This window comes from Neomonachus schauinslandi, chromosome 5 (genome assembly GCF_002201575.2).
Source record: "Neomonachus schauinslandi chromosome 5, ASM220157v2, whole genome shotgun sequence".
Lineage (NCBI taxonomy): Eukaryota > Metazoa > Chordata > Mammalia > Carnivora > Phocidae > Neomonachus > Neomonachus schauinslandi.
Genome location: NC_058407.1, coordinates 53,855,063 through 54,143,420, shown reverse-complemented (window position 1 = coordinate 54,143,420; position 288,358 = coordinate 53,855,063).

Here is a 288,358-nt window from a genome sequence, read left to right as displayed (position 1 = left end):
TAAAATTAAATGTTTAATCTTTTTTATCTCTAGAGGTTTTCATAGCATTGCAATTAAATGATGTTAAGAAAATTATGTTTGTGCTCAATTCTGAGATTATGAAGAAGTATTTTCAATTATATTATACAAAATAGAATCTCTGTAGGCAGTGCAGGACTACCAGTCTGCATTGCAAATAGGCAAATCTGAACAAAACAGTAGTCATTACAGAAGAATTTCTTTGTGGGTTATTTAGTGCTTTTAAGCTGAAGACTAATAGTGTTTCAGATTTAAATATTTCAGACTAAATTGTCTATTAAACAAAATATGTACTATGGAAGTGAAATGTATACTTGCTCATATTCTATTGACTAAATGTGAAAAAAAGAGATGAAAAAAATCCCCTAATTATATGAGGATTGTGATAACCTTCAAAGTTGAAAAGAGACAAGGTCTGCAATTCTCATGTTTGGTAATTCCCATTAAAATGTCCCCCTTTTTTTTCTTTCCTTTTCTTTTTTCATTTTGTTAATGATCTTGAAAAAAAAATCTGTATGACCACGATGTAATTGCTTCCATGCAATTTCTGCTCCCAACTTTATCCTGATACCAAGTCATGCTATTTTAATTGTGGGAAGATGACAAAGAATTGTCAGTAGGATTAACTTACAAATAATGCAGTTAAGTCAAGGGAAGCCTAAAGGATAGCACAGCATGTCAGATAAATTTTTAAAATTATAATAATTCAAATACAAAGAAGCAGTCATGTAACTGATTCAAGTTATACAATAATAGGTATGTAAATTCCAAAAACACTATGCCTTTGGATCCACACCATGTCTTTGTGGCAAGTGGTGACTAAACTTCTGCAAAATATCAGTGACACAATCATTATGGTAAATTTAAATATAATGAGTTTTGTATTTTGTTTTATTTTTTTTAATTTAAATTCCAGTTAGCTAACATACAGTGTAATATTAGCTTCAGGTGTACAATATAGTGATTCAACACTTCCATACATTACCGGTGCTCATCCCAACAAGTGCACTCCTTAATCCCCAGTCACCTATTTCACCCCGCCTCCACCTCCCCTTTGGTAACCATCAGTTTGTTCTCTATAGTTAAAGAGTCTGTTTCTTGGTTTCTCTCTCTCTTTTTTCTTCCCCTTTGTCATTTGTTTTGTTTCTCAAATTCCACATATGAGTGAAATCATATGGTATTTGTCTTTTTCTGACTGACTTATTTCACTTAGCTTAATACTGTCTAGCTCCATCCACATCGTTGCAAATGGCAAGATTTCATTCTTATTTATGGCTGAGTAATATTCCAGTGTATATACATAACACAACTTCTTGACCCATTCATTCATCAGTCGATGGGTACTGGGGCTGTTTCCATAATTTTGCTATTGTAGATAATGCTGTAAAAAAACATCAGGGTGCATGTATTCCTTTGAGTTAATATTTTTATATTCTTTGGGTAAATACCAGCAATTGCTGGATCGTAGGGTAGTTCTATTTTTATCTTTTTGAGAAAACTCCATACTGTTTTCCAGAGTGGCTACACCAGTTTGCTCATATTTTGTTTTTAATTCATAAATTTGTTTTGATTTTATAGTGGCATGTAGTTCTAAATATGGAAAGTTTATGCCTTGCTTTGTATTTTTATATATTAAAGTGACATTGGGATAAAAATTATTACATCAGCACTGGGAGTCCACAATGATTTTATTTTACTTTTTCTTTTAAAAATGTATATGTTACTTAAATATTTTGTTAATTGAAGATTTTAAATTTTACACACAAAGATCTAGCATTGTTTCTTTGGTCCGGCAAATGTCTTGGATAATTCATTCAAGAAACATCACTTAGTTCAACCTGAAGTCTACATCCTTCATACGCTTACATTAGTGGCACATATTGAGACAGTATTGCTGGATCAGACAACAAAAGAAAGAGCCATGGGCGAATTTTGGCTTATGGCTACAGTACAGATGCTGGTGATCCATCTTGCACTTAGGGGTCACAACAAGCCAAAAGGCTACTTCAAGTTTTAAAAAATTTCATGACATTTTTTACATTCTTGAATGGTAGCAACTTTATTGAATTCACTTGTAAACACAAAACTCAGAACAATATCTGCCACATAGCATTAGCTTAGAAAAGCTTAAGAAATTGAACTTTGTCTAGTACACAACTAGGTACAAGGTGTAGAAGTTAAAGGGAAGCAGATATGACTCTATTTTTTGCTCAAATTGTTATAGTTTGGCTCCTGTGTGTCCTTGACATACCCCTGTAAGTATAGGTAAGTTTTTTAATCACTTCTTTGCTTTTAGGAAATGATTTTTAGGACTATCTTATATGGCTGTACTTCTTGTTTAAACACACACACACAGAGAAAGAGAGACAAACACAAGGAGATATTTTCATTATAATAGATTTCTTTTAACCGGGAATTAAAAAGGAGGTTATCAATTATGACATAGACTTTTTTTTCATAGACGTTTTTTAATTAAACTTTAAAACTTTTATTCAGCTGACAAGAAATAGAAACAGTGCCCAACTAATGGATGTAAAACCAATTTGAGTTCCATTGCTATGATACATGAGATATTTTTTCAGTGAATATACATTTTTTATATGTCCATGTGTGGATACTGTACTCATAGAGATGGAATGAAAAGCATCTACTGACTTCACACTTGCAAATCATTTTGTCCAGCATAACCTCTAAGCTTTAGAGTCAAAGAAAACAGAATCATTGATTCTGCACTTAAGGGTTTTGGTTCATTTTTAAAGTTTGACAGAAGTAAATAAAGCATAATGCAGAAACTGTGTTCTACTGTGTATAGGATATATCATAATTAATTCATGTAGAGCAGATTAGAGCAATTACTAATTAAATTCAATGATTAGTTTCATTTCTCATAACAAGATATAAAAAGTAATAATGGGGTAGGTATTTTTACTTTTTCCTTCACCTCTCCTTCTTAGTCATTCTTACGAGATATTTAATCTGATGGTTTTATTAAAATATTTAAAATAAGCCTTCCATATAAATAAGAACACAGATTATCCCATTAGGAATGGTTGGCAGTGCATACAAATACACACATAAAATATTCTCACATTCTTCTGAATTATCTATCTGGCATTAGTCATTATTACTTAAATATTTGCTGAGTGTAGCCGAGTACTCTATATGTGGTAGAAATAATGTCCATTGTTTCAAAGAAGCAATACACATGGCTACTTTCCTGAAGGAAACACATATTTTCTCAGTGTATGATAGGAACTTTATTTATTTTGGTGGCTGTATGTGTGTGTATCTATGTCAATATAAGAACAGAATCATTCCGGAAAAAGATGATCACTTAAACTGTTAGTTTAGTTTTGCTTCATCCTACAGCATTTCCCTCCTCAGATGCACGATTATTCCCTAATTTTGAATATTTATTGCTATGCTACTCAGATAATGTTACCAAGGGCTCAGAATTTCCAGTAAAGATAAACTCCAAAGTTCCCCCCCACCCATTTTCCCATACATCATCACGTCGAGAGAAGTTTGATATTTTGGCTTTCTAGTATACCATTTAGGAACCTAGGGTTTGGAGTCAGTTAAACCTGGTTCAATCACTTACTGTGTGATCTTTTCTAAGTTATTTAACCTTTCGGCACTCCAGTTTCTTTGCCTGTTAAATGGCTTCATTAGGAGTTTTATAAGGATTAAATGTTGTAATCTGTGCAAAGCACATAATGCAATGCCAGACACCTTCACTGTACAACTCTCAGTGGGAGGTCAGCCATGTACAGAAAGTGTGTGATAAACGGCAGTTATTGTTCTTATCATCAGCATCATTATTATTCAAAACACTCCTGCTCAGCTGCTTACAGCCAGACATAAGCATACATTTCTTCAAGAAGAGCATTTCAAGCTTTGCTTAAGACTGTGATCACCTTCTACTACAGAGAAAATGAGGTTTTGTTTTAATTTTTAGGCTGCTTTGGAAACCTAAAATCAGAGGCTGAAGTGAGGGAGTGATGGAATGCCAAGTAAGACTCAAATTTGTGGAAGACTTGCAGTATCTAGCCTGAGTCACGGCAGCTTTAGAGGATTTGATTCCAACCCAGCATATAAAAAGAGGAGGGCAAAAGTAGGCCAGGGAAACTGCATAATTTTTTTACATATTTCATCCCTGAAAGTCACTAGACAGATGAGTACTCTTGGAAAAAAAAAAAAGCTATTTGATGTTCTGATATCTAAAATATGAACTTCATGTCTAAAGCTTAATATTCAAACTAAAGAGCTCAACAGATGCCATCCTGATCAAAATACATGGATACTTACTAGGTAATGTATTAAGATTGAAGCCCTAAAGTTAAAGACAACAACAGATAGAAGAAAAAAAAACTTAGATTAAGTAGTCAGCCTTTTTAGGTATGGATCCAATTTAGAGATAGATCGGATCTTACAAATCATTTTGTGGGGCAATGTGGGAGCTGTTTAGAATCCTGCAAATCTGGTTAGATCTCACTTGCTGGTCCCACTCCCATTTATTGATATATGTCTTTGGTATATGTCAAAGGAATTCAGTAATCAGCTGTTTAAAGACACATAAAGTAAAAGTTTGAAAAACAAATAAATTATTAAACTACACAAACCTATTGGAAGAAAGCAACATGAAGAAACTGAGCCTGGGGTAGAGTTCTGAAAGAGAGGATAAAGTTAATAGTCAGGAGCTGATTCCAAAGGAAGAGGAACACCCCAGTGCCTCACTAAGTGGGGTAGGTGCCCAGGGGTTAGTAAGTAGGTCTGTCCTGAAGAGCTGACCACATAAGCAAGAGTGAAATAGATAAGGTAATAGTGGACTAAAAGGTCAAGCACCTTGAAGGCAAGGATCAAAAGATTAGACTTGAGAAGAAACACCGCTGGCAGCTACTTCGGGATAATGAGAAGGAAGGTCAGGTTGCTTTGAGGGAAATAATTCCAGTTGCTGAGGGTTGAATAAATTGGATAGGAGAGAGGTTGAAGACAGGTCTCTACCTTGAAGGCTGTCTCAGTAGCCCTGGCACAAGGTAAATGAATTCTAGATAAAGACAGTGGCAGTGTGAATAATGAGTGGGTCTCAGCAATGTCCCAAAGGGCAAAGTGACAAGATAGTGATGGACTGAATGACAAAGTCAAAGGAGAGAGTGAGAAATCAAACATGATTTTATTCCTATGGCTCTCAAGACTGTTAAGATGCTGGTATAAGAAACCTTTTTAAAAAATACACCAAACTCAAAGCTCTGTTTTTGTCAAGAGGCATATTTTAAAGACTCCGATAAACATTGGGTGCTAGAATATGAGGAGTGAGAGGCGCCTGGGTGGCTCAGTCATTTAAGCGTCTGCCTTCGGCTCAGGTCATGGTCCCAGGGTCCTGGGATGGAGCCCCGCATCGGGCTCCCTGCTTGGTGGGAAGCCTGCTTCTCCCTCTCCCACTCCCCCTGCTTGTGTTCCCTCCTTCACTATGTCTCTCTCTGTCAAATAAATAAATAAATCTTTAAAAAAATAGAATATGAGGAGTGAGGTACCTTTACATGTAGATGAGCTTCTGGAAATGTGGATAGATTACCAGGAAAATATACACATGTGAGAAAATGACTGTTCTGCAGACTTTAATATATAAGGAGACACAGGAAACACAAACCCAACTTCATTAATGATAATTAAACTGACTTTTAGACTGAGAGATTTTTACCCTCTTTGTATGATCTGCTCAGTGCTTGCTATATGAAAGCTACTCAAAAATACCTATTAATTAAGACCAATATAATCCTTGTCTTCCATGTTAAATATTGGACAACTCACCAAGTAATTAGATTAAATAAAATGTGTGAGTGTGTGTGTGTTATAAAAAAGCTGAGGGTAAGGATGAGTCAGGAAATTAACTTTTAAGATTGGGTAAAATTCTCTCGACTAATTATCAGTTAGCAGGTTTTTTCCTCTGTTAAACAAATCTGCCTGTTGACTAAAATAGTTATTTTTCCTTTTTTATCCTTAAGTAAGTTAACTAAGTTAGGTGAACTAAAATTCAAGTTTAACTTTTTCAGTATCAATACTATTTTTCTAGAACATATTGTACATTTATTTCACAGTTTGAAAAGAAAAGCTTTCTGTTTTGTATTTATTTAGTGGAAACATGTTTATAGGCACTCACATTAAAAAAAAACATGGTGAGGTAAATTAATATAAAAAAGTATGATTATTGAAACATACGGATTTTGAAAGTCAAGGCAATTTATAGTCTGTGATTTGCCTCCTCTAAATATTTATTTCTCCTTCAGTATACCTGTGTTCTAAAAGAGAAAAGAGGTAATGGGGACAATCATAATTTGTTTTGTTGTTGTTGTTTTTTTAAGTAGTCTCTACTCCCAGCGTGGAGCCCAATGCAGGGCTCAAACTCATGACTGTGAGATCAAGACCTCAGCCAAGATCAAGAGCCACCCAGGTGCCCCTTGATCATTATTTTTAAAGATCTCAGGGTCCTGGGATCGAGTCCCGCATCGGGTTCCCTGCTCAATGCAGAGCCTGCTTCTCCCTCTCCCTCTGCCACTCCCTCTGCTTGTGCTCTTCTGTCTATCTCTCTGTCAAATAAATAAATAAAATCTTTAAAAAAAAAAAAGATCTTTGTTTAAAGGGAATTTAAAGAGTAGTCCTTGCAAAAGAATGTATATTCCTCTCTAACAGTTAATGATTTTGGAAATCAGTGTAGGGCCAACTTGAAAATTATATTCCATTTGATGTGCTAATTAAAATATTATACTGCCCTCTTTTCTAATGTTTTGATAAAATTATAACACAATCCTGCTACACACAAACAAATGCATATCTTTGAAATTTTTATCACTATTTTCCAGGAAAGGAAAAAGAATCTTCCTTCATTACTAATTCTATTATAGGTCTCTTTATGAATTACATGAAATAATAATTAGTTATACCAAAATCTATATCTTTCAGTTTATTATCTAAATATAAATTAAATATATCTAAAACCCTTCTCATATAGTTATGTCATATCCTGAAACAAATGAAATATTTTAAATAAAGCGAGATAGTGTAAAATCACCTGAAACTTGTAACTCAATTGAAGAGAGGTGAAAAGTAGGGGAAAAAAATCAAATATCTCAATATACCCGTTTCAATGCTTTTTTAAAAAAAATAGCTTTATTCCCTAAGAACTACAACTTCCACCAGGGGGCCCCCTTTTCACTGCTACAACTCTGTGGACTCTTTTCTCCCCTTGCTCCTTCAACCCTAAGCACAGTCATTTTTGCTGTTCTCTTAACCCTGACTACCTCTATGTCATGTAATCTCTTCTATCATTGAACTTGCCTGAATCCTGATTGAAACAGTGATTGGCACCAGAAGTAGCCTCAGGAAGTAGTGGAGGGAGTGAGAGGAACACTATTCTCCAAATAGTGTTCCAGTAGAGGATTTTACATATATTTGAGATAGATAGGGATAACCTCCTTGCCAGGAAATATTCAGCATTAGTAATACAAGACATTGTAGTGCAATTTTGTCTTCCAAAATTATGACCTTCTAATGTAAATCTCATAAATATATTTATGCAGACTTTTTTTTTTTGAGAAATTCTCAACAGATCCCCTTTTCCTCAAAGCATAAATCTTAGTCAATCTATTCCATCACCAAGTAGGCTAATGAGCAGCTACTATGTTGGAAACACTCTATTTCCTATTTTGATGGCTGAAAAAAGCATAAAATAAAGGTCATTGAAATGAAGTTATCTAGGTTTTAAAACTGGAGGAAATTAAATCCAAAGAGTAAAAACTGTTATGTGAAAATAGCAATATGCAGACATTGTACTTGTGTGTGTGTGTGTGTATGTGTGTGTTTCTGTTCATGATTCTTATGGCTAGAGCTATCTTTCTCAGGCTGCATGTGCACATGATTTAGTTATTCTTTAAAAAAATTAGTTTAAATCTATGCCCTTCTTAATGATTAAACATGTAGCTAAATGGGGGCAGGAGAGAAAACGGCCCAAAGGCAGGTTTGTAAGGTGAGATAAGGAGGGTCAAGGTGCCCTGGGAGATAAGCTGGCAGCAGATGAATGTGTGTTAGAAGAAGAAGGATGGATCATGACAGCTGAACAGGGGAGATGAACAAGGGAAACAAGGTTTTAACCAGTAGAATACTGGAAGGAATCTATTCCCTTTGCTCAAATGCCATGACTAGCTGTATGTGTTTATGATAAGAAGGAAAATGTAGGTCAAAATAACGTAGGCAAAATAAAGTAGAAGTGATGTTAAAAATTTAGAAGAAAACAGAGAAATGATTAAGCTAAAGACAGATCTTAAAATATAATGGCTTTTTCAAATAGTATTTTAGAATTGTTATTCTGCTTAAAGCATAATTCAGATCTCGATAGGAACATAAGTAGAGAAAGGAAATTTTTAAAGGAAAAAATAACAAAGTACAACTGAAAATGTGTATATATGTAACATACATGTATAAATATATGTGAATAATAAATATACATATAGTTTACATTTATATATATGACAGTAAGCTAAGAACTGTTGGTGAATCAATTAAATGTATGTAACAATTGTTATAAGGGGCTCAGACTCTAAGTTCTGGTATCACTTTATAATTCTATGTTCCATGAGTGTTGAGTTTCTGATTATTTATGATCCTGGTTCATGATTTTATTTGTAACCCATATAGAACTGTCTTCTTCCTTGTGTATTAAATCTAGTCTCACCATATCCTTACATTAAAAAAAAAAAAAAGTGCCTCCTTCCAAAAGCATTGGAAAGCTATAGAAATCTTCACTGAAACTTTCATCAGAACACTAAGGAGGGAATGAGATAGTACACTGCATAACTTCTTCAAAAATATCATTAAACATTTCTTTTTCTCACTAAAGTTTCACTCATCATGGCAGCCTCTTAAACATAATCTGTTATGGTTACTCGAATTCTGTTTATCTACCCATTATGCTACCCAGTGAAATAAAAACTTAGTAGCTCAGCAAAATAAATGGTATCCTTGAAAAATGATGTTCTGTTGCTACTACTATATAATTAATCTCTGAAATTTAGTGGATTAAAATGACAATCATTTAATTATACATTATGTGGATCAATATTTCAGGCAGGGTTTGGCTGGTTGATTCTTAGGTTTCATGTTTGTCAACTGGAAGTCACTCAGTGGTATTTAGCTAGTGGCTGATCTAGTCTGAAGGGTCCAGAGAATTTTGGCTCACATATATATGATTCCATTCCTCAGAAGTGATGGCTAGAAAGCTAAGCCTTGCTGGGATCCCCTTCCTCTTTGTGTGATCACTCCATATGGTCTGTCTAGCTGGAGAGTCCACTCTTCACATTGGAACTAAGGGCTCCAACACCAAGTGTGTCTAGAGTGTCTAGTGGAAGCTATAAGATCTCTTATGACCTAGCCTCAAAAATCCAAGAAAATTACCACTCTTGGTCAAGCAGGTTACTAAAGCCAACATCATTCAAGGCAAAGGGAATTAGATTCCACCTTTCAATGGGAGGAATAGCAAAGAAAAGCTTAATTTTTTAATTTATTTTTTTAAGATCTTATTTATTTATTTGTCAGAGAGAGCACAAGTGGGGGGAGGAGGGCAGAGAGCAGCAGGCAGAAGGAGAAGTAGGCTCCCCTCTGAGCAAGGAGCCTGATGTGGGAATCAATCCCAGGACCCCAGGTTCATGACCTGAGCAGAAGGCAGACGCTTAACCGCTTAACCGACTGAGCCACCCAGGCATCCCTGTTTGTTTGTTTTTAAAGCAGGCTCCACACCCAGCCCATGGTGGGGCTTGAACTCATGACCCTGAGATTACAGTCACATGCTTTACCAACTGAGCTAGCCAGGCGTCCCAAGAAAGCTTTAAATTAACACAGAAGGTAGAGAAAATGGGGGCTTAAAAAATACCATGATTTAATATGTTACTTTCTTTGATACAGTGAAAGGTCTGCACAAACTGGAGATGCATAAGAAAACGATAATATAGGCTGCTTCACAGATCATTGAATGAATTGAAGAAACTGGACAGGGGGAAAGATACATTACTTTCCAACACAGACCAAATTATTTGTATATTTTTTATTTAATTTTTATCTTTTTAAACCAATTTATTGAGGTATAATTGACAAACAAAAAGTCGTGCATATTCAATGTATACAACGTAACTCATTACATATATCATATATCTCTCATAGGAGATATGTATAGACTAGTGAAACCATCACCACAATCTATGCCATAAATATATCCATTGCCTCCAAAAGTTTCCTCTTGCCATCTTTTATTATTATTATTATTATTATTATTATTATTATTATTATTATGTGATAAAATACTTAAGATCTACCCTCTTAGCAAATTTTTAAGTATACAGTATAATATTGTTAACCATAGTCACTATGCTGTACAGTAGATCTTTAGGTCTTATTCATCTTGTAAAACTGAAATGTATACCCTTGGACTAACACTTCCCCATTTCCCCCTTTCCCTAGCCCCTGGCAAGCACCATTCCACTCTATGCTTCTAAAAGTTAGACTATTTTAGATTCCTCATATAAGTGGTATCATGTGCTATTTGTCCTTCTGTGCCTGCCGAATTTCACTTGGCATAATGTCCTCCAGATTTATTCACATTGTAGCAAATAATAGGATTTCCTTTTTTAAGGCTGAATAATATTCCATTTTATGTAGATATCACATAACCAAAGAGGAGAGTCAAGATTACATCTATCTCACATTACAAAAATCTAAAGAACTGAAATCCATAGGAAAGGCAATAAAAAGATGAAGTTTCTCTCCTTTGGTTAGCAGACTGTCCAATAGAAATATAATGTAAGCCCCTATGTAAATAAAATTTTTCTAGTACCCTCATTAAAGAAAAGTAAAAATAAAGAGGTGAAATTAATTTAAATAATATTTAATGCAACATATTCAAGAATGTTACCCTTTCAATGTGTAATCAATAATAAAGAAATTATAAGTGAAATATTTTACTGTTTATATACAAAGTCCTTGAAATCCAGAGTGTATTTTGCACTTCCAGCACATCTGCATTCAAAATTGGCCATAATTAAAATGCTCATTAGCTACATGTGGTTAGTGCTTACTTTATTGGACACGCAGCTCTAGACTCTTGCTACTGAAAGTGACAACTCAAAGCAGCATCTTTGACATCACCTGCAATCTTGTTAGAAATACGGAACTTTAGGTTTCACCTCAGACCTACTGAATCAAAATCTGCATTTTAATGAGATCTCCAGGTGACACTGAAGTTTCAGCTTCCCCTTTCCTATCAGTTTGCTCAGGCTGCCCTTTCCTCATAGTTCTAGAGGTTAGAAGGCCAAGATCAAGCTGTCAGCAAATTTGACTTTTCCTGAGGTGCAGATGGACTTCCCTTCTTGCTGTGTCCTCACTCCTTCCTTCTGTTGTGTACACACCTCTGAGGTCTCTTCCTCTTTCTATAAGGATGTTAGTGATATTGGATTAAGGTCCACCCTAATGCCTCATTTTAATTTAATCACCTCTTTAAAGGCTCCATCTCCAAATATAGTCCTATCCTGTGGTTATCGGAGTTAGGACTTCAACATAAGAATATGAGGGAAAACAGTCCATAATATTAAGTCCATAATGTCTTCATAGTCACCTACTCATCTCTGACCAATGTCTTCCTCAAATCTTACTTCTTTCCTTTCCTGATCCCACCCAGGTTATACCCCTCCCATAAAGGCAAGCTTTTATCACAACTAGAATATTCTATATAGTTTTCTAATTTTCTGCTACAATTTAACCTCCACCAAAATATGCAACTTGAGAGGAGTGCTAGATCTTTTCAGCAATATCCTCTGAACTTGCCACAACACCTAGCCTGTGAAATAGAAATAATGCAGTAGTTGAATGAATGAAGAAATAAAATAATTATTGAAATCTAGGAGAGAATTAGTTAAAGCTAAAAACAAGTAATCTTGGCATATTACATCATCTCTTACTTCTCTGAGGGGATAAAAGGGAGTGAAACCTTTAGAAGGAAACCACCTCAGCTTCTCAGCAGAAAATCTGCAAATCTATATGCATCTGAATTAATTGTTTTGCCTTTGCTCTTTTCCCTTGAAGAAGGGACCCTATTTTATCGGAATCCAAATCTTCTACTTATGCTGTGGGTCTAGTCCCCTCACACCCTCTCAGGATTGCATTCTTTGATTATTTCTGCTCTCCCCTGTATCTTCAATCCTTCTCTTTTTTCTCCATCATAAAATATTGAAGCACCTTACATCTTTGGGGGAGAAAAAGTCTTCTGAGGTTGGCTCTAACCATGTTACCCCTCCAGTTATCCTTCATGGACAAGTATCTTGAAAGAAGAAGCTACATTTATGATCTCAAATACTCACCTACTCCTCACACTTCAGTGAGGTAAGATTTACTTTCCTCAAACTATTTTACTCATTTATTCTGGAAGAAACCATCCATCTTCTACATGTCACTACATTCAACAAGCAAGTTTTAAACTCACTTAACTTTCAGTGACATTGAACACTGCTAATCAATTTCACATTCCTGAAAACTAGCCTCCCCCCTTTCTCTCCTCTAGTGGGAATAAATTTTCCTGGTTTTCCTCCTACCCCTCTGCCTGTTTTTCCACCAACTTGACAAGTTCTCCTTCTTCAGCCATCAGTTGAATGTCTGTGGTCTTAGTCTCTCTTTTTTCTTTCTTTCTTTCTTAAAGGTTTATTTATTTATTTGAGAGAGAGAGAGAGAATGCACACAAGTGGGGGGAGGGGCAGAGGGAGAGAGAATCTTCAGGCAAACTCCCCGCTGAGCATGGAGCCTGATACGGGGCTTGAGACCAATGAGACCCTGAGCCAAAACCAAGAGTCAGATGCTTAACCCATTGAGCCACCCAGGTGCACTTTAGTCTCTCTTTTCTCATGCTACGTTATTCCTGGGCATCTTTATTAACTCCCTATATCCACTTATTATCTATATTTATGCTCTAGATACATAACTGCCTAAAGGACATTTCCATTTGTACATCCTGCAGAATCCTTGAATTCAACATGTATATAAACTAACTCGTTATTTTCTCCCCTTGCTTCTATTCAGTTATATTTACATTTCCTCTGTGTTTTCTGGATTGTATAATGACACCATGTAGTCACTCAGTTGTCATGTCAGAAGTCTAGGGATCATTTTTTATTCTCCTTCCTTTCTTTACCCTCCAAGTTTCACCAGTGGTCTTCTAAATAGATTTGAATTTCCAATGCAGACAAGTCTCAAATGGCACACTGCTGCTTAGCTTGTTTTATTTTCTCTTTGTTACCCTCTACTCTAGATAAAATACCGAGACCAGAATGACTGGAAAGGCCACAGTGTCCTCCTCAATATACAAACTGTAGATTGACCAATCAGTTGTTCTATCTTTCTATCCATCCAGTAGGCATAATTTTCAAATGGCCGCCAAGATTCCCACAACCTGATGTGTATACCTTGTTTTATTCCCTTCCCATGAGGATGATACCTATAACTTTATTTTGAATATGATAAAAGTAAAGTAATGGGATATCACTCCATGATTATACTACCTTATATGGCAAAGATGAAGGGATTTTGCAGGTATAACTAATGTCCTTAATCAGTTTACTATAGGGTAATAAGAGTGATATTATCCTGGATGCCATTTAAAAGAATACTACTCTCCAGGCACCTGAGTGGCTCAGTTGGTTAAGCGTCTGCCTTCAGCTCAGGTCATGATCCCGGGGTCCTGGGATCGAGCCTGACGTCGGGCTCCCTGTTCAGCAGGGAGTCTGCTTCTCCCTCTGCTCTCTGTTCCTCCCCACTGCTCATGCCCTCTCTCTCTCAAATAAATAAATAAAATCTTAAAAAAAAACAAAACTATTCTCTTGCTGGCCAAGAAGAAGCAAATAGCTATGATGTGAAGTCCAGTGGAGAGGGGCAGCCTCTCAGAGTTGATGACCTCAGTCTTGCAACTGTGAGGAACTCAATTCTGCCCAACACCTAAATGAGCTTAGAAGATCCCTAGCTCCAGAAGTGATCATAGCCTGGCCAACATCCTGAATTCAGTCTTGTAGGACCCTGATCAGAGGAACCAGTTACATAATGCCTGGACTCCTCTAACAGAAGCTATGAGATAATAAATGCTCATTGTTTTAAGAGGCTTAGTTATTAACTCTTTTGTTTAAAATATTTCAGTGGATTCCCAGGGCACTCAGAATAAAATCTTTAGCATATCTTATAAGACTCCGTGAAGTAGGCTGTGCCCCTCTCTCCAGCCCTCCCATCTTTTCTCTTACCAGCTTTTCTCTTGCTGCATAGGAACCAGTTATTTAAGGCTTTTTTTTTTTTTTCAAATTTTCACAAGAGTCAGACTCTCTTGGCTTCAAATTTTTACATTCATCTGGACAACTCTACCATCACACACTACCACTCTGATAAAAGCCACAGTCATCCTTTTCCTGAATTGCTGTAATAATCTCCTCACTGATCTCCCTGCCCTTGCCCCTTTCCCTCCCACCATAGCCTTTCCCTGACAGAGTCTTTAGACTAAAACTGTTAAAACATAAGTCACATATTCTACTCTGCTCAGAACTTCACAAAGTCTCTCTGTTCTCTTTGGTTTTTTACTTTGGTAAAAACCAGAGTCCTCAAAATGGCTTCAAAGGCTGTGAACAGCCTGACCTCCACTTGTCTCTCTAATCTCATTTCCTTCTCCTTTTCCACTAACTCAGTGGCCCTGGCCCAGCTCTTTTTTTTTTTTTTTTTTTTTTTTTGCTCCTCTTTATACTCCAGCTTGTTCTGCCTAAAAGAGAGAGAGAGCACTGCTGTACTTTCTGTCTAAAATGCTCTCCCCCCTCGGGAGTGGGGGGCACACATCGCTTAGACTCACTTCTCTCTGGTCACTCAACTTACCACTGAGTGTATCATTCCTTAATAGTGTTCTTCAGAATGAGAACCTACCTCTCCCAGTACTCTGGAAGTCCTTCCTCTGATTTTTTCCTCTATAACATTTATCATGATCTCTCATTCTGCATGTACATAGTTAATTTTTTGTACATCTGGCCACTAGAGTATAAACTCCCATGAGGAAATGGATTCTTGTCCCCTTCATGGCTGTATCCCAGTACCTAGAACAGTGACTAGTACATAGTAGAAAGTGAACAATTACTTGTAAAATAACCAGTTTAAAAATAAACAAACAAAAAAAACTGGTTTGCTCTTTCTAACACACTATCCTCTTCCCTCTCCCTTCCCCCCACCCTACTCCCAAGAAGTACACCCTCCTTTATTTTTTCTAATTAGCTTTTTTGTATCCCGTTCACTCTTAGAGTAGGTTGTGTCTCCACAAAACATTTTCATAGAATCCTGTTTGTAGTCCAATTACAGTAATAATTATATTTACTACTGCTACTAATTAATGTTAGTTTCAATTGCTGAATATGTATTCTAAAATATAGAGAAGATTTTATATTCATTACTTTATCCCTTGTAACTAATACAGTACCTGCAACACATTACGTGCTGTATGGGTATTTGTTGTAAGCAGTAAGGCATATAGCATATAACATATAAAATAACATATAGCATGTAAAATACATAAGCAAAACAAGATGAAGGTAAGAATTGAAGAAAAGGAAAGATTCACTTGTTTTGCTTAGCAGAATGCCAGACATATAACTATACTAAGTGCATATTTGTTGACTGATTCATTGGTTGATTTGGAGATCTTTCAAGTGTATTTGTCTACATAAAAATAGGTGTTTGAGATATCATCCTGCTTTGTAAAACTAAATATTCATCACTAAGAAACAATAAGTGACTGACTGCCTCAGGTGTAACAATAACACTTGAGAGTAAGAAAGTGAGCACTAGGGGAAAATGACCAGATTAACCATGAAGCAATGAGGTAGAGCCATAAATGCAACCTCATGTGGCAATAACTAGATGCCTCTATGATCAAAAGTCTATATAAAAATTAAAGTTATTGAAGGAATTATGCCTTTGGAAATATATTTGTATGAAATGAACATTTTGAAGTGTGTGTATATCTATGTATACATAGATATACACACATACATATGTATACATATATATACACATACATATATATTTCTCAGTGAAATTATTTAATGGAATTATTAAATTATGACAATGTAGCTTTCTTTTAAAATAATTTTTAAATTGCATTTTTCCTTTGGATTTTTTTTTAAATAAATGAGTAAGTGACTGTGTTTTTCTTCAAAAGATTTCAATAACAATTTTCCCTACACTTGAAACAAATGTGGTATCACTCCTTATAAACACTTTACCATACATGGTGCTCTTACTTGTAAAGCAGTGAAGCATAGGATTCCTGGCCAAAGCTCAATTCCTCCACTACTGAACCTCTGTCATAAATTTTTGTATTAAGATCTAACAACAGAAGAGACTTTTCATGCTGTTTGAATTTCTTATTATGACTCTATTCAGACCCTCCTCAAACCTCATAATGATTTAGGTCAACTATTTAGCCAATATTAACCATTTAATAAACCATTTAAATAATTAAATTCTTCCATTTATACTCTGCTATATTTTATTCCAATGTTAAACATAGCCAACTTAGAAACTCAAATGACTTACTAATAGATACCTGAAAACAAGGAATATATTGCTTAATAAATAGTATTTTTAATATTTCAGTTTTCTGAACTAAAGAAATTTATAGACATTTATGCTTAGTATACACATTGAAGTTTTATAAACTTGCCTATAATATATTATGCACTCATATTTAGTGGAATGCTATTTTCCAGCATCCTTTAATAGCTTCATTTTGTGGAACAGGATTTATTTATTCCAATGCTGTCAGTTTTATAATAGTTCTTGTGTGTCATTTAGAGGCATCCATCCAACATAATGACAGATTATGAAGAAAGAGGACACAAGAATAAATGGCCATAATAAGAGAAGGTAGATGTGGCAAATTCCCCATCTTGATTCTCTTAATCATAGTTAAAGTTTCATTTTCTATGTAAATTTTTTCCATCTGTCATTGAGCTCTACAAATGAAAGAATCATGAGTGAAACTGTAAGTATTTATTTTCCACCTGAATGACATATTTAAGGAGGACAGAAAGCAAGTTTGTGATTTTAGATAAGAAAACCAGACCTCTTAGAATAGGGAAATGAGTGATTTAGTTACATTTTTATTTTTCCTCCCACCTACCCAATTATCTGATTCTTTTCTAGACCTGATGAGAACTGAGTTTTTCTACCTATTAAGTAATTGAGTTGTTGTTTAGCAGATAATGCACCACAAACTTGAACCCCATCAATCTAGCTGAGGTGGGAAAATGGTCAGTGTGCGGACAGTGAAAGCAAAACTTAACAAGAGTTGCAAAGATGATAGATCAAAGCTGAGGGGTGTGTATCTGTCAACATTAACAAAAGTAATGTTCCTTTGAGGATTGTTATTTTAGGGCAAAACAGGACTTCATTAAGGAGTTAAGTTATGTAATAAGAGAAACATTTTCAACATTCCACTTTCTTTAATAAAATATTTTTATTCATACAACTCAAGAGAAAACTGATTAGCATTTTGACTTTGGAATGGCTTGAGGCCCTAGGTCAAAAGAACCATCTCCATTAATGTTAGCTACTTTATAGGTCTCATTACTAATCTTTAATCCTTGCTTAAAATTATGATATTGCCTTATTACCTGGAATTATGATTTATAAATGATAGCAGTATAAAAGTGTCACTAATTCATAATTTTAGTGAGTAGAGCTCATCAAAATTTTCTCTGATGTGTTTTATGAAAGGGGAAAAACCCAAGCTCTTTAATTAATAACCTGTCCTGGAAAACCACCTTTCTAGAAGAGAACTGAAAAGACTTAAGCATAACCAATAATAGCCTGACATCCTCTTTTATTTCAAAAGGAATCATTTGCTATTAATAATGGTAAGCAGGGTTTCGGGACATTTTATGGGAGCATCATTCCTTTACCTTGTCAGTTGGTTTTATGTTAGAAAGAGGATGGTGATGGGGTGAACCAAGCTTGCAGGCATATATAACATTATAGAAGGGGAAGAATCTATGATGCTTCATCAGACAAGCCATTTCATTTTGTCATTGAGTCATAGCAAAGTCATTGCTATCTGAGGAATTAGTATAAAGCTATTATTTGCAATCTTAGGCTTTATAGAACTACTTATATATAAAGTTAATACCAGTTTCTGTAATCACATCATACAGATGCAAATATTTAAAGTATTTTGTTCCATTTCTTAAAAATAAATGTGTACATAAATTTTAATTTTGTTTGCAGAATTAGAAATACTATAAATTTTTCATTACTTGACAGTACTACTGGTTGGCGAAAATTGTTACAGCTACACTGAGATATTCTTCCGTCTTTCTATCCCAGCAGTAGGCAGAACTTCTAGGATAGGGGCACCTGGTTAAGCATCTGACTCTTGATTTCAGCTCAGATCATATCTCAGGGTTGTGGGATTGGGCCCTGCTGTCAGGCTCCACGCTAAGCGGAGAGGCTGCTTGGAATTCACTCTCGCCCTCTCCCTCTACCCCTCCCCCCTGTGCTCTCACTCTCTCTCTCTCCAAAAGAAATAAATAAATCTTAAAAAAAAAAAAAAGAACTTCTAGAATACTAAGGAGCATTATAACAACAAAGAATCAGGATATAGAAACTTGGAAATAGAATCATAGATATTAGAATATTTACATAGCATTCCTTCAATACCTTGAGAAGCAAAGCCCCTGAACAAAGACAAAATAGCAAGAGATGGTTTCACCAGGATTTTATGAGTTCTAACATTATAAGAAAATTTATCATACTTGCTAATGTTATAAGTAAACTTATGTGAGATATTCATTCAGTCAAAAAAATGTATTGAGTGATTGTTCACTTCTGTGGAAAGGACTATGAATAAAACAGCTTTCACTGAGCTATTTTATCACATTATAGAAGGTAATGACAAAAAACAAACATTTAGGCAATACTTTAATCACATATGTTATAGATCAGATTATGTGCTATGAGGAAGAAATAAAATAGGATCCTGAAACAGAAAGTGAATGGAGAGGATGGGACTGTTCACAGAAGATCTTTCCAACATAGCATTTAGCTGAAACCCGAATGAGAGTAGAATAAGCCCAGAAAATACTAAGGGAAAGCATTCCAGCTAAGAACAGTAAATGACAATTTTCTGTTGTCACTCCTGCCCCATGCTGAGAGGTTCCAGAACCTTACCATACGTTTGTAGCCTGTCAATACTATGAGATTTTCAACATCTCCCTAAATACTGAACACTCAGGCCTCATAGAGTTTCTGACCCTCAATCCTGAAACTCAAGAATTTCAAGAATTACAAGAAAGTGTATAGAGTACACTATACGCTTTCAAAGTCTAGTAGCACTTAGATAAACTGAGGCATTCAAACTACATTAGCTACAGTTAAAAACAAAGAAAATATAGATGTCTAAACATTCCGAATCATTTTGCCTTGAAATGTCTCTGGCATAGTTAACATTATATCTGAAAATAAATACTAAGAAGAATCCTAATGGGGAGGGTTATCAGAACCTTGTAAGATGCAAATGCATAATATCATGAGGAATCTTTGAATTCGCTCATGGTTAATATCATCATAACATCTAAATCAGAAAATCTTACCCCAGATAAAGTACAAGATAAGGAGTCTGATCTGGGTTTGATCTCAAGGTGTAACACATGCCCTTTATAAATAACATCCCTTTCAACTGTCTACAAGTCCCTAAAAGAAGTGGAGTAAAACAATGTTTCTCAGTGGACACAATATTGGTCACTGGGGCTGAGGGGGGAATGTGGGTCCCTGACTCTCACCCACTATATATCATTGCCAGTACCCAGTAGTTGTGACAAACAGAAAAATGAAATGTTTTTACACATTTCCAAATGTGCATCAGACTAGATAATCATTTCTTAAGCTGTGTTCTTAATAATACTCTTCTGTGTGATATTAATTTGCATTACAAAAAGAAAGTGTGTTCATAAGTCAAGCATTATGTTTGCCACATAATGCATCAAATTGTAAAGCAGATTTCTTTTTGTAGGAATTTTCCAGATCTTAATATGTTCATGAGAACTGAAAATTTCAAAAGGATTGGGGAGGGGGCAAAGTATTTATAAATATTCTAAGCTGATTTGACCAAGCAAATGTTTTTCAAAAACCATTTATGAGAACTGGACTAAGTGATCTTTCAAATTCACACAACACCACATTACCTATAATATAGCTGACAATTTTATTTACCCTGTTTTTGGAGATGTGATTTGAAAAACTAAAAAGCCTGCAGAAAAGAAGCAAATATGGAAAATTTTTCATATACACAGAGTCAAATAAATAACGTAATGATAAGATGAGTGATTCTACATTCAGAAAAGAATGGTAACAAATTATTCCAGTTTCCATTTTAAACATTTTCCTTAAGCATTCTCTTTTTATAACAGCCCGACACATAAAGTGATTATCTTTAATCTACTATTCGGAAAATGGAGACTGAGAGAGATGATTTGCTCAAGGTATAGACTAGTTGCTGTGAAAAAAGATCCAAAATATAGTTGTTCAAATAAGATAGAAGTCTTTTTTTTTTTTTTTTTTTTTTAGTCACTGGTAAAATATAGATAGGTGATCAAGGGTCAGTAGATGGCTCAGATTCACAAAATCATCTAGGGAATCAGGTTCCTTCTGTCTAATTTCTCTTCTGGCCCCTGGTGTTGCGTTTATTTGCATGGTTGAAGCTAAGTCACCAGTAACGTATCATACTCTAGCCCCAGGAAAGTGGGGAAATATAGAAAGGAGGGGAAGCTTTACAGAAAGTTTCAGGCAAGGGAGTTTAAAAAAACAGTCACCAGCATGTTCCTGTTCAAGCTTGGTTAGGCAGGGGAGTTCTGTTACTGGAAGGAAGGAACAAAGAGTGGGTACTAGAGGGAAATTTTCAGTGTCTGCCAAAAAAGAGAGTGGGAGAGAAACAAAGAAGGAAAGAGAAACGGAGAGAGAAGACGTATTTACATTGAAACACAGCATCCCTCAAAATGCAACCTGAAATGAGTAATGACAATAATAATGCCATCGAACATTCATAAAGAGCGTACTTTGTGCCACACAATGTTCCAAATACTTTGCATATATACATTAACCCATTTAATTCTCACAACAACCCTAAGGTGTGTGTACTATTATTATCGCCACTTCACGGAAGACTGAAATGAAGCTGAGGTTCAGGGACTTGTGCAAAATGATACACTAGTAAGCGGTGACCTACGATTCTAAAATAGGCTGTCAGGCTCTGAAATCGATGCTCTTCAGTGTCCTGCCCAGCTGCTTCTCCATGTCCTTTTTTCCATGAGTAGAAGAGCTCTTGACATAAATTTGTTATCTCATGACTGACTATATTGTAATCCAAGTTAACAATGGTTTTGTTAGAAAAAGTTGGGAAATGAGGATTTAAGTCTGTGATAAATAACTTTATTCTCTGTTATATTATGGTAGAAATAATGAGGGATGAGGTTTATCTTTTGTAGATCTAGATGACACTACACCATTTTTAATTCCAGTAGCTACCAGACCTTGATATTTAGCCACTTTGGGTTTCAGAAATCAGTGTGATTTGTCTTTGCTTAAAAAAATCACCATTCACCACCTATCTGTTATGATGGAGTCTGCATATCAACAGTATAAACACATCTAAGTCCTTAGATTGGTTTTTTTAATACTCCTTTAAGTATGACATCAAGTAGAACATTAATACATAGTTTTGGATATCTTCAAAAGTCCTGAATATTTGGCACCGTGTGAATCGACCTCATGTAATTCTATCCTGGCAATCACTAATTGTGCCTAAATTGTGTAGCTCTGAGAGTTTCCTGCTCCTTGCTCAAAGTGGAAGAAACCTCTGATTGGAATTAACATTGCCCTGAATAGGGTCTGTGCCAACAGAAGGGCGGTACTATCAGTGTCTGTGCCACACAAAGCATTTTGGTACACCCCCTATATTGCCCATATCAGCAGTCCGCCAGGGAAAGCCTAACCACAGGAGGAAGAAAGACGGACCTGAAGCATTTTAGCATTGCTCTGAGCCATGAAGAGGCAAGAGGAGAATCTGAGTCAAAGACTCACTTCAGAGCTATCACCATGCACCATGACTGTGGTTCAAGGTTCAGAAGCCCTAATTTACTCAGGGACCCAACCTAGGGAAACCAGTTGAATGTAGTCTGTGCATGTGGAATGTGATTTTTAATATTTCTAATATTATTAGATTATTAATATTTCTAATATTAATTAGATTAATAATATTTCTAATATCAACTTCCCCATATTAACGAGCTCAACATAGGTCATTTAACAAATATTGCCAACAAAATCAGTATAAAGTGGTTCTTTTATTCATTAATGGGTCTCAGATTATAAAGTGGAAAGTTTGAATTTTAAGCTCATAGGTGATTTTTTAAAGCTTTATTAAGCCATTATAAGATCTCTAAATTTCCACACTCTGTTGCACAAGGGAAAAGTTTTCAACTAGATATCTTTGGTTCTTGATATATTTTTTTTCCCCCAGCAGTTTGCTCTCACCATAGTTCTAAATTGTTGCATATTAAAATGCTTTACTTGATTTGCATTCAATACTGCTAGAGAGAGAGCATTCCTTTCACAAGTATGAGGCAAAATTGTCCTTGAAGCCTTAAACTGAGTACATAAATATTTTCTCTTGTTTAAGTGAGATACTCCCAAAAGTGATAGCTGTAAATAGATAAATGTTCTAAGTATGAATATCTTTTCACACACTTACAAGTAATTTCTTCCCACAGGAGACGTGTACGAGAGTGTTTATATCTCTTGAATCCTGATTGTTTTTTCTAAAGTGTGACCTAAAGTGCATAAGCAAATTAAAGCCACATAAATTCCAGTGATTTCGTTATTGCTTTTTTAAAGTTAATTGTATCAGAATGTATCCCTGTAAAAATATAAAATAAACCCTAGTCTCTGCTCTTCTCACTTCCCCTCCTTTCTGTCTCCCTATTCAAATCAATATTAATTGACCCACATTCCTCTCAGGAACCAAATACCCTTCTGAAAATGGTCTTTTAGTGCTTTCTCCAAGAATATCATTTACAACCAAGATTAATCTAGCATCAGCTGATTTTCAGGCCAGTATTGTTAGGGCTATCAGTGTCTTTGAAACAGTCTTAGAATTTTATGACAAAGGTAACTATTGTAAAAGGATAATTTTCAAAATTGAAACTAAAGAATGACCAAACTTGGTCAAAGGCCATTTGAAGAATATATTGTTACCCGAGAAAGAATGTTGGAAGGCGATCAATAAATTAGATTAAGAAGCAGTTAATAACAGTGCCTGGGTGGCTCAGTTGGTTGACCTCCCAAATCTTGGTTTTGGCTCAGGTCATGATCTCATGGATCATGGGATGGAATCCCATGTGGGGCTCCGCGCTCAGTGGGAAGTCTGCTTGGGGTTCTCTCCCTATCCCTGGCCCCTCTCCCCCACCCTGCTGCAGGTTCTCTCTCTCTCTCTCTCTATTAAATAAATAAATCTTTTTTTAAAAAGAGCAGTTAATAACTTCAGAGAATTATAGCCATAACAATTGGGGTTATTTTTAATTCCAAACAGAAATCATTTGAATCCTGACTAGACAAAAATCTACAACTGCATAGCATATCACCACTAATCAATAGTAAGTAGCAGGGGCATCTAGGTGGCTCAGTCGGTTTGGCGTCTGCCTTCGGCTCAGGTCATGATCCTGGGGTGCTGGGATCAAGCCCCGCATTGGGCTCCCTGCTCAGCGGGAGTCTGCTTCTCCCTCTCCCTCTTCTGCTCCTCCTGCTTGTGCTCTCTCTGTCAAATAAATAAAATCTTTAAAAAAAAATAGTAAATAGCAAATCAAACTAAACTAAGTTACCCTGGGGGGGGGGGGAAGCTTGGAGTGGGCCTGTTAGATAATGGCATTGAATGGCATTCTGGAATGGCACTGAAAGGACACACGGGCATCCTTTTTCCTTATTCCCTTGCTTTCTGTACTTTTACTTAACATTTCAAGTCCTTTAATGAGAAAGGTTCACTCCTATAACAATTGAGCATCATTAGTATAACAATAACTTCTTCTCAAATATGTATTTTGTCTTCATCTGAGATGGAGAAAAGTAAAAGTTCTAGATTAAATGAAATATAATTTTTTAACACATGAGAATTGACAAAATAAAAAAAGAGATATCAACTTCCCACAACTATCAGGATGATATATATAGGGTTTTCTAAGATGGCTGTGATTTCCTATAATACTATTTTTTAATGAAGGTGATTTTTTATAACAGACATATTTAAAATCTTTGCACTCTTTTTTTTTCAAGATTTTATTTATTTATTTATTTTGACACAGAGAGAGAGACAGCGAGAGAGGGAACACAGGCAGGGGGAGTGGGAGAGGGAGAAGCAGTCTTCGTGCTGAGCAGGGAGCCCGATGTGGGGCTCAATCCCAGGACCCTGGGATCCGGACCTGAGCCGAAGGCAGATGCTTAACAACTGAGCCACCCAGGTGCCCCTGCAGACACTCTTATATAAACAAATTCACATATTAGAAAACTATACTTCATCAAATATATTAGCTCAAAAAAGATCATCCAATTATTAAGTAAGGTGGTTTCTTCAGTCAACAAATAGTTATTGAACACTACTAAGTGAAGGGTAGTAAGAGAAGGCTAAAAATATGAACAAACATGCTTTTTGTACTAAGAAGTTTACAATCTGGATGGTACATGAAAACATTTAGTTATGACATATTAAAGACTGTGAGCAATATTCTAAGGAAGCTGGTAAAAAACAGTCACACTAGAGCACAGAAAGGAGAGGCCTCCAATAAGTAGTGGGAGCAGGTCTAACGTAAGTCATGAATGAACAGCGAGATTCAACAGGTTGAAATGAAGCAGCTTGTAAAGTTATGGTTTCAGGGAGATCAAGAGCAAAGCATGGAAAGCCAAAAGGAAATTTCCTAGGAATTTCAGAGATTTGACTTGAGGATATTATACATTTACAGAGAATACTAAGATGAATTAGGTATGAAAAGCTAAGGCTAGGGCAGTTTTTGCTTCATCTTAAAGGTTAGTGATTCTGTGTTTCTGGAGAAAAGTAGACTAATGTGCCTTACCACTTAGAACAATATAGGTATTTTATTAATTCTCTATAAGGTACAAATGAATAAGATTATGTTAATTTTTATTTTTATTTTTTATCTTGGTTTTTTTTGGCATTTGCCCTTAGTAACCATATAAAAAATCTCATATATGATGATCTGAGTTTAAACTTTTAAAAATCTAACTTAACAGTATGACCTAGCATTCTACTAAGAGCACTGGCAGTCTTAAAAGACCAAGTTTGAAAGTCAATATAGTAGATAACTGGTATCCACTGAAAAGCATGATATAACCAACTTAAGGGTAATCACTGGAGTCCCCACGCAATGGACTGACATAAATAAAGAAAGGAAGTGGGTGAAACAGAAGGTCTTAGAGGTAGATAATGGAAAAGAAGCAGTTGAGTTCAATTTCAGGGGGATAAAACATGACACAGAAAAAAATAAGAACATGAACTTGATAATAAATTATAATTTTATTGCATTGTGAATTGATCGCTTAATCTGAACCAAATCTGAGTTCATGTTACTTATATTGTAACTTTTTTTCATACTATAACTCTTTACATATTATTTTGCCAACGTATGCATTAGTTTGTTCACTATGGACTTGCTTCATAATCTACTGTGGTATACCCAGAAGCAAAATTATTTAAATTACTAACAATCAAGATACTAAAATAGAATTGAGGTGAAAATACTAATACCCAAATTTAAAATGAACACAACAGAGAAAATACCCATTTTTGCTGTTTAATAAATTTGCAGATGTAGCATAGTGAAATGTAATCAGAGAACAGCATCCTCACTTAACCAAGTGGCAGGTCATGAAACATATAACACATATTTTCTACTTATTAAATATTTACAAGCAATAATGAGTGATCAGTAATTATATAAGTAATCTATTACTTTAATTTTATTCATTATTAAATAAGCAAGCTATGCTATATACAAAACATATAAGATAGAGTAAAATAATACTTGTTAGATATTCTTTGACAAGATTATTAAAATACTCCACAATTTATGGTATCTATTATAGATATATTTATCCCTAACTCTGGCAGTTAATAATTTACATATCGAATGATATGGTGATATATAGGAAACTATTGTGACTTCAGATAATAATTTAAAAATCTAATCTAGGGGCTCCTGGGTGGTTCAGTCAGTTAAGTGTCTGATTTCAGCTAGGGTAATGATCTCAGTGTCCTGGGATCAAGCTGAGCCCCATGGCAGGCTTCCCACTCAGTGGGGAGTCTGCTTCTTCCTCTCCCTATGCCCCTCCCCCTGCTTGTGCTCTCTCTGTCTCTGTCTCTCTCTCTCTCAAATAAATAAAATCTTTAAAAAATAAAAAAATAAATTAAATAAATAAAAATAAAAATCTAACCTAAAATAACCAGATATAAGGCATAATCTTACATAATAATATTAGGTAGTCATATTTCTTAACTTATGGCAGTGGCTCTTAACTGGGGGCAATGACCCTCTCCCTCTCTTCCCCCCAGCTCAGGGGACATTTGGCAATGTCTGGGATATTTTTGATTGTCATCATGGATGGGTTGGGGCTTGATATTAGCATCTAGCAGCAGAGGCCAGGATGTTTAGGCTGTTAAACACCCTATAATTAAAAGCACAATGCCTCCCCCCAAACAAAGAATTATCTGGTTCAAAATAACAATGGTGCCAAGGTTGAGAAACCCTGACTTATAGTATTGGTTTAAAATGTAAGCTGTAAAAACTAAATTTACTCAGTTTAATGCATTTATATGATTATATATTGATGGGTGGCAAACAGATTGTGAAGATTAAATAACATTCTTTATGGATCAGATTTTGCCTTATTTCATTCAACAGTCTTTTTTTAGTGTATACATAAGAATACGGTGACTGATAATGTTCATTCTGTGTTTATATGAAAACTAAAATACAGCAAAAACATTCTCCTACTCATTCTCTGTGAGTGAATATAAATACTTTCTTAAATGTTATTATTTTAAAATGAGAATTCCTCTATATTTGCCAACAAGAGGAATTTTATTACCCAGCTCTTAGTATAAAAACGAAATCAGTGCCAAAGGACAAAGAGAGAATAAATTTAGAATAGGAAGGTTTCCACTTTGTGAGATGGCAAGGCTCAATTTTCTGTCAGTTTAGAATCATGCAACGCCTGAAAATGCAGAACATAGAATTCTGAAACTTTCAGGTGAGAATTTTCTTATTGCTTCTAGATCCATCCCTAATTTTCTTTTCCTTAAAGGAAATCCCAGATTTGTTATGCAGTTTCATCTCTCTTCATTTATATTTCATACTTTTCACCCACACGTTTCCTATCTCTTAGGACAGAGTTATAAGAAAGTATAGAAGAAATTTAATTTAATGTCACCTGAACAATGATAAGCAATAATAGACAATAAAGTGAGTGCAACTGGATAGGCCTATCACTGACAAAGACTTGTTACATTATTTCTCATTTAGCGTCAATCTGAAAAATATTGTAGGTTGGTTGTTAGGATTTTTAAGAAAAGTTTTAAAATATTTGTTCAGCAATCTTTTGAGGATGGTGATAAAAGATAAGATGATGATAAAAATAACAGAGGGGGCAGATCTTTGCAGGCTGGGACTCAATTAAAAGTAATATTCATTCCATAGTATTCTGTAGAATGAAGTCGAAAGCAAAGTAATAAACACTTTATTCAACATAGTCTGGAAAAAAACACCTGGGGACAATAAACAACAAGAATGGAAGACTGGTAATAAAGATCTAGGAGATAAATTTCAAAATTTAGCAATGATTAAGTGTGTAATGTGTGGAATCACTATATTGTGCACCTGAAGGTGATATAACATTATATGCCAACTATACTTCAATAATACATTTTTTTTTAATGTGGGAGAGGGGGCACCTGGCTGGCTCAGTGGGTGGAGCATGTGACTCTTGATCTCAGGGTTGTGAGTTCAAGCCCCACATTGGGTATAGAGCTTTTAAAAATAAAATCTTTAAAAAAGAAAAAAAGCTACTAGGAGTGTCCTTTTCAATTTGGGACAGTACAATTAACAAGAAACACAGAGAACTTAGAAAGTCTTTGGGCAATGATGACAAAGACTAAAATGTAAAACATAGTACACAATTAAGATCAGGAAAAAAGAAAATAATTACATACACAGAGTTGTGATTTAACCTATTATTTGTACAAATAGACTGTCCAAGGAAAAACAATTAAGGAAGTGTTTTTAATTATTTGTAGTTTATAGAATAGAAATTTATTTTCATTATTTGTAGAATAGAATAGAAATTTATTTCTATCTTGTTATAATCTAGTCAATTGGAATAACTACAGTGAAATAATATCCGTTTTCTCAAATGTATTATCCATACCTTCTGATAGAAAGGTTTTCTTTACTGTTATTAATTTCAAGATAAATCAGAAAAATAAAATGACTAAGAAGTAATCCCCATTTATTGTTCAGGTAAGTATTTGTGAGTATCATAGACTTTCTAATACTACTAGGGATCTATCTAATTCATTTATGTGAAAATTAAAGAATAAAATTGCTCATTGAAATGTAAAAATGATAATAACCTGTTTGTGTAAACTAGTTAACAACAAATCATTTAACAAATTATTTCTCCAAATATTTATTGAGCTTCACTATACAAGATATTAATCTCTACTGGATAAAACCCAGTAACAAAAATGCTTATCCCCATTGTGCTTATCATTCTTGTAAGAGAAGAGAGCTAAACATCATATATATAATATATAATTTTAATTTTTGGTAGATATGTATATAATTATTTTAGATGGTGATAAGAGCTATAAGGATAAAAAAATAAAGGAAAGGGAGATGTGAGTGTAGAGGCCGTGGTGGTAGTTGTGGAAGATTTTAAATAAGGTGGTCAGGGAAGGAATTGCATAAGCATTGCTACTTTAGTAAAGACCTAAAGGAGGTTGTGTTAGGCTAAAAAATGCCTACCCCCAAAAGATATCAATGGCCTAATCCCTGGAAACCATAAATGTTACTTTATATGGCAAAAAGGAGGGGGGAAAAAAGGTCTTTGCAGATGTGATTAAATTAAGGATTTTGAGGTGGCAAGATTGTCCTAGATTATCCAGTTGGATTCTAAATGCTAAATGCAATCATGAATCCTTTTCAAGTGGCAGTGGAAGAGATTTAACCCATAAACAAAAGAGGAAAAAGCAATCCGATCACAGGGGCAGAGACGTGTGTAATGCAGCCACAAGCCAAAGGACGAGAGTAGACACCAGAAGCTGGAAGAGACAAGGAATGGATTCTCTCTTAGAACCTCCTTAGAAGTCCTGTCCACACTTTGATTTTAATCCAGTGTTAGTGCTTTCCAATTTCTGACCTCCAGAACTCTGACAAAAAGTATTTGTACTGTTAAGACACTAAACATGTGGTAATTTGTGAGAGCAGTCATAGGGAACAAATACAAGAATGAGGATGCAAGTAATACAGATCTCTGGGAACAGACAAGGTGTGTAGGGGAAAGTCTACTAGGTTGTCCAACTGGGGCTGTGGAGGAGAGGCAGGGGGAGTTCAGGGGACAGTTCTGGGCTATTTAAATAAAATGAGAATTATTAACATGCAGACTATAGTGAAGTCATGGGACCAGATGACTGAGATATTTAGAAAAAGAAAAGATCAAATCACTGAGCTGTGGACCCTTTCAGTATTGGAGATTAAAAATATGAAAAGGAGCCAGAAAAAATGGCTGAGAAAAGCATGGCCTGAGTGGTCAGAGGGAAATCAGGCAAGAATGGTAACCCTGGAATTCAATAAAGAAAGTGTTTCAAGGAGAACTGCATATCAACTGTATCAAAAGATCAAGGGCAGGTTAACTGAGAACTGTGGAATGACTTTGTTTTTAGCCACAAGAAGATCATTGCTAGAATTTGTAATAGTTTCAGTGGAAGGTATGGGGGTAAATATCTGATTGGATTGGAAAGAAGATCATGAATAAAGTCAACAAATCCAAATAATGTCATTTAAAATTACATGGATTTCTTCTCTTAGTTACTGAGTTTAATCTAATCTATAAAGTGAGGCTAACAATAACCAAATATGGTGACATCATGTACATATAAAATCAGTCCTGCAAATATTTGTCCATGTCTTTATTCCAAATGGGGCATGGTACAAATCTATTATCTATTAGGCATAGTGTTTTCTTCCCCTCCAATATAATCACACTATAAAGTAGTCAGTTAGGATAGATATAGTGGAATAATCCTTGGTGATGTCACAGTGTAGATCACTTAGCCTGTCTTCATAGGAATATGTGTGGATTTTATACCATAAATATCTATACTGTAAACATTTACATTTATCAATTTATCACAGTGATTTCTCCTCTTCATCTTTGTTGTAAGTATCTAAATTAAAGTCAGAAAACTATAAATTCAATGAGAGGAGAAACCATATTTATCTTACCATAACAATCTCACTGTGTAGAATAGTGTTTGGGATATGGTAAGTGTGCAATAAACATTTATTAAATAAAGGAAAAGCTAATCAGAGAAAGGTGATTTCCACTCATCTTTGAGCTTTCCTCCTTATTAATTTAGATGGCCTAAAATCTCAGATCCTCAATTCTACTCACCTTACAAGACTTCTGTGAGAATTTGAGACAATAATAAGAAAGCATCTTACCATTGGAAAATTATTTAAATTTTATTATTCTGTAAAGAGCAGAATGACTAAAACCTCCTCTCAAGACTGTTATCACTCCACCTACTTCCTTCAACCTTCTTCTGATTTCTTCTTCAAAAACGTTATTGAAATCTTCAGTAGCCTTTTATACCACCCCTTTCCCCCAGAATACCAACCCCATTCATTTTGCCTCTGTGGGTTTATTTCATCTTAAATCATTCTATCATTAGGTTCTCAGAAAGGATTTTAGGTAAGTTCATATACCTAGAGTACCATCCTGTATTTGAGGTCTCACAGTCTTTAGACTTCTAATAGCCTATCATGTTACAAATTGTGTACATTCACCTTTGCCATCCTGTACTCCATGGATCTGGTTTTACTTTTGTGAAATCAAAACTCTCTGCTTTCTCCAATTTGTTACTTGTATTTTCTCATTACACTTGTCACATAGATATATTATTGCCACCATACCTACTAAACTCTAAAATTATTTGAACTTATATTTACATACATAATGTCTACTACGATTATTGGCCCTTAGTAAATATACAATAAGTATCTGTTGAATAAACAAATACGTGCATTAATGGATTTGTCCTCGGAACATATTTTTATAGTTGGTGAAGATATTGCTATTGAGATTTAGTAAAAGATTCATCAGAAATACAAGCTAATTGCTTACCAAAATAAGGTAATAGTGAAATTTATGTTTAAGAACCTTATCCCAGTCTTCGATGAACCAGATGGAACTGTGATGACCCCTGGAGATATAAAAATACAGCTCTTTAAGGCTGAATTTCCCAGAGCCTCTGCTTTCCAAATGCCTAATAGAAATTATCTCATTTGTACAGAAAATGTAAGTCAAGTCCATGCATTACAGTTATTAGTGATTTTTAAGATACAGTAATGGCATATCCCAAGGGTGACACCTATTCTAAAGCCACCTTATTATTACTTTACTTATGACAAGAAGTTAGCAATGAAGAACAAGTTGCTGTGCACAATGTCTCATTCCTTGATAGCTGAGGATATTAATTCATGAGCTTCAGGCAAGTACATTGATCTTTCTAGCCATCCAGAAATAAAATGTCATGTAGAGCAACTACTTCATTGATATTCCAGCACAGTTTTTCCCTCCCTTGAGATATTTTTCTCACGTTAAGAATAAAAATGTGCCCACTCTTTTCTGAGAAAAGATGACAAACACAACCACAGGTTTAGAGGTACTCAGTCTCATTAGTATCCTCTTTGATGAGCACTGCAATATGCCTCAGATAATAAAAATATACTATAGTTACCAGCTCCTCAGAAATTAAACACTTTTCATTTCCTCCTGCATCAAATTAATATATCCTCGTATTGACCCCAAAGAGACCAAGGCTGGACCTGGGCAAATACCCAGTCATGCATGTGGTGGGAAATATGGTTGAAAGGGTAAAATATGTAAGACCTCTCTACAAATCCTTTCGAGTAAAATTTCTGGATAATAGACTAGTGAATTAACATGCTGCATGAATTCCCTGCCTAAATTCTACCCATTTCCACAAACAGCCTAAATATCCTTGAATATAGTATGATAAATGGAAACACACACAAATCCCAGCAATATCCCAGAACAGCTACAAATACAAAACATATACAGCAATGCAAAAGAGGGAAAGGTGAGCTAGAGTGACATAATCCAACCACTAAGAAAAATGAAATAAAGTGGGAGGATAAGAAAGAATGTCAATTAATGTGCATATATAAAATAAATATGATTATAAATGTACAAATGTAGACTATATATAGATCTGTTGAATATTTGATCCTATACCCCTTGTGCACTTTGTTATAGTGCTTCCAAACTACAGTCTCTAAATTTCAGGATATAGTGAATTAATAGGGTAACTGACCTTGAGAAAATAGCAAGTATTATGAATATTTTGTTTTAAGGGCAATTTTTGAAAATCATATACTTTGCAGTCAGAGAAATCTGGGTCCTAGTGATTTCTGCATTTTTTCACTTTGAGCAATTATGTATCCTCCCTAAAGGTAACTACTCTCATATAAAAATTGATAAAACCAAAACCTCTGCCTATTTCAAAAACTTTTTTTTATTCCTTTGAGGAAGCGAAATTTAAAAACCCCAATTTTATTACTATGCAAAATATTTCCTTCTCATGCTGTAGTCTATTTTAATCCCAGTATAATTACCATACAGTGTTAAATTTGTTTCATGTGTATAATATAATGATTCAACAATTCTATATATTATCTTAATCCCCTTCACCTATTTGACCCATTTCCCCAACCACCTCCCTCTGGCAACCACCAGTTTGTTCTCTATATTTAAGAGTCTATTTTTCTGTCTCTTTTTTTGTTTTGTTTCTTAAATTCCACATATAAGTGAAATCATATGGTGTTTGTCTTTGACTGACTTATTTCACCTAGCATTATACCCTCTAGATCCATTGATGTTGTTGCAACTGGCAAGATTTCACTCTTTTTTATGGCTGAGTAATATTTTGTTGACCATATATACCACCTCTTCTTTATTCAGACATCTATGTACGGACACTTGGTTTGTCTGCATATCTTGGCTATTGTAAATAATGCTACAGCAAACATAGGGGTCCATATATTTTTTTTTAAATTAGTGTTTTCCTTTTCTTTGGGTCAATAGCAAGTAGTAGAATTACTGGATTATATGATAATTCTATTTTTAATTTTTTGAGGAACCTCCATACTATTTTCCACAGTGGCTGCATTAGTTTGCATTCCTATCAACAGTGCATGAGGGTTCCTTTTTCTCACATGCTCACCAACACTTGTTGTTTCTTGTGATTTTGATTTTAGCCATTCTGACAAGTGTGAGGTGGTATCTCATTGTGGTTTTGATTTGTGTTTCCCTGATGATCAGTGATGTTGAGCATCTTTTCATGTGTGTATTGGTAATCTGTATGTCTTCTTTGGAGAAATGTCTGTGTCTTCTGCCCATTTTTTAATTGGATTACTCTTTTTCTGGTGTTGAGTTGTATAAAGGTTTATATTTTTTAGATATTAACTCCTTACTAGATACACCATTTACAAATATCTCCCATTCAGGAGGTTGTCTTTTTTGTTGATTGTTTCCTTTGCTGTGCAAAAAGCTTTTTATTTTGATGTAGTCCCAATAGTTATTTTTGCTTTTGTTTCCACTGACTCAGGAGAAATATCTAGAAAGATGTTGGTACAGCTGATGTCAGAGAAATTACTGCCTGGGTTCTCTTTTAAAATTTCTATGGTTTCAGGTTGCCCATTTAGGTCTTTAATCCATTTTGAGTTTCTTTTTTGTGTATGGTGTAAGAAAGTGGGCAAGTTTCATTCTTCTGCATGTGGCTATCCAGCTTTTCCAGTACCATTGGTTGAAGAGACTGTCTCTTTCCCTTTGCATATTCTTGCCGCCTTTCTCATAGATTAATTAACCATATAATTGTCATTTATTTTTTATATTTCTGAGATTTCTATTCTGTTCTATTTCTCTATGTGTCTATTTTTGTGCCAGTACCATACTGTTTTGATTACTAGAGCTTTGTAGTATATTTTCCAGTATGGGATTATGATACCACTGGGTTTGTTCTTTCTTAAGATGGCTTTGGCTATTTGGGGTCTTTTGTAGTTCCACACAAATTTTAGGATTAATTGTTCTAGTTCTCTGAAAAATGCTGTTGGTATTTTGACAGGGACTGCATCAAATCTGTAGATTGCTTTGGGTAGTATGGACATTTTAACAATATTGGTTTTCCTATTACATGAGCATGGGGTATCTTTCCATTTGTTTGTGTCATCTTCAATTTCTTTCATCAGTGTTTTATAGTTTCCAGAGCGCAAGTTTTTCACTTCCTTGGCTGAGTTTATTCCTAGATATTTTATTATTTTTGGCACAATTGTAAATGGGATTTTTTTTTTATTGCTCTTTCTACTGCTTCATTAGTGTATAGAAACCCAACAGATTTCTGTATATTGACTTGATATCCTGTAACCTTACTGAATTCATTTATCAGTTTTGGAGTTTTTTGGTGGAGTCTTTAAGATTTTCTAGATTTAGCATCATGTCATCTACAAACAGTGAAAATTTTACTTCTTCCTTACCAATTTGGATGTCTTTTCTTTTCTTGTCTAATTGCTGTGGCTAGAACTTCCAGTACTGTGTCGAATAAAAGTGGTGAAGGTGAACATCCTTGTCTTGTTCCTAATCTAGGGGAAAAGCGCTCAGTTTTTCACCATTGAGGATGATGTTAGTTGTGGGTTTTTTACATAAGTGTCTTTATTGTGTGGATATTCCCTCTACACCTACTTTGTTGAGGGTTTTTATCATGATTGAGTGTTGTATTTTGTCAAATATTTTTCCACCTCTATTGAAATGATCATATGATCCTCTTCTTGTTGATGTGATATACCATGTTGATTGAGTTGTAAATATTAAACCACACTTGCATCCTAGGAATAAATCCCACTTGATCCTGGGGAATGATTTTTTTAACATATTGTTGGATTTGGTTTGCTAATATTTTGTTGAGGATTTTTGAATCTTTGTCCTTCAGAGATACTGGCTTGTAGTTTTCTTTTTTGTCATGCCTTTATCTGGTTTTGTTATCAGGGTAATACTGGCCTCATAATGAATTTGGAAGTTGTCCTTCCTCTTCTATTTTTTGGACTAGTTAGAGAAGAATAGGCATTAAGTCTTCTTTAAATGTTTGGTAGAATTCACCTGTAAAGCCATCTCTTCTGGGCTTTTGTGGGAGTTTTTGATTACTGACTCAATTTCATTGCTAGCAATCAGTCGGTTCAAACTTTCTATTTCTTCTTGATTCAGTTTTGGGAGGCTATATGTTCCTAAGAATTAATCTATTTCTTCTAGACTGTCCAATTTATTGTCATATAATTTTTCATAATATTCTCTTAAAATATTCTGTGTTTCTGTGGTGTTGGCTGTTATTTCTCTTCTTCCATTTCTGATTTGGTTTTGAGTCCTCTCTCTCTCTCTCTCATTGATGAGTCTGGGTAAAGATTTATCAATTTTATTAATCTTCTCAAAGAACTAGATTCTGTTTTTTTATTGATCTGTTCTATTGTGGGTTTTTTTTTGTTGTTTTGGGGGTTTTGTTTTTTGTTTATTGTTTTTGTGTTCATTTATTTCTACTCTAATCTTTATTTCCTCCCTCTACTGGTTTGAGGTTTTGTTTGTTCTTCTTTTTTCTAGCTCCTTTAGGTATAAGGTTAGGTTGTTTATTTGAGATTTTTCTTGCTTCTTGAGGTAGGCCTGTATGCTATAATGTTCCTTTTATAACAACTTTTCCTGCATCTCCAGAATTTTGGAGCTTTGTGTTTTCATTTTCATTTGTCTCCATGTATTTTTTCATTTTTCCTCTTTGATTTCTTGATTAACACATTCATTGTTTAGTGGCAATGTATTTAACCTCCAAGTATTTGTGTTCTTTCCAGATTTTTTTCTTGTGGTTGGTTTCCAGTTTCATAGCATTGTGGTCAGAAAAAACGCACAATGTGATTTCAGTCTTTTTGAATTTGTTAAAACTTGCTTTGTGGCCTTGTTGTGGAGAATGTCCTATGTGCACTTGGAAATAATGTGTATTTCCTTGTTATTGGGTAGAATTTTCTGAATATATCTGTTAGATCCATCTGGTCCAGTGTATCATTCAAAGCTATTGTTTCCTTGTTTCTTTCCTCTTTGGATGTTTTACCCACTGATATAAGTGTGGTATTAAAGACCCCTACTATTATTGTATTACTATTGCTTTCTTTATGTTTAGGTTTATTTGCATATCTATTACAAGGTTTTGCATATCTATTATAAGGTTTTTATTTTATTGCATTTATATATATCATTTGCATATAATAGTCTATATTAAGTTGATGATTGCATAAGTTTGAACCCATTCCGGAAGCACTAAATTTTATACTCCTCCCCCGACAATGTTTTAGCTCCATGGTGTCATATTTTACATCCCTTTGTTTTGTGAATCCCTTAACTAATTTTTATAGATATACTTGATTTTGTTGCTTTTCTGTTTTAACCTCATTAAAGGTATTAATCTACTTTTATTATGTTTATATGTACCTTTGAATTTTTTTCCTTTCCTATTTTTTTTATTCCTGCTTATGATCTTCCCTTTCCACTAAAATAATCCCCTTTAACATTTCTTGTAAGACTGGTTTGGTGATGGGGGCGCCTGGGTGGCTCAGTCATTAAGCATCTGCCTTCGGCCCAGGTCATGATCCCAGGGTCCTGGGATCGAGCCCCGCATCGGGCTCCCTGCTCCGCGGGAAGCCTGCTTCTCCCTCTCCCGCTCCCCCCACTTGTGTTCCCTCTCTCGCTGTGTCTCTCTCTGTCAAATAAATAAAAAAATCTTTAAAAAAAAAAAAAGACTGGTTTGGTGATGATGAATTCTTTTAATGTTTTTTGTCTGGTAAACTCTTTATCTCTCCTTCAATTCTGAATGATAGCCTTGCTGGATAGAGTATTCTTGGTTTCAGGGTTTTTGTTTGTTTTTGTGTTTTGTTGTTGTTGTTGTTGTTTTTCCCTTTCATCACTGTGAGTATGTCTTGCCACTTCTGGACAGCAAAGTTTTGGCTCAAAAATCAGCTCATAGCCTTATATCATTTACCTTGTCTGTAACTATTCTCTTTCCTCCTGCTGCTTTTAAAATCCTCTCTTTGGGGTGCCTTGGTGGCTCAGTCATTAAGTGTCTGCCTTCAGCTCAGGTCATGATCCCGGGGTCCTGGGATCAAGCCCTGCATCTGGCTCCCTGCTCCACAGGAAGCCTGCTTCTCCCTCTCCCACTCTCCCTGCTTGTGTTCCCTCTCTCACTGTGTCTCTCTCTGTCAAATAAATAAATAAAATCTTTAAAAAAAATAAAAAATAAAATCCTCTATTTAACACTACTTTTTGCCATTTTAATTATTATGTCTTTTTGTGGACTTCCTTGGGTTTGTTTTGTTGGGGACTCTCTATGCCTCCTAGATCTGGATTTCTGTTTTCTTGTCCAGATTTGGGAAATTTTCAGGTATTATTTCTTCAAATAAATCTTCTGCCTGCCTCTTCTCTTCTCCTTCTGGGTTCCCTATAACACGAATGTTATTGTGCTTGATGGTATCTCTGAGTTCTCTTAATCTGTTTTCACTTCTTATTATTTTTCTTTCTCTGTTCAGCTCGATTGCTTTCCATTACTCTGTCTTCTAGCACACTGATCTGTTCTTTGGATTCCTCTAGTCTATTTTTAGTTTATTTTTAATTTTGGTTATTGAATTCCTCATCTATGATTGGTTCTTTTTTATATTTTCTATCTCTTTGTTGAGGCCTCTTTGAAGTCCTTTACTTTTTTCAAGTCTAGTGAGTATCTTTATACCATTACCTTGAATTCTCTATCAGGAATATTGCTTATCTCCATTTCACTTAGCTTTTGCTGTGATTTTGGTATATTTTTTTCATGTGGGACATATTCCTCAGTCTCTTCATTTTGTCTAACTCTCTGTGTTAGGAAAGTCAGCTACATCTCCTGCTCTTGAAAGTAGTGGCCTTATGGAAAAGAAGTCCTGTAGTGCCCTGCAGCGCAATGTCCTCTGTTCACCAGAACTTGGTCTTTTAGGAGTATCTGCTGTGTGTGTTGCATTCGGCCTACTGTTGTGGTTGAAATGTGTTTGCCTTCAGTCCAGTCATCTGCAATGTCTCTCTTTGCCCATTGTAGGCAGGGTTTGATCCCCGTGTCATTAAGGGGCCAGTCTGGAGCTGCCTTGGGCTTGAGTTGTATCAGAACAGATGTTTACCAGAACTGCAGTCTCACTGAACTGCAGGGCACTCTCCATGTGTTATCCCCTGAGAGTTTTTCATTGGTCAGTAGGGCCTGCAGTCAGACCAGATATCTGCCTTCAGCCCACTGCTGGAGCTGCAGTTGAACCATTGTTTCTGGTTATCTTCCCTTCTCTCCAGGGCCAGAGTAACTTTGGAGTGTTACTGGCCCCTGTCGGGGCTGTTTGTGCAATGCCACACTTGTAGAGCAGCTTTGGATGGACTCCTGCCGAGTGGGGCATATTGGTCGGGGCGGATCTATAGGAGAATGCAGGGATGAGGTACATTCTTAACAAGCTAAGTGGAGGGTGCCTGGGTGGCTCAGTCATTAAGCGTCTGCCTTCGGTGCAGGTCATGGTCCCATGGTCCTGGGATCAAGTCCCACATTGGGCTCCCTGCTCAGCGGGAAGCCTGCTTCTCCCTCTCCCACTCCCCCTGCTTGTGTTCCCTCTCTCAGTGTCTCTCTCTCTGTCAAATAAATAAATAAAATCTTAAAAAAAAAAAAAAACAAGCTAAGTGGAGAGTGTTTGTGCTTGTTCCTGCAGGTATCCCTGAATCTAGGCTGGGGGTGTGAAGAGAAATGGTGCCCACCAGCTCTTTTGTTCTTGGAGAAGTCTCCTGAAGATCCCTGTCCCTCTTGCACATGTACCGAGATTAGTAAATAAATCTCCTTCTGGTATACCCGAAGCATTTTTCAAACTGCTGCTTCTATCCTGTATCTCAGAGGGCTTGTCTGCTATGCGGTCTCTTGAAGGGCAGGGGCTCAGTTTCCCATTGCCCTCCTGCTCTCCTAGAGCTGAGCCCACTGATATTTGAAGTTCTAGATGTTAAGTGCCACTGATGGTAAAAACTTACAAAGTTAAGCTCCTGTCATTTTCTTTTTTTTCTTTTTTTTTTTTCAAAGATTTTATTTATTTATTTGTCAGAGAGAACACAAGCAGAGGGAGAGGCAGGCAGAGGGAGAAGCAGGCTCCCCGCCGAGCAAGGAGCCCGATATGGGACTCGATCCCAGGACCCTGGGATCATGACCTGAGCCGAGGGCAGCCGCTTAACCGACTGAGCCACCCAGGCGTCCCAACTCCTGTCATTTTCAAAACCAAAATCATGGGGATTTGTCTTCCCAGTGCAGGTCCCCCATACCTGGGGTTCTGGTGTGGGGTCTGGTCCTCTCCTTTCTCCATGCTTGAGGTGTCCCTTCTTGTTGTGGTTAGCCTCACGGGTTAGTTTGGTTCCAAACCATGTCTCCACCCTTCCTACTGGTTTCAGTGTGGCCTCCTCTCTATGATTAGCTGTGGAGAGTCTGTTCTGCCAGTTATTTACCAGGATCTGGATTTTATCTAGGTGAGCCGAGGTGAGCTTATGATCCTCCTACTCTGCCATCTTCCTCCAAGTGTTTGTGAAATTTAAATCTTATAATATATATAAAATATAGTATCTGAAACAGGTACTCAATATATATGGGAAGGCAATATGATGGCATTATTAAGAAATTAAATTACAAAATGAGACAAAGTATGGTTCAGATTTTGGGTTTACCATCTTTTAGAATTTTTTAGTATATTCAACATGATAACATGAATACATGAACTTCTTAGTTTTCTCATCTATAAAATGGACTCATAAGATTTAATATCTTTTTCTTTTATGTGCTTCAAAGTAGTCCTGTGTTTACTTTTTATTATAAAATGTTCCACATCACTATGTAATTACTCATTTATTTCTCAGTATCCACCACAGAATAAGTGTTCCTGTTTTCAGATACTATGTCTTGTTCAGCAACACATACACTGAGCCCATTACATAGTAAGTGATCAATATATATGCATTAGATCAGTGACTGAATTAATAGTACATACCTCATAAGGTTATTGTCTGTCTCTGGAATGGCACTTCAAAAATAATCATAGAGTAGTTATGATTATTTTCTCTATTTCAGATTCAAATCAATTTTGAGGTATACAAGACAAAATGAATTCAACCTAGAAAGAATTTAAAATGAAGGTACAATCACCACAAAATTTGTTTTGTTTTCTCAGAATTTATAAGGCTGGCCTAGAAAACAGAGATAAATGGGATACAAGGAATTTTTGACACTAATAAAATAGATGGATATAGACAGACCTAGGGACTAGATTTAAAGATCCAAAAGGGATTAGTCAAACTGGCTAATTTATTTTTACTGGGTAATCTCAAAGAAATGAAGCTTAGGGCTATACAAAATAATGAGTTAAAAATGGAAAAGGACAGGTACCTGGGTGACTCAGTGAGTTAAGCATCTGATTTCAGCTCAGGTCATGATCCTGGAATCCTGGGATTGAGTACCCTATCAGGCTCCTGGCTCAGCGGGGAGTCTGCTTCTCCCTCTGCCCTTTTTCACCGCTCGTGCTCTCTCTCTCTCCCAAAAATAAATAAATAAAACCTTTAAAAAGAAATAAAGATTTTATTTACTCATTTGGGGGAGAGAGTGAGTGAGCATGAGCCAAGGAGGGGTGGGAATAGGAGAAGCAGACTCTCTGCTGAACAGGGAGCCCAATGCGGCCTTATCCCAGGACCCCAGGATCATGACCTGAGCCAAAGGCAGATGCTTAACCAACTGAGCCAGCCAGGTTCCCAAAAAAATCTTTAAAAAAAAAAAAACTGGGGTGCCTGGGTGGCTCATATGGTTGGGCGTCTGCCTTCAGCTCGGGTCATGATCCCAGCATCCTGGGATCGAGCCCTGCATTGGGCTCCCTGCTCAGCGGGGAGCCTGCTTCTCCCTCTCCCTCTGTCTCTCTCCCTGTTCATGCTCTCTCTCTCTCTCTCTCTCTCTGTATCTCTGTGTCTCAAATGAATAAATAAAATCTTTAAAAAAAATAAAAATAAAAAATAAAAGAACAAAAACAAAAAGCAAAAAACGGAGGGATGCCTGGGTGGCTCAGTCAGTTAAGCATCTGACTTCAGCTCTGGTCATGATCCCGGAGTCCTGGGATTGAGCCCCGTGTCAGGCTCCCTGCTCAGCAAGGAATCTGAGTCTGCTTCTCCCTCTCCCTCTGCCCCTCCACCCACTTGTGCTCTCTCTCTCAAATAAATAAATAAAATATTGAAAAAATTAATTAAAAATAAAAAAAATGGAAAAGGAACTGATCCAGTTACAAAATATCTCATTCATTCTTTTCAGTCATTTATCAGGCACCTCCTCTGTGTTAGGCAACATTCTAGAAAGAGGAGATAAAAAGTAGTTTCAACTGTACACTTAAAAATGATTAAGATGTAAATTTTATATTATGTGTTTTTATCACAGTTAAAATTGAGCTTGACAGACTTGGTTATTGCTCTGATAGAAAATTAAAATGCCATGAACAAATATAAACAAGTAAAGAGAAAAAAATAATAGGTTGTGATTGGTGCTATAAATGAAACAAAGACTGGTAGGAAGAGCAACTCTACACTGGATAGGATGACCAGCTCTTTCTGGGATGATAATATATAAAGAGAATCCCAAAAGTTGAGAAGGGGATACCCTTTATAAGAAAGAGAAGAGCAATCAGGGCAGAAAGGATAGTATATGTAAAAGCCCTAATATAGCAAAATCTTACCAGATTCAAGAGATTAAAAAATATATATATCTTAAAAGCAGAAAACATGGGAATTGATGGTGAGTTGATGAATTTGGAGAATTTAATTCAGTTTCACTCTTGTTGGGCCTCCTATGCTGGGAATAAATTATGAGTAAGGCAGATAAATATCTGTTCTCATGTATTGCACATTCTGGTTAAGACATTTAAACAATACTTAATCAACTAATAGCCAAGAATATTGTATGGCATCCATAAAATTAAAATATTTGGTGTTATAAAGAATGGCTGAGTGGATATTTCATGTTTGATGGTCAGGAAAGCCCTTTCTGAGATAATAACATTTAAGCTATAATCTAAATGACAAGAAGGAGTTAGCAAGTCAGCAGAAATAAAACAGCTATTAAGTTCCTAAGATGGGAAAAACTAAGTTTTTTTAAAAATGGAATGAAGACTAATGTGGCTGGGTAATTGGAAGTAAGGGTAGGATTGAATATTGAACAAGACAATATTGAATAAGAAAGTAGGACCCAGATTACATAGGTCTTTGAAAGCCAGGGAAAGAGGTTGAGTTTAATATTAAGTAAAGGGTTGAATGCAAGTGAGTTAGAAATAGAGATTTAACAGCATGAAATCTCTGAGACCTTGGCAGGACAGTAGAGCTTTGGGAATAGAAGTTTCATTGAGCTGGAATGAATCTGAAGTAAAAAGTGAGGAAGAGGAGACAGGATACATAGGTAACATTTGTAAGAAAATTTGAGGTGAATGAGAAATGAAAATCTGAAATTGACTTGATAAGAATATGGAATTATTTACATAATTTCTCTTTCCAAGAACAATTACCTGTTCCATTGCAAATATGGAGAAAATACCTATTCTTCCAAGGTTTGATTTTGCCAAGAGAGTAGGATTTAGAGAGGATGGGGAAGGGAACTGAGTATATTCCAATGTATTGAATAATAACAGTAACAATAAAATATAATGGAATTCTAGCCCGACAAGTAAAAACCAGCCAGAAAGAGGCTATGTATAGTGAGAAATTAGGTGGTTTTAATGGATTAAACTTTTCGATGTTGCCGCCATCAGTTACTGGAGTAAATGAGGTCAAATGGAATCCTGTGGCAGGAGAGCAGAGTTTTTAAATTGTTGATTAGATTCTCTGTTTCTGGTGACCAGCTCCAAGATTTAACTACATAAGTAGCTACAGAAGATAAATTAGAAGGCAAGGTCACTAGAACTTCTAGACATGAAGAAACTGGAAGCTAAGATATTCATCTGAGAGTAAAATCACCGAGGATGATTAAGACATTAGGACATTAAGAGCTAGAACTTATAAATAAGGAAGGATGACCAGGAGGTAAGTACTTGACAGCAGTGATTTGGAATTTTAATTATGTGCATTACAATATTCAAATTGGGCTGTCTCTATAAGTTTGAGTCCATTTATTAAAAGCTACAAGCAAACATTAGGTAATACTTATAATTACACTAAGAAATTAAATAGAAGTTTTAAGTAAATGTGTTTACTAATACTTTAGATAACTATTTAATTGCTATTTAATGTTTAAATGATAAACCTTCTTAGGTTACATTGTGTGGGTAAATGCTTTAACTGTTCCAGAAATTATATAAAATACTCCAAATTTTAATATATCCTAGTATAACGTCATCACTTAAAATTCTAATTATTAAAATGTTGTGTGTCACAAAAGTACTCAAATTTTCTTGTCAACTGAATTATACTAAACTCTCATCAGATTTTTTTTTTTTAATTCTATTTCATGTTTATGCCAGGGTAATAGTTATATTGCATAAGAAAGATTTCAGAGCACTCTTACTTTTCTGTTAGCCGTTGGGAAAGCTTAATTGACCAGGATTAGTTAAACTAATAAGTCAAAATTATCTTCATTAAACAAATCTCAAGAGATCTTTCCTGAAACTTCACACTAAAGCTTTCTTAGTTTGGAAAAACTATATACTCCTTTGTGGAGAGGTTACCTTGAGACATTCTTAGAGAGGGTGAATGAATGATAACTACTAGGCTATAACTTATTCATCAGAACTTCAGGGCACCTGGGTGGCTCGGTCGTTAAGTGGCTGCCTTCAGCTCGGGTCATGATCCCCGGGTCCTGGGATTGAGGCCCACATCAGGCTCCCTGCTTGGCAGGGAGTCTGCTTCTCCCTCTCCCTGCTCTTTCACTCTCGATCTCTCTCTCTCTCTCTCCCTCTCAAATAAATAAATAAAATCTTTTTTTTTTTTTGAAGAAAAAAAACTTTATCCAGTGATATCCTATCCTAGTTTAAAGGAGAATAGGCTATTCTTTGGGAACCAAAACTATTAAGTGGCAGGAATTCAACTTGTTTGTGAACATTTTTCATCATGAAATTTCTCTCACTGTAAAGAAGACACAGTTAAAGAGCATATTGCCACATTTCATATCCCCAGAGGGACATTAAATGAAAGCTTTCTTCATTCCACATCAAACATTAAGCACTAAGTCACTGGATTCCAGAGGAATGTACAGATAATAGCTTCTCCCCACTGCAAGAGTAATAGAGCATTGCACTTGGATTCAAACTTAAATTCAAGTATTGGTGCCTTTACTTGTTATATTACTTTCAATAATTTACCTAAGCCACTAAATCTTAATCTCCAATAGCAATAACAATAATCTGTCATGCTACCATTCCCTCCTACAGGGAAGCTAAAGTAAATTAAAATTAAGGGTTATATACAAAGAACTAAGCACATGGCCTGTCATATTATAAATGCTTAGCAAATGGGACTGTTGTTTTTTATTGGTAATAACAAAACTTCATCACAAAGGAAGATGCTGTTATGCAGATCCTCCTAATTATTATTCCTTACTATAAGGTTGGAGAATGTGTCTAACATGAGTTTATATACTGGTTTAGGGAACAGAACTTATCTCTCTGGCATACTGTGTTGAGAAGCCTCCCAGAAAGCCCATTTTTATTTTTAAAAAGCCTCATGTCCTTGAAATAATACAGAAGTTGCTCTACTTTATAAAAATCCCGAATCAGGGGCGCCTGAGTGGCTCAGTTGTTAGGCGTCTGCCTTGGGCTCAGGTCATGAACCCCGGGTCCTGGGATCGAGCCCTGCATCGGGCTCCCTGCTCCGCGGGAAGCCTGCTTCTCCCTCTCCCACTCCCCCTGCTTGTGTTCCCTCTCTCAGTGTCTCTCTCTCTGTCAAATAAATAAATAAAATCTTAAAAAAAAAAAAAATCCCAAATCAGAACCTTTCCTAATGAAATTGAAACTGAATAATGAATTGAAAATGAGATTTTTGGCACCTGGGTGGCTCAGTCGTTAGGCGTCTGCCTCCGGCTCAGGTCATGATCCCAGGGTCCTGGGATCGAGCCCCACATCAGGCTCCCTGCTCAGCGGGAAGCCTGCTTCTCCCTCTCCCAGTCCCCCTGTTTGTGTTCCCTCTCTCACTGTCTCTCTCTCTGTCAAATAAATAAATAAAATATTAAAAAAAAAAAAGAAAATGAGATTTTTGCTCTACCTGTAGAAAGAGGGAAGAGATCATTGGCCAATGGCCTGATCCTATTTTTTAGCCGTCAGGTACTATACATACCAGCTTTTCCTTTTATAAGTCAGAAATAGGGGCACCTGAGTGGCTCAGTCAGTTAAGCATCTGTCTTCGGCTCAGGTCATGATCCTAGGATCCTGGGATCGAGTCCCATATCAGGCTGCCTGCTCAGCAGGGAGTCTGTTCTCCCTTTCCTTCTCCCTCGGCTCCTCCCCCCTGCTCATTCTCTCTCTCTCTCTGTCTCTCTCTCTCTCTCTCTCTCAAATAAACAAATAAAATCTAAAAAAGAACAAAAAACAAAGTCAGAAATAAAGCAGTGTTCAGACTAGAATGCATAGGTGTCTTTGGGGTATTTAACAAGTGACATTTGGTAGTAAATGCAAAATATGCACTATCTTGCTTCAACAATGTTTTGTGTATGGTATTTAGACTCAATTTTATATAAAAATCATTCCATTTTTTAAAAGAAAAATATTATACTTAAGGATACTTTGCAGTGTAACAACACTGCCATACTCAATCTAGCCACCATAAATAGCCCAAGTAACTAAGACACAAACGTAAGAAAAGCTGTGTAAAGGTAGATTACTAAATTACAGCTGTATCTTGTAGAGCACAAGAGGAAAAGAAAAAGAGAAAGAGAGAAAGGTGGGGAGAAAGAGAGAGGTGGTGGGGAGGAAAGAAGGAAGGAAAGAGCGAAAGAGGGAGAAAGGGAAGGGAAAAAAGTGTGGCTCAAGAATGCAGATGATCCAGCTTTCTGCTAAATAATCTGAACACAGAGGTCACTGATGTTTTTAGAATATTATTTTGAAATGCTGGAAATAGATATTGAATAGAAGCAGGAAGTAATTTAGGGGTTGATATAAAATTTTGTCTTTAAGGTTAAAAAAAAAACAGCTTTAAAAGTGATAAGCTAATTGGATTTTCCCAGAAATGATAGCATGTGTAACACTTTTTTAAAAATGTATGATTCCCTGTTGATCACTAGAATGCAGACCTATGTTCTTAAAAACTATAAATAACATGGTAAGTAGTAAATTTTTTATGGTTAGCGTTGCATGCAATATATAATTTTAGTTTAATAGTCTTACGAATTGTTTTATATTTTCAAAACGTGGTTGTTTTAGCCAAGCATGATTTCTCCTTGGTAAAAAAACAAGTGCAGTCAATTTACAGAGGCCTAAATCCATCCTGGCCAGCAAGATTTGCCTGAACCCAAAATGAACACATTATCCCATGTGAGAAGAGATGGCATGAGTCAGATAAGAAAGAAGGTGGTCATTCCTTTATGCATTGAATTAAGAATAATTAGAGTCAGGGCTCCTGGGTAGCTCAGTTGGTTAAGCGTCTGCCTTCTGCTCAGGTCATGATCCCGGGGTCCTGGGATCAAGTGCCACAACGGGCTCCTTGCTCAGTGGGGAACCTGCTTCTCCCTCTCCCTCTGCCCCTTCCCCGCCACCTGCCCCTGCTCTCTCTCTCTCTCAAATAAATAAATAAAATCTTAAAAAAAAAAAAAAGAATAATCAGAGTCACATTTGCTTGTGCCCATCCAATGACTCACCTGGGAAGAGGGAACTTTAACTGTGTATATTGGTAAGCAACTACGTATCTTCTGGCACAGTGCTCAGAATCATGATTACAGACAAACTTTTATGGATTGTCTAGTAGTTTACATTCAGTAACAGGATGGCAATAGCCTCTTCTGACTGACAAGAGTATTCCAGTTCCCATGACAGTAGTATTTCTCACTGGAAGTTAATAAATTAGCATTCTGGGTGTGTGTGTGTGTTGTATAAATGCTCAGCTTTGAGTTCTTTTGGAAGAGTTAGCTAAATGTCTCCTGGCAAGGCCATATCCTATTGCACTATGAAAACTTCTTTTCATGTTGAAATATGTTTCCATTTCCCTAAAATGACTAAAATATAAGAATCTATCTTGAACTTATGCTACCACTCTGTAGCCTGTTTTTATTAAACAGGACACTAAAAACCATTTTTAAGTTTTAAATCCAAATTTTATCAAGACTATGATGAAATTAGGATGTTTCTTGTTATCCCATGTTGGGGCAATTCAATAATTTTGTGGTATTTTGCCTAGGGCCATTACAAATAGATTAATTGCCTCCAAATGACAGAATTATCACACAGAGAGTAGGTCTTAATTTCTAATACCAGTACATAAAAAATAAATTTACAAAAGAAATGGGATCTGGCATAATATACACTAAGCCAAAGGATATTCGGTGTCATGTATTTCCATGCTTTGTTGTATAACAACTTTCAAGACTCTGCAACTATATTACATTGGCTATAGATCATTCTTTGATGTGTTCATTCAATAGCCTTAGGCCTCCTCTACACTGCATTATTAGTATTTAGCTGCCCTCACACACACATACACACACACACTCACACAGACACAAAATAATCAAGATGAATAATATTTTAATGAAAATGTTTTAAGAAATAAAATTTCTTTTTATTAATAATAATAAAATATTATTTTAAGAAATAAAATTAATGTAAAGATTCATGATGAACAAAATATCAAATAAATATATTATCAGTATTACTTGATTTTTCTTTTTGCCTCAGATTCTGGTATGGCTTAACACAGCTCTAAATTATTTAGTGCATTACACCAAACTCTGGCTAACTTAAATTTCATTCAAAACGTATTAAGTAGCTTACAGTATTGTTAGAAATTTAAAGAACTAGGCTCAGAAGATGGACCCTTAATACAAAAATCTTAGGTAGCAAAGAGAGGATTCCTGGATCAGTTTGATCATTATGTGATTGTTGTCATTTTTCTCATTGGTACTTCATAACCAGACACTGCAATAAAATAATTTTTAAATCTCTTTGCATCTTTGTAACGCTCCTCTGGGTTCAGGTTGTTGGATGGGAGAGAAAATCCAGAGTGCAGGAGTGATACATGTGTCTTGGTTTTTAGGGATTAGATAGAGCTCAATTTTGCTTCTTGTTAAAACCTGCACAGTGAAGGATTCCACTGAAATAACAAATGTATTCAGTTGCAGGATAGTAATAAAATGGCCAGGGTCTACTATGTCCACTGTTATTTAGAGCCCTAGATTGTATCAAAGTGAAGGCCCAACCCAGTTATTCAAATGGAAGGATAAAAATCCAAAAACAGACAAATAGAGAAGTGATATTAAAAAAGCGAAAATAGCCTTTGAACTGGCCACATAAATTTCTAACCAGTGATAAGGTCAGAAACTTCATCTAGAGTTGGAAAAAGGAATTTAAACTAATAGAAACTAATATAGAACAATAAATCATAACTAAACAATAAATGAATGGAAAACAAAAATATTCCTGAAAGGGATTTCATTTTCTTGGTATTAAAAATTAGAATCACTCATGCAGTGCCCAAAGAAAATGTTGCTTACTAGATGAAAAACCAAATAAATTCAAGGGGCTCTAAATAGAAATTCAAAGGAAAATACTAACTTTCATCTAGTTATTGTAGATATACTACATGTGCCGTTCAAGAGTATGTGTGTATATGAGGCAGACTACTAAAAAGTAACCACTTAATAGTGCATGATGAGGTCAATAAATCTTCTTCCCTCCAAAATATATACGAAATTGTCCCCCAAAATCATTTCAAGCATCTGGGTGTTGATGAAAGGAAATCAACAAGTTAAAAGCATGTATTGGTGAAGAACTGTTAGAGCTGAGTCTGCAGCCTTCTTGCCCAGCAGCTGCAGTGCACCCAAACTCAAGTGTTGTGACTGTATTATATTTTGCAATTTCCAAGGTAAGGAAAAGGGAGAAAGGAGGGCTGGGCAGAGAAATCAGCTGACTTTTTAGCAGAGATGAGAACATTTCCTATAAAATTCCAGTTTCTTTCACTTCGTTCAACAGAATTCAACAAATGACTACCCTAAAATACAAGTGAGTCCACAAAATAAACTTCTGGCAAAAAGGAATAGGCATCATCATCTAACTGGGTATTTTGCCACCCAGAACAAATTCAAGTTCTCTTGGTAAAGATGAGAGAGCTATGAATTGGCAACTAATTGCCTCTGCTGTCATTTATCAGCATGCATCTGCTTTCATAGTTATTTAATTTCTGTGGGTCTTCCCCATGAGACTCAAAGCTTCATGAGGTCAGGGACTACAGCTGACTTGCTCACCATTATTACCTTAGTGTAGAACAATATGAAATTGAAACAGAAATGATATACTCTACATAGTCATTGTGAAGATTCAAATTTCACACAGGAATAATAATAGACATGAAAACAATATGCTTAAACTAATTGTTCTTTACTGGAGGTGTCCTCCCAGGAAATAGTTGACAATGCCAGGAGACATTTTTAATGATCACAATTGGAGGGAGAGATATTACTGGTGGGTAGGGGACAGGAATTCTGCTAAACATGCTATGATACACAGGAAGCACCCATAAAAGAATTGCCCATCCAAACTGACATGATATCTGGTCTATGCCAACAGTGCCAATGTTGGGAAACCTTGGCTTAAACTCATTTTATTTACTTTGTAATATTCTAGAAAAGTTGAAAAACAGCTTCAGCAACCATTCTTCTTAGTTTCCCTTCATATCATCTCCCTCCCTATCTTTTTCTGATAGAAAGAAAAAATATATATATACATATATATTTTTTATATAAATAAATTTTATATATATTTATATTATATTCTGATAGAAAGAAAAAAATATATATGTATGTATATATATCTGTTGTATGTAAAGGGATACAGAATATATATACTCCATCATTACTCCTGACTGAGGTTGGGGAGCTCAGGATCAGCACCCCCAATATGAGTCAGAGAGGTATTAGTAAAAGAGGCATTTCATGACCTGATAAATGCTTCCTCCTATCTTGTTACCTGCATTTGGGAACTCGTGTGAGCACCTTTTCTATACATAGAAAGCATGCCCAACCAAGTCTTATTTCCTATCAAAGAAGTCAAGCATAACAGAAAGAACAATCTAATAATGGTACTTTTATGTTGTCACAACTATTTATACATTTTCATCATCATGTTAATCAGTAAGAATAAATAAGAGTATATTATGTCCAGCTAATAAATATCACAGAATTTTAGTATGGAGAACCCCATAAGGCTAGAAACCAACAGAAATATCTATGGAATATTTTTAAATGTGTAGTAGTCATCCTTATGATTCTAAGTCAGCTTCTCTGATTGTATTAGTTCCCTATGGCTGCTATAACAAACAACCACAACTGGGTGCTCAAAAAAACAGGAATTTATTCTTCCATCATTCTGGAGGCAGAAGTCCAAAATCAAGGTGTCAGCAGAACTGCACTCCCTCTACGGGAGAATCCTCTGTCTTTTCCAGCTTCTGGTGGCTATCAGCATTCCTTTCCTTGGCTTGTATCCACATGACCCCAATCTCTGTCTCTGTCTTCATATCAGCTTTCTCCTCTGAGTATCTGTTCCCTGTATGTGTCTTATAAGGATATGTTTCATTTGATTCAGGACCCACCCTGACAATCCAGGGTGATTTTATCTCAAGATCCTCAACTTAATTATACCTGCAAATAACCTTTTTTCCAAATAAGGTAGTATTCATAGATTCCAGGGATTTTATGTAGGTATCTGGAGAATCATTTTTCACCTTACCACACTAATCATTTGAGATTTTTCTTTCACTTTGCATATTAGTTTTTAAAATGATTCCATACTTTAGTCATTTCATCATAACAAAGCTAATTTTAATTTATAATGTGGCTCATATTTATAGGTCTGTATCTGGATTAAATGTCGGTTACACAAGTTTGTATCACTAGTTGTATTGCTATAGGGATGTATTTCCCCTTTGGCTATTTATCTGGCAGATACCTTGTTCATTTACTGTTAATATCACTGGATTATTCTTTCACATTAACAATATTACACAGAATATTAAGATCTTATCTAGATCATTCTTTTCCAATGCTGAATCCTGCTATATTGAACACATATACTATGACTTGTGAACTATTCTACAAATGTGCTCTGATATTTTAATTGCTCTTATTGTTAAAACTAAAATATTTTTTACAAATATTTCCAAATGTATTTCTTCTGTGACTCTTACAGCATTCAAAAGATTGAACAGATTGACATCATAGTTAAATGTCCTAATTGCTCAAAGGAATTTCAAAAAGAAAATAAATGTTTTCTCATGAATTTCTAAATTATATGGAATGTTGCAAATGCTTATTTATATATGAATGTATGCATGTATTTTAGAAAATATTACAACATAGGAGGAATGATCTGGGTCTAGCTTGGTGTGGCTCACATGAATCCCAGAGGGTCTTGTTTTGTTTTGTCTTGTTTTAATTTTGATGGCAGTGTAGGATAGCAGTATTTTGTAAGTTCTTTCCCAGTGAGGTGACAGTTTATGCTTTCTTCTAAAAATCTTGATGTACACCCAATCTCCTGGTTGAAAGGGATAGTAGGGCTTGTCAGTCGGTGGAGGCCATTTCTTTTCACCTGTTGATGGCTTGCTCTGAGTATATTAGTTAGTTCTTGTACATAGTTAACGATAGCATTAATTGTTCACTTAAGTCCCCATGATGTTCACTCAATCTAGGAATGGAAACTTTAGAGATGCTAGTAGGCACAGGATGATGAAAAACTATTTCAAAAGGGGTTAATCCATGTCTCCGATTTAAAGTATTCTGGATTTTTATAAAGGACAGAGAAAATGCTTCTGGTCACTTAGTCATTTCTTGAGAGATTCTTCTCATGTCCTTCTTTTTTTGTCTAGATTTTTATATTCCACTTGCCTTTATCATTGAGAATGGTATGAGGTATGAAATTGTAATGAGTACCTCAGAGTTTTTGTAAGCAAGTAGTTTGTTTCTGCTATAAAATCTGTTATTTGGTCTGATTTAATCCACAAAAGAATGCCAAGACAAAAAAAAATGTCAGTTATTGTTTTCTTTACCAAGATTGTGGCATCAGTATGTCCAGTTGGATAACATTCAATCTGCTCACTCATCATACAGACGATGACCAAACAGTAGAAATAGCCTAAAGCTGGTGGTAAATCTATAAAATCCATTTGGAGTACTGCTGGGTCCAGAGTGGGCCTCAGAGGACAAATTGTCTTTTTTTTTTTTTTTTACAATATATCTTTTGTTTTTGTTTTTTAATTTAATTTTATTTTGTTATGTTAATCACCATACATTACATCATTAGACAAATTATCTTTTAATTCCTTAATGTTCCTAATCTGTACAGATGTCCCATCTGACGTTCCAAAGAAAAGGGGTATAGGAAGTCCATTTGGCCCAATATGTACTCCACCTGGTAAATGTTTAGCACTCTTTTACATCAATTTGTCTTTTTCAGATTGCAGGATATTTGCCTGACAGTCAATAATAACATACAGGGATAAAAGCGGGTTTATAAATTGGATATGTGGGCCCATTTTCAGTTGTGTATTTAGCAGTCTTGTCAGTCCTACTGTTCCCAGTGATATAGTATGGGTCTCCTTAATACGGGCTGGACCATGAACAATAGTAATTTTTGTAGTGAGATGAATAGACTGTAATAGAGTAATAATTACATGCTTACTGGCAATAGTAGTGTCAACAGAGGTTACGAATCCACAGAATTTCCAGATTGTGCCAACAGTGTGGTAGACTCCAAAGGCGTACCTGGAGTCATTGTAAATGGTGGCACTTTTCCCTCTTGCCAATGTGCAAACTGTAGTAGAAGCTATGAGTCCAATGGCGTGGGCTGATATTACAGTGAATGCAGAGTATGCCTTCAGCATTTCATGTGGGGATCTATGGTATAATCAGTTATATTTTCCTGGGATTTTGTTTCAAAGAGCCGTTATAAAATTGAAGTAAATTTGGGGTATCTGAAGGGATATGTAAGAGATCTTCTTGTGGCTTTGAAACCATTTCTGTAGTTGCAGGCAGGCTTGGAATGTATGTGGCTGTGCATCATCAGGGAGTAGTCGAGTACTAGGTGTAATGTGTTACAGCAATGTAAGACAACAGAGGGGTTGGTTAATAGGGCTTGTTCATAGGCGGTCTGCCTCTAAGTAGACGTGTAAAAGAACAGAAACAGTATGAGGAACACAGAGGTGAATGGGAGCCCAATATAAGAGTAATGGCTTTCTCCATCAGGGTGGCAGCTGTGTCTATAGCAAACAGGCCTGGGGCATGACTGATGCCACAGGGTCGGAGTGACATGAGAAATATGCTCAAGGATGCATCTGAGAAGTAAAAGGTTGTCTTAGAGTATTTCCAGCACTTCCGTTATTTTTATGGTGATATAGGTAAAAATGTTTGTCCAAATTGAATAAGCTGAGACCCAGGGATGTGGACAATGCTAATTTTAAAGCTTCAAAGGAAGTCAATGCCAATTCCTAGGGCCAAGAAACAGGCTCTGAGGTAGGTATGTGGGAAGAAGCATATAGAGTTGTAGCAAGGGAAGCAAAGTTAGGAATCCATTGGCAAAAGTAGCAGTTCCCCTAGAAATTTACATAGCTGCTTTTTCATTTTAGGGAGAGATGGGGACAAAACTGACTCAAAGCATTTTGGTGTGAATTTTGAATGCCCTGAGAGATTTCATGTTCTAAATAATGTAACAGTCATCTTCACCCATTGAAGTTTAGATTGGGAGGCTTTCTGGCCTTTTTCTGCTAGTGCCTTTAGTACATCATCAACATACTGAACAATAGTGGAACCTACGGTAAAGACTACAAAGTCTCAGTTGGTTTTAAGAACCTGGGAAAATATTGAGGGGGACTCACAGTATCCCTGAGCTATGCAAGTCCATGTAGTCTTCCTATAAATGTAAATGCAAAGAGAAATTGTGAGTCAGAGGGCAGTGGAATTAAAAGGCTGATGAAGAGTCAATTACTGTAAATCAGGCTATGTCGGCAGAAATTGAAGTCAAAACAGTAGTTGTATTAGGGACTATAGTGTAACAAGGAATTACAAAAGCATTTATGGCTCTTAGATCTTACACAAATCAATAGATCTGGTTCCCATCTGATTAAAATTTCCCTTTTTTCACTACTAGCAAGATTGAGATATTACAGGGGGCGCCTGGGTGGCTCAGTCGGTTAAGCGACTGCCTTCGGCTCAGGTCATGATCCTGGAGTCCCGGGATCGAGTCCCGCATCGGGCTCCCTGCTCGGCAGGGAGTTTGCTTCTCCCTCTGACCCTCCCCCCTCTCATGAGCTCTCTCTCTCTCTCATTCTGTCTCAAATAAATAAATAAAATCTTTAAAAATATATATATATAAAGATTGAGATATTACAGGGGCGCCTGGGTGGCTCAGTCAGTTAAGTGGCTGCCTTCGGCTCGGGTCATGATCCCAGGGTCCTGGGATCGAGCCCCGCATCGGGCTCCCTGCTCAGCGGGGAGCCTGCTTCTCCCTCTCCCTCTGCCTGCCTCTCTGCGTACTTGTTCTCTCTATCTCTCTGTCAAATAAATAAATAAAATCTTTAAAAAAAAAAAAGATTGAGATATTACAGGGTGAGAAAGTAAGAATAAGAACATTGTGCTCTAAAAAAATAAAAATAAAAAATAACACTGTGCTGTAAAGAAAATCTATTATAGATTCAATTTCCCATTGTACTTCTTGAGAAAGAGGGTATTGGGATACTGATGGGACAGGTTTCCAGAAAAATGTGCACGAGCTCTACATTCAGTAGCAATCCAACCTCATTTGCATGTGAGGCCCACAGACTAATTAGGACCTCTTTTAAGGTTACATCTTCTTCAGAGGATTTTGAATTAAGATAGGGAAAGTAGGAAGTTTGAGATTTGATCTGAGAAGATTCGGACAGGGAAATAAAAACATTTATAACATTGTATGGTGACATTAAATTTATATAACAAGACTCTACCTAAAAGGTTTGCTGATGAGGAGTCAGAAACTAGAAAGGTATGGTAGGAGGTATGAGGGCCTATGGGTACTGGGGTGGTCTGAGATATGGACAATAAAATAGGTCGCACAGGGACTCTGACAGCTTGAACAGAATTAGAATGATAGGCAGAGGTAGATCCTTAAACCAATGGTAGAGAAAGTTGTACTAGAGTCAATTAAGAAGTACAATTCTTGATCCTCTGTTTTAAAAGTGAGTTCTGAGGTACAACTGAAGATTGACCAACCCCATCAACTGATGGGAAATTGTCCCACAGAAGGGAAAAAACAGACTTTCTGAAGTTGCTGAGATCTAGGGAGTTTGTTATTTAAGTTTTCCTTTCTTTTAAGTGCAGAACAATTTTTTTTTCCAAAGTCCTGATGTTTTATAATATCTTCAAACATCTTGAGATGTGAAGGGGAGGATCCATGGTTGGCAAAAAGATGGGTGAGTGTTGAGTTATCCTTAGAGGCATGCTTCTGTTTTTTTAAAGACTCAATTTGCAAGGCAAGGACTGTTGATTGTAATTCCCTCTTCCTTCTGCGTTCCTGAAACCTATTTCCAAAATATTAGATGGCAGCATCACTGAGAGATTGTCCTACACAGCCAGCCACACCATTTGGATTTCTCTTTTTATACCAGAGAGAAGATTTCTTACTAAGGTGTAAATTAAAAGATTTCTGTGTTCTGAGGATTCAGGGTTTAATGCAGTGTGCCTTTGGAAAGTCTGTATAAAAGCATTCCATAAAGACTGTGGGATGTTCCCCTTCTTTCTGAAGGTACAATTCAAACTTACACCCGTTTACCTAGAGGGGAAAGCATCTACTGTTGCTTCTATCAGGCCTTGAATATTGGCTTCTAGAAGATCCATTTCCTGATCATTTGGAGGAAAGTTTGGGAGAACTTCTAGCCATCTGTTTTCTCTATTGGGGGATAGGGGTTTCCCCAGGGGGCTATCTGGCCTGTCTTATAACTATAGGATAATCATGGGTAGGAAGAATATCCCTTAGTAGCCAGTTGAAGTCACTATGAGTGAATGGCCACTATGCTATAAATAAGCTCCTAGGGGAGATAAATTGTGAGAAAGTAACTAGGAAATATATGGGGGTAACTGAGGGAAGATACGGGTTATTTTAGGAGGTTTGTTTGTACAAATCCATTTCAGCATTGACTCCCCATCCCTGGTGATAAGAATGTTCTTTCCTTCCTCCTACAGGAAGAGCACTTTTCTCATGAGAAATTTTATAACCTACTTGTTGGTAGAAAGGGGAGTGGGGTGTCAGAGAGCCCTTCCTGCATCTGTTGTTTCTGGTGTCATGTCTTCAGCTCAAAATTATCAATATACCTAATTGATGTATTTTGGGGTGGCATATTCTGAACCCCTTAACATGTACACACAGTCTTGGGACTACTGCAGATTTGTGGCGGTGGGCGCGGGGTGAGTAATTCAAAAGGTTAATTTGAATTGCATAGGAAAGACAACACCTAAAGGGGCCAAAAAAAAAAAAAAGTGTTCTGGTTTGTTAGCTTCCAAACAGATATTTTTATATGAAAGGGTACATTTTTGAAGAACTGCGAGGGAGTTATGTGCAAAAATTCTGTTCATGTATAACAGGATTTGTTCTAATACCTCCTACACAGCACTTTTAAAATGCACCCCTCTCCGCTTTATAGATTGTTGTCTTGGGAGGGACTGTGACTTGGTACGAGGTGGTATTTGTAGAACAAAAACCCTGCTACCAACAAAAAGCCTTAAGAAAAGTAGGAATTTTAAAATGATGATAAATAGAAAGATAAATAGATTGATGGGTAGCTATACCTTTATACTTTATAGGTTGCTCTGAAACAAATAAACATAAAAACTAAAACCAAATGAAGATTTCAGATTTGATGAGGTGTGAAAAGAGTATTACTCACAACGCAATTTTCTGCTCACAGCTCCTGTTTTCCTAAATCCCTTTATGGTATTATATTGGCATGAAGTCTGATATATAGCATTAAGAATACTTGTACGCTAAGGTGAAGGCTAGTCTTTGCTAAGAAAAAGAAACTCTTTACTTTAGTATCTGCCCAAGCATTCCTTTTTACAAAAGAGTAATGATGTTAGGAACTACCGGGCTTTTGTTGAAGAACCTCTGGTCACAACCAAAGGACATTTGATAGTTAAATCCAAGGAGGCAGGAAGTGAATGAAGACAAACAAGAGGAAATGATTATTTGATTGTGGCTGAAAGAGTGGAGCACACAAAGCCATACAGATTAGCAAACCCAAAGAGCCAGCATTCCTTCTGAGCTGTAATTTCCTGAGAACAAAAAGGCATTAACTCCCATACCCTCAATGCACAATGCCTACTAATTGCCAGTGATAAAAGTAAGCCTCCTGCTTTTAATCCCAAAACCTCCTACCATATTTCTGTGAATATCATTTGTGAATTCGTTCACTCCATTTGCGTTGTTTAGGCAAGGTTGCCTTCCTAAGGAGAGAGGAAGTATTCTTTTTTTTTTTTAAGATTTTATTTATTTGAGACAGAGAGAGGGAGAGCACAAGCAGGGGGAGCGGCAGGCAGAGGGAGAGGGAGAAGCAGACTCCCCACTGAGCAGGGAGCCTGATGTGGGACTTGATCCCAGGACCCTGGGATCATGACCTGAACAGAAGGCAGACGCTTAACCAACTGAGCCATCCAGGCTCCCCTAGAGATAAAGTATTCTATCAGTAAATTTCCTAGTATTGACCAGGAAATTCCATATTGCTTTAAGTTTACATTCCAGGGGGGTTGAAACTGTAGTTAGGTATTAAGTCTTGGTTTACTGATGTGGGGGCCTTAACCTAAGTGACTCAATTTTGGGCCCATGGTTTTCTTTTTAACAGTCCTCCCCTTTTGATCAGACTCTCAGCTTAACTGAGGTGTGATCAAAACTGAAGGTGTTACCTACCCTTTGTAGTTCTTGCAGCTTTCGTTGATCCTTTGCATGGTAGCCACAGGTCACGATGATTTTGCTTACTCTCTGTGATATTTACAGGTTATAACTTCAGGTTTACATTCTTTACATCAGCCAATCCTCTTTGTTCCTTTTCTGAGTTCCAGTCTTAGGGATATAGTTTGCATGGTAGTTAGCAGCTATAAACGTGCATTTAAAGTCTTTGAGAGAGGGACGCCTGGGTGGCTCAATCTGTTAAGCGTCTGCCTTCAGCTCGGGTCATGATATCAGGGTCCTGGGATTGAGTCCCACATCGGGCTCCTTGCTCGGTGGGGAGCCTGCTTCTCCCTCTAACTGCTTCTCCCTCTGCCCCCCTTCTGCTTGTGCATCCCCTGCTTGTGTGCATGCACTCTTTCTCTCTGACAAATAAATAAAATCTTTAAAAAATAAAATAAAGACTTTGAGAGAATATAACACACCAGGGAGATTATTATGATTACTCTAAGCATGATAATTTCCAGTGTTTGGAGTGCACTTTGAAATCCAGGTCCCCAAGATCCAAATCAATCAAAATCAAGGAAGTCAAAGGAAGTCCATGTGAAGGAGTCACCTTTTTGGGGCAAGCGGCTTGTTTTGTAATCTTATATAACTGAGTTTCAACTTCCCCAGAAGTATTTATCCAGGTAGGGCAGGTGGTGTTGGCCATAGCACAGATACCTCCTTGCTTAGCTAAAAGATAATCAAGGACTATTCTATTATCAAGACCAGCTTTGGCTAGAGAGTCTAAGGGTTCTTCTTGGACAGCTATTGCTTTAGCAGCAGATTCTGCAGTAACTTTAAGATTAAGAAGTTCCTGATCATAGCCTCACTTACTTTTATTCCTAACCCAGTAAGCAGCGATCTGCCGAGAGGAGTGAATCCTCAATTATGAAAGTCTCTTGGCAGGGATACCTGGGTGGCTCAGTTGGTTAAGCATCTGCCTTCAGCTCAGGTCATGATCCCGGGGTCCTGGGATTGAGCCCCACATCGGGCTCCTTGCTCAGCGGGGAACCTGTTTCTCCTTCTGCCTGCCGTTCCGCCTGCTTGTGCTCTCTCTCTCTCTCTGACAAATAAATATATAAAATGTTAAAAAAAAAAAGGTCTCTTGGCAGTTTCTTTTTAATTTACAATGTAAATTCAGGGGAGTCAACCTGTGAGATGTCTTATTTTGTTTGTGAAACATTAGGGATACATTTAGATTTTCTCCCAACCTGAAATAGTTATTCTAAATTCCAGAGGTTGCCCCCCTTGACAATGGCCTGGGAGATAAAGATCAGGGTATTGTCTTTCCAGGCCAATGAAGGAGTAGAGAAAACAAAAAGAAGGAAGAGTGTTACATTTAAAGTATGAAGTCTCCATCCGTTGTTTTGGTGGAAGCGGTCTCCCTCAACGTCGGCTACTTCTCCCCCTTGTTGTCCAGAGCAAGCCACAGAGGTACATAAACGAGTTGTATCTGTCCACAATGTCAACTTTATTCAATCATGAAGCAAGGTTAACATAACTGTAAAGCAGATTCAGGATTCCAAAGTCAATGACATTTCCCTACACTTCTAACTTGGCTTCATATATGTCACACAAAACAAAGTACAATACAAAGTCACATAGCAAACAAGATACAGTAGAAGGTAAGAAGTTAACAAACGGAACATGAAGTCAGTTCGTGCAGTTCGAGTTCGAGATGATTACTTTGGTCAGTCAGGGTCAGCTCTTGGTGTTTACTGCTTACACGTGATAAGCAGTGGAAGAACTCTGCTATGCTCAGAGATCAGCTGGACAGAGCCTTCAAGGGACGTTGCCTTTCTGATGTGATCAGATGTGGAAGAGTCAGTGTCTGGAGAGTCTGAGCGTTTGCTGCAAAAGTCCTCCCCTTTTAAAGGAGTTTAATCAGTAACACAAACATATTAATAACTCATAATCAGTGGCAGTTGAATGAAGTCTATCTAGATGCAGGTGTTCAAAGGGTCCAGAGGAAGGTCTGAGGCCTCTGGGGACAAAAATAGGTTTTGCCAGAATTATGGACCTCACAAGTCCGACATTGCTGATAGACTTTTTGAAATTTTATATAGGTCGCCCCACCATTCTTTATTTATAATTTGAATCATCTGAAATGTATGTGGTGAAGGAATGTAAAAACTGACAGGTGGGATTGCCAGGGAGTCAGAGAACCAGCCAACCAACTTGGGTTTCCTACACCCCTCACTGTTTAATGTACAGCCATTGTTTACAGTCTTAATTTCTCTGATTTAGGAGCAGACTGTTGCCTTGTTGCAAGGACATGAGGATAGCAAAAGTCTGGCAATGAGGGACCATTTTTCTCTGAAGCAGAATGGACTTTATCTACATGTGCCACAGTCTTTATAGATTCTGTTGCTGTTGCCTTTGTATGAAAGCCAGCTTGGTTACATATTAAAATTCCTTTCCAAATATTCCTTTTCCACAAACCTTTTACAACTTTCTTTTTTATATTCAGATTTTGTCCTAAGTATTCCCTCTTTAAATAACCAGCCTCACTTTAGGACAAACTTACTTTCTTTTCTCTCAACAAAAATGTATTTCCATTTTCATATATTTTTTTCCTTACCAAAACCATATATCTTGCTTTTCTTATATACAGAACTGTTTCCCTTATTATTCCCAGTGGTCTTAATTACATGTATTAGAATTCTTAACTCTTAGAAACCTTAATTTCTAGTGAAAATTAAGTAGTTGTAATTGTGAACTATTATGTTAAACCAGAATTTTTTAAATTTTAAAATTTATGAATATATTTTGTAATGATGACTTTCAAAAAGATGCCTTTTCAATTTTCCAATGTAGCATAAACAAATCCAGATATTTTTTTAAAATCCTCTGTAATAAGAAGCCAAAAGTTGATAAACCTATGTTTAACATTTAGTGTTTCAGTATTTTATTGTGTTTGGAAATGATCTAGATATTTAATAAATTTAACTTAACTCATCATTTAACCTAACTCAGCAAAACTAAGGTTTCAGGTTACCAAAAAGATGGGGAAAGCTATTTAAGTAGACATAAATATTCCTGAACAGTTCATTTATAACCTTTTACTTTGTTTATTTATATTTACTTAATATATGTGTTTTTAATAATTGTGTTTAGAGTACCTACAAAAAGTCTGTTAAACACTAGAGAAGATCAGCTATTACCCCAAGCTATTCTTTTTTCATTGGCACATCTTGTAAGAAAGAGATAACATCAACTTACTTGGCTAGTAAACTGAAATTTAAAAAAAAAATGTTTTAGGGGCGCCTGGGTGGCTCAGTCGGTTAAGCATCTGCCCTTGGCTCAGGTCATGATCCCAGGGTCCTGGGATTGAGCCCTGCGTCAGGCTTCCTGCTCAGCGGGGAGTCTGCTTCTCCTTCTCCCTCTGCTGCTCCCCCCTGCTTGTGCTCTGTCTCTCTCTCTCTCAAATAAATAAATAAAATCTTTTTAAAAAAATGTTGTATATTTAATGCTGGTAACTCTAAAGGTGTGCTGTTTTAATTACACCATCAACATTAAACTAGCTTTCATATGGAGTATTTTCCCAGGTCACACAAATCTGAAAAATATCATGGTTAGTTTCTGTCTTCCTGAGAGTTTTAGAATGCCCAATCCTTACAAGCTCTTGCTTCAAACCAACTAAATAGGGCTCTTTTGTAACAGGGGTGCAGGTGCAAGAGGACCTGTGTCTGGGCTTCCAAGCGGACCAGGTTTGGCCGCTTGCTGCTGACAAAATCCAAAGGCAGAGAGATGAGTGGTGGTAAAACAAGAAAGGAATTTATTTCAGTGAGGCCAACAACTGGGAAGACAGCAGACTAATGTCTGAAAGACTGTCTCCAAAGTGCTGAAAATACTTCTAGGTTATAGAAGGAAAATGTGGGACAGAGGTCAGTGGGCACTTGCAGGTGGGCAGTAAAGGTCAGGTCAATCATTATCTTGGGGTCTGTCACAGGTCAGGGCTTGCTGGCTCAGGGCAGTCCCTATTGCTTGAGAGGGTAGTTTTGGTTCCCATCACGGATGCTTTGCCTACAGGGTCTTTTGCCTGATTTAAGAGATAAACTGGAAAGAAAAACTTAATTAGAAAGTGGAGGTGGTTGAAGTCTTGCTTCACGATATCTGAATGCTCAAAGGGGTTTAGATCCTGCAAAGATAACTCGAGAATGTGTGTCAGGTCAATCTTCACTTTTGAATCAGCACTGGGAGTTTTACCACTGATTTATTGTCTCTGATATGATTAGGCTATCTCCTGGCCTGATAGTGGCTATTTGTTCTTACACTCTTTCACAAGATAGCCAGGGGCCTAAAATGACTTCTGTTATGTCAAGAAAGCTGTGTCTTGTCTTTCCTTTTCTGAGGACCCTAATTGCTTTTGTTTACAATATCATCAGGAGGTAGAGTGTCCACATTTACAACATATGTGGACATACACACAGACTGATAGGAACGCCTTATAGTTACTAATGTTGGCGGAGAAAATTTTTAAGATGTGTCTTTGTCCCTGGAATTAATATTAAGGAGGCTGTGATACAGTTTGGTCTTAAGAGCTTAGAGTAGTTTTTACTTTTTTATTTTTCATTTTATTGTATTATTATTATTTTTTTTTTAATTTTTTTTGAGAGAGAGAAACATGGTGGGGAGAGGCAGAGGGAGTGAAAGAATCTTAAGCAGGCTCCACGCCCAGTGCAGAGCCCCACATAGAGCTAGATCTCAAAACCCTGAGATCATGGCCTGAGCCAAAATCAAGAGTCAGACGCCCAACCAACCGACTGAGCCACCCCAAGTAGTTTGTACTTCTTAAAAAGTCCTCTTCCCCCCACACTTTCATTTCTTTTAGTCTCAGGTGATTGTGGGCTATGTTTATATTTTAAAGACATGATAAGGGGTGCCTGGATGGCTCAGTTGGTTAAGTGTCTGCCTTGGGCTCAGGTCATGGTCTCGGGTCCTGGGATCGAGCCCCACATTGGGCTCCCTGTTCAGCGGGGAGTCTGCTTCTCCCTCTCCCCCCTGCTCCTGCTCTCTCTCTCACTCACTCTCTCTCTCTCAAATAAAATAGAATCTTAAAAAAAAAAAAAAAAGACATGATAAGATGCATAACTTCAAGGGACAGAAAAAGAATATAAGTCCCTTGGATTCCTAAGGCCAAAATGTATGTTTTTTGAGATAAACAAGAAAAGTTTGGGGATTGGTAAAATAATAGATGAATTTTGAATTGCCTCTACAGCTGACTTTTGTTTTGCAAAAGATTGTGAGATAAGGATAGTTGCTCTGAATTTTTTAAAGAATTGGGTTGTGACTTAAATGACACCCTAGGTTGTTCAATCTATTCAACTACATTATCTTCAATTTGCTTTTTTTCATTCTGGGTACGCAGTTTAAGATTTTTTATTTATTTTTTTGACAGAGAGAGACATAGCGAGAGCAGGAACACAAGCAGGGGGAGTGGGAGAGGGAGAAGCAGGCCTCCCGCAGAGCAGGGAGCCCGACGCGGGACTCGATCCCAGGACCCTGGGATCATGACCTGAGCTGAAGGCAGACGCTTAACGACTGAGCCACCCAGGCGCCCCTGGGTACGCAGTTTAAATTTTTAGTATTTCTGGCAGTATTGAATAACCCTCCTTGGAATCCAAGATGGGTCCTCAAAGGATATTACCTTCCTAAAATCCAGAGTCACTCCCAAAGAGAGCCAAAAGAAAGAAGCAATAACAGGCAGTCAGAAAGCCAAACTCAGTTATGTAAAATGAGACAAACAAATAGGCAATAGTTACTCTGGGAGAGAAAGGATCAATACAATGGGTTTGGATTGGGAAAGGGACAATATGAAGTTTTATTTTTTACTCTCTAGTGGGCATTGCCAACAGAAATTCAGAAAAACTGATTCTGTTAAGAATTTTCACCCTTTCCTGGCTTCTGCCAGGTTATCTAGGATTCCTTTTGCAGACTCTGGTATCTACCAGAGTTTCCCTTCTGCTGTTTAAGGAAATAATGTAGTTTACCAGAAAATCCCTCAGTTTTTATCAACTGTGGGAGGAGGCCATTTGGGAGCCCTCCTTTGAAGAGAGATATGGAGGTATTTATAAGGTCATAACTTGGGGACTTTGTTTTACAGTTGTGTAGTCTTTTCAAAGTAGAAAAGCAATTTAGACAGAATTAACAGAATGAGTACTCAAAGGAGGATAAAGTTAAAAGAGGAGCAGTAGGAGTTATGTCAGTCTTATAGTCTTTTGTTTTAGGTACCTCCTACATCTAAAATTTTTCATTAGCCCTTTGTAATGAATCTTTTAATGAAACTATTTTGAAATTTTGAAATTTTGTAGAGGCTTCTGCTTGCTGATTACAGTAGGTATCCCATTTTGTTTAATTTGGGAACCCTTACTTTCCAAGTGCACTTCTTAAATGATCTTATCTAATCGCAAAGTTCCCCATCATGGCCATTGTATTCTTAGGTTGTCAATTCCCTGATCCTGGCAGCAGTTTAGTAGGACCCTAACCACAAATGGAGTTAGCCCACATTTCTGTCCAGTCTTATTTTAGGGTCCTCAACCTGACAGTTACCAAGTGAAGGGGCTCAGGATAGCGCCCCCCCGCCCCCGAATGTACCACTTAGGCATATGGATTATTTTGAGCTGAAGGCACTTGAGACCCTTTGGGTTTGGGAGAAACTTTTGTCCCTCCCTTAATCACACAGAATAATCTAAAATGGGTGTCTTTCCCAGAATACAGGTTATTAACAAAGAAATTTTATCTGAGTGACTTATCTGAATGATAGGGCAAATATGTGCTCTACTGTGTACCACCTTGTGAAGTGCATTCCTTTCCTCTTAAGTCCCAGACCTCTACCTCCTTCTTAGTTCAGCATGACATTCATACCTCATTTTGCCTGACTGCCTTTAGAATTTCCATGTCTATGTGGATTCACCATACATACACCTATTAAATTCGATTTTTTTGTTGTTGTTGTTAATCTGTCTCATGTCAATTTGATTCTTAGTCCAGCTAGAAGGACCTTTAAGGGGACAGGAATTCTTACTCCCTGACAAAAGTCAAGTTCTTTAAGACATAAAACAAGCCTGTAGATTCATACAGATTCTGGGACCACAGTTCTTAGATATAAAATAAACAACTATGCCAGAAGGTGGTACACTTAACTTTTTAGAATTTAAGAATCTTATTAGCTAATGGGCACCTGGGTGGCTCAGTCGTTAAGTGTCTGCCTTCGGCTCAGGTCATGATCCCAGGGTCCTGGGATCGAGCACCACATCAGGCTCTCTGCTCAGCGGGAAGCCTGCTTCTCCCTCTCTCACTCCCCCTGCTTGTGTTCCCTCTCTCGCTGTCTCTCTCTCTGTCAAATAAATAAAAATAAAATCTTTTTAAAAAAAATCTTATTAGCTAATAAGCCTTTATTTACACAAAACAAGACAAACAACCATGGGTATCTTAACACACCAGCAGTAACCAAAAGATGTCACTGTGGTTGGGCCAAGAGAAGGCCCTACACACACCACCAGGAATTCCCAGTGTGGACTAAACCAGCAGCTTTCTTTAACGGGGACTGTGGACTGGAAATGGAGAGATGGGGAAATGGGGAGAGGACAAAACCAGCAAACTCCAGTAAATGGAGACTGCCCAATTGAACTGGGGAAAGGATTCCATTGTGGACTGAACCCAGGGCTAAGGACTGGCACTCTGTCAGAGCCTCTTGTTAGTCTAGCCTGACTTGTTAACCTTGGACAGGAAAGCCAGTTAGGTAGGTAGCTCAAATGCAAAAAGAGCAGAGCTCAAACAGAGAGGACTTAGCAATGGCCCGTGGAAATGGTGAGTAGGACAGTGAACTCAAAAATTTCACAGAGTGCTACATCTGTGTTTCTCATTATCCCCAAATGCCATCACAAGTTCACTTTATCCCAATGCTGCCACCAAATCTGGTGGCAAGAAGGAATTCTTGAGACATTTTATGGTGCAAAAAGGTATTTTTATTATAGCATGGGGACAGGACCCATGGGCAGAAAGAGCTGCAATGGGATTGTGACAAGTGACTGATTATATACTTAAAGTTTGTGGAGGGAGAAAGGGATAGAGATAATGTAAGTTTTTAAGGGATTTCTCTTTGCTGAAAGTGAGGTTTACAGGACCTTGGAGGTCTGGCTATTGTCAAGATAAGGTTGCTTTTAGTCAACATAAAACATCAACATTAAGGAGGCCATGAGTTCCTTGAGGAACGTTACACTCTGCATCTCTCAAGTATTTATTAGTGGGCTGCAAATTGTAAGGAGATTTTATTTAAGCTACATTTCAGTTGCTTTTGTTCTCCTTATTGGAGGGGAATGCTGAACTACAAAAGAAAGATTTTTAAAGGCAAAGGTGAGGGAGAATATCACCTCTGGAGAGCTTTGGCAGTATCTGGAAGGGGAGGAAGAAAGTCAAAATCTGAATTTCTTGTGAATGGTATGCTTGGTTTAAGGAAGGTCTTTTAATGGTAGGAGGAGGGTGGACTTGATTGAGACCGGGCAATCGCTCTTAACAATGGAATTGGTGGAAACATAAGGAGAGGATTTTGAAGTAAGACATTCAAATGATTTTAGAGTATGATCTGTCTGTTGACTCTTTCCATTGAAAAGTTGATGGAGCATTCTGTAAGTTCCTATCATGAACAATTAAGCCATTTTGGGGGCAAGAACCTGCTAGAAAAGAAAAGCGATGCTAATGAATATAGTGGAATCGCAAAGTCATGAATTTCTCAGTGCTCACCCAGAACAGTGGAGAGAAGGTTCAGATGCTTCTGATTCTTAGTTATCAGCACATGCATGCATATGCATGCACACACATATATGCAGGCCATACATGATCTACCAAAACTGAGTCATTCATAGCTGTATCTATCAATTATAACTATTATAATCTCAAAAATGACCAAACTTTACAATATGGGCCATATGCATTAATGATGGAGCTATTGTTCTCCCAAAAAGATACATTAAGTGAAACTTTGTTATGCTCATTTTTAATTGTAATCTTTTGTCCCCTCTTATCAACAGAAAACCTGTTTGCCTCTTAATTCCGAGAGAGCAACATGTACATATTTTTCTAAGGATTGCTAAGTGGCTGAAAGTTATTGTTACCTAACAATCTATCACAGCCGCTAACTCAGGAGAGGAACCGGTAAGCTCTGTTGCAGCCAGGCCAACTGCTGCCTCCCAGGGAATCTCAAGGTGGTGGGACAAATCAAAAGAGTAGCTCCTGGTTGGGTTTGTCAACACTGTTGCCTAATGAACTCAGATAAACTTGTCACAAGAGAAACCAACAACTCAAGAGAAGAGTTTGGAAAAGAGAAAGGGAGAAATTTATTTTGGTTGTCAGCAGCCAGGGAAGGTGGCAGGCTCAAGCCTTAACAACCAAACTCTCTGCTGGCAAGATGGATTGCCTAGAGTTTTATAAGGAGAGGTTGAGGGGGTGTGTGCAAGAAAGCAGGCAGGGAGCATGTAATCATGGGTGGAATTGGTTTAGCCCATGATCTTGGGCAGGGAAGGGGATGTGTGGGTGTGGTCTTCTAGGCATTCCATTGCTATCAAGGCTTTTCTGGTCTGGTGGTTGGGATGTTCTGGGTCATTACAAAACACTTTAATCAATGCCTCAACAAAGTGGCATTAGAAATCAGCACAATGGGTTTTAGTTACAGCATGAATTAGGTAGTCTTGTCTATATCTGATTTTAACTGTTAGAGTCTATAGTTGAGAAAGAGGACTCACTAATACAATAGCAAACTGAAATTATGTAATTGGTGGTTTAAAATTATATCTCAATTTTGCCAGTTTACATTTTGCTGACTACTATAGTCATATTGAGTCTTCCAGCCCATGAACATGGAATATCTATTTATTTGTATCTTTAAGTTCTTCTGCCAGTTTTTAAAAAAGTCTTCCACATATAGGTCTTGTACTTTTTTATTATATTTATACCTAAGTATTTTATGGAATGGGAATATTTCATGGAGGTTATTACAAGTGGTCTTGCTATTCTAATTTATTTTTTTTAAGATTTTATTTATTTATTTGAGAGAGAGAGCACAAGCAGGGTAGGGGGTAGAGGGAGAGAGAAGCAGACTCCCCACTGAGCAGGGAGCCCAATTCAGGGCTTGATTCCAGGACCCTGGGATCATGACCTGAGCTGAAGGCAGATGCTTAACCGACTGAGCAACCCAGGCACCCTGCTATTTTAATTTCTAATTCCCAAATTTGTTCACCGGTATACAGGAAAGCAATGGACTTTTATAAACTGACCTTGTAACCTGCATCCTTGCTATACTTGCTTATTAGTTGCAGAATTTTTTTGTTTTGTTTTGGTAGAGTTTTGTGTTTTGTCTACATAGACATTCATGTTAAGTAAGAATAAAAACATTTTTCTTTTTCCTTTCTAATCTGTGTCTTGTATTTATTTTTATTGTCTCATTGCACCAGCTCAGAATTAAAGTTCAATGTTTAACAGGAGTGTTGAGAAAGGACATTCTTGCCTATTCTTGATTTTAGGATAAAAACATCTAGTTTCTCACCATTATGTATGTTGTTAGGTCTAGATTTTCTGTAGTCTTTATCAAGTTGAGGGAGTACTCCTCTGTATTAATTTTTTATGGCTACTCTAACAAATTACCACAAAGCAAGTGGCTTTAAGAAAAAAAAAAATTTTTTTCTCACCATTCTGGAAGCTAGAAGTTCAGAATCAAAGTTAGCAAGGCCATCCTTCCTCTGAAGGCTCTAAGAAAGAATCTATTTTTACTTCTTCCTAGTTCTCGTGCTTGCAGCAATCCTGGGTTTGCAGCTGCATCACTCCAACCTCTGCCTCTGTCCTCAGGTGGCCTTCTTCCTTCTGCACAAATTTCTCTCTTATAAAAGACAGCAGTCATTGGATTTAGCCCTTCTCTAATCCAGTATGACCTCATTTTAACTTGACTGAATATTTCTGCAAAGACTCTTATTTCAAAATAAAGTCATATTCTGAGGTTCTGAGTGGATATAAATATTTAGGGGACACTATTCATCCTTTATTCCTATTTTGATGAGAGTTTTTATCATGAATGGGTGTTGGATTCTGTCAAATACTTTTCCTGCTTCAATGGATAGGATCATATGACTTTTCTTCTTTGGCCTGTTGATATGGGGGATTATATTGATTTTTCAAATGTTGAACATCTGCACACCTGTAATAAATTCCTCTTGCTTGTAATATATAACTTTTTATACTTTGTTGGATTTGGTTTGCTAATATTTTATTGAGAATTTTTACATTTCTATTCGTAAGAGTTATTTGTCTGTAGTTTTCTTATAATATTTTTAATCTGGTTTTGATACTAGGATAGTTCTAACTTCATCTGTTTTCTGGAAGACATATTGGACAAATGGTATTATTCTTCCTTAAATATTTTCTAGAATTCAAGAGTGAAGCCATCTGGTACTGGTGTTTTGGGTTTGGGAAGGTAATTAAACACTTACTAAAATTCTTTTATAGGTATAGGGCTAATCAGGTTATATTTTTCATCTGCATAAGTTTTAGGAAACTGTATCTATCAAAAAATTGCTCCATATAGTTTAAGTTACCAAATTTGTGGGCAAAGAATTGTTCACAGTATACTTTTATTATACTGTTAATGTCCATAGAATCATTAGCGTTGTACAATATTGACGGTGTGCCTACTCTCTTTAGTTCTTAGTTAGCCATCGTATAGACTTAATAGTTTTACTGATACGGTTAAAGAACTAGCTTTTGGTTTCATTGATTTCTTCGTCTGTTTCCTGTTTTCACTTTCATTGATTTCTGCATTAATTTTTGTTATTTGTTCGAATATTCCAAGTGCTTTTAAGGCTTCAGAACAATGTGTACTTTTTTGTGGGATGAAGTATTGTATAAGTCTCAATTAGATCAAGTTCGTTGATAGTGTTGTTTTTGTCATCTAGATCTGTACTAGTTTTATGCCTGCTTGATTCATCAGTTATTGACAGGGAGGTGTGAAATTTCCAACAATAATGGTGAATTTGTTTATTTCTCTTTCAGTTATGTCAGTTTTGCCTTATACATGTGACATCCTTTAGATGCATAGAAGTTTTACAGTATGTCTTCTTAGAAAATTGACCCCTTTATCATTATTTATATATATTATGTAATAATATTCTTATTTCTTTTGAAGTCCACTTTGTCTGAAATTAATATATCTACTACAACTTCTTTTGGTTAATACTAGTATAACCTATCTTCCCCCATCCCTTCACTTTTAACCTACCTGAGTTTTATATTTAAAGTGAGGTTCTTGTCGACAACGTGTAACTGGACTTTGCTTTTTTATCTACTCTGAAAAATTTTGTCTTTTACTTGATGTATTTAGACCATTCATAATGAGGTAATTATTGATATAATGGATTGATACAGACCTTTACTTCTCTAGTTTTAATTGAGAATTATATATGATTCCATGTTATCTCCTAGCTTAGCATATCAGATATAGTTATTTTTAAAAATTTTAGTGGCTGCTGCAAAGTTTACAATATACATTCTTCAACTAATCTTAGTCCACTTTCAAATACTAACTATACCATTTCACATAAGGTGTCTTATAACGGTGTATTCACAATTCCTGCACACCCCATCCCTGTGACATTGCTGCCTTACATTTACTATATCCATATGATATTAGAACCAAGTATATTGTACTCTCATTGCTTTAAAAACCTTTATATAGTAGATCAATTAAGAATAAGAAAAATAAATTACTAAATCTTTACATTTATTTTCTCCTTATTCTGATTCTCTTCCTTTTTTTAATGTAGATTTATATTTGTGACCCATATCGTTTTCCTTCTGACTGAAGAACTTCTGTGCATATTTATTGTAGGCTATATCTGCTAGTGATAAATTCCATCAATTTTAGCTTGCTTGTCCCTTTCAATTTTTAAGTATAATTTCACTGAATATAAAATTCTAGGTTGGGGTGTGTGTTTGTGTGTGTCTGTGTCTGTGGAGTTGATTGCAACTCTTTATTATTTTGCTTTTATGGATAAGGTGTTTTATTCCTCTGGCTTCTTGCATTATTTTTTCCCTTGTCTTTGTTTTTCTGCAGTATTAACTGATATGCTTAGATGTGGCATATTGGTATTTATTCTGCCTGGTGTTTTTTGTTATTTATTCTTGAAAGTTTTGCCCATTATTTTTGCAAATATCTTTTCTTTATTCTCTCGTTCTTCTATTCCAATACACATATGTTATATCTTTGAAATTGCCCCACTGTTCTTGAATATTTTATTGTATTTTTAATTATTTTTTCTATTTCCATTTTAGTTCTAGAAGTTTCTATTGGCATATTTTCAAGGTTATTAATTCTTTTCATGGTCATGTTGAGTCTATTGAAGAGCCCATTGAAAGCATTTCGGGGAGAGAGTTTTTGATTTCTAAAATTTGCTTTCCATTCTCTCTTATTGTTTCCACCCTTCTGCTTGTATTATTCATCTGTTCTTGTATGCTGTCTACTTTTTTCATTAGGGTGCTTAACATATTTATCGTAGTTATTTTAAATTCCCTTCCTAATAGTTCTAACATCTGTGATATATGTAATTCTAGTTGTGGTGATTGTTTTTCTCTTCACACTACGTTTTTTGTCTTTTTTTTTTTTGGCATGACATGCAATTTTTTATTGAAAGATGGATATTTTGTTTAGGGTAATGGGAATCTAGATAAATAGGTCCTCAGTGTGAGGATTTATGTTAATTTGGCTAGAAGTTGAGCTGTATTTATTGTTTCTCATAGCTATAGCTATCAGAGGCTTTTAATTCCCCTATTTTTCCTGTTTATGATTTGAGGCTTCCCTAAGTACTCTCCTTCAGAAAGAATCTGTGTCTTGCATCTTTGCTATAATTATATTCCATAAATTCTGATATGTATTACCTTTATTATATTTTATAATTTTTATAATTTTAATTTGTATTTTCTCTTTACTTGGCATAAATTATTAAGTTTGTTTTTAATTCTGATTCAGAGGGCCTCTTTAAAATTATTTTTACTTTTATTTCATTGTTTTGAAAATACTTTGTGTCATTTTATTTTACGCATGATATTGAAGTCTTACATTACATAATGTATTATCAGGATTTATACATTTTCCATATTTACTAGAGGAGGTTTTTTTCATTCTTCTTTTTTTTTTTTAAGATTTTATTTATTTATTTGAGACAGAGAGCAAGCACAAGCAGGGGAATGGCAGGCAGGGGAGAAGCAGGATCCCTGCTGAGCAAGGAGTCCGACACAGGACTTGATCCCAGGACCCTGGGATCATGACCTGAGCCGAAGGCAGCCACTTAACTGACTGAGCCACCCAGGCACCCTGCTATTTTAATTTCTAATTCCCAAATTTGTTCACCGGTATACAGGAAAGCAATGGACTTTTATAAACTGACCTTGTAACCTGCATCCTTGCTATACTTGCTTATTAGTTGCAGAATTTTTTTGTTTTGTTTTGGTAGAGTTTTGTGTTTTGTCTACATAGACATTCATGTTAAGTAAGAATAAAAACATTTTTCTTTTTCCTTTCTAATCTGTGTCTTGTATTTATTTTTATTGTCTCATTGCACCAGCTCAGAATTAAAGTTCAATGTTTAACAGGAGTGTTATTATTCTTATTATTCTTCTTCTTATTATTATTATTATTCTTAATGAGTGAATTTGGTAGATATGTTTAAAATCCAGCTTATCTTGATTATGTTATTTTGTTCTTTCATATTCTTATCTATATTTGTCCACTGACCTGCACTGGTCTGTAAGTGACCATAGTTTGACTATAATAAGCACACTTAGATTATGACATAGATTCTGCTTTCTAAAGTCAGGCCTGGAGACTCTGCCTCTATCTTTTCTCTCTAATATTCAATATTCTGCCAGCAACTGGCTCTGTGATGTTGGTTATTATCCATTTACCATGCAAAAAATAACAACTTTCAGAGAATGAACTCAGGGATAGCTTTCCGTATTTTAATATTTTTCACCCTTTTTTTAAAAGTAAAATGTTGATAGCATGGTCAAGGCTATGATCAAAAGGCATTTAGGGAGGACTGTGAGACTTCGAGAAGTTGTCAGGGTATGGTACATCTTTAGAGTGCCCATTCTCCCACCAATTAAAAATGCGTTTGTTCTCACCAGCTCCATCTCATGTTAATGTCTCATAGTGTTAAATTCTGTCAATTCCTCTAGTTCCAAAGTTTATTTAAAAAAAGGGGGGGGGGATGCCTGGGTGGCTCAGTCAGTTAAGTGTCTGCCTTTGGCTCAGGTCATGATCCCAGGGTTCTGGGATCGAGCCCTGCATTGGGCTCTCTGCTCAGCGGGAAGCCTGCTTCTCCCTGCGCTCTCTCTCTCTCTTTCAGAAAAATAAATAAATAAAAGCTTTAAAAGAAAAAAGAAAAAAAGAAAACATAATAGAAAGGCTCACCTTAATCTCAAGACTAAGGTATGTCTACCAACAAAATTCATACCAAATGATTGGGAGTTTGGATTAATGGGTACTGGGTGAAAAATAATAAATTATCTTCTATAGATTAATTTATCTAGTTTTTGTTTCTACCACATAGTTGGTGTGAAGTAAGTGTTAATTATTCCAATAAGCACATGCTCCAAAATATTCTGAAAAAGTTACATTCTCATATGTCTGATTTTCTTTTTCTTAGCAGAACTGGCAAGAGATTTAATGGTGTAATACATTTGAATTATGCCTTGGAGATTTTTTAAAAGTTTTATTTAACTGTAGCGTTACTTTTAACTAAAAATAAAAGCAAGGTCAATTAAATATTAAAATTTCTTCAATTTATGAGTGTATTCCTTAAATATTTTATTATTTGAAGTCTGTAGAATACCTCTCACCAGATATCATTCTAAAAATCATGATTATGACATTTTTCAAGATAAAATTTGTGCAAATATTTACTAGAGGAGTGTATAAGTCAGAGTACAATCAGGAGAAACATTGCGAAGTAATTTGAACAGGGAAAGTTTAATATGGATAATTATCAACTATAACATGGGATTGGTTGGAGTAATGAGAATTGGCTACAAAGAAGTAAAGGGAATGGGAGACACTAAATAATTTGAGAAGAGTAGTTATAAGGAGCAACCACTATCCCTAGGGCTGAGATGAAGAACATAAGGAAGAGTCTCAATCTCCCACCCACCAAGGCAAGATCTAGATCATATTGCAGAGGGAAATGATTTGGGCTTATTGAATGACAGAGAATTCGCCAAGGTGCTTTGCTGGTTGCCTTGCTGGAAATCTACCTTCCAGAATATTTTGGAACTCTATCCTACTGGGTTCTATAGAAATCTATTCTTGGGGAGGAGTCTTGTTAGAGGTATACCACTTCATAACAATGTAATTACACAAGAGGGAAGCTGGGGGAAGGTGCTGGCCACTATGGGTTGCTGACTTCCATACACTGGAGAAGCTGCGTATGCTGCCGGAACAGGCCATTTTGAAGGCATATACCTTACAGGAGATGGAAGCTATAGAAGCTGCCTCCATTATAGGAGCTTGGCACTGAAGCTCTCTGTGCTGCAAGAGTCAGGTGTTGGGCAGACACTGACCACCACAGGAGCCTAGGTACTGAAGAAGCTGCTCATTCTGTAAAAGTGGGTAAGAGAGCACGCTAGAACCAGAAAGAACACTATTGCTTCTGCAGTGTCTCTTCAGTGACCTCTACTGAGAAGACTTAACATTGTGCAAAATGGGGGGGAAAAAAGCAGTTAAAGGAATCAGCTGAATTTTCTCAGAGCAGGCAATGAGGGTAAATTTAGAGCTGAAGGCAATAAGTTAATAACTGGAAAAGAGCAAATTTTCTATGACAAAATGATGTCATTTTTCATAAGTCATAAGATGAAATACAAAGTTATCTAGATAATTCATTTTTTATTCAATAACTTAAATGCAGTACAGCATGACAAAACAGAGTAGGAAGCATTAAAGTTGGTAAAAAACAAAACAAACAAACAAAAAAACCCTTTCAATCTTTGTTTCTTTATTTTGTCCTCCCCTTCCTTTCCTCTATTCTTTTTGTTTCATTCTTTCTCTCATAAGTGAGAAAAATGTATGTGATATGCAGGTTTGTATTTTCATTTTTTTCTGTCTTTTAATGTAATAATAGGATAGTCAGTCTTGGGTTTATAGTTTTATTCTATGTTGCCATGATTGAAATGCTATAATAGTAAAGTAAGCTGTGTAATTAAAAAAAAAAAAAAATGTTGCCAAGCAATTGTATTGCTGTATCTGTTAAATATATAGTCTTTTGACTTTCTGAACTTATCTAGGGGTACCTGGGTGGCTCAGTCACTTAAGCATCTGACTCTTGGTTTCGGCTCAGGTCATGACCTCGGGATTGTGATATCAAGCCCTGCATCAGACTCTGCACTGGGTGTGGAGCCTGTTTAAGATTCTCTTTCTCCCTCTGCCCCCTCCCCCCCACTCATGTGCTCTCTCTCTCCCTCTCTGGGGAAAAGAAAAAAAACTTATCTAAAGTAGAAACATGATTTTTAATAATTACATTCTATAATCTGTTCACTAACACTTGAAACAAATTAGACTTACAACCTCTGTTGAAAAATATAAACATGAAGTAGGTCAAGTAAGGAGCATGAATGTTGCTTATCTAGCTTCAGTAGCATTTTATTTTTATTATTTCCTTTCATCTACAGACTTGGATTTTTTTTTTTTCCTATAGTGGTAACTATCCATCATAAAGATTTTTCAGATAACAAGAGTTCAGCTAATATCTTGGTAGAATCTAAATCCAACCAATCTCATACTAAAATAGGGAATTTGAATGTGGGAAATGGATACTGATAATGCTAAGGAAGTTTCTTTTGTCCACATATTCCATCTGTTAAAATAATTTTGTTTATATCGAAACAATAGAATCACAGAATATGAGCTCTGGAAGGAGCCATTTATATCATCTAATATAATCACCCTTTGTTATGGCTAAAGAAACTGAAGCTCAGGGAAATATTTTCTCAAAGTGAAAAAGGTCTGGATTTGGAAATAGGAACTGAGCACATCTATTAATCTCTGCTCCCTTCTGACATCCAACTAAAATAAAAAAGGAATTTGAAATATAAAACAAAATCTCAACTATCAGTGGCTTAACACAATACTATTTTATTCTGGATCAAGGTCCAATACAGATGTTCCTGTATTGGGGGGCAGTTTTCATGTGAATATTCATATATTCGCCATCTACCTTGTGGCTCTGCCATTCCCAAGAGCCCAGAAGTCATTTGCTTCATCTTATACTTTTGGTAGGCAGGTAGAGGGAAAAAACCATGTAGAAGTCAAATCTATTTGACATTAGTAAATGCTCTATAAATATTAGTTTTCATTACATCATATTTAAATATACATGTTTATATGTAACATACACACATACATACACACCCCTATATTTATAGTCCTAATGGTTAACACTAAACTAATATTATTTATTTTGTTTGTAAAGATAAGTTTTGGCCCAGATTTAGCTGTAACCAACACATATTGAAAGTAATATCATCCTGGAAAAGCATATATTACACTTTTAAGATTTAAAATGCGTGAAACAGGGCGCCTGGGTGGCTCAGTCGTTAAGCGTCTGCCTTCAGCTCAGGTCATGATCCCAGGGTCCTGGGATCGAGCCCCACATCGGGCTCCCTGCTCCGCGGGAAGCCTGCTTCTCCCTCTCCCACTTCCCCTGCTTGTGTTCCTGCTCTGGCTATCTCTCTCTCTCTGTCAAATAAATAAAACCTTTAAAAAAATAAAAATAAAAATAAAATGCGTAAAACAAAACGTGATATGCCTCAAATATAAATTTCCACTATGTTACGTTGTTGTAACATCTAATTTTCCACTGTTTGAGGAGTTGGCGTAGGATGTAACATTAAAACAAGCACAGAGGGGTGCCTGCGTGGCTCAGTTGTTAAGCGTCTGCCTTCGGCTCAGGTCATGGTCCCGGGGTCCTGGGATCGAGACCCCCGCATCGGGCTCCTTGCTCATCGGGCGACTGCTTCTCCCTCTCCCACTCCCCCTGCTTGTGTTCCCTCTCTAGCTGTCTCTCTCTCTCTCTGTTAAATAAACAAAATCTTTAAAAAAAATACATACGTAAATAAATAAAACAAGCATAGAAAGAAAGACTTCGGGTACTACCACAACGATCTACATACCCTCTTTCCTCAGGTATCTTTTATTATTAATTTTTTGTTTTTATATATTTAAACTGAAAGGGAATTGTTTTTTACCTAATATATGAAAAACCAAGATTATTTCTGTTAAAAAATTATAACATTTATCTATATGATAAAATCACAGTAAAGCCAAATGATGGGATCAAATTGGACTGATACTTAAAAGGATAGAAAATGCATCTAAATATGTGATTGAGTATAATCTCAGAATTGTTCATGAGAGCTCACTTATTATCCTTATTTTATTTATTTATTATTTTGTACTATCCTCATTTTAAAGATGAAGGAAGGGAGACTCAGAGGCCAGAGGCAGAGACTGGTTCAGATTGTGATTAAGGAGTGAAATCAGAACATAGATGCAGATTTTTTTTAACTCTACATCCTTTGCACTTGTAGTTTTGTAATGCTGATGAGAGCTTGGGCTCTTAAAATAAATCCATTGTATTATATAAATTGGAGATAAATAAGTAATTGTATCCCACTCTTATTTTTCAGAGGAAGAAAATGTGGTCTAAAGATGTAAGGTGATATGAATAAGGCTCAAAAAACAATTCCTAACATAAGGTCTCTAGTAAATTAACCCACTCAATCCTAAGCCTGAACATAACCATAACCTGAACCCTTTCCTTGACCATTTCTCTAACCCTGAGCTAAAACTTCATCTTTACGCAACTACCTTAAAAATAATTCCCTAAAGAACCATGAAGTTTTCTGCATCAAATCAATCTTGGGGGCAGTTGGTGGAATATCTTCTCAGAGAAAATAATCACATTCCTTTTTTTTTTTTTTAAGATTTTATCTATTTGTCAGAGAGAGAGAGAGAACAAGCACAAGCAGGGGGAGCGGCAGGCAGAAGGAGAAGCAGGCTCCTTGCTCGTGGGACTCGATCCCAGGACCTTGGGATCATGTCCTGAGCCGAAGGCAGACGCTTAACTGACTGAGCCACTCAGGCATCCCAATAATCACATTCCTAGTAGAAAACTGACTTAGGACTTAAGATTGCTTAAGTCTTTCAACATAGACTGAAATATATTATAAAATATTTTGTAGCTTGAAATAAAATATCCAGATAGCGTAAGAAATGAGTTGTACTTTTGTTTACCCAAATTTTAGACAAGCAGTACATAACATAATCTTAGCAAAAAAAAAAAAAAAATCAGTATGTAGTAACTTATTGTTACAGGATCTTTTTCTCCTTCCGTGTCTGTGGTTCTTTGTCACACCACTTTGAAAAATGGAGAGGTAGACCAGGCAGAATGGTAGGCAGCAAAGCAGGGTTTATTGGGTGATAGTGGAGGGATAGTGCAAAGTTCCCAAAGAGGGAGGGGACCTGAGTGGGTTGCCACTGGAGTTTCTAAGTCCAGGGGTTTTTATGGGCTTATTGGCAGGCTGTTTTAACCTGATTAACCCTCCCTGCGCCCATCATCCAATCAGATTTTTGTTACCTATCTATCATATGGAAAAGGCTGGAGGGCTCCTTTTAGGGTGGTATAAAATCCTTTTAAGGGTGGTTTCCTCTTTGGGCAGGGGCCCCTTGTCCTTGCCTGCTTGCCTTCCAACTATCCTTTATCATTATGAAGTACTATGTTTAATACCACCTAAAACTAATCTTAATCAACTTTGTATTTTTGTGAAAACTTAAAATTGGGGGGACATTATCTCTAGATCTAGAAAATTTGCATTAAAAATTTAGATTCTATCTATAAACACAGAATTTGAGGAAAGTACTTTTTTGAAACTTCAAGAAATATGCACAGCTTATAAAGTAATTTTTATAGTTCTCATTTTTATCCAATTGTGAAATAATTATACTTGGTTTTTATTTCAGTGCCAGAAGAAAGTGGCATTTATTGTTGATCAATACATAATTTGAGGCTCAGTCCAGAAACTTATCAATAGAAACTTGAACCTTATCAGCATTGCAGTCATTTTCTCCCCAAATTTTCTAATTATATTTCAGGTACTGATTACTTTAAAATCAATTGATTACTTTTTCACTGAGTAAAGACTCAATTTGTTATTGGGATTAAAGCTCAGCCTTTTTAATATTGACATCAATACTTCTTACAATAATATTGAACTATATTTAAGTACTAATATCCCTCTTGCCAATAATTTTAATCTTAGTCCTATTTTAATGCAGAAGTCTGTGCCGAAAGAAGGAAACCAATTGCACAAATCTTTCTAGATTCTTTCACTTAATCATACATAGTTCAAATACAACTGTAGCTAGAGAAATTGAAAACAATATGGTTTTAGTTATTAAAGGCTTGAAATGAAATATCACTCCTATCATTTGGTTTATTTCCTAATTCTTAGGCCGAAAAGAATAAAGAGACTTTATTATTCCCTTAATCCACCTAAAGGGAATCCCTTTGTGCCCAAACCAAATGGCATGAGATGAAAGCATGCTGAGAAAGTGGATGGATTATGGCTGAGTCAGCAGACAGCTTTCACAGCTGCAGGAACTCTGCTCTGGCCCTCTGCCTCCCAACTTCTGAATCTAATCATGGCTCTCAGGCACTAAATCCATCTCCTGCAATTTTAAAGATGGAGAACCACATATATAATTGATAGCTTAACAACAGATGCAGACCTCACAAACAGGTCCATCAGATGAAGACACATTCCTGCAATTCACTCAACAAGCAATTTATTGGATTTAGATGTCTATGCCTGTTGATGGGTTTCTGAGAATGGAGGAACTGTTTAGGATTCAAAATTTAATTGCTTTAAATTGTGAGACAAGAAGAAAAACTGTGAGACAAGCAAACAATATAGAAGAATAAAAATTCTCTTGAGGTATTCGGTGAGAGCTAAGAGTTATATTCAAAAGACAACTATGGATAAAATTAAACATAGTATTACAAAAATTGCAAACTTTACAAATGTGGATTTTCTTAAATGCCAAACAGTTGATAAAATGGAAATATGCCCAAATCACGAGTTTAGAAACTTTTGCAGTCATCTAATCACACACAAAAAAAAAGAATGTAGAAATTAAAATATATGGAATTTGGGCAAATAAGAATACTTTTCACAAATAAATAAATTTGAGAGTAAAAAAATTAGAAAACTTGATCCTTGTATGTGGCACTTGGAAAAAGTTATAAATATTCTTAAAGGGATAACATTCTTCCTAATTAAGTAAGAAAAAATCAAAGAATTGTCAGTGTCAAAGCAAAATCAAAGCAAATGACTCAAAAGGTAACCAAGATTTTAACATGGCATAACTATTTCATGTTTTTGCCTGTGAATGCATATAACTTTTCTTTTAGTAAAGATTTATTAAAATGCTACTTATTTTAGTACTCCTGATAAATTATGAAATATAGCTTTAGAGTTAGACATGGCTATAGATAATTGCTAGTGTTTTGGAGTAGAAATAAATGAATTTAAGTAAGGATATTTTTTTTCGAAATAAGTTTGTCAAAAAATTTAAGGGAATTCACTGATAAAATTGGGAAATAATTTTGTAATATTGATCAAATTGATATCAATTTATAAAAATCAACTCTGTAAGTTTACCATTCTATCATTATACCATCATAAAATTTGTCAAAGAAATACTGCCCCCAAAAATATATTCTTAGTTTATTATTTGTGTTAAAGGTAAGTACCTGGTTATAATTTTGACTTTATTTTTATTAAAGACATCTTAATTCATACTTGTTGAGGTTTTTTATTTTAAATATAAAGTACCAATAATTAAAAGAATTTTTCACCTGCTTATTCTCCACTTTTTTTTTTTTTTTTTTTTTTTTTTTTTTTTTTTTTAATTTTCACTGGGCAGGGCTTAATTACAATTGAGGTAGTTTTGCTTATATTTATTTGGAATGGGAGCCTGCGACATTCATTCATTTATATGTATTCATCCTCCCGACTTTTTTTTTAACTAATCATTTATCATTTGGTAGCTTGTTAGAAATGCAGAGTATCAGGAGCCATCCCAGACCTATAAACTCAGATTTTACACTTTAAATATATCCTCAAATGATTCATGGGTGCACTGAAGTTTAAGACACTCTAGACCAGTAGTTCTTAACCCAGTCTGCATGCAAGGCAAATCAGAATTCTTTTTTTTTTTTTTTAAGATTTTATTTATTTATTTATTTGACAGAGAGAGACACAGCAAGAAAGGGAACACAAGCAGGGGGAGTGGGAGGGGTGAAGCAGGCTTCCCGCCGAGCAGGGAGCCTGATGCTGGGCTCAATCCCAGGACCCTGGGATCATGACCTGAGCCGAAGGCAGATGCTTAAGGACTGAGCCACCCAGACGCCCCAAGGCAAATCAGAATTCTTGTTAGAGGTGGGCATTAGTAATTTTTATAAACTGTTCAGGTGATTCTGAAGTATAGCCAGGGTGTAAACCCACTGCGCATAAACCCCTTGAGGGTAAGACCATGTGTTAGTTAATTTTATGACTTTCTCAAGGGCCCAATAAAATGTCTTGGCTTATATTAATGGATCTTTGTCATACCCAGGATGGCATTTCCTAAACCTCTAAAGATATGATTTGATACAACATGAATTATAAGTGGTTGACTGAATTTTGGGATTTCAATTCTGAAATGCCTTCCTCAGTTATGTTCTAAGGCAGATGCTATAATAGAAACATAAACCCCAGTGACCATAAATAAAGCACACTGACCTTGAGTTAAAGTTGACAGTGGCCTTTTCTTTATGAAAATAATAGCTTTTGTCATTCACCTTATGAGGTGAAATCAAGCAAATAAATAACCAAGAATTCTGCAAATATAAAATGCTTTTTTATGTAAGAACAAAACTACTACCTCATCAGTATTGTTCCACAGAACAAAGTATATTCTGAACACAGGAAATAGAAAATAAAATCTATAAAACTATGTATTTGCAAGGGCCCAAAGCTGGTTCTCTTTGTCCTTAATTCATACGTGTTTCTCATTCTTTAGAATACTTCCAACATGCACAATAAAAGTCACATGTGGTTCTTTGTTTCCTTTCTCAGTAACCTTTTTGACTGAGATAAATAAAATACCAATTTAACCCCAAGTTGAAGAAAAATACTAATAGTTGAGAGTTTTAACAAATCACTTACAAAGAATGCATTGATTTTAATTCAGTTAAGTATTCGTTGGGAAAAAATGCTCAGGGTGAAACTAGTTAGCTCTGTAATGTCGCTATGCTATATAATATACAAATTAATTCATATCGTCTTATATTACCCTGCTAGCTATTTCTTTGTAAAAGTATTTGTATATATAGATAGCAAGATAGCATGGACTTAACGCAAACTATTTGTAAAAATATTTTCTGTAATCTTTCCTCCCTAAAAATGTAGTTTCTCCTTTGTAAAAATTTAGAAAATAATTAATATAGAAACACCTAGGGCTGCCTCACTGATAGGATTTATGCTTTGCGATCACAAAATATTATATCTAGTCAACTGAATTTTAAGCAGCTGAATGCTAGTCAGAAAATTTTATCCCACTTAGGAATAAGTTCACAGTGACAAAATGTATTTCCCTGGTGAGTCTAGACATTGTCAGTGAGGAAAGGCTTTTAGTTGCTCCCAGTCTGGGCTTGAATCTCTAAAGAAAAAAGCACTTACTAAAACTATTATCTGAGTCACTTAAGATATATAGCCCTGACTTCCAGTACTGTCTCTATTTTTCACTTCAAATATGAACAAATGAGAGCTATTCCTCTCCCAGAAAATCTGGGAATGTTTCTTAAAGGTGGGAAAAGCTGAAAGAAAGAAAATCAATGATAACTCCATTTTTATTTGGGGGGGTATATTTTCTGTTCTGATTTTTAAATACCTGGTCTTACTTAAAATATCCACTGAAAACCAAGTCAAAAAATTCTCCCCATACTGTTAATTCCATAAAGAAATCCTGAAATTTGATGGAGATCAGAGAATGAACCCTATTTCATTTGTGTTTCTTTCCAGATAAACACTTTTCCAGTGGTTTATGGAAGAAAACTGATCTTCCATCGAGTAGACCTAAAGTGCCTGAAACAAAATGGATATTATGGATAAACCTCTTAGGGCTACAGATTCATCATTTTGCTTTGTTTCTCTGAGAAGCTCAGGAGAGTTTTGTGATTTACTAGCTGGGGAGGAATTTATTTATTGCTGACAGCTGGGCTCTGAACGAGGAACCAGCACAAGTAACAATGTAGAATGGCACTAAATAAAGATTACCAGAATATTATGTCTTCCCTTATGATATTTGGGGCCGAATAGTCAAATGCTGATTGGAATTAACATTTTATATGAGATTATCATGCCAATGACACTGGATCTTCAGGGTACTCCTAAAGAATCTTCTGTCATTTGACTTTCACAGAAGAAAAAGAGAAAGCACAGTATTAGATGACTTAGTTCTGAAGCTGTGATAACTGGAGGAGGTAAATGACTTTATTGGAAGATTGGAAAATATCAAGAATTTTGACACAGTTACAGCACGATGCAGGTTTTCCCAAAATAAAGCCTAGGTAAGTGCAGATAATGGTATTAGCATAAGAAAAAACACAAACCTGGAACTACAACATTAACCTTCACTGCCTGGGCCACACTGGGGCACAGCTTAATATTATTGCCTTTGCACTAGCTAATCTGTAACAAGGTCCAGGCTTGATTCCAAGATGACCCTGGGGTTGTTTTGGCAGGAAGCCCTAAATCAAGACATCTGATATGTGGAGACACCAGGTGAGAGAATATTTTTTTTTTTAAGATTTTATTTATTTATTTGACACAGAGAGAGCGAGCACAAGTAGGCAGAGCAGCGGGCAGAGGGAGAGGGAGAAGCAGGCTCCCCGCTGAGCAGGAAGCCTGATGAGGGGCTCAATCCCAGGACTGCGGGATCATGACCTGAGCTGAAGGCAGACGTCCAACTGACTGAGCCACCCAGGTGCCCCAAGAGAATATTTTTGATAAGAAGAAATAACATCAAAATGAAAGTAAATTGTTTGATATAAGGGCCTTCTTTTTAACTTTGAGTTACTTATTGACGTAGTTATAGGTCTTGTTTTTGTTTTTCCTATATCCAGTGTAATGGCCTTTATTTCTCAAAGAATGGCTGTAACTCAAAAGGAAATTCGCTCTACTGCTTTTTTCCTATTACTTTCATCTAAGAGTATATAACTTATGTAAAAAGTGTGGAAGATTTTTTCCAATCAACTCAGTTTCTTTCTAATGATATCAATAGCCATTTTTGTTGATATCTTATATTCCTTTTTCTCCACAGGGCCTTTTGTTTTGGAAGGTTGGTAAGGCAAGCTTACTATGCAAATTTTGCAATATTTAAAATACTTAATTGGATAATTTATATGCTGAGATGTCTTTATTCACAAATTATTTACTTTTGACAAACTGTATTGGTTTGATTTCTCAACGTTCTTTCTTTTTTTATTTTTTAGACTTTATTGATGAATAATTGACAAATATAATTATATTATTTAAAGTATACAATGTGGTAATTTGATATGCATATTTACCAAAGGGCATTTTGAATTTAAGATTCATGAGCTTGAAAACAAGTAGGTAGAAAATGCTTACAATTGATTTCTGATTTCATATGTACATGTACAGTTTAGCAAATCTGATTTCATTTCCAATTCTTCATTTACATATTGTGTGACCTTAAAACTACTCAAACTGACTGATCTTTATTTCCCTCAGTTACTATGTCACAAATCTTTTTTTAACCATATTATGAAATATTCTTCTAAGATATGATTTTATGATCACATACAACCCAATTGTATATTTCTTTCCCTTTCATATTAAATGTATTGCTTATTATTGGGCATGTAGCTTATTTTTCCTCCATATTTAAATATATGACAAGAAGTATTATTGTCCATTCATCTTTTAATGCATATTATATAATTTTCTTAGGGTAAATTTCTAGAAGTGGCATTATAGGATCAATGGAAATGGATATTATAAGTTGTGGGGGTTTTTTCGTTTTTTTTTTCTTTTTAATAAAGGCAACTTTCTAATAAAATAGGCATAAATTTAAGTTTAAGTTTTTCAGTCCTAGGTAGCTTCTCAAAGATTTTTGAATTGGACAAGATAATATATGTATTTTTTGTCATCCTAGGTATATTTTGATATATAAAGAATATATGTATCCTTTCTTCCCTTCTCCTTCTCCCCTTCTTCATAACTTTACTTTTTTAGTTCTTTACACTTTTACTTTTATAACACAGATCTTACTTACAATAATATATCATAAGTTATAAATATTGTAAGTTGAAAATACATTTAATACACCTAACCTACTGAACATCATACCTTAAACATGTTCAGAACATGTACATTAGCCTACCGTTGGGCAAAATCTTTTAACACAAAGCCCATTTTATAATGGTGTTGAATGTCTTGTAATTTGTTGAATACTATACTGAAAGTGAAAAACAGAATGGTTTTATGGGTAATTGTGTGTTTCAGCTGTTTACCCTCCTGATTGCATGACTAACTGGGAACTATGCCTTGCTGCTGTGGTCCAGCATCATAAGGGACTATCGAACTGCATATTGCTAGCCTGGAAAAAAAGATCAAAATTCACAATTTGAGGTATGGTTTCTACTGAATGCATATTGCCTTTGCACCATGGTAAAGTTGAAAAATCATAAGTTGAACCATCATAAGCCAGGGGCCATCTGTGTTTTGTAATATTTATTGAATATTGAATTACTCGTATCAATTATTGAATATCTATAATATTTACAATTCTTTAGAAGATTTCAAAAATGAATAATACCTGCCTTCAAATTGCTACTTGACTGATACATGAGAAAAATAGTTGTATGGACTGATGTTTGTGTCTCCTCAAAATTCATATGCTTAAATTCTAATCCCCAATTTGATGGTATTAAGAAGTAGGGCCTTTGGGAGGTAATAGGTAATGAGCACGGAGCCCTCATGAATAGAATCCATGCAAAAAGAGACCCCAGAGAGTTTTCTAGCCCTCTTTCTGCCATGTGAAAATACAATGAGAAAATGGCCATGGAAGAAAATGGCTCTTACCAGAACTCCACCATGCGGGCACCCTGATCTTGGACTTCAGCCTTCAGAACTGTGAGAAATAAATTTCTGTTTTTTATAAGCCACCCAATCTATAGTATTGTGTTACAGTAGCCTGAACTAAGACAAACAGATTATATATATAATATCTGTATATAATATATATTTGGAAAATAATATTATGTAATACATATGCAATAAAGATATGTATGAAAATAGCTATATTACAGGTAGAAAGTAGTAAGTGCCTTAAAAGAGAATGCATTCTTCCAATTATCTATTCTAAGGATGCTTGTTTTATTTTCAATAGTGGGTTTAGGATGGCATGACAGTTTTAGTGGAAGCCCCATCAAATATCTAGTATCAGTGTAAAATGATACTAGATTCCTGACAATTAGCTCCCATCAAAACTTAGCCAGGCTGTCTTTGATGAACACATTGCCTTTCATATTCTTCACTGTGGCAGTCATCTTCAGTAACCCTGCCATGTTTACAAGGACACCATGGCTTCACTCAGAAACTAAGAATTCATTTAAAAAGCTCAATGAGACAGGGCCACTGTTTCAGGTTTATTTCGTACCAATGATGTTATCAAATATTATAATTCTCCGTGGAGTTACAAAACAAAAGAATGGAGATACTTTCCAGAAACAGTTTATACATTCAGGAAATGCATATGTATGAGAATCAATGTAACTTAGTCCAGTATTACACAATTGTATAACACTAATCATCATATCATTTAGCATTTTTATTTTTATTTATTTAATTTTTTTCATTGAGATAAGTGTACTCTTTAATCCCCATTACCTATTTCACCCATCCCCCCACTGGTAACCATCAGTTTTTTCTCTATAGTTAAGTGTCTTTTTCTTGGTTTGTCTTTTTTTTCCCTTTGCTCATTTGTTTCTTAAACTCCACATATGAGTGAGATCCTATGGGATTTGTCTTTTTCTGGCTGACTTACCACTTAGCATAATACTCTCTAGCTCCATCTATGTTGTTGCAAATAGTAATTTCATTCTTATTTATGGCTGAATAATATTCTGTTGTATATATATGTACCACATCTTCCTTATCCATTCATCAGTTGATGGACACTTGGACTGTTTCCATAATTTGGCTATTGTAAAATCTGCTATAAACATCAGGGTGCACGTATCCCTTCAAATTAGTACTTTTGTGTTCTTTGGGTAAATACCTAGTAATGCGATTGCTGGATAGTAAGGTTCTTCTATTTTTAACTTTTTGAGGAGCTTCCATACTGTTTTCCAGAGTGGCTGCACCAGTCTGCATTCCCATCAACAGTGCAAGAGGGTTCCCCTTTCTTCACATCCTTACCAACACCTGTTGTTTTTGTATTTTTGATTTTTGCCACTTGACAGGTGTGAGGTGATACCTCATTGTGGTTTTGATTTGCATTTCCCTGATGATCAGAGTCTGTTGACCATGTGGATGGCTTCTTTGGAGAAATGTCTATTCATGTTTTATGCCCATTTTTAAATTAGATTATTTGGTTTTTGGGTATTGAGTTATATCAGTCCTTTATATATTCTGGATACTAACCCTTCATCAAATATGTCATTTGCAAATATTTTCTCCCATCCCATAGGTTGCCTTTTAGTTTTCTTGATTATTTCCTTCATTGTGCAGAAAATTTTTGTTTTGATGTAGTCCCAATAGTTTATTTTTGCTTTTATTTCCCTTGACTTAGGAGACCTATCTAGAAAAATGTTGATATAGCCATTGTCAGAGAAATTACTGCGTGTGCTCTCTTCAAGAATTTTTATGGTGTCAGGTCTCCATTTAAATCTTTAATCCATGTTGAGTTTATTTTTCTGGATGGTGAAAGAACATGTTCCAGTTTCATTCCTTTGCATGTGGCTGTCCAGTTTTCCCAGCATCATTTGTTGAAGAGACTGTCTTTTTCCCATTGGATATTATTTCCTCCTTTGTCAAAGATTAACTGACCATATAACTGTGGGTTTATTTCTGGGTTTCCTAGTCTATTCTATTGATCTATGTGTCTGTTTTTATGCCAGTACCATACTGTTTTAATTATCACCACTTTGTAGTATAACTTAAAGTCTGGAATTGTGATACCTCCAGTTTTGTTTTTCTTTTTTCAAGATTGCTTTGGCTGTTCGGTCTTTTGTAGTTCCATACATATTTTAGGATGATTTATTCTAGTTCTGTGAAAAATGCTGTTGGTATTTTGATATGGATTGTATTAAATCTATAGATTGCTTTGAGTAGTATAGGTATTTTAACAATATTTGCTCTTCCAACCCAATGTAACTTAGTCCAGTACCACAAAATTAATTACATAAAACTAATCATCATATGATTTAGCATTTTTATTTATTTTTTTATTTTTTATTTTTTTTTAAAGATTTTATTTATTTATTTGAGAGAGAGAATGAGAGAGAGAGAGAGCATGAGGGGGGGAGGGTCAGAGGGAGAAGCAGACTCCCTCCCGAGCAGGGAGCCCGATGCGGGACTCGATCCTGGTACTCCAGGATCATGACCTGAGCCGAAGGCAGTCACTTAACCAACTGAGCCACCCAGGCGCCCTGATTTAGCATTTTTAAATTAAATGCTTGAATCTATTAATATTTGTATATTCGGTTAATTATATTTTCTAGCTAAACAAAAACATTTGCTATTTAATGGTTTGGATTCAGTTTCTCCCTATGTCTACATCATACTTGCCAATAACTTAAGCCCTGAGGGCAAAAGCATTAAACTCTTTCAGGAGTTACCATATGTAATTATTATGTCAAATGTCTAAAGTAAATACTATTTCTTATTTTTAACAGCTGAGTAACTGAACTTCAGCAAACTTAACTTCTCCTAGTTCTTGCAGTTAATAAATGTGAGAAAATTTGGCCAAACCCAGTCATATGGCAGAGGCCAAAGTCAATATGGGAAGGACAACAACATAAGGGCTTCATTCCGAGTAGCTTGATTCCTTGAGAGATAGCAAAGTAAAAGTCTACTAAATGATTATTTTATTCAATTGAATATTAATAAATTCAGAGAACTTCTTATTTAGAGATTTCATAAACACTTTACCAAAACACATTTTTATTTGTTGTAATAGTCACAGAAATGTACATTAGAATTTCAAAATAATATAATGTATGCCTAGAAGTACAGAACTTCTAAACATTTTTAGATATTCTTGACTCATATATTTATTTATTCATATTTATCATGCACTATTAGGTACTCTAAAAATATCAAGGTGAATGATGAGATAGATATATTTACTGTGCTCATGAATGTCAAAGGGACATTAAATAAGGACTTAAATAAATTTTAAATAAAATTGTGATGAAGTTCTATTTCTAGAAGTTCAGTATATATGGTGAAATAGCAAAACATGAAACATGGTTTGTAGCTTCAGAGATACTTTCACTAGCTTTAAAAATTCTAAAAAATAAATATAGAAATGAATAAACAAATTAACAGAGTCCTACATACTTCTCCTCAAAACTGATTTTCCCGTTGTACCAGACCAGTGTTTTCTGTTTTAATTTTGTGAAGTTATAGGATTATTTTAACAATGGAGGCATTTACTTCACAGCATAACGCCAAAGTTCATCACAATTTCTCACAAATAATGTATGCTTAATAAATATTTGTGTAAAATTCAATGTGTTAAAAGTTCCAAAATAAATTTTATGGTGTGATTTTTTTTATCTCTTTTATTTAAGGTTAAAACCAAAATAACAGAAGTTTCTTTGAAGAACCATTGATCATTGACTTGATCTTATTATAAGGACCAGAGCAACTTGGCAGTCATGAGGTACAGTGACAATCTACATATTTCTCAGTATTACAGACTGGGAGAAAGGTTTACCAAGAGTAGTCAATCACAGAATTCTCAAAAGAATAGTGTATATTATGACTGAACATGGAAGCCATTGGTCCAAGCTATAGAAGCAATAAGATTATTTCCATGTTTTGAGGTAGGGACTTAAATAAACAACAAAGCAAAGGTAGAAACTGCACAATATAGAAAATAATTGGAAACTAGAGAGTGAAATCAACTCAAAAAAGGATTATGGGATTTTTTTTTTTTTTTTTTGCTTTATAGGATGTTATGTTTTAAACACAAATATGACTTTATGTTTAAAAGTGTTTATGGGAGTACTTATCACATGGCAAGTACTATGTGTTATTTAAGCAAAATGATATCATAGATTCAGGTTATATTAACAAAAAATGGGGTATTGACTTTATGAGTGGTTTGATTCATTTCACAGAGGTAAATATGCCATTTTGAAGAGTGAAGCAGGGTTGATATCATACTCTATTTTATAGAAATACATTTTCCTCTCTATATGTTAACACAAAGTCTTATTAATCATAATTTTTTGTTTACATCCTCACTGTTTTGAACAACTGGTTTCATCTTCAGTTTTTATAAATTATCAGGTTCCTGAATGATTGCCTTTGACTTATGATAATCTACCTTTTCATTGAGTCTAGTTTTCTGTTTTTTGGTTTGGTCTACTTTATTTCTGATGTATTGCTTGCCTTGTTCTGGGTCCTGAAATTTCATCTAATAATTTTCTGGATCCTCGTTCTTATTTTGTCATCGGCAGATCGATCACTTAGTTCTATCACCTCTCCTTGATTGTTGGCTTTTTTCAACTATCTAGATTTTTGTCTAACTTTATTTCTTCACTCACAACTTGTCTGTAAATCCCAAGTTATTCTGTGTTCAACTATATTATATGGTTACAGTTTGTATATAAATGTATTGCACATTCTTGTAACTCTTAATGCTGTTTTCTACATTGAAGGGGTTATTCGAACAGATGAGCTCTGATGCTGAGGAAGGAGAGAACTCAGAAGAGGAAGAAAATGAATGAATGCAGAAAGAACCAATTAAGGAAACTTCCAAACATTATGAAAAAAGTTAAGTATTTTAGAGGAGATAATTTTTTCTAAAACACCATGCTTAATACCTTTTTAAAAATACAACTTAGGGGGTGCCTGGGTGGCTCAGTTGGTTAAGCGACTGCCTTCAGCTCAGGTCATGATCCTGGAGTCCCTGGATCGAGTCCCGCATCGGGCTCCCTGCTCAGCGGGGAGTCTGCTTCTCCCTCTGACCCTCCCCCCTCTCATGTGCTCTCTTTCATTCTCTCTCTCTCAAATAAATAAATAAAATCTTAAAAAATAAATAAATAAATAAAAAATAAAAATACAACTTAGAAAACAATGAATCATGGAACACTATATCAAAAACTAATGATGTAATGTATGGTGATTAACATAACAATAAAAATTTTTAAAAAATACAACTTAGGGGTGCCTGGGTAGCTCAAGTGGTTGAAGGTTTGACTCAATCTTGGTTCAGGTCTTGATCTCATGGTCATGAGTTTGAGCCCTGCATTAGGCTCCACGTTGGGTATGGAGCCTACTTAATAAATAAATAAAGATAGATAGATAGATAGATAGATGATAGATAGATAACTTAAAAAGTAGAAGAAGGGGCACCTGGCTGGCTCAGTCAATGGAGCGTGCAACTCTTGATCTCAGCCCCACATTAGGCATAGGCCTTACTTAAAAAAGAAAAAAAAAGTGAATGAAGAATAAGTAAGAATCCTAATAGTTTGCTGAGATTCTTTAAAGTCCAGGGAAAAAGAAGTTGAAATAAGTGGAATATAAGCAGACTTACTTCAAAAAGCATATCAGAAATGAAGAATGTTACAACATTTTTTTTCGTTCTTCACCTTTTTAAATTTGTTTTTAATTTGACTGTAGTTGACACACAATGTTACATTAGTTTCAGGTGTACAACATAGTGATTCAGCATCTCCTTACATTGTGCTATGCTTACCACAAGTATATCTACCATCTGTCACCATACAACACTATTCATTTTACAACATTTTTATCATTGTGAATATTTTTCTATTTCTGTGCATCAAGGGAAGCTAAATAACACTGACTGTATGTATTGTGTGTGGACCCAAACACTATGACCAGCCATTTCACTGACTAGTAAACAGATCAGAGTAAGACTATTATGAGTCACTAGAAAACACAAAACCATTAACAACCATACTTCTTTATCTCTCTCTTTTTAAATGTTTTGTTCTGTATGGAAGTTGTCCACCTAGAAGAAAAACTTCCAGAGTTGGGCAGCATCCACTAATTTTAGATAGAAAATTTATATTTCATACTTGATCTGGAATATGTCCACACTAATTCTTTATATTATTTACAAAAGGAAAGAGAAACAAAGGGTCTGCCTTCACAGGACATATACAAAGGAGGGCCATGCAGAAAACTTGGGAGTGATTAGACATAAAAGAAAAAAACCATTTAAACGATTTTGTAAATGAAAACAACTGAAATAGAAGCCACAGAGCATGAATAAATTTAACATCAAAAAAATGTAGTGCCTTAATAAGATAAATAGAATGTAGAAAAGAGAAAAAAAAACATATGAAAAATCAAAAATCATTTTATCAGAGATAAAAATGATTAAAGAGAAAGTGGAATATTGAATATAGATAATATGGAGATAAAAGGAAACCCTAAAGGGAGATCTAAAGCAAGTATCAGAGTTAAGACTAAATATTATAATTTTAAAAAATGAACTTTTCTGAAATACTAAAGATTTGGAAAGTACATATTGAAAGAGCATGCTCCATACCTGAGAATGAAGAACAAGTCATATTCTAGCAAAACTCCTGAATATTAAAGGAAAAAAGAAAAAATCTTTTGTGTCTCTAGGCGAAAAGACCAGATGACATACAAAGACTAAAAAATAAGGGCCAACACATAGCAATGTGATTTGAAAACTGTGATTCAAAATATCATTTCCCATTAAATAAAGATGGTGTGTCTTGGAGAAATGCTTTTAGCTTGTGCAAGATAAATCTGGAACTCTGACATAGTAGATATAAGGAACTGGCTTCCCAGTTTTTGTTTCAGATTAGGACACTACCTCAGAGCCAAGGGAGCAGTGAAGTATCCTGCTCTGTTTTAGAAGTATTTATTATCATTTTTCACCCAGATTTCAAAAGAAACAGATTTATCACATTTATAAATATTCAAACCCTAGATTACCACATTTTATTATATTTTCTTCACTTTTTAGTGCCTTTTTAAATGTATGCATACATTCTAAATATTCATACAAGTTTGTCACTTCCATATCATACAAATATTACATTACTCTTGGATATTCTTGAATACAAAGATTTTTTTAATGGTCACATTGCATCCCATTACATGCATGCATTTAAAAAACTAGTCTCTAATTGCATATTGTCCTATGATAAATTAGGCTTAGAAGAGTATTCTTGTCTTTTAATTGTCTGCATCAGGGAGTCTACCAGGTGCTTCAAAAGGATTATGTGATTTTTCCTATCAAACAACTTCTTATATGACACAGTTATTGCAACTTGAATTGCCTATTGCATTATTAAATGGGACTGATTAAATTGAAGATAATCTTAGAGATAATACAATTAAAATATTCTCCAAAGATCCAGTATTGCCCTACAAGCCCTGTCACGTGCATATGCCATTTTAAACTGGGTCCACCAATATTTCAATAAGGTTAGAGAGAACATGGTGGTCATGGGAAGGGTGATGAGGGAGGAAGAAGGGAGGGAGGGAAGAAGGGAGAGAGTTGTTGCCACACACACACACACATACACACACACACACAGAGAAAATGAAAAAGAAAGAAATAGGTGAAAGGGATAAACAGGGAAAAAAGAAATAGCCAGGGACTAGATGGTGAATCTGAACCTGAATACAGATAGATCCAAATTCCATTGGAAAATAAGAATTCCCGATTTAGATGTTATCCATTCCTTGAAGCCATATAAAACTCATTATACTTGTTACTTTTTATAAACAAACAAGGGGCACTCATTTCATTACACCTGTGGAAAGAGGGACTTTGGGTCCATCATTTAGCAAAGACACATCAAGAAGTGGTGTTCTCTCCCGAGAATAACTATATGAACTACACTGAGGGAAACTTCTAATCCTGACAAATGTTAATTCGGTAGTCTACAAATAACTTTATTGGTAAATGCTAAGTAAAGTCATTCTCAAACGTTTTGGTCTCAGGACCTCTTGTTGGAAGAGGTCATCAAGAAGACGTGACCACTGGTTGACCCACAAGCTAGACCTGGGCAATTGGAGGCTTCTCCCCACCTTCCCTGTCTTTGGAAAATAGATTTGCCTGCCCACCACATCTGAAGCAGTTCTAAGGAGCCCTGAGAGAGCAGTGTGTCATGGAGACCATCTGCCCGGTATACTTGGCAGAACCCCATTAAGACCTCTGTCTAAACTTTAAAGATTCTAGAGAGCAGGTGCAGAGATCTACTTGTCTTTCAGCCACCCAAGACAAGCCTCCTAAGTAAGTTCCCTTGCTTGTTAGGCCTGCATCTGTCAACCTGGAGTGGTTGCCTCTTTCTCAGGTTTCTCCTTGCCCTCTGTGTATGGGGAATTCACCAGTTCACCAAAAAATTCCCAATATTATGAAATATCACCCCTTTTAACTGTTTAAAAATTATTGAGGGGCGCCTGGGTTAAGCGTCTAACTTAAGCTCAGTTGGTTAAGCATCTGATTCTTGATTTCCAGCTCAGGTCATGATCTCAGTGTCCTGAGATGGAGCCCTGCCTCTGGTTCTGCACTGGATGTGGAGTCTGCTTAAGATTCTCTCTTTCTCCCTCTGCCCCTCCCCCACCCCCTAAAAAAAAATTATTGAGGACTATATGGAGATGTTGTCTATGTGACTTGTATCTATTAATATTTTTCCTTAGAAATTAAAACTGAGGAAAATATTTACTTATACAATAATAAACATATGTTAGTATAAATTATTTTTAATTAAAAAAAAATTTCCCAAACAAAAAACTTTAGTGAGAAGAATGTCATTGTATTAAATACTTTTAAATCTCTGTAATGACTAGCTTAATTGAAGACAGTAGCTTTCTTATATCTGCTTGTTTGATCCCACAGTAAAAATCAACAATCTCAATCAGCACACTCATTTTACTCCACAAAATTGATTGATCTGTCTTATATTTTGCATAGATCTTTTATTCATATATGATTTTTATAACATCAGACATTGATTATTTGAGAAATATTGGTTCAGTGAGTAATGCATGCAGATCTTCTAAATGTTTGACATATTTCATTACACAGTAACAAAAAACCTTATTTTTACTAGTATAACCAATTTCAACAGGAAAGTAAGTATTGGGAAGCTTTCAAGCTTCCAGGGATTAATACAAGTTTTCCAAATTCTAATTTTCACTTCAAGGCCCAAATTTGATTATTGACAAAATTGCTGTCAGTTATTTTCTTTGGCTTTGCAGGCTCTTTGTTCACTGTTGACAAAATTTATGTCAAATACATCAAGTCCGGTTAACCACAGGTTGTCCATTCATTTGTTTTTTCTAGTAAAAATGATTTTCCACGGAAAAAAGCAGTTAGATCAGCTGCCCACACATACAATTGCACATATGCTTTTCCTTGGTTACTCATTATACTTCAGTACACCTGGAAAATGATTTATGCATATTTCTCATTTTGTCACATAAAATATTAAAAAGACACATACTCAAACATCAAGATTAACAAAATTAATAATTTTTATTGACTCTTCAAGGACAATCTTAAGTGAAACTGAGTTTTTAATTTTTTTCCCAGCAAGTTTATGGTAATGAAAATATGATGATGCTAATACATTTTGGGGCCATGCCTTGTTTTGGGTTAATTTACCACCATTGCTGTTGCACTGTCAGTGAAAATATCACGCAGAGAAAAGATAATGTGATATCATAATAGTAGTATAAAAATGATTTTGAGCTTATAGATCCTCTGAAAGTGTTTTAGGAACCCACAGGGGTCTGTAAGCTATGCTTTGAAGACTGTTACTATGGTAAAATAAATTCTAAAAATATGGTAGTCCCTGGTGGACAATCAAATGTGAGATCCTTTCAGTTGTCTTTTAGGAGAGCTTATTTAATATACACATATTTTTTCTTTCCTAACAAAATTCTGAAGAATATATTGTTAGTAGAAGAGAACTGAGGTGGGCGCCTGGGTGGCTCAGTTGGTTAAGCGACTGCCTTCGGCTCAGGTCATGATCCTGGGGTCCTGGGACCGAGTCCTGCATCAGGCTCCCTGCTCGGCAGGGAATCTGCTTCTCCCTCTCACCCTACCCCCTCTTGTGCTCTCTCTCTCTCAAATAAATAAATAAAATAAAATCTTAAAAAAAAAAAGAATAGGACTGAGGTAAGAGCACCTATATCTTTGTTTTGCCCTGAAAGGTAGTATAAGACTGTTTCTACAGGTTGGGGTGCCATGTTCAGATTTTTTTTTTTTTCAATTCCATCAGTGCTGTTAATACATACAGCCCTGATGTCTGATAATAGTCATTTAATAAATATATATTAGCTAATAAATATACATTTATTGATAGCTATTAATTAGTATACATTAATATTTACAATAATCAATTAATGAAGATGTATCACATGAATAAACAGGAAAGATTTGAGTCTTAGTTATGCAACTTCCCAACTGTGTGACTTTGGGGAACTTAGCCTGTTTTTTTCTCAGTATCAGTATCTGTAAAAAAAAAAAAAAAGCATTCTATGAGTACCCCCATCATAGAGCTTTGGTAAAGTTTATGCTAGAAGTTCAACTCAGTGCCTAATTCATGGCAATGTCTCAAATATTAGCTCAATATATTTAATTCATTGTCTATCAAGCTCTTCAATCATCTCATTGTATTAGTTTGCTTATTTTTTTTTTTCAAGATTTATTTATTTATTTTAGGGAGTGAGACAAAGTGCATGCATGGGGGAGGGAGGGGCAGAGGAAAAGGGAGAGAGAGAATCTCAAGCAGACTCCCTGCTGAGCATGGAAACTAATGCCGGACTCCATCTCAGGACCCTAAGATTAGGACCTGAGCCAAAATCAAGAGTTGGACACTTAAGTGACTGAGCCACTCAGGTGCCCCGGCTTTTCCGTATTTCCTAGATATCATCACTGAGAAGAATTTTATATCTGTGAGAGTTTTCATACTAATGCATATATATGTCATAGTTCAATAAAATAAAAAAAAGAATGGAAGGAGGGGAGTAGGAAGAGAAGGAAGGAAGGAATCACTTTAAGGTCAAACAGCAGGGAGAATGTAATATGAGGATTTATGCATAAAAATGATGCAAGAGAGGGGAGCTTGGGTGGTACAGTCAATTAAGAGTCCAGCTCTTGGTTTCAGCTCAGGTAATGATCTCAGGGTTGTGAGATTGAGCCCCGCGTCAGGCTCCGTGCTCAGTGCACAGTCTGCTTAAGATTTGCCCCCACAAATTTGTATGTTGAAACCTAATCCCCAGTATGTTGGCATTTGGAGATGGGGTTTATGGGACGTAATTAGGTCATGCGAGGAGAGCCCTTGTGAATGGGATTGGTACCTTATAAAAGAGACCACAGAGAGCTCCTTTGCCCTTTCAGTCATGTGAGGACATAGAGAAAATAGAGCCATATGAACCAGGAAGCAGGCCCTCGCTGGACACTGAATTTCTCAGTGACTTGATATTGGACTTCCCAGCCTCAGAACTTCTAAGAAATACATTTCTGTTGTTTATAAGCCGTCCAGCCTACGGTAGTTTGTTAGAGCAGCACAAACAAAGATTGGTTTCTGTATTGACCTGGAGATGATGTTCAGAATAAGACCCCATGCCTTCTACCAGTGCTCCTGCCAGAATCACCGAAAGCCACTGGCGGCCCACCACTAGCTGGCACCGCTAGCACAATCCCCACCATTGACGCTGCTAGGTTCCTCAGCCTCCGGTGGCTGTGCTTAGTTCACTCTTACCAGAACTGTTGCTAAAACAGGAAAAATGATAGAAGAATAATTTTTTCCTTCCACAGTTCCGATTTCTTGCCAGTGACTCCCATTGGCAGAACAAAAATGGGAGTCTGGAAATGGAATATGCAGAATTCCGGCCCCTGGAGCGTAGAGTTGAACCCAGCATGGCAGAAATGGAACTGATGGGACACAGGCGAATGGAAACAGTAAATGTAAGTACAGCATGTGGATGTGGTGCATTGTGATTGAGCGACGTCCATGACAGGCTCTCATGCCCACGGATTCTAACCCTTTCGCTGCCATGGAATTACTGAGCTCTCGGAAGACTTGAGAAAACTGGAACTGAGGCGGGAAGAGAGAGAGAGAGAAACGAGCCACGATCCTGAGCAGAGATTCAATTTGGTCAACATTTATTTATTTGTCACATATTTAATCAAGGTCATGCTAAATGCCAGGCACGGCATTGCTATGTCACTATGAGAGACATAGTGATGACTAGAAGAGGCCACTTGTCTTCTGAGAGTCAAAAAGTGAGGCCACATATGCTCACAAAGAGCTGAAACCTAGAGCACTATGTGGAAAAACTATGTAAGTAGTACGGTGTTTTGTGATTAGAAGAATAGGTACAATTTTGATGAGTAGATATGAGGGGGAAAATATACAGTAGAGTTTGAGTCAAGTGAAGATTAGGGAAAGTTCAAGGCTCATTTGACAAATAGCCACTATATCAGTTTATGTGTGCTCTAAATAACTATAATAGTTATCAGTCAGACAGCTGCCTTATCTTTTAGAAATATTAGTGTATTATAGATTTTTTTTCTAGGAGCCACAAAGTCTACAATTAATGTATTATAATTAGGAGATAATTCCCATTTTCTTCCTATTATCATTATTTCCCCTTGAGTATAAAGTCATTGTAACTTAAACTGAAAATACTAAAATATTTTAATGTCTTCCTAATGGTAAGAAATTAATATTTTCTAAAATATAATTTAATTATTTTTAATGTTTTTAATCAAAACAGGCTCATTTTAGACAATGTGGGAAATACCCTATGCAATATCTTGACTTCTCCAATTTATTGCTAACTTATTGTAATTAATATAAATATGTGGTAAAACACTTTTATTTCATAATTGAGGTCATCTCTGATTAATTCCTTAGATTAAAATTCTAGGAGTGGAGAAACTGCATTATGGAGAAAAACACGCTTAAGGTTTATGTTGTGTATTGGCAAATCAATTTACACTTTTATCAAATTATGTTGGTTCTTTTGTGCTGGGCATGAATTTCATTATTTTATTGAAAATATTTACATATATCTTTATAACCAATATATTGTCTTTAAGTTCGATCAGTATTTGGTATATTTATGATATTCATGAAGTAGTACTGGAGATTTTTGTATGACTTTTACCCTGGAGCAACCTATATGGCATGGAAATGAATGTTTGAAAGAAATGAAGGAACTGGTGAAACTATCCAGTTCTGGGGATATTTTGCAGAGACAATTTTCTTTTGTTTAGATTTGGTTTTGATTTTGATAGATTTATATTTCTTTTTTCCTCCAGCTTTATTGAAGTATGATTGACAAATGGAAAATGTATATATTTAGGTTGTTCAACCTGATATTTTGATATATTGTATATATCCTTAAATAATTACCACAGTCACGCTAATTAACATATCCATCACCTCATGTAGCTACACTTTGTTTCTTTTTTTTTTAAGATTTTATTTATTTATTTGACACAGAGAGAGAGACAGCGAGAGAGGGAACACAAGCAAGGGGAGTGGGAGAGGGAGAAGCAGGCTTCCCACGGAGCAGGGAGTCCGATGCAGGGCTTGATCCCAAGACCCTGGGATCATGACCTGAGCTGAAGGCAGACGCTTAACGACTGAGCCATCCAGGCGCCCCTACACTTTATCTTTTTCTTTTCTTTTTTTTTTTTTTTCACTTCTTTCAAAAAACAACAGGTGTTGCTGAGGATGCGCCCTCTTACACAGTTGGTGGGAATGCAAACTGGTGCAGCCACTCTGGAAAACAGTATGGAGGTTCTGCAAAAGTTTAAAATAGAACTACCCTATGATCCAGCAACCGCACTACTAGGTAGGATACAAAAATACTGATTTGAAGGCGTACATGCATCCTGATGTTTATCAACAATAGCCAAACTATGTAAAGAGCCCAAATGTCCATTGTCCATTGACTGATGAATGGATGAGGAAGATGTGGTGTACACACACACACACACACACACGAATATTATTCAGTCATCAAAAAGAATGATATCTTGCAAATTTGCAACAACATGAATGGAGCTGGAGTGTATGAAGCTAAGCAAAATAAGTCAGTCAGAGAAAGACATACCATATGATTTCACTCATATGTGAAATATAATAAACAAAACAGATGAACGTAAGGGAAGGGGGAAAAAAAGAGAGAGAGAGAGAAGGAAGCAAACCATAAGAGACTCTTTTAACGATAGAGAACAAACTGAGGGTTGATGGAGGCAGGTGGGTGGGGGATGGGCTAAATGGGTGATGGGTTATTAAGGAGGGCACTTGTTATGATGAACACTGGGTATTATATGTAAGTGACGAATCACTAAATTCTACTCTTGAAATTATTATTACACTGTATGTTAACTAAGTAGAGTTTAAGGGGTGCCTGGGTGGCTCAGTCGTTAAGCGTCTGCCTTCGGCTCAGGTCATGATCCCAGGGTCCTGGGATTGAGCCCTGCATTGGGCTCCCTACTCAGTGGGGAGTCTACTTGTCCCTTTCCCTCTGTCCCTCCCCCCAGCTCAGGCTCTCTCTCTCTCTCAAAAAAATAAAAAAAATAAACTAACTAGAATTTAAACAAAAATTTGGAGAAAAAATACATTATTATTAACTATAGTCACCATGTTTTGCATTAGGTCTCCAGAACTTATTCATCTTATAACTGAAAGTTTGTACCCTTTGGCTAATGTCTCCCATTTCCCCCACCCTCCAGCCCCTGGTGACCACCATTCTACTCTTTGTTATTATGAGCCAGACATTTTTTTAGCTTCCACATATAGGTAAGATCATGCAGTGTTTCTTTCTGTGTCTGACTTCTTTCACTTAACCTCATGTGTTCTAGGTTCCTCTGTGTTGTTGCAAATGGCAAGATTTCCTTCTTTCTAATGGCTGAATAATATTCCAGTGTGTGTGTGTGTGTGTGTGTGTGTGTGTGTATCTTCTTTATCCATTCATCTGCTGATAGACTCAGGTTTTTTCCCATATTTTGGCTACTGTGAATAATACTGTGAACATGGGAGTGAAGATATTTCTTTGAAGTAATGATTTTATTTCCTTCAGATATACCCAGAAATGAGATAGATGGATCCTATGGTAGTTCTATTTTTAATTTTTTGACGACCCTCCATACATTTTCATAAAGGCTGTTCCGATTTACATTCCTACCAACAGTGTATAAGACTCCCCTTTTCTCTACATCTTTGCCAACCCTAGTTATTTTCTGACTTTTTGATGATAGCCATTCTAATATGTGTGTGGTGATATCTCATTGTGCTTTTGATCTCTATTTTCCTGATGATTAGTGATATTAAGCATCTTTTCATGTGACTGTTGGCCATTTTTAATTGGGTTATTTGTCTTTTTTATTTTGATTTTGTTTTGCTGTTGAGTTTTACAAATTCCTTACGTATCTTGGAATTAACCCCTTAATAGATACATAATTTGTTAATATCTCCTTCCGTTCCATAGGTTGCCTTTTCATTCTGTTGATTGTTAACTTTGCTGTGCAGAAGCTTTTTGATTTGATGTAGCCCACATATTTGATGTACTTATAGTTATTTTTCTGATTTAAAAATTAAATCATTTTATCTATATTTTCACTGGATGATACTTTTGCAATCTCCCCAAGTTTTGAGATATATTGTTGACATGACTGCTCTTTCCTAAATAGTCCATGATTATTTGCTTTAATTTCCTTTTTACTCTCTGATTTTTGTACTTATAGTTGCTTTGTTTTAATTTATGTATAGTGAGATTCAGTCATCTCTCAGTTAGCCTGTGTAATGAGGGTACTGTGTGGATTAAAAATGCCTTCAAATTCTTTGATATTTCACACATGGATAAATAGGATTCAATTTATTTTCCTTTGAACTTGGGATAGTCTTAATGGCTTCTCAGAAAGTGGTTGAAGTGATGTTGGTGACTGACCTCCAAAGCTAGTGCAGCCTAACCCTTTTAATCCACTAATTTTCAACACAAAAATAGATACCTAGAACAGGTTTTTTGTTTTTTGCTTTTGTTTTGTTTTTCAGAAAAAGCATAAACGGTGAATATATATTTCAGCTTTTGCTTCAGAATATCTTCATTTATTTATCTTTATGTATATATGTATGCATGTATTTTCCTTTTCATTATGACTAAGAAAAAATAATGACAGAGTTGGTATGTATTTATTGACAATATTTTTACTTAGAAATCTGTAGCTATCACTCCATTTTCTGAAGGTATTTAACGTTTTTGAATATGTTAATCTCAACCTGTTTTTTGTACTTTTGCATGTGATTTTTTTTTTAACTTTTCAAAATTCCTAAATCCCTATGGGGTTAATCTTTTTTCATGAGATTTCTGATTGCCACTTCATTGTGTGTGGGGTTTTTTTAAGATTATATTTATTTATTTATTTATTTATTTTGAGAGAGCAAGAGAGAGCGCGCATGCACATGCAAGTTGGGGGAGGGGCAGAGGGAGAGAATCTCAAGCAGACTCCCACTGAGCATGGAGCCCTATACAGGGCTCGATCCCAGGACCCCGATATCATGACCTGAGCCGAAACCAAGAGTCTGAGGCTTAACTGATTGAGACACCGAGGCGTTCCCTCGTTGTGGGTTTTTTTTTTTTTTCAATTTTTTTTTCCTGCTTAAGTTTGGTTCATTTCAATCTTTAACTGTGAAGTTTTATTCTAATACAGTTTTTACTTTTTCTTCTGTCCTTATTGTTATGGTTACTTTAGAAACACAAAAAGGTTAGAAACTTTAAAGGATTTTTCCTTTTATTTTACAACTCAAGTAACTTACCTCAGCATTATTTTTCTTTTGCTCCTTCACTTTGCATTCTGAGAGAATATCACAAGTTATCTTATATATTATTGATTATCCTGTAACATTTACCTTACTTTTTACCGTTTCTAATAATCACTTAAATTCTTATTCTTTTTTTATCCCATGTCTTAGAGACAGCTATATTATCGAAAGAGGTGAATGAAAAATTATAATTCATGGAGTATACTTAACAAATGGATTTTTTTTCAGGCTTACATAGTCTGCATTCACTGTTGGGTCACATGTAAATCACCATTTTTTTTTTTTTCTCATTTCTGTCATTTACTACCAGGATCAGCATATTCTATAAGTATTAGTAGGGGAGTTTTTGTTTTTGTTTTTTACTTTTTAATTTAATCCTTACATAACCCTTCAAAATCTACCCATTAAGTATTACAATTATTCTCAATTTATAATTATTTGATCTGACAAACACTTACATAGCATGTAATATGCCCAGGCAGTGCATATTAAATGCTTTATATAGACTCATTTTATTCCACTAGATGAGGTATTATTATTGTCCCATGTTACAGATGTAGAGACAAAGACACAAAGTGGATGGATGAGTAAGTGGCCCAGTGTCACCCACTCTTATGGACTGAATGCTTGTGTCCCTCCTAAATTCATATATTGAAATCCTAACCCCCAATATGATAGTATTAGGAGGGAGGGCCTCTGGGGTATGATTCAGTCATGAGAGTAGAGCCCTTGTAAAAGGGAGAATGGAATTAGTGCCCTCATAAAGGAGACCCTGGAGAGCTCTGCCAGCCTTCCAACATGTGAGGACCAGAGAGCCATCCCTATGAACCAGGCCCTTCAGAGACAGTGGTCTATGAAACAGGAAACAGGCTGTCACCAGACACTGAATCCATACTTTTATCTTGTACTTTCCAGCCTCCAGAACTGTGAGAATAAATGTTTGTTGTGTAAGCCACCCAGTCTATGTTTTGGTGATAGCAACCCAAATGGACCAGAACACCCAGGCGGTAAATTGCATAATGGGGGTTCACCCCCAAGCAGGCCAGCTCCAGGGGCAGCGCACCTGCCCATGGTGCTACCATGTGCTACTGCCTATAAGTGGCTTGGGACCAAAAATTGATGAAGAAATTGACTGAAGATACATAAAAGTTATATAAATTAATGTGTAAAAGAGATATTTTAAATAATTGTGTAGGGACACTGCCTTAACCTCATCACCTGCCCCCTCCCCAGTTGGGCACAGTGTACTAGTGAGCTTGGCTTATTCACAAGGCTCGTGTCAGGAAACCAAGTAACTGCCTTGGGTTCCTCATGCCCTGGAGGTAAATACAGCTAAAAAGTGTTAATATATATTTTTTAAAGGCTTTAACAAATAATTTTTTTGTTTTAAAAAGTCGAAGACACTTAAGTTACACTAAGAGCAATCTTTCATAGTCAATATTTAATGATAATCATTTTTCAGATTTGTGACTTTTTTTAAATTATCAGGTATCTCCTCTGTACACTGGCTTTTCTAAACTATTATCATAAACACATTTATTAAATGCCTATTCTGTGCATTGCACTGTCTCAAGTAACAGAGATAAAGAAATAAGACATTATATCAACTGGTTTATCATCTAGTTTTCTCTTTTAAAAATTATCCTGTTTCCTTAATTCTTTAACTGGTTGTCTTAATAGAAATAAGATCTACCAAGCATTTTATATTTCTTAAAAAGGAGATGATGCATTATAATGTTTTATGTAAGCATTACAGTTAACGTATGGCAAATTATTCTAGGCAAGTGCTGTGTATAGATAATTCAAATTTTTTTTTACTTAGTTTACATTTGTATTATTCTAAATGTTTTTCTTTCACTTCTTTTTAAATGTTTTTCCCTTCAGGATCATCATGATAAGTATGTTCTTAATGCCCTTTGTCTATTTCATCCATCCCCCTTCTCTCCTCCCCTCTAGCAACAACCAGTTTGTTCTCTGTACTTAAGAGTCTGGTTTGGGTTTGGGTTTGGGTTTTTTTTTTTTTTTTTGGTCTCTTTTTTTTTCTTTGTTTCTTAAATTCCACATATGAGTGAGATCATATGGTATTTGTCATTCTCTAACTTACTTCATTTAGCATTTTACCTTCTAGATCCATCCATGTTGTTGCAAATGGCAAGATCTCATTCTTTTTTTATGGCTGAGTAATATTCCATTGTATATATACCGCATCTTCTTTATCAGTTCATCTGTAGATGGACACTTGTGTTATTTCCATATCTTGGCTACTACAAAAATGTTGCAATAAACTTAGGGGTATATATATCTTTTCATATTGGTATTTGCATTTTCTTTGAGTTAGTGCCCAGTAGTGGGATTACTGGATCATACGGTAATTCTATTTTTAATTTTTTGAGGAAACTCCATACTGTTTTCCAAAGTGGCTGCACCTATTCACAGTCCCACCAACCATGCACAAGGGTTCCTTTTTCTCCATATCTTTGCCAATAATTGTTATTTCTTGTCCTTTTGACTTTAGCCATTCTGACAGGGGTGAGGTGATATCTCACTGTGGTTTTGATTTCCATTTCCCTGAGGATTACTAATGTTGAACATTTTTCATGTGTCTTTTGGCCATTTGTCTTCTTTGGGAAAATGTCTTTTCAGGGCTTCTGCCCATTTTTGAATTAGATTATTTGGTTGGGTTTTTTTTTTTTTTGGTGTTGAGTTGTATAAGTTATTAATATATTTTGGATATTAACCCCTTATTGGATGTATCATTTGTAAATATTTTTTTCCCATTCAGGAGGTTTCCTCGTTATTTTGTTGATGATGTCCTTCACTGAGCAAAAGCTTTTTATTTTTGTGTAGTCCCGATAGTTTGGTTTTGCTTTTGTTTCTGTTGTTTGAGGAGATATATCTCAAACAATGTTTATTTGTTTTTATAGCTGATGTCAATGAAATTACTGCCTATGTTTTCTTCTAGGAGTTTTATGGTTTCAGGTCTCATATTTAGGTCTTTAACCCATTTGAGTTTATTTTTGTGTATGGTGTAACAAAATGTCCAGTTTCATTCTTTTGCATGTAGCTGTCTAGTTTTCCCAGCACCATTTGTTTGAAGAGGCCATATTTTCCTTATTCTTGCTTTTTTTTTAAATCATAGATTAATTTTTTTTATTAATTTATGTCTACTTCTGGGCTCTCTGTTCTGTTGCATTGACCTATGTGTCTATTTTTGTACCAGTACTGTTTCGATTACTACAGCTTTGTTGTATATCTTGAAATCTGGGATTGTGACCTTCAGGTCTGTTCTTTCTTAAGATTGCTTTGGCTAGTCAGGGTTTTTGTGGTTCCATACAAATTTTAGTGTTATTTGTTTTAGTTCTGTGAAAAATGTTGGTATTTTGATAAGGATTGCGTTAAATCTGTAGACTGCTTTGGGTGCTATGGACATTTTAACAATATTAGTTCTTTCAATCCATGAGCATGAAATATCTTTTCATTTGATTATGTCATCTTCAATTTCTTTCATCAGTGTTTTATAGTTTTCAGAGTGCAGGTCCTCTTTAAGTTTATTCCTAGGTATTTTATTATTTTTGATGCTGTTGAGTAGGGGAGATTCTGAGCTGAAAATGCTGCAGCCACTTTAGAAAGGATATCTCATATAAGATGTATTCCTTTCCAGTTGTCAGTGAAAGCATAGAGTATATTAGGTAAGGGTTTTCATTAAGTAGGGATGAATTCATGGTCATCTCTTAACCCTTCTTCTGCAGAACCCAACTGTTCTTCAGATGTTCACTGAAAATTGAGATAGTAAAATCTTTCCTGGTATGTTAGAGATTTGTGTCCATTGCTATAGAAAACCTGTTTACTTTATAACTTTTTAATAATGATGTTAATGGGGGGCACCTGGGTGTCTCAGATGGTTAAGCTTCTGCCTTTGGCTCAGGTCATGGGTCCTGGGATCAAGCCCCATGTCGGGCTCCTGGCTCAGTGGGGAGTCTGCTTCTCCCTCTCCCTCACCTATCTCTCTGCTCATGCTCTCTCTCTCTCTCTCTCTCTCTGTATCTCTCTGTCTCAAATTAATAAATAAAAAAAAATAATGATGTTAATGGTACTAGAAGTTTAAAAAGAGATGACAAAGTCTTTCTGTGGAAAATAAAGCCCATCCTTCTGTGATTTGACCTGTTTGGTTTTATTATAGTCCTTTTTTACCTAATATTTTTTGGTTTACTTTTGCTATTTGCTCAACAATTCCTTCAGAAAGAAATCACTTAGGGAATAGAAGTTAGGTCTATTTTTTCTTTCATGCCTAATTAGTGGAAAAGGAGGAGAGCAAAATGGAAGCTTGGAAAGAACACTTTTATTGCATATAGAAATAGAAAACATTTTTCTATAATCCATTTCCAAACTCTCAGAAGCTACATACAAGCACATTAAAATATGCCCAGCTATGTTATATTAAACCTCTAGTTATCATATAGTTTATATTTCCTAGGATAGTTCCTATTTCCAATATTCTGCCCCACATCATTCATATATGCATTCATATACGACTGATCAAATGCTCTAGTATTCTGTCTGCCTCTCTCTCTCTCTCTGTCTCTCTCTCTCTCTCTCATACACAGACACACAAATGACACACAAATTCCCAAGGATTATTTTAAAATAGATGAACCAAGATATTATAGCCACTCAGAATCTTTATATATAATTATATTACTTAATTTAGGAGTTGGGGATTTGAAAGTGGAAAACAGGCAGATGTAGGCATATGCAGGGACTATAATTTTTCAGTTACTCACCTTATTTCCTTTTAAAATTCTTGAAATATTGAGAAATAATTATAATTATTCATGGAAGCCTGTAAACTTCAGAGTAGCATTTATGGGTTGAAGGAGAAATAGATATTCCATCTTCTGAGTAATCTTCTAATACAAAGTTTATTATTTAACTCCACTCTAGAAGATCCTTTAATGCTCAATGTCTTTTTTTTTGCCCCAGTATGTAACTTCTAATTTTATTTTTTTGTATTTTTTCCATTTTTTAATTTAAATTCAATTAATTAACATATAATGTATTATTGGATTCAGAGGTAGAGTTCAGTGATTCATCAGTCTTATGTAACACCCAGTGCTCATCCCATCACGTGCCCTCCTTAATGCCCATCACCTAATTGCCCTATCCCCCCACTCTCCTCCCCTCCAGCAACCCTCAGTTTGTTTCCTATGATTAAGAGCCTCTTGGGGTGCCTGGGTGGCTCAGTCGTTAAGCGTCTACCTTCGGCTCAGGTCATGATCCCAGGGTCTGGGATCGAGCCCCTCATCGGGCTCCCCGCTCCGCGGAGAGCCTGCTTCTCTCTCTCCCACTCCCCCTGCTTGTGTTCCCTCTCTCGCTGTGTCTCTCTCTGTCAAAATAAAATAAAATCTTAAAAAAAAAAGTCTCTTATGGTTTGTCTCCCTCTCTGATTTCATCTTGTTTATTTCTTCCTCTCTTCCCCTATGATCCTGTTTTGTTTCTTAAATCCCACATATCAGTGAGATCATATGATAATTGTCTTTTGATTGACTTATTTTGCTTAGCATAGTACCCTCTCGTTCAATGTCTTAAATCAGAGTCTACAGTGAGGTCACAGGTGACTCCAGCAATTCTTGTGTGGTTCCAATACAGATTGCTTTCTCTAACCACACACCTTTGGCACTCATTTGTCCTATCACTTTCTAGAAGTTGACCTGTTTTGGAGAGACACTGTAATCCAGCTCAGTAGGACATTGAACAATCAGTGCCAGAGGACATTAAAATTAGAGTCAAATGGAAACTCTGCTTTGCTTGTTTAGTTATAATTGCCTAATGAGAGGGGGGATGTACTTCCACAATTAACCTCTAAATCTCTAAGTTGGGAGTAAGAAAAAAAGAGCACATGTGGCATCCCCCCAACCTCCCTACCAACAGCTCTGCCTGCTAAAACTACATGAAAGCCAACAAAACCAAACAAAACCCAAACAAATAACAGGCAAACAACAATAACCCATGTCATGTAAGTTTGCTTAAATGTGTTTGTTACTCTATGTAGAACATCACAAATACCTCACAGATCTCAATCTCCCAGTGTTTCCCACATTTATAAGGCATCAGACAACTTGTTGAGTACAGACTATAGATTTTCTAGGGGCATGTCAAAAGTTAAAGCAGCAGAAAAACATTTTTAGCAACTGACTTCACTTATCAAACACCAGAGCCCGAGAAAGGTCTCCGGCACCTGAAATCATTTAATGTTTTTATGGCAGTGATAAAAATCACTTCAGGTGTTGCTGCAGCAACAGCTTTGAAAGCAATAGAGTTCCAATGTGGAGAAGATCCATCAAAAATAAATCAAACCTTGTTTCACTGGTGCCAAAGGAAGTATGTGTAATGGAGAGTTATGAAGATCAAAGCCATGTGCAGGCATTGGCCCCAGCACAGAGTCCTGTTGCCTGAGTATTCCCCAATCAATCACTACCCCTCTCGTTTCTTCTTCCTGGTATTGTCAGGAGATTCATAGGCTGTAGAAACAGAAGGTAAGTTCTTTAAAGGCTTTGAGAGCTTTTCTAGCATGCCATTTTTCCACCACATTAAATACACTCACATACCCACACTCAGAGGGGAGAGAGAGAGAGAGAGAGAATGAAAGTTACTGCAAATAGTTTCATAATACTTATAAGATTTGCCCCAATAATCATATAACTCATCTTTCATCTTTTCATCTTTCATCAACATCTTTCATCCCATCAGAAAGTCAACAATATTCACCTAACATCTACTAATTTCTGTCCTCTTTAATGTGATCTCATATAGTGTTTACAAAATCCTAGGTATAACCCTGCAGGAAATGTATATTTAATCTCATATTGCAGACCAAATACCAGTGCTCATAGAAGTTAAGTGTTTTGCAATATTTACAAAACTAACAAATGGATGGAGCTAGCTCACTATTCAAAATCTTCAATTTCTTCTGTATTACTTCCATTTTACTTCCCTACCTCTAAAGCAATATTTTAGAAACCTGTTATATATATTTAAAATGACTTTTAAGTAGAAGTTGTTTCTATTTTAAAATGGATATATTAAGTGGAAATACTATTCAAAAGTGAATTCTTGGGGCACCTGGGTGACTCAGTCCATTAAGTGTCTGCCTCTTGATTTTGTCTCAAGTCATGATCTCAGGGTTATGAAATAGAGTCTCTCGTCAGGCTCCCTGCCAGGTGTGGAGCCCACTTAAGATTCTCTCTCTCCCTCTCCCTCTGCCCCTCCCCCTCTCTCTTTCTCTCCCTCTCTAAAAAAAAAAAAAAAAAGTAAATTTCTTTCCTGAAAAGTGAGTGTTGATGTATTCACTTTTAAAATGTAGTATTACATAAAATTTTGCGTACTGTGTGCCATAGCTTTTGAATACCATAAAAAAGCAAATAAGAATATATACAAAGAAAAATACAAAATTAAAATGGAGCTCAAGTTAACATGACTGAGATATTACTCAGTTTTGTTTTTTGTTTCGTGTGTGTGTGACTTCTTTCACTTAGTGTGATGTATTTCAGAGTCATCATGTTGTATTTTTTTAAGGATTTATTTATTTATTTATTTGAAAGAGGGAGAGAGCGCACATAAGCAGGGGGAGGTGCTCATTCACATTGCTGTTGGCAGATCTTAGTTTCTCATTAGCTACTCGCCAAAGGCATTAGTTCCTTGACTTGTGGACCTTTCCCTTGAGCAGCCTGAATATCCTAGGACAAAACAACTGTCTTACTTCAGAGTAAGTTAACTGAGAGAGAGAGAGAAAAACAATAGTATGAGCAACCACGACAGAAGGAAGTGTTTTTTTATAACCTAATCTTGGAAGTGACATCCCATCTCTTTTGCCGTATTCTATTGATCACAAAGGTCAATCCTGGTGTAATGTGGGATGGGAATATACAAACATGTAAGTACCATGAGGTGGGGACCTCTGGGGGCCCTCTTTGGAGGTGGCTACCACAGACACTATCTATATTTTGGGCAGGATGCTATTTGCTGAGCAAGAATATCCAGTGTGTTCAAGGATGTTTAGTATTCTTACCCACCCATCTCTGTGCCCCGCTGCATGGAACTAAATAACAGCCATTGTGAAAATAAGATATTCCACCTGACATTTGCAAAATCCCTCCACCGAGAAGCAATATCTGAAATAGAGGTATCTCTTATTTTCAGAAGCTGCTTGTTAAAAAGGAGTCTCTCTGAACCTATTAGAAATGCAAGAGAAGTTTATGTGAATTAGTCGGCAGATTCTTATTTAGAGGCAAGCCAGCCCGCTTGAGCTCTCCATGTCAAGGTGCATCAGAGTGTTCATAAAGGTGATTCATTGTGACAGCAAGAATGCCTAATTCTGTGTATAGCTCATTGAATTTTTAATAGAATACCCTATACATGAAGGGCTGAAAGATGTACTCCCATATAGCAATATGTGTGTCTACTTTCCCATTGTTCTTCATCAAACAGCATTAGTGTGGAGACCTTCAATTCCACCTACTATAACAAAGCTGTAATTATTAAATCAATAAGTCCTTAGCCTGTTCAAATTCTATTTACAAATGTATTTACCACTGCAGTGTCTGCAGACTTAAAATTATTCTTCATTTTTAAGACAAATAAAAGATCAGATATTAAATTTGTTTTCCTATGTCAGAATGATGTAACACAAAATCAATTATTTCAGATTTATTGTACAAGTAACATACTCTTACTCCTTATCATTGTTTGTCAGAATGCCAAAGAGCAGTTTTTTATTCATTCCTTTATTTATTCATTTATTCAGAATTGAATAGATTTATTGAGCACACTATTTTTTTTTAAAGATTTTATTTATTTATTTGAGAGAGAGAGAATGAGAAACAGCATGAGAGGGAGGAGGGTCAGAGGGAGAAGCAGACTCCCTGCCGAGCAGGAAGCCCGATGTGGGACTCGATCCCGGGACTCCAAGATCATGACCTGAGCCGAAGGCAGTCGCTTAACCAACTGAGCCACCCAGGCGCCCAAATTATAGACATTCTTTAAAAGATTATAGACCTTTTGAGAATGGGATCCAAATGAGATTCATCTCTGTAATCTAGTTGGTATCCAACACATGTTTTTAAAAATAGTTAGTGTGGGGCGCCTGGGTGGCTCAGTTGGTTAAGCGACTGCCTTCGGCTCAGGTCATGATCCTGGAGTCCCAGGGTCGAGTCCCGCATCGGGCTCCCTGCTCAGCAGGGAGTCTGCTTCTCCCTCTGACCCTCCTCCCTCTCATGCTCTCTGTCTCTCATTCTCTCTCTCTCAAATAGATAAATAAATCTTTAAAAAAAAAAAGAATGTCTATAATTTGCTGTGATTACAGGGCAATTCATGACTTATTTATTTTTAATTAAAAGTTTCCCCCAGGTAAAATATAGATAAAAATCATTCTCGGATACTATAGCACCCTAAAAGTCCAAATAGACCTAAAACTGACATTTTCTTAAAGCTTCTTAAATACTCAGATATATGAAATAAAGACATCAGTGATTCATTAATATTGGATGGATATGATCTACTGGACCAAATTAAATGTTGTCTTGTTCTCAGCAGATGTTCTTCATGGCATCAGATTGATTTTAAATTATGTTATTTAAAAGAGACCATTGCGTGCAGTCTTAAGGGATGGCAACACAGTGGCATGATAGAACCAGCAAGCCCTGATCTCCAGGGCTAATCGCTACATTTTTAGTAACTTTGCAAGTTGGTTAACATTGATTGCTTTGGTAGCTTGAAATCAACTGTGGTGAGAGTAGTTACCCCAGGGAAATTGACAAATGCTACAAATCAGGAACTTGTAAAATTCTTCACAGAGAGCTGGCTGTTAAATAGTAGCTAGAACACCACTACAGCAATGCTTCTAGTCTGAAATTTGTGACCCAATGAGATAGACCATTCTAGTATCACAGTCAGTATCACGTTACTTTCTTGAGTTACATAATATGGCTCTAACCTGCGCCAGCCAAAAGGATAATATAATAGTTTTCAGTCCAGAAGAACAAAGCATCCCAACACCATTTAGATGATCTATTTGGGGTGTATTACACCCTAGAAAATCAATCTGGGTTTTCAAGAAAGAGAATTCTCAATAAAAGTGTCTTTTTTGTCCTCCTTGAATATGATACTCTACTTCATATTCATGAAGATTTAATAAAAGCAGAAGAGTAGACAAATTTGGCAGATTAGTATTTGTGTAGATCAAATTTTACCACTTCTCTTTCGCTAGAGAGTAAGGATTATTATTACTGTGGCAATGGGCTCAGAATATTAGAGAGCGAAGTACTATTGTCATAAAGCATATAGTTTTACTATCGTTTTATTAAAACAACAAGACACAAGGCCCCTGACTGAACCTGTATGTCTTTCATCAGGCAGCTATAAAATGTAAGTTTATGAATCTACACTTATTCAAAACTACCTCATACATTTCTTTCTCTGGGAATCAATACCACTATTTTCTTCATATACTTTGAAAATATAGCAAGAAAAAGGAAGCATTTGCCAAAAAACTGTATTACTATGATTTTAAGACTTCGATTATTAATACACATGGGTCAGAAAATTTCAGTCATGGTTCCCAGAGTGAAAATATCTCTGGCAGGCTACATATAGTATATATATAAAAAGACATACACATTATAGTACATATGCACTGCCAAAATGCTCCATCTGTGCACAGTGGCTGAGTTATGGCTGCTGGGGGAGATATAACTTTCTAATTTACTCACTTTCATGTCTTTCTGAATTTTACTATACTGAAGACTTTTGTAACTTACATTTAATTTTTTAAAAATACTGGACATTTTATATGTGATATGGAAATGCTCAATTCAATAAGCTTTTTAACAAAATTGTTATCCCCTAAATTCTGACTTGAGAGAAATTGATGACCACAGACAAGATATATAACTAGCAATCCATGATATTGAACAGCTACCCCATTTCTTACCCCAAAGATTTTAGAACTTTATTTCACACAAAACAGAGTATATATAAAATGTTGATTCGTATCCAGAACCCAATTAACGATCCTCAAATTTTCATTCCACCTACTGACAGTCATTCAATATATAATTGTCAGTGCAATCATAAAATAGTTTTTTTTTTTTTTAAGATTTTATGTATTTATTTGACAGAGAAAAAGCACGAGCACAAGCAGGGGGAGCGGCAGGCAGAGGGAGAAGCAGGCTCCCCACTGAGCAGGGAGCCCGACGCGGGGCTCAATCCCAGGACCCCGGGATCATGACCTGAGCCGAAGGCAGACGCTTCAGCAACTGAGCCACCCAGGCGCCCCGTACAATAGTTTTTTAAGGGTGATCTAACTAATACAGAGAAGCCGTTGCTACCAGTTATAGTGCTGGCATTTATACACAATACTGTTTTCTTATCATTATTGTTATACTCTATCAGAACTACCGTACCTATCACAGTGCATTTGAAATGTTTCTTCATGTGATTGTCACCCACCAGGAGTTTTTAAGTCCTTCTAAATAAAGGCCTTTTTACAGTGTGTGTTTGTATATTGAGCCCCTGTAACGGCCCCTGATATATCATATGTGTTTTTGATGAAATGTGAAAAATGAGTAATACAGTTTTGGATTTGTAGATTTTTTTTTTATTTTGGATATCTCATTTATATTCAGTACTGATACACTGTAATTATTCATCTTCCCCAATAGCAATTTTGTGAAACAAGTCACATCCCTTTCTGAGCAAGAACATGAGGTCCATAGGACTTCTCTCAGGCAATAGGACTCAGTCATGGAGGACAGTGCCCCCCAAAGCTTCCTATGACTTTCTTACCCTGGGGTCCAGTTCCTTTATTGGCCCTACATGCTGCTAGCAGTGCTCATTATTTCTTAGAGGAACCCAAGGCACTGGCCACGGGAAGTGCAGGAAAATAAGAGGAAGAAGGGAAGGAAAAGGAGGAATGTAAAATAAAAACCTGAGGACGATAAGGGAGCGAAGAAAGCAAGAAGAAAAGAAGAGAAGGGAACAAGAAGGAAGGTAGCTCAAGTGCTGTAAGCTCACTGGTCTAATCCCTACTTTTAAATTTTCATTATTATTGCCAGAGAAATGTGTCCTTTCCCTCCATCTAGAAAAGTCTGATGAGTTTGTACAGAAAAAAAAAAAAGGTAACTACAGAAAAGTTCACATTTATATTAAATCCAATAAAGAATAGATATTCTACATTTTTATTCAACAGGGCATGCCATTAATTGGGCAAATGCCAATGCTATCTATAGATTTGGAAGGCACAAAAACAAAATAATTAAGGTATGGCTTTCATTGAATTTAATGAGGTAGTAAACAAGAAAATGAGTTTGAAACATCTTTAGTGATTTCTTGTCTTATTAGCTTCTATTGCGAGGTAATAACTACACTCACGCACACACAAAAATCCATGTAAATAAATTTTACTGAACAATGAATAGAATTACGGGAGCCATCAGAGTTAACATAATGCTCCTAGTTTGCAATTTATGTCATTATATTTCAATTTAATCTTATTACTATTTACTTTCCTTCACTAAAATAAAAATATCTGGGTGGTCTCTGTGACCTTTCTATTCAATATGTTGATCAGCACAAGTCCAATTTTTTATGTTTGGTCTCTAGACAAAATAATGTTTCACTTCTAGTTTGTGTTGTGAACTTAGATCTAGATTCTAGTATGTTAAGTGGGTGAATTTAGAAAGACTACATGTTAAGGTGGGACATTGGTGAAGTGTGTGGACCCAGGACTCAGGCAGTTAAGGATTCCCAGTTTTGGCATTTGTGTAACCATGGGTAAGTTAATTAACACCTGCCCGTCAATTTCCTCTCTGTAAGTTGGGAATTCTATTACTTACCTCTAAGGTTATAAAGGTAAAGCATGTAGACTAGTGACTGACACATAATGATGACTAAAAAATATAGCTTTTATCTCATTAGTATTATCTATATGGAAGCATCAAATTATCCTTAAGGATACTATAGCCAAGCAAAAGCAGGTACTTTCTGCACAGTCAGAGAATTTATTAGTAGAAAAACCAGGACTAGAAACTAAACAACCTACTACCCAGAATTTTTTTAAAAACAGAAGAATGAGGAAGATGGGAAAGTTTCTAATCTTTTTATGGTTATTGGTGGTTTCTCATAATTTTTCATAATTTGAAAATACTTTGAATATACAGAATAGAATTCTTGTCCTGGATGCATGAATTAATACTCAATACTTCAATAAATAAATGAATGAACAACTCTTTAATTTAAAGCTGGAATTTGTAGACCGCGGAGATTGTTTTGGTAGAAAGGATTGAAAATAGAACTTTTTCAGGGACTTTTTTTTTTTTTTTTGTCAAAGTGAAATTTGGCAGCAATGATGTCTCTTTGTGCTGACCAAAAGCATCTAAACGTATTTCTCAAAACCTCTAAGAAAATTGTGAGTTTGGAAAATCTATTTTCAAAATTAAAGACATAATTAATAATGTACTATTTAAATTCACATTACTAATGTTCATTTTTAAATAAAAGTGTTGAGTTAACTGGCTCAAATTACTTGAAATATATGATAGCCAAGAAAATAAAATCATTACTAGGAAAACGTCTAGGACCTTATTGAATTATATTCTAGTCAATGAACGTTGATTGTACAATAACTAAGATATTTAATAGTTCCAAATATAGCAGGCATTTCTAGATCAGTTCCTAGTGGAGGAAAGCCTACCCTTGGTTCCTGCTTCAAAGCAACTACAGTTTTATGTAATGAAAAATCCCAGAACATTTTATAGAAATTTTCTGAATCAGAGAAATAAACACACACAATACACATATGTATGTGGTTATGTATATGTTACATGCTTAGAATATATACATGAACAAACACATATATGTATACATATATACACATACTCTCTTAAGAAAGACAAAGGAGGGCGCCTGGGTGGCTCAGTTGGTTAAGCAACTGCCTTCGGCTCAGGTCATGATCCTGGAGTCCCGGGATCGAGTCCCGCATCGGGCTCCCTGCTCGGCAGGGAGTCTGCTTCTCCCTCTGACTCTCCTCCCTCTCATGTGCTCTCTCTCATTCTCTCCCTCTCTCAAATAAATAAATAAAATCTTTAAAAAAAAAAAAAGAAAGAAAGACAAAGGAAATGAGCAATTTCTTAAAAATTTTGTATTTTTACAAAGTTTTGCATATTTTTGGTAAGGCTTAAAACAGACAAAGCTTTCAGTTTTCTATGTCAACAGATGGGATCAGACATCTGGACAATCCAAAGGCTCTTTAGATCTTGAATTTTCAGTAAGTTTATTCATATGATTATATACTTTTTTAATATTAATATTAATTGGATTTGCCATTGCCTGGATAAACATTGTCTGGGTGGCAAGAAACAACTGGAAAATAAATAAGACATGAATAAAACTTAACCACTTTTAACTTTCCACATGAGTCAGCAGCATTTATTTACTTTCTGTATGCAGTTTCTTCTGCAGCAAACACCTCTAGGAGTTTCAAGTGTTTGGGAGAGTAGTCATTTGTTTACTCACTGAACATGAATTTATTGAAATATTTCAGGCATAGGCTCGAAGGATGTACAGTTGAATAAGGTACTTCCTTTACAGAGATTATATATCATTTTGGAAGATGAACATATAAAGGAATAAATTAGAATACAATAAGCCAAGTCCTATAGAAAGACAAGGAACAAGTGTGTTTACAGTTTAGATGTTGGAGTGGCTGATGAGATATGGTTGAAGACATGTTTTACAAAGTCAGTTTTGAGCTAGAGCTTAAAAAATAAATAGGTTGTTTCCCAAGATTAGAAAGAGGAAATTACATATACAAAATAGTAAGTAATCAAAGGGAATGGCTTTTTTCAGCAGTTTGTGAAGTCTGGAAAGACTGAGGAATAGGTCAATGATAGGCAAGTCGGCGGGGAGAGGAGACTGGGTCAGACTCAGGAGAATCTTATTTGCCTCACTAAATTATCTAGCAGTCTAAGAACACTATTTAACAAATCCTAATCAGTATCTGAATTCTGCAGCAAATTTTTGTCTTCCTGAGATTTATAAAAATCCTTAATTGTAATCCTCAGCTGAGTTCAAGATGTGTAATTTCTACTGATCTTCCATTTGGGTCAGCAATTTTAAGGGGGTATTTAGCAATGTGATTGTTCTGCATTTAGAGTATCAGAGGAAGGAGCAGAATGAAGGGAGGAGTATAAATGAGTGGTGAAAATAGAGTTAATGAGATAGAATATATATGCTACTACTACTGTCCCAACAGAGATTTTTGCTGGGCCCAGTGCATTCTTCTGTGTGTGGGTTGTCTTTCAAAGGAAAGATTATGTATCTACCCCATGTTGCTCTCTGATTTCATGAGGCAACAACAACCTTGTCATTGGTCTATAAACTGATTGCATGGCACCAAACTATTTGCCAAGAGTTTATAGGTAAACCAGCTGCCAAATACCTGTAGAATGTGGGTGTCAATGGAAAGTTAGAATCAGACACATTACTTCCTCTTAGGGGGATAAAGTCACCAGTCTAGTGGGAAGTTAAGCTTAAACAAAACCCATCCTGCTGGGGAAGCAGAATTCCTAGTCCCAAGTAGCTGTCACTGAGCTAAATCAGAGTAAGATCCCAAGGTCACTTGTAATCTACTTATTGCATTACATTCCCTGATGCTGAGCACTTATCAAATTATAATAACTTATTGGAGAGACTATCCTTTCCCCATTGTATATTCTTGGCTCCTTTGTCATAAATTATTTTTTTAAAAATATTTATTTATTTGAGAGAGAGAGAGTGGGAGCATGGGAGGGGGACGGACAGAGGGCAGAGGGAGAAGCAGACTCCCCACTAAGCAGGGAGCCTGATGTGGGGGCTTTATTCCAGGACCCTGGCATCAAGACTTGAGCTGAAGGCAGCTGCTTCACCGACTGAGTCACCCAGGTGCCCTCCTTTGTCATAAATTAATTGATTATATATGCATGGGGTTATTTCTGGGCTCTGTATTCAGTTCTGTTGGTCAATATGTCTGTTTTTATGCCAATACCACACTGTTTTGATTACTATAGCTTTGTAATATAGTTTGAAATCAGGAATGTGATGCCTCCAGCTTTACTCTTTTTCAAGATTGCTTTGGCTATTCTTAGTCTTTTGTGGTTCCATACAAATTTTAGGATTGTTTTATCTGTTTCTGTGAAAAATGCTGTTGGAATTTTGGTGAGGATTGCATTGAATCTGTAGATCACTTTGGGTAGTATGGACATGTTAACAATATTAATTCTTCCAATCCATGAGCATGGAATAACTTTCCATTTATTTGTGTCATCTTCAATTTCTTTCATCAAAGTCTTAAAGTTTTCAGTACACAGATCTTTTACCTCATTAGTTAGATTTAGTCCTAGGTACTTTATTCTTTTTGATACAATTATAAATACAATTTTTAAAAATTTTTATTTCTTATAGTTCATTATTAGTACATAGAAACAACTGATTTTTGTATATTGATTTTGTATCCTGCAAATTTGCTGAATTTGTCTATTAGTTTTTTGGCAGCGTATTTAAGATTTTCTATATAGATTATAAAACTGCAAATAGAGACAGTTTTCTTTCTTTCTTTCTGATTTGGATGTCTTATTTATTTTTCTTGCCTAAATGCTCTGACTAGGACATTCAGTACTGTGGTGAATAAAAGTGGCAAGAATGGGCATCTTTGTCTTGTTCCTGATCTTAGAGGAGAGGTTTTTGCTTTTCACCATTGAGTTATGATGTGAATTGTGGGGTTGTCACATACGGCCTTTAGTATGTTGAGATATGATCCCTCTACCCATTTTGTTAACAGTTTTTATAATAAATGGATGCTGAGTTTTGTTAAATGCTTTTTCTACATTTTTTAAGATGATCATATGATTTTTATCCCTTATTTTGTTAATGTGGTCTATGACATTGATTTGCGGATGTTCAACCATCCTTGCATCCTTGGAATAAATCTCACTTTATCATGGTATATAATCCTTCTAACGCATTATTGAATTCAGTTTGCTAATATTTTGTTGAGGACTTTTCTATCTATATTCACCAGGAACATTGGTCTACAATTATCTTTTCTTGTAGTGTTCTTGTCTGGGTTTGGTGTCAGGGTAATGTCAGCCTCATAAAATGAGTTTGAAAGTGTTCCCTCCTCTTCTGTTTATTGGAGGTGTTTAAAAAGGATTGTTACTAATTCTTTTAAAAATGTTTTTAGAGTTTACCAGTGAATCCATCTGGTCTTGTACTTTTCTAGGACTTGTTGAAATAAAAGCTTCTGTACAGTACAATAAATCATCAACAAAATGAAAAGGCAACCTACAGAACAGGAGAAAATATTTGCAAACTGTGTATCTGGTAAGGGATTACTGTCCAAAATATATAAAGAACTCACACAACTCAATCTGATTAAAAAATGGGCGAGGAACTGAATAGATATTTTTCCAAGGAAAACACACACATGGCCAATAGGTACACAAAAAGATGCTCAACATCACTAAAATCATTAAGAAAATGCAAATCAAAACGACAATGAGATATCACTTTACATCTGTTAGAATGGCTATCAGCTATCGCCTAAAAGATAAGAGATAACGTGTTGATGAGATTGTGGAGAAAAGGCAACCTTTGTACTTTGTATTTCTATTTGGAATTATACATAATTTGTACATGTCATGTCATGTTAAGATTTTTGTAAGTCTTTGATGGAAAGATTATATTACACATGCCTTTGTTTTCATTATAGTTTCATTACAGATCTGTATTAGGAATTTAATATGTGTTTGTTTAACCAATATTGACCATAGTAATTTAAAACTAATTTTTGTATGGTTTCAGTTAATGGAATCAAGAAGAAAAATAGAAAAGCCATGTCTTCTATTTCTTATCTACACAAAAGTTCTTTCAAAGAGAATTTTTATGGCTACCTTTTGAAAGGTATTAAGACTGTATGAGCATAATAAGAAATATTTGATAATATTTTTTATTCTTTGTAGATAAGAGGCTGCAGTTAGAGAAAGAATAGTCCATGAGATTATTCTCATTTCTGACACAGTTACAAGTTTAGAGGTTTCCCAAAACCTCAAGTTTAATAATTTGCTAGAAGGACTCATAGAACTGTCTTAAAACTATTATACTTACAGTTACAGTTTATTAAAAAAAAAAAAAAAAAAAGGAAACATAAAAATCAGCCAAGAGAAGGGATGTATGTGGGGCAGAGTCCAGGAAAGTTCCATTTATGGAGCTTCCAGCTGTCCTTTCACTATGGAGTCATAAACAGCATTAGATTTCTGGCATTGGTGTGTAACAATGTGCTTGGAGGACTTGCAAGCAGGGACATTCACCTTGGTGTCCATAGTCTTTACTTGGACTTGAGCACATAAACCTGGTTGGCTGGCCATGTGGTCAATCATAGTCTTCAGCCCCTCTGGAAGTTGAGCTGATACCATGTGACCTAGAGCCTCCATCCCAAATCACACTGTTGCTGTCAGGCTCAAGGCCCCCAGATAAACAAAGATACTTTTTTCAGGGCTTAGACATTATCTTCTAGGAACCATGATTAGTGGCCAGCCCTCTCTTTGGATAAGGTTACATTATTACACAGAGGCCATATTAATATAGCTTTGTCTTTAGCATTTGTCTGATATTATTTTTGTTGGAGCAAATTATCATGGTGGTATACCCAACAATAAATTGGCAGTAAAGCAACTTTCTTTTGTATACTCAGTTAAAAATTGATTATTGTGAACCCGTGCTTTGAAAGTTTAAGAAAAAACATTCTTTGACTTAAGAACATCTCACTCTGCCCAAGGAAAAGTAGTAGTTGATGAAGTAAGAGTCAATTAGTCAAAGTTATACTGGTGATACATATTTGAACTCTAAATAAAGGAGGATAAGGGGAATCTTTGACTTAGGTATTAACAGGATCTAGTTATTTTTTTTCTTTACATTCACCAAAAAGGAAAATACTAGAAACTATTTCAGTCATCCATTCCAATATTTAACAATATTCAAATGGCATTAGCTTTCGGGTACTTCAGCTATCATGTAAGGTATATTCCTCTTATTTAGACTTCTGTGGAAACTATAAACCTTATTTTAGTATTGCCTATATACTACTCCCTGGTATTATAATGTATTTCTTAAATAACTCCAAATCAATTTAAAAATTCTCAGCTCTTTTAACTTTTTATATTCAAGATAAATAACTTTTTTTTAAGGATTTTATTTATTTATTTGACAGAAAGAGACACAGCGAGAGAGGGAACACAAGCAGGGGGAGTGGGAGAGGGAGAAGCAGGCCTCCCGTGGAGCAGGGAGCTTGATGTGGGGCTCGATCCCAGGACCCTGAGAACATGAACTGAGTCGAAGGCAGACGCTTAATGACTGAGCCACCTAGGTGCCCCTCAAGATAAATAACTTATAGAAAACTTGTAACTTCAAAAATTCAATGTTTCACTGTTTCTAAAAGCAAATATTCTCTGTAGAAAAAATTTTAAAAAGCTTTGGTCTCTAAGTGAAAAAAAAAGAAAAAATATCACTACATGTATTTTGTCTAATCATTGACATTTTGGATTTAAATTGCTAATTCCCTAGAGGAATTTTAAGTAAATTGGGAGGGATGGCTAAAATTAGATCATATAGGAACATTTTCCCTTATGCTGTTCTAAGGAACTAAATTCACATTTAAACCCAATTTTCATAGCAAATGACTCTTTTATTCCATGTTACTCTTGGGAAAGTCTTTGTAGTCTCACTTTTTAATCTTTTACTCTGTCCTAATATTATTTTTGACCACTCTGAACTGCTGAAGTAATTTATTAGGCAGGCTTATCTGTGCTGTACTACTCATACTCACCATTAGAAGAAACATTTTAACGTCCTTGTGCAATTACAGGGTAGCTGGACACTAAGGGCAGATGCATGTGGATTCACATGCACAACGCACATCCTAGATATTTTGTGGACCTAACTGATTTGGGAACCTGTTAACTGTACCCTTGATTAATTATGCAATCAAGCAAGCAGTTATGTCATCATGCAGAAATACTGATATCATTATGAGTCTTACATTTACAAACTTGTCTGGGCACGTACGTTAAGCTCATTTTTCTAACCATGGTCATCCAGTTACAGAGACCCAGGATTTAACTTCAGTTCCTGTGGGAGATTTCAGATACAGAAGGCATGTGCACTGAATCAGTAAGAAAGCTCCGCAGCTGGGCGCCTGGGTGGCTCAGTCGTTAAGCGTCTGCCTTCGGCTCAGGTCATGATCCTGGGGTCCTGGGATTGAGCCCCGCATCGGGCTCCCTGCTCAGCGGGGAAGCCTGCTTCTCCCTCTCCCACTCCCCTTGCTTGTGTTCCTGCTCTCACTATCTCTCTCTCTGTCAAATAAATAAATAAAATCTTAAAAAAAAAAAAAAAAAAAGCTCCGCAGTCATTAGGTAAGGTTTCTCCAACGCACAGGGATGAAGCACACGATGAAGCAGGTCAGGCATGGTCAGGCGCAAGGGATCATGTTAGTCATCTTCAAATTTATAAGGAGGGACTCATTAATTTGTGCCCAAAGGGTAGAATGGAAGACGAAAGAAGGGTCTCATTCATTGCTCATGCTTAAGGGTGTTTTTGTTGTGTTTGAGAGTAATCTGTTATGTGTGTGGCTCAGAGGGTTCCATTGTAGTAAAACTTGAGTTAAAACATGCAATGCTGTTGGGATAATGCCTGAAAGAGAGTAACGTGGAAAATGTTCAATGATTGTTAGATATTTATCATTGTTGTTACTGGGATCCATCTTTTTGTGGTTTTGATCTAGTTGGTTTTGCGTACATAACAGAGATAATGAAACTCAAAGATACAGTCAGAACTTTTCACTACTTGGCCTGATCAAATAGGCATGTATTTATTATACATGGCAATTAGACATGCCTGGCAATGCATGTATAGGCATAATAATACATGTATGTGTTATACAGATGGCCCACTTTCAAAAGTGCTGAAGACTTATGTATTCCTAGAATCTCCCGCTTATGGTTTATTGCCTATTCACAGCCCCATTATTTATTTTTTTTATTGAGCTATAATTGACATACAACATCGTGTGAGTTTAAAGTTCACAACATGTTGATTTGATACATTTATATATTGCAGTAGCATTACTAACATCTCTATCACCTCACGTAATCATCAGATCTTTTCTTGTGGTGACAACGCTTAGTATCTAGTCTCTCAACAATTTTGAAGTATATGATACAGTATGGTTGACTACAATGACTACACTGTGCATTTGAGCCCCAGAACTTACTCATCCTCTAGTTACAAATTTGTACCCTTTAACATCTCCCCAACTCCCCCCGCCCTATTAAGGCTGGCAGCAAATTAGAAATAGTTTTTTTCAAAGTCTAAGAGCCTAATTTTTAAAGTAAACAAACAAGCAAACAAATAAAAAGAGAACCATTCATTACTGGTTCTAAACTATTTAATCTTTCTGCACCTCATGTATTAAATTCGTATATAATGAGCCATTACCATGAACCTTGGATTCCTCACCCATAAAATCAGACATCTGTTATTTGATGTTATTGTTAAGACTGGCACGCACCATGTTCCCAGTAAGTGTATGAGACACTATTCGTATTTGTAATTTGCAAGTGAGGAAATTCAGGCCTAAGAGGTTAGATCAATTTTGCAAGACTCTACAAATAGAAAAAGTGGAGCTGAGCTGAGGGGCTCTTTCTTAATGTAGCAGACTCTAACGCAAGGTTTTAAAACTGGAGTTCCTGAAGTTTTTTTATGCACAGAATAGTAAAGAATGCATGCCAAATTATTACGGTATGTTACTCAGAATGCAAATAATGTCAGATATTGTACTGAAACTGTGGACAGTTTTTCCGCTCTGAGGTGGTCATGTTGAGAGGAAGCTCAAACTAAACGAACTAAAGAGGCTTCGTGGAGAGACCTGATACTAGGGCTCTCAGCTGTCCTAGCTATAGCAGACATCTGATTGCAACTCTAAGAGAAAACCTAACTAGAACCACCCAAACTCTCCTATATTCCTGTCCCAGAGAAATTATGAGAGACAATAAAATGTTTGTTGTTTTCAGCTAATCGCTTCTCGGCCTTTTGGCTAAGATCAAGTGTTGTTTTCAGCTACCACTTTTGGTGCTGATATGTTACCATGCCATAGATAATTGGAATGTCATGTTTATCAGGAAATAATGTAACTTACGACCTCTTTGTAGTAACTCACCATGAGATTTTGTTGTATTATTTGCCCAGAAGAGTGGACCTATTTTTGTTTGCTTTTTCCTGGCCGATTGGAGTTTGTTTTCCACTTGGTGCAAGCAGGATTACAGGATGGCTTGGATACTAAAGTGGGATGTTCTCTCAACTCCGTTTCGACGTTTTGTCGTTTGAGGAAGAACCCAGCTGCTCCTGCTTGCCCCAGGCAGCCTGGCCTAGGGCGGAGGCGGGGTGGGAGCGGAAGGAGGGGGGTAGGCTCTGCGCAGCCCAGGTGGCAGGAAGACTGGCGCTCAGTGGCCCACGCAGGAGGCCTGGCTGCTTCCTGGTGGCTTTCCCCAGCCGGGTCCCAGAGGACCACGCTGGCGGCTGGGGGAAGCTCCAAGTGCTCTGGGGACTCTAACACTGGGGCCAGGAACGGCAGAGGGACTTCCGAAAAAGCAGCTCGCCCACCTGTGACCAGAGGCCGGGGATCTCACGCAGAACGGCAAAGAACACCTGGAAGTAAGACTAGCTATTAAATCATTATGTTTCATTTCAACCGCGAAAAACTTGCGTATAGGCTCATTAGAATCTTCTAGGCTGTTACTACAAATGAGGCTGAGGCGATTTGGTCATTTATCATTGGTTCTTTTTTGAGAAGGTTAGTTAGTTAGTTAGTTAGTTAGTTAGTTATTAATTATTTGAGAGAGCGAGAGGGAAGGAGCACAAGCTGTGGGTAGAGGCAGAAGGAGAAGCAGACTCCCCGCCGAGCAGGGAGCCCGATTCAGGGCTCCATCCCAGCACCCCAGGATCAAGAGCCCAGCCAAAGGCAGACGCTTAACGGACTGAGCCACCCAGGCGCCCCTGGAAGGTATTGTTTTAATAGTCGGCAATGATATATGGATCACTGCTTACCACCAGAGGCTTTGTTAAGAATGATTGTGCATATTAAAACTTATTTTCCTCTGATGAAACAAGATGAAAAATTACTATGTATGGTTTGAATAAGCGTATTGTAGAGCACTTGCCATTTGCTCATGAGCAAGGTGTAAATATTTGGTCCAGTTGCATACTTATATGTAAATAGCACTCAGGTTGGGTTCTGAAGAGCTAATTTTTAGAGGATTGTGCTCCATTAGACTCCAAATGGAAAATAAATAGTTAAATCTCACCACCAGAATAAGCCTCCAGTGAAATTTTTATGAAAGGTGATCTTGGAGCGTTTTAGAAGGGGAGAAATTTGGAATGTCATCAAATCTACAGATTAGGACTCTTTTTTTGTGCCTGCTTAATATGCTGCCTATCAAACCCATACAGGGATCCATAGCTAAGAGCTATGGTTGTCTTCCCCTATAACTTCATAACCACATAACAATGATATCAAGTCTAGACAAATACTAAACCAGAAGTTAAATCTAAAGATTTATCTTAATTTAAAAAATTGATGGTAAATATTGTAGGTAACTTTTATATTTGTGGTATCATTAGGGACTTAAGACAGTTTATAGATTAAATATGTCTCTGTTTATTGCAATCATTATTCTTGTTTTTATAATTAATTGTTACAATCTGACCGTTGTTAGCCCTCTCAGCCGAGGTTCTTGTGTTTCTTGATACAACCGTGTTAAAATTCCTTGCTTTGCTTTGTGCTTAAATGAGATACACCAGCATCACCTGTATCATTTCCTGCCCCAAGCAAGAAATCAACCACTACCTCAAGGAGAAAGCCATGGTTCCTTTTGGTGGAAATTGGTGATTGGGGGAACAAAGACATTATATGAGGTTTATGTTGGTAGGATGGCATCTTTACCTGGTAATTTTATTGTACAGATCTGGAAAGATTCCTATTATTTTAAAATCATGAGTGAATACTGGTGTTTCCAATTTTGTTCCAACATGACAGCAATCCTTCTTCATTTCTTTGGCTTTATGGCATGCCGTATTTTCTACCATGTGGAAAATCTTGATTCTTAATAACATAAATGTAATTTCTAATATTTTTAATCTGGTGATCGAAACTTAATTTATACAACACCAAATAATATTGCTAATCATAAAACTACTCAATATGATGGAACATTTTGTTATGAAAATTAATCCTGAGGATGTGTAGTCAAAGCATTGTATTCTTATTCCTTGCTCTGTGTGTGTTGATATGTCAAATTACAGTTTCTTTTATTGTTCACTTAAATACTAGTTTGTGAGCGTGGAATGCCAAAAGTTATGTTTCAAGAGGAAGGTTGTTTTCAGAGATGGTCTTTTTGTGGAGGCAATTTTAAGTTCTAAGAACATATTTGGGGCAGAAGGGACAGCTCTACTACTCTGCTTTGAGATGATGGGAAAATTCAAACAAGTTTTTATCCAAAGTCCTAGGCAAATGTTTTATTTTAGTGACTTGATAATGGTCATTTAATAATGGCATCAGCATTTCTATGAGTGCATAGAACTATTTTTAAATTAATATTTCTATTTGCGGAATGTTGCACGAGAAAGGTAAACTCATCATTTATTTGACAGCATAAAGACAAAGCAAGAATTGATTGAATGTTCCTTTGCAAGGCACTATTTTGTTATTAGGTAAACTAGACTTGATGGAATACATAAGCTATACGTTTCAAAATTTGTAGATTTTTATTTCCCAATATTTTTTGCATCATCACCACATGGAAGCATGGTACGCTGAGAACTCTAAAATTAAAGGGCCACAAAACTGTGCAGTCCTTAGCACTAAAATAGGAGAAGTTGAGGAAACTGAAAATCTTTTTAACAGCAACAACAACAACAAAAACACAGGCAGCAGCATTACTACAAATTCTTGACCATACTTACATCTCAGGTTCTTTCTTTTGTCCATCAAGTCTTTTTCTCCCATTTTTTCTCCTTTCCTCTTCTTTCTTCTTGGAACTATATGCAGGTGTTTCTTAGTAGTAAATAGAAGTTCTCATTTTCTCACAAAGACGATTTGGGGAAGGGGGACAAGGCTTAGATTCCTATCCTTAACATCTCATCTACTGCAAATATTTAACTAGGCATTTTCTCAAACAGAAGCCATTTTTTTCTTAAGAGGTTTTCTGGTTCTCTCCATTGTGTCATTGACTTTTTCTCCAACCTTGGGGAATTGGTTTTTATTGTGCTATTTTTTTTTTTAAAGATTTTATTTATTTATTTGCGAGAGAGAGAATGAGAGACAGAGAGCATGAGAGGGAGGAGGGTCAGAGGGAGAAGCAGACTCCCTGCCGAGCAGGGAGCCCGATGCGGGACTCGATCCCGGGACTCCAGGATCACGACCCGAGCCGAAGGCAGTCGCTTAACCAACTGAGCCACCCAGGTGCCCCTATTGTGCTATTTATTAAAAGAGGAAGCAAAGGGGTGCCTGGGTGGCTCAGTCATTAAGCGTCTGCCTTTGGCTCAGGTCATGATCCCAGGGTACTGGGGTCGAGCCCCACATCTGGCTCCCTGCTCCGGAGGGAAGCCTGCTTCTCCCTCTCCCACTCCCCTTGCTTGTGTTCCCTCTCTTGCTGTGTCTCTCTCTGTCAAATAAATAAATAAATAAATAAATCTTTAAAAAATAAAAATAAAAGAGGAAGCAAAATAAAGTGGTGTTATTTTCCCAAGTTTTCACAGCTGAGGAAATCATAGAAATGAAACTATATAAAGTATTTCTAATATTTCACATTATCCTGAATTTTCTTTGTCTTCATTTATTATTCTTCATTTGAGAAGAGTGGTCCTTTTTATAAAGAAGAACAAAAGATTAAATATGTGCTTGACATAATATAAAAATAATAACTAACATTTATCAAGTACTTAGTGCATGTCAAATACTGTGCAGAGCATTTTACATCTATTACCTCATTTAATTTTGACAACAACGTCAAAATTGTTGACGTATTATTTAAGATACGTATTATTATTATTCTCCTTGACATTTGCATTTATCCTCCGTTTGGAAAAGTCTGAGTCTTACAGAGATGAAATAACCTGCCAGAGATTATGCCTAAAACATTGGCAGGTGAGGATCGTTCCATCCTCTTTTGTCTGCTTGCAAACCTGTGATCAGAACACTATGCCAGGGGTGCCTGGGTGGCTTAGTCGGTTAAGCCTCTGCCTTTTGGCAGAGGTCATGATCCCAGGGTCATAGGATCCAGCCCCACGTCCTCAGTGGGGAACCTGCTTCTCCCCCTCCCTCTCCCTCTCCCTGCCACTTTGCCTGTTGTGCTCTCTCTCTCTCTCTCTGTTAAATAAAATCTTCAAAACAAAACAAAACACAACACTATGCCATAGTGCCACAGTGTGACCTTGGTTGACTGACATAAGAATCTGGGTTGGTTTGCAAACCAGATATCCTGGAGAGCAGAGACTTTCTTAAATTTATTTGCATTTTACTTAGTTACTAACACAGTAGGTTTGCAATAAATATTCATTTAATGAATGAAAACACAAATGAATGTGTTGAATCAATGTTTCAAGCATTTAAATGGCCTCATATATTCAGACCACGGCATTGCATAAAATATTAGGTTTTCTTTTATAATGGGAAAAATAAGGAAGAAATAGACCATTTAAAAAATTTTACTCTGCCTCATTTTGTTTTCATGAACCTTTTTCCCCTCCAGGGCCTGCAAAATAGGAAAACTGGCCCTTTCTGTAATTCTGAACTAAGGAAGCACAGTCACTCTTTATAAAAGGGAATAATAAATTCTCAATCAAACATATGAATTAATGCATCCTAGCTAGCCAATATGCATCTCTGTTCACTTATAAAATATCATAATACTACCTAAATGGAGCATAGGCATTTTCAGTTTAAACATTTCATATATTTTACCAAATTTGTATAATCAAGTGAGGTAGGCAGGGCCAGTATGATTTTCACCATATGGGCAGAGATGCTAAGGGTCATCACATTATCAGTGATTTACTTACCTACCATTCAGATGTAGTATCCTTTTATTTCTTCCTCTTTTCCTTGTTCTCCTCTTCCTCCTCCCTCTCTCTTTCTCTTTTATTAAAAGTTACTAGACCGGGAACGGGATATTGCTGTCACTCTAGACATCACTGACAACTGATCAAATTTGGCATATGAAATATAGCTTCCTTTCATTTTTATATTGAACCATAAGCACTGCAAGGATCAAGCTCGTGTTCCATTCACTGCAGTGTCTTCTGTGTTTTGCACAGTACTTAGCATGAAATAGCTACTCCATGCATCGTATTAGTTGAAGGAAAGAATGAATTGTGCCTACTTGCCAAGTATCCCTAATATCATAGCATAACAACAAAGCTGTACAAATAATTAATGTGTATCTTTACTGAAATATGGGCTGACCTTTTATTGTAAATTCAGCCACACCTCTTCCCAACTGTATATTTAATACTTCAGTATATATATAATTTATATTTCAGTATTTATATTTCCATTATATTAACCACTCCTATAAATGATATGGGAAGGGACTAATCATGTTATTCTCTTTTTGTGTATGTGAGATGTGCCACTGTCCAGGATTTGTGGATGCAAGTTTTAAATAGTTGAGACTAAGGTAGTAAATGAACGAGGCCTCATGTGTCGTCCTTTGATTGAGCTTTGCATCATTCAGAGTTGCTTTAAACTGCCTCATATACTCTTTTCTCAGTACTTTTCTTCCAGTTTTGCAGCAATATAAATTTCCAGATGAAAAAATCTGTTAGATGCTATAAAAACCAAACAAAGCAATGGTACTGAGTTTGGGTGAAATGAACATTTTTCTTTGAAACTGAGCACATGGTATGACTTCTGATAATTCACCATGGACAGCATGAGCCCAGCTATACTGAAATGGTTCAAGAAGCTGAGAAATATTGTCTCTTGGTTCTAGCTGTCAAAGTATAACCAACCCAAGCTTACGGTATTTAATACTTTTTGGAAGTTTGTGGAGGAGACTTTCAGTAATAAGATTTGACCATTGTAACATAAAATTCTACATTTAGCTTTGGAAATACTTTTTTTTTTTCCCCCTCCCTTTTCAAAACAAGTAGAGTGGTGATTCTATAATTAAACTCTGAATAGGACAAATTAAATGACCTGCTTTGTGGTGCCCCAGAAGTTTGTAAGATCTTGCACATGTTTCTTGGCTCCCACCTGCTTCAGAAAATAAGCTCCAGGTAGCATAGATGAGCTTCCTCACTCAGTATTTCAACTCTCAATCCAATCTCTTCCAAAAAGAGGCAGGAGTATTTGCAAGAATATTTATAATCATTCTTACCTCAGAATGCACAATATCCTAATTATATATGATCAGATTTCTCTTCGGTACAACTACACCAATAAAGCTTAGAAGGACTATAGTTATATATAAAGTGCTCAAAATGTACATATTTAGGAAAAGAAATGTATAGTAAATATATTAACAAATAAAAAGGGCTAATATGTCAAATTGGATCATTTTCTATTTTATTCTGCCTTTGGGCAGGACTTTTTTTGCCTGAAATAATACTGACTCTGTGGAGTGGCAGATTCCGTTGATATTTTTTAATTCAACTAAATTTTAACTTCTTTTGTAAAAATTTTATTGACCTTCCCTTAGAATGGAGAACTTGGATGTGCCCCAATCTACCATGACACATTTATTACTGGTAAAGATATAATTCAATTAGTATTTTTTTTCTTTTAACCTGTAATTAAATTAGTGTTAAATGAAGAAAGACACCCTCTACCTGTCAAATTAAGATAAGGTGCTATCTTAAAATTCAGATTATACTGCTTATAATGAGCATTTTAGATTCCAGTAAGAAATGAAGATTTAAAATAGTGACCTTCTGTATTAAGCACCCTCGTATTGCTGGGGGTTAGGGGGAGGCTATTACTGGACATTACAATAAAATAATTTGAAAAAGAGCATCTTATTTTAATAGAACAATCCTGAGTACATAGAAGAGGATCTGAGAAGCATTGAAAATATTCTCTTAGATGTACATAAGAATTCTCATTGAAGCATATATAGGGATTGCTAAAAATGTCCATTTATATAGTTACGCATATACTCACAGACTCACACACACACACACGGATAAAGATGTCTGTGGGGTGACTGTCATAGTACATAATGGAATGCCAGTGATTAAATATTTATCATTAAAGAATGGGGACCATATTATTCTCAGCAAGTCCTTTTCATTTTCATAAAGTCTCTGGTTTAAAAAACCACCACAGAAATTGTTATATAGAGATATAAAAGTAAGAGCAGTAACAATAACTGAAATGGATTGATTGGTTATTAGCTTATAGGTATTATGTTAATTGGTAAAGGTTATATATGCTATATATATACATACATACATACATACATACACACACACACACACACTATATGACATATCGCTATGTTATATGGCATGGTTTGTTGCTGTATAACAAGCCTCCCCAAATGTTGTGTCTTAAAACAGTAATTACGTTTTAGCTTACTTTTCTGTGGTTCAGCACTATGGGCTCAGATGGTAGGCTCCTCTGATGGTTTCAGTTGGAGTCACTAATGCAACTGCAGTAAGCTTGTGGATCAGCTGGGGGCTGATTAGTTTGGTGTGGCTTGGCTCACGTGCCCGTTGGTTAGTGCTGTTATCTGCTCCTGGCTGTCCTCTGAATTGCTAGTGGTGATTGGGCTGCATATCTCCACCAAGTTTGTCTGGGCATGTTCATGTGAGGACAATTATGGTGTTCCCAGAAGCAGGAGGAGGACAAGCCCCCAAACGTGTACTTTTCAGTTCTCTTCTCACAACATGTTTGCTGTTAGACTATTGGTCCAAGCAAGTCCTTGGAAAATTCAAGAGTCCATGTAAACTTTGAAGAAATGTCTATTCAAATCCTTTACCCATTTTAATAAATACATCAAGTTATTTGATAAATCAGGTTAATTATTTTTTGCTGTTGAGATGCAGAAGTTCCTCATATGTTTTAGATACTGATCCCTTATCAGACACATGGTTTGCAAATATGTTCTTCCATTCCACAGATTGTCTTTTCATTCTATTGATTGTTTCCTTTGCTCTGCAGTAGCCTTTTAGATTTTCACTGTTTAGTCTCATGTGAGCTGTGGGCTTGTTATATAGCCTTTATTATATTGACGTGCATTCCTTCTATATTTGTTGAGAACTTTTTGTTATAAAATGGTATTGAATTTTGTCAAATGCTTTTTCTGCATCTATTGAGATGGTCATATGATTTTTGTCCTTCAGGCTGTTAATGTGATATATCACAGTAATTGATCTGCATATGTTGAACCATCTTTGCATCCCATGGATAAATCCCACTTGATCATAGCATATGATCCTTTTAATGTGCTGTTGAATTCTGTGAGAATTTTGTTGAGGATTTTGGCATTTATGTTCATCAGGGATATTGGCCTATAGTTTTCTTTTCTTTGTCTAGCTTTGGTATCAGGTTAATGCTGGCCTCATAAAATGGGTTTGGAAGTGTTAAGCTTTTTGGAAGCGTTTGAGAAGATTAGAATTAATTGTTCTTTAAATTTTTGGTAGAATTCATCAGTGAAGCCATTCAGTCTTGGGCTTGTCTTTCCTGGGAGGTTTTATGAAATGGTGCTCAACATCACTAGTCATCAAGGAAATGCACATCAAAACCACAGTAAGCTATCACCTGTTAGTATGGCTATTATCAAAAAATAGTATAATAAATGTTGGTGAGGATATGGAGAAATTGGAATCCTTGCACCCTGTTGGTGGAAATGGAAAAATGGTACAGCTGATATTGAAAACAGTATGGAGATTCCTCAAAAAACTGAAAATAGAACTCATTTAGAACCAGCAATCCCACTTCTGGGTATAATCTCTAAAAAAATGAAAACCGTATCTTGAAGTGATATCTGCACTCCCATTTACATTGCAGCGTTAGACATGGGAGACAAGGTATAGAAATAGCTCAAGTGTCCGCTGATAGATGAAAGGATAAAGAACATGTGGTATATACATATATTTAAATATTACTCAGCCTTAACAAAAAGGAAATCCTACCATTTGTAAAAACATGGATGAATTTATTCATATATTTGTTCATTCATCCAACAAGCAGTTTTTTGTTTTTTTTTTTTTCCAGACATTGACTGGGTTCTGCAGATTTAAAGATGAGTAAGACAAGGGATTTGCCCTTGAGTTTATGCTCTCTTGGAGCATCAGATGGAAATATTTTATGCATACATTATAGCAATCTGTTACACAATGGCATATTATGTAATAGAACCTAAAATCTAGATGATTGTTAGATGTGTCTAAAGGATTCATATCTGACCCTTGCTTTTTGCTTTAAAATGAGTAGCAGTTTAGCAGAGATTAGTTTTCTGGATGGAACACACAGCCCTGAATGTCAAGATTCTGTACTTCTAGGATTTAGGAATATTGAGGTCTATTGCAGTGTATTTGCTATTTGATCCTATACATGATTTACTTCAAAAAAATCTCTGCTTTTAATTTGTTTATTAACCCAAAGACTACTAGTGGGAACCAAAATTAGATCATAAAAATATTTCAAGAAGATACTAAATTATTATAATTTTTACTCTTAAAAATTCAGTTCAGAATCCACTAACACTCTTTCCTTGGAAGATTTTTAAATACTTGAATATGTAGATGTTCAACTTTTTCTTAATTATATATATTTGGCCAGAAAAACTAAAATGGGAACATTTCTGGACATTTTGTTTTATTTTATTTTATTTTAAGATTTTATTTATTTGACAGAGAGAGACACAGCGAGAGAGGGAACACAAGCAGGGGGAGTAGGAGAGGGAGAAGCAGGCTTCCCACAGAGCAGGGAGCCCGATACGGGGCTCGATCCCAGGACTGAGATCATGACCTGAGCCGAAGGTAGACGCTTAACGACTGAGCCACTCAGGAGCCCTTGGACATTTGATTTTAAAACTCTGTATAGCAAACATATCTTTTCAAAAGTTGTAACTTTTTTTTTTGCTGCCTTTTTACTTTTCTGTAGGAAATAATTGAATAATATTTTAGGATCATTAATGCTTTTAATACAGTTTGCACAAGATAATTAGTTAACCTTAATTTGACATAAAATTATAATGTGCATTTTGTGTATTATCACAAAATGTTGAAAACATCCTATTGCATTTTAAAAATTATATTTCTTATTTCTTTTTATAAATACATTATGGAACCTGGCTGCAAGGACTATGGGTGGAAACCTGAATTCCATCCCCCATTCAGAGGCATTAAGGCTTCCCCTCCAACTAGTGACCAGGGGAAAATGACCAGAACTAAGCTGGCAAAAGTATTTTCAAGTTTGCACATTAAGTCCTGAGCAGAACCATAACTGAGCTATGCATGAACCAACCATAATTAACTGTGTTGAGAGGCCTGAGAAGTGAACTATGGTGTGGAATACTACTATGTTTCACATTGGCCTCTGGGTGGCACATACTCAGGAAAGACCAGAATAGCACAGCAAAGGCTTTGAAATTAAATTGGCGTTTGCAGTATAGCACACAAAACTGGGGCAGGGCACGTTTTCTTTTTTTTTTTTTTTTTTTTTTTTTAAAGATTTTATTTTTATTTATTTGAGAGAGAGAGAATGAGAGAGAGCACATGAGGGGGGGAGGGTCAGAGGGAGAAGCAGACTCCCTGCTGAGCAGGGAGCCCGATGCGGGACTCGATCCCGGGACTCCAGGATCATGACCTGAGCCGAAAGCAGTCGCTTAACCAACTGAGCCACCCAGGCGCCCCCAGGGCACGTTTTCTGAACCTAAAGACTTACTGACTGCTAAAATAAAGGAACAACCAGAGTCTTGTAACATAATACCTAAAATTTCCAGCATACAGTAGAAAATTACTCATCATGCCAAGAACCAGAGAAATCTCAACTCGGATAAGAAATGACAACAGATATCAAGATTGGGATGACATAGATGTTAGAATTTTCTGACATGGATTGTAAGGCTGTAGTCATAGACATACTTCCAGAAACAATTACAAAAACTCTTGCAAAAATGAAGAAAACAGGAATTCTCAAAGAAATAGAAGGTGTAAAGGAAAGCCAAATGGAAATTTCGGAACTGAAAAATACAATAACTATGGGAAATACAATAACTATGGGAAAAATGGGAAAATGTGAATATCAGAGTGTAGATGACAGGGGAAAATAGTCAAGTGTATTTGATGATAAATCATAAAAGAAATGATCCAGATTGAACAATAGGGATAAAATATATTGAAAAATATATTGAAAAAAAATGAACACAGGCTCAGGAACTTGTGGGACTCCAATAAAGTGTTTATCTTTCGTTCACTGGTGTCCTAGAAGAAGAGTGTGGATCTGAAAAAGCATTCAAAGAAATAACAGCTGAAAACTTCTCAAGACATAAGTTTACAGATTCAAAAAGGTGTGTACTCCTAACAGGACCAGTCTGAAGAAATACACACTAAGAAACATCATCATCAGATTTCTAAAAGCTAAATTTAAAGGGAAAATATTAAAAGCAGACAGAGAGACACAAGTTAGAATCGAGTAAAACTGCAGGACAACCAGCTGGTGTCACAGAGAATTGTTTCATGTGGGGAAAACCTGCCCACACAATAGTGACCAGAAATGTGAGAAGGGAAGTGTTCTGTGTGGGTGGTAAAGAAGACACACAAGGGAAGACACAGTAGGGAAGGACTGTGTCCCTACATAAGTGGAAGACTGAGTTTTTTTCCAACGTAGTCACCGACCTCACATCATACACAAAAATTAATTCCAGATGGATGGCAGATTTACTTGTAAAAGGTAAAACTGTGTATTTTAATGGAAAACATAGGGGAATATATTCCATGGAATAGGAAAATTTGTTTAACAGGTCACAAAATACACTAAGAAGATACAAAAGACACTCACTACAAGGAAGAGAAAAAAATAATTAGTGCTGTGTGCAAATATGTGCTTCTGTTTATCAAAAGACACCAAGATGGTAAAAAGTAACTGGCAGAATTAGAAAAGTTATTTAAAAGACATACATCTAACAAGTGGCTTGCTATCCAGAATACATAACAAAATTCCTACATGTTAGGAAAAATATTGAAAACCTAGGAGTAAAACTGGCAAAAGACTTCAAAAGGAGATGGCTACTAAGGATCTAAAAAATGCTCACTTTTATTATTCTTAAGGGGAAGTTAGGTAAAACAATAATTAGACACCATTACACACCTTTCAGAATGGCCAAACAACAATGAAAATTGGAGATTTTCATGAACAGCTGGTCCTCTCAGACATTGTGATGAGACTGAATTGGTACAAGTACTTTTAAAAACTCTAGCATTAATTAGTCAAGCTAAAGAGATACCACTTATGACACAAATTCTGTTTCCACATTGTGTGTTCAACAGAAATGCTATCTGTTCACTTAAACCTTTTGCTGGAATGTTCATAGCATTTCTCTCACTCTAGTTTTTGGTTTGGTTTGGTTTGGTTTGTAGCCTTCTTTCTAATTCCATCCCAAACTGGAAGCTATCACAGTGTCCATAAGTTAACTGAATGAATTAATATGTTATGGAATCTTTACATAATGGCTTACTAGTGATAATAGAATTAATTAAAACTATATGCAACAACATGGATGGGTTTCATTAATGTAATGTTGAGGGAAAAATGTCAAACATAATCATTATGTTTCCATTTATGTAAAGTACCAAGACAGACAAAACCAATCTATTGTTAGAGGAAGGATAATGGTCACCCTTGGATTAAGATGGGGCAAGGGTTACGCATGTGAAGGAAGCACAGTGGGCATTATTACAGGATAATGTTCTTTTTCTTCATCTGGTTGCTAGTACATGTGTCTGCTCAGTTTTTGTATATTCATCATCATTCTGTACAGGTTTGATGTATGCATTCTCCTGTATGCATATCATATTTCCATTGAAATTAACAAAATACTAGGAAAGATTCTGAAACCCCAGTAGAAACTAACATGTCAAAATCAAGTGTGTTCCTTCAGGAATTCAGGAATAGTTTAATATTAGCAAATGTATTCATACAGGTTCACCATTACAGTAGATGTAAGGAGAAAAATTTTAGGACCATCTTAATATCAAAAAAAAATTCAACAAAATTCAACATTAACCCTTATTTAAAAAACAACAACAACAACAAAAATTTAAACAGCTAAATTTAAATTAAAAATATTTACAAAACCTGGTAACAAATATACACCTCACCCCAAAAGATATTTTATGTTGAAATATAGCATTCATACTAGTAATAAGAGCCATCTTTATTAAGCATGGTGCTTAATTTGAAAGGCAGTTAGTCTTGCTTTTTCAGCCCCCAAACTATTTAGACTTAACCAACAAGTTTGAGATAGCACCAGAATGGGGCACATTTAGAAAAGGGTTAGGCCTTGAACAACCTAACACCTTGGAAAGAGAGGAGAGAAATCCTTTTCTCAATGAATGGATCACTCCCAAGAGCAAGAAGAGAAGAATGGAACTGAACTGGGAACACCCAGTTATTTTTATTAAATTTACACAAAAATGATGAGAGATACATGAAGAAAAAGGTCAGAGAGAGGCTCAGAATGGCATGTTACCTTACTCTTCCTGTGTAGGAAGGAATCAGAATCAATATAAAAATGCTCACAATGTAAAATTAAGTGAATACATGGGAGGTAATTTTTTAAACATGATAATAAATATATTAAATATGTAGTGCATGTATGTACAAAAACTTTGTAAAATAACATTTCCTTATATTAGCACATAGCACATTGCATAGCATAGGTCAGGTGTTCAGTAAAACATCTTTGAGTAATAATAGAGAGGTTTTAAAGAATAGATTACAAGGATCTAGAATCTCCTTAGAATCTCATTTCAAGTTGCTCTATACTTCCTGTATATTTATCTTTTAAGATGAAAATTTTCTCACCTTTAATATCTCCCTGAAAGGCAATTACACAATTTGAGGAAATGAGTTCACATTTGCATAGTGTCCTTAGCAATCCCTCATCAAGTGTGAGGAAATTGGAAAAGTAGGGGGCAGTGTATTCAAGTGATAGTCAATTAAATTGAATGAATAATCATCTAGATCACATTTAAGCTAATTTGAAAGTGGCAGGAGGTAAAAAGATACGAAATAACTTGAAGATGGATGAAAAGATACAGAACTGCAAAAACAAAAACAAAATCACTTCAGAACATGTTTCTACTTGTCTGTCCTATTTTCCTTTAAATTTTGAAATGTAATGATAATTTTTTAATGAGTTAGTTAAGGGATTATAGTAACTAATTGTGGCATAACTGGATTGTATTTTACTTTGGGAATTAGAAATAATGCTCAATTGAACTGGATCTCACTTCCACCTTTCTTCTACTTGTAATTGTTTTACTGCCATTTTATGGCATTTGAGCCCCCAAATTAGGTAGAATGAATCTCAGCTGAGTGTGCAGCACTTCCCAGTGAATTTTTTTCCAGGCCTAGCTAGTCAGCTGCTTCTTCAGGTTCATTCAACAAGTATTTTTTTTTTTTTAAGATTTTATTTATTTATTTGACAGAGAGAGAGAGAGACAGTGAGAGAGGGAACACAAGCAGGGGGAGTGGGAGAGGGAGAAGAAGACTCCCCGCTGAGCAGGGAGCCCGATGCGGGGCTCGATCCCAGGACCCTGGGACCATGACCTGAGCTGAAGGCAGACACTTAACGACTGAGCCACCCAGGTGCCCCCCCCCCATTCAACAAGTATTTATGGGTGGTTTGTATGTATGATGCCCTGGGTTGCTTGCTGGGACACAAACAAAATATTTTTGGGCACCTGTATGGCTCAGTTGGTTAAGCGTCTGCCTTCGGCTCAGGTCATGATCTAAGGGTCCTGGGATCAAGTCCCGCATCCGGCTCTCTGCTCTGCGGAGAGCCTGTTTCTCCCTCTCCCCCTGCTCTTCTCTCTCTCTGTCAAATAAATAAAATCTTTAAAAAAAAAATTTTTTTTTTTGTGACCTGAAGAAAGGACTGGTTTTATAGAGGAAATAGAAATGGATAGTACTGGGCACCTGGGTGGCACAGTCGTTAAGCGTCTGCCTTCGGCTCAGGTCATGATCCCAGGGTCCTGGGATCGAGTCCCACATCGGGCTCCCTGCTTGGCAGGAAGCCTGCTTCTCCCTCTCCCACTCCCACTCCCCCTGCTTGTGTTCCTGCTCTTGCTATCTCTCTCTCTGTCAAATAAATAAATAAAATCTTTAAAAAAAAAGAAAAAGAAACGGATAGTACTAAACATGTTTAAGTATCCACACCTTTTTTGACCATATGCTCTTTATTTTTTTAATTTATTTTTTTTAAAGATTTTATTTATTTATTTGACAGAGAGAGAGAGGAGCAGTCTGAGACACCCAGGCGCTCCGACTGCATGCTCTTTATTAACATTCTCATGCAAACACTATCTTTTTTTTTTCCTTGAAGTTGAATGACCCAGGAAGAACAAGGACTATTGCAACCTATTAAAAATATATTTATGAATACACTTAACAACATTCAAGTTATTAGAATATGTACTAATTAGTTTGTATATATTTCCCCTTCTAAAATACCACTTGTACAAGGTAATGATTACGTTTATTATTTTCATGCTCTGTGCATAGCAGAATGTGGTCCATAATAAATGTTCAGTGAGTGAGTGCTACATTTTTGGCAAACTGATATACTATTAATGGCATTAAAAACACCCGAGAGAAGGTGTAAAGGATGAAAGGAAGGAATATGATGATGTGTTCAGCTTTTGATAGTTTTTTTTTAATTTGCTTGTTGAAGAAATACTTATTGGGCACCTAAGTAATATTTTAGGGAGAGAAGTATAAATAATGGTTAGCAAGGCTGAACATAATCAAGAAGAGAGAAAGAAAGCATTGTATGATATAATAGGAGTCAATAGAGTACTTTGATATAAACATGGACAGTGTGAGTTACCTCATTCGTGGCAAAGGGATATGATTGTGGTAACCTGGAATCTAACATTTAAGTGAGCAAGGAATCGCAATTACTTGTTTTAGTCAAAATCTCTTCCTGTTGATATTTTTGTTGTTAATGATAGCAATCACGACTCAAGATTGAAAACAGCTACTTAGGGAATTGAATTAATTCTAGTTGAAGAGTCAGAAATCACTTAAAGTGAGTACAATTAAGCTGGCAGAAGATTAGAATTACTTGAAAATCACAATGAGAATTTTCTGAAAATTCCATTAGTCGTTTTTTTTTTTTTTTAAGATTTTATTTATTTGACAGAAAGAGACACAGCGAGGGAGGAAACACAAGCGGGGGCGTGGGAGAGGGAGAAGCAGGCTTCCCGCCGATCAGGGAGCCTGATGCGGGGCTTGATCCCAGGACTGAGATCATGACCTGAGCCGAAGGCAGACGCTTAACGACTGAGCCACCCAGGCGCCCCTCCATTAGTCTTTAATCTTCTTGATAAAGAAATGTCTTTTCTTTCAAAAATATGAGTAATCGTGCATCCCCTATCTTTATTTCCTCATTTGAAACTAGTATTATTTCTCTTACAAAGATTTCTTTGGTCTGAACATTTGTTCAGTTAAAAAATATATATATTATATACATGTAATGTATATATAGTGATGTTGCTCTGCATTCCATGGATTCTTTTTTTTTTTTTTTAAAGATTTTATTTATTTGAGACAGAGAGAATGAGAGACAGAGAGCATGAGAAGGAGGAGGGTCAGAGGGAGAAGCAGACTCCCTGCCGAGCAGGGAGCCCAATGCGGGACTCAATCCTGGGACTCCAGGATCATGACCTGAGCCAAAGGCAGTCGCTTAACCAACTGAGCCACCCAGGCACCCCATTCCATGGATTCTATTCTGAGTTAGTTCTACTGGAGATACTTCAGAATCCATTTTGAATCTTGTTTACAGAATTTAATAAGTACATGCTTATGTAAAATCAATGTACTGTGTACGTAAAATTTAACAGCCATGAGTTAAGAAGTTAATACTTGGTTTGCTTCAGTGTCACAAAGTGGATATATAAATAGATTTGATTTAATTATAAAGCTATGTAGATATTTATAAGGAGTTTTATTTTTTTAAAGATTTTATTTATTTATTCGACGGAGAGAGACAGTGAGAGAGAGAACACAAGCAGGGGGAGTGGGAGAGGGAGAAGCAGCTTCCTGCGGAGCAGGGAGCCCGATGCGGGACTCGATCCTAGGACGCTAGGATCATGACCTCAGTCAAAGGCAGATGCTTAATGACTGAGCCACCCAAGCGCCCCAGGAGTTTTAATTTAAATGCTACAAGTTAGCAAAACCTAAATTTTAAATACTGTGAAAATTGTATAAAATATTTAAGTAAACTAGATAGTGTAAGTCAAATAAGTAGCGGTTATTAAATCCACTCAGATAAAAATGAAGGTAAGGCCGACGTAGATAAGTAGATACAGATATATAGGTACGGTATAGATATAGATGAAAAGGAAACTTTCACGGTAATCAACCAAGTGATTTAGGTAACCTAATTATCATAAGATTCTAGTACTTTATTGGGCCATAGAGAAATTTTTACAAATGGCCATCTATTTTTTTTAAAAAGATTTTATTTATTCATTTGAGACAGAGAGATAGAGGGAGAGAGCATGAGTGGGGGAGAGGCAGAGGGAGAGGGAGAAGGAGGCTCCCCACGGAGCCAGGAGCCAGGTGTGGGGCTCGATCCCAGGACCCTGGGATCATGACCTGAGCCGAAGGCAGACACTTAACCATCTGAGCCACCCAGGTGCCCCTGGCCATCTGCTTCTAATCACATATAATCCACACAAAAACTCCATGAGGAAGACCCATTTAATTGTCTATTTTGCAGACAAGGAAACTGAGGTATATAAATTTTTTTATTAGTTTCCTTTACCTAGTCTTGAACCCGGAAAACCCATTTTCTAATATTACATTGTAACTCCAGATTAGCTGTGTTGCAATCTGAATCAACCTTTTTAAACATCTCACCATAAAATATACTTAAAATTTAGATTTTCACACAGTGGTCTCTATCTTTTCTCAATTAATATTTCTCATCCAGAAATCCTATATTCCTCTTTGGTTTTATTTCCTAATTATGAAGTTGTGTTTTTTTTGTTTGTTTGTTGTTTTTTGCTTTTCCCAGAGAGATGGGAATAGAGAATAATATGCATAATCTGGGTACTCGTGTACCCAGAATCTGACTCTATCAAATCTTAACAAGATTCTATGTATTTAAGAAATTCTTCTCCTTTTTATAAACTAAAGCGACATAGATACATTTGAGGCCCACTATCTTCCCTGATTCGTTTTCTCTTCTTTCTCTCTAAAGACAGCTGGCTTGTGATATCTGTGTTTGTCATTCTCATGTATATGTTCATATATTTGAAAAATAGGCGTGAGTCTATAAATATGCATGAATCTAAATATGCATGAATCTATAATGTATTATTATGTAGTTTGCAATTTATTTATTGAATGCTACCATGATGTTCATACTACCCTGCAGCTTCCTTTTTTAAAGTAAGCTTTCTATTTCTGAAACTTACCCTCATTTGTATATGTAGCTTTCACTCAATCATTTATGACAATTTCACAATTTATCCATTCTTCTGTTGAAGGCCATTTCATTTCTTTCTAATTATTTTCTTCAACAAACAATGTTGCAGTGAATGCAGTTATATATCCTCTCTTGTGCACCTATCCAAAAATTTCTCCTGGTCATCTGTCTTAGTACTGTACATTTAGAGGCACATGAATTTTTCCAAGGTTAGTTGGAATCTGTAATGTAACCAAATTCTGCATGTACGCTTTTTCGAAATTATTCTGCCTGAAATGCACCTGTGTTAAAGTGATCACGCCAGAATTCCTTCAAACCTGCCTTTCTATAATTCGCAGAGAACGACATATTTCTCTTACTAATTTGTTGAGAATTTTTAGGTTGGAGATTGACATTTTTAATGAATGTATTTTTTTTCTATGCATAATGTATGCTTGCATGTGTTTACTTGGTGAAATACCTTTTTTTTTTTAAATACTCTAATGTTTATTTCTACCTTTGTCAGAAAATTATCCGAAACTTGAAATATATAAAAGTAATTAATGTTCTTTTAGTTGTTAGGCTTTTATGGATTGTGTATTGAATGTGCTATTTTATAATTCTGTAGAGGCAGAGTCTAACTTGCAGATTTCTATCTGGTAGAGATACAAAGAATTTCTGTCTGGTGGAAAGTTAATTTCAAAGTTTACAATTTATGTCCCTGTAAGACAGTTACCAGAAATCTTATCCTAAAATTTCTATAGTAAATTGCCTGTGTTATGTATATCTAGCTCCGCAAATACACTTTGAACTATTGTAACATCCTAGTAGTTTCTTTCTTAATTAGTGAGTTGCATAAAACCTTTTGCATGTATTCATTTTATGTTTGCATTAGATAATGGTTTTATCTTTTTAGAAAGTAAACTTAAATATCACCATTTTCATGCTAGGTCTCAGGAGATAATCTTCTATTTAAGTAAACCCACTTTTGGAAATAGCCAACCTTTAAGTTTCTTGAGTATTATATTCATCCATGTTTATTGGTATTATTTCCTCCCATCTTCTTGAGTTTATTTTTTTGTCTTTAAATTTCTTAGATTGGTCACATTGAAATTTCTTACTAATTTTCAAATTTCATTATTTCTAAATTAAATATCTAAGACTCAACTTTCATTCCACTAGTTTTGATTTGTTTTTTGTTTTTTTTTTTTAAGATTTATTTATTTGAGAGAGAGAGAGCATAAGCCAGTGTGGCTGGGGGAGAGGGAGAGAGAGACTCTCAGGCAGACTCCCTGCTGAGCATGGAGCCTCGCTGGGGCTTGCTCTCACAGCCCCAAGATCATGACCTGAGCCTAAATCAAGAGTCAGATGCTTAACCAACTGAGCCACCCAGGCACCCTGATTTGTATTATTTTTAATGTTGTTCAGTTTTATTTATTTTGGTCAATTATAATCTCTTATGTGCATGTTACCATGTTACTTAGTATAGTAGTAGCATATTTCTTTTAATTTAAAGAATTTGCAAGAGACTGGCAGCTTTTAGTTCCTTATTTTAATTTTAATTCTTTTGTACTATGGTTATAGAATAGTTTTGTCTCCCCCCTTTCTGTTTTCCTAGTGCTGTAATTGTCTTGGCCTATGGAAATTGACACAGTTACCAAAAAAAGAGGTATGAGCATTTAGAAATGCTTGTTGCTACAGGAACTAACAGAAAGATTGCCTAGCCTCCATAGAACCTTTGGTTGCTCTTTTGAGGACTCTTTAGCTCCTTTGGGTTTCTGGATGCTTCTGTTGTCTTAAAATGCCAGTATCTGGAATACATCAACCATATTATGTTCATAGCAGAAGTCCATTTATGTGACGTGTGTGGATAAAAAAAAAATCAACAGCATATCATCATCTAACAATATGCTAACTGAATTTAACACTTTGTTCCCTATAGCTTAATTACATGAATAAATAAAAATAAGCTCAGGTCTCATTACAGTTGATTCACTGTTTCTTCTATAAGTTTGATAGGAGAGTATTTTGTTAAACCCATTTTAAAATAGTGACATCATTCCATAGGAGCAGTGATTTGTACCAGTAGATTATGGAGAGGATAAATTCATTTACCTTACCTCTTCAATAGTCTGGAAGACAGAGGAGTTCAGAAAGAAGTTCAGATGTTAATAACAAAACAGATTCCCCCCTGCTTATTCATTTTAAAGACCACAGTATTGTTGGATCAGCCAGGAAACCTATGGAAACCTCAGTGAAATGAAATAGTATGGAATAGAAAGAAGTGAAAAGATTTCTAATAACTAGATATATTTCTCTTAAACAGATAATAAATGAAAGTCTTTAACCCTGTAAAAAAGTGAATTAAGCATTTTATGTTTCTATTTAATCCTGAATTAGAAAATATAATGGGAAAATTCTGACAAATATAGTCATCTGAAACAGATAATTGTAATATTGTAAAGTTCCACTATTAGAGAAAATATGTAAAAGAAAAATTATTCAGCTTTTGACTACATGCTAATCTCTTACAGTTTGCTTTAAAAACTAGTTTCTTGTTTTCACTGTGTCAGTTTGTTTCTATTCTGTCCTTTATAACAAAGATTGATATTCTTGACAAGATATGAAATAGTTTTATCCCACAGTTCTAACTAGACTTTATTTTTTATATATGTAAAGCTAGTTGAACCAACAATGACTATTAATTAGTTTCTTCTCTGATTTTTTTAATGTCACATATTATGTAGCAATTCCACATACGTGTTAAGGTCCATTTCTGGGCTCTCTGTTTTCCTGTATTATTTTAACAGTGCTTTGTTTAAATTAGTACAACTTGAAAATAATTCTGTATCTTTTAAGCAAATCTATCTGCTTGTTCCTAGTCTTCAATTTCCTTTTTGGGACGCCTAGGTGGCTCCATTGTTAAGCGTCTGCCTTCGGCTCAGGTCATGATCCCAGGGTCCTGGTTTCGAGCCCTGCCATCAGGGTCCCTGCTCTGTGGGAAGCCTGCTTCTCCCTCTCCCACTCCCCCTGCTTGTGTTCCCTCTCTCACTGTGTCAAATAAATAAATAAAATCTTTAAAAATTAAAAAAGAATTTCCTTTTTTCTTCTTTTAGTCCCATATAAAATTTAGAACCAATTAATCAACTTCTGTGAAAAATCTTGTTGGGATATTTATTGGGATTGTGTTGAACTATATGTTTCAATTTAGTGAGACTTAAGATCTTTAATATATTTTCTCATCCTTTAATGGTTGTTTTCTTAACATTTATTCATATCTGCTTTTATGTGGTCTTCAATGATATTTTGAAATTTTCTCCTTAAAGATTAAAAAAACTTGGTTAGATCTCTTCCTCTATATCATGTAGTTTTTATTACTATTATTATTTTAAAGATTATTTGAGAGGGAGAGAGTGAGCAACTGAGAAAGCACAAGTGGGGGAGGGGCAGAGAATCTTCAAGCAGACTCCCTTCTGAGCTTGGAGCACGGCGTGGGACTTGATCCCAGGACCCCAGGATCATGACCTGAGCAGAAATCAAGTAGACGCTTAAGCGATTGAGCCACCCAGGTGCCCCTAGTTTTTATCATTTTTATTTTACTATTATTTTTTCTAAGCTGTGGCTAGGATACAGGAATGCTATTGATATTTATATCTCAGTGTTTTAGCAAGCAATATTAATAGATTGGGGTTTTATTAAACAATTGCTTGGTCTAGATAAAAAGAAATGTTTTTTTTTCCCCTTTGCATCAATTACGGTATCTTGTAGAATGTTGACATGAAGCAGGAATAGGGGCATGTCTTTCTTGTTTTGCTGCTGTATTAGTTTGTTAGGGCTACCATAAAGTAACACAGACTGGTGACTTAGCAACAAAAATTTATTTCTTACAATCTGGAGGCTAGAAGTCCAAGGTCAAGGTGTCAACATGTTTGATTTCTTCTGAGGCCTCTCTCCTGGCTTCAGATGGCTCCTTTTTCCAGGTGTCCTCACATGGTCTTTTCCTCTGTGTAAGCCTGCCCCAGGTTGTCTCACTGTGTTTCCATTTATCCTCTTCATATAAGGACATCAGATTGGATTTGGGTCTACCCTAATGGCCTCATCTTAACGTAATCTACCCCTTTATAATACTATTTCCGAACACAGTAACAGTCTGAGGTATAGGGTGTTAGGGCTTCAACCTACGAATTTGCAGGAGACAAGATTCTATCCAAAACAGCCACTAATTTGGAAGTTCCTAAGGATTTACTGTTAAATAGGATGCAATTTTTTGTATTTTCCTAGTTTGGTGATGCTTTAATCACAATTAGTGAATTTTATAAAATTAATTTTCATGTATTAGGATGATTATGAGTTTTTATTTTTGCCTTCTGTCTAACATGGTAAAATACATAATAGATGTGTTGATGTCTATCCATCCTAGAATCTTCAGACTGGATCCAATATGTTCATGGTGAATTTTCTTTAATGCACCGCTGAATTAATGTGCTTATGTTTTATATAGAATTTTAGCATCTGTGTTCATTCTGAAACTTTTATATCTTATACCCTTGTGATCTTTCAGGTTGAGGTAATTCTATCTCCATACATTTTATAGCTGTCCCTATTTATTTTGTATGATAAAAATAATAAGTTTCTTAAAAATTTAATTAGTTTTCTTTATAATTGTCTATCCTGGAGGACTGGGTTGGTTTCTTTGGTTATTTGTGGATCTCACATAGAGAAAGATTTCTGTATATTTGTTTTGGGGACCAACCAAATATCCTAAAGATTAGGTGATTTTAGATAATTTGTATATTTCTAAATATTTTCCATTCAATCTAAGTTTTTAAATGTATTTACATAAAGGTCATTATTTTATGACTTAAAAATCTTACTAGTATTTTCTTTCCCCATTTTGTTAATATCTTACAAATAATAAATACAAATTCCATTTTAATCATTCTACATCCTAAATTTTAATATTTCTAGGTAGGGGCTCCATGATTCTTCACCATCTGAGTGTACCCAGTTTGAAATATATCTGTCAGTAAACTCATTTTTTTATTTTATAAATTATTTTAAAATACTGCTGTAGTTAAATTTGTGTCCCAGTTTTTGTTCCTAATACTGTCGATTTGTGTTTTATCTCTGTTTTATCATTCTTACTAGATTCTACCCAGTCTCTCTCCTTTTTTGTTTACTTTTGCATCAATTTATGCTCCTCCTGTTATCTCTTTATGTTTCTTTGTATTTCTTTTAATCTCTTGACTTGAATGCTGAGTTTATTATTTAGCTTTTTTTTGGTTTTAATTATTGTATTTAGTTCTATAAAATGTCCTTTAAGTATGGCTTGAGTTTTATATGCTGTATTTTTCATGCTGTTCAGATAGAAATATATATATGTATTTTTAAAATTTACCTTCTAACTTTTTTCAGCTTTATTTGAGATATAATTGAGAAATAAAATAGTATTTACTTAAACACTTAAAGTCTACAATATGATGATTTGACATACATATACTTTGTGATGATTATCACAGGTTAATTAACAGATCCATCACCTCACATAGTTACTTTTACTTTGTTTTTCTGGTGAGAATGCTTAAGGTCTACTCTCTTAGCAAAGTTAAAGTACACAATACAGTATTATTTACTATAGTCACGGTGCTGTGCATTAACTCCCCAGACCTTACTCATCTTATAACTAAAATGTGTACTCTTTGACCAACATCTCCACTGTGTTTGTGTCTTCTTCAGTTTTTCACCACTGTCTTACAGTTTTCAGTGTACAAGACTTTTACCACCTTGGTTAAATTTATTCCTGAGTATTCTATTGCTTTTTGATGCTATTATAAATAAGATTGTTTTCTTAATTTCTAGTTCCAATAGTTTGTTTTTAGTGTATAGAAACACAACTGGCATTTGTATATCAATTTGATATCCTGAAACTACTGAATTTGTTGATTAGTTTTAATAGTTTTCTGGTGGAGTCTTTAGAGTTTTCTATATAGAGATCATGTCATCTGCAAACAGAGACAGATTTACCTCATCAGTTCCAATTTGGAGACCTTGGATATCTTTTTTTTGCCTACTTGCTCTGGCTAGGATTTCCAGTACTATGTTGAAAAGAAAGGATGGAAGTGGGCGTTCTGTACTGTTCCTGGTCTCAGAGGAAAAAGTTTCAGCATGGTGTTAGCTGAGGACTTGTCATATATGGCCTTTATTACATTGAGGTATTTTCCCTCTATATCCATTTTACTGAGTTTTTTTTTTTATATATAATGAAAGGATGTTGAATTTTGTCAGATGTTTTTTCTGCATCTGTTGAGGCAGTCATAGGATTTTTATCTGTCATTCTTTTAATGTGGAGTATCACATTTATTGATTTGCGTATGTTGAAACATCATTGCATCTTTGGGTAAATCCAACTTGATCATGGCAATGTGATCTCTTTAATGTGCTGCTTAGTTCTGTTCGGTAATATTTGATTGAGAGTGTTCAGATCTATATTCATCATGAATATTGGCTTATAATTTTCCTTTCTTGTAGTGTCCTTGTCCAGGTTTGGTATCAGAGTAATGCTGGCCTTGTAAGACCAGCTTGGAAGTGTTCCCTCCTCTTCAGATTTTTGGAAGGCTTCGAGATGGATTGGTGTTAATTCTTCTTTAAATGTTTGGTTGAATTTACCAGTGAAGCTATCGGTTCCTGGCCTTTTCTTTATTTGGATGGTTTTGATCACTGACTCAATCTTCTTTTTCATTATTAATGTGTTCATGTTTTTTAGTTCTTCATGATTCAGTCTTGTAACTCATGGGCAAGCTTCCTGATGAAGCAGTTAGTAGGATCCACATACCTATGATGCCCTCCAAGAGCTGTTCTCCCAGCTACTTCTCACTCCTTAGTCATATACAGCACATCTAAGGATTCAATATGGGGCAAGAAAGAAGTGGGCCTCTTTGGCAGAGCCCCATACAGCTGGGGAAGTCAGGCACTCATCACATGTTCTCTTTCCCTCACAGTGAAATCATGGGTTGTGGGATGGTACCTTATGGGAGAGGTGAGGCAAGTACAGCAAAACTGTTCTTCTTACCGTCTTTAGTTTACCTAATCTCAGATATTTTTTTTGCTCCAGTGTTGTGTTGGAACTTCTCAGATGGATTCCTGGAGTTCTACAAAGGTACTCCTATCTATGAGTGATTGTTAAAATCAGTGTTCTTTGAGGGCAAGACAGTAGAAAACTCCTATTCCACCATTTTGCTGACATCACTCCCTCAATTACAATTCTGTGGTTTCTAAATATATGTGTTGCTGTTTTTATTGTTGCTTCCTGATGATACTATGGTTTAAGAAGATGGCTGTATACTATTGATTCTTTGGAATTTCTCGAAACTTCTTTAGTAGTTGATATGGTCACTTAAAATTCTTTTACATGTAGTTAAATAAATATAGGCTTTTTTAAGGGTTATAAAGTGTGTGTGTGTGTCTGTCTGTCTGTTGATATATAAAATCAAATCTTACTTTTTTCCAGGCTGTTTGGGGGTGCTTCACTCATGGTTTCACACAGTGAACCTGGCTCTAACCCTCTAACATTGTATACTGTTTTATTCTTTACTCTGTGGAAGTTACTGTCCTCTTAATCTGCTTTTCATCTAGGATTTCCTGAGCGTGTCTTTTCCATCTCTCTCCCATTGAGCTATGTGTTTTGTGGATGTTTATTTCTGTTAAAGGGATAGATATATTGATACGGGATATTGATACGGGATAGCTTGTTTTTTCTATTATTAGTATATGTTGAACATTTGGTCATGGCAGTCCTGAGGAAGTTATGCATATATTTGCATCATCATTCTGGCTCATAGTTCTGAATGTCTTTTTTTATGTCTGTTTGCTTGCTTAGTTTTTCATATATTACTATATCCTTGGGTCTCACTCTCAGATACCCTGAATCAATAAATCAGTTTTGGAATTAAGGAAGCTGCATTTCTAAAAATCACTTCTGGTGGTTGTGGTAATAATCCAAGTTCAGGAACCACTGGCTCAATATTTAGATATTTTAGTTTTTTTCATTTTCATTTTTGCAGGTTATTTAATTCATCCTAGGTCCTAGCCACATGGAAAACTGTTCAAGTTTGGAAACAACTTTTTAAAATTTATATTATATACCACCTATATTTTCTTAGCTGTTATTTATTTATTCATTTAAAAACTCATTTATTAAACATATATTATTGCCTTCTATGTGCCAGGAACTACTATATATACTAATATACTAATTGCTAACCATTTTGAAAAGGTAGTCTGATAGTGATTTAGTGCATGGATTCTGGAAATAGACTGCTTAAGTTCAGGACACAGCGCTAGCATTCACTAGCAGCGTATTGTTGAGAAATTTGCTTAATGTTTTTTGAGTCTTAATTTTCTTCTCTGTGAAATGGATACAATGATGGTATCTTTCACATGGTGATTTATTATATGTTTACTGTTTGAAATGGTGTCTGGAACATAAAAAGTACTCAATAAGTATTTGCTGTTGTATTATTGAGTGCTTGCCATGCATCAGCCACTGTTTTAAGCATTTTCATGCATTGCTTAATTTAATATTCACAACAACAATTTGAAATTTATCACTAGCTCAAGTAATCTTTTGAGGACATGGGATGCATGTTACTAATATTTCTAGTTCCATGATTGAGCACAGTAGCCAGAATACTGTAGACCCTCATGATACATGTCAAATAAATAAGCTCACAGTGAGCCAAGGATGAGTGGAAGACAGGCATTTATCACAGGCCATTTGAGGGAAAGATAATTCAAAAAAGTAGGTTGCATCAAATGAAAATATGCCAGACAAATAAGACTGTGCTCTAAGCATATAAAAGGTGAAAAGATGAGAGTGAAACCTTTGTAAAGGAGTATGCAAGTTATTTAAGACCTGAAGGGCATGAGGAAATTGGGAAGCACATTTTCTATGTCACAATAGGACATGGTATTAGTGGGGATGGGCTGAACATAAAATTGTAGCTAGATTATGATGGGTCATATAAGCCAATGTAAGGGGTTTGACTCTCTATTCTAAGACTAGGGATCAGCAAACTTTTTCTGTAAAGGGCCATAGAATAAATATTTTAGGCTTTGAGGGGACAAATGATCTTTGTTAAAACTACTCATCTCTGCTGTTGTAGTATGAAAGTAGCCACTGACAGTAGTAAATGGACAGGTATGATTGAGCTTCAATAAAACTCTATTTATTAAAACACATGTCAGGCTAATTTTGATCTGAGGGTTGTAGTTTGCTATGACTTACCTTAAATAATTAAAAATAGAGCTACCATATGACCCAGCGGTCACACTTCTGGATATACACCCAAAGGAAATGAGAACAGGATAGAGAAATGCTATCTGCACTCCCATATTTATTGCAACATTATTTGCAATCACCAAGATATGGAAACAATATAAGTGTCCATCAACAGATGAATGGATAAAGAAGATGGATAAATAAAATTGTGTGTGTGTGTATACATAATATATGTATACACACACATATATAGTATATATACACAATGGAATATTATTCAGCTATAAAAAAAGGAAATCCTGCCATTGTGATACCATGAATGAATCTTTAGGGCATTATGATAAGTGAGATAAGTCAGACAAAGACAAATACTGTATGATATCACTTCTGTGTGGAATCTAAAAAAACAAACTTGTAGAAACAGTACAATGGTGATTCTGGGCTTGGAAGTGGGAGGGGAATGGAGAGGCATTGGTTAAAGGGTACAAATTTACAATTAGAGGGTGAATTAGTTTTGGAGATCTGACACACAGTAGAATAGTCATTATAGCGGACAATACTGTATTATATACTTCAAAGTTGCTAAAAGATTTGATCTTAAATGTTCTCACCTCCCCCCCAAATGATAATTATGTGATTTGATAGAGGTGTTAGCTAATGCTATAGTAATGGTCATATTGCAATATATAAGTGTATCAAAAAAACACATTGTATGCTTTAAATGTACACAGTGCTGTATGTCAGTTATATCTCAATTAAAAAATAAGCAAATAAAAGAGAACCATAAAGTTATATATTGATAAGTGATCTTGATGGCTATAATTACTAGAATTCTGAATATGAGCCAAACACTGTACTTTATACCTAATGTCTCATTCATACTCTCACTTAGCTGTGTAGAACATTAGATCTATATGCTCATTATTTTAATTTTTTTCTGTTGAACAAAGCAAATATTTTGGGGGGGGATTAAATAATTTGTCCAAGACTACCCAGGTAGTCAATGTTTACTTAAAGCAATATATCAGGAGCGATAAAATCTTTGGGAAAATGTTAGAAGTACCATATTATGGATTCCTTGGACTCAAGAAATTTATAATCTAGAGCGGGGGAAGTCCTAACATATAAGATAATTTCATGTTTACTAGTACAATACAACATCCGTCAAAAATAATATAGTGAAGTCATGTAGGCACCTAATCTATGAATCCCACCACACTTCAGAACACAGTGAGATATTGTGCAGTTCATTTGTGGAACCTATTTAAAATAATGGAACAATTAAAAATCAATTTTAATAGTAAAATTCTGGTTTTATAAGTGAAAATATTTTACATAGTAGATTTTTTGTTTATAAATATATGTACAGCATAGAAAATTCTAAAACACTAAAATTATACAATATAAAGTATAATCATATATAATCATATCATAGGTTTCTAATATGTCAATGCATTTATTTCTATGATTTTTAAAACCCATGTATACTTTTCTTATAAAATAAAAAAGTATTGGGGCGCCTGGGTGGCTCAGTCGTTAAGCGTTTGCCTTCGGCTCAGGTCATGATCCCAGGGTCCTGGGATCGAGCCCCACATCGGGCTCCCTGCTCCGTGGGAGGCCTGCTTCTCCCTCTTCCACTCCCCCTGCTTGTGTTCCCTCTCTCGCTATCTCTCTCTCTGTCAAATAAATAAATAAAAAATCTTTAAAAAAAAAAAAGTATGCCATATGTATTTTTTTTTCTAGTAATCATCTTTAGAATGACATTTCCAAAAATATATTTTGTTTTTATTTTTTAAAAATAATAGTTTAATATTGCTATCCTAGATGAACTTTAGGTAAATATTTAGTAAATAAAGAGTTGATTAAACTTTAGTAAATAAGAGTTGATTAAAATATGATGTCAATGTCTCCTGCCTGTTGCTTCCAAACTGGAGGTCGTCACCTTCTCCATTTATAGCCCCTTGATGACATGATATCAAAAAGCAGTCAGAAAAAACATAGCCCCACAAAAATACGGTACAAAACTGGTAAATCTTGGAGTCTAGCAAATAAAAAAAAAAAATGATGTATCTTCATTAAAGTATTATATATTAACAATAAAATGTAGCATGACAAAAATATGACTTTGTTCACAAAACCAGCTTCAGCGTAGGCTCTTGTTATGGTTTAAGAAAGATATATGAACAGTTTAAAGAAAATTACAGAAATAAATCTTTCTTGGCTGTCCCTAAAGCTCTGCAGATAGTTAAAAACAAGAACACATGAGGAAGGAAAAGGTGTAAATTGCTTTGGGTTACTTAATCCTTCAAGTGACAAGTCCTATGATTTTCACTGATACCATATTATTATTATTAACATTTATCTTCATTGGCTACTGTATTGTGATTGACATTCTGTAGAACACAGGCTAATACTTAAAAATTGTTGGTAAACCAAGCACAGAATTTGAATTTTAAAAATCATTCCTGTTGGGGTGATCAAATGGAAGGTCTGAAAAAAAAAAACATGTGAATCAAACTAGTGTTTCCGGAATATTTCTACAGGGCAGTAACAGGTAGTCATGGAATCATTGGTTCTTGAAAATTGTCTCCTTTGCTTACAACCCTCAGGATCTCTAGTCCTCTCACTTTCTAGGAAACAGAATGACAGCAAGTTTATTTTATGTTGTTTTCTTACATTGTTGTTAAACAAGGAGTGGAAGGTTTACTCCAACTCTGCACAGTTAAAACATCTGGCTTACCCAGTGCCCCAGTTTCTTGGGTTTAACCTCATTTCTACCTCAAGTCTGAACTAAGTCTACTAGGTTTGACCTTGTGTGAGTTCTAAAGATCCACTTAAATTTTCCTCATGCTCTTGCTCACCCTAATTTCTCACTTTGAGTCTGGCTAATTGAGGTTTAACCTACATGTTAAACTCTGACCCAACATCAGCAAATACTGCCACCAGCTCTACAAAGCTAAAACTCGATGTTCTCCTACAATTTCAAAAGTAAACTTGACAGAGGAATATAAGGATGGTAAAAGAATACATTTTTCTTGATTTCCTCTGGTAATTTAGATTATTGATATAAAATTAAATCTCTTTTTAGCTCCAGTTATATCACAGATATTTTGTTGATCCCAATTCAAGGCAGATACGGTCCTTCCACCATCCAATAATATGTGATAATGGTAATTCTTAGAAAAATTAAGAATTCATCTCTTTTATCCTGAAGTATTTAAAAACTCATGAGAATACCATTTGTCTTTACTACAAGGTACAGTTTTTAAAAAGGGACAGAATCATAGTTTGGAATCACAGGTCTCAATTGGTGGTGTCTTAAAATAACATGTAAAAATTACCCATGCTACAAAATTTATTAAAGTTCATATATAGAACATCAATTGTTTGATTTATAAGAATAACTAAAAAAGAAAGCATCAGACTCAAAGCCAAAATGATGTTACATGGGCAAATCAGAAAACTTTCTGAGCCTCAACTGACTCATCTGTAAGATGGGGGAAATATTGTATGTTTTCTCTAGATCAAATAAGAAAGCAAGGCAGTAGGTTTTAAGGATATTAGATGAGTATAATAATAAAGTTTATACTTTATAGAAATCATTCAAAATGATATATTGAAACAGAATTATTTGACATGCTAGATTAGTCATCAAAACTACTCTCCAAAGATGTCTGTCAGGGAATTAACACTTTTATTATACACATAAATATATTTTACAAGAGATGCTTTACATGAAACAGTCTTACTAGAGGCATTCCTTTTTTATTTAGAATAGGGGCAAAAGGAGTAAATGATTTTGTATCTTGATTATATATTTCCAGTAAAGTTACCCAAAAAAAAAAGTGGGAAGGGATAAAAGATATTCTAAGGAAATAAAAATATACCTCATCAGTTATCACACTAATTGTGCGTGTGTGTGTGTATAAAATAAAAATCTTTATATAATGACATATTTTGTATTAATGTACCTCATCACCCTTTCATAAGAACTGGGATTAAACAGAACTTTTACCAAGGTGTCATACAATTTGTCTCAAATATACCTATCTGCACAAATACATATTTATTTTTAATCAATGACAACTAGAAATTAACCTTCTCATGGCCATGATTGTTTCTTTTTCTTTTTTTTAAGATTTTATTTATTTGAGAGAGAGAATGAGATAGAGAGAGAGCATGAGGTGGGGAGGGTCAGAGGGAGAAGCAGACTCCCTGCTGAGCAGGGAGCCCGATGCGGGACTCGATCCTGGGACTCCAGGATCATGACCTGAGCCGAAGGCAGTCGCTTAACCAACTGAGCCACCCAGGCGCCCGCCATGATTGTTTCTTATAACCCATCTGCTGTTTGCTTCTTTCTGGGAAGATGAATTAAATCTTTGCCTCTCTGTTATCTGACATGTTTTCCCTGCATAATAGGAGACACTCACAGTTTCCTACTTCTAGCTTGTGACAGGTATTTCTTTGAGGTAAGATGAGAGTATTTAATAAATATAATTTCTTGGAAAGTTCATAGTAATCCCAAGTCATCTGTATAATTTGTTTTCAATGAAAATGATAAAATTTTATGCCATGAAGTTGATATAACTTCTAACAGATTTAAAAAAAAATTCCTCTGTGTAATGCTTTGAGAAGCATCTGCTTTGATAGTCATTATCTGTACATCTGGTCAAAAATACTCTCCACATGTTGATTGCTGTAAAGGAAGTTTACAAAAACCATAACCCATGACTCTGTGGAATATTAGTAAAGTGTTTCAGTTATCCATTGCCATTTAAAATGTCCATGTGGGTTTGTCAGTACAGCTTTTGAAATGTAACAGATTAATATCCTTACTTTGACTTAATTTCTGGACAGATGGCATGAATAGGACTGAGTGATGCATTGGGCTATTCCTCAGCTTGTCAAGACTTATTTACAGCATAGGAACCATCCTCCAATGGCTGATTATCTGCTTCATTTAGTAGGAAGGAAATTAACCTCTGATTTCTGTGCTGATGACTCAGCAGGTAGCATACTACTAATGCAAATAAAGTTTGGGAAAAGAAATAAAAGCATTTTATTTCCTGGGATAACCAAACAAAAGGTAGTATGTTAAGTGATATTTTTCACATAATTCTATGCATTTTTGTGCCTTGGAATGTACCCAGTTTAGCAAAAAAAGTTCTGTGCAGTAAAGCACGTATTTCAACTCCATATGTTTTATGTCACTTAATCCTTATTAAAAGCAAGCCCCAAAGAAAACACTGGTAGCTAAGAAGCATAATCTGAAGTAGAGAAGCATGCTTTTTTTTCACAATGTAAAGTTCACTTAAACTCACAGATTATTTTATAGTCTGAGTTACTTTAATAAGGACCTTTCTTAATGTGGTAGCATATCTTAATGCTGTCAAAATGTAGTATTATGGGAAATGTGCTTGATGCAGCAATTTTATTTTCTCTCTTTGGGCAAATAAACTGTTTGGAAGCATTAATATAGTAGCTATTTGTGGAAAAATGTGTTATTTATAGATACATGGTACAAATGGTGCTAGAATAACTGGACATCAGTATGCAGAAAGATGAATCTAGACACGGAGCTCTCATCTTTCACAAAATTTATCTCAAAATGGATCAGAGACCTAAAAGTAAATGATAAAACTATAAAACTTCCAGAAGATAACATAGGAGAAAAATCTAGGTGACCTTGGGTTTGGTGATGAGTTTTTAGATCCAATACCCAAAGCACAGTTGATGAAAGAAAACATTGATATGTGGGACTTTATTAAATTTAAAAGCCTCAGCTCTGAAAAAGACACTGATAAGAGAATGGAAAGACAGGCCAGAGACTGGGAAAATTTTTTTGCAAAGACACATTTGATAAAGGGCATCTGTCCCAAATATACAAAGAACTTTTTTTAAAGATTTTTTTTATTTATTGAAAAGAGAAAATGAGCGGGGGTGGGGGGAAGGGCAGAGGGAGAGGAGGAAGCAAACTCCCTGCTGAGCAGGGAGCCCGATGCAGCCTGGATCCCAGCACTCCAGGATCATGACCTAAGCCGAAGGTAGACACTTAACCAACTGAGCCACCCAGGTGCCCCTAAATATACAAAGACTCTGTAAAATCCAACAATTAAAAAACAAAGCCCAATTTTAAAAAATGAGCAAAAGATCCGAATAGACACCTTGCCAAAGAAGATATACAGATGGCATATAAACTTATAAAAAGATACTCAACACCATATGTCATTAAGGAATTGCAAAGTAAAACAGCAAGATAGCAATACACACCTATTAGAATGAGTAAAATTTAAAACACTGACTACACCAAATGCTGGTGATGATATGGAGCTACAGAAACTCTCCTTCATCACTGGTAGAAATACAAAATAGTACAGCCACTTTGGGACAGAGGTTGGCAGTTTCTTACAAAGCTAAACATAGTCTTACCATAATATCCACCAGTCACTCTCTGGTATTTACCTAAGTGAGCTGAAAACTTGTCTTCATTTAAAGCCTACACACAAGGGCACCTGGGTGGCTCAGTCGTTAACCATCTGCCTTAGGCTCAAGTCATGATCCCAGGGTCCTGGGATTGAGCCCCACATCAGGCTCCTTGCTTTGCGGGAAGCCTGCTTCTCCCTCTGCCTGACGCTCCCCACCCCACCCCCCCGCCCCCGCTTGTGTTCCCTTTCTCGCTGTGTCTCTGTCAAATAAATAAATAAAATCTTAAAAAAAACAAAAATAAAGCCTGCACACAAAAGCTTCTAACAGCTTTATTTATAATTGCAAAACCTGGAGACAGTCCAGATCCTTCAACAGGTAAGTGGATAAACAGTGGTACATCCATATAATGGATGGAATATTTTTCAGTGGTTAAAAAGAAATGGACTGTCAAGCCACAAAATGACATGGGAGAATTGTAAACGTGTATTACTAAGTGAAAGAAGTCACTCTGAGAAGGCTACGTACTGTATGATTCCAGCTATATGACATTCTGGAAAGAGCAAAGCTATAGACCTAGTAAAAGGATCAGTGGTTTCCAGAAGTTTGGAGGGAAGAAAGGAGAGATGAATAGGTGATGCCCAGAGGACTTTTAGGGCAGTGAAACTATTCTGTGTGATATTATAGTGGATACATGACATTATACATTTGTCAAAACCCATAGAATATACAACACAAAGAGTTAACCCCAGACTATGAACTTGAGTTAATACTGATGTGTCAATATTGATTCGTCAATGTAAGAAATGTATCACACTAATGTAGTAGGTTAATAATAGGGTAACAGGAGGGCATGTGTGTAGAAGGAGGTATGTGGGCACTTCTGTACTTTCTGCTCAATTTTTACGTAAACCTAAAACTCTAAAAAATAGTCAATTAACTTAAAAATGGACTAAATTAGGGATGAGCAAAATTAAATTTAAACAGAACGTCTATTTCGATCTAGAACAATATATGGCTAATATAAAAAGCTTTTTTCAAACTGTCATGATAAATCACAGGGATTCTGTCATAGTTAATATAAAAAAAAAGTTACAGAATTCAAGTTCAATAAAATCCGTGAAGTCTCATTGAATGCTTTGGGTAAAAGAGCCAATAATTGACATAGAATTTCAGTTACCTGTATGTATCAATGTAGGGAAGATAAACCAAATTATCCTATGTATGCCTTCACGTATTCACTCCAATACAAATAAACCACATGGTGTCAAAGAAATTATGGAGTAGTATAGCATGCTGGGTAGAGTGAAGAGTCTTCCATTAAAATGAAATGGGGCAAAAATGAACCAGACATTTTAATTTATTGCTGAGCTCTAAGGGATGTAAGGGAAATCATCAAGATCAATCCCCAGTTAAAATGATCTCAAAAAGTGGGGCACAGTGATTTATAAGCATTTCCAAAAGGTAGGGATGCCCATGAAAAATGCCTGCTGAATGCTGGAAAGATGGTTAAACTGTTTTCAGATGCAGTGTTCTTGGCCCCAAACACAAATATGAATTCTCTGGAGTGAAGGAACTACCCACATATCTGATAAATAAGCCAAGTACAAGCTTAAAATCAAAGATAACAAAAATATTCAGATGTAGACTCTTATAGACTTTAGATATAATGTATAGAATACAAAACAACTGAGTATGAAATTTTTAAAGAATGAAAAACAAAATTAGAAAAATGAGCAGGCCAAGCTGTAATTAAAACAAAAATCTGAAAAGGCACCAAGTAGATAGAATAGGAAAAGTTGTATATGTGTGATTATATATATATATATATATATATATATAAAATATGTATAGGTATGTGTTACATTGTATAATTATATGTGTAATTACATATGTGATTATATATATGATTAGAGAGAATTGGCACTAAAAGTAGTTAACTGGAAAATGTATGAAGAATTTGACTTTAATGTACTTTAATTTTTTTAAAGATTTTATTTATTTATTTTAGAGAGAAAGAGAGAGGCAGAAGCAGAGGGAGAGAGAGAATCTTAAGCAGGCTCCATGCCCAGCACTTCTCCCTCAGTCCATATAGATTGGCTTTATAAGGAGTTCCCTCTGACCAAATAGAGTTGGAAAAGAGAGGAGAAGTGAGTTCTGGTGGTACATCCAGCACTAGGTCACAGAAATGGCTAAAAAATTTTGTTGCCAAAAGGAGCAGACCTCTTTCTGAAGGCAAGATTTAGTAAGTGGATCTGAGAGGAAGTGGTGAAGCAGAAATTGAATCACTCCCACTTGGGGTGAATGTGGGAAAGAATACAGGGCACAACCAGAGTCCTAATGGCTTCAGAAAAACACATCAAAATAAATTTCCAGGACGGAGGACTGCACTGAGGAACAACGCTGGAACTAAAATCCAACTTTAGTAGGCAGAATCGTTGGTAGTTTAAAAAAAAAAATAGATGGGAGACAAGGTTTCAGAAGACACAGATCTCAGAGCAGTGGAGGAGGCTGCACAAACAGCCCCCCCTTTTTTTTTTTCAAGATTTTATTTATTGGCGAGCGTGTGCACATTTGGGGGGGAGGGCAAGAGGGAGAAGCAGCCTCCCCACTGAGCAGAGAGCCTGACTTCATCCTGGGACCTTGGGATCATGACCTGAGCCGAAGGCAGATGCTTAACAGACTAAGCCACCCACCCGTCCCCAAACAGCCACTATTTTTAAATGTTGTGAGGTGTATGTAGTTGAGAAAGCCACCCAGACACCCCTCAACTCCCACCTAGGACACTCATTTAAACAGGAGTACCATAAATGATATGCTAATACCAAAGTGTTAAAAGAAAAGACAAGAAAAGCATCTAAATGATAAAGGTACATCAGAAAAAAAGAAAACAGTTAGAATTTAACCTAAATAATTTTTAATGATATTAAAAACAAGCTACTAAGGGCGCCTGGGTAGCTCAGTTGGTTAAGTATCTGCCTTTGGCTGCGGTCATGATCTCAGGGTCCTGGGATCGAGCCCCACATTAGGCTCCCTGCTCGGTAGAGGGCTGCTTCTCCCTCTCCCTCTGCCCTTCCTCCCTGCTCATGCTCTCTCTCTGTTTCTCTCAAATAACTAAATTAAAAAAACAAAAAACAAGCTACTAGAAAAATCATACTAGATAACCAAAACTCATAGGAAAAGCTATGGCATAAGGATAAATGGCAGGTGGAGCCTTGAGAAAGGATGAGTAGCAAGGGACTCCGTGGAATCTCGATCTTGAAGAGGGCCTGCCTTCACGTTGGCTCTTTTACATCTGTGGACACTGGAGGCCAGCAGAAAGGGTATCTTGTCTGATGAGATAGAGCATGTGAGAGTGCTTTGTAACCAGAAAGTGCCTTTCAAAACTCCTGATTGGCTGCTGGTAGCTGGTAGAGAAGGAACACGTGACCATAGACCATCAGGTGACTCTGTGAATAATCAAACTGTCCATCATGAACTTAGTGTTATCTGATTCACCAAACCATGCACCTGGATGGGCACAACAGCAGTCCACTCCCTACAAGACTAGGAACATAGCCACCACTAAACTGAATGAGCAGGTGATTCAGACTACTGTTCGTACCTGCCCATATTCCTTCAGCACTTCTCCCTCAGTCCATATAGATTGGCTTTATAAGGAGTTCCCTCTGACCAATTAATGGAAGAGAAAAAAGTGTGGGTCTTGCTCATTTACAAAACGATCTGCAGTTAGCTAACAGTAGCTGGGTGTGAGTGGTCACTGCAGAACACCCTCACTCTTTGGTGGCCCTGAAACACAAGAGTAAAGGGAAATCCTTTCATTGAGAAGAACTTCAGAAGACATGGCCTGAGGTAAGGGTATAACCCTGGTTCATTGTTAGTGGCTTATGAGTTGACAGGCTGGAAAAGAACTTGGAACAACACTAATCTTCCCCTTCTTAGTCATTACTCTTTTTCCTTCCCAAAGGTAATCATTATCCAAAATTCTAACACCAGAGATTAGGTTTGCCAGTGGTTAACCTTTACATAAATTGAATACATGACATTAAAAAAAAAAAATGCAGTCAAGAAATGGGCAGAAGACATGAAAAAGACATTTCTCCAAAGAAGACATACAAATAGCCAACAGACACATGAAAAAATGCTCCATATCACTTGTCATCAGGGAAATACAAATCAAAACCACAATGAGATACCACCTCACACCTGTCAGAATGGCTAAAATTAACAAGTCAGGAAACAACAAATGTTGGCGAGGACGTGGAGAAAGGGGAACTCTCTTACACTATTGGTGGGAATGCAAGCTGGTACAGCCACTCTGGAAAACAGTATGGAGGTTCCTCAAGAAGTTAAAAATAGAGCTACCCTATGACCCAGCAAATGCACTACTGGGTATTTACCCCAAAGATACAGATGTAGTGAAATGAAGGGGCACGTGCACCCCAATGTTCATAGCAGCAATGTCCACAATAGCCAAACTGTGGAAGGAGCCGAGATGTCCATCGACAGATGAATGGATAAAGCAATGGAATATTACTCAGCCATCAGAAAGGATGAATACCTACCATTTACATTGACATGGATAGAACTTGAGGGTATTATGCTAAGTGCAATACATCATTTGGAGAAAGTTACATGGTTTCACTCGTGGAATATAAAAAATTGTGCAGAGGATCATAGGGGAAGGGAGGGAAAACTGAATGGGAAGAAATCAGAGAGAGAGACAAACCATGAGAGACTCTTAACTCTGGGAAACAAACAGGGTTGCTGAAGGGGAGGTGGGTGGGGGGATGGGGTAACTGAATGATGGACATTAAAGAGGGAACATGATATGATGAGCACTGGGTGTTATATGCAACTGATGAATTATTGAACACAACATCTGAAACTAATGTACTATATGTTGGCTAATTGAATTAAAATAGATGGCAAATGTTGAGTATAAATATTTATAAATAAAGTTATAGAGGCAAATATGCCAGAATAGTATGTAAATGTAATGTTTGCTCTGCTGTAATCATATATAATCCAGTTATCAAGAAATGGGGCAGGGCGCCTGGGTGGCTCAGTTGGTTAAGCAACTGCCTTCGGCTCAGGTCATGATCCTGGAGTCCCGGGATTGAGTCCCGGCATCGGGCTCCCTGCTCAGCGAGGAGCCTGCTTCTCCCTCTGACCCTCCCCCCTCTCATGTACTCTCTCTCATTCTCACGCTCTCAAATAAATAAATAAATCTTTAAAAAAAAAAAAGAAAGAAATGGGGCAGAAAATGGAAATAAAATCTATTAAGATAACACAGAATCAAAAATGTTTAAAGTTTCTGTAGCCCTCCTTTTGTTTCCACGGGCCCCCCAAACTCCCTCTCTCCATCACCCCCTCCCTACACCTACCACACAACTTCCTAGCCCCCACAGCTTTCAATTCAAATCTCTATTCTCCTCCTACCCGTTACATGAAGAAATTTATTTTTGCACTATACATTTTCTTTTTGCCAGATGTGTTTACCAAGTGTGTTTGGGGAGACCTACTTGTAGCCTCCCTTCCCTCCTGCTATGTTCTCTCAGGACCTCTCTGGTATTTTTAATATATCTCAGAAGTACCTGGTCTTAATAGCCCTGGGTCATGACTTTTATTGCTCTTTTGTTCTTCTGTCAAGTTGTTTTGTTCTGCAAAAGTCTTAAGATTTAAAACTATTATTTTTATTATATGATGGTGTGGTATGTTAATGTTATAAAATTATTAATGAAGAAAAAATATTTTCCTCACTGCTCTGTTTCATAATTTTTAATTAATATAAGATATCTATGCAAAAATATTATGCATTTTAAGAATAATAAACAGTAGAATGTGTTTGGCCTTAGGGAAAAAAATGGACTCCCAGACAGGTATAACTGCTGGCCAGTTGGTCATGGTATCCTTAAAAGAGAAGTAGTCTACTAAACCTGATCTGTATAAGTAGAAGAGCTCTAGGTTACACAAACAGAAGTCTAACTTGAATCACCAAAAGAGAGAGTCATTTTTCCTTAATCAAGTCCCAGACTGAGCAGGTTTACAGACCCAGAGCCCCTCAGATGAAGGGGAGGTTGGTTCCCCGTGTGTGTGTATGTATGTGTGTGTTATGCTTTAGAGTGATTCCAAATATATTCATGCAGTAAATCTGTATATACTCATGTTTTACTTCTGATATTTTAAGTGCCCTTAGAGTAATCCTTTGTATATCTGAGATAATCAAACAAAAAAAAATAAAAATTGCATGATGTCATATGTTAGGCGAGCTGTGAGCTGAAAGCCATTCCAGCCTGGTATGAACTGAGCAGATGAAAAATAAAGCAAAGGGTAAGACCCTAAGTATTCCAACTTCAGCTGCTGAAATTAATGTGGAAAATGGGTTAAAGGGTTTGTTTTTTAGATAATTTCATAGATCAAAAGAAAGTGTCAAAGCTAGAAAGATGACAAATCCACAATCAACCACAGGCCTTGCCTTCTCCAGAGCCTGACTTTTAATTTATAATTTGAAATATATTACTAGGCGAAAATGACTTGAGGTTTTGGGAATGCAAGTTTTTATTTGCTTTTATGGATATCGTTCATGCTTAAATGTGTTTGGAAAAATATTCAAATTATATGTGTGGTTTATACTTCCTGAAAGCTTTTCACAGTCTGAGACATTTATATAAATGAAGGCAGTTAATATGATAAAACTGAGAATGTGATAGAATTTATGAAATTATCCTGTATAGATAATCTTTAAGGCAGTGCTGTCCAACAGAAATTTCAGTGATGGTGGAAATTCTCTGTCTGTACTATCTCATACTGTAGCTCCTAGCTACAGGAAGCTATTGAGCACTTGAAATGTGGCTAGTGAGACTGAGGAGCTGATTCTTGATTTTTTTCTTAATTTATTCAAATATAATCTTAAATATCTCCCTGTGGCTGTTTATCCATATTAGGCAGTACAGCTTTTGGTCTGTGAGGGGTGAAGTCAAATGTATAGTTGTACAAACAGAAATGTTTCAGAATTACCTACCGTTCTGTGTTCTAATAAAATATTAATTTTTTAAAAAATGCTGTTTTCAAAGTTGTATTTTAGTCAAATACCATCCTTCTTAACTACAAACACACACATATACATGTCATGCTCATTCAGTCAGTAATTCCAGCTATCAGATAAAATTGCGCATGGATTTTTCTTAAAATCTGTAAGGTAGCTGAGTTGAGAATGATATAGTCTCTGATTAGTTCTGGAAATGTTCTTTTAATTACTGGCATATTGATATTTTTTAGATCACATATGCCAACTCAGAACAGTGTTCTATTCTACAGCATTTCCTGCACCAAACTACCTGCATGACTTAATTTTTATCTTAGGATATTACTCTTATATTTATAGTGGATTTACACTGATCATTTGTCTAGCTGCATGATATTCATCTTTGGTTCCCTCTGTTGTATAATCATTACATAAAAGCATATTATGTTGCTGGAGCCACAAGTCTCTGTAGTTACCTCTGGCATGAATTCTTAAGGAAGGTGACCCATTTTAGATACTAAGTCTGTGATGATGAATTAAAGTGGCTCCAACTGATGTGCTTGGGGATCAAATCTTTGCCTGTGGCTTCTTCAGTATAATATACTAACCAATTAAGTAGGCTTACTATTTATTGCTATAACATTGTGGTGTGCCCAAGAGTAATAAATGATCTGTGTATAAGAAGGTACATAGAAACATGTAAGTAGATGTAAAATATAGCAAAATTATTTAAAAAAATAGAATTTACCTGCTGTGGACTTGATCTAAAAAATGTGTATCAACTTGAATTACACTCTTCTGTAGTTTGCTTTATGCATTTCTAATTTGTTTTTGTCATGTGATAAGCTTGTTGGAGTGAGTTGGATTGCAAGAAATTATTTTCTCAGTTGTACTACGGGGAATGCAGTTTGCACTATATCTTTCTTTTGATGGTATATCATGAGAAATTGATCCCCAAATGTTTCTGGGAATATTTATAGTTCAAGTTAAAGTATAAGCTCTGGATGACATGAACTGTGTGTTACATTTCTTTGGGCTACCAGACATCCTTGGTATAGTATAGTTTGGTTTAAGTCTTCATTTAGTTAACACTACCATAATACTACTGAGAAAATAGCATGCACATACTGATAATTCCTGAAACAGAGGCACAGATGATAAATATATGGTGAATAAATGAATAAAAGCTAAGTGCACTATTCAGGCACTGGGTACAAAGAGGTGAAGTACACAGGCATGGTCTCTCTGTTTACTAAGTTACAATATTTGAGAAGATAGCATTCAATAAATAATCACAAAAATAATTTGAATCAGAGCTATGAATATAAAACTTAAAATACCTTGAGAGCTTACAATGAACAACAAGCTAGGTGAGTTTGATAAAAGGGGGGCAAAAGATGTTGAGAGGGAGGCTTCTGGAGTAATTGATGTTTAAGTTGGAACATGAAAGGGATAAGAGGGAGTTCATTGTCAAAAGAGTGAATGATATGATTATGTGCTAGAGAGAGCAGAGAACACAAGCAAAGGCCCTAAAGTGGGCAAGGACAAGGCACATTTCAGGAATAGAGAGAAGGTCAGTGTGACTAGAGGGTAGTATATAAGACAGTAGTAAGGGAAGATGATGCCGGCAAAGCAATTTGGCTCCATATCATGCAGGATTTCACAGCCATGCTTGGGACTTTTAACTTTATGTTAAGAGAAGGAAAAAGCAATTAAAGAGGTTCAAATTCAGAAATAAGAAGATACAGCTTATATGATTAAAAGATCATTGTGTTACGGTGAGGGACTGCTTGTTACATCTTTTAGTAAGCTATTGCAGTGTGCTGGGAAGAGAAGATAAGGCCTGGAACTAAGATGTATTGTCATTGATGATAAAGCAATTTGAATGGATCTGAGATTTATTTCAGTGTAGGGAATGACAAGACTTGGTAATTAACTGAATGTCTCTAGTGAAAGGAAGATGTCAGTCATGACTTTTGGGTTCCTGGCATAAAAACCTTGGTTAATGGTGATGACATTGACTGCTGTGGGAGAAGATTGCAGAAGAAAAAAGAAGTGAGAATGTCATGAATTCAACATCCAGGGGAGATTACAAGGTTGTAGTTTGATATACATTTAGGGTTTAGAAGAAATTACTGAGATGGGAACAGTTGATGCACACTTAACAATGTAGAGAAGGCATGCACGTTCAAAGGAGTTAAAAGCATTGCTTATGTAGACAACAGAGGACAAAAAGTAGAGGATGTTGTATCAAGCAGAATGAACCCCAATATTTCAAAAGTCAGAGGAGAAACAACAAAAGCAAATAGGGAAGAAAATGAGAGAAAGAGCAGATTATTAGGACAGTTATAATGCTATGGAAGCTGAGGGAAGAGAGTGTCTAAAAAAGAATATTAGCTGATAATCTTTAAATGTTGTCATGAGTGAAGTACAATAAGACAAGGACTGGAAAATAGCTCTTGGATTAAGCAGCATATTGGGAGCGACTTGAGTAGTTACAGTTTTGCAGAGTAGAGGGAATGCCAGTGAAATGGTGAATGACTGGGAGGCACAGAACAAAGTTGCGTAAACTATTTTTTTTTTCCAAAATGTTAGTTGTGAAGGAAAACAAAGAGGAAAACTACAGTCCAGACAATTCAGTCTAATTTGATTTTTCAGGTGGGAGAGACTGTAGAGCATGCCAAAGGAAAAGAACTAATAGATAAGATGAGGTGGCTGAAGCATGAAAGAAAGACATTAATGTATTAAGACTTAAGATGATGGGAGTGGATATAATATGGAAGACATGGAAGAATGTGTACAATATGGCACTTTAATGAATGCAGAATGGAGGACTTCATGAGTGGGCTTCATTATACCAAACATAAGACACATAGAATACATGACAAAATGCAACTTGTGTAAAGCTACATGTAATGTTTAAAAAAATGAAAGGAAGAAGTTAGCAGAAAGGAAAAACAAGGAGAGAGAGAAACAGATTGGGAGAGAGGAAGGAAGGTAGGAAGAAAACAGGGAAGGGCTAACCGATCAGAACAAATTGTTTTAAAGGATATCCAGCTTTTTCCTGACTATAAGTGTCTTCTGGGACAGTTGGAATCTAGGTGTTTTTTTTTTTTTTTTTCATGTACCAACAGGAAAAAAATATTAGTAATTTTCTTTTACAACTATTTGGAATGTTACAGCCCCAAATTTTAACTTGGTCCCTTCCTCAATTCCAAATTTCTCATTAATATTCAAAAAGAAAACTGGAATCCTCTTTGTGGTGGATTGAATTGAGACTCCCAGAATGATATGTCCAAATCCTAACCCCAGTTTTCTGTGAATGTGACCTTATTTGGAATTAGGGTGTTTGCAGATGGAACTAAATTAAGGATCTTGAGATAAGTCATGCTAGATTTAGGATGAGCTTGAATTCCATTGACTAGTGTCCTTGTAAAAGAAAGGTGAGAGAGATTTGGCACAAAGAGACACAGAGAAGAAGACTAAAGACAGAGGGAGAGATTAAAGTTGTGTGGCTGTATGCCAAGAAGTAACAAGGATTGTGGGCCACCACCAGAAGCTGGCAGAGAGAGACACCCAACAGATTCTCAGAGCCTCCAAAAGGAACCAACCCTGCCAGACAGCTTGAATTTGAATTTCTGGCCTCCAGAATTGTGAGAGAATTAACTTATGTTGTTTTAAGTCATCAAGTGCATGATCATTTGTGACAGCAGCCTTAAAAAACTACTACAACTCCAAATAATCAATTGGAACACACAAAGACTGCCTCTTGGGATCATTTGCATCTTCAGCTGACTGCAATTTCTGTGAGCAACCAAAATAGAGAGCAGAGAAGGGTCCCAGAGCGATTTTCTCTGGAATGTGAACAATCCTCCTAGAATGTAACTGGAGGACCCTGGGGTAATGCTTGTCCTCACTACACCTAAGCAGCAAAGAGCATCATGTACTGCCTCACATCTTTCTGGATCTCATTTTCTTTCTCCTATTCAGAGAAGTATACACTGATTCACTGATGGGATGAAAATGTTTTAATTATTTGATATGTAATAGATGTGTAATATTAGGAGGTGGATAGTGAAGTCAAGATCAGGGTCCCAAATGAGAGCATCCTGGATAACAGTTGTTGACCCAGACTTACCAGGTGGGTGAATGTCTAATCTCTAGGCCCATCCTGTGTTTGTGCTGAGTGCTTCCTTGATCATTCAGTAGCCTCATAGATTTTTATAACAATAACCTAGCTTCTGCTAGCAATTTGTTCTCAGGAATGTCAGCCTACCACCTGTTTTTTTGATTTTTTTCCCACTCTTCAGAAGGATGAGGATAAGCCCTGAACTAATATGTAAATAATATCTGTACAATGTATACATTGGTAATTCCCAACGTATAAGAAAATTCCAAATCTACCTCTGTGTTAAAGTTGAATAAATAGCAATAACAGAGTTACCTGAATGTTGTGTGAACCAGCATACATGGGCAAAGAAACATTCCTCACCACAAGAACAAGATATTTGTTCCATCTGTGGTATTTTTAAACAAAGAATCTACTGAGCCAAACCCATGTTTGTATATTTTAATAGGGGTTGAAGAAATTAGGAAAATCATTTCCTGTTTTGATTTCAAGGTAACAGTTTTTCAACAGACGTCCCCCACCATTAATAAATTGATTTTAAAAATCCATCCTTTAAAAAAAAAAAGAAAAAATCCATCTTTCATTACGATTCTTTGATTACTGGCTTTCTCCTCATCTAGAATGTAAGATCCATAGGGCAAGATAGTTGCCTTTCTTGTTCATTGCTGTATCACCTGCATTCCCAGTAGTTCTTGGAACATTATAGTGCACTATATATGTATTGAATGAGTAAATTATGATTATTCTCATTATTGAGTGAATAAATTAAAAATAAAGGATGTGGGGCAGACTTGAAAACATTCCCAAAGCTGTACATAGATCGGTTGACAAATGGTGGAAGCCTCACTTGTCAAGGGGCCTAAACACAACCTCTGACCAAACACCAGGCAAACAATAATCCACTCTGATCCAAAAGAAACTCCAAGGAGCCAACTTGAAAATAAAATCACTTAGGTCCTTGGAAGCCTGGAAGCGTGTGTACATACCAAAGGGTAAATCTTCTCAAGAGTGATTGAAGAGGAAAAATCCAAACAATTAGTACCTAGTTGAATGGGATGGGGGCAAAAACATAAATGCCTTGAACTGTATTAGCGGTCTGTAAAATATACACACACACATCCAGTGGTAAAAAACTAAAAACTAGCTGGCTAAGGCTGTTTAAACAGAACTTTGACCAATAAGTATCTTTTTTAAATCCAAGGTGACCCCTATATAACCAGCCTAAAAGATAACATTAAGGAAAAAAATAATCTGAACCTAGATATTGGATATTGCACATTGCCAGGAATGTGATTTCGTAGAATTGGTTAAGGCAAGTCACTAAACAAATAAATGACCCCAAAAAATAACAACAGCAACATTAGTACCTTTGGGGAGAGGAGGAGGAAATCAATATTTAGTTCACTTCAAGAAATTATCTAAAATACCCATTTTTCACCAAAAATATATGAAACATGCAAAGAAACAACAAAGAGTAACCCATGCAGAAGAAAAAGCAGGTGATAGAAACTGCTTTTGAAGGCCTACATGTTGGACTTAGTATACAAAGACTTCAAGACAGCCATTATAAATATGTGTAAAGAACTAAAGGTGACCACGTCTAAATAATTAAAGGAAGATATGACATCAAACATAGAATGTCAATAAAATATATAAGTATTTTAAAAAGCAAAGTGGAAAATATAAAGTATAAAAACTGAGTTGAAAAATTCACTAGAAGGGCTAAGTAATAGATTTGAAGTGGTAGAAGGAAAAAAAATCCCTGAACTTTAAGATAGATCAATAAAGATTATATAATCCTAAGAAAAGAGAAAAAGACAAAGAAAAATGAGACTAAGAAATATGAGACACCATTAGCCACACCAGCATGCATGTAATGTGAATACCAGAAGGAAAAGAAAGAAGGGGACACACAAAATAAATCACAGAAGTAATGGCTAAAATTTGCCAAATTTGCTGAAAAGCATTAATCTAAACATCCTCAACAGACTCTAAATAGGATAAACACAAAAAGAAAATTCTTTCTCTCTAAGGTAAGGAGCAAAGGAAGATGTCCAACTCTCACCACTTCTTTCAACATTATCAATTTACAACTTACAACTCTATAACAACAACAAAAAAAAAAACCACCTAATTTTGAAACAGGCAAAGATTTTAAATAGGAAATTCCCTAAAGGAGATAGACAAATGACCAATGAGCACAGAATACGATGCTGAATCATTACCATTAGAGAACTATAAATCAAGCGACAATGAGATATCACTCTGTACTCACTAGGATGGATACAATCAAAAGGAGAGGTAATGACAAGTGTTTGTGTGGATGTGGAGAAACTGGAACCCTTACACATTGCTGCTGAGGATGTAATATAGTGAAACTGCTTCAGAAAACATTCTGGTGGTTCTTCAGATGTTAAACAATTTCCATGAGACCTACCAGTCCTACTTATGGCTATACATCCAAGAGAAACACACACACGTGTGTGTGCTCTCACAAACATATGTACATGGATAATAATGGCCAAAAAGTAAAATAATACATGGCCAGTTATAAAATGTCCATCAACCATTAGATGGATGATCGAAATATGGCATATTGATATAATTGAACATTATTCAGCAATAAAAATGATCCAAGTACTAATACATGGTACAATATGGATGATCTTTAAAAACATTATGCAAAGTGAAAGAAGCCAATCACAAAAGACCACACGTTGTAATGCTTTCCCATATATATGAAGTATCCAGAATAGGCAAATTTGTAGAGTCTGAAAGTAGATTAGTGGTTTCCTAGGGCTAAGGGTGGAGGGAAGGAGAATGACTGCTAACGGGTACAGTGTTGCTTACTGGGGTGATGGAGATGTCCTAAACTTACAGTGGTAGTTGTACAACTCAATGAATGCACTGGAATAAATAAGTGTGACTAATGAAACCTCATGTAAGAATAAACTATGAGTAAATACATGTAATCATAAGATGTGGAAGGCCTTTCTAAACTGAAAAATATAACATGATTAAAGTATTTAACCAGTAAAGCATTATAATTTCTGTACAGCATAGAAGAAAAGCCAAAAAGAGTCTGGTTATGTTTAAGATAGCAGGAAAAGAGTGAATTAGTTGACCTTAATAATTCACAAATGAAACAGTATATGCCCTAACACTTACTTTTGACTGTAACTGAGAGAAAGAATATTAATGTTTGTAAAATGTAGTTATCTCTAAAACGTGACTCTCCTTCATATAATTTTATTTTTTATAATTAAATTTAAGCAAAGTAGTGTTTCCTATAGATAGCAATATCCCACTATAGAATACAGGCATCTTCATTTAGCATGTAAGTTAAATGCAATAGTTTCTTCATTTAAGTAAATTTAACATTTTCAAAAAAAAAAAAACTTTGGATCAGCTTCAAAAGCAGAAGTACACTGAAGCAAGAGGAACAGATTTCCTCCAGAGTCTTAGAGTATTTTCAAATGCACTTTTTAATGGAAGGATGTAAAGTAAAGTGAGGTGCCTACAGGCAAAGAAGACTATGACAACTTGACTCTAAATTAAGATGACTTTGGGGAAGAAAATCAGAGAAGTTAGAAATATAAACAAAAAAAATTAAATGGTCCAAATGATCAGAATTTTTTTCCAGAATAAGTGTGCTTTTGGAAGTAATAATACTTAAGTGTGTAAATTCCCTTGAAAATGTGATTGGAATATTCCTAGTGATAGTCTATAGTCTAATTGCTCCGGCCATTTTGCAGTAGAAACTCTTTACATAACACTTAGTAAAGTCTTTAATCTGGAAACCCATCTTGCTAGTTTTTATGAAAATAGAAAGTATTTCTGTTTAGTGAAGATTTACACTATGTTTATACTAGAGTACACTATGTGCTTATTTGGTATATGAGAAAATTTTTAAGAAGTTATTCTTTAATGAACTGTTGCTTAATTTCCTTCTATCTGGATTTGCCTGTTTGTACTTTCAACCTTCTATTTTTAGAAGATGGCATGCCATAAAGTTACTCAGACATATAGCAGTATTCATATTCAAATTGCTTAGAAAATCGGATATTCCAGACAGAGGATTCATTATTCATCCATTCATTATTGTACTTAAAACCCTTTGGTTATTTTAATTTATGTATTACTCTGAACCCCTTATATAGATCATATTCTGTATTTATTTATTTATTATTCTCACTAAAAAGAAATTGATAACATGTTTTAGCAGAACAGATCAATGTCTAGAGCAGGGCTGAACAATTTATAAAATCATGAACCTGATTTTCATTTAGTTTCTGTTTTTGATTCTGTTGTGAAGGCTAAACACAATTTATTAGCCTAAGAACCTTTGCCTTAATTAAAACATCATTATGTGACAGTATTCAGAGTTTCTAATCTCTGCTGGGAATAATAATATAAAATATTTAATAGGAGAATTTCAGCTTAAACTATCCTTGGCCCTACCTACAAAGAGCTGTAATAGAGAAAAGAAGACAAAATCAATAGACAAATGAATAGAATTAAATGACAGAAAAACAGGGCCTTAATAAAAATTCATTTATTTTCGTTAGTGTTAGTTTCCAAATAAACCTGTCTCTCATCTGTTAAAGTTAAATGAAAAGTATTTCTAATACAATACACTAGTTGACAATGTAGGGAGTATCATCATGATAAATCCTAATAGTCTTTTTCTAATTCAGATACTCATGTATTGGATAGGCAAGTTTAATGGAGGCATAAGAGTAGATACAGTATATTCAACAAGACCTACAAAGAAATTCCAAAAAGTAAGAAGTCCCACAATATTTATTGTATTCTAAAGATACCTCAAGAATAAATCAAAATTGATGAAATTCATGTATATTCCACAGGACCCCAGCTAGTCAGAGTACAAAAGCCAGGAACATGGAACCCAAGGGATTAAGAAAGGCAAGAATGGAATTAGGGATGATAGGAGGGTTTAGAAAGATAGTGAATGCTGTTGAAAATGGAGACGCACAAGCCACATTGAAACTCTCTCACATCAGGACTAGAAATAGTCAGGTAGAAGAAGTAGATGACCCAAAATTAACTCATGTAAAACCCAAGTTACAAGTTTAGGGGGCAGAAATGGAAGGGTCCAAATAAATATTTTTTTTTTCTAAATACTTAGTTGTGAATCAGGCTACGTATAACTCATTTATTTATTTATTTTTTTAAAGATTTTATTTATTCATCTGACAGAGAGAGACACAGCGAGAGAGGGAACACAAGCAGGGGAGAGTGGGAGAGGGAGAAGCAGGTTCCCGCTGAGCAGGGAGCCCGATGCGGGGCTTGATCCCAGGACCCTGGGACCATGACCTGAGCCGAAGGCAGACGCTTAACGACTGAGCCACCCAGACGCCCCTATAACTCATATTTAATATTCTGTAGCTTAGCTCCTTCTGTGCTTCACTTTCCTCATTCATAAAATGGGGAAGATAATAACACCTACTTCATGGAGTAGTTGTGAGGATTAAATGAAAATTGAGTATATGTAAAGCATTTACATTAGTGTCCGGAACATAGTATTTATGTGTTGCTTATGATTATTCATAATAATTTTATTATTAAAAGAACAGTAACTTAGGAGAGAAACTTCACAGTATACATTTGTGAAGCAGTATAAATTGAAAATCAACATGCCCAAAATAGCAGAAAATCGCTGAAAATCATAGAAACTTAAAATTACTCTTAGAATTCTCTCAGAGAGGCACTGGAAACTAATATTGTAGCTCTTAAGGAATACAGTAAAACCACTTTTCCTCCACTGTTGAAACAGAAGAATGTTCAGCTAAGCACCTGATACAGTACTTTAATAACCAAATGCCAGCCTAGTCCTTCCACTAAATTAGAGTTTAGGAGAAAAAAAAAGTTTGCCTTATAGTTTATATTTACCAAACCAAAGGGTGCGGTCTCTCCTAAGGTACTTTATTTTCAACAGCAAAGTACTAGTTAGAGATGATACATATCCTAAAATGAGTTGTGGAATCGGTAAAAAAAAAAACAGGAGATTAAAAAATGAACATTTATTAAGTCATTATTCCTAAGAGTATGACCTCATTATTTTCAGTGTTGTATATTATTGTAAACCTATTTTATAAACAGTATTTGTAGGAAAATGCAGTTAATTGGCTATGATGTGGAGAACACAGGAAGAATAAAAAACCAAACAACAAGACCCACTGTATTAATTTATACAAGTTGGAGTATCTGTGCGGTTCTCAGTCTCACCAAGTCTCTTTCCTCAAGCACATCACATCAGAGCCACAGGACTATAATCACTAACTCTGCTGCCTGAAGTCATGGTAGACCTGTAGTAACAAGGTTAGCCTTGAAATCTTGAACTAGCATGGCTCTGCCAAACCTTAGGCAATATGTTTTGGTCCAGGGAGATTTGCACGACTCTGGGTAGACAGGCTCAAAAAATGACTGAGATTAACTTTTCTGCTAGCTGCCAGAATTTGAGTTGAGACTCAGAATTATTTTGAGTTAACAGATTTTTTTTAAGTGAAATATTCCGGTGTCCCGAAATTTATGGATTGAATACCTTGCTCATCCAAACTTCTTATTGGGTGAGACAAGAAGGATTAATTAATTGTGGAACTAATGTTTCATGACTGAAACTTCATTCTGAGATCTTTGAAGACTCCATGTGTCTGGAAGAGCATGAAACAAATGGAGCCCATCACAAAAATAAACAGACAAGCATACGAACAAGCAAGCAAACTAACAGGTTTATGACAAAATTGTGAAGAGCTTGTGTCTTACCATATATTCTGATAGTGGTATTTTCTTCATTGTGGGAGACCATTCCAAACATGACAGTGAGTGTAAGTTCCTTCCTATCCCCATCTGGCCAAAACATGACAGGAGTTCTGAAGTTCTTGACCCCATCTCAGTTAGGAGGACAAACAAGCACCTTTGCATTTACTAAGCCCCCAGGGTGAATGGGCTTATTCAGGCAGATCAAGAACATTATAATCTTCCCCATTTTGTAGAAGGCAGAAATGCAACTCTGTGTACCATGTTTCCTTCAGAGAAATGCTTGTTTTATAAGAATCGATATGGACTTGACTGAGACTACAAAGTGTTGTTTGCTCTTGTGGAGATAGATGTTTTGGTTTGAGCCATTTCTCACAGGAGATAAAAACCTAAGGGAGAGGCAAGTGCATAAGGACCTCTCTACATGGAAGATCTAGTAAATAGAATCTAGAAGTTTCTGATTCAAAACAGATTATTAAAACACATGATCCAGACTCCCTCCCAGACTGCCATTGACCTGATGATGTAAATATAAAAGTAAGATAATAGCAGTTACAGTACATCAAGAGTTCAAGTGTCCAAATCCAAAAGGAAGAGAAAACAAAACTATAGGAACTAAAAAGGAATTAATAGAGTAAAACCTTTTACTTAATTCACTTCAAAACATTCTAATCTCAGTTTACACTGCAGAGAATTGAACAATTTTTGCTTCAACTTGGGTTAATTAAAGGACCCTGAAGCTCTCTGAAACCAGATGAGTAGCAACCCAACATGGTTTCTAAAATTAGACAAAATGGTTTTTCATGCTTCTGTTGATGGGGTAGAGATCAGAACCAGGCAGAACAGGGTGCAAACATTCTGATATGGAATTGGAAGTGAATGTGAAAGACCGTTTCCCCCCCAAAACAATGGGTAAGACTTTAATGACTTCAGGGATGAGTGAGCACACTGGGGTTCAGAAATCAAGCAGCTTGGAACTCAGACTATCAACATTTGGAGTATTAAGACAAATGATGGCCTCTCTTGTACTTATTAGCTAATTATAAAAAGACTTGGACTGGGGGAGATTAAAGCAAATTAAATAAGTATCTGGTGCCTCAAAGGGGATTATGTCAAACATTGGATAAGATGGAGCCCTCAGGGGGGACCCACATAGAAGGAATTGGTGATACAGATTCAGGGGAAATGATGGCCAGGGAGGAGTAGGAAGTTGGAAAATAGAGTGTTTATTCGTCAATCTAGAATATTTGAACATCTGATAGTTTACTTAAAACTTGAACATTAACATATCTGAAAAATTTCAGAGGTGCCTAGGTAGCTCAGTTGGTTAAGTGTCTGACCCTTGGTTTTGGCTGAGGTTGAGATCTTAGGGTTGTGAGATGGAGCCCTGCACCAGGCTCAACGCTCAGCACAGAGTCTGCTTGAGACTCTCTCCCTCTTCCTCTCCCTCTGCCCCTCCCACTCATGCTCTTGCTCTCTCTAAAATAAATAAATAAATCTTTAAAAAAAATTTTCAGTCATATCTGGAGATACTTTTATTGCACATAGTCATGGCCTCTGAGAGAGATATGTAATGCGTATTCTCTAGATCTATTAAAGCATAGATATGCAACATAGAATAAAACATCCAAAAAACATATTCAGTAAGTTCAGTTTTATTAATGCACTGAAATACACATATGGACACACATAAGAAAGGTATAGTGAATCATGCCATTTGCTCATTTTAACAGATACATTAAATGCGGGAAATTGTAATATTATACCAAACCAAGGCTTAAAAAGTCATATTCTAGTTTTTGTTTCAAGATAAAGATCTATATTTTATATTCTCTAGATGTAATTTCACTTTAAAACCCATTTTTAAATGAGTAAAAAGAAGTACAAGTACACTTCTGTTATTTAAAATCTTCATTTTTAAATGTATACTCAATGACTGCTATTGTTTCACCTGAAAAATGGACATAATTTAGTGTATCAAGTTTAATCAAAGATATCTCAAGAGAAATGTATTCAGGATTGCTAAATTGCCTAACAGCAATTCTATGCTTGCTTTTTATGTGTATTATTTTACCTGAGACATCAGAATATTCAGGGGTAATCAAAATTTTGTAAGGAAAAAAGTCAATTATCCAGATGTATCCCAGAAAGACTGCTCTTTCACCTAAAATAGAACATACATTAGTTTAAAGCTTAAATGGTAAAAGCACAGTAATTTATAAAATACCATGAAAAAACACATTGAAATGTCCCTTTCTTTAAGATCACATGTCCACATTTTCATTGAATATACACAAATATGAAGAGCTACCCTCCCTTTGGTTAGCAATAACACCATTACTCTTTTCTGTGAATATTGACTTGTCTGTGTGACTCATCTAAAGAAATGTAGAAATCTTATATTTGGTAATCTGTTTGGTTTTCACTCAGAATGGAACTGTGGTAGAGCACAATGTACTGAAATCCAATTGCACAAGATGAAAATGGGAAAAAGTTGCCCAGCGGCAGCATATGTAAGGTAAAAAAAAAAAAAAAAGAAGAGTTTAGACAAAACTAAATTTGGTGATTAGACATGGTAATATATTCTTCTCAAACCAGCTAATGTGGCCATATACTACATTAAGAGAATTATCATTTTTAGAACAGGGAACTTTAGACTAACCCATTTTATTTATTTTGCCCTTTGAATGCATATCCTTACTGCTTAGCAAACCAGGAGATAAGTTCATGTTTATATTCTAATGGCATGGCCTTTTGATCATGTTCTGGGGAAGGACTCATGAAATGGGCTAAAGCTGTTCAACTTCATCTGGAAAAACAATTAGATCGTTACCTCCTCGAGGGCATAGAGTATATAACATTTATGTTTTTTGTGCTTTAATAGTCTAATAGAGTCTAACATACAGTGTGTATCAAGTAAATGTTTACTAAAATATTATAATTCATTTAAAATATGAAGTAATGAATATTATAAAATCTAGAATATCATATTCACAGCCATGTTTTGCATCTTAATGAGTTCACATATTTAATTATTTCTACTTAATCTTGCAGATGTGTTTCCTTAAAGGACTCATTGCAGGGAAGTGAGGTTCGTTATTAAATGATATGACATCTACTGTAGGTGGACATTAGGTAACTGCACTTCTCAAATTCTTTCAGGTCAAGGATGTATCTTCATTTCTTTCCTTAAACACTGTAGTTTGCCCTTAAAGACATGCCGACTTCTGAAAAAAGATTAGGGACTTCCTGTAGGCAACCCCACAATCCACAGGTGCATTGAACAACAAGGAAATAGGACTTTTTTAGTTTACATCTAATATATGCCAGGTAATTAATATAATATAGAAGGTAATTAATTCTTCTAAAACTTCCACAGAGGTGAATATCACTACTCCCATTTTTTAGTAGACAGGGGAGGGCATTTCAAAAGAATTCAAAAGAATAAGTTACTGGGGCGCCTGGGTGGCTCAGTTGGTTGGGCAGTTGCCTTTGGCTCAGGTCATGATTCCAGGGTCCTGGGATTGAGTCTCTCATCTGGCTCCCTGCTGAGCAGGGAGCCTGCTTCTCCCTCTGCCTCTGCCCCCCCTCCCCCGCTCATGCTGTCTCTTTCTCTCTCAAATAAATAAACAAAATCTTAAAAAAAAATTACTTGTTTCAAAGACAATAAATAACTTGCCACCTTAGGCACCTGTTAAGTGAGAGATCTAGAAAATGAAATATGTATCTGATTCACTCAGACTTTCCCAGAAGTCTTTCTGATAGTCCAGCAGAAGGGGTCAGTACTCAGCCAGTATGTAGCAGAAGATTACTTTTCTCAAAACAGAGTCAATGGGGATGCCTGGGTGGCTCAGTCGTTAAGCGTCTGCCTTCGGCTCAGGTCATGATCCCAGAGTCCTGGGATGAGTCCTGCATCGGGGCTCCTTGCTCAGCAGGGAGCCTGCTTCTCCCTCTGTCTGCCACTCCCCCTGCTTGTGCTCTCTCTCTGACAAATAAATAAATAAAATCTTTAAAACAAAAACAAAAAACAAAGTCTGTGAACACACTGGGTCTTAAACTATGCTGTCCTCAGACCTTCCATTACCACCCATTAGGGTCAAGAAAAGACCTAGATAATGGATCTTAGAACCTCTTCTCCACCAAGATTACTTGGCTATGCAAAAGGAATCTTTTTTAGTTTAAAGTAGTTTACTTATTTTTGCTTTTGTTGCCTTTCCTTTTTGAATCAGATTAAAAAATTCAGTGCCATGGCCAATGTCAAGGAGCTTACCGCCTATGTTTACTTCTATGAGTTTTATGGTTTCAGGTTTTGCATTCAAGTCTTTAATCCATTTTGACTTAATTTTTGTGTATGGTGTAAAGGGCCCAGTTTTATTTTTTGGCATGTAGTTGTCCAGTTTTCCCAACAGTATTTATTGAAGAGACTGTCTTTTACTCACTGTATATTCTTGGATCTTCTGTCGTAAATTAATTGACCATATATGAGGGTTTATTTTTGGGCTCTCTATTCTGTTTCATTTGTCTATGTGTCTGTTTTTATGCCAATACCATAGTGTTCTGATTACTGTAGCCGTGTAGTATGATTTAAAATCAGGAAGCGTGGGCGCCTGGGTGGCTCAGTCGTTAAGCGTCTGCCTTCGGCTCAGGTCATGATCCCAGGGTCCTGGAATCGAGTCCCACATCGGGCTCCCTGCTCGGCAGGAAGTCTGCTTCTCCCTCTCCCACTCCCCCAGCTTGTGTTCCCTCTCTCGCTATCTCTCTCTCTCTCAAATAAATAAATAAAATCTTAAAATAAAATAATAAAATCAGGAAGTGTGATATCTCCAGCTTTTTCTTTCTAAAGATTGCTTTGGCTATTCAGGATCTTTTGTGGTTCCATACACATTTTAGGATCTTGTTTGTTATAGTTCTGTGAAAAATGCCATTGGCATTTTGATAGGGATTGTTGTGAATCTGTGGATTGTTTTGAATAGTATGGATTTTTTAACAATATTAATTCTTCCAATCCATGAGCATAAAATATCTTTACATTTATTTATGTCTTCTTTAGTTTCATTCCTTAGTGTCTTACAATTTTCACTGTACATGTCTTTCACCTTTTTGGTTAAATTTATTCCTAGGGATTTTATTCTTTTTACAATGAAATTTTAAATGGGGTTGTTTTCTTAATTTCTCTTTCTGATAATTCATTAATAGTGTATGGAAACAACATATTTCTGTATATTGATTTTGTATCATGCAACTTTACTGAATTCATTTATTAGTTCCAGCAGTTTTTTGGTGGCATCCTTAAGGTTTTCTATGTACAGTATCATGTCATCTGCAAACAGTAACAGTTTTACTTCCTTTCCAATCTGGATGCATTTTACTTATTTTATTTGCCTAACAGATGTGGCAAGAACTATCAATACTATGTTGAATAGGGCTCCTGGGTGGCTCAGATGGTTAAGCGTCTGCCTTCAGCTCAGGTCATGATCACAGGGTCCTGGGATCGAGTCCCACATCGGGCTCCCTGCTCAGCGGGAAGCCTGCTTCTCCCTCTCCCTCTGCCTCTCTCCCTGCTCATGCTCTCTCTCTCTCTGTATCTCTGTGTCTCAAATGAATAAATAAAATCTTTAAAAAAAAAATACTATGTTGAATAAAAGTGGTAAGAGTGGGCATCCTTATCTTGTTCTTTATCTTAGAGGAAAAGCTTTCAGCTTTTCACCATAAAGTATCATGTTAGCAGTGGGTTTGTCATATATGGCCTTTATTATGTTGAGTTACATTCCTTCTATAATCACTTTGTTGGAAGTTTTTATCATAAATGGATGTTGAATTTTGTCAAATGCCTTTTCTGTATCGAGATGAAAATAAGATTTTTAGGTTTCATTTTGTTAATGCAGTGTATCATGTAGATTGATTTGTAGTTGTGGAACCATCCTTATATCTCTGTAATAAATCCTACTTGATCATGGTGTACAGTCCTTTTAATGTTGAATTTATTGAGGATTTTTGCATTTATGTTCATCAGGGATATTAGCCTGAAATTTTCTCCTTTTCATTCTTCCCTCCCTCCCTCCCTCTCTCCCTCCTCCCTCTCCTTCCTTCCTTCCTTCTTTCCTTCCTTCCTTCCTTCCTTTCTTTTTTTGTAGTATCCTTGTCAGTCTTTGTTATTGGGGTGATGCTAGCCTCATAAAATGAGTTTGGAAGCATTTCCTCCTCTTCAATTTTTTAGAAGAGTTTGGAAAGGATAGGTATTAAATCTTTGAATGTTTGGTAGAATTCACCAGTAAAACTGGCCCTGGGTTTTTGTTTTGGGGAGGTCTTTGATTATTGATTCAATCTCCTTACTAGTAATCAGTCTATTCAGGTTTATCTATTTCTTCCTGATTCAGTCTTGGAAGATTGTATGTTTCTAGGAATTTATCCATTTTTTTCTATGTTGTCCAATTTATTGGCATATAATTATTCATAACAGTCTCTTACTAACTTTATATTTCTGTGGTATCAATTGTAACTTCTTTCATTTCTGAATTTATTTGAGACATCTCTCTTTTTTACTTTGTCTAGCTAAAGGTTTGTCAATTTTGTTTATCTTTTCAAATAACCAGCTCTTGTTTCATTAATCTTTTCTATTGTTTTTTAGTCTCTATTTCATTTATGTCTGCTCTGATCTTTATTATTTCCTCCCTTCTACTAACTTTGGGCCTTATTTCTTCTTTTTCTAGTTCATTTAGGGTAAAGTTATATTGTTTATTTGGGATTTTTCTTAGTTCTTGAGGTAAGCCTGTATTGCTATGAACTTCTCTCCTAGAACTACTATTGCTCCATCCCATTGCTTTTGGATTGTTATATTTCCATTTTCATTTGTTTCAAGGTATTTTTTTTATTTCCCTTTTGATTTCTTTGTTGACCCATTGGTTGTCCAGTAGCATGTTGCTTAATCTCCACATATTTATGATTTCCCAGTTTTCTTCTTATAACTGATTTCTGGTTTCATACCATTGTGATTGAAGGAGATGCTTGATATGATTTCAGTCTTATTAAATTCATTGAGATTTGTCTGTGGCCTTATGTGATCTCTCTTGGAGAATGTTCCATGTGCACTTGAGAAGAATGTGTATTTTGCTGTTTTAGATGAAATGTTCTGTATGTATTTATTAAGTCCATCTGGTTTAATGTGTTCCTGAAGGCTGATGTTTCCTTATTGATTTTCTGTCTAGATGATCTATTCATTGATGTAAGTGGGGTGTAAAAATCCCCTACTATTATTGTATTGCTTTCAATTTCTCCCTTTAGGTGTATGAATGTTGCTTTATATAGTTAGGTGCTCCTATGTTGGGTGCATAAACATTTACAAATGTGATATCCTCTTGTTGGATTGACCTCTTTGTCACTATGTAATGCCCTTTTCTGTCTTTTAGTATAGTCTTTGTTTTAAAGTCTATTTTGTCTGGTATAAGAATGGCTACACCAGTTTTCGTTTCCATTTGTATGGAATATCTTTTTCCATCCCTTAGACTTTGAGTCTGTGTTTGTCTCTCTTGTAGGCAACATATAGATGACTGTTGTTTTTATCCATTCAGATACTCTGTGCCTCTGTTCTGTTCTTCACCTCTGTGACTTCTGTTTCATACTTTAAATATCTTCTGTTTGTTTAAGTTCTCACTGTGTTCATCCATTTTACTCCTGAGTTTGGTGAGCATTTTTATTTGAACTGTTTAAAAGTTATTATTTTTTTTAAGTATAGTTGACACACAGTATGGTGAGTATTTTTATGACCATTACTTTGATTCTTTATCAGGTAGATTATTTATATCATTTCATTAAGGTCTTTTTCCGAGGTTTTGTCTTGTACTTTCGTTTGGAACATATCTCTCTCTTTCCTTATTTTGCTTGACTCTCTGTGTTTGTTTCTGTGTTTGAGAGGTAACTGGATTATATGTGAAAGAGCTACCTCTCCCAGTTTTGATGAAACAGCTACCTCTTCCAGTTTTGATGAGTGGCCTTGTGTAGGAGATAAGACTTATCATTTAACCTTGCCCTCCCTCTTGGGTTGTCTCTCAAACCTTTGTGATTGTCTAAGTAGCCTGATTTATTCTTGATAGGTCTTAGCTCTTGAGACTGTGCCAAGACTTGCTAGTAGATGATCTCAGCACCTACTTCCAGGCTGATTGGAAGCCAGATCCTCTGGCAGCAGGTTTTAAAGAATGTAAATAGATCTAGTCTTGTGAGACCATAGTGTTAAGTCCTGCTGCCTTCCAGACCACAAGATGTGTAAGTGTCCCTTAGGTGACAGTTGCAGAAATTGAGGCTTTAGGCAAGTGTATAAACATCTTCCTTGGAGGTACCAGGGAGCTGTGGCAAAGCCTAGGGAGGGCACAAGAAGGTTGTTTCCCTGCCTGTGTTCCCTGTAGCCTTTGTAGCCTCTAGATGTGTGGCAAACCTGAAGACTGTCCTTTAGGTTGCAGCTCCAAAACAAGTAGAAGGGCCTTTTTCACAGGCAGACTAGGTATGTGCTCCAGTCTGCTATCTGTGTAGTATAACCTTGGGTGCAGTAGCCTGCCTGGAACTGTCTTTCCAGTTGTTAAAGTTCTGTGTAGAAATACAAGCTCTTCTGGCCACCAGGGCCAGGTGATCAAGGGGCATTCCCTGTAGACTGTGCTCATCTGCCTGTGCTCATCCATAGGCATTAATGAGGCTGCAGGAGAGTGCTGAAGGTGGGGCATGTCGACAGCTTTAGCATGCAGGGGAAGAGTGCTGGGGGTAGGGGATGCTGGCAGGTTTAGCGAGGCAGGAAAATAGTGCTGGGGTGGGGCACTATTTTTTGTGAGGTTTTAGTGAGGCTGTAGAGGAATTTTTTTAATTTAAAAGAATTTTTTAATTTTACATTTAAAATTGGCACTTGCCAGCAACTTTGTCCCCAGAGAAAGTCTCAAATGGTCCTTGTCCTTCTGGCAGATGCTTTAATATAGCAAATGAAGCTCTTTCACATATAATTGTTACCTCTCAAATTGCTGCCTTTGTACTGGGTCCCAGAGTGAGTGAGTGCACACATGAGTCCCTTTCAAGGAATATCAAAATCCTCATAGCCCTGTGGATACTCTGGTTGTAAGCCTGGTTGGTTTCCAGAATTAAGTGTTTTGGGGGACTTGTTTCTCTGGTGTAGGTCCCAAGGGTTGGGTTGGGATGCCTACTGTGGGGCACAGACCCCCTCACTCCTCAGGGAGAGGCTCTAAGCCCATGAGATCCCTCCCTATTGTGGTTTGCTGTTCCAGGGTGGGGGTTTTGGTGAGACAGCGTCTCTGCCTTTCCTACCTATCTTAATGTGGCTCTTTTATTTGTTGTTGTGGAGGGACTGTTCAGCTAGATTTCAATTCTCTTTCAGTAGGAATCATTCCATAAGTAGCTGTCGATTTGCTGTGTCAATGGGAGGAAGTCTTTACATTCCACCATTTTAGTCCACCTCCCAAAGATAACATAGTATATGCCTGCAGAAAATTGTTTCAGTGTTATATGTTGAAGCTTATCTGTATGATAGAAATTTTTTATTTTTTTTCCAGTCTACAGAGGGAAACCAGCAGAGTCAAAAGGAACTTAACTGGTTTTCCTAAAGGTGTATCTGGCAAATTTGGGAAAAACAGTACAGATAGATCTGTGTGGTTTGAAGTAAGAGTTAGGCTTTCAAATTGAGAGTAATAAGGAATATTCCCTTTTCTGAGTTTAATATATCAATTATCTCTGTCATACCTTCCTTTCTTTTTACATTTACCCTTAGGAAATCACATTTATTTATCCCATGGAAACTAGATATTCTCTTGACTTCATTGCATTTAGTATTTATGTCATCTGGTACTAGAAAAATAACAAAGAAAATATATGTATTAGTTTTGCTTTTAAGGAAAGAATGAATGAATGAGAATGTATATGGATTCACAGATGGTAACAGATTGTGTTCTGTCACAATCTGGACATGTAAACTAAATGTCCAAAAATATGCAGAAAATGGTTAGTCATATTAAAAGTAGTTTTATCTGGGTTTGCTTTATGTGGTCCTTAATTTTATTACACATGTGATATTAGCAAAGTTCAGGTAATACATGCAAAAAAGTCATTGACCTTGCAATAAGAAAACCTGAGTTACAGTTTATATTCGCTTTCTATTACTGTGTAGATAGTAATGAAAATGTAATTGCCTAAAATAATACAATTTATTATTTAAAAGCTTTCATGAGTTTGGAGTCCAGGGATGGGTCAGCTGGGTTCTCTCCTCAAGGTCTCACCAGGCTGAAATAAGTGTTAGTCGTGGCTAAAATCTCATCTTGGACTCAGAGTTCTCTTCTAGATTCACCTATTGTTGGTGAAATTCAGTTCCATGTAGGACTGAATTCCCCATTTTAGTGCTGTCACCAGCTGGGGGCCACCCAGCTCCTAGAGGCTGCCTTATAGTTCTTGCTGTATGGTTCCCTCTGTAGGCAGTTCACAGAATGGTTGTTTTTTTTCTTCTAGTGGGCAAATTTCTGTTGCTTCTAATCTCCCTGGTTTATTTTACCTCTGATCTCTAGATCTTCTTTTAAGAGTTCATCTAATTTGGTCTGGCCCACCAAAGCTGATCTTCCATTTGATTAATATAAGTTAACTTATTAGGGATCTGAATTATACCTCCAAAATTTCTTCACCTGCCATATACTATAACCTCATCGTGGAAGTGATTTCGCTGACCTGCAACTCAAATGAGGGGATTATACAAGACATGTATACAATGAAGTAGCAATCTTGGAAACCATCTTAGAATACTGCTTACCATATAGCCCAATATCTATAATGTTTTATCTATGTAACATTGAACAGTTGAGATCTCTTACCTCTATCTTCCCATGTGTAAAATTAGGTAAAGGCACTAAGTAACCCCTCTAGGAAACTTCTAACTTTTAGATATTCTAAAATTCCATGAAGGAGAGAGAGTTTTGAAATTATTAAAAGTGATAAGGGATAGACATACATGGATTTGTGATGCCCTCTGATTATCTGGTAACAGTTTCAGGAGCTTCCCTTGGGTTCAGAAAGTTGTCAGTAAGCAAGTAAATAAAGACATCAAGAGCTAGTATTTAAATGAATACAGGGCACACATTTATTGCCTATCACCTACTCATTCAACTGCTATGGGATTCAGAGCATAACATGGGACATTAAAGTATTCATTGAACTATAATCGTTATGGAAATTTAGAAATTTGAGAGGTTTGACATAGTAGGTAGTAAAACTGACTAAAACTCTAAAAGTTGAGGTATTTTTAATGGCTTCTCATCTAAAATGACAAGCTTATATTGCTATGTAATCTGTCGTATTATAAAATTGTATTTCCAAGCTAATAAAATGGTTTATAAAATTTGACTTGAAATATATTAGTAGTAGTATATTAATATTAGAAAGATGTAAGAATACATAAAACATAGATGCAACAAACTTCTCTCGAGAAAGTTTAGCAGTCATGCCAGACAATGGATAGTTTTTTAGTAAATTCCAGAAAGCATAAGCTCTCCGAGGGAAAAAAAAAGTTAAGATGGAATTGGGATAGTAGGGTTTTCTTTTCCATTATAACCCCATTTAGAGTGTTTCCAATTTAGTTAGAAACACCAGAGATGTTCTTGAGCAATGCCTCTGAAAACAATCTGGATAGATTCATGGCCAAAAAGAAAGTACAAATCATTCAATAACAAAGAAAACAGCAGTTACTGGGATGTCTTTGAGGGGCTTAAATGGTGACCTGGCAACTAGGTTTGGTCAGAGTAAAAAGCTAATCCTCAAGGGTTGAATAAGAGCTGCTAGAAAAATCCTGAGCCACTTGAAATCATTGTCCTATTTATAAAGAAACGATACAGAGGGTTGAGGAAGTGGTCATAAAGGTGATGCAGGTTGCCAGGTAAATCGGCATAATGGTGAACTTCCTTTATTCATGCTCCACCAGTCTGACTCTCAAAAGGGATTTGCTGTCAGACTTGCTGGCTGACTGCCAAATTTATTGGTCTTGCTGCCAGATGTGTTTTGACTCAGGGAGGTAGAAAGCTTGAAATGCCTTACAACGTGCTCTGCTGTACTTAGAAAAAGCAGCCAGTCACAAAATGTCAGAAGCACAGTGCTACACCTCAGACTTCCAAAAGTCACCCTACCATCAGTCAGGTAAACTGAGTGGCATACTTTAGAAACAGTATATGAGCTCTTGCTTCGGGGTTATCCAAGACCTCTAGATTTTCCACTGCTGATAGGGAAGGCAGTTCAGTAAGTTACTCCTCTTTTTAATCTAATTGATGAAAGAATATTTAAGAGGAGAATGATTTTTTTTTTAAAGAAACTGTAAAATTGCTGTGGTGGCACTTGGTAGGTCATAAACTCTATTGGCAATAAAAAGAAGTCTTAAGAACTCTGTTTAAATGTGGGCTCTTCTAGATCTTGTGTGACCTTCAGCAAATTAAATTACGTACTCTGACCTTGGCTTCTATAATTAATAATCATCATCAAATAAATTATTAAATATTATACTACAAAAAATATCTCTTTTCATCCAGCTAGAACTATAACCTGCCAACACTCCATATAAGTTTTATCATCTTTCGTTTCTCCATAGCTCTTATTATACTCATTATATAGTTTGCTTATTTATTTTGCTTATTTTTGTTTTTCCCTCCCCAAAGAGATGTTAACTCCACAAGGAAAGGTATTCTGTCTACTTTGCTAACAGCTTTATCTGTAGGGCCTAGAGATACTTAACACATAGTAAAGCTTCATATTTTTATTTGGTGAACAAATAAACTGAATCCTGTTTAATAGGTGCTTGTGGAAATAAAGTGAAATGGCTTATGTAAAGAATTAAGTCTTACTTGAAGAATTAAGCCCCTAATAAATATTAGTTCCCCCCCTTTTTTTAATACTGTTCATAGGTCTTTTCTTTGTAAAAGTATATAGGGATCCACCTCACTGTCATGTTGTGAGTTCTGAGAATGCAGGTTATTTATCTATCATCTATCTATCTATCATCTATCTATTTATTTGACAGAGAGAGACACTGCGAGAGCAGGAACACAAGCAGGGGGAGTGGGAGAGGGAGAAACAGGCTTCCTGCTGAGCAGGGAGCCCAATGTGGGGCTTGATCCCAGGACCCTGGGATCATGACCTGAGCCGAAGGCAGAGGCTTAATGACTGAGCCACCCAGGTGCCCCGAGAATGCAGGTTCTTATTTTATTTATCTCTGTATACTCATCACCTGGCAAAGGGTTTGGCACAGTATTCAGTAACTACCTAGTGAATTAATGTGTGAATAATATTTCAGTAAGCGTACGATCATTAAACAGTTGAGCAGGAAACAAAGAAACACTTGACCCATACCTGAGGCATAAAGTACATCCTTCTAGTGAACAGGTAATATAATTATTCACTTTCTTGGCAAATCATCTACAGCTGTCTTTAACTAGACTCTAAGCCAGAGGCTTTGGCATTTTGCAAAACAGTACAGAATACTTTAAGTCATTTTGATCTTATTTATTTAATCTATTTTTCCCCAAAAGGGCATACATTATATTCCATTTGTATTGATTCCATAAATGTTTATCATAGTCCCTTATATATAATAATAGGTGCTTTTTTGTAGGAAAAGTGATCAAGACCTATTTTTGATCGGGGGATCAACTTTTCCTTCCTTTGAAACTAATCTGCTAGAAATCAAAATATAGGAAACAACTTTGTTCTATGAATGGTTACAATCTATCTGTACATACTAAACTTTAATGATAACAGAAAAAATGAAGAGGCATGGTTTCAACTACATTTATCTTTTGGTTAAGAGATATACTAGAGGATTTAAGAAACAAAACAAATTATCATAGGGGAAAAAAAAGAGAGAAAGAGACAAACCAAGAAACAGACTTTTAACTGTAGAGAACAAACTGGTGGTTACCAGAGGGGAGGTGGGGGGCATGTTAAATAGGTGATGGGGATTAAGGAGGCCACTTGTGATGAGCCCCAGGTATTGTATGGATGTGTTGAATCACTATATTGTACACCTGAAATTAATACTACACTGAATGTTAACTGGAATTTAAATAAAAACTTAAAAAAAAGGGAAAAAAAAAGAAATATACTAGAGGAGTTTCATATTTGCAGTTGCAGTTGCTGAAAGAAAATTCAAAACAGACAGAATCATATTCTCTAACAATCATGGCAATGTTGCTGGTATTCCAGATTGTCTTGAATATAAGAAATAGATATGTTAGCATAATGAGGAAAGCTTTAAGTTCTGTCCAATGTTATTTCCCTCAAAGGTTCTAAGATTTGAAGACTTGCATCAGTGAAATCTAACAGCAGTTAGAGACCAAGGTGTGGTCCTGGAGCAGAAATCCAAATGGGATACAGTATGAGGTTAAAAGTCTATAGTATGAGGTTAAAAGGCTATATAGTATGTCAGATAAATTGGAAAATTAATAACATTTCATTTGTAGAACTACTGGAATTCTTGGCAGTACTCTAAGAAGGAAATGGGTACAGGAAAGTTAAGCCAGATTTATCAGGACAGAAACTCCAATTGGCAACAAGAGTAATTATACTTTTCCAAAGTGTTCTTCAGTTCTTATAAACAACTCATACTGAGTTTGGACCTACGAAAAACCTGAAATGGGAGTAAAATTGTCATAGCTTTAGCATAATCTTATTGTAAGTCAGGACTCCTAAAATAGATTTAGTGGGTTTAAAAGATAGACAATCTTACATGTATAATTAGTGATAAATAGAACTGGACACGAGTCCCCAAAGAATCTCTGCAAGAAAAAGTTTTATGCTATTAATTTCCTAAAATCACATTTGTAAAAATGACATTTTTATAAGAGGAAAGATAATTTTTATCTTGGAATGACTTCAAGCTACAAAAAAGTTGCAGAATTAGTACAGATAGCTTTTCTCCCCAAGACAGTTGAGAGGAGATTGCTGACATGATGGCCTATCACCACCTAACACTTTAGTGTGTCATTTCTACAAAAAGAATATGTAAGGACAATAAACCAAGAAAATCAGAAAATTAATTTGATACAGTATTACTGTCTAATCCACAGACCTTATTCAGGTGTTGCCAGATAATATTCATGGAAAAGTTAACCAATCTCAGGCCATGCGTATTTGTTTGTTGTGTTGATTATACTCTGATCCAGAACACTTCTTTAGTCTTTTCTTGACTTCTGTGATATTGAAATGTTTGCATATTGTGTATGTAATTTTGTAGACTATTTCTCAGTTTGGGTTTATCTGTTCTATCATGATTACTAGTTTCGGGTTGTGTATTTTGGCATATTTGTCAGATGTGATGCTTTAGTCTTTGACTTGAATTATATTAGGTTCCATATGATTTCAGTTTTCCCATTACTTGAGAAACTAACTCTATTCACTTGATTAAATCAATCGGTGTCTACTAAGTTTTTCCTTTGAGAGAGTACTATATTTCTCCATTGAAGTAATAATTTTGATAAGAGGTAAATTAAGTCTGTGTAAATCCTGTTCCTTAAAAACTTATCTCCATTGATTTTTCTTAATTGAATGAATTATTATTGTTACCTAATGGTACATTTCTAATTCCATTCTTTCATCTACAATTATTTGTTGCATTTTTATTGCAAAGGATATCTTTCTCTTCCATTCATTGTCATTCATTGATATCACTACGAACTCATGAGTCAGTATTCTATTCAAGAGGTTATTTATTTTGATGCACACATTATTATAGGTCTTGTTCAGTAGGGACCTCTTTAAGATGAATTCTGTGTCTTTTTGACATATTTCCATCTTTCTTTCTCTATTGCTCCTTTTTTGTGGGGAACCATATTTAGAAACCCAAACCAGTGCTAGGTACACATCAGTTTTGGACAGAGCTAGAAAATATATGTAGATATACATTCACATAGACTTCTACATCTATATTTCTCTCTACATATTTGTATGTTCACATCCCTGGTTCTAATTCTAATCCAATATTAGAGAGTTCTCCATAGCTGTATCCTTTTCCTATTTGTATCTCCTTTCTCTGACAGTGATAAAGCTGGTTCTCATTATTCTCAATATAATTACTTACTAAATTAGTCTCTAGAATATGGAATCAGCCTCTGTTTGTCATCACTGTCTCCCCATCCCCATTAGCATCTCCACTCTCAGATTCAATTCTGATCCTTCATGCTGGGCCTTACCCATTTTTTACCCTTCCATCTTCCCACGTGACCCCCACTCCTCAGTAGATTGCCTATCAGCCCCCACCTATTTTTTTTAACTGAATTATTATGATGGAAGGGAAAGAGAGGGGGTGATAGAAAGGATAAAAGAAAATAAAGACCTTTCAAAATATAATTCTGTCCCTTATTCAATCTATCCTACCCTAAATTAATTTTAAAATGGTAAGAATTTAAACACACAATCTGTGATTCTTTTCTACCTGAAATTTTGCTTTACGTAGCCAAATGTACAGACCCTGGGAAACCTTTGCTTACCTTGTAAATGGTTCATTTCATTATGTTACCTTCTTATACAAGCAGTGATTTTACTCATAACCAATATGGTATCATTATTGCATATTGATTAAGACATTATCTTTCTCTTGGACTACACAAGTGAGAACCAGACACATATCACAGTATTCTGTTCCTGTTCATCCTTCGTAACAACTTGTATCCCATCTTTTTTTTTTTTTTTGGAAGATTTATTTATTTATTTTTGAGAGAGAGAGCAAGAGAGCACGAGCAGGGAGGGGCACAAGGAGAGGGAGAAGCAGACTCCCCGCCAAGTAGGGAGCCCGGCATGGGATTTAATTCCAGGACTCTGGGATCATGACCTGAGCTGAAGGCAAATGCTCAACTGACTGAGCCACCCAGGACCCCTATCCCATCTTGCCTATAAAAACATTGTCATCTGACGGACTCTGAGAAACAAACTGAGGGTTCTAGAGGGGAGGGGGGTAGGAGGATGGGTTAGCCTGGTGATGGGTATTGAGGAGGGCATGTTCTGCATGGAGCACTGGGTGTTATGCACAAACAATGAATCATGGAACACTATATCTAAAACTAATGATGTAATGTATGGGGATTAACATAACAATAAAAAATTAAAAAAAAAAAAAAAACATTGTCATCCTTCTGTGCTGGTCCTTGTATGTTAATCTGCTTTTTCCCCATCTTTCTTGGAATTTCTAGCTGGGAATAAGCTACACACTGAGACTGTCCTTCTCAGCTCCGGTGGTGAGTTTACTCAAGAGAGAATGTGTCTACAAAGATCCAGCTAATCCAAGCATAGTAAAACTATTCCCCAGATGTTGAGCAGTATTCTGCCCTCCAGCTTTTAGAATCCTGTCCACCACGCTCAGAATGTTTCGCTAAGAGCCATTACAACTCTGTATACAGACGTATACCCATATGCACACATCCTTACATTCATTCTTACATCCTTACATATACATTTACAGAGATACTTTTGCCCACCTCCTGTGGTTTTCATCATTCTTAGAATGATACCTTCAACATTTTGGCACTGCTAAAAGCCAGTACTTTGGAATGTTAGTATATGCCATCCATTTTCAAGTGTGATGCTTCTGTCCCAAAGGGGAAAAAAAAAAGGGTTGTGATGTGAAAAAAAATGTACTTTTTTATGTATAAAGCACAACTATGCTTATAGTATACACACTCCCACACACATCCCCATTCCCACACTATGTGGCATTAAAATTTCATGGTAAAAAGGTAATTAGGAAAAATAAATGTGTAATAAAATATTCCTTAGGGAGCAATAATGAAAAAGGTTTGAGACACGCTGCTATATGCTTATCACTTTGAAAAAAAGTCTCTGTCTTCATCAGTAAAATAAAATATCATCTTGGTTGGAATTTCAGTTTTGCTCTGTGGCCTTCTGGCTCTGCTCTCATATCATTTGAGGTGGCTTGAAGTATGTCGAGTTACAGGTCATTTAATTCTTTAACAGGTAATAGACTAACCTTTAGGTTTTATAGCTATCAAAGACACTCCCTCTGGGTAATACAGCATGGCAACTCTTGAAGAGGTGGTTCTGTATTAAAAGTTAGCAATTACCTAATTTAGGGATATTGAAAGTTAATTAGTAAGTTGGTTGTTTGTTTATTCATGTATTTATGTTTAATGGGCAGGGTTTGATGGGAGATGCTAGCTAAGGAGAATAAGTCTGGAATCTCATATTCTTTCAAAAGCTATGGGATGGTTATTAAAAGTTAGTAGCGGGCACCTGGGTGGCTCAGTCGGTTAAGCGACTGCCTTCAGCTCAGGGCATGATCCCAGGGTCCTGGGATCAAGTCCCACATCGGGCTCCCTGCTCTGTGGGGAGCCTGCTTCTCCCTCTCCCCCTCACCCTGCTGGTGTTTCCTCTCTCGCTGTGTCTCTCTCTGTCAAATAAATAAGTAAAATCTTTAAAAAAAAAAAAGTAGCATAGCAAGTGATAATCTTATTAATATTCTAATACTCAAATCACTCCTTCATTATAGAAAACCTACGAGGCACTAAACCAGGCTGTGAGATTAGTTAAGTAACACAAAATTCCTGTTCTTAGGATTTTTACCATATAACAGTAGATACTATGCAAAGGAAACAGTTACTCATCACCTACATGAGCTGACCAACATATTCCTGCATGATATATAGAACAATAAAATGTAATTTCATTGCCATCTTGTCCTTATTGTAATTAATTTACATTATGTTATTTCCCTACAATATTATATCTACTATATTAAGGAAATGGGATGAGATTTATAAAGGAAGTAATGTGGAATGGAAGTGCTACTGTATCTTTGTTTGCAAACAGCTGTGCTGTGATACCTATCTGTGGTTAGAGTATCATAGGACTTGGCAGCTAAAAAGAATACCAGCTAGTCTGTTCACAGTGTGAAGTATTTTATCTTAAAAATATTTCCTTATAGCACTATAAGGAGCTGTTTGCTTAAATATCCCTCAAACCAGCTTCTGGTACTACAGCGTGGCTGGGGCGGGGGTGAACAGGTGGGTAGAGGGCAATTATCTGTGCTTTGAAAAACAAAAGAAAGAAGGTTGTATTCTGCACCAAGGCTAAAGTAATATACAATAGGCAGTAATCAAACTCTGGACCTAAAGCAACGTTGGGCTAAAAAATAAACATAGTTTTGTCATTTTTCAGAGTTTAGAAGATTATGATGGACACAGGGCTCAGAGATCCGAAATTTGTTGAACTTTTGGTGGTTAAAACAAATTTTTCAAAATGCATTGTGGAACTAGGAGAGTCAGAAAAAGCTTGAGGCATATAGTTCCTTATGGTAATATGATTTAGAAGGCGGTTTCACTTCTAGACTTATTGTTTTGGGACACAATAGGAGATCTAGGAATACCTATCATGCATGAAAAGTGTTTTTCTTCTATATATTCTGCTCATTTCTATGGTTGGTAAAAAAGCTTATGCTTTTTTATTGGTGACTGAAAATTATTTAACATGCAGAAGGAAGAATTTTGATCTATAACTTTATAAATGGGGAATGGCATAGGAACAGTGAACCCTCTGACACATAAAATTGAATGGCATCTGCAAAAGCTTCACTCTAAGCAGTTCAAGCATATGTGATTGGAATCTGGTCTTATCAAGGCTCACAGCTCAAAACAACTTAATAGCTATAGAAATTGAATAATATAAATTAGTAGATCTTTTAAAAATTAAAATTAGATCTTGGGGCACCTGGGTGGCTCAGTCGTTAAGTGTCTGCCTTCGGCTCAGGTCATGATCCCAGGGTCCTGGGATCGAGCCCCACATTGGGATCCCTGCTCTGCGGGAAGCCTGCTTCTCCCTCTCCCACTCCCCCTGCTTGTGTTCCCTCTCTCGCTGTGTCTCTCTCTGTCAAATACATAAATAAAATCTTCAAAAAAAAATTAAAATTAGATCTTAACACTTCATTGAGACACCTGTCCCATGAAATTTCACCCAGTTTTAGGTAGATAATTGTGCCTTTAATATTAATGAATTCACATAAGAGCTTTTAAACACTGTATAATACTGTCTATTATTTTAAAAACTTTCCTTAAAAAAGATGGACCATGAATAAATGTGTTAACAAAATAAGTAATTTACTGACGAGTAGGCAAAAGAGAGTAGAGTTGTAATCACAGAAGCTTGATACTCCCTTATAATTATTATGTAATTCTATACACAGAGAGAAAGAGTTGGGATAGAGAGAAGACCATTTTAGCAGTCACAGAACTATACTGACTTCTGAAATTGGTGATTATCACAGGAATAAGATCCTGCAGTTTCAGAAAGAGAAAGTGTCCCTTTTCATGGAGCTCTTCAGTAAGTATCGGGTTCATTTCCTGAGTCCTAGGTACAAAGTCTTCTTCAATACATAACAGCAGGTAGGTTAAAGGAGTACTTAAGTTATTGCTGTAAATTCAATTTCCGTAACTCTTAAATAAATTTGGTCTTAGTATAGCCAACCATAGAAACTGGCTATAGAACTCCAGCCATTATGATGGAGTGAGCTAATAAGGAAAGAATCATCTTATGTTTTTTAAACACATACAGATGTTGGATAAAATAAAAAATGTTTTAAAGTGTATATACATAACTGAGTTTGATACCTTCTGTTAGAAATGAAGAAGAGATTAACAGCCAGTACTTCGTCATCTTACAGGGTCACAAAAGCCCAATAAGAGAGAGAGAGAGGGAAAGAGAAGTCAGGGCTTGGGGTTATAAATACTTAGCTGAGCTAGAGCCTTATTATCTGCATAAAGACAAAAGCAGTGAAGGATGGGGACATGAAAAGAAAAACAAAAGTACCTTGATTCACTATTTTAGAAAACAGCAAAAATGTTTGCCGACTTTTATGACTTTAGGTGAAAACTTTCCTCTTTGAAAAGTTGGAACCTCATGCTAGCACCCTGCTGTAGGGTCCAAATTCACATGACCAAAGTAGTGAGGGACATCAGCTGAGACATCACTATATAAACACTGATCTAGACCCATAGGGCCTTGGTGGTGGCGAATGCAGAATGGTCCTCTGGAGGGCATCCGGTAGTCCAGAGCACACAGTGACCCCATGGAAAGTTGTGCCTACTAAGGATACATAAACTCTGACTCAAAGACCTCAACACATGGCAGAGAAATGAACTGTCACAGAGAGTGGAGGATGAAAAATATTGGTCACATGTATCTTGAAATGTAGACATCAGAAAAAATGTGAAAGGGACTTCAAAACAAGTAATTCATTATCCTCAAAGGAGAAAGAAAAATGCAGGCAGATTCAAAAAAGAATCAAATAGAAATTATAGAAATGAAAACCTTAGTCATTGAAATTAACAAAATAAAACCTCAAGGTATGGTTTGAATTGTTGACTAGTCATAGTTGTATAAAGAATTAGTGAAATGTTAAAACACTTTTGAGCTCACATCAGCATGGCAGTGGATACTAGAAAAGATAATTTAGACATGTAGGAAGAAGGAAAAAGTGCTAAGAAAAGTAATAATAATAAGGATGGGGCAAAAACATATTTCCAGTAATTAAGGCTTGGACTTTAGGTAATTTTTATGAGATGATAGTAATGATTCCTTTTTCTTTTTTTGACTGCCTCCCTCCAGAGGCAACCACTGTCCTGACTTTGCTTCTAATATTCTCTGTGATTTTTTTTCTTATGTTTTTATATTGTTTAATTTTTCTTACTTTTGAATTTCTTTTTAAAAATTTTTTATTTAAACTCTAGTTGGTTAACATACAATACAATATTGGTTTCAGGAGTAGAATTCAGTGATTCATCACTTAAAAACAATACCCAGTGCTCATCATATCAAGTATGCTCCTTTATATCCATCCGCCATCTACCTCCATCAACCCTCAGTTTGTTCTCTATAGTTGAGTTTCTTGTGGTTTGTTTCCCTCTCTCTTCTTTTCCTTTTTTCTTTTTCTCCCCCTTCCCATCTACTCATCTGTTTTGTTTCTTAAATTCCACATATGAGAGAAATCATATAGTATTTGTCTTTCTCTGATTGACTTATTTCGCTTAGCACAATACACTCTAGCTCCAACCACATTGTTGCAAATGGCATGATTTTTCTTTTTTTTTTAAGATTTTATTTATTTATTTGAGAGAGAAAGAATGAGAGAGAGAGAGAGCGTGCATAAGAGGGGAGAGGGTCAGAGGGAGAAGCAGACTCCCTGCTCAATCCCGGAATTCCAGAATCATGACCTGAGCCGAAGGAAGTCACTTAACCAACTTAACCAACTTAAGCCACCTGGGCACCCTGATTTCATTCTTTTTGATGGCTGAGTAATATTCCATTATATGCATATAATGACAGTGCTGATTTCTTACAGAAAATAGATCGAAGTACTTTAAGGCCACTCAAAATTTTTTTTAAGATTTTATTTATTTATTTTAGAGAGAGTGAGAGAAAGCATGAACAGCAGGAGGAGCAGAGGGGGGAGGGAGAGAGAGGGGGAAAGAATCCCAAGTAGACCCTGCCCTAAACCTGGAGCCCAACTTGGGACTCTGTCCCATGACCTGAGCCAAAACCAGGAGTCAGATGTTTAACCTGCTGAGCCACCCAAGCTCCCCTAAGGTCATTCAAATTTAATTCAAGGAAAAGCAAAATGCCTCCTGCCTGCCTCTAGTAATTTTTAATTGGCTTTGCCTTTAAATAAAATGTTCTTAAAATAATCACACATATCATTTCTAAATGTTTTACTATATGCTAAGCACTTCACATTTATTTATCTCCTCCAGTTGTGGTAACATCAACATGAGATAGGTACCATTTTTATCTCCCTTTATTAAAGCAAAAGAAACTTAGGAAAACAGAGGTTTAGAGGGAGTTAAGTAACTTGCAAAAGCTTTAGACAATTCATGCGTGGAATGTAGATTCCAACTGTAGTTATCTGTCTCCAGCCCATGTTCTTAGCAGCTGTCCTACACTGCACATTTTAAAGAATGAAATTTCAGGTTTCCATATAATGAAGACAAATATTTTGAAGCAAACCGAAAAGAAAACTTCCTCAACAAAATCTTTTAGACAAAATTTTTAAATCCGTGCTTTTTAGAATACAGATATCCTCCCCAAATTGCCATGGTTTTAATGGGTTTTGCTTACCAGACATCTGAACCCCTTTCTGAGGCTCTCAATAATGTGATCCAGAGTCAGACAGCCCCTTTAAATCTTATCCGATAACCTTGACAATTGAAACAGACAAATGTTTTTATTATTTATCTGTTTCAAAATCAAAAAACCACTGGAGTTCTCTTATAAAACCCTCTGCCTTCTACCTCATGCTAGCATCCAAAATCTGTTGACAGTCACTGACTTCTTTTAGTTTTTAAGACTTGCATGATTTTTATACTCAAAGGACAAAATAAATAGAGTAATGGATTTTAAGCCACAGACTAAAAAGTATCCATGGATTCAAATAATATAAAAAATTATTGAATGAATGAATAAATGTGGGAAAAGGGATAGCTCTCCCTTACCACAGACTTCCCAAATCACCATTGGGCAAACAGCGCAGTACTAATTGCCACAGGCAAGAATCAACAATGGATGGTAAATTAGTGGATTAAAGTATAAGAAACAGGATATTGCATTTTTTAGTATTTCTCCATAGGAATTTTATTAATTCCAAAGAGAAAAATAGTAACTTTACACTGGAAAAGCCCAGAAGACACTGTCTTAATCAAGTCATTAATATTAACATCACCTGTAATAAGACATATCTTCATTGTATACCTCCTTATGTTACACTGAGAAGGGCATCAATTACTTTTAGGGTAGTTTAGTCAAAAAATACGTAACTTTAATCATGAAGCAATAACAGACTAACCAAAACCAAGGGACATTCCACAAAATAACTAATACTCAGTGGTGTCAAGGTAATGAGAAACAAAGAAGGACTGAGGAACTGTTACAAATTGGAAAAGACTAAGAAAACATGGCAAATAAATGAAATCTGGGATCCCAGATTGAAACCTGGAGCCAGGAAAAGAATGCTAGTGAGTAATTCCAATAGATTGGTTGATTGTATTGAGTCAATGTTGATTTAATGGTTTCGATAATTATACTATGTAAAACATTTTCTGTAAGTCTAAAATTATTTCAAAATGAAAAGTTAATAAAAGATAATCATACACTTGGCTGTTTGCATTTGGTTGGAGAATATTTGCTATTTGCTAGAGAATTCTTTCCCTCCCGTGAACCTATAAATTTTCAGTTCTTCATTAACTTATTTTCTTTGTCTTGAAACACACACACACGCACGCACACGCGCACACACACACACACACAGTATTGCTGTTCTTATGTATTTTTCCAAGAGAAAGTTTATTAAACTTTATTAAATAAATCATAACTGCTGTTCACCTTAGATCATGCCTGTATAGTTGCCTAAATAAGAAGCCAGGTGGTTTGAATCTATGTTTATAAATGCTGTAGCACAGTAGTTTTCAACTGGGGAAAATTTCGTCTTATGGGAAATTTGGCAGTTTCTGGAGACAAGTTTGTTGCGGCCAGGGGAGTGCTACGGACATCAATGGATGCTGTTAAAGATCCTATGATTGCTGTGCATGGCTGGCTTAGTCAGAAGAGCATGTGACTCTTGATCTTGGGGTTGTTAAGTTCAAACCCCATGTTGGGTGTAGAGATTACTTAAAAGTAAATAAATAAATAAACTTTAAAAACATCCTATGATTCACAGTATAACCCCCACAACAAAGAATTACCCCGTCTTTCAGTAGTGCCAAGGTGGAGAAACTGCTCTAGTCAGTGATTATTTAACCCTTTGTGTGCTCCCTGTGGCCCCAAAATTGATTGCATAGTATGGATTCTGTATTGTATGTCATGCCATCTCAAATATATGTGCCAAATATAATAAAAAGCAGTATAGCTATTTTTGTGTGGTGTGCAAACAGAAAATAAGCATAAATTTAATTGAATTTATGTTAAAAAAGAATACATGTAACTTAGCCTGTGTGAGAACATTTTGCTTTTATCTCTTTTTCTTTGCTTTTCCTTTTTTATGTTTTTTCCCCAAAAACACACTCCTTGCATTTCAGTAGATACAGTGTTGCCAACCAACATCATGAAAGCTGCATTCAGAGCCTAAGAGGACAGAAATACTGGTTGCTACTTCACTTCATTTCAGTGACTTTAGGGTTTTTGCTCATTGACTAGTAAAAGTCAATCTCTAAAGAGTTTTCTGTTCTTCTGATTTTTTTAATAAGCTTGATGCACCCTCTTCCAGTACAAATCCAGGCACTTCTTTAAAATAGGCCTCTTAGGGGGCTCCTGAGTGGCTCAGTTGGTTGTGTCTGCCTTCAGCTCAGATCATGATCCCAGGGTCCTGGGATGGAGCCCAAGCCCTTCACCGCCCTGCATGGGGCTTCCCATTCAGCAGGGAGCCTGCTTCTCCCTCTCCCTTTGCCCCTGCTTGTGTGCTCTCTCTCTCTCTTTAATAAATAAATAAAATCTTAAAAAAAAATAGGCATCTTAGAAGAATGCAGAACAGTCATTGTGATTATGATTTTTGATTCATATTCTGCCCTTACTATGGATTAGCTGTATGTCCATGGTGAGATTAATTTTCATGCTATATTTTTCTCATATATAAAATTAAAATCATAAAATTCCCACTTCTTAAGATTGTTGTGAGGATTAGCTATAAATCCTGTAGAATACTGTCTGACACATTAAAATATCCATTTGAGTTTCTGCTGCTATATTATTATTATTATTATCATTATTATTATTATTATTCAGGAGGCTACTTTTTGTAGAATAGCTAGGATTGAATTTAATACACAAGGAGTCTCTGAAATTTTGATTAATTCACAATGTCCTTCTGGAATCTGCATAGGCAAACATGCGGAACCCATATATTTTTCCTCAGGTTACCAGGGCCCATCTATAGATCTTTTTTTTTTTTTTTTTTTTTAGGGGAGACTTTTTTCCTATAAGAATTTTTCATCAGTTTTCCTTATTTTTTCCAGGTCCCCGAGGTTCAGATTACCTGGTTCTGGCCTCTCAGGGCCTTTCCTGCAGATGGATATACTTGATCACTAACAGTAGATAGTGCCTTTTGATGCTAGAACCAAAATGTAGGGTAATCATGGAGATATTTTGGACTTGCATGGGTAATTTCATATATTTATATGACTTGATCTCAAATTTGTGACTGCATTAAATTTGAACCACAAAATATCTTTAAAGATTTATTCCCATATTATTTTGTATGTGTTTCAAAGCTGGCCATGTGGGATCTTCCTTCTGCCTAGAAATAACCTCCAGTTACCCATTTCTAAACCAAGACATTTGCTAAAACCTTTACTTGGGGAACCTGAGTCTCTAAAATGTGGTCTTGTTTTAAATGCTGTAATTAAGATGCAATTATTCTTGTCTAAAATGGGATATATTAACTAAATGCATGCACTTTTGTTCTGTATGTTACATCCAGAATGAAATCAAAGGCTGCTTTTTAAAGCTGAACCCCTTTCTATTTTTAAAACTCTAAATACATTATTTTCTTTGCATTTTGACTTGCTTTTGTTACATAACTTGATAGACTATAATGACTATCATTTTCATTAGGAGTTTAGAGAGTTGTATAATTTAAAATATGCTCTTAAATTCGGACAGGTTTTTAAAGTTTAAGTTTTTTTCTTTTCCTTCACATTTTTGCTTTTTAGTCTCATTGTGCACACCAGAGAATAAAGCAGAAAGACCTAATATAGTACATATGAAACCAATTCCACAATTATTACCACTTTTTATAGGACAGAAGTAAAGGAGATACTCTGTTCAATGATGCCTCTCAAAAGAACCTTAAAATCTTTTAAGTGTTGGGGCGCCTGGGTGGCTCAGTCGGTTAAGCGGCTGCCTTCAACTCAGGTCATGATCCCAGGGTCCTGGGATCGAGCCCCACGTCAGGCTCCCTGCTCGGTGGAGAGCCTGCTTCTTCCTCTCCCTCTCCCTGCTGTTCTGCCTACTTGTGCTCTCTCTCTCTCTGTCAAATAAATAAAATCCTTAAAAAAAAAAAATCTCTTTTAAGTGTTATTAGTAAACATGCTATGCAAAATACTTAAAAATTATGAATTGCTTAATATGCAAAGAAATACTGTCTTAGCTCAGGCTGCTAATGGCAAAGTACCATGGAGTGGTGAGAAATGTATTTCTCACAGTTCTAGAGGCTGCAAGTCAGAGATCAGGGTGCCAGGACTATGTTGGTTCTGGTGAGAGCCCAATTCTGGATTGTAGACAACCAACTCCTTGTATACTTACCTGGCAAAAGAGAGTGAGCTAGCTCTGAAGCCTCTTCTTGTAAAGGCACTAATCCCATTCATTAGAGCTCCACCTTTATGATTTAATTAACCTCCCAATGGCCCCCACCTTCAAAATCATCACTTTGGGATTAGGGTTTCAACATACGAATGAGGCGGGGAGGTTACACAAATACTGAGTCCATTGCAAATAGATTATGCAAAATATTGTAGTAAGGCACAGTTTCCTTTACCATGAACTTAGGTACTGGGGTAGGAAAATGTCCATCTGAATTTTAATAAGCAAAAGAAGATTATTTGGGGATTTAATGTTTTTCTAAAGTGTGCAGATTAGGAACAAATGGGTTATCACAGAAAGTACAATTTTTTTGTACTTGGCATAATGTTCTTCATTGTTGTAAATTTTTTGCCCAACCTCCTGCTTGAGCAATTTGTGGAGACTACATAGATTTCCTTTCTGAAGCTATCTCAGAAAGTTTTAAGTAACAAAGAAGTAAAATGAAGCTAAGCCATTATCTATCTATCCATCCCTCCCTCCCTCCCTCCCTCCCTCCCTCCCTGCCTGCCTCCCTCCCTCCATCTCTATAGCTATCTACTTAATTCAGTTTTGTAGAGCACTGTTTATAATCCTAGCTAGCCATATGTTTATTCTCTGTGAAATCTGCTCTCTGATGGTAGTAAGGACCCTGGTGCCACATTTATATAATACATAGCTGTCCCATTCATGTCATTTATTGATCTGGGTGTATGTTCTGATTTGGTGTGCTCAAAATGATGATTAAGTCAGACATATAAACATCCATATCACTTTTTTAGAAGTTTTTATTTTAATTCCAGTTGGTTAACATACAGTACAGTGTAATAGTAGTTTCAAGTATACAATACAGTGATTCAACAATTCCATTTATTACCTGGTGCTCCTTACGGGCAAGTGTGCTCCTTAATCCCCATCACCTATTTAACCCATCCCCCCACCCATCTTCCCTCTGGTAACCGTCAGTTCGTTCTCTGTAGTTAAGAGTCTGTTTCTTGGTGTTTCTCTCTTGCTCTTGCTCTCTCTCCCTTTGCTCCTTTGTCTTGTTTCTTATATTTCACATATGAGTGCAATTGTATAGTATTTGTCTTTTTACGATGGACTTATATTACTTACCTTATACTCTCTAGCTCTGTGAATGTCCTTGCAAATGGCAAGATTACATTCTTTTTTATGGCTGAATAATATTCTATAGTATATATGTACCACCTCTTCTTTATCCATTCATCAATTGATGGACACTTGGGCTGCTTCCATATCTTGGCTATTGTAAATAATGCTGCTGTAAATATAGGGGTGCAGGTATCCCTTTGAATTGGTGATTTTTGTATTCTTTGGGTGAATACCCAGTAGTACGATTGCTAGATTGTAGGGTAGTTCTATTTTTTCACTTTTTGAGGAACCTCCATACTGTTTCCCTCAGTGGCTGCAGTAGTTTGCATTCCCACCAACAGTGCAAGAGGGTTCCCCTTTCTCCACATCCTTGTCAACACATGTTTCTTGTGTTTTTGATTTTAGCCATTCTGATAGGTGTGAAGTGATATCTCATTGTGTTTTAAATATGCATTTCCATGATGATGAGTGATGTTGAGCATTTTTCATATGTCTGTTTGCTATCTGGATGGCTTTGTTGGGACCCTAGAATCATCACCTGAGCCAAAGGCAGACCCTTAAATGACTGAGGCACCCAGGTACCCCTACCCTTCCTCTTGTTGATGGGATGTATCACATTGATTGATTTGTGAATATTGAACTACCCTCACAACACAGGAATATATCCCACTTGATCTTGATGAATGATTTTTTTAATGTATTGTTGGATTCAGTTTGCTAATATTTTGTTGAGAATTTCTGCATCTACGTTCATCAGGGATATTGGCCTGTAGTTCCCTTTTATAATAGTTTTTCTTTATCTGGTTTTGGTGTCAGAGTAATGCTGGCCTCATAGAATGAATTTGGAAGTTTTCCTTCCTCTTCTATTTTTTGGAATAGTTTCAGAAGAATAGGTGTTAACTCTTCTTTAAATGTTTGGTAGAATTCACTTGTGAAGCCATCTGGTCCTGGACTTTCGTTTGTTGGGAGTTTTTTTGATTACTGATTCAATTCATTTGCTGGTTATTGATCTGTTCAAATTTTCTATTTCTTTCTGTTTCGGTTTTGGTAGGTTATGTTTCTAGGAATTTATGTAGAATCTCTAGGTTGTCCACTTTGTCGGCATATAATTTTCATAATATTCTCTTATGATTGTATTTCTGTTGTGTTGGCTGTTATTTCTCTCTCTTGTTTGCCATTTTATTTATTTGGGTCCTGTCTCTTTTTTTCTTGATAAGCCTGGCTAGAGATTTATCAATTTTATTGATTTTTTTCAAAGATCCAGCTCCTAGTTTAATTGATCTGTTCTATTTTTTTAGTCTCTATGTAATTTATTTCTGCTCTAACCTTTTTTTTAAAATATTTTATTTATTTATTTGAAAGAGAGAGCAGGAGAGAGAGTGAGCAGGGGGGAAGAGCAGAGGGAGAGAGAGAAGCAGACTTCATGCTGGTAGGGAGTCTGACGTGGGGCTCAATCCCAGACCCCTGGGATCATGACCTGGGCCGAAGGCAGACACTTAACTGACTGAGTCACCCAGGTGCCCCAAATATCTACTCTAATCTTTATAATTTCCTATCTTCTACTGGTTTTACTTTGTTTGTTTTTGTTTTCTAGCTCCTTTAGGTGTAAGGTTAGGTTGTTTGAGATTTTTCTTCTTGAGGTAGGCTTGTACTACTATAAACTTCCCTCATAGAACTATTTTCACTGCATCCCAAAGGTCTTAAACCAGTATGTTTTCATTTTCATTTGTTTCCCTGTACTTTTTAGTTTCTTCTTCTATTTCCTGGTTGATCCATTCATTGATTAGTATCATGTTATTTAACGTCCATGTATTTATGGTCTTTCCAGGTTTTTCTTATGATTGACTTCTAGTTTCATAGCCTTGTGGTCAGAAAAGATGCATTGTATCACTTTGATCTTTTTTAATTTGTTGAGCCTTGTTGTGTGACCTAATATGTGGTCTATTCTGGAGAATGTTTCATGTGCAATTGATAAAAATGTGTATTCTGCTATTTTTAGGATGGAATGTTCCAAATATATTAGTTAAATCCATTTTGTTCAGTGTGTCATTCAAAGCCATTGTTTCCTTATTGATTTTCTGTTTAGATGATCTGTTGATATAAGTGGAGTATTACAGTCCCCTGTTGTTATTGTATTATTATTGATTAGTTCCTTTATGTTTGTTATTTACTGTTTTATGTATTTTAATGCTTCTGTATTGGGTGCATAAATATTTACAATTGTTATATCTTCTTATTGGACTGTCCCCTTCATTATTATGTAGTGTCCTTCTTTGTCTATTGTTATAGTCTTTGTTTTAAAGTCTAGTTTTTCCAGTATAAGTATTGCTATTCCAGTTTTCTTTTGACATCCACACTTGCATGATAAATGTTTCTCTGTTCCCTCATTTTCAATATGCAGGTCTCTTTAGGTATAAAATGAGTCTTTGTAAGCAGCATATAGATGAATCTTGTGTTTTTTTTTTTTCCCCTTTCTGTCCCCATATGTCTTTTGATTGGAACATTTAGTCCATTTACATTTGAAGTAATTATTGATAGATAGGTATTTATTGCCACTTTATTACCTGTTTTGTAATTGTTTCTGAAGATTTTCTCTGATCCTTTCTTGTCTTTCTTTTATGGGTTTCTGGGTTTTTTTAGTGATATATTTGGATTTCTTTCTCTTTATGCTTTGCATATTTATTAGTGGTTTTTGATTTGTGGTTACCATTAGGTTTACAAATAACCTCTTCTGCATAGAGCAGTCTATATTAAATTGATGGTCATTTAAGTTTGAAGCCATCTTTATTCCTCTCCTCCTCCCATCTTAGATATATGTTGTCATATTTTACTCCTTTTATTTTGTGAGTTCCTTGACTTATATTTTACAGAAATATTCATTTTTACTGCTTTTATGTTTCCTACCTTCATACTGTCACTTTTGGTCTTTCCTTTCCACTCAGAGTCCCCTTTAATATTTATTGCAGGACTGGTTTAGTGATCATGAACTCCTTTAATTTTTGTTTATCTGAGAAACTCTTATCTCTCCTTCTATTCTGAATGATAGCCTTGCTGGATAGAATATCCTTGGCTGTAGGTTTTTCCCATTCAGCACTTTGAATATATGATGCCACTCCCTTCTGTCTTGGAAAGTTTCTGCTGGAAAATCCCCTGCTAGCCTTATGGGGTTTCCCTTGGATGTTACTGTCTTCTTCCATTTTTTTTTTTTTAAGACTTATTGATTTATTTTAGAGAGAGTGAGCATGCCAGTGAGTGGGGGGGGAGAGGCAGAGGGGGAGAATCCTCAAGCAGATTCCCTGCTGAGCGTGGAGCCCAACATAGGTCTAGATTCCATGACCCATGAGATCATGACTTGAGCCAAAACCAAGAGTCAGACACCCAACCTACTGATCCACCCAGGCACCCCAACTGTCTTCTTTTGTCTTGCTACTTTTAAGATTTTTTTCTCTATCACTATACTTTGCCATTTTAATTATAATATGTCTTGGTGTGGATCTGCTTTAGTTGATTTTGTTGTGGGTTTTCTGTGCATCCTGGATCTGGATATCTGTTTCCTCCCCCAGATTATGGAACTTTTCAGCTATTATCGTTTCAAATAAATTTTCTGTCCCCCTTTCTTTCTCTTCCTCTGGGACTCCTTTAATGCAAATGTTACTATGTTTGATTGAGTCACTGCGTTCCCTAAGCCTGTTCTCATTTGCATAATTCTTTTTTCTCTTTTGTTCATCTTGATTACTTTGTCTGTCTTCTAGGTTATTAATTTGTTCCTCTGCTTCTTCCAGTCTGCTGTTCATTGCATCAAGCAATGTTTCTAATCTCATTTATTGCACACTTCATCTCTGGTTGGTTCTTTTTTTATCTCTGTGTTAAGGGTTTCACTGGTGTCTTCCACTCCTTTATCAAGTCAATTGAGTATCCTTAGGATCATTGCTTTAAATATTCTTTCAATAATGTTACTTATATCTGTTTTGCTTAGATCTTTGGCTGTGTCCCTGTCCTCTTCTTTCATTTGGGATAAATTTCTCTGTCTTCTCATTTTGTTTATATTTCTGTGCCTGTTTCTGTGTGTTAGGAAAGTCAGCTGTGTCTCCTATTCTTGAGGGTAATGGCTTAATCAAGAAGAAGTTCTGTAGTGTCCTGCCATGTAGTGTCCCCTGCTCTCCAGGGACTGGTGCTTTCGGTAGTGTCTCCAATATGTGCTGCATGTGCTCTTTTGTCCTGGCCACTTTATCCTTCAGGCCAGCCATCTGCAAAGGCTCTCTTTGCCTGTTGTGGGCAGTGTTTGGTCCCTGGCCTGAAGGGTGACACATTTTCACTAGGTGTGCTCTGGTTTGCGTGTGGAATGAGACCTGTCACCACTGCCACCACCTGGAACCGAGGCTCTGCTGAACTCCCATGTTGGGAAACATGGTGCGAGCAGGGTTGAGCCTGTCTTCTGGGGGAGAGGGCCTGTGCTGGCAGTGAGACAAAGCGTGACTGGGAAGGGCAGTTCCACTGGAGCATGGGGGCCAGGGCTTAGTGTAAGCAGGTTAGGTGTCGGGTATTGGCACTGCACTGGTTTCCACAGGTTGCCCTGTGCTTATACTGAAGGACAGGAGAGGAAAATGGCACCTGCCAGTTCCTTTGTTCCCAGAGAGGTCTCTCTGTGAATGCTGCCCCTCAGGAACAGGCTCTGAGATGAGCAGGTAACCTACCCACTGTGTGCCCCAGGTGCTCTTCAGATCACTGTTTCCAGACTTTATGTCCCTGGACTGTTTGCCCAGCCTTCTCTACAAGAGCAGCCCCAGTGCCTTTGGGTTCTCCTTCAGCCAGGCCCCCTGACCTTTAGAACTCCAGGCTTTAAGCTCTACTGGTTGCAAGAACTTAATGAAATTTGGCCCCTCTTGCTTTCTAAGACAAATGCTATGGGGATTCGTTTTCCCCGTGTACTCCCCTGTGTGTTAGTCTGTCTCTTGCCCTTCTCCATGACCTTGGCTCCTTCCCCGCCTCAGCAGCTATGATCTGTTTCTCACTCAAATTGCATCTCTCTACTTCTTACCTTCTTCAAAGTGGGCTGTTCTCTACCTTTAGTTGTGGAGTTTGTTCTGCCAGTATTCAGGTCAATTTTGGGGTTATTTAGGATGATTTGACAGTTATCTAGTTGTATTCAGGGGATGAGATGAGCCTCAGGTCCTCTTACTCCACTGTTACCTACCCCCTAAATCATCAATGTCACTTTTTAAATAATCATAACTAACATATATTGAGTTCTTACTATGTGTCAGACACTATCCTAAGGGTTTTATAGGAATAAATTTGTTTAATTCTTAGAACAGTCCTAAAAGGTAGGTATTTCTTTCATTCCATTTTAGCACAAAGAGGTTAAGTCAGTTGCCAGTAGCTGGTAGCTTGCACAAGAACTAAACCCAGGAACATGGCCCTGGAGTCTTCACTTTTACTGCTACAAATTTTTTTTTTTTTTTTTTTTTGCCAGGAATTGGGTAATGCTATCAAAGACAGTATTTTTTTTTTTCTTTCCTTTGAAACAAAGGCTATTCTGGGTATCTAGGACGTATGAGATGCCAGAAGTATTCTTCATTATATTCCCTCTTTTGCTTGTCTGCTATAGAATAGCCCAGTTAATCAACATTTCTGCCATTATTTTATGTAAAGCTGAACCCTCCATCCACATTGCTGTCTAATAACATAAAATTGAAGACTGAAGAGGAGGGATTCTGGTTAAACGAACAAACAAAACAAAACCCTCAAACAAACAAAAAATGAAGTATGTGGAAATTAAAAATTCCCAGCTAGAATACTACAAGAAAGCTGGCAATCTCGGAGTATAGACACAGAATCTGTACAGATGCTATGAGGGAATCTTTTCCAATGCCCCTTTCTAAAGCAGGGGCCAGATGGTGGACACTGGCAAGGCCTCTGATGGGACAGCTAGTGTTGCTAATAGAGGAAATTATTCCACTGGCAAGAAAATTAATCAATAAACTAATGCTGGTGAGATTTGTTACTTTTTTGTGTGCTTGATATGTTACAGCCTATGGAGTGATTTCCATTTTGACTAAAGTATTACCTAAAATATAAAACACTTAGACTTTTTAACTTGTACTTGATTTTTTGTTGTTGTTAGAACACCTGTTCTATATAAGTACTTCATCCTATTCCTATAAAGACTACAGTATAAAAGATCATACAGGCATTTGAAAAGAATTCACATTAATTTCCCAGTAAACTAGAGAGTTTTCAAAATGCTCATAGAAATGTTTTTAGAATTTATGGCAGTTTTTTTTGATACTCAAATTCCAATTTTAATAAAAAGTTCTGTATGAAAATATGGCTCTGTTATTAAGACTAGCTTTATCAATTCTCAGATTTTAGAATAATTTTGTTAAAGTATTAAATATATTCATGTGTATATTTGATAACAGATTAAAGAGTTTTAAGTAAGAAAGAAAAGATAAAAAAAGAAAAAGGAAGGAATAAATTATGTTGAAGCAAGCCTATGGGATCAGCAAGAAACATATATATAACCAATAAGTAACACTTGTAATATGCAAGCTATAAATATAATCTATGATTCAAAAAAGTTGCTTTAGACAGTAAGAATCAAACAAAACATATTCTAAGAGGAAAAATATAAAATCAAGTGTGAAATAAGAAATAGGATACTTCAAGAAACACTTAGGGACAAAACCAAGAGACTACAGCTAGATTTTTTTTTTTAATTTTATTTTATTATGTTATGTTAGTCACCATAATACATCATTAGTTTTTGATGTAGTGATCCATGACTCATTGTTTCGTGTTTTCATGGACCCAGTGCTCCATGCAGTACGTGCCCTCCTTAATACCCAGCACGGGCTAACCCATTCCCCCACCCCCGTCCCCTCTAAAACCCTCAATTTGTTTCTCAGAGTCCATAGTCTCTCATGGTTCATCTCTCCCTCCGATTGCCCCCCCTTCATTTTTCCCTTCCTTCTCCTAATGTCCTCCATGCTATTCCTTATGTTCCACAAATAAGTGAAACCATATGATAATTGACTTTCTCTGCTTGACTTATTTCACTTAGCATAATCTCCTCCAGTCCCATCCATGTTGATGCAAAAGTTGGGTATTCATCCTTTCTGATGGCTGAGTAATATTCCATTGTATATATGGACCACATCTTCTTTATCCATTTGTCTGTTGAAGGGCATCTCAGCTCTTGCCACAGTTTGGCTATTGCAGACATTGCTGCTATGAACATTGGGGTACATATGGCCCTTCTTTTCACTACATCTATGTCTTTGGGGTAAATATCAGTAGTGCAATTGCTGGGTCATAGGGTAGCTCTATTTTTAATTTTTTGAGGCACCTCCACACTGTTTTCCAAAATGGCTGTACCAACTTGCATTCCCACCAACAATGTAAGAGGGTTCCCCTTTCTCCACAACCTCTCCAACATTTGTTGTTTCTTTCCCTGTCCATTTTGGCCATTCTAACTGGTGTAAGGTGGTATCTCAATCTGGTTTTGATTTGAATTTCCCTGATGGCTAATGATGATGAACACTTTTTCATGTGTCTGTTAGCCATTTGCATGTCTTCTTTGGAGAAGTGTCTGTTCATGTCTTCTGCCCATTTTTTGACTTGATTGTTTGTTTTTTGGGTGTTGAGTTTGAGAAGTTCTTTATAGATCTTGGATACCAGCCCTTTATCTGTAGTGTCCTTTGCAAATATCTTCTCCCATTCTGTGGGTTGCCTCTTTGTTTTGTTGACTGTTTCCTTTGCTGTGCAGAAGCTTTTTATCTTGATGAAGTCCCAAAAGTTAATTTTTGCTTTTGTTTCACTAGCCTTTGGAGATATATCTTGAAAGAAGTTGCTGTGGCCAATGTCAAAGATGTTACTGCCTATGTTCTCCTCTAGGATTTTGATGGATTCCTGTCTCACATTGAGGTCTTTCATCCATTTTGAGTTTATCTTTGTGTATGGTGTTAGAGAATGATCGAGTTTCATTCTTCCGCATGTGGCTGTCCAATTTTCCCAGCACATTTATTGAAGAGACTTTTTTCCATTGTATATTTTTTCCTGCTTTGTTGAAGATTATTTGACCAGAGAGTTGAGGGTCCATATCTGGGCTCTCCGTTCTGTTCCACTGGTCTGTATGTCTGTTTTTGTGCCAGTACCATGCTGTCTTGGTGATCACTGCTTTGTATTACAGCTAGAATTTATCAGTTAGGAATTATATATCCATAGAACAAAACTGCATTATAGGGGAAAACATCATTCTCTCTTCGTTGAATTTACTAGTGGTCAAATTGGTAAGAGCATGCTTAGAAGAAAGTTATTTTAAGCCCCCCTGAGAAGTGTTTTAGTCATCAGTAGATGAGCATGCTTGAAACAGAATCAAGGTTGTATTTGTACACCAACAAGTAGGCAAATTAAGATACAAATTAAAAAGAGTTCCTTTCATAGAGAAAGGATAAATTAAGGAGTAAATTAATTATAAAACAGCCAAAATATTAATATAATATATGAAGACATCCATCAAAATATTACTCTCAACAGCACACTTTATTATTATGAATATTCTATGAAAAAACAGCCTATGCCAAATATAAGATATTATATACATAAACACACACACTTACAGAGTGATACCTGCCCTTAATGAGATTACAATCTAATTCCATAACAATTCAGAACATTTCTACATTTAGAAGGAAAAAATTTCACAAATTTACTTTCCAAATGACTACATTATGAAAGACTAGCAGATTCAAATTTAGAGTTGCTATTTGTTTGCAATAAAGAGCTTGTCAAAGTGAAAATTTTTGTATATATGTTACATAAAATTATATTTAATGTCTTCTTTTCATTCTTACTTACTCCTATTACTTCAGATTTAGAAGTGACATTGAAATGCAAAATCGCATTTCTTCTATCTTTAACTTTATGTCTTTGAATGTTAATTTATATTATGGCCTCACAAAGGTAAATAAAACAGTGGCAACTTCATTATTTTTATCTCACACTAGCCCACACTTATCAAAGGCATTTTTTTCATTTTTATTTCTTTTTTTAAAAAGATTTTATTTATTTGAGAGAGAGAGACAAAGAGCATGAGTGGCGGGGAGGGGCAGGGGGAGAGAGGAGCAGGCTCCTCGCTGAGCAGGGCGCCCAACATGGGGCTCAGTGCCAGGACCCCAGGATGATGACCTGAGCCAAAGGCAGACCCTTAACTGACTGATCTACCCAGGCGCCCCTGTTTCTTCTTTATAGTTAGCAACCTTTTCTAACTTGATAATTCCCACCTACCATGGCATATTCATTCTGCCTGCAAGTCAATTAACACGGTGCATCAATAACAAACTCTGTCATAATCAGCACATCCAAAACTCATCCTCATCCTTACCTTACTAGCTATTTTCCTAATTATCCTGTATCTTATAGTTGGGGGGTTCCTGAAGCCAACATTCTAATTTGCCTGCCTGACTCACATGTGCTCTTTCTACTATGACATTACACAAAGAATTCTCACTACCATTTATATCATTTTTAATTTTTTTCATTTTTGTTAATTTGCTGTTATCTCTTTCCAGAATTTGATATACGTCTCTGTGTGTGTGTGTGTGTTTTCCCATATTGATGGATGGATACCTATTTATCTTGTCAATGTGTGGAACATATACAATTTCATGATATGTGGGGGAACAATGTAAAGAATTAAGAGGAATTATATTATCGATTGCCCTGTAGTTTATGTATATGACTTAACATTGACAAATATTAAAATCACCTTATGTTTTAACTTCTCTGAGTTATGTCATAAAAGAAGAGAGATACAGGAATACCTAAGGGCCATTTGGTCCAAATTACAAGCCATAGTAGAAATATGTTCTGCAGCATCACTGGCCTGTAATATCCATAGTTCTGTATGTATATGTCCATCTTCTTCATTATGCTACTCAGCCCATTGTCACATAACCTTAGTTTTCAGAAAGCTTTATCTTCTATTAAAGTAACCTTACCTTCATCTAATAATGCTGGTTCTTTTTTGTGAAAGTCAAAATCAACCTACTAAACAATTTCAATCACTCTTTTCCATGACAACTCTTCAGATATTTCAGACAGCTGTCAAATAATCCCTTAGTCATTTTTTTTGTTGAAGTATTTTCTTGTGCTCAAATATTTCTTGTATGACATAATTTTCAGACATACAAGATAGAAAAAGTTACTATTAACTATTTTTATAATAGTGTCCGTATGTCATTTTTCATGTAACTTCAATAGAAATTTATCCAAAGATAAGCTTATAAGTTCAGTATAATTAAGAAATGTTTATGGTATTTTCCTATATATTAGACTGACAATAAAATGATTAAGCTTAAAAGACTATGTTTGACTTTTAATTCAACAAATAAAGAATTTCTGAAAAATGCCATGGCAGTGAAAATTGCTTAGGATAAGGAAAAGAAATAATTCCCACCACTTGTAAAATCATAGTCTAATTCAGAAGGCAGACTATAATGCATGCTAAGACTATGATGGAGATAGGGTCAGATTGCTTCAGAGACAGAAATGAAGGAAATGCAAATCAATTTGGAGGCTGTAAGGGAAAGGATGTGTCAGGAGATTCTTGAGTCATGAATACCAGCTTCCAGCTTTCTAGGTGAATAAAGATGGAATTACTAGATTTACAATGCAAGTATCATGGATTTGTCCTATTTTCCTGATACTCCCACAGTTCTGATTTAGTTACTTACTTCTTGACCCCTTACTCCCACCAAACTCTATACTTCTATCTCTTATATGCAGTTAGCACAGTCTCATTTTTTCCAGATTTTCCATTTATTGTAGAATATATCAAAGAGAAGAATACAGAAAGTATTACAGCAAATACTTGTGTATATGCTATTCAGTTTGAAAACTCTTAATTTTTAAGCAATTTTGCCTCTGAAAGTGGAACATTCATATCCTTTGACCAGAATTTCCTACTTTTTTTTCATTTTTGTTATTGTTTTTTATTGAAGTATAGTTAACATACAGTGTTATATTAGTTTTAGGTGTACAATATAGTGATTCAACATTTCTGTATGTTATTCAGTGCTCATCATGATAAATGTATTCTTAATTTCCTATGTCACCCATCCCCACCAACCTCCCCTCTGGGAACAACCAGTTTGTTCTCTGTATTTAAAAGTCTGCTTTTTGTTTGTCTATTCTTTCCTTTGTTTTGTTTCTTAAATTCCACATATGAGTGAGATCACCTGGTATTTGTTTTTCTCTGACTTATTTCTCTTAGCATTTTACTCTTTAGGTTCATCCATGATATTGTAAATGGCAAGATCTCATTCTTTTTTTATGGCTGAGTAATATTACATTGTATATATATACCATGTCTTCTTTATCCACTTATCAGTGGATACTTGGGTTGCTTCCATATCTTGGCTATTGTAAATAATGCTGCAGTAAGCATAGGGGTGAATATATCTTTTTGAATTAGTGTTTTTGCTTTCTTTTGGTAAATACCCAGTAAATGGAATTCCTGGATCAAATGGTAATTCTATTTTTAATTTTTTGAGGAAGCTCCATACTGTTTTCTAGAGTGGCTGCACAAGTTTGTATTCCCACCAACAGGGCACAAGTGTTGCTTCTTCTTCACATTCTTGCCAGCAATTGTTATTTCTTGTGTTTTGTTTTTTTTTTTAGCCATTCTGACAGCTGTGAGGTGATACTTCATTGTGGTTTTGATTTGCATTTCTCTCATGATTAGTGATGTTGAGCAGTTTTCCTATGTCTATTAGCCATTTGTATATCTTTGAAAAAATGTCTATTCAGGTCTTTTGCCCATTTTTTAATTGGATTATTTGTTTTTGTGTGTGAGTGGAGTTGTATCAGTTCTATATATATATATATATATATATATATATATATATATATATATATATATATATGGATATTAACCCTTTGTTGGGTATATCATTTGAAAACGTCATCCCCCATTCAGGAGGTTGCCCTTTTGTTTTGTTGATGGCTTTCTTTACCATGCAAAAGCTTTTCAGTTTGGGTTAGTCCTCTAATAGTTTACTTTTGCTTTTGTTTCACTTGCCTCAGGAGCTACATCTAGAAAAATGTTGCTTTGGCTAATTGTCAAAGAAATAACTGCCTATTTTTTTTTAAGATTTTATTTATTTATTCATAAGAGACAGAGAGAGAGAGAGGCAGAGGGAGAATCAGGCTCCCTGCTGGGCAGGGAGCCCAATGTGGGACTCGATCCCAGCAGTCTGGGATCATGACCTGAGCTGAAGGTAGACGCTTAACCATCTGAGCCACCCAGGCGCCCTGCCTATGTTTTCTTTTAGACATTTTATGGTTTCAGGTCTCACATTTAGGTCTTTAATACATTTTGAATTTATTTTTGTGTATGGTGTAAGAAAGTGGTCTAGTTTCATTCTTTTGCATGTAGCTATCTACAGTATTTCCTATTTTTGATGGACAAATGTACATAGTGATATCTTCCTTCTCTTATTTCTTTCTTTTTTCTATTTATTATTGGTAATCCAGCTCCCCCCCCCCCGCCCCCACCGGTTGGTAAATTCATTCCAAAGACACATGCTTTAGAAAACAGTCATTGATGTAAGGTGGTTTACATATTTCTTCCAACATTCATTTTTATTGGTTGAATTGTGTCCCCCAGAATATAATGTGAAGTCCTAATCCCCAGTACATCAGAATGTGGTATTACTTGAAAATAGAGTCATTGCAGATGTAATTAGTTAATTTAAGATGAGGTCATACTGGAATAGGGTGGGCCCTTGATATAGTATGACCAGTATCCTTATAAGAAGATTATGTGAAAACAGAGGGAAAGGGGCCCCTGGGTGGCTTAGTCAGTTAAGCATCTGACTCTTGACTTTGGCTTACGTCATGTCTCAGGGTTGTGAGATCGAGACCCCACTGGGTGTGGAGCCTGCTTAAGATTTTCTCTCTCCCTCTGCCCCCCCGCCAAAACAAAACAAAACAAAACAAAAACACCAGAAGGAAGATGGCCATGTGACAACAGAGGCACAGATTGGAACATACATCTACAAGCCTGATAATGTCAAGGATTTCCAGTAAAACTAGAAGCTATGAGAAAGCAAGGAAGGATTCTCCCCAACAGATTTCAAGGGGTACATGGCTCTCCTGACACCTCAGTTTCAGACTGAAAGCCTCCAGAATGGTGAGACAAGAAATGTGTAATGTCTTAAGGTACCCAATTTGTGATACTTTGTTATGGGAGCCCTAAGAAACTAATACATTGCATCCATTTATTCCAAAGTATTTATTGCTATTTATTTGCAAGACATAAGAAAAATAGGTATAGTTCCTATTATTATAGAGCTCACAAGAAAAAAGAAAGAAGCTAAATACATACTATTACAAATTGTGGTAAGTACTTTGAAGTAAAAACCAGAGTATAATGCATGATAAAATTGGAGTGGACCTTATATAGATGGAATGATCAAAGATTACCTGAAAAAATAAAGTGAAGACTAAGAAAGATATCTCCTGGAAGAGTATGAGAAAGATCAATTTAGAAATTAAGATCAGTTAAGAAATTTGGTTTGCGTTTGAGTGCTATTAAAGGATATTGAAAAGTTTTAAGAAGGGACATAATTCATTTTAGATTTTTACAAGTTCAGTTCTATGCTGGGTGGAGAATTAATTGAGAGATAAGTAATAAGGAAAGTAAATGAATCAGTAGGCCATTGCAGTTGACTGGATGAAAAATTCTGGTGACTTAGAAATGGGAATAGAGAAGAATGGGTTGTTTCAAGCTATAATCTAGAGGTAGACTCAAGAGAATATAGTGCTAAATTGTATTGGAGTCTTCTAGTAGATAACTATATTTCATGATCATGCAGAAACCATCCCTGTTTTCTAATAGTATCCAAATTTCCTTTTATGGTTTTATTGTACCCTTACAATATATAGAACTGATAGAACAAAAAAATCATATATTCCATTTCACCTGAAAACTTAAAATATTCCTGAAGGCTCTTTTGTCAGGTACTTTCCCCCTAACTTATTAGCAGGGATTAGATACATGAAGCATAGCCTGTTGGGCACAATCTCCCGGGTGTTTTCATTTTGAGAGAGTGGTGAAAGTTGGAAAAGTTCGAGTTCATTGGCTAGAGGGCAATCTAACTGTTCAATTCCTGCCATTAGACCATTGCTATAGCCCTTATTTCCTGGCTGGATCAAAGCTTGGCTTTTCATTATTTGGTTGGGAATCTAAATTTATTTGGAATTATTTTACATTTATGTTAGCCAGAGTCTGATTCTATGATTGATATACAAAAAATCAGAGAACTTCTCAGCTTTTGGTTTAAACATCTGAGTGAATGGTGGTGAAACCTGAGGAACTAGGAGAAAATGGGGGCAGACACAGGCTTATGAGTGAAAGTAAAGAATGAAGCTTTAGATATGTTAGTTTGAGGTGCCTCTTGATGTTTAAGGAAAGAGTGAGAAGGAGCTGGAAATAAGTGTCTAGTGGTTAAAAATGGTGCATTAATTAGAAATTTAGGAAGCATTATCATACATATGATATTTTAAAACCATAGAAATTATGGAGAGCCATTAGAAAGAGGTAATTGAGAAAGACAATGTGGAGAGTTAAGACAAACCCTGGGAATTCCAACTACTAGAGATGGATTAGAGAGGATAGGAGTCAAATGAGACCCAAGATGGAGCAGCAGAACAACAATGACCTACTAATAGATTTATTTCATAGCATAGTATGTTCTCACAAAAGAAACATAGGTAAAAGTGTATCTCAGGAAGAGAACGATCAACATTATGGATGCAGCTGAAAAGCTAAGATGAGGACTGAAAACTGCATTTATTTGGCAGCAGGAATGTCATTGATGACTTTAAAAGAAAAGGAGGAAAGATTCTTCAAAAGCTATCTTGGACATTTACTACTTTGAGCTGATTAGAATTAGAGCATCTCTCTCTTGGGGGAAGAATGCCAAGAACAAAGAGAGACAAGTCTGTCTCTTTCTCGCTAAGATTTCTATATGAAGTTGTGGCAGATTCATTCTCCCAGTGCCCTGGCAACTTAGAAATAAGGATTTGATCTAGATTCAGTCAAAATGATGTTTCCATGTGTGCTTTCAGTCACGAGAGAGTAATAGAATAGCTAGAAATTATTCAGTGGGCTATGGTGGGGCTATAATGACAAGTGTTGGACGGTTATTGTATAAGCTTTAGCATGTATCCTCAGTAAACACATCTTGTGATTGGACTGTGGTTACATGATGCCCCTCTTGGTTCCTGTAAAATTTCCTGTTTCTACTGTACTAAATTACTGTAAGGTTAGTGGCTTAACGCATTTATTTTATAATTCTTCTAATTCTGGAGGTCATGTCTTAAATTCAAGTTTTTGGCATAGCTGTTAGGGGAAAGTCTCTTTACCTGCCTTTTTTAGCTTCTAGAGGCCAGCTGCATTCCTTGGCTCTTGGCCCCTTACTCCTCTTTCAAATCCACCAACCTAGCATCTCCAGATCAATCGATTAATTAATCACTCAATCTCTTTCTTTCCATCTACTTTTCTCTTACTCTCTTCTGTTCTTGCCGTGGCTTCCATCATCACAACCTTTTCTCTGACTTTGATTCTCTTGCTTACTTCTTGTAAGGATCCTTTTGATTATGTGTACCCACCCACATAATCCATGATAATCTCTTCATCTCAAGATCCTTTGGCTAATCACATCTGAACAGTTTTGTCTTTGACATCATGTATTCACAGAATCTTGGATTATGATGAGGATACCTTTGGGGGCACGTTATTCTGTCTAAAACTGTTCCTGTTTGATTTCCAAATCTGGATCCCTGGGCTGATGGAGATACTCTCCCCCGAATTCTATCCCCCACCATTTTTGTGCTTATATTGAGCATTGCGTATTTCTCTGGTTTGAAACCAATAATCTTAAATAGCAGAGAGTAGAAGCCAAAGAAAAGTTGAGTCCTCAATGTAGAGAGAACAATCTGAATGAATGAATGGATGGATGGATGGATCAATAAGATTATAAAATAATATGAAGTACTTATTTGAAGATTTGAAGTTGAAGAAAATGAATATAGATAGACACTAAACTCACTTTCTTGGACAGTATTAAACTGCATCGGTACAGATCTGAAATAGAAGTAAAGTCACTTAGGTTACAGTTTTGATAGCCCAGTGAAATGAATATTTTAACTCTTGGAAGACAACTCAATTTCCCAATGTAACAGGATGTCAAGTGCAACTTTTATTGACAATCCACAATTTTCATCCAGAGTTTATGACTGAGGATAAGGTGTTTATTACTCCAAATTCTTAACGATACTTCCACTTTCAATAGTATGGTAAGCTAGGTATTCTAAGGTGATTGTACTGCCTCAAATGAATGGCTCCTGAATAAAACAGTTATATCAGTGCACTTCTGGATATCTACAAATGATTATATATATTAATAGATATGTTGAAAAGTAGAAATCATTACGAATAAAAAAGAACTAGGTAGTTAAGTTAAAATATGTCATTGACAATACCATAAAAATAAGAAATACCTGATATAGGAAAGAAAATGGGGGAAAAATAAACATTTAACTGGGTCTGATCATCATTCTCATTTTGTTTCTACACCCCTTGACTAGTGTGTACCCTACCCGGGTGGGTCTGGGAAGACAGTTGACCCTATGGAAAATTCAGGCACTCTGGTTATACCTAACAATGACTGCTCCTTGGCCCCTCATTCTCTTTGATCTACCATATATCTAACAGCCCCATCTATGGTATTCAGCTAGGCAGATAAATGATGAACAAGTCTGCAAACACTGGCCTTTCATACTGGGGTCAAGACAGATTCATTCTCACAGTGCTTTGACAACTAAGGAATGGAACTTCTGTAAGGATGATGCCACTCAATTTTGTTCACACTCTCCAATGGCTGTTGGTGGAAAAAGAACTTGGTCAGATTAAAAAAAATAGCAAGTGGCAGATCTGAAATTTGGACCCGAGTATTCTAACACCAGAGCCCCACTGTTTCAGTTTTCAAAAATGGAGATCAGGTAGCTACAAATTTACGAGGTAATTTTTAATGGTGGAACTATATTAGATTTAATTTCAAAAAGGAAATAAACCTATAACACATATCTTAACATGAGGATGTTGCATTTATGGAACAATATAAGTGCATTCAGATAAAACCATTATGTATAAAAAATATTTGTGTGAAAGTATATCAATATTTTATGAAGTTTTGTGAATGTTTGATAGAGGTATCATCAAATTAAAAGCACAAATTAAAGTTCTAAATTGAGAAATTTGCTGAATAATTCTAGCAAGAAAGTAAATAAATGGATAAAATAAAAAGTTCCCCCAAATCTTTATGCCTTTGCTTCAGTGTTCTAGATAATTCTCAAAACAGACACATTTATGTAACTTTGGAATTAATGTTATCATTACTAGTTTTGTTTTGTTTTGTTTTGTTTTGTTTGCAAACCTGTACTTCCTTTCAAGTAAGGACACTTATCTCTCATCAAAATACTCTGTATATCAACATAAATGTCACACTTGAACCAATAAGGATATCCATTAGACATTTTCTCTACGAAGTGTAAATAACTAACACTTTGTACTTTTCAAAGCAGATAGCCATGATTCATCATTCTATAACTGATCTGGTCTTGGGAATTTTCCAATTTGCTATGTAGGAAATAGCTGAGACTTAAGCCTTCATGAAGCAGTATCTTGGCACTTAACTGTGACTTGACCATTTTCCATGCTGAAGAAAGATTTATTGATCAGAGAAATAAATGCCCTTTCTGGCCAATAGACTTTCTAGAGAACCAAACAATCTGATGGTCCACAACCATCTTAACCAGATCAGATTGGCCACTCAGAATTTCATCCATTGTTCTGTTTTAAACTTTTAAACAGTCGTATAAAGCTAAATTGCCTTTCATTGAAGTTAATTTGGTACACTTGGTTTGCATAGCAAGTTGAATTTTTAAAAAATGGAATTTAAATTTAATTTCAAAATATGTTTGTTTTCTTGAGTAAACAGTTCATTGATTTTAAAGTGTTTTCCTTGTGGCTTGAATTATTGCAAAATTGTCTCCATCCTTATGTAGAAAGAAACTTCAATGTCACAAACATATCAGGAAAATAGAGGCTGAAACATCAACAGTAGAAATCTTTCATAACTGTCCTCAGAGCTGATTTTTCTCTCTCTGGATCTGGGTCACCACTGTGGTAATTACCCAACAACCTGTGTTGGTAATTAGAACAGGTGACAAAGGCAGAGATGTTCTTTCTCCTCTGCAGCCTTTGTTTGAAGGAAGATGAGCCAAGGTTCTCTGAAAGCGCTGTGGATGTTAAATTTAGTTATATAGTTTATTGTCAAATGTACTTCTTTCTTTCATATACTCACTGGCCCATTTACATTTTGCATTCATGACTCAAAGAATAAATTGTGAAATATTATAAGAAATCAGTCACCAAAAAAGCTGCAAACTGTAGGTATTCTTATTTCTCATACAATACTTAACCAGATTGAATAACATGGGGATGTATAACCTAATTAAACCTGACAGTACACACACACACACACACACACACACACACAAAATAAAAAACCTGACAGTACATACTAAAATTAATGTACAACTTTACTGCCTTTAAAAATGTGTCAACCTTGTGTATTTTTTATTCTTATTAATAAATAACACAGATAAATTGAGTCTTGTTTTTACCCTTTTACTGTAGACTCAATGTAATACATTTTAAATATTAAAATGATATTTGTCAAAGTACAGTAATTTGAAAGCTGAACCAATATATATAAAGTCAAGAAACAAGTCAATTTTTAGATAGATATCACACATTAGTAATGTAACAAAAATTTATCTGTCTGTGAGTTTTAGCTTATGTGCAGCATTTTGGGCAACATTAAGCTGTAATGATTGGTGGACAATATAAGGACATTGATTTTAGGTTGATTAAAAATAAGGGGTTTTGAGTTAAAGTTAATTTTTTAAAAGTCATTATCAGAACTTTATATGCAACCAGAATTTAACCCAAACTCAAAATCATTTTTTAAAAAGATTTTATTTATTTATTTGACAGAGAGAGACACAGCGAGAGCGGAACACAAACAGGGGGAGTGGGAGAGGGAGAAGCAGGCTTCCTGTGGAGCAGGGAGCCAGATGGGGGGCTTGATCCCAGGACCCTGGGATCATGACCTGAACCGAAGGCAGACACCCAACAACTAAGCCACCCAGGCACCCTCAAAATCATTTTTAATCTTTGAATTTTGACTGTTGAACTGTACTTATTATAAATAGCCAAATGCAGTCAATTACATTTGAAGTATAGAGAAGCAAAAATTGTACAACCAAATACAAGGTTTGTTTACCTATGGAATTTTAAAAGTTACTATGTATTGTTTATTTGGAGTTACCTGAGGGTAAGTTACTCAAGTCAGAAACCCAATTGCCTCTTCTTATGATTTGGGGTAAGATAAAATCCTGAACAACAGCTCAATTACAGTGATTATATTACATTGTATTTTCTTTATAAATGGTGATCTGTGTGAGTTATTAGGCTATAGGCTTCCAACTCCAAATCTACCTTTCTCTACTTTTGTGATGCTATGGCTGTTACCCTGAAATTTACATCTCTCTTTTCTCAGCTACCTTCTTGGTAGATTGTGCCCCAGCAGGAAACACTAGAGGGAGACTGGTAGGATGGAGAGGAGGAGCAATACTTTGGTGGCTAGTCTCACGAGGGATGAGTCTTCACTTCGGTGCAGCCCCGGCTTATTCTGACACTTCTAAAGCCGGCCTCCTTGTGCCCTTGAGAGGTCCTGGCAGCTGCAGGGCTGTGCCCTCTCCTCAGAAGTCCCAGCCCCCGCTCTGTGACACCGTGCTTTTACGGTACCAGCAGAGACTGAACTGCGTCAGCTCCTTAGAAGTCCGAGTTTCAGCTCCATAGGGCCTCACCTTTCCTTTTGTTCATTCAGCCCTGGAGTCAGGGCTGCTCCTCACTGTTCTTTGTTACCTACAGTTTTCCATTTTGCTTATTTAGCCTCCAACACTCATGCCCCAGCTTCCTAAAGTAAATTCTCTCTGTTGAAAACCCTCGTGTGGTTTCTATTTTGCTGACTAGACTGATTGATACATAGCACATATTTATCTTTATTTATATTCACAGTACCTAGAACTATGTTTGGCCCAGAAAAGGCACCTAATAGTTGTTGAATAAATATTTATTTTGGTTCTTAAAAAAATCAATGAAATGGGTAAGAAAATGACATCAATGTTAACTACAAAAAAGTGCGTCTTCCTTTCTTTCTCTCTTTCTCTTTCTCTCTCCTTCTCTCTCTCGATCTGTCTTTTCTTCCTTCCTTTCTCCCACGCCCCTTCCTTCCTTTTTTTCCTTCTCTCTTTCTTTTATTATCTCACTTAAATCCCCAAAGCAACTGGGAAGGTAAATATCATTATCTCATAATTTATAGGTAAATGAACTGAGTCTGAGAAAATTAAACTGACTTGCCCAAGTGAGAAATCCACTAAATGGTAAGGAAGGATTTGTATTGTCTGGGCCGAAAGTTCAAACATGCCTTATTCTATCACACTCGCTGATATACTAACCAAATAATAACCAAAAAAAAATTAGCAGAACAGAAGGAGAAATTCCTTCTTCTCTTCTATACTCTCTAGAAAAAGTCATTTAATGTTCAAAATATACTGCAATTTTATTTTAATTCCTGGGGTTTGGCTATCAATTTTTTATAAGAATTACTGTTATTAGTATCCACTTCTAATTTAAAAATTAGAAACCTAAATATTCAAACATAATTGAGATGGATATGTGCTTTGCTAAATTGTCTACTAAGGTTGGGGCGCCTGGGTGGCTCAGTCGTTAAGTGTCTGCCTTCGGCTCAGGTCATGATTCCAGGTCCTGGGATCGAGCCCCGCATCGGGCTCCCTGCTCCGTGGGAAGCCTGCTTCTCCCTCTCCCACTCCCCCTGCTTGTGTTCCCTCTCTCGCTGTGTCTCTCTCTCTGTCAAATAAATAAATAAAATCTTTTAAAAAATAAATAAATAAATAAATAAATTTTCTACTAAGGTCAAACCATTTATTTTGAGATTAAGAAAAAAAAAGAGTATTATGTTATTTTACTGCTACTCCTAGTTTGTCCTTGGTTTTACAGAGAAAGGAAAAAGCTGTTTTGAAGTTTCTCTTACTTATAAATGTTGAGTTGAATTGCAACCCCAAAGTAGGTCCTGCTATAGACTACTTCTGTGTAAGGATGTTTTATCAACAATTTGAAATTTTTTTTTAAGATTTTATTTATTTATTTGACAGAGAGAGACACAGCAAGAGAGGGAACACAAGCAGGGGAAGTAGGAGAGGGGGAAGCAGGCCTCTTGCAGAGCAGGGAGCCTGATGAGGGGCTCAATCCCAGGACCCTGGGATCATGACCTGAGCCGAAGGCAGATTCTTAATGACTGAGCCACACTCAGGTGCCCCAACAATTTGAAATTTTTAAACATTTCTTAAGCTATATAGAAATTAAACCATACATATGTGATTTCCTTATTTAAATGGTATTGTTAATATTTTTGATCCCTAATTGTATATTTAATATTGCACAGCTGAGTTCATAGAACTTTCAAGAATTTTTATTTCTATACATAGTAAAATTTAAAATTACACACACACACACACACACACACACACACCCCAGGCACTGGAATCTAGGGATATAATAATAAAGACACAGCCTTTGCCCTTGAGGAGCTTATAATTTTTTGATCATATTGAATGTTACTAAATTAGATAATTAGAAAAAAATATACTAAATTAAATAATTAGAAAAAAATAAATAATTAGAAAAAAGAATATATAGAGTCTATAAGAGAAGGAAAATGTAAATATTATGAACCAAACCCTTGGGTATGGTTTACACTTTTACTTAGAGAAAACAGGCCTCAGAAGCATTTTCAGTCATCATCAGAATGAGTCCTTTGTGGGCCACGTGATAGGAACTTCTAGAGAATAGGTAGGTAACCTAGTACAATAAAGATCTGAACCTTTTATTAGATGGATAAAATGAAATTAATTAGGTAACTAGAAAGAATACCTAAGCATAATGGTGGTTTAACTAATTCTCATGAAGATAAGGTCTCTGAACAATTGAATGTCTCAGGGATCAGAAACCCATGACTGGGATGGAAACTCTGAAGATGAATATCTCAGTATAAACTATACCTCATTTAAGCAAGCGTTCACAGAGCAAGCTGTCTAGAATTCTGGATTCTTTTTGTCTAAATCCGCCTCTGACCCAAGAGATCACATCCCTTCCTCTTTCTACCTGTGAACAAAACTTCTAGCTGTGAATGAACTTCCTGACCTAACCTAACCTGTGTCTAGTTCTAAGTACTGCCTAGCTTGATAAGATGTCCAGTCTGACTTAAAACCTCTTTCTGTTATTCAGATATATTTTATCAAATTCTGGTATCACAGTTCTCAAAAGGTGGGAGAAGTGGAGTATGACAAAAATTACAGGAGAATCATAAAAATTCCTAGAAGCTTTTGCTGTGTACATTTATAAAGTTTCAGTGCTTTTATTTTCAGTGACATTCATTTCTAGGCACAAATTCTTCATATGCTTGATATTGTTGTAATTTGGAATTTACTTTTGGCCTAAGGTTTCAAGTAGATTTTTCATGAAGGGCATTTTTGGTGTTAGGTATTCTGCATCTGCGTATTCCATTTTGTTGCTTTCCCATACAGAAGACAGGTAGTAAGGATATGGAATTATGTCAGAGTGTTTGCCTTCACTACTCTATGGGTGCTATTTCTTATGTTATTATATACCATTCAAGATGGCATGGGAGAAGTTGAAGGCAAATCCAGTTTTGCTTTTTTTTTAACATGATATTAGTCATAATTCTTTGGATTATTGTGGAATCTTTTCTCCTTATCTGTAGAGTTTAAAAACTACTCTGAGTTTTTTTTTTATTTTTGTTTTTGTACATTTTCATTCTGTAGTCATTTCTTTCCATCAGTAATGCTTTCTTCTATCATTTATTAATTATCACGGCTTCTCTGTTTCTTCCTAGGCTGTTCTCCAGGGCAGTCATCTTTTCTCTCATTGTGAACATTATTTTATTCGTCTAAGTTCTTAGACTATTTTTCTATTATACTATCTACTACTGTAATTTGATTTTCTATGCTAAACTTCTACCTAATGCTGTCACGATTTTTAATCCATACATCATTGTTTTGCTCTACTTGACCTTTATCTGACCTCAAAATATTACATACTCCTGCTGTATATTTTAGCCTAATTTGTGCAACATCTACTTGAATTTTGTTGAGAGCACAGGTCTAATATTCTTTTTTTTTTTTTAAGGGAAATTTAATTCAAATGGATACATTTGCAATTTCCTAAAGTGATTCTCATCTTTCTGAGATTCTCATCTTTCTAAGCCCCAGGATCTCTTCTAAGACATTATGACTTTTCCCTGCATTTCAAATTTTAAAAGAGCTGTATTGACTCATCCTATATTTTCTATATGTCTTTAATCCAAGTTGTACTGGAGCTGGGTTCTGTAAGAGTTTACTGACTGGGGTCACTTTGAGTTTTTGTGAGTAGGATCTTTGAGTTGTAAGAATACCCTTGCATAGAGTTGTTGTGTTGTTTCTTGTTTATTTTTAACACAATAGCATGGTAGGGTGAGGGGGTAGCGATTAGGAAGGAAGATGGAGTAATTTTTATTCAAGGTAAGGGATTTCATCTCTGTAACATACATATGGAACAAACATCAGTTGAAAAACAGCCACCTTTCATCCCTAGATTATCGAACTGGAGCATGTTTGGCATCTGGAGGAAAAGTTACATTATTGGAAAGTATTATTCTTCCTGTAAGTGAGGATATTATTGAATTGTACATGACACTTCAGAGGTTGGTTTGTTTTTTCACTTTTAGTTTAGATTTCAATCTGGGAGTGAGGTTCTGCCTGCTAGTATATTTTCCTCTACCCAGTGTTTTGTGGTTGGGGTTGGGGTGAGGGAGCGCCAGTGCGGGAGAGAGGAAATGGAGATAAGTATGACCAAGATTGAACTTCTTGAGCACAGAATTAAACTAAGGCAGTGGTTGATGTTGGAAAAACAAAATGATGAGCAATGCCAAATTTATTTCAAGGCTGCCAATAACTAGGAAGTTAGGGAGAGGTTGCCAGAACTGGAAGTAGCCAAATGGAGTATATCAGGTTTAGAAGCCAGCAATTAAGAAGTAGGCTTATGAGAGTATGTGTGAGGAAGTTGAATACAACTCATCGAAGAGGGAGGGGAAAGACTTGAATGACTCTAGAAAGGGTATTTTTATGTTACTTTATATAAACCAACAGAAGAGTAGACAGAGCAAATCAGCCTGACTCTTAAGGGCAAGAAGAATGGACATAGCTGAATACTAGATGCCAGCATCTTGACAGATAGTTAGCTTTGAAAATGTCGAATACAGGCATACCCAAACCATGAGACAAAGTGTTCCACAGTTCAAGCAAAAGTTTATTTTTACAGGTGATAAAAGGCAAGCTGATTTGATTACCATATCTTTAATAATAAAATATTAATAAAAACATTAGTTAACTTTGCTGTAGGTTGTTTTTTTTTTAATTAGTTTCATAAATTTCCCTGAAAAATGCAGTGTTAATTATAATGACACTGAGACCTTAGTCCTCATACACTCAGGAAATTGGAACTAAAATCCAAATTTATGTGACTATCAGTAGTTACCTTTTTCCTGAATGATAAAGAGGTTAAGCTTTTATAGAATGTATAAATCATTTCCACAGAAAATAAGTTTTTTCACAAGAAATAAGAAAGATAGAATATAAATTTACTTCTTTTGGTGTGGTCGTGTTTTTATTTACCTACTTAAAACGAGGTGAATTAGTAACTCCCATCAGTATCATTCACAGGACTTTATTCCAATGGGATTCTAAAATCTCACTGTTAGATTCTTATATAAAGTAGGTTAAAAGCATAGAATTCATTCACTTAAATCTAATTCTGAAGAGTTTACTTTTCCAACTGCAGGGAATGGAGATGAATAGCAGGAACAAAATTTGAAAGGATATGAGCACAGAAGGAAGAAAACATTTTAAAAAAGTGAACACAGGCAGTTGTTGGTTTAAGCAACAGTGTAGCCCTCAGATCTTCAGAATCATTTTGTTCTATGAACCTGATCTATCAATTTTGGAATAATGAAGTGTAGCAAAGTCGAATCTGTAGAAGATGGGCTGCAAGAAGTGATGACAGGACAATAATCCTGTTATCCTCCCTCAACTCTAATTTCATTTTATGGAGTTTAACAATGTGAAGATGAGAGGGTAACTGCATTCTTTTCCCCAACACCCATGTAAGCCGCAGTCCCCAGAGCATGGCATTACAATCGAGAGCTACAGTAATTGTGTTAGTAAGGAAAGCATCGTCACATGTTCTTCTACATCGCAAACATCAGCTAAAATGGTTAGACCAGTCCTTTAACTCTTTCTGACTTTTTTTTTTTTTTTTGGTTATACCTTCCCATTGAACCAAACTAAATATTTTGTTTTCTTCTTTACATCTCATCTTTTAAAATATGTATTTGGGGTTCCTGGGTGGCTCAGTTGGTTGAGTGTCTGACTCTTGGTTTCGGCTCAGGTCATGATCTCAGGGTGCTGGGATTAAGCCCCGTGTCAGGCTCGATGCTCCGTGGTGAGGAGTCTGCTTGGGATTCTCCCTCTCCCTCTGCCTCTCCCCCCTGGCTCACACATGTGCGCGCCTGCTCTCTCTCTAAAATAAAATGAATAAATAAAATCTTTAAAAAATAACTAAATAAAATAAATAAAATATGTATCTGAAATGGGCTAGAAGATGTAAGTTATTACAAGATAAAATGGAAGTGAGAATCAGAAGAAAGGGAAAAAGGAGAGAAATTATAAGATGAAGCTAGGGTTATGATTTAGGAGTCAAAATCCATGCTGTATGAATTTTTCACAGATTGAACTTCTGGGCTTTTTTTTTAAAGTCAAGTGAAAGAAAACAGAACAGCCTCATCACTGTTTCTTATTCTCTACTGAAGAGTGATTGTACAATTTCACTGATGTGAAGAGGCAGAAGCAAGAAAAAAATATTTCAAGTCTCATGTTTCTCTTTGAGATTCCTAGAAAATTTGTTTTCTCCTTCATAATATAATTTTTACATTTTACATGTTTCAAATTACTACCCATGGGAAGAACAAACTGAAATTCCCATCGTGTTATCTGTGATTTTGCCTGTCTCCTACTACATTATCACATACTCTACTTTGATAAAAACAATGCATGTTCCAAAATGACAACAAAATAAAAAACTAGTTGCATAAGGAGGTGCCCAATTTGTTCGGTCATGAGATCCAAGATAACATTTGGTTTTTTTTTGTTTTTTTTTAAGATTTTATTTATTTGAGAGAGAGAGAGCACGAGTTGGGGGCAGAGGGAGAGGAAGAAGCAGGTTCCCCACTGAGCAGGGAGCCCGATGCAGGGCTTGATCCCAGGACCCCAGGATCATGACCTGCGCCGAAGACAGATGCTTAACCAACTGAGCCACCCAGGTGCCCCCAAGATAATGTTTCTTTAGAGTTTTCATTTTTAAAAAATATAGGTGAAAAAGACATTATAAATAAACCTATGCTAAATCACTAAATTCTACACATGAAACCAATTTTATCATGTATGTTAACTAACTAGAATTTAAATAAAAACTTGAAAAAATAAATCTATGCTAGAAATGCAAGATCATATAATAATGGTCTCCATCAACATTAATATGCTAGCATTATTAGTTTGTTACCCTTATACTGTTTGGCAGTATACTGTTTCCTATCCATGCAACAAAGTCCAAGAACAGGTCAATAAAGTTTGCAAATTACTTTATGTGTGCCCTGAAAGATTATTCCCCCAAGAAAATTAAATATATTTCACAGTAACCAATAAATCAATAATAGAAGGTCTATCTGATCCTAATATAGAATATTGCTAAGTAACCAATAGGGAATGTAAGTAGCAATCAGGATGAACCAAATCTTCATGGCATGAATGGTTATGAATAGAATTTTATATATAAATCAGTTTGGGTCATTAGGTTGTATTGCTAATGAAACTAGAATGTAAGATTCAGTCCTTTTATATACCTGCTTGATACAGATGGAAACTATTTAATAACCACAAGCAAGACCCCTATATTATGACTCACTTGTTTGTCCATCAGATGTCTGCATTTTCAGGGCAACTAGATGCAAGTATTCACATATGCCAATAAAACCACATCACTACTGGGCGCCTGGGTGGCTCAGTTGGTTAAGCGACTGCCTTCAGCTCAGGTCATGATCCTGGAGTCCCGGGATCGAGTCCCACATCGGGCTCCCTGCTCAGCAGGGGTCTGCTTCTCCCTCTGACCCTCTTCCCTCTCTTGCTATCTGTCTCTCATTCTCTCTCTCTCAAATAAATAAATAAAATCTTAAAAAAAAAAACAAAAAACCACATCACTACTAAAATAGACTATATACTATTGGCTTATAAGAATTATTATGTTCATAATTATAATTTTTATAATAAAAATGACCACTGTGAATGCATTGTCAATAATGATAACAAATAATATTTATTCTGATCATCATTAACTCATTACCTATGACACACATAGTATACATTATGCTATTTAGATATGTACTTACATTTAGAAGGGAAAAATATTTCTTTTTTCATAAAGAGCTTCAGTGAGTAGCAAAAGAAAAAAAAAAGAATAAATTATACTTTGGAGACTTTAGATATAGTACTGACAGTGTTACCAAAATAAATCACTTCCTGGAAATTCTTGACTGCTTTGCTTATAGAGAAAGGTCATTTATCATGACCATTATGGAAAATGCATTTATGATATCCATTTCAGTGTGGGATTCAAGAGTGCTTGAATTTATAATACGCGGTTGTACAAATTGTAAAGAAATTTGCAGATTAAGAATAAAATTGATGTCACCTCCATAGTTTGATTAAGGGATGCAAAGAAGGTCCTGGCCTTATGTTGCTTCTCAGATAAAAATACCTGAATCTCTGTCATTATCGAGTGCGTGTGCTTTCTCTCTCTCTCTCTCTACTTCTCTGCCTCTCTCTCTTTCTCTCCCTGTCTCTGCCTGTCTCCCCCTGTCCTTCCCTCCCCTCCATGCATATAGAATGTTTATTAGACCCACATATACCTTAAAGGGGTAGTTTGAAGTTAGCTTTAGCAGTGTAATATTACCAAAATTCTAAACCTTTTCCCTGATCGTTTGTTGATAAATGTGACATAGAAATATGTTTGTAACACACTGGATAAAATATATATATAAATTCTGCCTCAGTCAAAGAAGTGAAAATGCTTCTTGGAAGTCAACAATGACTTTCACGTCACCAACATCCTTTGTAATTAATCCATATCTTCATGTGTGACTATGAAGACAGCTCTCTTTCAGGATATTTTCTGTCTTGATATTCCTTGTTGTTCTCTCCTTTCTTCTACCCACCAAGTTTAAATGCATCCACTAATTCAACATACCATCTTCAACTTTTTTCATACCTTTAGGAAACACCTCTTTACAGATGACTCCAGATTACATCTAATTCCAAACTCTCAGGTACAGCCTTTCGAACATATTAATTTCTCATTTAGTTCTTAAACTCAACCTGTCTAGAACTAATTCAGTCATCTTCCTCTTACACTTTTGACCTCCTTCTCTGTCAAATCCACTCCTATTTCTCTAGTCTCCAGATCAGAGCCTTGCAGTGATACTGAGTGTTCTTTCCACTTCCCTGCTTACAAAGAATAATAGCTCAATATCTGTCAAGTACAGATCCTCTTTTCTGTGTCTCATTTGCCCTCTTCTGCCACCAGCCTGAATTGGGAGACATTTTTTTCTTGTATTTTGACTTTTCCATAGTCTGCCAACTGGCATCCTGGCTTCAAATCTCACTACCTTGAAATTAAGAATCAGTCTCACTTTCATATATGATGATTATTCACACACCATTCTTCCCTCATCCTGATGTAGTCAAGCTTACTCAAACTGTGCCCTCATCTGTCCCTCCAGGCTAACATTTGATTACTCCCATATGGTCCAGAAAATGTTCCAGTGATTCCTCAAACATGCCATCTCCTTCTCCATTTCTTCATCTTTATTCATAAATTTATTTTTCCTCCTTGGCAAGCCAATTGACATCCTCCCCGTTCCTTGAGACTATGATCTGTTTTTATTATAAACACTTTTTAAAAAAAATATTTGAGAGAGAGCGTGCACATGTGCCTGCATGCATGTTCCAGCAGGGGAGAGGGAGAATCTTGGGCAGACTCCGTGCCGAGCGGGGAGCTCAGTCTCACGACCCTGAGATCATGACCTGAGCCAAAATCAGGAGCCTGAGGCTTAACTTACTGAACCACCGAGGTGCCCTCTTACCAACACTTCTGACACTAAATATGTGGGTTTTCTACATCAAGCAATTCTCCAGTTCTCTGCAGATACCAACTGGGTGTTCTACAATTAAAGTCAGTTTTGACAGTAACTATCCAGAGTTAGCCTAGACCTGACAGGATAAGTGCTCAGTCCCACAAAATTGTTCCCTCTTCAGATGCCAGTCCCAAGCCCCAGGTTCTTACCTGTACTTTTGACCAACCAGCTCTAAGTTGGGGGTTCCCACAATCCCCTCCTTGGTGTTGACAGTTTGCTGTAACAGTTCATAGAACTCAGGGAAACACTTTACTTACATTTGCCAGTTTATTATAATGGATACTGTATACAAATGAACAGCCAGATGGAGAAGTACATAGAACAAGGTACAGAAGGGTCCTGAGAGCAGGAGTTGCGATATACCCCTCTCCCAGTATGTGGATATGTTCACCAATTCCAAAAAAACACTCTGATCCTCATAGTTTACTTTTCTTTTTTTTTTTTTAGATTTCATTATGTAGGCACGCTTGATTAAATCATTGGCCAGTGTTGATTAACTCCATCTCCAGCCCTTGTTCTCTTCGGAGAGGTCAGGGAGGACTGTAAGTTCCAACTTCCTAATCATGCCTGGGTGTTTTGGTGACGAGTTCCCACCATGAAGCTACCTAGGGCCTCCAGCCACCAGTCATCTCATTAACATACAAAAGGATGCTTTTATTACACCAGAGATTCTAAGGGTCTTGCAAGCTTCTATGTCAGGAACCAGGGACTAAGGCCAAATATTATAACAAAAGAGGCTTACCCCAGCACTCAAGAAAGCCCAAGGGTTCTAGAAGTTTTGTCCCAAGAACCAGGGATGAAGACCAAATACATAATTCTCATTATATTACCATATCCTAGAGACTCACTCAAATAGCACCTTTCCAAGGATTCCGTCTATGATTTTCCAAGCCCAACATTACCATGGTAGTTTCTAAATCCCTTCAGCACCTTCAAGTCATTTTCTTACAGCACATTTTACATATGCTTTTGAATAGTTTTTTGTCTGTATCAGCCTGTCCTACTAAAATGCAAGCTGTCTAGTGACAATATGGTGCATTATATATCACAGTCACCCCCAAGATACATTGTACTTTATAGGATATCAACACATATTTATCAAAGAAATGAATAGTTGATATAAAATTTACTTATTGAGTTGCTCAAAACGTAGATCATAACAGAAAACCAAAGATGTGAAGACAAAAAAAAGAAAGAAAAAGAAGAGAAAAAGTCAGATACTGGAGATTATATGAGGCTGAAGAAGTCACTTATCTGTTCTGAATGCAGGTAATTTCCTGGAAAGGAAAAAGTTGGCCTAGACGATCTCTGAGGTTTTTCCTGGCTCTAACATTCTATAATTTCATGCTTCCCTAGAGACTATCATAAGTCAATGCAAACAGTAGGACATGCCTCCAGCTCCTGACTGCACTGTCCACTTTTTCCAATCCTCTCCAGCTATGCTCCTATAGACGGAAAGTCAAAGTGATAAAGTGATTTAATTCAGCATGCAAATTAGCACAGTTCATAGCCTAAAAGAAATCATGCTGTGGGCAGGTAGAGAAAATTGGAAAGATGATCCATAACTCTACAATGTGTTGGTTTAGAGTAAATAATTTTCTCATATATTAGATGTATAATCTCTATTAATTGAAGTGAAGAAAAATAGGAAGGTGAAGAAGTTATTTTAATATATGTATGTATATTATGTAAACAAATACATTCATAGGCCCTCGTTGTGATTTTTTTGTTGTTTACTATACGCTTTTGTAAGTAACTAAGTATAACACTTTTGGTCCCAGTTTTCACATACACACTTAGAAATAATGGACATCTGTCATTTTATATGAAAGTTTAGTTTCATTACATTCAAGGAAAATGCTGAGTTGGTGGGGTGGTGATTTGTTGTTACTCTATTCCAATAAGGCTCCAATTAATCATCATTCAGAGCATAACAAGGCTCCTTAGTTATTAGCTAGAACAAATCCCCAAATTGGGGATTTCTTATAAAGAAGTTTCTTTATAAAAAGAGTTTCTTATAAAGAAGTTTCTTATAAAAAGAGTTTCTTATAAAGGCATTTGAAATTTTTAATACTGGGTACATTAAAGTATCACAAAACAAAGCTCAGTGAGCTTCACCATTTTCTTCCAGCCACTCTTAGCTTCATTTCCCTACAATTCCCTATAGACACACATATTTGGAACATGTTTTCCTCCAAATGTGGGATATTTATTTTGTTTCTAAATCACGCAGTTAGTGTTATATTATTCTATTTTTGAAACTTAGAAAACATAAAACAGAAAATACACAAGGATAAGTTAAAAATAAATAGTTCCAGGGTGCCTGGGTGGCTCAGTCATTAAGCGTCTGCCTTCAGCTCAGGTCATGATCCCAGCGTCCTGGGATCGAGCCCCACATCAGACTCCCTGCTCAGTGGGAAGCCTGCTTCTCCCTCTCCCACTCCCCCTGCTTGTTCCCTCTCTTGCTGTGTCTCTCTCTGTCAAATAAATAAATAAAATCTTTTAAAAAAATTTAAAAATAAATAGTTCCAGTACTCATTCTGTGCAGGTGGCATGGATCTTGTTTATCCCCTGGTGACCACGTGCCACACTTGGGGAAACACTAGCCTAGAGTCCTCCAACATTCACCTGCCTAGTTAAATACCTTTGGTCTTATCATCCTCAGTGATCTTTCTAAAATGTAAGTTCATATCCTCTCCCTATTAAAACACTTCTGTGTCTTCCTTTTTCCCCTAGGATGAGATATAAAGTCTTTAAGATGCTTTATGAAGGCCCTTTATAAGCTGGCTACCTACTACTTATTTTTCCATTTTTATCTCTTGCTATTCCTGCTCTGTTCTTCCCCCACATCCCACAATCTTTTTTGTCCATGTTGAACTGTTTTCAGATCCTCTGCTAGATGGCATGCTTTTTTCTCCTAAGACTTTGCATATCCCTTTAATTTTACTTAGAACATTTTCTCTTTTCTCCTACCCTCTTCATGTTGTTAACTCGTTATCTTGTTAAATCCTACTCCTCCTTGATGCATCATTTTAGAACTCATTTCATCTGGATTGAACAAGATAAGCTCCCTTGGTGAATGAAACCCATCCTTATCTTGATCCATGCCACTGAATTTTATGGTCAGTTTGTCTTTCACATTGGCTCAGTGATTATTATACTTTGAGGTAATAAGAATCATCTAGAAAACTTAAGTGCAGTTTTTCCAGCTTTATCCCAAGACATTGTGATTGCATGAATCTAGGCTAGCTAGCTCAGGAATGTGTGTTTTAAAAACACCCAGGTGTTTCTTACATAGATGTTTGCACTGGAAGAGATGCTTATTTGCTATTACATGTTCAGCATCTTTTAGGAGGCTTGGCTCATAACAGATGCTTAATATTTGGTGAATAAATAAATGACAGGAATCTGCTTGATAAGGAAAATAACTGGTTTCTAGATAGAAGTAATAGTAAAAGCAAGAAAATGGATGTGTGGAATCTCATCATTTGCTGGGAAACCTTCAAAAACAATTCCTCCTTCCTGCCAATCCCCCAAATTCACGTCTGTCAAAATTCAGTGCCAGAGAAGTAGCGTATATATAATGAATAGGGCTAACTTTCAGGTCCTCTGTACAGTAACTAATGGGGAGGTTTCTGGATGGTATAAATTATCTTCTATATGGGTTTGGATAAAGGACAACACAATCGTCTGGGTTAGTTTGTGGCTGGGTAGCAGCAAGGAAGGGGAAAAACGGAGGCCAAGGTATAGAGGGGTTTATAGGCTATATGAAAGGGTTTGAACTTCACCCTGGAGATGCCATTCTGGTCCCTAAGGAATACCGACTAACTCCGAACATTGGCCGGGCATGGGATATTACCAGTTACCAAACCTTCAGAGGCTGGGGTCACTTTCCCTTGGCTCCCTGCCTTATGCAGAACCATGTGATTCCTGCTGTTTGTCCGTCCTGCCACCCTCACTGCTAGCATGCATGGACCACTTCCGGTGCCTCCGTCACTGCAGACCCAAGCAAGAAGGAAGGCCTGCGTCCTCAGCCAAATTGATGCCTACTTTTTCCAAGTCTCTCCTGAACCCTGTGAGGCCCAGGAGGCCACTCTCTTCTAGGACTTGAAATGTTCTGACCTTCAGGTGCCTTTCATTGTCCTCAAGCTCACCCCAGCAATACTCTGGTTTGCATTTTCCTGCACCCAAATTCACTCTTCTCTCTTTCTTCATAAGGGGCTTGTTGGTTTGTCTTGAGTTTTGCACCCCCCCCACCCTTAGCCCTTGTCCTTCTTGGAATTTGAAAACAGTAATAAATGACACTCTTCTCATACCCAAATTTGTGAAAAATTGATTGACAAACATATAAGTAACATAGCTGGAGATCCAAATATTAGCTTTATTGTTCATAAGAGCAAGTTTGGGGAATATGGGGCTGAGATTTTCAGACAAGTGAGCTTGTTAACATTTTACCCCAGAATTAGGTTGCACACTCTAGGCAGGCATCAGACTGGACAGTTGTATGCCTCTCTCCATGGGCCTACCCCATGACACTAACTGTACAGAGGAACAAAGAAGATCCCCGAACAAGGAAGATCCACAAAACAGGAGGTCTGGAGGGGCTGCCTGAGCCACACATAGTCAGCTCATTCTCCCAAGCTCACCACTCACTGAAGTCAGTCTGTTGTTCAGAGTAAATAAGATGGAGGGAGAGCCCAGAACTGTTATTTTAAAGAATGTCCTCTGTGGGAACACAAATGAGGAATAAGTGGATGTGCCTTACAGACCATAATCATTTTCTGTGAACATCCCTCTACCTCCTCTCTTTAAGTGTAGAGGCTCCCTTCTCCCATCACCTTCTCAAACACAGTGTGCTTATGTTCATAGACCCACCTACATGTAAATCATGAGTTAGAATCATGCTCTCAATCCGCACACCTGGTGCCACTTTAGAATCTTTACTGTTCACCTTCTGGTGAAAACTCTGTTTTTTAGAAGCTTATAGTCCTTGTTTTCTATCACTGTCTGCCTAGCCCTTCTTACTATTCTCTCTCTCCTTCCTTAACTCAAGTATTTGCCCATGACACTCACCATGCTTCTCCATACCTACACCTCATGCAGTGGTATGAACTCATAACCCACTGAGTAATTAATTAATCCACCCACCTAAACCATTTACATCCACAGGCACATCACATACACACACACACACAGTTTGATCTCAATCACTAACTGAGGCACGCCACACTCTGCCAGTAACTTCCTTCACGTACCTCTGTTGCTCATCCTTACTGAATCTTCAACTGCATTCATCTCCTCTAAATTTTAAAATCTGTCAGACCCTCTAAGCCTTCACTCCCTCTCTTCTTCACTACATAGCCAACAACACTCTTACAAATATATTTAACTTTCTTTACCTACTGTGGTCAGACCATATCCACAGACAAAAATGCCAAAACATCGATGAGGCCATCTTTTTTTTTCTCCTTGCCTGTGTCCAGACTGATGAGCGCAATTAAAGTAGATCACACAATTAGGGGGAAATGCTATAATAAATCCACTGATACAGATTTGTCCTGGCTTTCAACATTGCCTGGCAATTAATAGAATTAGGCTTCTCAAGTTAATTTACTCCTCAGTTATCCAGAAGTTCGATAATTCCTCACTAAATCAAGCTTCTGATAGTTTATCTAAATATGTGTATGTGTGAGTATGTGTGTGTGTGTCTATGTGTGTGTCCACCTGTGTGTGGTAGGGGAGGAAGGATAGTTATTTCCACTTTCTTCTTTATTCTTTCAGTTAGTCACCCAAAGGGGGCACATTATAGTTGCTGGCAATCCCATTGTTGCAGAAAGACTTTAGGGTTCTGAGATACTGCTAGCAGGTAATCCTACATTTATAATGACCAAGGAACATGAATCAAACAAGTCTAGGCTCAGATTGATATCTATCAGCAGTGTTTAATTTGTTTTTACAAATAACCAGCAAAGAGGGGGAAAGGACTTTTTACTAAAGTGTACATAACAATTAAAACAAAAGGAAAGCAAGTCCCAAAGGCCCTAACATGTTTAACAGGTCATCTTATTCATTATTGGTATTTAATTCTTTAAAAAACATTTTTTTACTGTAGTACATTTATTTACCTGGTTTATATTTTGAGGACACAATCGGCCGTAAACATTGATCCTGCAATCTGGTGATCTTAAAACTTCCTGTCGAGATCCTCTCAGAATTGATCTATGGTAGGGAGATAAATGGAATAATAGAAATCCTTGTTAGAATCATGATGTCAGGAAACATTAAATTCAGGTTTTCCCATTTTCTAAGTTCCATTTTGTATTCGGTAGAGGCCTCCAGGTGATATTCTAATAATAGGCCTTGACCCATGCCATTTAAAGTTATAAAATAGTTATTTATTATATGACAACAAAAGCTATTCTCTCTCTCCTCAGCTCTGCAAGATCAGTGGATATTTTGATTACTGTTCTCCACACATCATTCTGAAAAGTGGCCCAGAATAAAGGTAGGAGCAATCATAGGGCTTTGTCTCCTCTGTTTTACTTCTCTTTGTGATAACACCAGTCCCCCACTTTCTGATGTCCAATTCTGAGAACAGTTGTTCCATGTAGTCTGGCAACTTTTTAGGTTGTTAACAGTGGGGGCACAAATGTGGACTTTTTGGCACCTTCATAGAAGAAAACAGAATTCAGAATTCAAACCTGTACCTTTTTATACCTCTTAACAACCAAGGAAAACCAGGCTCATGAATTTATCTAACTTGAATAAAGAAAATACAGTAAATTGATAAGCCAGGATTTGAAACCATATTGCCACACTGATACGTTTAATTCCATTTAAATACTTAGTGATTTTTATTAATAATTTTATAGCATAGAAATAGTATGATAGGCAATATATATTTTATATATATTTTTAGTACTTTAAATCTAAGAATGAGAGAAAATATCTTTTAAATAGTTTTATTAATTATACTGACTTGTAGCGAAAATCTCCTAATTTTCTATTTTGAATCTACATGTACCATCAGTCTCTAGTTCCACATTAAAGAGATTTTATAATAATTCATAAGCGTCATCCTGGTCTTAATTTATGTCTTGATATCTCTCATAAGGTATTTGACTTTGATCCCCCAACAATAACTACAGTAAACCTGGAGGACGCTAATGCGTTTCTTGAAAAACATAATATTCAACAATTGAGATGAACTCTTCAGTTCATAGGTTTTGAAGATTTCACTATTATGCCCCTAAACATAAAAATCAATATTTATTCCTGGAAATAAAGTTGCATTTTGGTTAGAGATTACTATGACACCATTCCTTTCCCAGTTTTTTTTTTTTTTAAGATTTTATTTATTTATTTGAGAGAGAGAGAATGAGAGAGAGCACATGAGAGGGGGGAGGGTCAGAGGGAGAAGCAGACTCCCTGCCGAGCAGGGAGCCCGATGCGGGACTCGATCCAGGGACTCCAGGATCATGACCTGAGCCGAAGGCAGTCGCTTAACCAACTGAGCCACCCAGGTGCCCCCCTTTCCCAGATTTTTAATGTCTCCCCAGCAGAGGTGTGTTAATTGAATCTTCCTTGTCATTTGTGTACATGATGGATTAAGAAGAGAAAGAATTGTCTTCCTCTCATGTATAATAGAATCCCCTAAGTAGAAATTTGTTTTACTCAATCATTATGTATTTCTTGGCTTCACATCCTCAAGTATGAATGCTTTAATATCCACTCCACCCCCAAATGAAACCCAGGTCTAATGTGACAATAATAGATTATAGCTTGTATCATTATATTCGCTAATCAAAAATAACAAGTGTAAAACTGTGATATCTTAAACTGCAATGAATACAGATAAGATTCAAAAACACTAAAGTACTCAAGAAAGAAATAAAATTCTGATGCTATCAGATCTTAAAATACACACATTGAGAATAATCAAAAGAAGACCGAAGTGTAAACTTAATGGATCTATGTTTATTCTAGATCTTTTCTCTATTGTGGTATACCATTATTTTCATATATATAAATAAGTCCACATAGAAGTCTGATTTTTATAGTAAACTCACAGACTATATCCTTGGCACAGTTAATGTTTGATTTTATTTTTCAATTTGCAAGTTAAAAATGATGACATGATGGTGATGATGAGGAGGAGGAGGTGGAGGACAACAAAGCCAACATTAACTTTAGTACCATTTATTAAATGGAATCTCTGCCCTACACCCCAAATTTAATACTTAAGTTTTCTATTATTAAAGTCAAGCTTTGCACGTCAAAAGTGCTGCACATTAAAACTACTTAAAGGGGGCGCCTAGGTGGCTCAGTTGATTAAGCATCCGACTCTTGATTTGCTCAGGTCATGATCTCGGGATCATGGGATCAAGCCCCATGTAGGGCTCCGTAGTGGGCGGGGAGTCTCCTGGAGAGTCTCTCTCTCTCCTTTCCCTCTGCCCCTTCCCCCCCACTTGCATGCTCTCTCTCTCTCTCTAAAATAAAATAAAATCTTTTAAAAAATAATACAACTCCTTGTGGGATTTTGTTTTAATACTAATGTATACATCTCACCTGTCAATGATTCTGACTCAATGATATAAGAACTGGCTTTAGTAATTTATTAAAATGTTTCTGTATTCACAAGTGGTTTTAATATACAGCAAATGATAAGAACTTCTAAACAGTGCTGTTTCCAAATAGGATTTTGGTGGTTATATTGTCTTTTTTTTTCCTTTTAAAATATATATGGTTTGAATGTGGATTCTGATAGTATGCAGATAACCTGGTCCTCTGTATTTATATAATTTAAAATTGCATTTTTAATTAAAAATGGATTCACTATTTATAAAATCATATTTCAAACTATGAAAAAAGAAAAATTCTTAAAATACAACAATGTAGAGGTTAAATTTGAGCAAACATTAAAAATTAAAAGTAAAGGAGTAAATAAAGCACAGAAAACTAGAGTATAATCAAAATATGAACTGTCAAAAGCAAATGTTATGGAAAAGTGAGATGGAATGCAATTATTGGTATATTTTATATCAAGATTCATAATTTCAGAAGGAAAATGAGGACCCCTTTCAAGTAGTGAGAACTGGAATAACTTGTGTTTTTGAAAACCATTTTCAAGTTGCTTTGGAATAAGGGCAAACCTTTTAAGTTTACTGCACAGATTTAAAACTCATGAGCAAAATAAAAGGAAATTATCATGCATTCTGTGTGATACACTTTTCAAAGACAAACTATTGCAAGGAGAAACTAGCAATCAGTCTGCAGGGAGGAAGGACTGAATTCCATAAATACTCTGGTGTCACCATTTTCAAATAATGTACACTTAACCATGAAGCACAGCAATAACCAGCAACTTCCAAACCATTAAACCAAGTAAAATTTAATTTTACATAAATGTCTCTATCAAGATAAGATAATGAAAATGAACATCCATTGCTGTAACCAAGACCTACCTCACAGGCATGTATTATTTCAAACCTGTTACTGAATTCAGCTTCATGCCTACTAATAAACACTGACTTATCATTTTATGTAGCATCTATAATAGAAAACTTTCAAAATAAGCCAATGCCACTATCTCTCTAATTTCATTTGCGTAAGTTTTGAATTTTCTTACTGACTCTGTCAGCTTCCAGGCAAGATGGCAGTGCAAACACAGGGCTCCAATGATGACCCTTTCATATTTTAATTAAAATATCCAATCAAATGGAAAAATGGTGCATTTTCCCTAAATATATGGATCTGAAACTCAGGAGAGATGGAGCAGGAAAAACAAAGTTGGCAGTCATTAGCATTTTAATGGAATTGAAACCAAAGAAATAGAGTTATGAATTGGCTCAGAGATGTCAAGTATGATATGTGCCCACTGGATTTAGCAATGACAGCATTAGGAGTGATGTTGCAGAGAGTTTAGTGAAGAGGCAGGTGGTAGTAAAAGGGTGTTAGAGTGGAGAATTATGGCTGCAAAGGAAAAGAGCTCACTTGCAGCAGAAATGGGGATGCAGGGTCAGTGGAAGGAATATATTGTTAACTTGCTTTTTTTTGAGGAAAGGAAAACCTTGAACATGTTTAAAAGCTGAAGTGGAGGGGCACCTGGGTGGCTCAGTTCATTAAGGGTCTGCCTTTGGCTCAGGTCATGATCCCAGGGTCCTGGGATCCAGCCCCGCATTGGGCTCCCTGCTCGGCGGGAAGCCTGCTTCTCCCTCTCCCAGTCCCCCTGTTTGTGTTCCTTCTCTTGCTGTCTCTCTCAAATAAATAAATAAGCTTAGAGCTTAAGTGGAGAGAAGAAGTAGTACTAAAGAAAAGAGAGATTTTGGATGAGGGTCTCTGAGGAGATACAAAGAAGAGATGCGAACCCAGGGCAGAAGTATAGGTACTTGTCATTACATGGGAGGAAGGACAGAACTAGCTATGACCACTTGTGGGCTGAAGAACGTAATCTCAAAATATTTAAGATAAAAATGTTTGGAAGTACTAAGAAAACTGATAGAAACCTTACAGTAGCAGACGATTGGAAACTGTTTCTGTCGGTTCTGAAACAATCAAATAGATGAAATAAAGAAGTACAGGGAGAACCTGAAAAACAGAATTGGTAAATGTGGCTTAAGGAAAGAGGAAGAGAATTGCTTTCTGTTACTCTCAACTGTGTTTACCATGTAATTGTAAGAGTATCCTTAGCATTTTGTTATATCAGAGACAACTGATTCCCCTAACATTTTTAGGAGGGACTTAGGAGATGACCTCATCTAGTCTCATGGCTTAAAACACCCTACGACAGTGGCTTCCCATTTTTATCTCCAAGTTCAATGTGGTTTCTGAGCTCGAGGCATTATACACAAATAACTTCTGGACACCTGCACTCAAATATCTCATTTTAGCAGGCTCCCATGAAGTGTTAAGCTGTTGCCCCCTATCCTGCTTCTGTACTCCCCTTTTTCATTAAAATCCCCCAAATCTACCTTGACTATAAATCAGAAGCCTATAAAACATCTTCTGACCCTTCCTCTCCTCCTTTCCCACGTTAACTTTATTACCAAGTCCTGATGATTTTACTTTGTACATATGTCAAAGCTTCAACTTCTCTCCATTTTGACTGCTCCTTTCCTAAATCAAGCCACGAGCACCTTTCAGCTGGGTTGCTACCAATTCCTCCTTGTTCATTGTTTCCCTGTTGCACATGCTAATCCATTCTCCACGTAGAAGCCTGAGGAATCTTTGCATAATGCAGATCTCTTCATGCCCCACTGAATAAACTCCATCAAGGCAATACCTCCTATTGCATTTAAAATACAATCCAAATGACTTAATATTGCCTGTAGTTCCTGTGTGCAGCTCCAAAGTTATATTACACTGCTATTATCACCTACTCTATTTACTTCTCACACTAGCCTGTAGGCCCTAGGGACGGCAGGGTTTATGTTTATTTTATTCATTATTATATACATGCAGTGTCTAGCAGTGTCTGGCATAGAGCAATAATCATAAATATTGAATGATTGAATAAGTATATGGTAGATTGCTCTTGGGACACAATCTCTTCCAAGGAGCTGGAAAGAGAAGTCAGCTCTAAGGCCTGCTGCCGCCCTGTCGTGATAGGTCCCTTTCAAAGGCCTTAGGCATTAGGGCAAAGGATCTGGCTCTGTGCTTCTTTTTCTACATTTGCTTGCCCACATTCTCTGGGCTGGTTTTTTCCTCATTGCCTGACTATGGGGTTGGAATTGGGGAGAGAAGGAGAGGGACTGATAATTGAGAAGACATAGCCCATTTTCGGTTTTGTTTGGTTTAGGCTCTAAACTACAACTAATCCAAAGAAATTTTCCACCAAACAGCCCAACTCCATGGGTTTCTACATGGGGTTTAGGTCCGCCCATAGAGATGCTCACATTTGGGACTCCAGTGGGGCACCAAAGACATTGGAAGATTTAAGGTGCCTTGTGAATGATCACTGCGTAGTCAAAGGAGTTTTGGGGAACTTCAGGCCCCAGTGGTACAAAGGCATTTAAATGGGGCTGTGTCCTGCACACGCATGCTTTCTTCTCCAAGCTCTGATCCTATTTATTGTTTTCTTTCTTTATAGTAACTCAGAGTGGGTATTGGAGCAGAGGAAAATCACACATTACCCTGCATCCAGGTGTGTGATCATGAAAAACTTGGCTCCCACTTCCTTAAGTCCAGAGATGGCACTCATTTGAGAAACACTACTTTTCGTTCTGGGGACGTGTTTACATAATATCCTCGTAAAGGATGTAACTTCCAACCCCACTCACCATACCAATAGGAAATCTGAACTAAATACAGCAAAACCAAAGCAAAAGGACTCACATTTCTCATGCTGCATGCTAACATTTCTGGCTCTCTTCCCTATTTTCCAATACTGAAATAAGTTATTACCCTTTTTTATTCTTTGTCCATTTCAATCAGAATTTTGGGTGAAGGGCAATTAAATGTGTTAGCATAAATCACAGTCATGATCCAAACCCTTGCAGAATCTTTTTTTTTTTTTAAGAAGGAAATTCAGGGGCGCCTGGGTGGCTCAGTTGGTTGAGCGACTGCCTTCGGCTCAGGTCATGATCCTGGAGTCCCGGGATCGAGTCCCGCATCGGGCTCCCTGCTCGGCGGGGGGCCTGCTTCTCCCTCTGACCCTCTTCCCTCTTGTGCTCTCATTCTCTCTCTCAAATAAATAAATAAAATCTTTAAAAAAAAAAAAAGAAGGAAATTCAGTTAACTTTGTGCTATCTGCCATTTCCCATGTCATTATATATTCCTTAAAGCATGATTTTTAATGCCTTTATAATATTCCCTTCCTTGAAAGTATAATGATTTATTTAACATTCTCCGTGTTGTTGGTTATTTCAAGTTGCTTCCAGTTTTGTACTACTACAAATAATTCTGCCATGAATATCAGTATCATTGTACATAAGTCTTCATCTACGTCCATTTATTTCCTTAGGACATATTTCTTTTTTTTTTTATGTTATGTTAATCACCATACATTACATCAATTTAGGACATATTTCTAAACGCAGATTTACTGTGTCAATGGCTCTTAATACATATTACTGAATGGATTTTAAAAAAATTGGCATTTATTTAAAACCCAACTGAGAGTGTATGTCAGGAATATTACAATTCATATAATTGCTTACATGACAGTCCATTTTAACCGTATCTTTATTATTAATTTATCTTTATACTTTCGGAGATTATTTGTTGATGCCCTTAAGCCTTTTATTCTATTAGTATGTTATAACTTTTTTATATTAGCACTTTGTAACTTGGTAGTTCTTAATATATAAAAGATATTAATCATTTTTGGGTCTTATTTGTTTTTTCTAGTTTTATGATGTTTATAATGATTACTAATATACAGGATATTTTTCTTTTTAGAATTTAGTCAAATGCATTAATCCTTTACTTGTGATTTGTTTTACTTATTAAAACCACATCGGGACTTATTGTATATGAACCATTACATTTGTATAATTGCTCTGCAATTTCATATGTTTATATCTAACTGTTTAATCCATCTAGGATTTTGTATATAACATGAGGATTGTATTAGTTAGGGTTTTCCAGAGACATAGAACCAAAAAGATACATACAAAGACAGAGAGAAAGAGAGAGTGAGATGGGGGAGAACCTATTTTAAGGATTGGCTCATCTAATTGTGGGGGTTGGCAAGTCTGAAGTGTATAGGGCTAACCTCAGGGTGGGTATTTATTCAGGTAAGTCTTGATGTAGCCTTGAGTCTGAAACCTGAAAAGTGGATCCAGCAGCCTGGAAACTCAGAATTTCTCATTAGCAGGAGACAGATTCTTTTTTTTTTAATTTAAACATTTTTTTATTTATTTGAGAGAGAGAGCAGGAGCAGGACAGAGAGGAGGAGAGGGAGAAGAAGGCTCTCTGCTGAGCAGGGAGCCCGACACGGGGCTTGATCCCAGGGCTCCATCCCAGGACCCTGGGATCATGACCTGAGCCGAAGGCAGATGCTTACGACTGAGCCACCCAGGCACCCAGGAAGGGAGCTTCTCTACATTAACTTGTTCTTTTATTCACTTGCTCCTCACAGTGAAAGCTACATTCACAAGTATCTCCTTGGGGTGGACTTGGAGGCCGGTTTCCTTAACCTATAAAAAATATGATGTAGTCAATAATTAACATATTAAATTTGAGCTGATTCTAGAATTTCCAGGTGAGGTAAGAATCTGATGGAGCTTGTGTGGAGTTATTGGGTAGAAATGTAGATTCCGTTTTTAAATAAATAATGTATCATTTAGGTATATATTCTTAGATTGTAAAGTTATAAAATTAAGAAAATTATTATCATAACATTTAGTAAAAGAAAGAAGAATAGAAAAGATAAGATTACCTAGGGAGTGTATATAAGAAACCACTAGATTAAGAATTGAGGTTAGAATGACTGAATTTAGCTCCTGAGGTGAGATTATCGCTTTGTAACATCTAAATATCTCTGCAAGAGGCTGTGTTCTCTAAGTGACAGTTAAAACGTTAATCTGGGAGAAATGTGAAGTATTAAAGTATATTTAAGTTTGTTAACTTATTTCAAAATTATTTAAATTATTTTTGAATTATTTTCAGAAAGTATCCATTATATGTATTATGAATTTTGTGTGTGTATATGTGTTTGTATATGATTGTGTGTCTAAGTGATGTGTTTGTGTATGTAAGTGTATGTGTGTATATGTGTTTCTGTGTTTGTGTGTGTCCATATGTAATATCTGTGTTTGTGAGTGTAATAGACAGGTGCATGTCTGAGTGTGTATGAGTCTGGGTTTGTATTATTTGTATATGTATATTCATGGATTTGTGAGTTTGAATGTGTCATAGACATATGTGCATTTCCACTTGCAGGCAGGATCCATGTTTGCATATGTTGTATGTTTTCACAGGGGTCCAAGGGTAGATACTGGGAAGTATTCTTCATGGCACGTTCCCCTGATTTACATGGGAGATTCTCAAAGCTAACGTGTATTGACTTTCCATAAGGCTTTACAAAATGCTTAATTACTTACCCATTAAGGAACCAAACCAGAGCAGCTTAGAATAAGGAGGGCTTTTAAATAGAAAATGAAAGCTAAATTCAATAATGTCAAAACCTCAGAAATATGCAGAGAAATCAACAAAATACTACATTTTTGCAGTTACGAACTTAATCCACAACTCATTGTTAACTTTCTTGCAGCTTAGGAGGTGAAAATGAGAGACATTTTAACTTGTGGTGAGCATGGCATAACATATAGACTTGTGGAATCACTGTATTGTACACCTGAAACTAATGTAACATTGTGTGTCAACTGTATTTCAATTAAAAAAGAGAAAGAGATGTAAGACTATTACCATAGATCTTGGGAGCCAGTAGCATTCAGCATAATAGTCATCATCATCATCATCATCATCATCATCATCTAATTTTCAATTGAGTTTGTATAGAAATTTTAAGTGAGAAAGGTGTATTGAACACTTCTCTTGTGTCAAGTGGAAAGGTGTGTTTTCTGGAGAATTCTAGCTGTTCACTTTCTCCCAAGAGAATTGTAGAATGCCTTTAATTACCTTGGTTCATTCGTCGTAATACAGTATCTAATGTGCAACTCTATGTGAAGAGAAACCTAATTTTATCCTCATAATGAATATGCCTTTGTCTTTCAAAAGCATGCCCACATCATCCACAGTTGATGAGTGATACATAAAACCTGAATACAAATCTATAAAACAAAAATCAAATTAGCATGTATTACAGAGTATCCATGTACAGGAAAAGGCTCCTTATACCTGGTAGACAGAACCACATAGAGATCTAGACCACAATTGTAAGTCTTTAATGAACAGATAAACCAAACCCAAGTAGATATTTAACTGAATCAAATATCTAAAGTAATTAGGCTGAGAAATACACACTGCCCAGTTCACAATAAATACGCTCTCGTCAGTGGAATGAAAATAATAAAAACTAGTGACTAAAACTTTTTTTTTTAACCCAGATTTTATGTTAACATCAGAAATGATATTGTCAATATATATGGAATCCATTTGTTAATAATTATGATCAAAAAATTATCAGCAAGAGTTACAACTTTTCTTATGTTTCTGTTGGCTTCCTTTTTATTGGATACGCGTTTTATAGATGTGTTAATTCAGGCATGCTGAAAAATCTAGTTTTTTGGTTGGGTATCCATTTTCTGTCCAAGGTACCTTTGCAAATCCCTGTCTCTTTGTGATATATGCTTCTTGTTTTCAGTTTAAGTCATGGAAGGAAACTAATTTCTCATTTTGTAATTCTTAGGGAGTGTCTCACTCTAACTTGCAGGCATGGCATATTTGAGTCTGGGGTTTATGAAAGGCTTTAGTCTGTATCTACCCTATTTCAGCCATTGGAATTTTGAAGTACGGTATTAGCATGTAGTATGTATGCATGTCTGTGTCCCAGATGGTTCTGAGCTCTCTAGGAGAAGAAGTAAAAATGATCTAATTCGGTTTTGAATTTCTACCATAAGTGACCCCACCTAATGCCTAATTTGGGGCATTGATTGTGTGCTGTCTTTATTTGAATACCAGTGAAGGAAGAGTGAACATTCATTACTGAAGTGAGGAAAGTTGTATATTTGGGGTAAAAATTAGAATGAAGGCAGAACTTCCAGAATGAGAGTAAAGAAAGTGATAGACCCTCTCTGCAGTAGCAAAACAACAATTGAATGCATATTATGAATATTATTTAAAAAAAATAATATTTTAAGTCTTTGGAAGTTGTCCCATGAAGAAACAGCAAATGGAGAAACATTCCTTAAGGAAAATATGCCAATCTCAGTAGCAACAGTGAGAATCCCCTCCCTCCTCTGCTTCACACGGCTCCATTTTATAGAAACCACTCTGGGCATTTTGTTCTGTTCAAGTGCAGCCAAGAAGACGGGTTTCTTCTCCCCGCCAAGCTCCAAGCCCCAAGCCTAGAGCTGTGCTTTCACTCGGGGAAGAGCAGAACACTGGTGTTCCTCATCTCTCCAGTTTTTTATCCTAGAAGCTCTACTCTAGACAGGTAAAACCAGGGCTCCCTCCTCAGACATGGAAGGCTAAGAATTAAAGGACCCAGTATGCTCTCAGAGTAGAAGTTCTACTCTAGGAAACACAAGCCCAGAAGACGAGGCCTTGACATTCCCTCTATGACCACTCATAGAATGGGAGTGAGGAAAAGAGACTCACCACCTCCAGTTCTGGTGTGTGTGTTGGGGGGAAGGGGGGAGAGGGGGTTGGGCACAGGGATTTTGCCAGAGGGAGAATGCAGGCAATTTAACTGAAGAGCTCCAGGGCTCTGCCTGAGGGGGATGGACTTCATTTGGAGCAGAGAGTAGAGAATACCTTGCCTAAGGGCATTGTTGAAAGCAAGTTATAAAAGGATGTAGCTCCAGGACACAAGCAAATATCAAAGCAGCTAGAAGTTTAATAGGAGGGGAGCAGGGAAAGATAGAGCCTATAAGAGTCTTTTGGGGATTATAGTCAATCTAGAGGTTAAAAGATGTTCAACATCATTAGTCATAGGGAAATGCGAACAAAATCACAGTAAAATACCACTAAGACTCAGATGGCTGTGATCAGATAGGGAGACATTAACAAGTGTTGGCAAGGATGTAGAGAAATTTGAATCCTCATATATTGCTGGTGGGAGTATTAAACAGTGAATCCACTTTGGAAAACCGTTTGGCAGTTCCTCAAAATGTTGAGCATCAATTTACTGTGTGACCAATGAATTCCACTCCTAGGAATGTGCCCAAGAGAACTGTAAAAATAGTACACAAAAATTTGTACACAGATGTTCATAGTAGCATTATTTATATCATCCAAAAAGTGGAAATAGCCCAAATGTCCATCAGCTGATTAATTTATCTTTATCAAATAAAGTTCCAGTGGTCAGTTATTGAAAAGGAGTTAATGTCTCCAAATATAAAGATATTATGTGTCTACTTATCTGCCCTTACCATATTTATCTTTTGATTTCATTGTTTGTGATAATTAGAATATATCTATTTCTTTTAAGGAAAAATATTATCTAATACCCAATTAAATAAAGCCCATTTTTGCCAGATGGACTTACTTTCTTTAAAAAAAAATAAAACATACTGTTTCACTCCTAGTAATCTTAATTTTTATTATATTCACTTTTTGAAAATCCTTTAAGCAATAAATATTTTTTCTTTTACATCAACAAAAAAGAAATAAATGTTACAAAATAACTGTTACTCATCATTTTTAAGTACATATTTTTGACCAGTGTGTCCTGTAATACCCTTTTAGATTTTTCTCAATAAACGTCTTCTTTTTTAAACTCTAACACTAAATCACTTTTTGTTGCTCTTTTCTTTCCCCTGCAAGCATTATATAGGCTATTACTGTCTTTTTTATTAGTGTTTGATTTCTCTCTCTATTTCCAATTTTTTATTTCCCCTTTGTTTTGTTCTTATCCAGCAAGCTTTCATCAGCCTTTCAAATGCAAAGTATTGTGTTTTTTGCCTTTTTGCTATTTTCAAGGAAATTGCAATCTAGAAAGTTTTAGGTATGGTACCTTTCAGCTGATATTAGCATTGTTCGAAAGTTGGAAATTTTAAAATCTTTAAATCACTCTATTAAACTCAACAAATTTATTAACTCTATCCACATCCTGGAATAACGTGTACTTATATATATGTCTGCTGGCAGTGCACTCATATCAATTTTTACCATTTTTTCATATTATAACTTTTCATTCTGTTTTCTCATCAACTTGTGTGTAAGAACTGAAAACATGGCATTGTATAAATCAGTAGAAGAAGTGGGAAATGAGGGTCGAGTGTTAATGTGGAACCCAGGTCAGAAATTAAAGTATTTTCAAAATTTTTCTTCACGGTTCAGTCCCTAAGAAAGAATATGCTTCAATATTTTTATTCCAAATGACTTCTTATGAAACTATGTATGTTCCCAACACTTTTTGTTTTGAACATAAATTGGGTAATCATGTAATTATAAAACTTCATGCCTGAGCTGCCTAAACACACACACACACACACACACACACACACCCCAATTTTAGTCCCTCTGTTGTTTATCTTCACTAAGTTAAAAATCAATGAAAATATAAGACAGGCTGCTTCTTCCTCTAATATATTACCAGTCAATCATGAGGTTGTTGTTTTAATAATTCTGCTTAGTCAGTACCTCTTGACAGGTTAAAATGCAAGTATGAAAAGTGAAATATGGTATATTGATTTGGGACTTGAAAATGCTGCAACATATAACCATAAATAACACGTTATTTCTATAAAAATGAGTAGCAAAACTAGTGTTTTTCATGTAATCTAACGAGTGAAAGGTCATAGCCCCTATAAATATAACGCTTATGATTTAGAAGAGTTTGTATTTTAGATACTAGGCTTTTTGCTATTGTTTTATTTAACCCTAATTCCCTGTGGCAAAATAGCAAGCAGACAGCTTCCAAAAAAGCTACTCTCTGTTCCCATTATTTCCTAAATCTTAAAGTATTTTTACCACTATTCTTATCATTATCAATTTTTACAGTGGCATTTTAAGTACTCTGATATACAGTGCAAAAGAAATTGCTTGAATTAAAATACCTGGAAATTTCATATCAAGGGTAGATTTTAAAAGAAGAAGAATGTTCCATTATCAGAAGGTTATTTCCACATATTTCCACATGGCTATAAATTAATAGCTCTATGTTGCCATTAAAATGAAAATGCACTTAAAATGGCCCTCTCAATTGTCCTTTTCTCCTTAAAGAAAGGTAACGAATAAATGCAGAAAGGTACATGGATTGGAAGTATATGGTTTAGGCATTGACTGGCAGGATGCTTCGTGTTTGAATCGCACAGCTGTTTTGTGGCTAAGTCTCAGCCTCCAACTCTCCACCTCTGATTTTAGAACAAACACACAGTCATTAAACTTCACAAAGTTATCAGCAGGATGACAGGACCGGCATTCAGTCAGATATGCCAACTGTGGTCCCTCAAGTCAGGAATCACCAGGTTGAAGCACCTTAACCAGGTGAAACGCATAAAATGTCATAAATCCCCTCAGGAATTATTAGACTAAAGTTTCCAGCTTTTTCCGAGGGTGAATTTAACTCACACTATCCCTGTACTTTCCACTTGTTACTTTGAACCTGTCTTCGGCTGGGACGCGAGTTGTGACTTTGAAGCTCCAGCTTTCTTGTGAAGATGCAGAGAAATCAGTCTTGTTTTCACTGACACAGTCTTTTTGAAAAAGGAATCTCTTGATTTAGCCATTCTGCTTCTGGGGATACGTTATAAAGTACTAATAATAGATACAACTGTAGGGAAGTTCATTGCAGGACGTTTATGGGAATGAAAAAATGTATGTGAAATGTACATGGAAAACTGAAGTTTTGATCTGTGTGTAAAGTATGCTTCCATTTTTCTAAAAAATGTATGTAGACGCTGGAATAGAAAATTGGGAATAATGACATCAGCACGCTAGTGGTGGATACATTTGGCTTTGGCATTATGGTTGACAATTTTTTATTTGTGCTTCTTTCATATTTTCAGAAGTTTTTAGAGTATTATTTGGTAATTAAATTAAATTTCAATTTTCAAATGAAGACATTTCTTTATATAATGAGGTTTCCTATTTTAAATCTGGTTCCAAATCATAAAAAAAGATAGTGATAAACAGTGTATGTCTATATGTGTTTTATTTTCATCGTTTTTTTTTTTTTTTAAGATTTTCTTTTTAAGTAATATCTACACCCAACGTGGGGCTTGAACTCACAACCCCAAGATCAAGCATTGCATGCTCTACTGACTGAGCCAGGCAGGTGCCCCTATTTTTGATGTCTTTGTTTCATTGCTCTCACAAAAGGACAATCATTTAAAGACAGAATCCGGGCGCCTGGGTGGCTCAGATGGTTAAGCGTCTGCCTTCGGCTCAGGTCATGATCTCAGGGTCCTGGGATCGAGTCCCGCATCGGGCTCCCTGCTCCTTGGGAGCGTGCTTCTCCCTCTGCCTTTCTCTCTCGCTCTGTCTCTCATGAATAAAAAAAAAAAAAAAAAAACCTTTAAAGACAGAATCCTTAGTTTTGCCATAATGCATTCTTCTAGTTATTTTAAAACATTGAATTATCTATTTTTGACCAAATAAGCTCAAATCACATTTAAAATCTTAAAAATTAAAATATTGTTTGCATTCTTAATATTCTCTAGGGGATATTATATATTTATTTATTTTTATTTTTATTTTATTTTTTTTAAAATTCAGGACCCTTCTGTTAGTTCCATAGAAATCATCCATATGCTACATTTAATCCTCAGTTTACATAACACTAAAAATCAAAATTTGCCATCTCTGTTAAATGATCACACGATAGAAATCCAGGTCCATCCTGTGGTCATAGTATATTCACTTGAAAGAGTGATTTTTAAATGTGATTCAGTTATATCAAAAACAATAATATTTTCATTCTGGTAACATTCTGGTAAATAAAATGTTTGAAAACCACCTAGGCTCCAAATTTGTACTGTCATGTATCTACTCTGTCGTGTTTATTCTCACAAATTCCATATCCCAGTCCTTCTGCTGACCTCCTAAGATCAGGATTTTGAATACTCTAATTGTGGGGGATATGCACAAGTGCTGGGGTGGGGGGATGTAGAAAGTTCTCTTGACCAGATGCTTCATATGCATAAGTAATCAAGCCTCAGCTGACATTGATCCAAAAGTATAAGCAAGCAGACATGGAGTCATTAAGAGATCCAGTGTCAACTTAGATGTTAGAGAGAATATTTAGCTTCATAGGAGACGCCAAGGTAAGCTCCAACCTTCAAGGATGGTGAAAAAGCCTTCCGATGCATCACACTGGGCTTGTTATTTACATAAGACTTAATGACAGACATGACAGATACTAGCCAAGTGCACCCGTGAAAAGTACAAGGTTAATAGAACAGCTGAGCTGAGAAAACACGTCTGACAAATGGGAGAGCAGAAAGCAGAGTTCATATTATTTATCTTGCTCAAGACCACAGTTGCTATAATATCCTGGAGAAGTAAATTAAGTTTTCTAGAAATAGGTTTTTAACAATTGTAATTTAAACATTCTTTTATATTATGTGTCAGTTATCATTTTTGTTGTGTTAGTTTTTTTTTAATCAGCAAGATTGCAACTTTATTGTAACAAAATATAGCACAAAGAACAGGAGTTTGAAAACTGAAAATTTCCTTTCAAAACTGTACCATAATATGTGATTGTGTTTACTTTAGAACAAGTTAAATGGTATGGCTTAGGGGAACAAAGTGGCCCTATATTGTGAAGTGTCCTTGAATCTGTGTGGTTCAAGTTAATAACCACCCCTCCTCAATTTTACGTAATGCAGAATGATAATTTTGTTTGGAAAATAATAGGCGGTAGACAGAGAAGTAATGTCCCCTTCAGCAACCTGCAGAGGAATCATGCAGCTTAACTTCAGAGCAAAAAATTCAGGCTGGAAGAACTGATATTCAAAGATGTGGTAATAGGATGTTTAAATATGTTAGGCCTGTGTTGTCCCTTCATATATTTCATGCACACCACATAATGTTTGGTCTCCTGTGGGACCGTCTAAGACAGTGGTTTTCATTGGGACAGGTCATAAATACTGTCCTGCTGCTCTCTGCTTTACTGGGGTTGAGGGTAATTGTGTGAAGCTTAAAAATATATTGGTAGCATGACCCCATGGCCCCATGAGCTCAACATGAAAAGAAAGTCATGAACATAGAAAGTTTCCATTTTATTTGAGGGTCACAAAGGACAAAGAGAAACAACACAAAGTCCCTTGGCATATAAGATGATCTAAAAAATGATTTCACAGAGCTGTGCCAGGGTGGTGACTGAGGCAACAGAAAATTCTCTTCTGCTGATGAGCACATGTGAACAAACTCTTCTCCTTTCCGTTTTCTCTGAGATGTATTTTAATGAAAAGGTGTGCAGGAGGCTCATCAAGTGGGCTCCTGTATTTTCCAAGTTAACCAGATCATCTTGGCATCACAGCCGAAATGACTGTAGCTAGTAAAGATAAGTGGAAGCAGAAAAGCTCGGTTCGACTTCTTTCACCTCCAGAGAATTAGGTCAAGCAGGTGACTGGGATCAAAGACTCAGTTCCCCAAGCCAAAAGCTGTGAGCACAAGGCTCTTTGGCTCCCTTTTCTATAATCCCAATATTATGACATGCCTGATGCTACAATGTGGGTCATAGAAATGGTTAAATTTAAACCATTCAATCATACGCTCTTTCTTGAGGCATGCTGTACTTTCTTTAAATTCACAGATTCTGAGGGGCCTTTAAATAAGCCCTCTGAGTTTTCACAGGACTCCTTATATACTTTGAGTGACTTTTTCTCCCATTGACAAGACAATACAAGAGAAAAAAGCCACCTTCCAACGTTAGTTCCAAAAAAGAAAGTTTAAACACATGGTAGTGGGCCTTGTGCAGACAGATTATGGCTGCATGCTAAGGCTGAGTGGAAGACTACAGTGGACAGATAATAGAGCAGTGCTTCTCAGTCATATCAAAAACAACATCCCTTTAAAACATATTTTGTAACGCCCCTTTTATTATCTGAAATGAAATTCATTTATAATACCTACACATAAAACTGTAAGAAATCAATATAAATGCAACATCTATAAATGAGGAAATAGGAATATTTATAATACAATCGTATGTATTCCAGTGCAACAATATTTGAACATGGCTACTAGAAGATATAATGGATTGGCCAGATGCCTGCACCTACTTACATTTAACAAGTATGGCTACAAGAAAATTAAGATCAGTAATCTTCCTTAAAATAAATGCAAGAAAATTGAACAGATAAGAGTAGACACTAGAGTAAGTGTTAATAATAAGTAATGAAATGGCATACATATTTGAAATAGATGACATTAGCCAAGGAAGACACTGGAGAAAACGAGCAAGTATTTTCACAAATGAGCTGAGTCATATTTACATGTCTCATGATGAGTGTATTTACATTTCCAATGTTATGACGTGGGGTGGGATAAGAAGAGTATCCTAGATATCTTCTTTCCCGTCATGTCTCCCATCTTGAAATCAAAATCATGCATTCAGTCTCTGATACCTTAAAGACTTCGGAGACCATGGTCTTTATTCAGTGGAATGCAGAAGGAATTAAAACAAAAACAAGTAGTAACGTGCGTGTTTAGAAAGAAGTCTGTCCGTAGACTTTAGGAAAAGATTGAGAACATTGGGCAACTTCAAAATAATTTTAACAAGTAATTTTCCTGAACATATATCATCATTTTAATACCATTAGAAAATATTTAGACTAACAGAAAATGAAATATTTTAAAAATAGTTCCAACATGTAATTTTTATGGCATTTTGATAACATTTAAAATATATATGTGATATATTATGGAATATTTTTAAAACAACCTTTATTATTACAATTCAGTGAATCTCTTCAATTTTATGTATCTCTGTTCATTTAATAATATTTTTGTAATAAAGGTTGGTTTATATAATAAAATAATATATTTTATGTAATAAAATAATAAAAATTTTGTAACATTTTATTTCACTGAGCGAAATTGTTCAGGAGATCCAAAGTGGCAAAGACAATGTAAAATTAGTCATTTTAATACTGAGGTGTACAACTGTTTCCCTTAACATTTTGGAGTAACTGCCTCTGACCTCAACTCACAAAAACACTTCGTTGTTGCTGATGTAATTGGTTTCTGTAATGATGTCAGCAAATAAAGAGATGCTTATTATTCAAAAAAGTACTATCAGTCTATTACAAGGACTATCACATCTCTTCTAATAAGCATTTGTAGTAGAAGTGTGCTTGCAGTACCAGTAAATACTACTGCACTGAAATCCTTTTTACTATGTAATTGATTTTGATAGAGGTAATTTAGTGTGTATTAAAGAAATGAGAATGACATCTTTTTTTGATGGGAAATCTGTTTATTCAGTGGTTACTACAGAACACCAAGTACTTCTACAAAGGTGAAAACCTTTAGCTACCAGTTTTTATTCTTTAAAAACAACTAATCTGAAACAGATGGAACTACACAAAATGGTCACTTATTTATGACTTTTGCTCTTTCATGCCAATGTGTCAGTTTTTCATTTTTATTTTTTTAAGCATAGTTGGCATACAATATTGTATTTGTTTCAGGTGTACAACATAGTGATTCGACAAGTCTCTGCATTACACAGTGTTCACCATGGTAGGTGTAGTCACCATCTGTCACCATACAAAGTTGTTAAAATCTCATGGACTATATTCCCCATGCTGGACTTTTCATCCCTGTGGCTTACTTAGTTCATCAGTTGAACTTTGTACCTCTTCATCATCTTCACCTATTTCACCCTTCACCTAATCCCTTCTGTTCTGGCAACCACCAGTTTGTTCTATGTATTTATAAGCCTGTTTCTGTGGGTTTGTTTTATTTTTTAGATTCCACATATATATAGAATTATATGGTGTTTGTCCCTCTTTGTCTGACTTATTTCATTTAGCATAATACCTCCTAGGTCCATCCCGGTTGTCCAAATGGCATGATCTCATATTTTCTTATATTCCTTTGTGTATGTATGTGTGTGTATGTGTGTGATATATATATATCACATCTTTATTCATCTATCGATGGATATTTAAATTGTTTCCATATCTTGTCTATTGTAAATAATTCTGCTGTAAACATAGGGGTACATATTTCTTTTTGAGTTAATGTTTCTGTTTTCTTTGTGTAAATACCCAGCAATGGAATTACTGGATTACATGGTATTTCTACTTTTAATTTTTTGAGGAAACGCCTTGCTGTTTTCCACAGTGGCTACACCAGCTTACCATTTTTACCAGCAGTGCACAAGGGTTCCCTTTTCTCCAAATCCTTGCCAACACTTGATATTTCTTGAGAGTGTAATTTTTATTTGAATCCAAAAACTTTTGGCAATTTTATTAAATTTTATTTTGGCATTAAAGGTTTTTTCTTCCTTCTTTTCTGTTTGTTATTTATAGAAATGTAGAGGAACACATTTTATATTCATTTCAAATGTTAAATCATACAACACTATTTTAAGTTCATTTATATTTTTAAATTTATAAAGATATATGGGTTTATTCCTCATATCTTTTTAATACAGTTCAATTAGGGGCAATATATATTTTCTAAGTCATTTGGAGATACATTTTCAGTCTATTTTTATCTTTCAGTGTTGAAAAATACTCTCAACAAGAGTCTCTTTTTAATGGGTAAATACGTTTATTAATTTCAGAATTGCCTTCATTTTAATGAGGTTTATCTCTTTTAAAAATTTTTTAAGGACATCATTTAAATTTTTAAATATATTTAATTAAAAGATATGATATTGCACAATATTTAAATGTGGTATTTAAATTTCATTGATTTAATTTAAAATAGATCACCAAATACTGCATAGCAAACAAAATCTTTTTTTTAACTTTGAAATTTAAATTCAATTAATTGACATATATTATTGGTTTCAGAGGTACAAGCCTGTGATTCATCAGTCTTATATAAATACCCAGTGCTCATTACATCGCATACCCTTCTTAATGTCCATCACCCAGTTACTCCATCCCCTCACCCCCCTCTTCTTCAGCAACCCTCAGTTTGTTTCCTAAGATTAAGAGTCTCATATGGTTTGTCTCCTTCTCTGATATTGTCTTGTTTTATTTTTTCCTCTCTTCCCCTATGATCCTCTGTTTTGTTTCTTTAATTCCACATATCAGAGAGATAATATGATGATTGTCTTTCTCTGATGGACTTACTTTGCTTAGTATAATACCCTCTAGTTCCATCCATGTCATTGCAAATGGCAAGATTTCTTTTTTTTTGATGGCTGCATAATATTCCATTGAATATATATACCACATATTCTTTATCCATTCATCTGTCAATGGACATCTGGGCTCTTTCCATAGTTTGGCTATTGTGGACATTGCTGCTATAAACATTAGGGTGCACTTACCTCTTTGGATCACTACATTTGTATCTTTGGGGTAAATACCTAGTAGTGCAATTGCTGGATCATAGGGTAGTTCTATTTTCAACTTTTGGAGGAACCTCCATATTGTTTTCCAGAGTGGCTGCACCAGCTCGCATTCCCACGAACAGCGTAGGAGGGTTCCCCTTTCTCCGCATCCTCGCCAACATCTGTCGTTTCCTGACTTGTTAATTTTAGCCATTCTGACTGGTGTGAGGTAGTATCTCATTGAGGTTTTGATTTGGATTTCCCTGATGTTGAGTGATGTTGGGAATTTTTTCATGTGTCTGTTGGCCATTTGTATGTCTTCTTTGGAGAAATGTCTGTTCATGTCTTCTGCCCGTTTCTTGATTGGATTATTTGTTCTTTGGGTGTTGAGTTTGAAAGGTTCTTTATAGATTTTGGATACTAGCCCTTTATCTGATATGCAAACCAAATCTTTTTAAGCTGTTTTCTTTAAAAGCCTCTCTTATTGTGAGATGAGATATTTGAACTCTTCCTCACCGCCACTGCATACTTGAGGAAATAGTTTTTCAAGGAATTACATTTAACTTTACTAACAGCATCTAATGAAAAACATTCAGTGGTTGTTGTCATCTGTCATTAAGTTTCTACTTGATTTCTTTTAATGATAATACTAAAATGGTTCTAATAATCCTGACAAGATAAGCTTTTTTTCTTTCCCTAATACTGTGTGAATTACAGTACTTTGAAGGAATGTGTACTTTCTGTATGAAATAATAATGCATATTTTTATAAGAAGTTTTATGAACATTCTAATAGTGAGTTCTGAGTTCTAATATTTTGCTTAAAATTTTAAAGTATGATAAAATTTTACCTGCTTTATCTGTATAATTTTCATAAAATATTCATTTAATACTTTATTTTACAATAGTACATCAGTGATAACTATTTGCAAGATACCTAAAAATGTTATTAACAAAAGTGTTAATTTTTCTGATATCTGATATTTTGAAATATGAATTTAAAATAAATATATCTTTTAGACATTCTGGCATCCTTGGATTTGCTTATTAAATGCCAGTTGTGCCCATTAGTTATGTGAAAAACAAAAGTATCCGCATTTTCAGATCATTTTATATAAGTGGTGGTTTGGGCAGATTGAGACTCATTGAGCTACATAGACGATAAATGTTAGATTGCTAGAACAATAAACAACAGATAGGTAGACAAGCAGACAGATGGTGCTTTAAATGGTTAAGTGAACCAAGGGGGCGCTACTATTCCTTTTATCAGCAATATACTTTCATGGTCATTTACAGCTGAAGAGTTTCCCCTAGACTAAAAAAAAATTATCTTCTCACAAATTCAAGGGTCTAGAAAGATCGTGGACCTACATACACCCTGAGAAATTGTACTTCGACATTTCATGTGCCAGCATTTTCATAGATACTCAGATATTATTTTTTTACTTTGCTAGAATAATGTAATATGTTTATTTATTTTGGAATAACCTATTATTTTTAACAGGAAAGGAATAGTATGTTAAGGAAAGCTATAGAGCTACTGAAGTAAAGAAAAAGAGAAGAAGATATTTCCTGCAGGAAAGAGGAAAATTTCAATAAGTGGAATAAGTGAAAAGAATGAGGAGGGATATAAATAATTTACAGAAGTCTGGGAAAGAAAAGGAGAAAGAAATTTAATCAAACACCTTTAGAGAAAAGGTGGGAGAGAGAGAGCAAGGGGGAGAGAGAGAGAACAAGCCAATTGAAAGAGATTGAAAGTTCCAGAAGAGATGGAGTAGGCAATCAAAACTATCCAAGAAAAAAAAATGATAGCATGATAAAGATAATTGAATTTGTAGGATGGACTATAAAGATCTTAGCTAATGGAGTCAGACAGTATGAGCCTTGCTATTACTTATCAGCTATGATATTTGAGGCTTAGGTTTATAATCTGGAAAATGGACATAGTAGTAACTATCTCATAAATTTATTGAGAAGTAGTTTTGCTAGTACCTAAAGAGTGCTTAGCACTCCTGTGCCTGGCACATAGGGGGCACTCAGGATGAATAAGTTTTTTGCATGAAGAAATTAATATTGAATTTGTTGGCATTCCCTATTGCACCCCAAAACAAAATATCTTGCTCTGTTTCTTGATCTGGATTTTGGTGGCATACTAACAAGGATTACCAAATCCCATAATTATGAGAAAGTTTAAAAGTATGACAGTATCAAGGTAACATCCTAGTATAAATTTCCTCAGATATAGTAAAGACATATTTAGTTACAGTTACTTTCACCTAACTAACTAGTTTTTTTTTAGTTTTTTAGAATTTTTTTATTGTTATGTTAATCACCACACATTACATCATTAGTTTTTGATGTAGTGTTCCATGATTCATTTTTTGCCCAGTGCTCCATGCAGAACGTGCCCTCTTTAATACCCATCACCAGGCTAACCCATCCTCCCACCCCCCTCCCCTCTAGAACCCTCAGTTTGTTTTTCAGGGTCCATCGTCTCTCATGGTTCGTCTCCCCCTCCGATTTCCCCCCTTCATTCTTCCCCTCCTGCTATCTTCTTCTTCTTTTTCTTTTTCTTTTTTTTTTTTTTAACATATAATGTATTATTTGTTTCAGAGTACAGGTCTGTGATTCAACAGTCTTACACAATTCACAGCGCTCACCATAGCACATACCCTCCCCAATGTCTATCACCCAGCCACCCCATGCCTCCCACCCCCCACCACTCCAGCAACCCTCAGTTTGTTTCCTGAGATTAAGAATTCCTCATATCAGTGAGGTCATGTGATACATGTCTTTCTCTGATTGACTTATTTCACTCAGCATAATACCCTCCAGTTCCATCCATGTCGTTGCAAATGGCAAGATAACTAGGTTTAATCTTCCTAAAAACATAGTACCCCTGTGTTCAAGGAAAATGATAATATCTCGAAGTTTTATTCTAAAAGGGAATTTTGACGATATCTTTCATTTCCTAGCAATCACCTGCCCATGTAAAATCCATTACATGTGTTAAGACATCTCTGATTAACCCTCCAGGGGATCTGTAACTGCTCAAAATGCCAACAAAAGCTGAAAGAAGAATCTAATAAACAAACCCTCACAATGTTGAGAGGTTTAGCAATGCCATTTTACAATAGTGTAGAGAAAAATAATTTACAAATTATTAGAAAAATTACCAAATGTGTTATAGTTTTATTTTTCTGTAGGCAAATATATCTACCTACACCTATAGATAAATAATAGTTTTTGTTTGTTTGCTTGTAACTACTTTATTGTGATCATTGCATGCCCTGCTGTGCTAAAATCTGAGAAGGTTGATTTTATAGAGGATAATTTTGATAACAGCACTAACATTTGGTTTCTGGATTTTTTCTCAATTGGGAAATCTGTTGGGCAATGATCTCAAGAAGCTCTTGCTGGAAAACAGAGAAATGGAACAAGATTCTACTATAGACATGACACTGGAGGCCAGAAAAATAAGATGGAGTGATTTACAAACATAGGCAGCCATGAACTAGGGGCAGAATAGAGAGTGGAACAAAAAGCAGATGTTATATCTTCAGAGAAAGATGATGGCATAAAATTCCAAGCAGTGCATCTAAGATTTTTTTGTATATATCATCCACTCTCTAAAAAGGGAAAATTTAGCTTATTAGTAAATATTTTCTTAAGTATAAGAATATAAGATACAAGTGGCTAAGATTTTCCAAATTGTTCTGAAACTGAAGGCATTATGTGATTTAAAAGCCCAAAGGTTACTTCAGCTATCTCTAAATCCTGTATGTATATGAAGAAGAGACCCTACTGAGAATTGAGTTAATAGTTTCCATGGCATTAATAACTTCTTCAGTTACACACCTTTTCTTTTATTTATGCCCTTCATATATTAAATTAAAAAGATTGTGATATAGATGAAGCAATCTGAGAAACAGAGAGCATATTTTTACATTGACTTTTGGAAAATGATATTAGATGTCCTTTTTTTTTTTTAAAGATTTTATTTATTTATTTGAGAGAGAATGAGATAGAGAGAGAGCATGAGAGGGGGGAGGGTCAGAGGGAGAAGCAGACTCCCTGCTGAGCAAGGAGCCCGATGCGGGACTCGATCCTGGGACTCCAGGATCATGACCTGAGCCGAAGGCAGTCGCTTAACCAACTGAGCCACCCAGGTGCCCCATCCTTTTTTTTTTTTTAAACTGGTGCATATTACACTAATGATTTACCTGAATTATTTATTTGAATAATTGGCTGTACCATCATCCTCCTCACACAACATGCGTATGGTCATGGAAAACCATCTGAACATGAATTAAGCTGAATTTAAAATTCTTCATTTCTTAACTAATGTTACAGAAAATGGCATAGTGGCTAAGAGCAAAGATTCTTGAGCTAGACTCTGGGTCAAATCTCAGCTCCGTCACTTACTAACAAGTGTCTACACCCTCTTTGTATGACTTTCTTTCATCTGTAGAGTAGGAACTTTGCCTTGGGGTTGTTGTGAGAATCAAGAATTACATAGGTTCAGGGCTTGCCTGGCATGAAGTAAGTGCTCAGTGTTGTTAGTCATCATTAACCTCTACTTGATTTTGCCATCATGTCTGCTTTACAGAGTCAAATAACTAATGCCAAAATTATTTATTTAGTGTCCTCATCATAACTTCATTTAAAAATACCATCAAACATCAATTTAAAAAATACATCTTTCTTTTACTGCTAAAAAGTCAAAATTCAGTTGTTGATAGGATTACATGAATTTAACATTCTATGTGGTGAACTTTCCCTCTGACCTCACGCTCTGAAAGAAGATTACCCATTCTTTTTTCCCCAACAAAAGCCCATCTAATATGCCCATCATGACACTCTCTATTGACTTTTTGTGCTTTGTTTTGTAAATAATCCAAAGGAAAGTAAATAATGTCCACTGTTTTTTTTTTTCTTCCAAAATCTTTAGGCACATATGCCTTGTAATAGTAAATGTTTTCATCCCATTTTTAACAGATTTCTTTTCTTTGAGTTTTTACTTTCTTTTGTAAATAATTGCTTGGCTGCCTTAACTATATATCTATGAGATTTGATTAGGGAAGTGTATGCCAAAATAACAACAAAAAAGCAGCCCTTCCCAAATATGCCCTTTTAAAAGCAATATAACCCTTGATTATGGGGTTGAACACTTTAATATTTTCCCCAAAATAAAGTGTTAGTTGTTTCCCTCAAAATAACAACAAAAATAAAAGTGGTGGTGGTGGTGGTAACGATGACAGAAACACCAATTAATGATTATGGAATATGTATGTACTGTTATGGGTGTATTACTCAAATTATCTTGATTCTTTCAAATACCCTATATCTTATAAGGTGAGAAAGATGAAAGAGGAAACTATGATTCTAAATGGTTAACTTTAAACTGTAAAATTACATAGATACCAAGTTGATTAGGGACAGAATCAGTTTTCAAACCCAAAGCTATCTTCAATCCAGTGTGCTAAATGCCATGTTAGAAAATTAAGAAACATTCGGGGCACCTGGGTGGCTCAGTCGTTAAGCGTCCTGATGCCAGGGTCCTGGGATTGAGCCCCACATCGGGCTCGATGCTCGCGGGAAGCCTGCTTCTCCCTCTCCCACTCCCCCTGCTGTGTTCCCCTCTCGCTGTGTATCTCTCTGTCAAATAAATAAAATCTTCAAAAAAAAAAAAGAAAAGAAAAGAAAATTGAGAAACATCGTAGCAATGTGGTTGGAAACAGTCTTTATAATTTGCATTCCCTGGGTTTTAATTTAACTCCCAGCTTCACTACTTTGTACTTTAAATTATAAATGGAAACATTATGATAGAAACTAACAGTGTTTATTATTTAGGATTTTTCTTTTTGATTGTAAAGTTAGCTACCCATGTAGAATAAGTTTAGTTCAAGTGAGGAATTGATTAGAAGGCTTGTTGAAAGAAATTCAAGGACAGAAGATAAACAAATGGCTAATAAGTATATGAATAGATGCTCATTGTCACTAATCATTAGGGAAATACAAATCAAAATCCAATGAGATTCTGCTTTGAACCTATTTGGATGGCTGCTAATAAAATAAGTAAATATATATATATGTATATATAAAACAAATGTTGGCAAGGATGTGGAGAAATTGGATAATTTGGTACAACTGGTGGAAATGCAAAATGATATAGCCCCTTGGAAAACAGTATGGAGGTCCCTCAAAAAATAACAAAAAATAAAAATAAATAAAAATAAATAAAAAAAATAAAGAATTATCATATGGATCAGCAATCCGGCTTCTGGGTAAAAAGCCAAAAGAATTGAAAACAAGATCTTAAATACTTTCATACCCATGTGCATTGCAGCATTATTCACAATAGCTAAGAAGGTGGAGATAAACCAAATGTCCATCAGCAGAAGAATAAATAAAGAAAATGTGGTATATACATGTAATGGAAAGCCATAAGCATATAGAAAACAAATAGCAAAATGACAATAGTAGCTTTTTTCTTATCAGTAATTACTCTAACTGTAAATGGATTAAACTCTCCAAGCAAAAGAAAGAGATAGAAGAGATTTAAAACAAAAACAAAAACATGATTCAACTATATGCTGTCTATAGGAAACTCACATTAGGTCTAAGGAGATGAATAGTTTGAACGTGAAAGGATAAAAGAAGATATTCCATGCAAATAACAATGAAGAGAAGGCACAGATGCCTATACTAAGATCAAACAAAATAGACCTTTTGATAAAAGGTGAAAAGAAAGATAAACACCCTAGAAGGTGGGTATAATCTCCTACAGAAGAGGAAACAGAAGGGTAGAGACTTGGAGCTGGTTGTGCTGAAGCAGGTGCTTCATTCCTGTAGCTTCTCTTTCTCCACTTAGCTCTCCACCTGCCCACATCTTCCTCCTACCAGTAGTCAACATGTGTTTGATGGGGCTGGGGGTGGGTGGAGATACTAATCTTGAAACCAAACAAAAATCTAAGTAAGATGGCAAATCTGTATGGGAGAAGACGACACCTACATATATGCCAAAGATGAATACAAATCTAAAAGGGAGCTGAGCTCTGCATTTCCTGAACACTCTGGCCAGACCCCTGGCATTACATTTTCACCACCTATGCCTCTCTGAGTCCTCAGCCCACCACACCGTGAACTCTGAGGGCAGGGAAGCCACACCATTTGTCCCTATCTCACACCCCCACAGGCATCAATAAAAACTGGATGGACAAATCAAGTTACTTCAAAGCAACTTCAAAGCAGCATCCTACAATAAATACTCAAAGCCCAACTTATTTTTTATTCAAAAAGGAGACACTTCTTTTAAAAGATATTACTAGCAGATAAAAATTCCTAAGAGCACTATATGGCAGCTGGGAGCCAGTAACTACTGCCCTTGTTATAGTACAAAAGACGAATACAATTCAAAAGTGCCATCCAGCTCTCTAAAACACTTACTTTGACTCTGCTGATCCTAAAATAATAGTTCCAGTGAATCCTTTATTCAGCACTGAAGAAGCCGTCATAATGGCCAGGTCTAAACCACATCAGGAGAGGATTGGGCTAAAACAGCAGAAGTTTGTTGGACTGTAACTGCCTAGGGAAGCAGCCTGATGCATCTTTTGTTATTCGAAGAAAAGCCCAGAAGTAAATATGAACATGAGAACATCAGCTCACAACCAAACAAACAGAGAGCCAAACAAGCAGCCCGGTTCAAAAGGATCTGTGACCTGGCTGTCACCTGTAGAAGGCTGTGGGTGTGAGCGGGTGACAGAAATGCCCTGGCAGCTCCAGGGGGGTTGGTGCAGATCTCGTGTTTTAAAAGCACTCTCACCTTCTATAGTCACAAATTTCCAGTAATTTCTTCCCACGTTCAGGGTTAAGATTGCCAAGATTCAAATTTGACCTCAAAGGAGACTAGTTGTGTGACCTTGAACAAGTCATTTACCTTATCTGCCTCAGTGTTCTCATATGTAAAATTGGGATAACGACCTCATTATGATTATTATGTGATAACGCAATGCATGTAAAAAAAATGATATATGCCGTGTTGTCCTTGATAAACGTTAGCTATTACCATTTTAGTAATACTGAGGTTGGGAGGTGAGGTGAAGAGCTAAGGTCAGTCCTGCCAGGTAGGGCTTGATTAGTAGCTGTTTCATTTTTAGCCACTTTTCTAACTTTCCCTGAGCTTCAGTTTCCTTATAAATTAAATGGGGGCTAATATCTACTCTTAAGAATTGTTGTAAACTAATTTTGATAGTATTCATTGGCTCTTGACAAAGTATGGTTCAATAAATGTTATTAAAATTTTTTTAAAAATAGGTTTACTAGCATTTTGGTTTTGTCTTTATGAAGGTATGTTTGTCAAGGAAGAAAAATAGAATATATTTTAATAGTAAGGTGGTTAATCACCATACATTACATCATTAGTTTTTGATGTAATGTATGGTTATTAACATGATATTAAAAAAAGAATATGAATAAAAATGGAATTTTTGAATGATTGAACTTCCCTGGAAAAATATCTACACTTAATGTTTAATTTATGTCAAGATTTTAAAATGATTATGTAATTTTTATACTAGATAAGGATATATATTTTTAAGATATAGCTTAGGTAAATTTACATTTGTAGGATTAAGTGTAATATTATTCATAATATGGCTATTTAATTTTTTCTTCATTACATTTATGACCACTTTTAATTCTTCACAATTTTGAATTTGTTTATTATAAATCTGATCAATAATTTCATTAGTATATCTGTTTGTCTTTATAAAGAATCACATCTTTAAAAAAAAAGAGTAAGGTGGTGATTTGTTACTTTCAGATATTTAGATACCTGAATATTTATAGTCTTAACATAAGCCTTCTAAAATTGGTGGGCAGGTCTCCCATCCAAGTACTAACCAGGTGATGGGTATTAAAGAGGGCCCTTGTAGGGGCACCTGGGTGGCTCAGTCATTAAGCGTCTGCCTTCGGCTCACGTCATGATCCCAGGATCCTGGGATCAAGCCCCAGGTCCTGGGATCGAGCCCCGCATTGGGCTCACTGCTCAGGGGGAAGCCTGCTTCTCCCTCTCCCGCTCCCCCTGCTTGTGTTCCTGCTCTCACTATCTCTCTCTCTGTCAAATAAATAAATAAAATCTTAAAAAAAAAAAAAGAGGGCCCTTGTTATGATGAGCACTGTGTGTTGTATGTTAAGTGATGAATCACTGAATTCTACTCCTGAAATCAATATTGCACAGTATGTTAACTAACTAGAATTTAAATAAAAATTTTTAAAAATGCAAAAAAAATAAAACTGGTGGGCAGGTGAGGGAGTTGACTGAAATGATTTTGCTAATTTGAAAGTAATATTTAAATGTTAATTGTTAAAATAAAAAAGATACTTAACCAGACCAACGTTAGTCAACATTTACTGTACATTAAATCCACTGGGGAGCTTTAGAAAAAAATACCCATGTGTGGGCCTTACCTTTCTCACCTCTCTGGATTCTGATTTTATGGGTTCAGCATGTATTCTGGGATTTGGTATTTCTGTTTTAACTCTCCAGGTGATTGTTATTTGAATCCAGGGTTATGAATTATTGGATGAGACATCAGCCATCAGTTAGACAAATGTTGTTAGTATACATCAGAGTCACCTGGAAAGCAGGCTATTAAACCACACATTGTATGACCCCACCCTCAGAGTTTTCTGTTCACTAGGTCTGAGGTGGGGCCCAGGAAGTCACATTTCTAACATGTTCCCAGGTGTGCTTACACTGGTTTGGGGACCATATTTTGAAGAGCACAGAACTGAGTCAATAATGCTTAAATTTTTGAAAGTGATAGAACATTTAAAAAAAAAATCATGAATGTTATTGACATTCCCTACTCCCAAAAATGTGTATACACTCAAAATATTTCCTACAATTTCACAGATTTCACAGATTTACTGAAGGTCATCCATTGAACTTCTAGGAGTTCAAACATTTGAGGTTATAATCCTTGATCCAAACAATTTTTGATATTATCATCTATCCTTTTAGCATAAAGATCCAATGTCATAATTATCCTTTGGGAAATAATGTATTTTATTGTGAGTCAAAAATTAAACATAGATTAACTTTGAATAAATTATATTGAAATTTGAAATACACAAAATATTATCAAAATCTTGAATTAAAACTTAATATTGGTCTCAGATGATAGTTTTATTTTTTACATATATATTTTGTCTGTTTTACTGTGTGAATTAAGCTTAATCTTTTAATAAGTAAATTTATGATAACTATCTGGGGCTTTCCTTTAACCAAACCCTGGATACTTTATAGTTACCCTTAAAGTATTCAATTTTATATTTTAATATTTTATTTACTTTTGATTTAATAACATTTGTTGAGAGTTTGTTAGTTGAAGGTACTCTACCTGGTCCTGGGATATCACAGTGAACTAAAAATAGATGTTGTTCTGGCTATCAGGGAACTTAATTTGTAATGATTTCTGACATAAAATGACTTTTTGCATCTCCAAACTCTTGTCACTGTGTTTTTAAACCTGTCCCATTAGCATAAACTTAGTCTCTTAAAGAATGATTAAAAAAAAAAAAAACCAACTCGCCTATTACTATGTATTTTGATGTTAGTGGTAAATAAATTTTGAACCAGTTAGTAACAGATGGTAACTGTTCAGTACATAAGGCACACACGATACATATAGAGATCATAAATGCTTGCAATATACTTTGGAATCCAGTGCTTTATGAATGCTATGTTGAATTCTATGCTGATAAAATTTATTTTATTTTATGAAATCTAATTTATAGTTATTGAAATATATTCAACAATGGCACTGCAAATACAATGTGGTAATAGATTTCAAGATAATTTGATCTATATAGAGTCTCAGTACCGAGCTTTAGTATGTTCAGCAAAATGTAATTGCATAAAGAAATGCACCTGCTGAGGTAGTGTTAATTACATAGCCATGTTCTGCATGTCACTGCTAGCTTCGCTTCATAGAGCTACAGAAATTGCTACTTTTGAGCTTGATAAATTTTGCTTTGTTCATTTCGTTTTTAATTTCTTTTTTTTTTTTTTTAAGATTTTATTTATTTTTTGACAGAGAGACAGCGAGAGAGGGAACACCAGCAGGGGGAGTGGGAGAGGGAGAAGCAGGCCTCCTGCTGAGCCGGGAGTCCGATGCGGGGCTCGATCCCAGGACCCTGGGACCATGACCTGAGCCAAAGGCAGATGCTTAATGACTGAGCCACCCAGGCGCCCCTAGTTTTTAATTTCTAACAGTGCCTTAGTTCCAGTATTACAAATCATTGTTGCCTACTGTATTCATATTCCTTTTATTATATTAAAAATTTTTATTGAAGTATAGTTGACACACAATGTTACATTAATTTCGGGGGTACAATATAGTGATTTGACATCATTCTATATATATGTTTTTAACTTCAGGAGGCACAAAGGACTCATTTCATGTCAGCTTCATATATTGTCTTAGTCAAACTTGATTGAGTCCTTCAAAAGTAAACTGAAGATCATAATAAGCATTATCAGAAATGCCAATATTAGGTTAAAGTCTTCATTTTCATTTTAATTGTTGCTGCTCTCTTATCCATAATATAAAATGGATTGACAATTTACTTTCCGCACCTAGAAGAATTCCTAGAATATAGTAGGGTCACACATTTTTATTTAAATTTTTAAAAAATTTTATTTAAAATTATTTTAAAATTGAGACAATTTTTATTTATTAGGATGTAGAATGGATGAATGAAGGCAACTTTAAGGACAAATAAAAATTAAAAATGAAGCTTAAGGGATACCTGGGTGGCTCAGTTGGTTAAACATCTGCCTTCAGCTCAGGTCATGATCCCCGGGTCTTGGGATCAAGTCCTGCGTCGGGCTCCTTGCTCAGCGGGGAGCCTGCTTCTCCCTCTGCTTGCTGCTCCCCCTACTTGTGCTCGCTCTCTCTCTCTCTGTCTCTCTGACAAATAAGTAAATAAAATCTTTAAAAAAAAAATCTAGCTTAAGAGATTTTCCTCTCCTCCATTTCCTCAGAGCTTTTGCCTTAGAAAACTTGTATTTCTCATCTCTTTGAAATGTATATAAATCCTTTTGAAAACTAGACAGACCTTTTGTCAGGTGGGCTTTTGTCAGCTTCATAACCCCAGCATGACTTTCTCAAAGACCTGGGTGCCATGTCTTTGAAATGTAAGCATCATGGAAGATAGTGCCCTGGACTCTGTTTCTGGGGCAGGGGAGGAGTCTCACTTCGGTGGGCACCTTTCTTCAAGTTGCAAAACACCTCTTGTCATAATGATATAAGAAGTTTGTTTCTCCTCTGGATGAAGCCAATTAGGTATACAGATGGTTACCCCAATTACTGGGGTATTTTCTAAATTTTCTAAATTCTAAATTTATTAGAAAGAAGCATGCGTGACAAATGATGCCATCAATTCCTCTTACTTGAGGATTAGTTATTGTTTATCTTGAAAGCATGTATGTAGTGGGTTATGTCTCCTTGGCTCTATAAACATACAAGATTTGTGTCTTTTCAGTCTCTTAGCAAATTGCCTGTGATGTGCCTCATACTCTGGCTTAAAACATATTCAGTAATAAAGGTGTTTTATTTCTCTACTACCTTTAGAGAAGGGATTTCTGGGTTGGGAGATTTTTAGTTATTTTCGTCAATTTTTAGTACAAGCAGGGTATCTACTTTAAGACATAAATTAATTCCAGAATCTCTGGTCAATGTCTTAAAACCTTAACTTTGTACTTTCCCTACAGTGCTTTTTTTTTTTTTTCTAAAGATTTTATTTACTTATTTGAGAGAGAGAATGAGATAGAGCATGAGAGGGGGGAGGGTCAGAGGGAGAAGCAGACTCCCTGCTGAGCAGGGAGCCCGATGCGGGACTCGATCCCGGGACTCCAGGATCATGACCCGAGCTGAAGGCAGTCGCTCAACCAACTGAGCCACCCAGGCGACCCCTACGGTGCTTTTTTGAACTTGATGAACTGTGTTGGCAAACCAAAATAAAATAAAATGATAAATACAAATGAAAGGACTCCTGGGAACATCCTTCCAGCCATCTTTCAAACACTGCCACTTCACTGTCTTTGAGTTCCAATTAAACCATAATTTTTGGTGGTTTAAGTACATGCTTCATGTTCCCACCTTTGTACTTTAGCACATTCTCTCTCCTCAACTGGTTGTCCTTTCGTCTCCAGGTGTTAAAGTAATATCCATCTGTATTTATACCTTTATTAAAGAATGTATGTATCTGTTTGTATGTGCATGTGCTTCATATTCCCCACGATACCATCAGTCCCTATAGGAAGAGCCTATGATATGTTTCCATTTGTCTCTTTCAGAAAACAAGAGGGGAACAATGGAGTGGAATACTTCTGCAGTGATGGCCAGATGCATTGTATGTAAGTAATGCCTCAGATGATACCACTTCACATTTTTCTAACTCAACATGTGAGAAAAAATCATCATGCTATAATTGTTTTAATTTCACATATGCATATTCAGATACACAAACCATTTCTTATCAGAGTTCTGGATTGCCTTGCAAATTTTCTCCGGTTATACCTCAAAACTTTGTAGTGGGGAGTGACATAGTTTCACGCATGATGATTAGCATCATGCATATTTCATTGAGATCATGATGGATCTAATACAAAAGCCAAAACAGCAATTCTATTGAAATTACCATAAATTATAAAGATCACTTTTTAATATAATTCAAATGAAAAGTGAAAAGCTATGGTTTTGTCTACCAGACACTGGAAACAAGTGGGAGGAGCTGTAATATCATTATATTTTATTGATTGGTAGGAGTTTATTTTATTAATAAGTATACCCTTTTTTATGATTTTAAACAAGACAAGTCAATGATTAATGTATAAAGACGCACCAAAAGCTTTTTCAGAGTTTAGAGGCTTCTGTATTGAGAGAACTTTTCAAATTGTTGAATGAGAGAATTTCTGAAAATAATGCCTAAAAGCGAGTGCCTTTCAGATATTTGTCCAAGAATATGGAATTTAGGCTTATACCACTAGCAAAAAATACCATAAACCTTTTTTGAAAACCTCTGTATTTTCAATAGATAGAAAAGAAGGATAAATGAAGTGGTTTAATAGCAAATGGGAAAGTATATTTTAATAAACTATTGAAAATATGAGAAAGCAACATGTTAGGGCTAAAAGTATTTTTATTTTCCAAAAAGCATTGGAAGATTTCTGGGAAAACGTGGTAGCCTAAGTAGACACATAAATACACTCCGCTCCCACCCCAGAATCATCCTCCAAAGGAAAAGACCTACTAAATTTTAAAATAGGAGAAACTGCACTAGCTAAGGAAATTGACAAAGATATCAAAATAATATAACTTCAATAATATTTTGGTAGATAGAAAGGCAGAAAAGACTAGATTAAGCCTGAAACCCCTGGGTTGCATTCTTTTTGCTAGAATTTACTTCTGAGGATCCTAGACCAACAAATGTACTTCACGTTATAGTGAGCAAGGACTAGAGGCTGAATTGGTCTCTGAGTTCCATTTAAAGCTACTTTTAGGCTTTGAAAAGTAATATAATCTGAGAGTGATATTGGCAGTAAAGCATAATAACTGCCAAAGGCAAAAGCTCTTATATGCTTAAGTCAGTGTGGTTAATTTTTACTTGCAACCAACAGAGTTCTATCTGACGGAGTCATTTACACTAGTCAGATGTCCAAGAACAGGGAAGAAAAGAAGTGGCAGTGATGCTGTAGATAAAAAGATGGCGTTAATTAAAAAAAGTACAGCTTTCCATTGACAAGAAAATTGGAATTGATGTTCAGTAATATTAGATAGGAAATTTTAATAGCAGTTTTAACAGTGTAGGTAAATCAGATCAATTTTTGACATATATCAAAACTGTCAATCTGGGAGATTCAACTGAAAAAATTATTATAAATAGTTCAATAAGATCACATAATAAAATATATAGCTTTCATGTAAGTACATAGTAACTAATGATAATTTTCCCAGCTTTGTTGGGATATAATTGACATATGACATTGTATAAGTTTAAGGTGTACAATGTGATAATTTGCTATATATATTGCAAAATGATTACCACAGTAGGACTAATTAACCCCTCTCTCACTTCACATAATTATCATTTATTTTTGGAGTGAAAATGTTTACTCTCTACTCTGTTAGCAAGCTTTAAGTTTATGATACAGTATTGTTAACTATATCACCATGTTGTACATTAGAGCCCCACAACTCAGTCTTTTTATAACTGGAACTTTGTAACCTTTGACTGACATCCTCTCATTTCCTACAGCCCTGGCCCCTACAAACTACCATTCTACTTTCTATTTCTATGAATTTGGCTTTTTTAGATACTACATAAGTGAGAGCATACAATATGTGTCTTTCTATGTCTAATTTATTTCATTTAAGATAATGCCCTGAAGGTCATCTCTGTTGCCACAAATGTCAGGCTTTCTTGTGACTGAATAATATTCCATTGTATATGTGTATGTATGTATCTATCTATTATCTATCTATCTATCTATCTATCTATCTATCTATCTTTATCCATTCATCCATAGATGGACACTTAGGCTGTTTCTATATCTTGGCTATTGTGAACAATGTTGCTATGAACATGGGGGGTGCAGATACCTTTTTAACATAATGAATTCATTTCCCTTCAGTATATTCCAGAAGTGGGATAGTTAATCAAATGGTAGTTCTTTGTAATTTCTTGAGGAACTTTCACCTCCATACTATATTCTATAGTGGCTGCACCAATTTACATTCCTGCCAACAGTGCAGAAGGGTTCTCTTTCCTCCACCTCCTCTGCAACACTTATCTCTTGTCTTTTTGATGGTAACCATTCTAACCAGTGTAAAGTAATATCTTGTGGTTTTGGTTTATGTTTCCGTGATGATTAGGGATGTGGAATGTCTTTTCTTGTATCTGTTGGCCATTTGTATGTCGTCTGTGGAAAAATGTCTGTTCAGTGCCTCTGCCCATTTTTTAATTGATTGTTTGCTTTTTGCTATTGAGTTGTGTAAGTTGCTTATATATTGTAGATATTAACTTTCTGTCAGATAGGTGGTTTGCAGGTATTTTCTCCCATTCCTTAGGTTGCCTTTCATATACAGTCAAACTTACAGTTGACAAGGGAGCAAAGATTACTCAGTGAGGAAAGAGTGGTCTTTCAATAAATGATATTGGGTAGACTGAATAATCACATGCAAAGGATTGAAGTTAGACCTCTGTCTTATACCACGCACAAAAAAATTACCCAAAATGGATTAAAGACTTAAAGATAAGAACCTGAAACCATAAAACTCCTAGAGGGGGAAAAAACGGGAAAAGGCTTCTTGACATTGGTCTTGGCAACGGCTTTTTGGTTACGATACCAAAAGCAAAAGAACTAAAGTGAGGGACTATATCAAACTAAAAAGCTCCTGCACAGCAAAAGAAACAACCAACTGGATAATTTAATGAAAAAAAAAATTCCAAGAAATTGGTTAAGACCTAGATAAAGAGCTTAGCAAAATGATCACAATACAAGGGAAGATGAATAAACGGAGACACAATAATTTCGTGATACAGCGTGAAATGGCCTAACATAGGGTAACACCCAATAACATCCATAAACTTTGGAAATAGCCTGGTTTTGATTTGTTATTAAATAAAGCATAAGGTAAAAAATAAATAAATAAAGCATAAGGTGAAAAGTATCAGTTATCCAAGGGGCACAAAAAATAGATGGTAGTGGTTAAAAAATATAAGGTTTCATAGGGAAATAAAGTGCTTATCTCCAGCAACATTAATGAGTATTAGAATATATATGAAACTATAAAAGCCACACTCTGTAATCACAGTGATGCAAACATCAGCATAGAGTGAAAAATTCCTTTTATCTTCCCCCCCCACTCCCCTTCATCTGTCAGTTCCTTTAATAGAGGTTTAGCTTCCACATACATTCCCACACATTAAAAATCAATGGGGAAATATTTTAACTAGCAATCTAATTGATCTCAATTTAATCCAAGTTTGTCAGGAAAAAGAAACGACTTGTCATTGGCAGACTTCACTATGAATAACTTTTTCAAATTTGAACCAACTGAACTATAAAATCAAAATTCTAGAGTTGAAACGAATGTAATTTTTTAAAATGTGGGGTTTTTTTACACTCTGGAAGACTCTCAGGTTTTCATAATTAACTATATTCTAAGGAAAATAATTTTCAATCTAATATGGGCTATGCATGGATATTTTGATCACATAAATAATAAATATCCTTTAAAAAAATCCTTAGTATCTCATTTCTGGATCTAAGTTTTGTACTTTAAGAGACCAAATTCAAATTAAATACAGTAATATTATGACCAACCTGGGAAGATAGGAATATTTATGGCAGCTTATGTCATGAAATAGCATTGACGTTTCAGTCAATGACTAAGAATAATTCAGATTACAGAACATCTGTATATATTCTATAAAATAGTATGTAAAATAAATGAAACTTTAGTTTTAGGAACTATTGTATGGACATGGGGTTCATTCATCTGTTTTTTTTTTTCCCCTCAGTAAATACCTGATTTGATCAGTTCAGATGTATCTAGGCAGAAATTATGACACAAATTGGTTTAAACAGTAAGGACTGTTTCTTATCTCACATAATATAGAACCTGAGGTAAGGTTAGTAGAGTATGGGTTTATTTGAGGACTCAAAGACACTTTTGAAAATCTAAGTTTTATCCTGAATGGTCAGATGGACTTTCATCCTTACGAAGTGTGGAAGTTCTTCATAAGATGGACACAGCATTATTCTAAAGAAGCTGTTTCATTCTGTATGTCTGGTTTTAGGCATAAGTGAATTATTCACCAAATACCTCCCATCCACCATAGAATTTTCTTATGAATTATTAGCCGAAGTTTTATCATACGCCACCTTTAAACTTAATTCAACTCAGAAGCTAATTCAAGATTAGGATTTAGCCTTCATGAGGGAGTAGAGTCAACTTCATCTCAACTGAGTTTCTATTAAAAAAAGGAGAAAATATTTAAATAAAAAGTAATATGTCTTCACCTAGGGCAATTCATAACATTTCCAATATAATATCCATTATTAATATCATATCAAAAATCATTAACTTTAATTTCCTCTGAAGAATTAAAGAAATTAAAAGAATTCTGACATGGGAGCCAAAAGATTTCATCCAGGATCTGCCATTCTTCAGTCACATAACCTTTGATAAGTTTTTAATCTTCTTGAAACTTGATTTACATATTTGTAAAACGAGAATAGAATTAATAGCCTTGTATACCCTTTAGATATTGAGGATAGAACAGATAATGTATTTCAACGCAGTTTATAAATTATAATATGTTGTATAAACCAGAATTATAATTATTATTTAAGCTTTACTCATATCGGCATATCAGTTTTCATTCCCAGTGGAGAAACAAGTTGGCGACGGAAAGTTAATGAAAAGTAGGCTATTCAACAAGATGTGTTCAGGCAGTAGAAAATCATAGAAATTTTCTTCTTTGCACTTCTCTAGTTGCATTGATTTTAGCCCTAGGATGTTTTATCATATAAGCATGCTTAGCAATAGTTGTTTTTCCTGTTTTTGGTTGTCGTCAGTAAATAGACAGACACACAGATGGAAGGAAGAGCAAAAGTACAAAAACGTGTAAGCATTGTGCTTTGTGCATTCTGTGTCCATTAAGAGGATGAATAGTTAGTACCACCCAACTCTGACTTAGAAATTTTGCAGTATAGTGGAAGAGATAATAACCATGGACACATTATGAAACCAAAAGAGAGTAGAAGTTAAGCACATGGAGTCAGAAAGATTTGGATTCATGTCCCAGATCTGGCAAAGACTGTCTTTTTTACTTTGGGCAATGTATTTTGTATTTCTAAGCTTCAAGAATCTTTTTAATATACCACATGCTGTTCCCAGATTTGATTCTTTATTCCTTATTCAAAATTAAGGAACTGACATATTAATATGATGAACTAGCTTGGGTAAGAGACACTATAGTATATGACTTGTCAAATGATGAGTTGCTTACAAGATTCTATATGAGTTTATGGCACTTGGGGAAAAGAAGAACATAAAATCTGGAGGAAATGGCTCTCAGCATGGGTTTTCTTGCTCTTTTATAATAAATAAAATTACCTATTAAAGAGCAAATAAATTCTAACTACTATCAGTATAAAACCTAAATAGTTTGACCAAATCAAATATAGTACAGATCTATCAATCCAAATATGTTTTAGCTTTCCTTTTGTTCTCTAAGCAATGGAAAATATGTGTTCACTTTTTATAGTACCTACACAAAATCTAATCATATCATCTGCTTTAGGCTTTTTAAAGCATCATTAAGTAGAAAGCTGAGAAAAGAACCATTTAATGTTACTCTAACCTTGATGCTTGACTGTATTAAAAAGTGTCTGTGAGGGGTGCCTGGGTGGCTCAGTCGGTTAAGCATCTGCCTTCGGCTCAGGTCATGATCCTCGGGTCCTGGGATCAGGTTATGATACCAGGGTCCTGGGATCAAGCCCCGCATCAGGCTCCCTGCTCAGCAGGAGGCCTGTTTCTCCCTCTCCCACTCCCCCTGCTTGTGTTCCCTCCCTCGCTGTCTCTCTCTCTCTCAAATAAATAAATAAAATCTTTAAAAAAAAATGTGAAAAGAACTGGTCAGACTGGCTCATTTGAACTTGTCAGCAACAAAGGCATTTTAAAACTGTTATCAAAGTAATGTCCCAATTGAAATCATTTCAGTGTGGCTCAACTCTATTTCATTCCTTGAGAGCAAATCATAGCATTCCAATTGCTTTCTGTTTAGAATTGTTTTATATCAAGCTAACAAAAGGTCTTGATTAGAATAATCAGCATTATCAATCATATTCAACTTTTGGTTCCAGGAACTGTAGGATTTCTTATGCTCATCACTTTTAACACATGACTGAATGCCTGTTTTTTTAAAGTGTTACTTCCTTCCTTTTCTCTTCTTTGTCCACTAATATATTACCGGATACAATGTTTTTTGAAGTTTCCTTTTAAAGGATTCTCCAACATATTTCAGATCTGAGGTAAATATTTTGTGAATCAAGGGCAAATACCTTCTTATATGGTTAAGGATAAGAAATCCCAATGGATTTAACAAAAAAAAAAAAGACAAGAATGTTTCCTTTGTACTTTGATATAAGAAAAAAAATCCCAGTACACAATTTTCATTACCTGAAATCTTGACTCAAAGAAATTCCAAATATTTTTAAGAATATTTTTTTTATAACCTGTTCTTTCTCCTGTTGTGTTTGCAGGAAGCTCATGGTATAGTTAAGGTAAAGACTACTGAGCATAAAATCGATGACTGCAAAGACCTCTGGGCACAATATTTGCAGGTTCACATTTTGATATCCATTCTGTTCTTTAAATCACCAGCTAAAAATAAAAATAATTATTATCTTTTAAGAGTAAAAACAGAAAAAAATACTGCAGACAAAAATTAGGGACTTGACCACCATCACACTTTCACTGAAATTTAAAAATTCTCAAGAATTAATAATTTTTTTAAAGATTTTATTAATTTATTTGACAGAGAGAGACACACAGCCAGAGAGGGAACACAAGCAGGGGGAGTGGGAGAGGGAGAAGCAGGCTTCCTGCTGAGCAGGGAGCCCGATGTGGGGCTCGATCCCAGTACCCTGGGATCATGACCTGAGCCAAAGGCAGATGCTTAATGACTGAGCCACCCAGGCGCCCCAAGAATTAATAATTTTACCAAGACAAAAATGAGGCCCTGAGCAATAAATAATTTATGATATTTTGGAAATTTTAATTGACTTGCTGTTGAAATATAAAATATGTGATTTATAAAAGACAAAAATTGAAACTCTAAACAATAATAGCAAGTAAAATTTTCATTGGGTAGCTAAAATGGGACAAGATCTGTATTTGTCAGGAAGAGAATAGAGGGGCGCCTGGGTGGCTCAGTGGTTAAGCTCAGGTGATGATCCCAGGGTCCTGGGATGAGCTCCGCATCGGGCTCCCTGCTCAGCGGGGAGCCTGCTTCTCCCTCTCCCACTCCCCCTGCCTGCATAACCTCTCTCGCTGTCTCTCTCTCTCTCTGTCAAATAAATAAATAAAAATTAAAAAAAAAAAAAGGAAGAGAATAGAGATACTAAGTAACTTGAGACTTTGTTAGATAATTTATACTTTTTTGAGAATTGCTTCGGTTTATTTTTTCACTGTATAATTCTTTTATTTAATGTTTTAATAAAATTATATGCATTTAAAGTGTACCACATAATGTTTTGATATACATATGCGTAGTGAAATGATTAGTACAATCAAGCTGACATATCCATCTCCTTACATAGTTATCTGTTTTTCTCTTGTTTTTCTTTTTCTCTCTTTTTTTTTTTTTTTTTTGTGGTGAGAGCACCTGAGATCTACTCTCTTAGCACATTTCCAGAATACAATACAATATTATTAATTATAGTTACTAGTCCTTACATCAGATCTCCAGAACTTATTCATTTTACGTATCTGAAACTTTCTACCCTTAACCATTATATTTCAAATATATGTATGAGAAATGTAACTATAATACATAGCTTCCATATCATCACAGAATAGAAAGGAGAATATCTGAGATATCACAAACTCATCAAGATACAGGAAAGGGAAAGAAAGTAAAGGTAACTCTGGTAATCAAAAAGCACAAAATAACATTAATAGGATAAATCAAAATGTATGGGTAGAAACAAAAATATAAATAGGTTAAACTCACTTAAAAAAGAGCCTCAGATTAAATTAAAGAAACAAAAAAACAAGTAAAACAAATAAAAAACAAATAGGCAAGAAAAAAACAGAAACAAACAAATATAGATATAAGCCCCTAACAAAAGATACACAACATAAAACTACACAGAAAATTTGAAAATAAAGAGGCAACAAAAACTGTGCAAAGCAAATCACTAGTCAAAAGAAGCTGGTATAGGGACGCCTGGGTGGCTCAGTTGGTTAAGCATCTACCTTCAGTTCAGGTCATGATTCCAGGGTCCTGGGATCGAGCCCCATATCAGGCTCCCTGCTCAGCAGGGAGTCTGCTTCTCCCTCTGCCTGCTGCTCCTTCTGCTTGTGCTCTCTCTCTCTCTCTCTGGCAAAAAAATAAAATCTTTAAAAAAAAAAAAAAAAGCTGGTATAGCAAGATAATACTGGATTAAATGGAATTTAAGAAAAGCAGCATTAATAATAACGAGGAACCATAGATAAATGACTGTGAAAAGAGAAAACTTACAACAGATGATACATGCTGTGTGTTTCAGTAAACATCAAAAATGGTTATTGAGACAAAGTTCAGTTTCAAGGAACCGGTAGGCTATGTTAACAGGCAATTTAAAGGCAGGAGGGTAAATATTGTAACAGGCTTCTCAGGGAGCATAGCGTGTTATGCAGCTCTGTCTTGTGGGAGGGGTCAAAGAAGGTTCCTGAATGCAGTATATTTTAAATAGAGGCACAGAAAACTAACAAAATTCATTCTGAACAAGAGAAGACGATTTCAGGCAGAAAGAGCAACCTTGATAGAGGTTTGCAAGTTGAAGAAAGCATGAGACACCCGGGTCCCTGAAGTCACACCTACGGCTTTTCCTCCAGATGATGGAGGCTGAGACGGGGTTGGATGAGTCAAGGAAGGAAACTGGATAATAAGCAAGCCCAGTTATGTGGAATTTGGACTCTTTTCTGAGAAAATTAATTGAAAATAGTTATGTAAGAAGAATACATCTGCAATGTGCTTCAGGAAGAATTCTCCAGTTCTGAAGTGGAGAATAGGACCTGGACAGCAGGAAGAAAGTAGCAGAGTTGTATAATAACCATGTAAGAGAAGAAGAGGATCTAAATGAACCTAATAATTCTAGGTGTTCCATTTGAAAATAAGGTCCAGGAAAACACTAATCTCAATTTCTCATGGCAATAAGAACGGGAAGTTTACACTTATTCTTAATTTCAAGTGTTCCAAGTTCTTCCCACTTGCATAATTGTGTAATTGTCTCTAAGAAAGCACTTTCTCATTCATAGAGATGCTTGACACTTTTCTTTTTGGTAAGATTTGATATGTCTAAAATACCTTGGCATCTGAGTGGCTCAGTCGGTTAAGCGTCTGACTCTTGGTTTCTGCTGAGGTCATGATCTCATGGGTCCTGAGATGGAGCCCATCCCCCACTCCACGCTCAGCAGTGAGTCTGCTTGAAGATTCTCTCCCTCTGCCCCTTACCCCCACTTACGCAGCATGTGCATCTGCACATGCTTTTTCTCTCTCAAAATAAATAAATCTTTAAAAAGAAATTCGCAAGTAGAGGAATACTATGGGAGTTAAATGAAAAAGGTTCAGAAAGAAACCAAACAGGTTGCTTATTATTTCAAAATGAGGGAAGAAGAAGAGAACCACATGAGTGGTTCCATTGGTAGAGTAAAATTCAGTTTTTTTTTTTGTTTTTTTTTTTTTTTAAAGATTTTATTTATTTATTTGAGACAGAGAGAATGAGAGAGACAGAGAGCACATGAGAGGGGGAAGGGTCAGAGGGAGAAGCAGGCTCCCCGCTGAGCAGGGAGCCTGATGCGGGACTCGATCCCGGGACTCCAGGATCATGACCTGAGCCGAAGGCAGTCGCTCAACCAACTGAGCCACCCAGGCGCCCTAAAATTCAGTTTTTTAATTGTGAGAAAGGAAATGAGCTGAAAATACAAAGGCTTTAAATTTGGGGAGAGGGGAAAGGCAGAGAAGAAATGGAGGAAAATACCAGCAGTGGTGATCAGGGAACAAAAACAGACAGAAATCAGAAGCTTAAGGAAAACAGGCAAATTGTTATGGGCATAATCTTAGTATTTTAGGAAAATGAGCAAGGCAACAATTTGTGTAAACCATATACCATTAAGAGTAAGGAAGACCTGGATGACAAACATACTTTTTAAAAGTAAGGTCTTTAACAGTGAAGGATTCTTTACAGGCAGAGATGAATGGCTATGCATAACATATACAATGTGGGTCTACATTTTAAATTTGAAAATGATTCTTATTACTGAGTCCATTGTTTCCTTAGAGTTCCTCATTTGTTTATTTCATGCTATGAGAATCTCAAAGGAAAAAAAATCTTCAACAAGGTAAGGTACTCTCTAGTTTTTATGATTATATATAAGTCATAGTTAACCAAAAGTGTATTGACTCTTGATTTCTTTCTGTCAAGAGCATGATAGAAAATAAATAGGACAGTTACAATAGGAAGAATATGAAACTATTTTCTCAGAGGAAAACAGAGTATCTAGGATACTGAAGTGTAGAATTTGTTGGCCCTCCCATAAGTATTCAGTTGTGTATAGTATTCCTGATGAAGACAGCATGTAAGCCCAAAGCATATAATACTTAAGATGACAAAATATTTATTTATTTTTATTTTTTAAAAGATTTTATTTATTTATTAGAGAGAGAGCATGAACAGGGGGAGGGGCAGAGGGAGAGGTAGAGGCAGACTCCCCGCTGAGCAAGGAGCCGGAAGGGGGGCTCGATCCCAAGACCCTGAGATCATGACCTGAGCTGAAGGCAGACGCTTAACCAACTGAGCCACCCAGGTGCCCCTATTTTATTTATTTTTTAAAAATATGCCATGCAGAGACACTTTGATATTGTTCCGAAACTCCTAGGACCATAAAAGATTTTATTTTATTTTATTCTATGATTGATTGATAGATTGATTTATAGTGAAGTAAAGTTGGTGTATAACATTATATTAGTTTCAGGTGTACAACACAGTAAATCTACATTTGCATACAATACAAAGTGATCACCGAAGTAGGTCAAGTTACCATTGTCACCATATGGTTGACTTCCTTCACCCATCCTCTTATCTAAGTTAAGCATCTAAAGCTATAAATTATCTTCTAAGCACTGCTTTAACTATATTCCACAAAGTTTGATAC